This window comes from Symphalangus syndactylus, chromosome 6 (assembly GCF_028878055.3).
Source record: "Symphalangus syndactylus isolate Jambi chromosome 6, NHGRI_mSymSyn1-v2.1_pri, whole genome shotgun sequence".
Taxonomy (NCBI): Eukaryota; Metazoa; Chordata; class Mammalia; order Primates; family Hylobatidae; genus Symphalangus; species Symphalangus syndactylus.
Window position 1 is genome coordinate 148,292,358 of NC_072428.2, and position 224,967 is coordinate 148,517,324.

The 224,967-nt window shown below is 47.9% G+C and overlaps 1 protein-coding gene across 7 annotated transcripts; it reads left to right on the plus strand.

The window, feature by feature from the left end:
• Nucleotides 1–24,562: 24,562 nt before the first annotated feature.
• On the plus strand, nt 24,563–129,733 carry DYNC2I1 (dynein 2 intermediate chain 1). Of its 7 annotated transcripts, XM_063641760.1 has the most exons (27): nt 24,606–24,756; nt 38,340–38,459; nt 38,851–38,904; nt 40,117–40,537; nt 45,900–45,982; nt 47,900–48,208; nt 52,906–52,961; nt 55,370–55,424; nt 58,246–58,314; nt 69,575–69,652; nt 70,211–70,430; nt 79,873–79,975; nt 87,653–87,782; nt 89,790–89,901; nt 91,009–91,097; nt 96,388–96,517; nt 100,131–100,303; nt 101,319–101,481; nt 104,224–104,337; nt 104,440–104,501; nt 105,031–105,082; nt 108,576–108,636; nt 112,445–112,544; nt 112,735–112,866; nt 125,518–125,741; nt 126,883–127,043; nt 129,141–129,279. In XM_063641760.1, exons 1-26 carry the CDS (start codon nt 24,742–24,744, stop codon nt 127,031–127,033), a joined length of 3,276 nt encoding a protein of 1,091 aa, XP_063497830.1. In that variant the 5' UTR covers nt 24,606–24,741; the 3' UTR covers nt 127,034–127,043; nt 129,141–129,279. The 7 variants fall into 7 exon arrangements, 6 of the variants coding, with proteins under 6 accessions (XP_055125687.1, XP_063497830.1, XP_055125685.1 ...); XM_055269710.2 differs by lacking the exon at nt 126,883–127,043 and having other exon boundaries at nt 24,607–24,756; nt 129,141–129,733; XM_055269713.2 differs by lacking the exon at nt 129,141–129,279 and having other exon boundaries at nt 24,607–24,756; nt 126,821–126,949.
• The last annotated feature ends 95,234 nt before the right edge of the window (nt 129,734–224,967 follow it).

Below are 224,967 nucleotides of genomic sequence, written 5' to 3' on the forward strand. Positions count from 1 at the left end.
AAGTAGTTGCCTTGTTGACACAGAAAGGAGCCTGAGCCTTTCTTTTGCAGCTTTCCTGTACTGGAAAATTGTAGGATCACATCCTACAAAGACTTGCATAAACATAAGCCACGTAAAAAATTCTGTAATCCCAGCACTTCGGGAGGCCGAGGAGGGCGGATCACGAGGTCAGGAGATCAAGACCATCCTGGCCAATATGGTGAAACCCCATCTCTACTAAAAATAACAAAAAATTAGCCGGGCATGGCGGCGCGCACCTGTAGTCCCAGCTACTCGGGAGGCTGAGGCAGGAGGATTACTTGAACCCGGTAGGCAGAGGTTGCAGTGAGTCGAGATCGCGCCAATGCACTCCAGCCTGGGCGGCAGAGCGAAACTACGTCTCAAAAAAAAAAAAAAAACTGTGCCATGTGCCATCCAGTGGTTGACCCAAGATTGTAAACTAGATTGAAGAGAAGTTCCCATGTTGTATACCAGTCAGCCCAAGTGTCCTCAGCTTCCCTCTGTGTGAGCCCCGGGCTTCCAGCCCCTCCCTGTGGTTAGTTGCCTGCAGAAAGCAGATCCTAAGGCCCTGCCACAGCTCAGTCTTAAAGGTGTCCAGTCTGACTGCAGGTCCAGCTCGGCTCTTAGATTTTTGCTAATATTATACCCCTCAATCTCCTGTGACTTTTCATGACCCCTCCATCCTTTCCTTCTTGTAGACAAGAAAAAGTATTGTAGATTAGGAAAAGTGCTGCTTTCTCTGGAACGTCATTCTGAATGCTCCGGTGCACAGCTGCGAAGTTCCAGCCTTCCTGGTTTCAGAGGAAAGTGCTATCTTCTGCTTAGGTTCAACTCTTCCTGCTTTTAGGTCCTCCCCAACACCTTTAAATACGTCTCATTATGAAGGATGGGAGCACGTGCTCTGCGTCTCTTCCATTTGGAGGTTATACCAGCAAATTAAATATACTGGGGACAGTGAAAGCCAGGTTTCTTGCTGTTGGAGAAGGTAAAAACATGAAAGAGGGAAGGCTAAAAAGAACACTGAGGGATTGGATTGAAACTGGAAGTGGTAGTGTGAATTCATTTTAAAATACGTATATACAGATAGATATAAAGATAGTTGTATGTGTGCACACACGTGTAGGTGTATGTGCATATAAACAAATAGTTTCTAGTTCTGTCTGCTGAGTATCTAAATGCAGTGGTACCGCAGTAGCAGTGATCACAGCTAGCCCCCAGATCTTTATCTTCTAAATAAGGTTTTCCAACAAAAGGAATCAGGGCTCTTTGGAGAAATGGCTAATTTCAGGGCTGGAGTGGAAGTATAAGATGATCCTGAAATAATTTTGTTGTTCAAGGAAGTGAAGAAGTGCTCAGAGATTCACGGGAGATCAAAGGACATGGAAAGTAGTTGGAGGAAGTTCTTGCTGGCGAAGTCTAGGACAATTTGAGCAACAAAACAAAGAATGATATTGGCAGATTACCACTGAGTGAGCAAAATAGAAACACATGAGTCCACACTGATGTAGATAACAAACCAGTGATAAATGCAGGGAAAATAATAGTGGAGAAGGGGAGGTTCTTTACAGTAGAATGTGAACTCAAATGGAGAAGGAATTATGAGAATGGAAATCACCATTTACCAATCACTGTAGTGGGGTTGTTGCAGGAGTGCGCTATCAGTGGAGGCTCAGAGTGATAGGTGGAGATTTGATGAGGAATGAGAATGGACATCTTTCTTCAGCATACTTTTCCATTACAAAGAGGAAAATTGAGACTTTCTGGTGGGAAACGCCAGCAGACACCAGCGTGGCCAGGTAATGAGGCACCTGTCACCAGTGGAGAAAAGTTGAAACTGAGTCCCCATGCAGTGTGCTGAGAAGAGCACAACAGCACGCCTGACACTTTTCTGCCAGAAACCACGGCCTCAGTCTAGCCTAGGGAATATCAGATAGACCCAGAAGGAAGGCTGTTCTGTTTTCTTTATTACTATCATGAGCCAGGAACGGTGGCTCACGCTTTGGGAGGCTGAGGCAGAAGGATCACTTGAGGCTGGGAGTTCAAGACCAGCCTGGGCAACGTAGTAAGACTCCATCTTTACAAGAAAAAATCTTAAAATTGCCCTGGCATGGTGGCACAAGCCAGTAGTCCCAGCTACTAAGGAGGCTGAGGCAAGAGTATTGCTTGAGCCCAGGAATTCAAGGCTGCAGTGAGCTATGATTGCACCACTGCACTCTAGCCTGGGTGACAGAGCGAGACTCCATCTCAAAAAAAAAGAAAAAAAAAGATACCGAGAGGTTTGATGTCTGGTGAGGGCTCCTCTGCTTCCAAGACAGCACCTTGTTGGTGAGGGGGGGAGTGTTGAGTGCTCACCTGGCCAGAAGCCTCGTCTGCAAGGTCACTACCTCCATCCATAGGGAGGAGCCTCATGGCCTAGTCACCTCGTGGCCTCACCTCCTTATACCATCACACTGACCACTAAGCTTCTTTTTTTGTTTTCTGAGATAGGGTCTCGCTCTGTGGTTCAGGCTGGAGTGTAGTGACGTGACCAGAACTCACTGGGGCCTTGATCTCCTGGGCTTAAGTGATCCTCCCACCTCAGCCTCCTGAATAGCTGGGACTACAGGCACATGCCACTATGCCAAGATAATTTTTAAATTTTTTGTGTAGATGGGGTCCCATTGTCGCTCAGGCTGATCTTGAATTCCTGGGCTCAAGCGATCCTCCTGCCTCAGCCTCCCAAAGTGCTGGGATTGCCTGTGAGCTACCACACCTGGCCTTGGCCATTCAGTTTCAGCATCTGAATTTTGGAAGGGACACATTCAAACCACGGCACCCCCAAATACTCTAAAAACAAGGATCACCTCCACTACACAACCCTCCCGATGGAGAAATCAATATCAATACATTGTCCAACCCATAGACCCCACCCAAGCTTCACCAACTGTGCCCACACTTCTTTTCCCATGTCTGGGACCTCCCAGGAACATACATTGCATAGAGTTGTTATGTCTTTTCAGTCTCATATGATCTGGAACAATTCTTAGTCATCCTGTCTGTTATGACTTTATTTATTTGAGAAGGGGTTATCTCAGCTCACTGCAAGCTCCGCCTCCCGGGTTCATGCCATTCTTCTGCCTCAGTCTCCCCAGTAGCTGGGATTACAGGCCCAACTAATTTTTTGTATTTTTAGTAGAGACGGGGCTTCACTGTGTTAGCCAGGATGGTCTCGATCTCCTGACCTCGTGATCTGCCCGCCTCGGCCTCCCAAAGTGCTGGGATTACAGGCGTGAGACACCGTGCTCGGCACCTCTTGGTATCTTGATCTTGGATTTCCCAGCCTCCAGAATTGTAAGAAATAAATTTCTGTTCTTTATAAATTACCCTATCTCAGGTACTTCGTTATAGCAGCACGTGGGTGAAGGATTACCTAGGTGCCAAGGCAAGAGACTGAAGGCACAAACTATTTCAGTATAATAAAGAAAATAGAATAAGAATAGTTATAATACAAATTAGATATAGAGATGATCATGGACATTATGAATCATTAGTATAAACATTATTAATCATTAGCTTTTACTATTACTCTTTATTGTATTACTCGTATTAACAAGGAATAACTGGCGGGTATAGGGTCAGGTACTGAAGGGACATTGTGAGAAGTGACCTAGAAGGCAAGAGGTGAGCCCTCTTGTCACGCCTGCTTAAGGGCCGCTTGAGGGGTCCTTGGTCAAGTGGTAACACCAGTGCCTGGGAAGGCACCCATTACTTAGCAGACCATGAAAGGGAGTCTCCTTTCCTTGGAGGAGTCAGAGAACACTGCTCCACCAGCTTCTTGTGGGAGGCTGGATGTTATCCAGGCCTGCCCGCAGTCATCCAGAGGCCTAAACCCCTCCCTGTGGTGCTTCAATGTTCACGCTCCTTGTCCACTTTCATGTTCCTCCCGTACTCCTGGTTCCTCTTTGAAGTTCGTAGTAGATATTGGTAGAAATAGTGAAAGTCTTAAAGTCTTTGATCTTTCTTGTAAGTGCATAGAAGAAAACGCTGATGTATGCTGCCTTCCCTCTCTGCTTCAGCTACCTAAAAAGGAAGGGCCCCCTGTCCCATGATCACATGATTTGCTTGACTTTATCAATCACTTGGACGACTCACCCTCCTTACCCTGCCCCCTTGTCTTGTATTCAATAAATATCAGCGCATCCGGCCATTCAGGGCCACTACTGGTCTCCGTGTCTTGGTGGTAGTGGTCACCTGGGCCCAGCTGTTTTCTCTTTATCTCTTTGTCTTATGTCTTTATTTCTTACAATCTCTCATCTCTGCACACGGGGAGAACACCCGCTAAGCCCCATAGGGCTGGACCCTACAGCAGCACAAAATGGGCTAAGATAGGAAGTGATGAATTATCATATTTGAAGCTCTTTCTGAAATGATTCAAAAAAAGACTAATGATAATGAACGTCTGTGTGTAGATAGATGATAGGGAAAAGTGGAGCAATGTGTGAGGCTAACAGTGGGAATCTGGGTGGTGGAGATAAGAGAGTTTTGTTTTTGTTTATTGTTTTTTTTTTAAGATGGGGTCTTGCAGCCGGGCATGGTGGCTCATGCCTATAATCCCCACACTTTGTGAGGCCGAGGTGGGTGGATCACCTGAGGTCAGGAGTTCGAGACCTATTGAAACCTCATTTCTACCAAAAATACAAAATTAGCTGGGTGTGGTGGTGCACTCCTGTAATCCCAGCTACTTGGGAGGCTGAGGCAGGAGAACCACTTGAACCAAGGAGGTAGAGGTTGCAGTGAACAAAGATTGCGCCATTGCACTCAAGCCTGGGCAATAAGAGCAAAACACTGTCTCAAAAAAAAAAAAAAGAGATTTTGCTAGTTGCCCAGGCTGGTCTTGTACTTCTGGGTTCAGGCAGTCCTCCCACCTTGACCTCCCAAAGTTCTGGGATTACAGGGTGACCCACCATGCCCAACCAGAGACAAGAGAGCTTTTTATACTTGTATATGTTCTCTAAGTTTGAAATTATTTCAAAAAATTATTTTTAAAGCCTATATATTTCCATCAAATGGCCAGTTAAAAATGCATATTTGATTGAATGTCTTCCCTGCTTATAAAATATTTCCTTTTCTGAAGGTATGAAGTTAAAGCTCCTTAGTGTGACAGAGCTTTTCAAAATGTGACCAGACTTGTCTGGCCGCTATTCCAGCCACTTTCCTGTGTGGTGTCATGCTGCCAATTATTCTCAAATCATGGGATATGGTTTGGATGTTTGTCCAAATCTCATGTTGAACTGAGATTCCCAATGTTGGAGGTGGGGTCTGGTGGGAGGTAACTGGATCATGGGGGCGGATCCCTCATGAATGCTTTTACACCATCCCCTTGGTGATGAGTGAGTTCTCACTCAGTTAATTCACATGAGATCAAGTTGTTTGAAAGAGTCTAGGACCTCTCCCTTCTCTCTCTTGCTCCCTCCCTCACTATGTGACATGCCTGATCCCACTCTACCTTCTGCCATGAGTAAAAGCTACCTGAGGTCTTCCCAGAAGCTGAGCAGATGCTGGCACTATGCTTGTACAGCCGGCAAAACCCTGAGCCAATTAAACCTCTTTATAAATTACCCAGCCTCAGCTATGTCTTTACAGTGACGCAAAACAAACTAACATACATCTCTGTGCCTGGACCATTCTTCTTCTTGTCCTGTTGGTGAACTCGTGTTCACATTTCAAAGTCCAGTGTGTGTGTGTCCACCTCTGGGACGGCTTTTGTGGTGCCTTCCTCCCCCGAGCAGTCATCTCTGTGCCTTGTGCTCGTCACTGTGATCACCTTTTCTACTGAATACGGCTCTGCTTCTTTGGGCTTGTCCCTTTGTGGAGATGCTGGTCCTCAGGAACCCCAGAGGCTGCCCTGTGCATATGAGGGGGATCCCCGGTGCCCTGTGCATATGAGGGGGATCCCCGGTATTCTTGAGGGAAGTTTGAATTTGATGGTACATATTAGAGTCCCCAACTAAAGCCATATGTCAAGTCACAAGCTCCATTTTAGTTTTTATCAGTAATGGAGATGATATTTTGCATGGCTTAGCAAATGCCAAATGCATGGGTCCTCCACTTGGGTCTTCTAAGGTGAAGTCAAGGTGTTGGCTGAGCTTGTTCTCATGTGGAGCTCAGGATCCTCTCCTAAGCTCATTTAGTGCATTGGCAGAGTTCAGTTCCCTACAGGGCTGTAGGACTGAGGTCCCAATTCATGCTGGCTCTCGGCCTTCCATGTGGCCCCTCCACAGGCCTCTCGCAACATGGCGTTTGCTTTGTCTTCTTCCAGAACAGCCCATGTGTTCTCTCTGACATGTTGGCTTTGGTTTTTTAAGGTCAGGCCCACCAAGATCATCTCCCTTTTGACTAATTCAAAGCCAACTGATTAGTAGACTAATCGCAGGAGTGACAGCCCATCACATTCACAGGTTCTGCCCACCCTCAAGGACAGAGGACTATCAAGAGCATGGACCACAGGGGAGACTTCTGCCTGCACAACCTCGTAATTGGTAGAGAGAAGAGAGGAGCATTGACTGGCCCTCTGAAATTCCAAAAAGTACTTCAATTATGGTTTTTCTGTAATAGTGGATAATTTATAAATTTATAAAACAGGGTTATAATTTTGTCATTGCATACATTTTCATCTTTCCTAAATGTTTATAATTCAGGTAATAATGTATAATCACCATAATAATAATATTAATAACTGTATTAGTCCATTCTCACACGGCTATAAAGAAATACCTGAGATTGGGCAATGTATAAAGAAAAGAGGTTTAATTGGTTCACAGTTCCTCAGGCTATACAGGAAGCATGGCGGCTTCTGCTTCTGGGGAGGCCTCAGGGAGCTTCCAGTCATGGCGGAAGGGAGAGTGGGAGCAGGTATCTTAATGGCAGGAGGAGCAGGACCTAGAGAGAGGGGGAAGGAGCCACACACTTTTAAACAACCAGGTCTCATGAGAATGCACTATCATGACACAGTACCAAGGGAATGGTGCTAAATGATTCAGAAGAAACTGCCCCGTGAGCCAGTCACCACCCACGAGGCCCCACCTGCAGCCCTGGGGATTGCAATTCAACATGGATTTGGGCAGGGACACACATCCCAACCGTGTCAGTCACATTTACTGAGTGCTTGGTTTGCACTAGGCACCATGCTGGATCCCGTACGTAATTACTTATGTAATCTTCACGCTTGCTCTACAGGGTGGCTCCCATTTTTATAGAAGAGGAAATGGAAATACAATGTAGTAAAACAGATTGCCCTAATTCACACAGCTACTGAGAGGCCATCGGGGTTACTGACTCCACTGCCACCATTAGGCCAATTTGGGATCCTGCCACTTTGTGTAATTATCTTGCCTATGTTAACATTGTAGGTAGGTAAGTGTAATACTGGGCATACGGACATTATGCTAATATGACTCCATAACCCCTGACTGCAAAACCTAAAGAGGATGCTAATATGACTCCATAACACCTGACTGCAAAACCTAAAGAGGTTGCTAATATGACTCCATAACACCTGACTGCAAAACCTAAAGAGGATGGCAGAGGAAGGTGATTGCTTTTTTTTTTTTAAAGAGATGGGTTCTCTGGCCGTGCGCGGTGGCTCATGCCTGTAATCCCAGCACTTTGGGAGGCCGAGGCGGGTGGATCACGAGGTCAGGAGATCGAGACCATCCTGGCTGACACGGTGAAACCCCGTCTCTAATAAAAATACAAAAAAATTAGCAGGGCGTGGTGGCGGGCGCCTGTAGTCCCAGCTACTCGGGAGGCTGAGGCAGGAGAATGGCGTGAACCCAGGAGGTGGAGCTTGCAGTGAGCCAAGATAGCAATACTGCGCTCCAGCCTGGGGGACAGAACGAGACTCCGTCTCAAAAAAAAAAAAAAAGAGATGAGGTCTCGCTCTGTCACCCAGGCTGGAGTGCAGCCTCAACCTCCATCTTGGCTCGCAGCAGCCCCAGCCTCCATCTTGGCTCGCGGCAGCCCCAGCCTCTTGGGTTGATCCTCTTGCCTCATCCTGAACAGCTGAACTACAGGCACATCTCACCACACCCGGCTAATTAAAAAAAAAAAAAAAAAAGTTTTAGTGGAGACTGGTCTTACTGTGTCGCCCAGGCTGGTCTCGAACTCATGGGCTCAAGCAATCCTCCTGCCTCAGCTTCCCAAAGTGCTGGGGTTACAGGTGTGAGCCACCTCACCCAGAGGTGGTTGACTTTTGTGACAAAGTTGCTTGTTATTGTGAAAAAATGGTTTTTGGCCAGGCGTAATCCCAGCACTTTGGGAGGCTGAGGTGGGAGGATCAAGACCAGCCCAGGCAACAAAGTGAGACATCGTCTACAAAAAAAATCAGAAATTAAGAAAAAATGGTTTTGGCTGGGCTCGGTGCTCATGCCTATAATCCCAGCACTTTGGGAGGCCAAGGCAGGTGGATCCCTTGAGGTCGGGAGTTCAAGACCAGCCTGGCCAACATGGGAGAAACCGTGTCTCCAGGAAAAATACAAAACTTAGCCAGGAGTGGTGGTGGGCACCTGTAATCCCAGCTACTCAGGAGGCTGAGGCAGGAGAATCGCTTGAAACCAGGAGGCGGAGGTTGCAGTGAGCTGAGATCGCGCCACTGCACTCCACCCTGGGAGACAGAGCAAGACTCCGTCTAAAAAAATGGTTTTGATTGTTTCTATCATAAATTATATATCATGCAATTATAAACTAGTTTATAGTCTAGTTAGGGAGATGGAAATTAATGTTTAACATTATACAAAAGAGGATCTGGGAGAATGTTCACACACGAATCAGATATGGGCCCCAGTGCGGGAGGTTTTCAGTGGAGTGGTGCTGGGCTGACCCTCCAGAGACCAGTGGGCCTCGGCCTGTTGTGAACTGCAGGGACACCTGCTCCAGGCCAAGAGCCTGTGCTGGGGCCGTGTGGCCGGAGAGAGCTCCGTGCTTCATCGGGAACCACGGCCAGCCCACAGGCTGGAGCAGAGAGCGATGCCCATGGAGGCCACGAGCCTCCTGACTGTCCCTGGGCTCCACCCCCTTTCCACCAGCCCATCCTGCAACATGCAATTACAGCGTGTTTTTCCAATTTCCGTGACTTACACTTTAAATTTTAATCTTTGTATCACAACATTCAAGGCCCTTTACAAATTGGATCATGCCTACTTTTCAGCCTCATCTCCAAATGTCCCCCAACTCCCAGTCACAAAACACATGCCGGTACCATAGATTGTAGGTCTGCAAATATATATGTATGTGTATATATATATAATATATATATATATATTTTTTTAGACAGAGTCTTGCACTGTCACCCAGGCTGGAGTGCAGTGGTGCGATCTCAGCTCACTACAACCTCAACCTCCCGGGTTCAAGCAATTCTCCCCCCCTCACTCAGCCTCCTGAGTAGCTGGGATTACAGGCATGTGCTACCATGCCCAGCTAATTTTTGTGTTTTTGGTAGAGACGAGGTTTCACTGTGCTGGTCAGGCTAGTCTCAAACTCCTGACATCAGGTGATTCGCCTGCCTCAGCCTTCCAGAGTGCTGGGATTACAGGCGTGAGCCACCACGCCCGGCCCCAGACAGTATTTTATTTAGTTTTCTATTTCTAGCATTCTGTCACTTCCTAGGGCATCAAATGAACTCCGTATGTCACCTAGTGAATAAATAAAAATGATGGAAGAAATATTATAAGGTAGAATGTAACTGATTGGGAAATGAGCTATTCAGAAAATAATTGTTTTAGGCCCTTTTCTAGTCATAAATCCATTTATTCAGCAAATATCGTGGAGCACAGTGAAAAAGAAGATAGCGTTGCAAAGCTCTGTGGATGTGGTGCGTTTGGGAAACTCTAGGTTGCCCTATTTGGCAATGAGAGAGTGCCGTCGAAGTGAGGTTGACATGAGGTTCACATTTTAGATGGTTCTGTCTGCTGGAGTGGGGAAGAATGGGCAGATTTAAGGTATAATTCAGAAGTCCTCTGATGGGAGCTGGTGACTGCCGGTGGAAGCTCAGGAAGCGGATCTTAAGAGCTAGGCCTGGGGCATCCACGTCGTGTGTGACATTTCCAGATCCTGTGGCTGGCAGGGTATTTCGTTTGTTTGTTTGTTTTGACACGGAGTCTCGCTGTGTTGCCCAGGCTGGAGCACAGTGGTGCCATCCCAGCTCACTGCAAGCTCTACCTCCAGGGTTCAAGCGATTCTCCAGCCTCAGCCTCCTGAGTAGCTGGGACTACAGGCACCCACCACCATGCCTGGCTAATTTTTGTATTTTTAGTAGAGATGGGGTTTCACCATATTGGTCAGGCTGGTTTCGAACTCCTGACCTTGTGATCCACCCGCCTCGGCCTCCCAGAGTGCTGGCATTACAGGCATGAGCCACCGTGGCCGGCTGGGGCTGGCAGTTTTATTCCTCACATTCAACCTCACATTCAACAAAGAGTAGGCAGCTCTTCTAGTGTCACCGTTTCCTCAGCTGACATAGTGTGACCTCCTGGTTAGGAAGGTGGGCTTTAGCATCAGCCCGTCCACCTGCTTCTCTGAGTGACCTTGGGCAAGCTAATTAGCCTTTCTGGCCTGCACTCATACACTTATGGCATGAGAATTAAGCGACTTTACCAAATGGCCAGCACTGAGTTTGGTGCCTTGCTTGGAGCAGTCACTAAATAAGTGATAGCTGTCACAGACATCACCTTTCCTGCCTTCCTCTTCGCTCATGTCAAGTGCTGACGAGTGGAAGTGAAGAAGGTCATAGTGACGTGTCTGACACCAGAGTGCAGGAAATGAGAAAGGCTTATTGATTCTGCTCTTAATTTCTCTAAGGCAAAGAGCTGAGTTATTGGCCTTTGTGTCTGAAGCAAGTAGAAAGATATAAAACTGTAAGCCGATTCATAATAGTATGTGAGTTAAAATAGTGTCTGCAAAGGAGACATATTGTGTATCTGTATTTTCTGTCTACAGAAAGACCGTGAAATCAAAGCACAGAGTATTAGCAGATGTCCACTAAGATGCTCCTTAACACAGGATTTGAGATTCTACTCTCTGTGAGGACAGTAAGTGGAGTCTTCTCTAAGTAACATCCACATACTGTAGCAAATGCAGATTACATAAACAGCTAAGTATCAACAGGACCTCCGCTCCACCTTGCTGAAGATTGGCTTTTTTTGTTTGTTTGTTTTTGAGACGGAGTCTCGCTCTGTTGCCCAAGCTGGAGTGCAGTGGCACTATCTCAGCTCACTGCAGCATCCACCTCCCGGGTTCAAGTGATTCTCCTCCCTCAACCTCCTGGGTAGCTGGGTCTAGAGGTGTGCACCACCATGCCTGGCTAGTTTTTTTTTTTTTTTTTTTTTGAAATGGAATTTTGCTCTTGTTGCCCAGGCTGGAGTTCAGTGGCATGATATCAGCTCACTGCAACCTCCACCTCTCAGGTTCAAGCAATTCTCCTTCCTCAGTCTTCTGAGTAGCAGGGATTACAGACACCTGCCACAACGCCTAATTTTTTTTGTATTTTTAGTAGAGATGGGGTTTTGCCATGTTGGCCAGGCTGGTCACGAACTCCTGACCTCAAGTGATCTGCCCACCTCGGCCTCCTAAAGTGCTAGGATTACAGGTGTAAGCCACCGCACCCAGCCTCATTTTTGTATTTTTTGTAGAGATGAGGTTTTGCTATGTTGGTCAGGCTGGTCACAAACTCCTGACCTCAAGTGATTTGCCCACCTCGGCCTCCCAAAGTGCTGGGATTACAGGCTGAGCCACTGTGCCCGGCCAAGATTGGCTTTTATGTTTAAGATGTAAATTACAAACTAAAACGTGACAGAGGCATATCTCAGTCGATTTAGGGGTTTATTTTGCTGAGGTTGAAGACAAGCCAGTGAGGCAGTGGTTACATTCCTGTGAGGCACTGGTCAGCGTGAATCTACTTCACATGTGGAAAGAAAGGATTTGGGGGAAAGTCAATCATGCATTCTTCTCCAGCTCAGTGGATCTATATTTTGCATGAAATAAAGTAAGCCTGTGAATTACAGCCATTGGTTTGGGAACAAAAGGAAGGCAGTCTCTCTCTCTCTCTGTCTCTCGTTCTTCTTTCATCTTGCAGGAGGTTTTCGCCTGACTCAGTTCCCAAGCTTAACTTTCCCCTTGGCATAGTGAGTTTGAGGTCCTGAGATTTTCCTTTCACAAAGGGAAATGCATTTGAGATATGGAATACTTGTCTTAATGTTTCTTTCCTCTCCTCTCTTGTGTTCGTTAACCAAAATGAGTGACTGAGGCAAGAATCTCAATCAGTCTGGTTTACTAAGCCAGACCTGGAGGGCACCTTTGGGAAAAACGTGGGTCACAGATGCAGATGTCGCTACTGACCCTGAGGAGGTTTTCAGGAGGTCTCATGTTTACTCATTTCCTTAAAGGGGGAGAGCGCATGGGAATTGGGGTGGGTGGGTGATAAGGAAAATGGTCACGTTCTTGTGGAATTCATTTAGTGCTAGTAAATCTACATTTTACACAAGATAAGGTGAAAGTTTTAAGAAAAAATGGAGTAAAGGAAGAATCAATTATGCGATCCTCTCTGGGGAGGTGGAGGAACAATTGCTCTCATTTTTTTTCTTTTTTTTTGAGATGGAGTTTCGCTCTTGTTGCCCAGGCTGGAATGCAGTGGTGCAAGCTTGGCTCACCACAACCTCCACCTCCAGGTTGAAGTGATTCTCCTGCCACAGCCTCTCGAGTAGCTGGGATTACAGGCATGCACCACCACACCGGGCTAATTTTGTATTTTTAGTAGAGATGGGGTTTCTCCATGTTGGTGAGGCTGGTCTCGAACTCCTGACCTCAGGTGATCCACCTGCCTCAATCTCCCAAAGTGTTGGGATTGCAGGTGTGAGCCACTGTGTCCAGCCCAATTGCTCTCGTTCTATCTTTGTTCTGCACCTGGGAAGATCAGCTTGTGTAAACCAAAAATAAAATTCTAAGGCCTCCCAACCATCTAGATGGACCTCTCCTCTTGGCCAAGGGCATTCCAAAGTTAACCTGAATAATTCTCTCTTTTTCTATTTTCTTTTCTGCTTGCCTCAAATCTGCTGTTACTTTTCTTCTGAGATAAAAATCACTGTTTGGATCCAACTGGTTTATTGTTGTTGTTGTTGTTGTTTTACAAACCAGTAAGTTTGTATTAATATCTCATGGCTAGAGTTCTGAAGTAAAAGCTATAGGATTTTTTTTGTATGGTGAGTGTGTTGTGTATTTTTGGCCACAAGATACCAAATTGGTTTAAAGGTAAAGAGTACTCATAAATTAAATAGTAAGCCCAAATGCTTCTCAAGTTCACATGACTTAAGTAAAATCCGTAATCAATAAGTTGGCTTTAAAATTATTGGTAATGTTAGAAATGGAGGAACTGGCAGCATTTTTGTTTGCATTTATTGATCAAGTGGTTTCATACTTAACCCCACAGAATACTATAAGGTGTCAAAATTTGCTGTAAGGGTTATAAAACTCTAAATCAGGCCTAAAGTAGAATAATTGTTGCTTGCGCAATTTTTGATAAATAAGACATTTAATATTGTTGGTTTAATGAAAACAGCTAAATCTCAAGTTACTGGTAAAATGCCCATATACTTAACCTTAACTTTATTACTTAGGTAAATGCCTGCAATTCATAGACTATAAAGATGGTTAACAGGGAAATAACTTTAAATGATGACTATCACAGTTTTCATAAGTAATCTAGATAAACTATTAAATAAATTAATCAGGTAAATGTAATGGAACAAATGCTTGTAAACAAACTTGTCATATAATTTAGAATCTAAGGTTATATTAAATAATAAATACTAATTAAATGTCTAGGATTTCCAATTTAAAAATTATAGGAAAACATTAAAAAATGTGTTCTTATTAAATGGCGAATATTTTTTGTCTACTTCAAAGGTTATTTAAAGGTTACATATAAAACCACATAGGCGGGGCATGGTGGCTCATGCCTGTATTTCCAGCACTCTGGGAGGCCAAGGCAGGCAGATCACTTGAGACTAGGAGTTTGAGACTAGCCTGGGCAACATAGTAAAACCCCATCTGTACAAAAATACAAAAATTAGCTAGGCGTGGTGGTGCGCACGTGTAGTCCCAGCTACATGGGAGGCTGAGGCAGGAGAATCGCTTGAACCTGGGAAGCAGAAGTTGTAGTGAGCTGAGATTGCACCACTGCACTCCAGCCTGGGCAGCAGAGCAAAACTACATCTCAAAAATAAATAAGTAAATAAAATAAAACATGGTAAAAGGAACCAAGAAATAAGAGAGTTGTAAAGAAAGTTATAGATATAAAGATGATTTTTTTTGGTAAGAAGATAAAAGAAAAGTAATTTTTTATGAAAAGAAATCTCATATGGTGAATTTTTGTCCTAAAATAAAATGGTTGTTCAAGAAAGAGGGCCATTTAAGACAAACCAGAAAGTTCAAGCATGTTGTGAATAGTCTATGTAAGTAGTAATACTGTTGGTAAAAAAAGGAATTTTTTAAAGTTACATAATTAAATTGGCTATAATTAAAAATAAATTATAATAGTCTTTATAGAAATTGGACTCATTAAAATACACTAATACAAAACTAAAGAATTGGTTAGAACAAGATTTTTTGAAAATATTGAATTACTCTTAATGCAAAAAGTCCTTAATTTTTAAATTCTGTAATCTGTTTCTCTTTGAAATATTCTTCGGATTGATAGCTCAGAAGTACAACTTCTACTGTACCCTGCTGCTTCAGCTCTTTTGAGAAGGCCTGGGATGGTAACTCTCTCCTCCTCCTTTTGTTGGCTTTTTTAAAATTAATAATCTAAGGTAAGGGAGAGAATTTTTGAAAATGGGAAAATGAAAAAATCTTTTGGATCTTCCTTTGTCTGTATGTCTGTAATATCTGTATGTTTATATGTGTCATGTGGAAGTGATAGTTCACTACCAAACTATGTGAAAGAGTTCTTATTAATTGACTTAAAGAAAAGTAAGTGCTTATCAGACTCATAAAAGCTAGCTCTGATGCCTTTTGGTTCACATCACTTTAGTAATATTTGGTAAGATTAATTTGGTAAATTTAATCTCAAAATTCTGTCTTAAATCTTAAAGTCATGTAATGTTAAATTAAGTAACCTCAGTTTTTTTTTCACTGGGAATTTGGGTTACTAAGAATTAAAAGAGTAGGAGAGTAAATGGTGTTTCTGGTGGTTTATACAAACAAGGATGTGGTTTTTGCTAAAGAAAATGTATTTTTTTTCTAGTTTAGAGACTATTTAAAAGTCACTTTAAATAGTAACTCTTAAACTCTTTAGCATTTCCTTTAAAATAAAGAAAAAATTATGTGGATGAAACTAAATGGATACAGAAAAAAAAGGCATGGAGTGAGAAACCTTTGCCTCCTGGGTGGCCATGTGGTCACCCTTCTTAAGGAGCTGCAGCTGGGCTACATTCTGTTCCTGAAGGTAAAAGCTACCAGTGGGATTCAGAGACAGATCATACTCATACTCCCAGGGAGTTAGCTCACTGAATTCATGAGGGAAATTTAAAATAATAAAAAGCAAAATATTCATCCCTTGGTTATTGTTTTTTGTAATAGCTAAAATGAAAGTAAAAGAGTGCTGGATTGGGCCTTAACACTGGGCCATGCTCCGATGTGGATCTGTCTCAGCTCAGTCACTAGCCTCAAAGCTACCCACAAAAGGAAAAATTAAGCCAAGGCTACAAAAGTGACTTCTGAGACCTGTGGTTACTAAGAAGACAGTCAGTGTAGGGGAAGGGCAAAATCAAGTAACTATTAAAACTAGAGGGTGTGATGTAAAGGAATTGTTGCATTTTTAGATTGGTATCATCAGCTTCTTGAGAAACCTTTATTATAATATACTGTAAAAATAGCTACTTTATTGGACAGTATCCAATGGACAGTATCTTTAGTTTTCAAGACAGATATAGACAGTATCTTTAAATGCTACAGAATGAAAGAGCATGATTGGGTTGATGTAGGACCCACAGCTCACTATTAAACAATCCCTGAGGGATATATGTGATCTAATTGCACAAGAGGTTATTCCGGAGAGAATGAGCAGCCTAGTGGACTGGATAATTGCCCCTATAAGGTCTGTTTGCCCTGAGAAGGGAACTGCCCAACTCTCCCTATAAAACGCTGAGTGGAGCACCCCAGATGAAGCAACTGATATGCTTTATATGTAAACCATGTGGGACTGGATTTATGATGACTGGGATATTCTCCCCCTGAATATGTCTATTACGCAGGTCATGGTAAATGTTGAGGGTAAAAGGGCCCGTTTTACATGGGCACCTTGGGTGATATTACTGTTTGAGAAGCCTTATCAAATTTTCTGTCCCCCATGAGTCTTACTGATGCTTAACTAAACATTAGGGCAATTACCAAAAAACAAAATGGCAAAGGCAAAAGGGAGTTAAAGGACTCGCCCCAGAAGGGTGGTGGGAATCTTTAGATGGTTTTTAAGAAATGAAATAAATGAAATGAAAACTCATGGGGTTAAAACAAAGGTCTTTACAACACCATCAAAAATTGGGTGGACCAAGCTGGGTGCGGTGGCTCACGCCTGTAATCCCAGCACTTTGGGAGGCCAAGTTGGGCGGATCACGAGGTCAGGAGATCGAGACCATCCTGGCTAACACAGTGAAACCCCATCTCTACTAAAAATACAAAAAATTAGCCAGGCATGGTGGTGGGCGCCTGTAGTCCCAGCTACTCAGGAGGCTGAGGCAGGAGAATGGTGTGAACCCGGGAGGTGGAGCTTGCAGTGAGCCGAGATTGCACCACTGCACTCCAGCCTGGGTGACAGAGTGAGACTCCGTCTCAAAAAAAAAAAAAAACAAAAAAAAAACTGGATGGACCAAGGGGAACCCCTGCTGTTCCCCCAGCATTAAAGGGGCCCACACAAGTTTTCTGTATTTGCCCCAGATTGGAGAAATTTTAAGAGAAATCAAAAGGCAAAGGTTATAATGAGACAGCTTACATTGAGGTACGTTAAGATAAAGATTGACAAAAGGCCTGAGTCCCTTGGTTCAGCTCCCTGTTGGGAACCCAAATCCCTTTTTACTAGAAAAGGTAAAATGGTCTGCAGATAGAGAAGAAAAGTTCCTGGGATGGGAACATAAACATGTACAGATTGATAGGACTATGAAATTTGAGATGTTTAAATAAGTTTTATGAAATGTAGTTGTGATTCTTACCTAAATGTCATATGAAAATGGATACTGTATCTGACTGAGGAATGTTTTTCCTATCTAGAACTATCAGACTGAAGGCATGTCAATCTGCCCTTTGAGAAATGTTAATTGTGTTACAGGATTTTTGGGGGTTTCATTTTCTGGCTGGAAACCTCTGTGGCTGCTGTGCCTTTGCTCAAGATCTTTTCCTGCATCCGGGAAGAATGAGGTACGCAGACAAGTGAAGGGTGAACCACACTAATGTGAGCTTTATTGAGTGTTACAACAGCTCGGAGGAGACCCACAGTGGATAGCTCCTCTCTGTAGGCAGGTCATTTGTGGAGTCTTTAGTTCTCACAGAGAGGAGGCCCTGGAGAAGGCAGCTCCACTCTGCAGCTAGTTGTCCTGATGTCTGCATCTCTCAGCGGAGAGGAGGCTCTGGAGAGGGTGGCTCCTCTCTGCTGTCAGGTTGTATCTCTGCAGCTCTCAACAGAGAGGGTGCTCCTTTTCCTCCTCTGGCTGTCCTCTGCCCTGCTCTGGCTGAGCCCAGGGCTTTTATGGACCTCAGAGGGGAGGAAGTGCATCCTGATTGGTCCATGGGTGGCCAAGGGCAGCCCCAAAGAGGCACCATGAGCCCCCACTCTGGTTCGTAGGACTGGCAGCCTGGCCTCCAGCCTTCAGGCCCTCCCTGGCCTAGAGGTGGGGCCTTACTGGGAGCCTGGCCCCTTTTGCCCAGGAATCAATCTGCCTCCCACTGCCACTCATGGCCTCAACCCCTGCTCAGAGATTGGAGCAGGTGCTAGGAGCAGAGAGAGGCCAGGCAGTGGGAGTAGACACCCCTGAGCCTGCAGAGCTGGGATTGGGGAGGGGAGATCCTTTCTGGGGCTCCTGAGGGTGCAGGCTACAGAGACACCTGGGTCCTGCACCTGGGAGGGTGGCCACAGCTGCACCTGGGAGCTCCCGCCCCACCAATTCGGAAGGGCCCAGGGCTCTTGCTTGTTCCCAGCTCCTGCCTGCTCCAGGAAGTGGGAGGCCCAGGTCTGCAGTTGCAGGTCCAGCTGCTGCAGCTGCACCTAGGAGGGCAGATCCTGCCTGTTCCCGGCCACTCCCAGGCAAAAGCACAGGGAGGCACAGACCCACAGCCACAGTTTGGGAGGCTGTGGGAACACCCAGGGAGCTCCCGTCCCAACTCAGAAGGGATGTGGCTCCAACCAGCTCCATGCAGTGTGCAGCCGCAGCCAGGCCTCTCTGCTGCAGCTGGTGTGATGGCATCATCCAGTGCTATCAATTGTACATGTTAAATGGGAACTAGTAAGACTGCCTGAGCCCACAGAATGTAGGGTAGAAGCTGGAGTGTTGCTCGGGACAAATCCTCCACTTCATAGCCCTCTGTGGAGCATTTACTGGGGCTTATGGCAGAAACCTGTGGGCACTTCCCAATGACGACTACTGGGACTTTGGACCGGAGAATTTCCGCTTGCTGTGGAATGTTAACTGAAGCTATCCCTATGCTAATAGGAATATGGTGCCAAAAAAAGAGTTCCATAATAAAATAAAAATAGTTTACACAGGATTGTGTTGCCTGGGGCTACAAGGAGGAGATGCTGATAAGTAGGGAGCCTCTTTTTCCCCAGGACTCTAACTCTATGAGCAGCTGCTGCAGTCCATGGAGCCTGATAAACAGCTCTCATCTGACAAGAGCTGCTTGGTCGTGAATGACGGTTTCAAGAGGAAGAAATGACAACTTGTTTGGCAGTCTTCTGCTCTAGTTAAAGAAGAGTCAAGGAAATCTTTTTCTTTTGAGTTATTTAAAGTTTAGAGCAATTGGGTTTTGTGAGCAAATTTACCTTTCTGAGTTTGACTAAATTTGCAAGTTATTTGTGATTTTATGATAATATAGTTATTCACATACATTTAGTAAGAGTCTTTTCTTTTGAAACAGAGTAATTGGAGACACTGGTTATTTTACCAGGGCTTTGACTAGAATAACATATTTTTGGCTGGGCGCAGTGGCTCACGCCTGTAATCCCAGCACTTTGGGAGGCTGAGGCAGGTGAACTGCTTGAGCTCAGGAGTTCAAGACCAGCCTGGGCAACATGACGAAACCCCGTCTCTACAAAAAGTACAAAAATTAGCTGGGTGTGGTGGTGAGCACCTGTAATCCCAGCTACTCAGGAGGCTGAGGCAGGAGAATTGCTTGAACCTAGGAGGCGGAGGTTGCAGTGAGCCGAGATTGCACCATTGTACTCCAGCCTGGGTGACAAGAGCAAAACTCTGTCTCAAGAAAAAAAGAATAACATATTTTTAGGTAAAGTTCTAGCAAAGCCAACTTAAAAAGAGCATATATAGTCAATTGGTTCTTGCTGCACTTTATGCAAATAATCAGGCCAAGTATAATAAGACTAAAACATATTTTTCCACACAAATTGATCTTATTATAATGTCTCTTTATTAGAAAAGGAGGGCTAGAGAGAAATTGAGTCAAAGGAAAAGTGTAACACTTGTTACTGATGACAGTCCTGACTTCTGTTTTTGAGTGCAGATTGAATCATGAATCATCTCTGGGCTGCAAGAATCCTCTAAAGAGCACCAGGCTATAATTTTTATTCACATTTATAGTTGGTGCCCCGGCAGAATAGGTTCTTTCTTCTGTTTTGACACACAAAGACTCTTCTGATTATCAATTTATTAATGTTATTTATCTCTTCTTGTTTTACTTCCAAGGAAACCAGAATCACGGAATTCTAAAGAGATGTGGCGTTGGCACTCGGGCATTCCACTGTGCCTGATCTGTTTTTCACGGCCAATGCCCTGCTGCTAAGACTATACAGGCACCCTCCCTCTAGGGCCAGGGACTACAGCAGAATAGCTGGGCGCCTAAGATTGTAAGGGCTGTTTTGTTTGTTTGTTTGTTTGTTTGTTTTTTAGAGGGAGTTTTGCTCTTGTTGCTTAGGCTGGAGTGCAGTGGTGTGATTTTGGCTTACTGCAACCTCCGCCTCCTGGTTTCAAGCAATTCTCCTGCCTCAGCCTCCCGACTAGCTGGGATTGCAGGTGCCCACCACCACGCCTGGCTAATTTTTGTATTTTTGGTAGAGACAGGGTTTCACCATGTTGGCCAGGCTGGCCTCGAACTCCTGACCTTGTGATCTGCCCACCTCGGCCTCCCAAAGTGTTGGGATTACAGGCGTGAGCCACCATGCCCGGCCTGTAAGGGCTGGTTTTGAGGGAGAGAATTAATTCAGACCAGCCGGGTGTGGTGGCTCACGCCTGTAATCCCAGCACTTTGGGAGGCCGAGGTGGGTGGATCACAAGGTCAGGAGTTCGAGGCCAGCCTGGCCAACATGGTGAAACCCCGTCTCTACCAAAAATACAAAAATTAGCCAGGCGTGGTGGTGGGCACCTGCAATCCCAGCTAGTCGGGAAGCTGAGGCAGGAGAATCGCTTGAACCTTGGAGGCGGAGGTTGCAGTGAGCTGAGATCACGCCATTGCACTCCAGCCTGGGGGACAAGAGCAAGACTTCGTCTCAAAAAAATAAAATAAAATAAAAATAAAAAATTTTATTAGCCATTTTAGGACAAATTACTAAAGGACCATAAAAAGCATTGCAGCACAAGTCTCTAAAAATCCTTAGCTTAAAAGGTTTTGACAATGCTTATGCTCTGTATAGCTAATTGCTGTAAGTCTGTAACTAAAACCAAGATTACAGTAGCTCAGTCAGGTTTGTAACCTCGGCCTTGGCTTTTTGTTTGTTGGCTTTTTACTTAAATTTTTAAGGGTTAATGAATGCTTGTCTGTGTCCATTCCCATTTGGCCTAGAACATTTTAATTGGCTACAAGTCTTTTGACTCTAAGTCTCTTGGCCATAGGGTGTCCCACCAAGAGACAGGACAGATCCAGGGCAGGCAGCCATGTCACCCTGGCAATGCTATGGAACAAAACAAAAGCTTGGTGGCCACTGGTGTTGCCTCTGACAAATGTTGGCCACAAGGGGAGGATGTAAACCAAAAATAAAATTGTAAGACCCCCAACCATCTGAATGGACCACTCCTCCTTGGCCAAGGGCATTCCAAATTTAACCTGAAGAAATAGTTCAGGACATGATGGGAAGAGGGAGACGGACATGCCTCATGATACCATCCTCCCTTTTGGAATCACGGATGGAACAGGCTTCTTTAAGTCTGGTAAGAAGCATTTACAATCGATTCTCTCTGAAGCCTGCTACCTGGAGGCCTCATCTGCATGGGGTGACCAAGGTTTCCTTGGTCATTATCAGTGTGAAGTTGAACAGTCTTTCGTTTTAAAACTTAGTTTTTATGAGCTGGACTTGTAACCGCCCAACAGGTTCTCTTTGCCTGCTGCTCAGACAGAGCTGCTTTATCTAGATAGGGAATTGCAATAGAGAAAGAATTTAATTCATGCAGAGCCAGCTGTATGGGAGACCAGAGTTTTTTTTTTTTTTTTTTTTGAGATGGAGTTTTGCTCTTGTTGCCCAGGCTGGAGTGTAATGGCGCGATCTTGACTCACCGTAACCTCCCCCTCCTGGGTTCAAGAGTCTCCTGCCTCAGCCCCCAAGTAGCTGAGATTACAGGCATGTACCACCAGGCCCAGCTAATTTTGTATTTTTAGTAGAGGTGGGCTTTCTCCATGTTGGTCAGGCTGGTCTCGAACTCCCGACCTCAGGTGATCTGCCTGCCTCAGCCTCCGAAAGTGCTGGGATTACAGGCATGAGCCACCACGCCCAGTCCAGAGTTTTATTATTGCTCAAATTAGTGTCTCCCAAAATTTGAGGATTGGAGTTTTAAGGATAATTTAGTGGGTAGGGGGTGTTGAGAAGTGGGGAGTGCTGATTGGTAGGATTGGAGATGAAACCAGGGAATCCAAGCTGTCTTCTTGCGCTGAGTCAGTTCCTGAGTGGGGGCCACAAGACCAGATGAGCCAGTTTATCCATCTGGGTTGCACCAGCCAACCCATTGAGTGAAGGGACTGAAAAATGTCTCAAGCACCAATCTTAGGTTTTACAATAGTTATGTTATCCCTAGGAGTAACTGAGGTTTAGAATCTTGTGGCCTTTAGCTGCATGACTCCTAAACCATAATTTCTAATCTCATGGCTAATTTGTTAGTCCTCCAAAGGCCATCTAGTCCCCAGCAAGAAGAGGGTTTGCATCATTCTCAGCAAACTATCACAAGAACAGAAAACCAAACACTGCATGTTCTCACTCATAAGTGGGAGCTGAACAATGAGAACACATGGACACAGGGAGGGGAACATCACACACTGGGGCCTGTCAGGGGGTGGGGGGCTGGGGGGATAGCATTAGGAGAAATACCTAATGTAGATGACGGCTTGATGGGTGCAGCAAACCACCATGGCACGTGTATACGTATGTAACAAACCTGCACGTTCTGCACATGTACCCCAGAACTTTAATAATAATAAAAAAAGAGAAGGCGGTTTGTTTTGGGAAAGGGCTGTTATCTTTCTTTCAAAGTTAAACTATTCTACGACCAGGAATGGACAAGGACAGCTTGGAGGTTAGAAGCAAGATGGAGTCAGTTAGGTCAGGTCTCTTTCACTGTCATAATTTTCTCAGTTCTAATTCTTGCAGAGGTGGTTTCAGACTTAAGTTGCAGATCTAAAGTTACAATTGGCGTGTCTTTTTTTAAGTGAGGACACACATCTTGAAAAGTCTCCAGGCTGGCAAAACATTTACACCTGGGAGACTTGTGAGGGCCGAGGTGCCTGGCCCTGCCTTCACGGGGGCCTGGCTAGCAGGAGCCTTGCAGCCTGCAAAGCAACAGCTGTGCATTTGGAAGAGGGTGTTGGGCGACTCGGCTTGTAACCACCCAAGGGGTTCACCTTGCTCGCTGCCTAGACAGAGCTGATAAAGATAGGGGAATTGCAATAGAGAAAGAGTAATTTATGCAGAGCTGGCTGTGCAAGAGACTAGAGTTTTATTATTACTCAAATCGGTCTCCTTGAGCATTGAAGCATTCAGGAATCAGAGTTTTCAAGGATAACTTGGGTGGGGGGAAGCCAGTGAGCCAGGAGTGCTGATTGGTCAGAGATGAAATCATAGGGAGTCAAAGCTGTCTTCTTGCCCTCATCAGTTCCTGGGTGAGGGGCCACAAGATCAGATGAGCCAGTTTATTGATCTGGGTGGTGCCAGCTGATCCATCAAGTGCAGGTTCTGCAAAATATCTCAAGCACTGATCTTAGGAGCAGTTTAGGGAGGGTCAGAATATTGTAGCCTCTAGCTGCATGACTCCTAAACCATAATTTCTAATCTTGTGGCTACCATCAGTCCTACAAAGACAATCAAATCCCCAGGCAAGAAGAAGGCCTACTTTGGGAAAGGGCTGTTACCGTCTGTGTTTAAACTATAAAATACAAACAAAGTTTCTCCCAAAGTTAGTTCAGCCTTCTGCCAGGAAGGAACAAGGACAGCTTGGAGGTCAGAAGCAAGATGCTGTGGGTTAAGTTACACCTCTTTTACTGCCTCAGTCATAATTTTGAAAAGGCGGTTTCAGGCTTTCAGCTCTAACTTTCCCTTTGGCTGAAGGAGTTCGGAGGTCCTGAGAGTTTTTGATTTTCCCTTACCCGTTGTATAAAAACAGTCTCTCAACGTTGATTCCTGCCTACCTTAGTGCTTGTTTTTATCAAAAGACGACATATGGGAATATAATTTGTTAAGTACAAAGCCTTATTCAAATGTAAAGCTCTTTTCTTTCTTTTTTTTTTTTTGAGACAGAGTCTCCCTCTGTCGCCCAGGTTGGAGTGCAGTGGCGCGATCTCCCCTCACTGCAAGCTCCGCCTCCCAGGTTCATGCCATTCTTCTGCCTCAGCCTCCCGAGTAGCTGGGACTACAGGCGTGTGCCACCAAGCCCAGCTAATTTTTTTTGTATTTTTAGTAGAGACGGGGTTTCACCGTGTTAGCCAGGATGGTCTCGATCTCCTGACCTCGTGATCCACCCGCCTCGGCCTCCCAAAGTGCTGGGATTACAGGCGTGAGCCACCGCGCTCGGCCTCAAACGTAAAGCTCTTTTCAATATCTGCTCTCCCTTTCTATCTTCTCCGACTGTCGGTCGGGTCCCGCGGGAACCCGGGGCGGGTTGGAGCGAGTCAAGAGCCCCTGCACCCCAAGTCAGGGTACTGCACCTATCCCTTGGGGAGACCAACGACCGCTCGGTCCTCTGCTGCTCCTGCCTGGCGGTTGCTAGGAGCCGGGGAAGCGCAGGCGTATTGGGAGGGGCCGTGGGCACGCCGAGCAGCGACCACTCGGCCTTCTCCTGCTCCTGCCTGCCAGGTGCTAAAAAAAAAAAAAAAAAATATGCCGGGGGTGCGCAGGCGCACTGGGAGAGGCCGCAGGGCACGCTGGGCAGCGCCGCTCGGCCCTCTGCTGCTCCTGCCTGTCGGTTGCTAGGCGCTGGGACGCGCCTCCCGAAGGGTGTGGGGCCACAGGTGGCCTCCTCGGGGTGGGCCGCGCCTGGCCGGGGCCGAGGACACCGTGGCCGCTTCGGCCTGCGAGAAGCGATGGAGCCCGGGAAGGTCGGTGCGGCGCTGGGTCTGGGCGAGGGGTGGTCGAGCTTGGCGGACTCCTCCGGGCGCCGCTAGCAGCGCCGCCTCCGCCTTCCCTTTGCGCAGCGGTTCGCTCGGCCCGGTCGGGCCGGGGCTTCCCGGAGTCGCCGCAGTGTTTCCGAGGCAGGAAGGGAAACGGAGGCGCGGCTGGCCGTCGGGGCGAGGGCTGGCAGGACGCCGGCCTCCCGGCGGTCGGGAGAGGCGGTCTGTGCAGCCTCAGGCCTGGGGTCGCCGCCGCGGCCCGTCTCCTCGCGCCGGGCCTGGAGGCGGCCTCGGCCCCTGCTGCGGGGCCAGGGTGGCTGAGGAGCCATGTTTAAAATTTTATTAAATTTTAGCTGATTTAAGTTTAAATATGACTTGTCACAGTTTAAGAGGTTGAGAGAGTGCAGCCTGGGTGCTTGAATTTGAATTCTGGCTTTTGTATTTACTTGTATGACCTTGGCAAACTCACTCAACATGTCTTGTTTCTTAATTCATTCAATGGGCACAATAATAATAGCAACATTATAGGGTGTTTAAGAAGATTAAGTGAGATACTATGTGTAAAAGTGCATAGACCAGTGCCTGCTTTCGTTAACACTCAATAAGTGTTAGATATTACTGTATTATTCTTATTGTCTATTGATTCCCCACTAAAAGATGAGGAATTTAGTTTGCATACATTTTCTTCTACCTTCACTCCTCTTATTTTTTCCCCTGTCACTTACCTTTATGTGTTGAGTAATACTCCTTAATTTGTATTTTATGTTATATCAACTTTAGGGTTTTTTGTTTTTTTTTTGAGATGGAGTCTCACTCTGTCACCAGGCTGGAGTGCAATGGCACGAACTTGGCTTACTGCAACCTCCGACTCCAGGGTTCAAGAGATTCTCTTGCCTCAGTCTCCCGAGTAGCTGGGATTACAGACGGGCGCCACCATGCCCAGCTGATTTTTGTATTTTTAGTAGAGATGAGGTTTCACCATATTGGCCAGGATGGTCTTGATCTCCTGACTTCGTGAGCCACTGCACCCGGCCTTTCTTTCTTTCTTTGTTTTTGTTTGTTTGTTGTTTTTTTTTTTTTTTTTTTTTTTTTTTTTTTTTTTTTTTAAAGATAATTCCCCTTGTCGCCCAGGCTGGAGTACAGTGGCACGATCTCTGCTCACCGCAACCTCCAACTCCCGGGTTCCAGCGATTCTTCTGCCTCAGCCTCCAGAGTAGCTGGGATTACAGGCATGCGCCACTATGCCTGGCTAATTTTTGTATTTTTAGTAGGGATAGGGTTTCTCCATGTTGGTCAGGCTGGTCTGGAACTCCCGACCTCAGGTGATCCTCCTGCCTTGGCCTCCCAAAGTGCTGGGATTACAGGTGTGAGCCACCACGCCAGGCCAACCTTAGATAGTATTTTTTTTTTTGAGACGGAGTCTTGCTCTATCGCCCAGGCTGGAGTGCAGTGGCGCGATCTTGGCTCACTGCAAGCTCTGCCTCCCGGGTTCACGCTATTCTCCTGCCTCAGCCTCCCGGGTAGCTGGGACTACAGGCACGCACCACCATGCCCCGCTAATTTTTTGTAGTTTTAGTAGAGATGGGGTTTCACTGTGTTAGCCAGGATGGTCTCGATCTCCTGACCTCATGATCCACCTGCCTCGGCCTCCCAAAGTGCTGGGATTACAGGCGTGAGCCACTGTGCCTGGCCTAGATTGTATTTTTTAACTTTCCCCTAGTTAAGATTAGGAAGCTACTGCCCTACACTCCCTATTTCTCCCTAAACCCACTAATTTCCTGACCCTGTCATCTTCTATGCTATTCTCTTTACATTTCTTTGAGTTACTCTAACTTACATTGTCCGTGATTTGTTTATAGGTTGATTTTAAAAATGAAAACCAATAAACACTATAACGTCATAGTTATATAAGTTTTCACTGCAGAACCAAATAGTCAGATTGGACCAATAGATAAAATGGAGTCCTGTATTCTAAGCTCACTCTGCTCAGAGAACAGTGTTTCTGGTGTCAGGGTCAAAGGGGTCATCTTTTCTTACGTTCAGTTAATGTACCACAATGTAGTTTGCTTCATATTTGGACCATGTCTTTCATAAATGGCCCTATTTGCCATTTTTTTTTCGTTTTGGCAAAAAAGAACATATGCTGTTTTAAATTTTTAAACCTTATGATGTCTTCTAGCTTATTGTCATATTATCTGTTTAATGAAATCCTCTTAAAAGAAATTCTTCCCAGAGCTCACTGACTTTGTTCTCATCAGGACAAACTGTTTTCTAGACCTGCACAGAGCTATGATCTGGGAATTCTTTCTCATTGTACTTCTGGGTTAGGCCTACTGTTTCTTGGATCAAGTGTCTCCCTCTTTTTTGAAATCTCCCTGCTTTCTCCAGTGGAGTATCCCCTCCCCTCCCCTCCCCTCCCCTCCCCTCCCCTCCCCTCCCCTCCCCTCCCCTCCCCTCCCCTCCCCTCGCCTCCCCTCCCCTTTCCCGTCCCCTCCCCTTTCCTCTCCCCTCCTCTCCCCTCCCCTTTCCTGTCCCCTCCCCTTTCCCCTCCCCTCCCCTCCCCTTTCCCGTCCCCTCCCCTTTCCCGTCCCCTCCCCTTTCCCCTCCCCTCCCCTTTCCCCTCCCCTCCCCTTTCCTCTCCCCTCCCCTTTCCTCTCCCCTCCCCTTTCCTCTCCCCTCCCTTCCCCTTTCCCCCCCCTCCTTCCCCTCCACTCCCCTTTCCCCTGCCCTCCCGTCCCCTTTCCCCTCCCCTACCCTCCCCTTTCCCCTCCCCTCCCCTTTCCCCCCCTCCCCTCCCCTTTCCCCTCCCCTCCCCTCCCCTTTCTCCTCCCCTCCTCTCCTCTCCCCTTTCCTCTCCTTTCCTTTCTTCAGAGTCTTGTTCTTTCACCAGGCTGGAGTGCAGTGACGTGCTCATGGCTCACTGCAGCCTCAACCTCCCAGGCTCAAGCGACGCTCTTGCCTTGGCTTCCCAAAGTGCTGGGACTACAGGTGCGAGCTACCATGCCTGGCCTATCGCATACCTTTTTAGACGAGTGTATGTGGGAAGAAAACTGTATGCCCTAAGAATATCCTTATTACACTGATAGATTGTTTAAGAGTTTGGCTCAGCATAGAATTCTAGGAGCAAAATAATTTCCCAGAACTTTGAAGATGGCATACGTTTGTCTTCTAGCAGTGTCTTTGGCTGATGAGATATCTTTGTGAGTGACATTTTCTTTCTCTCCAGAAGATTTAAGATCTTTATCTGTGATGTTCTGAATATGGATGTAGTTTGTTATAGATCTTTTTTCATTCGTTATTTTTGACATTTGACCATCCCTTGGGGTTTTATTCTGATATATATTTAATAAATAAAACTCATTTTTTTTTGAGACAGAGTCTCGCTCTGTCGCCCAGGCTGAATGCAGTGGCATGATCTCAGCTCACTGCAACCTCCACTTCCCAGGTTAGAGTGGTCCTCCTGTGTCAGCCTCCTGAGTAGCTGGGATTACAGATGTGTGTCATCACGCCCAGCTAATTTTTGTATTTTTAGCAGAGACGGGATTTCATCGTGTTGTCCAGGCTGGTCTTGATCCGCCCACCTCGGCCTCCCAAAGTGCTGGGATTGTAGGCATAAGCCACTGTGCCAGGCCAGTGAATAAACATTTTTAAAGTAGCAAAAGCAACAGACCTCAGAGCTGGATATTTCCTGGCAACTAATGAATTCCTGTAATAGGTTCTCAATTTTAAGTCAGTCTTTAACTTTTTAGGAAGTTAACCCATGGGTCATTAGAATCTAATTATGTAACTATTATGCTGTGATGTAGAATTAATTAGTATAGTCTATTTCATAAGGTAAGGGGGAGGATAAAGTTTTCATGAGATTATTGGAATAAAATTGTACTGGATTATTTTGGTAGTAGAGTTTTTTTTTTTATTTTTATTTTTTGAGATGAAGTCTCACTCTTGTCCCCTAGGCTGGAGTGCAGTGGTGTGATCTCAGCTCACTGCATTCTCCGCCTTCCAGGTTCAAGCGATTCTCCTGCCTCAGCCTCGCAAGTAGCTGAGATGACAGGCATGTGCCACTATGCTGGGCTAATTTTTTTTTGTATTTTTAGTAGAGACAGGGTTTCACCATGTTGGCCAGGCTGGTCTGGAACTCCTGACCTCAGGTGATTCACCCGCCTCAGTCTCCCGAAGTGCTGGGATTACAGGCGTGAGCCATCGCACCCAGCTGGTATTATAGCTTTTAGTATACACCAAGTGTTTCCTTCAGTTTGTTTCACTGTACTTAGTTGATCACATAATTAATATCATGAATATAAGTAGTTTTACGTTCTTTATTTGTACTGCGATCATACCAAGTTTCAGTATGTCGTAGCTATTGGAAACAACTTAATGGTGTCTTTGCAGGCTTTACACCTGCCTGCATGGTGACAATTTTCTTTAATATTAGCTCTTTAAAAACTCTTTATCTTGTTTACAACGTGTATGACTTAATTTTTATGGTCAATGAAAATTTTAGAAATTTCTAAGTTTTTTTGTTACATACCAAACAATTGATAGGTAATGTGTGAGTTTATTGTTATGAAACTTATTAATCATAGGTTGAAAAATGTAAACATATATGTTTGTGTTTTAGGTTATTCTTAGTTTGAAATAAATTTCTTTTTTTTTTTTTTTTTTTTTTTTTTTTTTTTTTTTTTTTGAGACGGAGTCTTGCTGTGTCACCCAGGCTGGAGTGCAGTGGCGCGATCTCGGCTCACTGCAAGCTCCGCCTCCCGGGTTCAGGCCATTCTCCTGCCTCAGCCTCCCGAGGAGCTGGGACTACAGGCGCCCGCCAACACGCCCGGCTAATTTTTTTTTGTATTTTTAGTAGAGACAGGGTTTCACCGTGTTAGCCAGGATGGTCTCGATCTCCTGACCTCGTGATCCGCCCGCCTCGGCCTCCCAAAGTGCTGGGATTACAGGCTTGAGCCACCGCGCCCGGCCAGTTTGAAATAAATTTCTACCCTTTTTATTTTGATGTGAGATATGTACTAGGGATGTGAACTGTTTAGGTACAGTGCAATGCCATTTCATTCTGTTTTTAGAAAGGCTGAATGTTTTAGAGTAAATACAGTGGGGTCTCCAAGGTTGGTCCTCACTAATCTGCTTGTGGGGTTCCTCCTGAGAACTGCAGAAACTCTGGCATGAACGCTCCATTCAAAGCCCTGTGCCGATTCTTGATGAAAGTTTAACACTGCTCCTTGCAGCCTAAGGCCACCTCTGGGACAACCCAGCTCAGGGTTGTCTGAAAGAGCTCAGGGCTGCCAGAATAATTTACTGTTTGTTTTAGCCAACACCTGAGGATAGGTCCCTGACATCCTTTCTGAAGAGGGTTTAAAAGGGCTTAAATTATGAATCCTTCTCTGTCCTTTTGAGATGTCTCTAAGTCTGCAATTCAGGAGTGTCTTTGAAAGGATATCAGAAAGGACAGGAGGGCCTCTGTTCTGGTCTCTCTGGGAAGGTAGAATCCTAACTGCTGTAATTATCAGCTAGTAGACACAGCGAGCTTAATCTCAGTTACACTGACCAGCCTTTGTAATTTTTCACTTGAGCTCCCCTAGCCCGGATTCTCCCCTAAAACACTCCACCTCAGTGCAAACAGAAATGGAGCTCAGCTGTTTCCCGTCCTGCCTGCAGTTAACTCAATGAAATCTGTTTCACCACTCCAACATCTGGCATCCCCCTCCCCACACTTCTCATCTGTCAGCCAAGTCTAGAAAGGAATCAGCCTGAGGTCAGCTCTGTCTACAAAATAGACTCAGCGCAGTCAACATTTTAGGCATCTGCCGCTTTGACGTAGCAGCTCACAGATAGGACTCTCATCTGCAAATACATGCATACTGAAAACACGGGTGCTCCCTGCAGCCACGTTTGTCACACGGAGTACAGAGTGTTAGAAACAGCCTCTGTAGTCACCAGCCTGGGCCTAGGTGTGTGAATTACGGTGACTGTAGGGAATAATCTTGGATTCAGTGATGGAAACTGATCATCCTAGTTTTCTTAGTTTCCATTTTCTTCGGAGCACTTTTCCTACCAGGGAGCATCAGTTACACAGTCACGTAATAGAATGAAGACCTGGATAGGTTGCATTTCATAATTTGGCCCTAAGTAATTTGATAACTTAAAAATTATAGTGTAAGGAATTTTGAAAAAAAAAATGAGGGCAGCAAAAGGTAAATTATGTCCCAGTCCTAAAGGCGGGAGCCAGCCTTGCATTCTGGGTCTTTTAGTGTGCACCCTAGTTTGGTGTGTTGCCACACAGGGTTAGTGAAGCACACTGCTCTGGCCGTTAGTGGCCCTGTTCATTCCACTCTGTAATTCCGAGAATTCATGTTGGTGTCGTCAACCTAAAGAAAATCCAGGCAAAATTAATTATAGGGACTATCAGGGCCACAGCCTGGGAAACACTGGGAGGTGCTCCAGAGAACAGAGGAGAGGCTTGAGTGTTTAAAGAGAAAAGGACGAATCAGGAGAGGGGACGATTACAAAATACTTTGTCAAGTACTGGTTTACAGAAATAACATTGATTATTGATTGGTTATACATCACTGAACTGCAGGTTACGAATTCTGGTGTCCAGTGTATGACATTGGTAGGTTAATTTATGGCTATTGGCTAGGTGTGGTGGCTTATGCCTGTAATCCTGGCACTTTGGGAGGCTGAGGTGGGAGGATTGTTTGAGGATGGGAGTTCGAGGCCAGCCTGGGCAACATAGCAAGACCCTATCTCTTAAAAAAAAAAAAAAAAGCCTGGGCATGGTGGTGCATTTCTGTAGCCCCAGCTACTCAGGAGGCTGAGGTGGGAGGAGTGCTTGAGCACAGGAGGTCAAGGCTGTAGTGAGCTATGATAGCACTGTGTCCGGAGTTGGCTCCTTCTGGTGGGTTCTTGGTCTCGCTGACTTCAAGAATGAAGCCACAGACCCTCGCAGTGGGTGTTACAATTCTTAAAGATGGTGTGTCCGGAGTTTGTTCCTTCAGATGTTCAGATGTGTCCAGAGTTTCTTCCTTCTGGTGGGTTCGTGGTCTTGCTGACTTCAGGAGTGAAGCCGCAGACCTTCGCAGTGAGTGTTACAGCTCTTAAAGGTGGAGCATCCAGAGTTGTTTGTTCCTCCCGGTGGGTTCGTGGTCTCGCTGACTTCAGGAGTGAAGCCTCAGACCTTTGCAGTGAGTGTTACAGCTCATAAAGGTAGTGTGGACCCAAAGAGTGAGCAGCAGCAAGATTTATTGTGAAGAACAAAGCACAAAGCTTCCACAGTGTGGAAGGGGACCCAGGCAGGTTGCCACTGCTGGCTGGGGTGGGGGGCAGCTTTTATTCCCTTATTTGGCCCCGCCCACATCCTGATGCATTTACAAACCTTTAGCTAGACACAGAGTGCTGATTGGTGCGTTTTTACAAAGTACCAATTGGTGCATTTACAAACCTTTAGCTAGACACAGAGCGCTGATTGGTGCGTTTTTAGAGTGCTCGTTGGTGCGTTTACAAAGCTTTAGTGAGACACAAAGTCCTGATTGGTGTGTTTGCAGTCCTTTAGCTAGACAGAAAAGTTCTCCAAGTCCCCAACCACCCAGAAGCCCAGGAGCCTTCACCTTTCAGCACCACTGCACTCCAGCCTGGGTGACAGAATGAGACTCTTTAAATAATAATAATAATAATAATAATATGGCTGTTGGTGGTGATGCTGAGTCAAGAGGTCATAAAGCAGGTGGCTTACTTAGCTCTGGGTATTGGGGGAGTGAGACGTCCTTAGCTCCAGGTGTGTGGGGGGAGCGGGATGGCCTTAGCTGGGGGGATGGGGGGAGAATGGGACGTCCTTAGCTCCGGGTGTGTGGGGGAGCGGGATGTCCTTAGCTCCGGGTTGGGGGGGGTGTGGGATGTCCTTAGCTCTGGGTGTGGGTGGGGGAGCTGGACATCCTTGGCTCTGGGTTGAGCGGGGAGCGGGACGTCCTTGGCTCTGGGTTGAGCGGGGAGCAGGACGTCCTTGGCTCCAGGTTGAGGGGGGAGCGGGACATCCTTGGCTCCAGGTTGAGCGGGGAGCGGGACGTCCTTGGCTCTGGGTTGAGGGGAGAGCAGGACGTCCTTAGCTCCGGGTGTTGGAGGGGTGAGCAGGACGTCCTTAGCTTGGGGTGTGGGGGTGGGGAGAGGGACGTCCTTAGCTCCGGGTGTTGTGGGGAGCCGGACGTCCTTAGCTTCTGGTTAGGGGGGTAGTGGGATGTCCTTAACTCTGGGTGTGGCGCGGGGAGCAGGAAGTCCTTAGCTCTGGGTGTGTTGTGGGGGAACAGGAAGTCCTTAGCTCTGGGTGTGTTGTGGGGGAGCGGGACGTCCTTAGCTCCCGGTGTGCGGTAGCGGGGAGAGCAGGACATCCTTAGCTCTGGGTGTGGGAGGGGAGCAGACGTCCTTAGCTCCGGGTGTCGGTGGGGAGCAGACGTCCTTAGCTCTGGGTGTGGTGGGCGGAACAGACGTCCTTAGCTCTGGGTGTGGCGGGGAGTGAGACGTGACCACTGTCACTTTTCAGTGGCTCTGGGCCTAAACATTTAAAGGAGCTCACATTCCTCAGGTTAGTTTCTTTTCTTTCTCCGTGTCATACAGGGAACAGGATGACGATGTGGACGTCAGCGCTATACCACTGGGTCCATGTAGATGGATGTAACAGGGTTGGGCCGCGGTGTCTCTGTCGTGTGGGGACTCAGGCTGGAGGGTGCCTTTGCTGCTTTGCACAGAGCTAGTGGTCGTCCTGAAGGTCCAGAATGGATTTATGGCAATGTCCCTGGAAGGAAGAGTAGATTTAGAAACATGTTAGAAGCAGAAATAGTAGTATCTGGTGACGCTTTCATCTGTTTATTTTTTTATAGAGATGGGGTCTCGCTGTGTCACCTGGGCTGGTGTGCAGTGGCAGTTATCACAGCTCACTGCAGCCTTGACCTCCTGGGCTCAAGTGAGCCTCCCATCTTAGCCTCCTGAGTAGCTGGGACTGCGGTTGAACCGCCATGCTTGGTTGATTTTTTTTTTTTGATGGAGATGGGGTCTTGCTGTGTTGCCCTGGCTGGTCTTGAACTCCTGGGCTCAAGTAATCTTCCTACCTCAGCCTAGCAAAGTGTTAGGATTACAGGTGTGAGCCACCATGCCTGGCCCAAAATAACTTCTTTTAAACATTTCTTAATGTTCAATTAACTAGTTCAAATCAGTATTTAACTTTAACCTCTGATGAGTGTTTTCTAAAAGAGGAGGCTGGGTTGGAAAGCAAGGGGAGAAGCCCACTGCCCACAGGTGGCTGCAGATGCCAGTGGCACCATCTTGCTGGAGTCTACCCAGCTGTCGGAGGTTATGTGGCAGGAGCAATGAGCGTCAGGTCCAGGGGTTTCTGCTGTTTGGCTTACAGAGCGCGGAAGCCCTCACACGCACTTGGAGTGTGGGTTGGACAAGATGGCACAGGGGTGGGATCTGCTTTCCGTCTGGGCTGTGAGTGTCCTCCCTGAAGTGAGGTTTTGGCTTCACCACCTCTGATGGTGCATCTTGGAGGTGATACCACCTTGGAGGTGATTTCAGCCCAGGTTTACTTCTCCTTGGATTTCAGGATGAGATGAGAGTGGGGAAAAGAATTCCCTTGAAGCCCTGCATCGAGGGGAAGGGGAGTTAAATCAGTTTCATCTGTTTTATTCGGGAGGCAAATCAAAGGGATGTAAACATCGTTCAGGGTTCTTACTGTATAGTTCTCCAAAGAGTTTTGTTATGAAAAGGTTCTAGATGACTTAGTTGATGTAAATCGAGCGTAAATCGAGGGACAGAGGCCCTGGGGAGCTGGTGCTGGGCAGCCACTCATCTCCTGCTTGCTTGCTATAGGCATGAAGGATGCTGGCCCAGGACAAGTGCTTGCAGACGCTGAAGACCGCAGGCTCCAGTTCTCATCCGCTAGTGCCTGGGCTGAATCGTGCTGATGGTTTTGCTGCTTAACTCTCCTGAGTCTCCTCCCCGCCCCGTCCCCAGGTTGGAGTTTGTTCCGCTCATGGGAGTGCTGGGGAACTTTGCCCTTTGGTTCCATACTCGGAGAGTTGATTTTAAGCGTGGATTGCTGGGCTGCTCCATAGGGCAGAGTCTGAGGACAGGTCAAGTTGGTCTTTAAAAGGCCTTGGCAGAAGCATGTGGTTTACTTGTGGCAAGTGGGGACCGATGGTAGGGAAGCCGTAAATCACTGTTGAACAGTTTGAAACTCTAGAGAGGGAGACAGCATGGATAGAAAACTTGAGGGTAAACAGTCCATATTAGCTGAGTTTTAAGTGCTCCAAAGTAGTCAGTATTCTGTGCATTTAAGAAAATGGCTGTTTTTTTCTTACTGAAAACTAGAGAGGCCGAAGAAAAATCCTGTGATCTCTGTCAGAGACCTCTTGTCCTCAAGGTTTTTAACTTTGTCAGCATCAGTAATTTTAACGACCATTAAGAAACCCCACTGGATGGGTTTTGTGACATACTTTTCACATTGCGAGCTGGTGGCCTAGTGCCTTCCCAGTGTCCCCTGAATGTCCTCAGCATCCCCTGTGTGCAGCGCCCACGTCCCCTGGTTGAACTGTCCCCTAATGTTCTAGGTGTCCCCTCTCCGTGGTGCCCACGTTTCCCGGTTGGACTGCCCCTTGGTGTCCTGGGCGTCCCCTCTCTGTGGTACCCCGGTCTCCTGGGTCTTCTGGTTGGACTGTCCCCGAGTATCCCGGGCGTCCCCTCTCTGGTCACTCGTGTCCTGGGTTCCATTCAGCCCTTTAGTTTATAGCAGGTCCTATATTAAACTTCTCTGTAGAAGTTAACTTTAAACAAAGAGCCGGGCATGGTGGCTCACAACTGCAATCCCAGCACTTTGGGAGGGCAGGGGGAGTGCTCACCTGAGGTCGGGAGTTCGAGACCAGCCTGACCAACAAGGGGAAACCCCATCTCTACTAAAATTATGAAACTTAGCCGGGCGTGGTGGTGGGTGCCTGTAATCCCAGCTACTCAGGAGGCTGAGGCACGAGAATTGCTTGAACCTAGGGAGTGCAGGTTGCAGTGAGCTGGGGTTGCGCCCCTGCACTCCAGCCTGGGTGACAGAGCAAGACTCCGTCTCAAAAAAAATAATAATTATTTAATATATTTATGAGGTATTACAGCTTTTTTTGTTTGCCCTAATTTTCACATTCCAGGAAGAGTTTTAGTGGCTTGTCCATGAAAAGTTTCCATTTTTCATTTGGACTAAATCTGTTTTTTTTTTTTTTTTTTTTTGAAACAAATACCCAAATGCTCCCTTTATTTATACCTTTAAGGAAGTGTTTCTCAAAGGGAAAAATTGAATAGTTATGGTATATTCTCTGCAGGAAATCATCCTTGATTGATTTTGCTCAGCTGAAGCTAGGTTTAGCATGAAGCTCTGTTGTACCAGGGTTGTGGGGTTGTACCCTGTGTTGTTGGAGTGTGTTACTGTGGCGTGGTGATATGTGGTTAGGTTTAGCATGAAGCTCTGTTGTACCGGGGTTGTGGGGTTGTACCCTGTGTTGTTGGAGTGTGTTACTGTGGCGTGGTGATATGCGGTTAGGCTTAGCATGAAGCTCTGTTGTACTGGGGTTGTACCCTGTGTTGTTGGAGTGTGTTACTGTGGCACGGTGATAAGCACCTGCGTGTTCTGCACTGAGGTTCTGCTCAGGCCTCAGTGCAGCTGTGGAGCAGGAGCGGCACAGAAAAAGGAGCTGTGGCTGCACTGGCAAAGCTCATGCTCTCCTCGGGGAGACCAGCACGGATCTTGTAGGAATCGCCATCGTGAGGGTTGCCAGGAGGCAGTGGTGCAGTGTGACAGGAGGCGCCCCAGGTGGGGGTGAGGGTGCAGAAGGGGAGTCCCAACCTTGCCTTAGAGCACAGTCAACCTTTACTGTCCTCATGGTTCCTGTGGGTTGGGGTTTGGGGGTGGTGTGGGGGGATGTTAGAGTGCAGTCGTCACGCTCCCTGAAGGTTGCGTTGGGCTGAGGGGCCCTTCTGAGGTGTGGGCTGGTGCTGGTCTCTGCCTGGGCCTCCCTGGGAGTGCTTGGGCATCCTTGTGCTATGGCAGCTGCGTCTCCCAGGGTGCACGGTGAGAGCAAGCGGGTGCCACAGCCAGGTGGAAGCTCTGGAAGGGACCCTGAGCAGGAAGGCGCACACCTGGCCCTCCACCCCGTCCTCCTCATCAGAAGTGTGTCAGGGCGGGCGGCTTGAGCTCAGGAGTTTGGGCAACATGGCGGAACTCCGTCTCTACAAAATACAAATATTAGCCAGGTGTCATCCCAGCTACTCGGGAGGCTGAGGTGGGAGGATGACTTGGGCCGAGGTTGCGCCACTGCACTCCAGCCTGGGTGACAGAACCAGACCCTGTCAAAAAAACAAAAAGACGACGATGAAGAAGAGTGTGACATAGAATCTGGCCCACGTTGGTGGGAAGGGGAATTGGCTTGACTTGTAAAGGAAGGGTTGTTGAAGAGTCAGTGGAAATGTTTTAAGACCACAGCACCTTGTTATTTTAATATTCTCCCTCAGATTCTTAGAACAGTCAGATACCTGGTGAGCCGGCTGCCCGGATGCCTCCTTTCCCGGCACGCACAGTGTGGATTCTTTAACGGCTGGTGGTCGTGAGGCGCTGTGACATGCTAAGCAGTGCTGGGTGACACAGAGGACTAAGATAGGCCTTCCTTTCTGGAAGGTGAGGGCTTAGCTGGAGAGGTGTCATCACACTTGAAAGGTGGATTATCCAACGAGGAGCAAACACTTCCGCAGTAGAAACAACAAACATCAGAGGAGCTGGATGGTGTTTTTGGGCCTGGGGCCTTTCTTGGGTTTTATCTGCGCAGCCCCAGCTCTGCAGCAGTGCTCGGTGTGTGCGAGGAGCTTGGCGTGTATTTGCTGAATACTAGTACAGGGCCCTGGAGGGCCAGAGACATGAGTGAGCTTGTGGGCCCACGGGTTGCCCAGTGTGGCAGACGGGTGTGATAGGGTGTCCTCAGGGACAGGCAGGCTTTCTTTGGCGACCCTTGAACATTCACTCCACCACAGGTGTCGGTTCCACTCCTGATTTGTTCCTTGGCAGGACTCTAGAGCTGAAAGCTGCTGAGCCTCGTGATGCCTCACTGTCCTCATTAGAAAAATTGAGCCGATAGCCTTCTTAGTAGGGTTATGAGATTTAAATATTGTGCTTGACTCAGGATAGCATCTGGTATGCACCAGATGCTAAACTCATTTCTGTCTGTCATACATCCCAGCTGCTGTTTCTGTGTAAAAGGCCGTGGTGTGAGACAACAGCAGCCTTCTAATTTTCTCACATACTCTGTGGATCAGGAGAGCTCACAGCAGCAGGCTTAGTTCTGTCGCTGATACCTGGGGCCTCGTCTGGGGAGACTTGAGGTTCAGGAGGTGGTGACTCATGAGGGGCCACGCCTCTCACACACCTGCCCTGGTGCTGGCTGTGAGGGACCCCTCTGGGCCCATGGCTGTGGCATCTGCTGTGAGGGACCCTCTGGGCTGTGGCATCTGTAGGGGCCTCTCCCCAGGGCTGCTTCTCTTCCTCACAGGGAAGTATCTGGAGCTGCAGCCCAGGAGGACCAGGCGGAAACCCATCGTCCTGGGAGGCCCATGATGCCTTCTGTCCTGGGTTGAGCCCAGCGGCCACAGAAGGAGCACAGACTCCCTCTGTGTGCGCAGCGCTTGGGACGTGAGTCTGTTGTGACTGTTTTTGGAAAATACAGTCTGACACAAGATATTTTAAACCCACAGAATATTTGTCCTTCCTCTGTTGTTCAACTGCTGTTATAACGTGTTTTCACTTTTATTTTATAATATTTAAGTTTTGAAGTAGCCAAAGGGATACATTTTATAATAATGTGTCATTTTAGACGAGTGAGTAATTTTTAAAAATCTGTATTTCTGTTACCTTTTATTCCAGGAGGTAGAGAATTATTTTCTGGCATGTCAGGAATTAACTGCCATTGATTTAAATGGCCTAATGAAAAAGCAGCTCACTAGAGCACAGAAAATTAATTATTTTAAACTTTAAACATTCTAACTTTATACTTTTCTATTTAGAGAAGAACCAAAGATGATACCTGGAAAGCAGATGACCTCAGAAAACATCTCTGGGTAATTATTGTAAAGATTTGGATTGGGATCTGTGCAGGACTCGTGTGGTTTTCTTGGACCCGCTTTACCTGGTACACAACACGGTATGGTTACGTGTGCCTCATTTCAGAAGTACTTTCAACTCAGAGGTGAAGGTGTGCAGCTAACGATCCCTGTGGAACGTTGGTTAAGCCAGCTGGACATTCCCACCACTCGTGGGGCCTGCCATGGCTCAGGGGCCTCCGCACTGCTCCGGGGCAGGGAGTGCTCACTTCAGGGGCCGCAGCGGTGGGTGGGGAGAGGGGCTTTGGGAATGAGAGTCCTGAGAGTTTTAGAACGAGGGTCCTTATTTGTATGGGGCCCAGGCGGTTTGTGTTTTAGCAACTTTAAAAGACAGCTTCAGTATCTCTCTTTTAACACATGTAGCATTTTATTTATTTATTTATTTTTAGTTAATTAATTTTACTCTTTTTTTTAGAGACAGGGTCTCACCGTTTTGCCCAGGCCGGAGTGCATTGGTGAAATCATAGCTCACTGCAGCCTTGACCTTCTGGGCCTGAGCTGTCCTCCCACCTCAGTCTCTCGAGTAGCTAGGACTACAGGCATGAACCACCAGGCTTGCTAATTTTTTAATTTTTTGGGGTAGACATGGGGATCTTGCTATGTTGCTCGGGCTAGTCTTGAACTCCTGGCCTCAGGTGATCCTCCTGGCTTAGCCTCCCAAAGTGCTGGGATAATAGGTGTGAGGTACCATGCCTGGTCCTACTTATTTTTTTTGAATTTTACTTTATTTTTCATATTTAGGGGGTACAGGTGCAGGTTTCTTACATGCATATCTTGTGGAGTGGTGAAGTCTGGGCCGTTAGTGCTCCTGACACCCGAATTGTACCTGTCACCCGAATAGTGAACATTGTACCCAATGGGTAATTTTTCACCCTCTAATACACGTATTTTAGATTTGATTTGCCGATCAATGTGAATGTCCATGATATTAGGGGCGCTGGTGGGCAGTTGTAGAAATCTAAGCTTGACTCCATGTCCTTTAGTGTTCTAAGAATTCTCATCCATGCAGGCCTTGGCCCATCTGGGATTGGAAACTGGGATTGGAAAGTAGCTGAATGCAAATATGTTTTAAGGTCCTTCAGCTGTGTCTGCTTCTCACATTCAGGTATTAAAAGTCTAATGGAAATCTGCCTTCCTGGTCACAGAGGACCCTTTGTTCTCTTGTTTCAGGCCATACAGTCAGGTGGTTCCAAGGAAGAAAAGAAGCACAGAGAGAAGAAGCTGCGTAAGGAGTCTGAGATGGACCTTCCTGAACACAAGGAGCCGAGGTTCAGGGATCCTGACCAGGATGCCAGGAGCAGAGACAGGGTGGCCGAAGTCCACACAGCTAAGGAGAGTCCTCGTGGGGAGAGGGACAGAGACAGACAGAGGGAGAGGAGAAGAGACACAAAAGACCGGGAGAGAGAAAAGCTGAAGGAGAGACATCGAGAGGCAGAAAAGTCTCACAGCAGAGGAAAGGACAGGGAAAAAGAAAAAGACAGAAGGGCCCGGAAGGAAGAACTCCGGCAGACGGTGGCCCACCACAATCTGCTGGGCCAGGAGACGCACGACCGGTGGCTTCTGGAGCGGGCGGAGAGGAAAGGCCGCTCAGGTGGGTCCCTGCTCGCCTTCCTGTGGTTCCACCCGAGGTGCCGCATTGCTGCTGGTGACAGGTTGATAGCTTGCTGCCTCCCCTCCCTCTCTCCCCCCTTCCCTCCTTCCCCTTTCCTTTTTTTTCTGGACAGGGTCTTGCTCTGCCCCCAGGCTAGAGAGCAGTGGTGCCATCACAGCTCACAGCAGCCTCAACTTCCTGGGCTCAAGCGATCCTCCCACTGCAGCCTCCCAAAGCACTGGCATTACAGACATGCCACTGTGCCCAGCTGGCTCTGTTTCTTTTAAAAGTTCTTGCTGTTTGGGACATTTTCCTCTTTTGAAATGTTCATTTGTTATTTTTGTTTTCTCTCATAGTTTTCACAAATGTTTTATCTTTGAAGTTAGAGGTCCCTGTTCTCTCTCTTGTGGGGTGTGTGTGTACTTTTTATCATTGTTTTCCTTTTGGTATTTTAAAAACTTGTTCAGGCCAGGTGTGGTGGGTCATACCTGTAATCCCAGCACTTTGGGAGGCTGAGGTGGGAGGATCGCTCCAGCCCAGGATTTTGAGACCAGCTTGGGCAACATAGGGAGACTCCATCACTACAAAAAATAAAAAAATTAGCTGTGTGTGGTGGCGCTTGCCTGTAGTTCTAGCTATTTGGTAGGCCGATGTGGGAGGATCCCTTGAGCCCAGGAGGTCAAGGCTGCAATAAACTATGATTGTGCCACTGCACTGCAGCCTGGGCAACAGAGTGAGACCCTGTCTCAAAAGAAAAAACAAAAACTGTAAAAACCATTTAGCCAGCTGAGCGTGGTGGCTCATGCCTGTAATCCCAGCACTTTGGGAGGCCAAGGTGGGTGGATCACCTGAGGTCAGGAGTTTGAAACCAGTCTGGCCAACTTGGTGACACCCTGTCTCTACTAAAAATACAAAAAATTTAGCCAGGCGTGGTGGCGTGCGCCTGTAATCCCAGCTACTCAGAAGGCTGAGGCAGGGGAATTGCTTGAACCAGGGAGGTGGAGGTTACAGTGAGCCGAGATTGTGCCACTGTACTCCAGACAGAGCGAGACTCTGTCTCCAAAAGAAAAAAAAAAAAATTCAGCCAATGAAAGGAATAACAGTTTTCTCATTATTAGCTAGACTTTTACTATTAAAACATATTTCAGGGCCAGGCACGGTGCCTCATGCCTGTAATCCCAGCACTTTGGGAGGCCGAGGTGGGCAGATCACTCGAGGCCAGGAGTTCAAGACCAGTCTGGCCAACATGGCGAAACCCCATCTCTACTGAAAAAAAAAAAAAAAGAAAAGCAAAAATTAGCTGGATGTGGTGGCGCAGCTGCTTGGGAGGCTGAGGCATGAGAATCACTTGAACACGGGAGGAGGAGGTTGCAATGAGCTGAGATCATGCCACTGCACTCCAGCCTGGGTGACAGAGCGAGACTCTGTCTAAAAAAAAAAAAACCCAAAAAGCAAAACCATATTTTAGGCTTATTATCTCAGTAAATCTCAGTTGTCATCGTAAATAAACAAAAATAAACCTCTTTGATAAAAAATATTTTCTAAAAGTGTGTTTTATTTTATTTAGCTAAATTCCTAGGAATTGTAAGGTAAAGGTACATACTTTTTTTCCTCCCCAAATGGAAATTTCTTCAGTATTTTTTGGTTGTATAGGTAGTATATGCTTCTTGTTTTTTTTTTTTTTTTTTTTTTTTGAGACAGAGTCTTGCTGTGTTGCCCAGGCTGGAGTGCAGTGGCGCGATCTGGGCTCACTGTAAGCTCTGTCTCCCAGGTTCACTCCATTCTCCTGCCTCAGCCTCCTGAGTAGCTGGGACTACAGGCGCCTGCCACCACACCCGGCTAATTTTGTTTTTGTATTTTTAGTAGAGACGGGGTTTCACCCTGTTAGCCAGGATGGTCTTGATCTCCTGACCTCGTGATCCGCCCGCCTCGGCGTCCCAAAGTGCTGGGATTACAGGCGTGAGCCACTGCGCCCGGCCAATATATGCTTCTTATAAAAATGTAAACTAGCACATATAAATGCAGAAGGAGTCTATTAGAAGAATAGGTAGTTACTCTTAGAATCAGCAGAAGGGTTAGAAGGCCTGGCTGTGAAAAGGATGGAAACCGAGGGCCTTTACTCATTGCCACCGTTAGATACACCATATAGACACACCGTGATCTGTTTATCCATTTCACTGCTGGTGGCCATTTGAGTCATTTGCAGATTTACACTATTAGGAATAAGGCTGCTAAGAATGTTATCATGTATATTTTTTGGTGTTCATATATGTGCATTTCTGTTGGGGTGGCATATACATGAGGTGGAATGGATGGGTTAGTTGGGTTACCACTAATTTTGTTTTCTTTAAAAATATATTTTATTTGTTGATTTATTGCTTAAAAAAATAAAGTAGAGTCAGGGTCTTGCCCTGTCGCCAAGGTTGTAGTGCAGTGGTGTGATCACAGCCCACCACAGCCTTGAACTGAGTAGCAGAGTCTACAGGCTCGCACCACTGCACCTGGGTAATTTATTATTATTTTTGGAGATAGAGTCTCACTCTGTTGCCCAGGCTGGAGTGAAGAGGCATGTTCTCAGCCCACTGCAGCCTCCGCCTCCCTGGTTCAAGTGATTCTCGTGCCTCAGCCTCCTGAGTAGCTGGGACTACAAGCACATGCCACCACACCTGGCTAATTTTTTGTATTTTTAGTAGAGACGGGGGTTTCACCATGTTGGCCAGGCTAGTCTCGAACTCTTGAGCTCAGACAATCCACCCACCTCGACCTCCCAGAGTACTAGGATTATAGGCGTCAGCCACAGTGCCCGTCCAGCACCTGGATAATTAAAAAAAATTGTTTGTAGAGATGGGGCTCTCACATGTTGCCCAGGCTAGTCTTGAACTGGTCTCTAGCAGTCCATTTATCTTGACCTCCCAAAGTGCTAGGATTATAAGTAGGAGCTACTGCACTTGGCCTAATTATTTTTATTTTATTTATTTTTTTATTGAGATAGACTCTCACTCCGTTCTCCAGGCCGGAGTGCAGTGGTGTGATCTTGGCTCCCTGCAACCTCCACCTCCCAGGTTCAAGTGATCCTCGTGCCTCAGCCTCCTGAGTAGCTGGGGTTACAGGCACGTGTCACCACACCCTGCTGTTGGCCTAATTAATTTTAACAGTAGCTGTCCTACTATTTAATGCTCTTTTCAAAATTATTGTTTTTGATGTTTTTGGTATTTATTTGCAATAAAATCTTTTGTTCTCAGATCATCCTTTTTTGACTACCTGCTCATTTTTTCAATGTGGTGTTGAAAGGAATTGTACTGGAAAGACTTTTGAAAACTGATTGTAGACTTGACTCTCTCAAGTTGTTCCCTCTGTACATCTCTTCTCATCTCCTTTCTTTCCGCACCGCCCGTCTGTGCAGTGTGGCCTTTATCCAGGACTGCGTCCCCAGGCCTCCTCTGGAGCAACCCCTTGCCCTTGCTGGCTGGATCTAGTCTCATGGTTTTAAATACTGTTTGTCTGTGTCCTTTTTTCGAAGTTTTTACCTCCAGCTGGGCATCGTCCCTGAATTCCAGGCTTGTGTATCCCCTGTGCTTTGATGTCTAATGGGTAACACAAACGCAGTGTACCCCACATGGAGCTTCCGGTAGCCCCTCCACACCGGCTGTCCTGCAGGCTTGCCCATCTCAGTTGATAGCACCTGCATCCTTGCGTCCTGAGGTCAGAAGACCTGGGACGTATCCTGATGTCCTGCTTTCTCTTCCAGTCTCTCGGAGAGTCCTGGGGTTTCAGCCTTGAAAATCTACCTGTTCTGGGGCCCTCCCCTTGTAACCTAGACTCCTAGAAGAGTGCTCAGTGCTTGGTAAATGCCTTTTTTTTTTTTTTTTTTTCTGAGAAGGAGTCTTGCTCTGTTGCCCAGGCTGGAGTGCAGTGTTGCAGTCTTTGCTCACTGCATCCTCTGTCTCCTGGGTTCAAGCAATTCTCTTCCTTAGCCTCCCGAGTAGCTGGGATTACAGGCACACGCCACCATGCCTGGCTAATTTTTGTATTTTTAGTAAAGACGGGGTTTCACCATGTTGGCCAGGCTGATCTTGAACTCCTGACCTCGTGATCCACCTGCCTCGGCCTCCCGAAGTGCTGGGATTACAGGTGTGAGCCACCGTGCCCAGCCTGGTAAATGCTTTTTGAATGAATGCACTTTGCCTCAGTGATGTTTGAAAGTTTAACTTTGCCCTGATCTTTTAAAGTGTCCACTCTCTGAATTTTACATCTGATGCCTTTTTTGTGTGCAGATTCAGAAGTGAAAGTCCAGCTTTCCTTGTTGGATGATGCTTTGGTGTTATCGGTACCTGCCTGGCTCTGTTTGCGCCCAGTCTGTCTTGCAGGTCATACTGGGCCTTGGTGCTTCAGCCTCCCCAGCCCAGGATGGATGCTGTAGTCTGGTGCCCTGGGGAGTCTGCCGCACCTGGCTTCCTTGTTTATTCAGGGGCCTCTGGCTTCCTTGGTCCCCTCAGCAGTGGGGGTGCCAGGAGGTATGGGGGCTGCTCTGGGTCCTCAGTGCATCCAGTTGCTGGCATTTCCCTGGAGCTCACATTTGGCTAAAGTGTTTGGCTGATTGGGCTGGTTCTCCTGTTCAGACTAAGCTCTGCTTCTGCATGATGCACAGAAACCCTGAAGGCTGTATGAGTTTGGTCTGGTGCCCTCTTGAATTTCCAGGGGTTACTCAGACATTTGCCTGGTTGCTTCAGCAGCAAACTGAGTGAGGCAAGAAGTCTCTCTGTTCCTTAGTGTACGAGTCTGTCCTCATAATGCTGTACAGGAACACCCGAAGCTGGGGAATTTATAAAGAAAAGAGGTTTAATTGGCTCACAGTTGTGCAGGCTGTACAGGAACACGGCTGGGGAGGCCACAGGAGACTTACAGTCTTAGGGGAAGGTGAAGCGAAGCAGTGACGTCTTACAGGGCCAGGGCAGGAGGAAGGGAGAGAGTGGGGAGGTGCCATATGCTTTGAAACAACCAGATCTTGTTGAGAACTCACTCAGTATCACAAGAACAGCACCCAGGGGGAAATTCACCCCCATGATCCAGTCACCTCCCACCAGGTCCCACCTTCAGCATTGGGGACTACATTTCAGTGTGAGATTTGGGTGGGGACACAGATCCAAACCATATCACTTAGATTGCCATGTTCATCTCCTTCATTTTAAATTTGATACTAGAACTCTTCATTCTTGAGTTGGAGGCATGTGTTTTAGTTGAAGAATATTTTAAAATACATATTAATAAATATAAAATGTGCAATACCATCCATAGCAAGATGTTAAAAGAGCTTTTTGATGTGCTAACATTTGGGAGTATTAAAAATATGTTTTACTTTTAGTAAGTAAAGTAAGAAGTGAAGAGAAGGATGAAGACTCTGAAGGAGGAGACGAAGGCAGAGAGAGAAGATACCGAGAAAGAAAGGTACACGAAGCAAGGCCTGGGGAAAGGGTTGCAAAGGATGTTTTAAGCATTACTGTTGGAAGCATTTTTAGAAAATGTCCTAAGCCAGGATTTCAGGCCTGGAAAAGGCCTCCAGCAGTGTGTGTAGCCGGTTTCTTTCCCTCATAGTCCAGTGTGCTTTTCTGATTCCAAAGGTAGTATGTGATGATTTTAGAAACTTTAGAAGATACAAATCAGTAATAAGAAAACAGAGACTGTCTAATCCTCATTCACAGGTAATATTGATAGCATTTAGGTGTGTCTTTTTCCAGGTCTATATATTTGTGCATGTATAACATTGTTTTCTGTAGATTTTTACTGTTTTATAAATTGTTTAAACGGAACACATTTTGAGCCTTTTCCTGAGTCATCCTGTCTCTCCCTGTGTTTCAGCGCGCGCGGCTTGGTGTTTCACGGTGCAGATGTGTTGGTGCTCTCCAGGCACCTGCGGTTCTGCACACTTAGGTTGTTTCTGTGTGTTTGTGTTTTTTGTGTAAATTATAAAGACATCCAGATGGTATGCTTTTTGGTTCGTTCATAATTATTCCCTTATGATTAATTTCTGGAAATGAACTTGCTGGATCAAAGTAAATGTAAACTTAACCCATTAGCTTTACATAAAAGTTGTAATTATTTATATCATCAGAGCATAATTCCTCATGTCCTAAGCAGGAGCTGGGCATCATCTTCGTTTAAAAGTTTTGCTCATTTGATTCAGAAGAAAATGGCATTTCTGGGCATTTTTGAAAGCAGGTTTACTGTCTTTTGTTATTTACTACTTGTGTACTTTTGCTTATTTTTTTTCTCTCCTTTTTTTTAGTTTTTAGAGACAGGGTCTTGCTCTGTCACCCAGGTTGGAGTGTTTTAGTCACAGAGATGGTTAAACTCTGGTCCCATTTTCAAGACTCTCCATCTGCATGGGACTAATGAGGAGAGTGATGTGAGAGATGTGGCAGCCTTGTGCTGTCATACTTGCCAGAGAGGGCATCTCTCAGAGAAGTCAGAGCTTGCCCAGGAGGGACCCCAGGGCTGTCAGAGCTTAGGCTGAGGGCCACCAGCATGAGGGATGAGGCTGTGGAGGCCAGGAAGGCTGACTGTGAGTGCTGGGTGCCATGTGGAGAGGCCAGGAGGGCTGACTGTGAGTGCTGGGTGCCATGTGGAGAGGCCAGGAGGGCCGACTGTGAGTGCCAGGTGCCATGTGGAGAGGCGAGGAGGGCCGACTGTGAGTGCTGGGCGTCATGTGGAGAGGCGAGGAGGGCCGACTGTGAGTGCTGGGCGTCATGTGGGGAGGCATTGCTTTCTCTGTGGGAGCGAGGTGGCTGGGCTGCAGAGTTACTGTGTGGCGTTGGGGTGACAGCAGTGTCTGACCGTGGACCATGACATGAATAGGGTTTTTCCTTACAGAGGGGTAACAGATTAAGTTTTCAGGAATATATCTGACAGTGGAATTGAGGACTGAAGGGGGCAGTGGTAGTTCTGTTAAGTTTTCCTCCTATTATTGTAACATTCATAAAGACAGCACAGTCCTCCCTTGGTATCCATGGGAGAAGGGCTCCAGGACCCCCTCAGATACCAAAATCCACGAATACCCAAGTCCCCCATATAAAATGGTGTAGTGTCTACATATAACCTATGCACTTTCACCTGGATGTTTTAAATCATCTCTAGATTACTTAAAATCCCTAATGCAATACAAATGAGATGTAAATAGTTGTTATTGATTAGGGTGTGATGACAAGGAAAAAGTCTGTACATGTATTTAATGTGGATGCGATTTTCTTCGAATGTTTTTGATCTGTGGTTGGTTGGATCTGTTGTTGCAGAACCCACAGAGAGGGAGGGCCGGCTGCACTCCTGTTTGATGTGCTCCTTTGTTTCTCAGCTTGTTGTGTTTTACAGCTGCAGTACAGAGACAGCAAGGACAACCCTCTCAAGTACTGGCTTTATAAAGAAGAAGGCGAGAGGAGACACAGGAAGCCCAGAGAGCCAGATCGAGACAAGAAACACCGAGAAAAAAGCAGCACAAGGGAAAAAAGAGAGAAATATTCCAAAGAGAAAAGTAATTCATTCTCTGACAAAGAAGGGGAAGAAAGACATAAAGAAAAGCGACACAAAGAAGGCCTTCGTTTTGATGATGAGAGGCACCGAAGCAACGTGGATGGAAAAGAGAGATTGGCGAAAGATGAGCACAGGGAAAGGGAATCCAAGGTACCCCTTCTGATGCTTCGTTGCCTTAGCAGCCGCCCCGAGCCCAGCGCTCTCAGAGGAGGCTTACCAGGCCACGTCGCCAGACAAGGTTGAGATTTGTGGCCCAGTGGTAGTAATTTAGGAAAAACGTGACTCAAGTCTTGATCACGTGGTTAGTGTAGACAGATTACTGATCTAAGGAATGTGATGTCACATATGTTGATTATATTGTGAATGTACTTTTAACAGATATTTGGAAATCTATCATAACACTTTGAAATTTGGTCAGGCGCAGTGGCTCATGCCTGTCATCCCAGCACTTTGGGAGGCTGAGGTGGGCGGGTCACCTGACGTCAGGAGTTCGAGACCAGCCTGACCAACACGGTGAAACCCCGTCTCTACTAAAAATACAAAAATTAGTGGGGCGTGGTGGCAGGTGCCTATAGTCCCAGCTACCCGGGAGGCTGAGGTAGGAGAATCGCTGGAATCTGGGAAGGAGAATTGCTGGAACCCAGGAGGCATAGGTTGCAGTGAGCTGAGATCGCACCACTGCACTCCAACCTGGGTGACGGAGTGAGATTCTGTCTCTCAAAAAAAAAAAAATTTTGAAATTTAACATTGAAAAGGAAGCTGGTACGTTTTAAAGTGGAAATTAAGTGAATAATTAGCAAACGTTTCAACCAGGATTGGTATAAGTTTGCAAAAAAAGCAAAACAAGACAGAATAAAAATGTAAAAGCATTGATTGCAGAGGGTCTAATTTCCCTCCCAGGTGTGTGGTTTCATCCCTGTACTTAGGATTTTCCTAGAGGTGTTTTAGCACCTTTTGTTCTCATGAGTGTGCTTTTTGCTGCTCTGTTTTTACAGAATCTGAAGTGAATATGATTTTATTTACCTATTTCTCGGTGATGCTTCCTTTAAGATGGAAGCGAAATCTTTGCAAGGGTCAGGTGGTATTTGAGTCTAAGGGAGAGTCACGCCTTCAGGGATGAGACTGGAGGCCTCAGCAGAAGCGCAGGACCTGGATCTCCCGATCTGAATTGACACAGCTGAGGAAATGGACGTAGAGGTGGTGGCCACTGCAGTGTTTGCTGTAAAACGCAAAAGCCAGTGGGTTAGAACTGGGAGCACTTAGGCCGAGAAGCAGTCGTGTTAGGAGCAGAAGCCGCCTGGCTCCCGGCCATCTCAGCCGCTCTTGGCGTTGTCCTGCATGGGGTCTGAGTCCTTTAACCTCCCTCGCCTTTGCCCTGGGGCCTTTCCTCACTGAGACCCCACTGTCTTCCGCAGCCCACGCCCTCCGTTTGTATCAGGGCGTTGGCCGTGTTTCTTAGCAGGTTTGAGGCAGTGCCGGTTCTGCTACCCGCATCTACTTATTGAAAGCCGCACGGAAGGTTAGATGAGGCGGTCACTGAGAAGCAGCTCCTTGAGGACAGATACTCTTTTTTTTGTTTTTATTTATTTATTTTTTTGAGATGGAGTCTCGCTCTGTCGCCCAGGCTGGAGTGCAGTGGCACGATCTTGGCTCACTGCAAGCTCTGCCTCCCGGGTTCATGCCATTCTCCTGCCTCAGCCTCCTGAGTAGCTGGGACTACAGGCGCCCGCCACCACGCCTGGCTCATTTTTTGTAGTTTTAGTAGAGACGGGGTTTCACCGTGTTAGCCAGGATGGTCTCGATCTCCTGACCTCGTGATCCACCCACCTCGGCCTCCCAAAGTGCCGGGATTACAGGCATGAGCCACCGCACCTGGCCATTTTTTTTGTTTTTAAATCTCTTTCCCTAGATCAAAACTTCATCATTCTCTCCCAACATTGTGTTACGAGCATTTTCAAACATACAGCAAAGTCGACGTAATTTTCCAAAGAACACTCTTGTACCCATAACTTAGACTCCACCGCTTGCCTTTTATTGAACTTGGCTATTCTCCATTCCCTAGATTACGTTTAATTACTGGAAGTGACTTAGGTTACATGTGCTTAGTTCCACCCAGAAATGCCTTTCTGGACATAGATTTGGCTTTTATTAAAGGTGAATGTGAAAAATGGTCCATGAAGAACATTTTCCTGTATCTTTGTAAAACCACTGCCTTCAAATTAGTCCCAGAAGAAAGATTATTCAGACGACTGACATTTTCTTTTTAAGATAAGTTGTTCCTATCTGAGTGGCTTGTGTGCTGGGCACTGTTCTAGGTGCTGAGGACACAGCTGTGAACAAAACAAAAATTACTGTTCTTGTGGTGCTTATGTTGTGTTGGAGAAGCCATAGGATAAAGAACTACCAAAAAAAAAAAAAAAATTAAATCTCAGATAGGTGTGGTGGCTTACACCTGGAGTCCTAGCTACTCAGGAGGCTGAGGTGGGAGGATCTCTTGAGCCCAGGAGTTCAAGACCAGCCTGAGAAATATAGTGAGACCCCATCTCTACCAAAATAAAAAAAATTAGCCAGTCATGGTGGCACACGCCTGTAGTCCCAGCTACTTTAGAAGCTGAGGTGGGAGGATCACTTGAGCCGAGGAGGTCAAGGCTGCAGTGAGCTGTGATCATGTCACCACAGTCCAACGTAGGTGGTACAGTAAGACCTTGTCTTAAAAGAAAAAAGAGACCGGGCATGGTGGCTCACACCTATAATCCTAGCACTTTGGGAGGCCAAGACAGGTGGATCACTTGAGGTCAAGAGTTTGAGACCAGCCTGGCCAACATAGTGAAACCCTGTCTCTACTAAAAAAAAAAAAAAAATACAAAAATTAGCCAGGTGTGGTGGCACGTGCCTGTAATCCCAGCTACTTGGGAGGCTGAGGCAGGAGAATTGCTCGAACCTGGGAGGAAGAGGTTACAGTGAACTGAGATCGCGCCACTGCACTCCAGACTGGAGGACAGAGTGAGCCTTTGTCTCAAAAAAAAAAAGAAAAAAGAAAAAGGAAAAGAAATGAACAGATACATGATACAACGTCAGGAATGGTGATCAAGCACTGTATAAAGTTTTCTTTTGTGTTGACTTTTAGAAATTCAAAACTTTTGAGTACTTTGATACTCAAAATTAGTATCAACTTTTAGATATTCTTCAACTGAGTACTCTGTGAACCGACTGCTTGATGTAATTATCCTGTGGTTACCATAAAGTGCAAAGGGCCCTGTTAATAATTACTCCAGGACAACAGATAGAAACTGGGACTGTTCCCGGGGATGGATGTTCTCTGTGATTCTCTCTCACTTTCTCTATATGATATTTTTTCTTCTTCTTCTTTTTTTTTTTTTTTTTTTTTTTTGAGATTGAGTCTCACTGTATTGCCCAGGCCAGAGTGCAGTAGTGTGATCTTGGCTCACTGCAGCCTCTGCCTCCTGGGTTCAAGTGATTCTCCTAACTCAGCCTCCCGAGTAGCTGGGTTTACAGGCGTGCATCTGGCTAATTTTTGTTGTTGTTGTTGTATTTTTAGTAGAGTTTTGCCATGTTGGCCAGGCTGGCCTCGAGCTCCTGACCTCAGGTGATCCGCCTGCCTTGGCCTACCAAAGTGCTGGGATTACAGGTGTGAGCCACTGTGCCCAGCAAAAAAAAATTTTTTTTAGAGATGGGTCCTTGCTGTGTTGCCTAGGCTGGTCTTGAACTCCTGTCCTCAAGTGATCCTCCTACCTCAGCCTGCCAAACGGATGGGATTAGAATGTGAGCCACCATGCCTGCCATACTTTTATCCTTTTGAAGATTGGATCATCTCCTTTCTGCCCCTGGAAGTAGTGGCTTCAAATGATCGCTTGTAAATACCTGTTTCCAGCCCATGACTCTCCTGTCCAGAGTGTTAGTCCTGAGGGACTGTGTGATGATGAGGCCACAGGAGTTTGGCGACAACGTGCTGAGCTTTGTCTCAGCTCTGCCATTTGCAGGCCATCTGGGTGAGCAGCGTTACCTGCCTCCCTGTGTGGTAGGTGCTGAGATAATCACAGGATGCTTCTCCTGGCCCCACGTGCAGTCTGACTGGCCGCCGCCACCACAGCCAGGGCCCCCCAGTGCTGTGCACTGCTTGCGCACCACCCAGGTCTAATTCTTATCATTAACTTGATGACTTTTTTTTCTTTTCCCTCTTTATATCTAGTCAGTAAATCATAATTTTTCCCAGCACTAGTGATGTTATTTTTTTCCCATTCCAATTCATTTTATGGAGCACGACACATTGTTCTGTTAAACATTATACTTTCTTCTAAGTAATTCTGTAAAGATTTTTTCTTTTTTGAGTTGGAGTCTCGCTCTGTCACCCAGGCTGGAGTGCAGTGGCGTGATCTCAGCTCACTGCAACCGCTGCCTCCTGGGTTCAAGTAATTTTCCTGCCTCAGCTTCCTGAGTAGCTGGGACTACAGGTGTGTACCACCACGCCCAGCTAATTTTGTATTTTTAGTAGAGACAGGGTTTCTCCATGTTCGTCAGGCTGGTCTGTAACTCCCGACCTCAGGTGATCTGCCTGCCTCGGCCTCCCAAAGTGGTGGGATCACAGGCGTGAGCCACCGCACCCAGCATAATCACCCTTTTATATACACTTTTATCCATTTTCTTTACATTTAATTATCTAATTTACTAAAAATAGCTGGTAAAAATAGTTACTTTAAAAGATACTTGTGGTGTAGATGCTGTTGTTAAATTTTGAATCTGTGCTAGTTTTATGGGGTTTACTAATTATGCTTACTTCATTCCAGTATGCTAATAAATGGTTATGGGATTATTTTTTTGTTTGATAGAACGGTGAACACAGAAATCGAGGTGCAAGCTCAAAAAGAGATGGGACCAGCAGCCAGTAAGGATTGTGTGCCCTGTGGTTGACCTTCGCGTGTGCCGCTGTCATGGAGTGCTTCAGGGAATTTTCTTACTGGCTCCGGTGATGGCCAGTCTATGGCAATCCGTTATAGATATACTTCATTTTCTCTAGATTTTACCCCTTAGCCCCTCCAAGTGGGTTGGTATGTTTTTGGAATACTAGAGGAGCTTGGAAACGTAATACAAAATTATTAGCTTTCTTTGGCCTTTTAAATTAATTGTATTTTAATTGTTTCATTTTAATGTTATTGTTTATATTTGTTGCCTCAGGATCTATTTTTGTCCTTTTTAACATTTGCTCATGCAAAATTAGAAAATTGGTACTCACTTTGGGGAGAATAATTCACTTGGGAGTCTCTTAATGTGCAAAAGGGAGTCCTCCCTGCCTGAAGCTAAAGCAAATCCGCAGGTGGGCAGTTTTGCCCCTTTACCCGCCTGGGCAAAACATTCTGGTTCACAGCCACTAAAAACAGGATGTGCCGGCAAGTCCCCCTCTGCCCACTGTTTATTGCTTGTGAACACACAGGAGATAACATTCCGCCCTCAGGCCTTGGCAGAGACCCCCAGAGCTGGGGGTGGGGGTCAGCCTTGGTTGGAATTTCCTGTCTACCTCTTAGTTGCAGTGTTGGGTGGCTTTTTGCTAAAGCAATGATGATAATTCCTGTGTCGTGTGGGTTTTGCAAAGATTATAGATAAGTGGAGTTTATGTATAAACTCTTTTTTTTGAGACAGAGTCTCACTTTGTCGCCGAGCCTGAGTGTAGTGGCACGAACTCGGCTCACTGCAACCTACGCCTCTGAGGTTCAAGCTGTTCTTCTGCCTCAGCCTCCCGAGTAGCTGGAACTACAGGCACACACCACCACACCCAGCTAATTTTTGTATTTTTGGTAGAGACAGGGTTTCACCATGTTGGCCAGGCTGGTCTCGAACTCCTGGCCTCAAGTCATCTGCCCGCCTTGGCCTCCCAAAGTGCCGCGATTACAGGCGTGAACCACTGCGCCTGGCCTAAACTCTCATATATAAACCCTGGACTTCAATTTGTTCTTTCTGACAATCATATTTTGTAATAGTTTTTCAAAGATTGGAAAACCCAGGTTAAATGTCTTACTCAAATTTTTACAAGTTTGGGCAAAGCTAACACTTAAACCTAGGGTGTTGATTCCTGGATTTTATACTGCATGTCCACTAGAAGGCACAATAAGACTTTTTTGCTCAATTCTGTATTTTTGTTAAACCACGTGGTATATTGATATGAATGAAAGTTTAAAAATTGAGAATCAGTTTGATATTTTGCTAATCTTTATTTTAGGTCCTAACTAACATGAAATGTGATTAAAAAAACATTTCAAGATAAATCTTTCTTTTAGAAAGATTTTATATTTTTATTTTATATTATATAATTTATATATATTTATATTTTATATCCATCTTTTATATTTAATATAAAATAGTATTTCAGATAGACCAATAAAATTATAGAAAATTTCTAGAACTCTTTTTTTTTTTTTTTTTTGAGACGGAGTTTTGCTCTGTTGCCCGGCTGAAGTGCAGTGGCGTGATCTCGGCTCACTGCAACCTCCACCTCCCTGGTGCAGGTAATTCCCCTGCCTCAGCCTCCTGAGTAGCTGGGATTACAGGCAAATGCCACCACGCCTGGCTAATTTTTTTGTATTTTTAGTAGAAACGGGGTTTCTCCATGTTGGCCAGACTAGTCTCGAACTCCTGACCTCAGGCAGTCTGCCCACCTCGGCCTCCCAAAGTGCTGGGATTACAGGTGTGAGCCACTGCGCCCGGCTGAGAACTCGTAAAGGATGTAGATTTGCACTCACACACAAGTTTGTTAAAACACATAATTTCTTCTCTGGAAGATGTTTTCTGTCTTGAATTATTGCTAAAATAGTAAGAATGCTAGGAAGACTTTAACATTTATTGCTCTAATAAAACATGCTTTGCTAACCTGAAACGGTTTTTTAAAAAATATATTTTTTGAGAAAGGATCTTTCTCTGTCGCCCAGGCTGGAGTGCAGTGGCACAATCATGGCTCACTGCAGCTTCAAACTCCTGGGCTCAAGCAAACCTCCTGCCTCAGCCTCCGAAGTAGCTGAGACTACAGGCATGTGCCACCATGCCAGGCTAATTTTTTATTTTTGTAGAGATGGGGTCTACTCTGTTGCCCAGGCTGGTCCCGAACTCCTGGCCTCAAGTGATCCTCCTGCCTCAATCTCCCAAATAGCTGGGATTACAGGTGCAAGTCATCGCTCCTGGTTGTAGTAGTTCTTAATCATATGAAAATATTGTTAAGAGCTTTCACCGATATGGAAAATGTTTTATTTTTTAAAAGCTCTCATTTAAAAGTAAATTTTGATTTTGATTATGTTTGCTTTCCAGGCATGCTGAGAATTTAGTAAGGAATCACGGAAAAGATAAAGATTCAAGATGGAAGGTAAGGCAGTCTCCACTGAGGATACATTGATTTTATGGTACATTCAGATTAGCCATAATCTTAGTTTGGGCTTCCCCTTGAAAGCAGAGGCTGTGACAGGGCTCATTTGCAGATGGTTTATTTGAGTGGTGATCCCAGAAGGCACACTGGAGACTCACTTTAGGTTAGAAGACGCAAATAGATTGAAAGTAAAAAGGTGGACAAAGAGAATCTATCAGACAGCAGCTATGAGAGGGCTGGATTGGCTATACTAGTATCAGATAAAACAGATTTTGAGACAGAAAGTGTTACTAGAGAGAGAGAATTCAGAATGACCAAGTAATTCATTCAGCAAGGAGATACAACAGTTGTAAATGAATGTTTACCTAACAAGAGGGCCCCAAAACACAAGCAGCAACAACTGACAGAACTGAAGGGAGAAAGAGACAATTCACAATAATAGTAACTTTAGCACCCCACTTTCAGTAACAGATAGGACAATATTTTATGGTAACAAATTAGGTAATTTAGATGAAAGAAGAAATTCCTAGAGACTATCAGTTACTAAAACTGCTGGAAGCAATAGCCTGAGTAGACCTATAGTGAGTCAAGACATTGCGTTTGTGTTAAGAATCTCCCCACAAAGTAGCTCAGGCTCTGATGGCTTCTCTGGCAAATTCTACCAAGCACATGTTATTAATAGACACTTGTTACTAACACACAATCGTCATCCCTCTCCTTGCGTAATTGTTTCCATGTGTTAAGCTACCTTGTGACATGTATTTATGCACAGGGAGAATTGTACCCTGTGCTCAGCTCGTCAGGTAGTACCTCAGTGTTTCTCCAGTCTTCATTATCTCCACCGTCTCCATTAGTATCATAAGACTAGGCTTCATAATGATCACTTAGTAACTCTAAAATAGCACACTGTGGAGTTAGGGTTATTATCAAACCATTTTCCTCTTGTTTTTTCTGGAGACAGTGTCTCACTCTGTTGCCCAGGCTGGAGTGCAGTGGCATGATCTCGGCTCACTGCAACCTCTGCCTCCTCGGTTGAAGTAATTCTCCTGCCTCAGCCTCCTGAGTAGCTGAGACTACAGGCACGTGCCACCGCACCCAGCTAATTTTTGTATTTATAGTAGAGATGGGGTTTCACCATATTGGCCAGGCTGATCTCAAACTCCTGACCTCATGATCTGCCCACCTTGGCCTCCCAAAGTGCTGGGATTACAGGCGTGAGCCACCATGCCCGGCCTTTTTGTTTTGTTATTACAGATAATGTGGCAAGCATATTTTGGATTCTATGAATTATTTCTGGAGAATATTTTTTTCTTTGTTGATCGTTATCTGAAACCCATGACCTTGAGATAATCATATTTAACAATTTTGTGCCATATATATATATATATATATACATATATATATATATATATATATGTTGAGATGGAGTCTCACTCTGTCGCCCAGGCTAGAGTGCAGTGGCGCGATCTCAGCTCACCTCAACCTCTGCCTCCCGGGTTCAAGCAATTCGTGCCTCAGCCTCCTGAGTAGCTGGGATCACAGGCATGCGCCACCACACCCAGCTAATTTTTGTATTTTTAGTAGAGACAGGGTTTCACCATGTTGGCCAGGCTGATCTTGAACTCCTGATCTCAGGTGATCCACCTGCTTCGGCCTCCCAAAGTGCTGGGATTACAGGCGTGAGCCACCGCGCTCGGCCTTCGTGCCGTATTTTTATGAATTGCTTTATTCTATATCTGTACTCAAACATAATTTTACATAAATTAGGTCATACAGCACCTGTTGTTTTGACATGGATTTTTTTTTTTTTTAATTTTGGTGGTGGTGTTTGGATTGCTTATTATCTGGCTATAGCCACACATTTACCACAGAAAAAAAGACCTACAAATATTTCTTCTCATATAATCTTTTATAATCATATGTTGGTATGTATATTTAGGAAGCCAGTTTTAAACATATACACACACACACACACACCCCTCCTGTTTTTCCTTTTTTTTTTTTGAGATGGAGTCTCGCTTTGCCGCCCAGGCTGGAGTGCAGTGGCGCTATCTCGGCTTATTGCAAGCTCCGCCTCCCAGGTTCAGGCCATTCTCCTGCCTCAGCCTCCCAAGTAGCTGGGATTACAGGTGCCCGCCACCATGCCTGGCTAATTTTTTTATTTTTAGTAGAGATGGGATTTCACCATGTTGGCTAGGCTGGTCTTGAACACCTGACCTCAGGTGATCCACCCACCTCGGCCTCCCAGAGTGCTGGGACTACAGGCGTGAGCCACTGTGCCCAGCCTGGGTAGTGACTTCTAAGTGCATAGATCTTCCTAGTGTCATTGACAAAGGTGACATTTGCAAGGCTTTTTCTTCCTCAGATGCAGGGATCTGGGCTTCACGTGTGTCCTTTTATCCACTCCTCACTGCTACTGTGAAGCAGGTGCCATAATTCTGATTTTTCAGAAGGGAAAGCCAAGGCACAGAGGGTTGGAGATACTTGCTTTAGTCACGCAGTTTGTCAGCCACCAGGCTGGGACCCGCATCCCAGAGCGTTAGCTTCGCAGTCTGTGCACCTGTCTGCTGAGGGCTGGCAGGCTCCGTGGTGGTGGGGTGGGGTGAGCTGCCTGGCGTGTGTGTCCCCTGGAGTCCCACCTGTGTCCTGTTTGCTGAGGGCTGGCAGGCTCCACGGGGGAGCTACGTGGCATGTGTGTCCCCTGGAGTCCCACCTGTGTCCTGTCTACTGAGGGCTGGCGGGCTCTGCAGGGGAGCTGCGTGGCGTGTGTGTTCCCTGGAGTCCCGTGTCCTGGCTGATGGGGCTGTTCTCTCTCCATTAGCATGGCCACGAGGAAGGCTCTTTTGTGTGGTGGAAGCTGGACCAGAGGCCAGGAGGCGAGGAAACGGTGGTAAGGAGAGTGCGTCTTCCTATAGTTTTGCAATCCTGTCCCAGCACAGGCTTCCACTCAACGTTTGCTTGCTTTCCTGTCAGCATTTTACTAGTGTAATTATTGTTCCTTTCAGACAGCAGAACATGAGCATGAAGGGATAGATGAGATTTTCATATGAAATTCATACTTGCCCTTGTTTGAAGTCCTTGGTCATGTTGAAAGCCGTCTGGGTTGTGGGGGTCAAGGAATGTAACTGGGTTGTGTGTACACCGTCAGGTACTTGAGCCTCTTTCTTCCTGGAAGAGGAGAGGATTTTGCAAAGAGATCGGAGGGAAGGGGTTTAGGGTGAATGAACAGACAGCCTTCCCATTGTTGCTCTGTGTGCAAGTTGAAGAAAGTGAGGAGATTTGAAGACACCTAATAGAGAAATCACAAAAGACGTGATCCAGGCCATGGTTGCTGAGAATTATACAAGGTTATAAATAATTTTCGGAATATATATGCAAAACCGGAGAGATCAAGGAAATGCAGGTATCATATGAGGGAAGAATTGCGGACGGGGCCTGTGAAGAACGTAGCGCAGAGCTCGATGGAGAGCACGTCCTGGTGTGAGGGAAGAATTGCAGACGGGGCCTGTGAGGGACGTAGTGCAGAGCTCGATGGAGAGCACGTCCTCGTGTGACGGAAGAATTGCAGACGGGGCCTGTGAAGGACGTAACGCAGAGCTCGATGGAGAGCACGTCCTCGTGTGAGGGAAGAATTGCGGACGGGGCCTGTGAGGGACGTAACGCAGAGCTCGATGGAGAGCACGTCCTCGTGTGGGGGAAGAATTGCAGACGGGGCCTGTGAAGGACGTAGCGCAGAGCTCGATGGAGAGCACGTCCTCGTGTGGGGGAAGAATTGCAGACGGGGCCTGTGAGGGATGTAGCGCAGAGCTCGATGGAGAGCACGTCCTCGTGTGGGGGAAGAATTGCGGACGGGGCCTCTGAAGGACGTAACGCAGAGCTCGATGGAGAGCACGTCCTCGTGTGAGGGAAGAATTGCAGACGGGGCCTGTGAGGGATGTAGCGCAGAGCTCGATGGAGAGCACATGGGGCTCTCCTCGGGGCAGGTGAACTCCTGGTGATGGGGGTTTCTTGTTCCTTCTCAGGGGTGTGTCCCCCAGTGTGGTTCTAGCTCTGCACAGAAGTGATGATGTCTGCTCCGTACCCCACTGTCCCCTCACCTGGCTGAGTGCCTGGCCCACACTAGGTGTGTTTGCAGAGTGAATGAACTGTAGTTTCAAAATCCTGGCCAGACATAGTACATAACTAAGAGCCACTGGGTCTGCTGAGTTGTGCAAGAATAAGAAATGTGATGCTATTAGTTTTCATTTAAAATTCCTGTTTTTGTTCTTCTTGTCAGTCAGCAGGTGTTGTATTTACTGATACAATAAATGTAGTATATGTTATTTAATATAATGTACAATGACTTTATATGATAATGTGCAATGACTTTATATGATAATGTGCCAAGAGGACCTTATTTACTTTTTATAAGACTTTATTATTTTTTATTTTATATTTATTTTTAGACAGGGGCTCGTTCTGTTGCCCAGGCTGGAGTGCAGTGGCATGATCATAGTTCAATGCAGCCTCAAACTCTTGGGGTCAAACGATTCTCCTGCCTCAGCCTTTCGAGTAGTTGGGACCATAGTCATGAGACACTACTCCTGGCTAAGACTTTATTTTTTTTTTAGAGCAGTTTTAAGTTTCCATCAAAATTGAGAGGGAGGGGCCAGGTGTGGTGGCTCACCCCTGTAATCCCAGCACTTTGGGAGGCCGAGGTGGGCAGATCACCTCAGGAGTTTGAGACCAGCCTGGCCAACATGGCGAAACCCTATCTCTACTAAAAATACCAAAATTTGCTGGGTGTGGTGGCGCGTGCCTGTAATCCCAGCTACTCAGGAGGCTGAGGCAGGAGAATTGCTTGAACCCAGGAGATGGAGGTTGTAGTGAGCTGAGATCGAGCCATTGTACTGTGGCCTGGGCAACAAGAGCAAAACTTCATCTCAAAAAAAAAAAAAAAATTGAGAGGAAGATACAAAGATTTCCCATATACCCCCTCGCCCCCACACATGAATAGCCTCCCCCATTATCAACGTACCCTACCAGAGTGGTGCATTTGTTACAGTTGATGAGCCTACATTGATGTGTCTTTATCATTCGAAGTCCGAGATTTATGTTAGGGCTCACTCTTGGTCTTAAACATTCTGTGGGTTTGGACAAATGGGTCATGACGTGGATCCACCACAGGGCATCATGCAGTGGTTTCACTGCCCTAAAACCCCTGTGCTCTGGCTGTTCATCCCTCCCTTCCCCTTATTTGTGGTAATCACTGATCTTGTCTGTGTCTGTATAGCTTTGCCCTTTCCAGAGTGTCTTATACAGCAGCTCCTCAGCTTATGACAGGGTTACATCCCAGTAAACCCATAGTAAGTTGAAAGTATCGTGATTTGAAAATGCATTTAATATGCCTAAACTACTGAAGCTTAGCCCAGCCTACCTTAAATGTGCTCCAAACGCTTATGTTATCCTACAGTTGGCAAAATAATTTGACAGAAAACCTATTTTGTAATAAGGTGTTTAATATCTCATATAGTTTATTGACTGCAGCACACTGTAGAGTATTGGTTGTTCAGCCTCTTGGTCACGTGGCTGCCTGGGAGGTGTGGCTGCTGCCGTCACCAGCATCATAACAGTGTTGTACCACATATTGTACTGCATGTCACACTGCATATCATACCATATATCATAGTGCATATCCTACCGCATATCGTACTGCGTATCGTAATGCATGTCACACCGCATATCCTACTACATATCATACCATATATCATAGTGCATATCCTATCACATATTGTACCACATATCATAACACATCACACCTCATATCATACTACATATACCATATATCATAGTGCGTATCCTACCACATATCGTACTGCATATCATAATGCATGTCACACCACATATCATACTGCATATCGTATCGTATATCATAGTGCATATCCTACTGCATATTGTACCACATATCGTAGTGCATGTCACACTGCATATCCTACTGCATATCATACCGTATATCATAGTGCATATCCTACCACATGTTGTACCACATAACACATGTCACACCTCATATCGTACTACATATACCATATATCATAGTGCATATCCTACCACATATCGTACTGCATATCATAATGCATGTCACACCACATATCATACCGCATATCATATCGTATATCATAGTGCATATCCTACCGCATATCGTACCACATATCATAACGCATGTCACACCTCATATCATACTACATATCATACCATATATCATAGTGCATATCCTACCGCATATTGTACCACATATCGTAATGCGTGTCACACTGCATATCCTACTGCATATCATACCGTATATCATAGTGCATATCCTACCACATGTACCACATAATGCATGTCACACCTCATATCATACTACATATCATACCATATATCATAGTGCATATCCTACCACATATTGTACCACACATCATAATGCATGTCACACCACATATCATACCGCATACCATATATCATAGTGCATATCCTATTGCATATCCTACCCATATCGTACTGCATATCGTAACACATGTCACACCGCATATCATACTACATATCATACCGTATATTATAGTGCATATTCTACTGCATATCGTACTGCATGTCACACCATATATCATGGTGCATATTCTACCGCATGTCCTACAGCATATCATACTGCATGTTGCTAGTCCAGGAAAAAAACAAAATCCAAAGTAGTTTCCACTCAGTGAGTTTTGCTTTCGCACCATTGTAAAGTAAAAAAAAAAAAAAAAATACGTTGAATCATTGTAAGTTGCAGATTGTCTGTAGTTAGAATCATACTGTTTGTAGCCTTTCCCAGATTGGCTTCTTTCATTTAGCGATATGCATTTTAAGGTTCCCCTGTGTCTCTTCAAGGCTTAATAACTCATTTCTTCTAGTGCTGAATAATATCCATTGTAGGGATGCACTGCAGTCTATCCGCTCACTAACTGAAGGATATCTTGGTTGCTTCCAAGTTTTGGCAAGTATGAATAAATCTGCTATAAACATCCATGTGCAGGTTTTTGTGTGAACATGTTTCCAACTCTACCGGGTAACTACCAAGGAGTGTGATTGCAGGATCATATGATAAGAATATGTTTAGTTTTGTTAATAAATTGCCAAGCCATCTTTCACAGTGGCCATAGGATTTTGCTTTCCCCAGCAATGAATGTGAGTTCCTGTGGCTCCACATCCTCACTTGCATTTGGTGGTGTTGGTGTTCTGGATATAAAAGGATCACCGTCCTTTTAATTGGCATTTTCCTGGTGACATACGATGTGGAGCATCTTTTCATATGTTTGTTTGCCATCTGTATATCTTGTTTAGTGGGATGTCTGTTAAGATCTTCGGCCCCTTTTTTTTTCTTGTTGAGATTTAAGAGTTCTCTGTGTATTTTGGATAACACTCCTTTATCAGTTGGTCTTTTGCAAATATTTTCTCTCAGTCTGTGACTTGTCTTCTCTTCCTGTTGACATTGTCTCTTACAGAAGTTTTTAATTTTAATGAAGTCCAGCTTATCAATTTTTTCTTTCATGGGTTGTGCTTTTGGTGTTGTATCTAAAAAGTCATCTCCATACCTAAAGTCATCTAGATTTGTCCTATGCTATTTCCTAAGAGTTTATAGTTTCGCATTTTACACTTAGGTCTGTGATCCATTTTGAGTGTGTTTTCTTGAAGGGTGTAAGGTCTTTGTCTAGATCATCCTGTGAATGTTTATTTGTTCCAGCACCATTTTTTGTAGAGACTATCATTTATTCATTGTACTGTATTGCCATTGCTCCCTTTTCAAAGATCAGTTGATGTATTTATGTGGGTCTATTTCTGGGCTCTTTGTTCTGTTGCCTTCATCTATTTGTCCACTCTTCTCACCAGTACACACTGTCTTGATTGCTGTAGCTTTGTAGTGGGTCTTGACATCAGGTCATGTCAGTTCTCCAACTTTGTTCTCCTTCAGTGTTGTGTTGACTGTTCTGGATCTTCTGCCTGTAAATGTGACTTTAGAGTCGCTTTGCCAGTATTCATACAATTCTGAAATTTCGATTGCGATTGCATGGAATCTATAGGTCAAGGTGGGAAAAACTGACATCTTGACAGTTTGAGTCTTATTTGTGAACATGGAATATCTCTCTATTTAGTTCTTTGTTTTTGCTTAGCAGAGCTTTATAATTTTTCTTATAGAGATCTTGTACATCTTTTGTTAGATTTATACCTATTGGATTTTTGAGGGTGCTAATATAAGTAATAATGTGTTTTTAATTTAAGATTCTACTCGTTCCTTGCTGGTATATAGGAAAGCGATTGACTTTTGTATACTCACCGTGTGTTCTGTGACCTTGCTGTAATTGCTTATTATTTCCAGTCATTTTTTTGTTGTTGTTGTTCAATTCTTTCAGATTTTCTGCACAGACCATCATGTTATCTGCGAAGAAAGTTTAATTTCTTCCTTCCCAATCAGCATACTTTGTATTTCCTTTTCTTATTTCATTAGTTAGAACTTCCAGCATGATGCTGACACGGAGTGGTGAGGTGATATATTCTTTGTTTTCAATCTTAGTGGGAAAACTGAGTTTCTCACTTAGATATGATGTTAGTTGTATGTTTTTTTGTAGATGTTCTTTATCAAGTGGAGGAAATTTCTCTCTATTCCTAGTTTACTAAGAGTTTTATCATTAATGGTTGTTGGATTTTGTCCAATGTTTTTTCTCCATTTATTAATATGATCTTATGATTTTTCTCTTTTAGCCTGTTGATTTAGTGGATTACATTAATTGATCCTTGAATGTTGAACCAGGCTTGCATACCTGGGATAAATGCCAGTTGGTTGTGGCGTATGATTCTTTTTATTTTTTATCTTTTGTTTTTTTGAGGCAGGGTGTTACTCTGTCGCTCAGACTTGAGTGCAGTGTGGTGATCACAGCTCATTGTAGCTTCAACCTCTCATGCTCAAGCAATCTTACCACCTTAGCCTCCTGAGTAGCTGGGACTACAGGCGTGTGCCACCATGCCCATCTGGTTTTTAAATTTTTTGTAGAGACAGGGTCTTAAGATCTCACCTAGGCTGGTCTTGAACTCCTGGGCTCAAGTGATCTTACTGCCTTGGCCTCCCAAAGTGCTGGGATTACAGGTGTGAGCCACTGTGCCTGGCCCTATGTGATTCTTTGTGTACATTGTTGGCTTTGATTTGGTACAATCGTGTTGCAGATTTTTGCATCTGTATTCATGAATGACATTGGTCTCTAGTTTTTTTTTTTTTTCTTGTAATATCTTTGTCTGGATCATGCTGGCCTCATAGAATGATTTAGGAAGTATTCTTTCTGCCTCTATGCCCTGGAAGAGAGTGTAAAGAATTGTATAATTTTTTTTTCTTTTTTTTTTTGAGACAGAGTCTCTCTCTGTCTCCCAGGCTAAAGTGCAGTGGCGCGGTCTTGGCTCACTGTAGCCTCCACCTCCCGGGTTCAAGCGATTCTCCTGCCTCAGCCTCCCGAGTAGCTGGGATTACAGGTGCCCGCCACCATGCCCAGCTAATTTTTGTATTTTTAGTAGAGATGGAGTTTCAGCATATTGGCCAGGCTAGTCTCAAACTCCTGACCTCAGGTAATTCACCCATCTCAGATCTTACTGCCTTGGCCTCCCAAAGTGCTGGTATTACAGGTGTGAGCTACCGTGCCCAGGTGAGAATTATATAATTTCTTTATTAAATGTTTGGTAGAATTCACCAGTGCCAGTGCTTTCTAGCACTAGCTGGGCCTTGTGTTTTTTTTTTAGAAGGTTATTAATTATTGATGTCTTTAATAGGTATAGGCCTATTCAAATTGTCTGTTTCTTCTTGTGTGAGTTTTAGCAACTGTGTCTGTCGTGAAATTGGCCCATTTTACTAGGTTATCAAATTTATGGGCATAGAACTGTTCATGGTATTACTTGATTATCCTTTTAATGTCATGGGATCTGCAGTGATGTCCTCTTTTACCTTTCCGACGCTAGTAATTTGGGTCCGCTCTCTTTTTTCCTTAGTTAGCTTGGCCTAGAAGTGTACTGATTTATCGGTATTTTCAAAAAAGCCAGCTTTTGATTTCATTGATTTTTCTCTGTTGATTTCCTATTTTTAATTTTATTGATTTCTGCTCTAATTATTATTATTTCTTTTTTCTGCTTGCCTCAGATTTAATTTGCTCTTATTTTTCTAGTTAATCCAAGCTAGAAACTTAGATGATTGATTTTAGATCTTTGTTCTTTTCTAATATATGCATTCAACGTTATAAATTGCCCTCTAAGCACTGCTTTTGTTTGCATTCCACAAATTCCGATAAGTTTGTTTTCATTTTTATTTAGTTCAAAATGCTTTTACATTTCTCTTGAGATTTGTTTCTTAGCCTCTGTGTTATTTAGAAATATGTTGTTTAATCTTCATATATTGTGGGATTTTCCAGTTATTTTTCTGTTACTGATTTCTAGTGTGATTCCATTGTGACCTGAGAGCAGATGTATAATTTCCGTTCTTTTATATTTGTTAAGGTGTGTTTTATGGCCCAGAATATGGGCTATCATGGTGAATTATATGCAAGCTTGATAAGAATGTGTATTCTGCTGTTGTTGGGTGAAGCAGTCTAACGCTGCCCATTATACCCAGTTCACTGATGGTGCGGTGGAGTTCAGCTATATCCTTACTCATTTTCTGCCTGTTAGATTTGTCCATTTCTGATAGAGGGATGTTGAAGTCTCCAGCTATAATAGTGGATTCATCTATTTCTTCTTGCAGTTCTATTAGTTTTTGACTGAAATAATTTGACATTCACACATATTAAGGATTGTTATGTCTTTCATTAAAGACATAAAATTGGCATTTTTATCATGGTGTAATGCCTTTCTTTATTCATGTTGACTCTCCTTACTTTGAAGTCTGCTGTGTCAGAAATGAATAGAATGACTTTTGCTTTCTTTTGATTACTGTGAGCATGGTATTATTTTTCTTCATTTGGGTTTCCTGAAGACAATAAGTAGATGGATCTTGTTTTTTGATCCTCTCTGACAATCTCTGTCTTGTGATTGGTACATTTAGATCATTGATGTTCAGAGTGATTATTGATATATTGGATTAGTATCCACCATGTTTGTTACTATTTTTTATTTGTTGCTCTTGTTATTTGTTCCTGTTTTTGTCTTTCATTTTTTTTTGCCTTTTGGTTTTAATAGAACATCTTATGATTCTATTTTCTCTCCTTTCTTAGCATATCAGTTAAAGGTTCTTTTTTTTTTTTTAACTTTTTAAAGTGGTTTAAATACATTTACAACCAATCCAAGTCCACTTTTGAATAAGACTGTATCACTCCCATTCGTTGTATCCTTGCTGTCATTCATTTGACTTGTGTATAAGCAGACATAAGCATGTCATCCCTTGGTTCCTGTGACAGGATTGGTTCCTGGACCCCCTGTGGATACTAAAATCTGCAAACGCTCAAGTTCCTTAAATAAAATGGCATAGGATTTGCATATAACCTATGCATGTTCTCCCATGTACTTTAAGTCATCTCTAGATTGCTTATAAAATGTAATACAATGTAAATGCTATATAAATAGTTGTTATACTGTATTTTAAAATTTGTATTATTTTTTATTTTTATTTTTCCAAATATTTTTGGTCTGTGGTTGGTTGAATCCATGGATGTGGAACCCACAGATAAGGAGGGCTAACTATACATATGCATACACAAACACAGACACACACACACACACACACACACACACACGGATAAATACCTAAGCATATGTAATTGAATACATTTTTGCTACTATTATTCTGAACAAACTGTTATCTGTTAGATCAATTAAGAAAAAGAAAAGGAAGAGTTATTTCCCTTTACTTATTTCTTCTTCCATCTTTTCTTTTTTTTATGTATACTCAAGTTTCTGACCTATATTATTTTCCTTCTGATATGGTTTGGCTGTGTCCCCACCCAAATCTCAACTTGAATTTATCTCCCGGAATTCCCACATGTTGTGGGAGGGACCCAGGGGGAGGTAATTGAATCATGAGGCCCGGTCTTTCTCTTGCTATTCTTGTGATAGTGAATACGTCTCATGAGATCTGATGAGTTTATCAGGGGTTTCTGCTTTTGCCTCCTCATTTTCTCTTCCTGCTGCCACGTTTAAGAAGTGCCTTTTGCCTCCTGCCATGATTCTGAGGCCTCCCCAGCCATGTGGAACTGTAAGTCCAATTAAACCTCTTTTTCTTTCCAGTCTCGGTTATGTCTTTATCAGCAGTGTGAAAACGGACTAATACACCTTCTTTCTGAAGAACTTTTTATGTTGCTTGCAAGACAGGTCTACTGGCAACAAATTCCCTCAATTTTGTTTGAAAGTCTTTATTTCTCCTTCACTTTGGAAGGATAATTTTATAGAGTATATGTGTAATTTTGGGCTGGTGAATATTTTTCTCTCAGTACTTTGACATTTCTCTATGCTGTCTTCTTGCTTGCATGGTATTTGAGAAACTGAATGTAATTCTTTTCTTTTTTTTTTTTTTTTGAGACAGAGTTTCGCTCTCGTTGCCCAGGCTGGAGTGCAATGGTGCCATCTCAGCTCATTGCAACGTCTGCCTCCCAGGTTCAAGTGATTCTCCTGCTTCAGCCTCCCAAGTAGCTGGGATTACAGGCAAGTGCCACCATGCCCAGCTAATTTTTATGTTTTTAGTAGAGATGGGGTTTCACCATGTTGGTCAGGCTGGTCTCGAACTCCTGACCTCAGATGATCCACCTGCCTTGGCCTCCCAAAGTGCTGGGATTATAGGTGTGAGCCTATATAATAATAATATACGTGCCCAGCCTGTAACTCTTATCTATGTTCCTCAGTAGATAAAGTGTTTTTTCCCCCATCTGGCTTCTTTCAGGTTTTTGTCCTTATCTGTGATTTTCTGTAGTTTGAATATAAGATGCCTACGTATAGATTTTTTCATATTGATCTTGGTGTTCTGTGAGCTTCCTGGATGTGTGGTTTGCTGTCTGACATCAGTTTGGAGAAATGCTCAGTCATTATTGTATCAAGTGTTCTGTTCCTTTCTCTCTTCTTCTACCATCCCCATTACACATATGAATACCTTTTGCAGTTGTCCCACAGTTCTTGGATATTTTATTCTGTTTTTTTTTTTTTTTTTTTTTCCTTCCCACTTTTTGTTCTCTTTGCTTTTCAGTTTTGGGGGTTTCTATTGAGGTATCATCAAGCACAGAGACTTTTTTCTTCAGCTCTGTCCAGTTTACTAATGAGCCCATCAAAGTTGTTCTTCACTTCTGTTTCTGTTGTTTTGTTGTTTTTGACCTCGAACTTTCCTTTCTGGTTCTTTCTTAGACTTTCCATCTCTCTGCTTGCTTGCTATCAACTTTGTCTATTAGAGCTCTTAGGATGTCCTCATAGTTGTTTTAAGTTCCGGTTGTGATAATTCCAACATCCCTGCCATGTCTGGAACTGGTGCTTGCTCTGTCTCTTCAAACCGTATTTTCTGCTTTCTAGTATGCCTTGTAATTTCTTCTTGCTTGTGCAGTGGTGCAATCTTGGCTCACTGCAACCTCTGCCTCCCAGGCTCAAGCAGTCCTCTCACCTCAGCCTCTGGAGTACCTGGGACTACAGGTGCACACCACCATGCCTAGCTAATTTTTTGTATTTTTGGTAGAGATGAAGTTTCGCCATGTTGCCCACGCTGGTCTCCAACTCCTGGGTTCAAGTCATCTGCCTGCCTTGACCTCCCAAAGTGCTGGGATTAAAGGTGTGAGCCACAGTGCCTGGCCCGTTCATCTGTCTTTAGTGGTGTAGATAAGCTGAGCACCATTCAGCGGGGAATACATTCATGGATAAGAAATGGATTGGGGCACATTTGAAGTTTATTTGTAAAACACTTAAAACATTTTTAGCCACCAGAATTATAGATGTTTCCCAAAAAGGATGTTTACTGTTTTCTCTTTTTGGTCCTACCTGTAAGTTAGCAAGGGTATTTCTTAAAGGAATTTAACATTATATTAGTTTTATAAATGCCTAGAGTTTAAAATTAGCAACATCAAATGAATCTCAGAAAACATGTATGTTTTCCCAACCTATTTGCAATATTCAAGTTTATGATTGAATTTTTTGGTTTTATGTTTGATTTTTACCTCTAGGAAATTGAAAAGGAAGAAACTGATTTAGAAAATGCTAGAGCTGATGCATATACAGCCAGTTGTGAAGATGATTTTGAAGTATGTATAAAAGTTAAAACTTTCCTTAGCTTAAAAATCATTTATTCTTAAAAATCAGCTTATATATAATTGATGTCCTTTTTATTCTTTTTATTAATCCTAATACTCAATATCTGTCTAGGTTGATTTGGGTCAAGCTGTTGCCTGTAAAATGCTTGCTATACTTCTACCAATACTTACCAATATGATGTAATTAAATGATTTTATAATTTAACTCATATTTAAGGGCAGTGCATAAAAAGGTGTGTACATAGGTATCTATAAAAATACATACACTTTCACATTCTCAGCACAAGTGTTTGCACGTGATGGTAGTTGATAGGTCTTTTGTATATGGTTCTGTATTGTGTGATTTATTTTTAGAGAAATAAAGGTAGCAGTTTATATAAATTTACCTTCAAAAACATTAAAATCAGGGAACTATAAATATCTTTCTTAGCTGTAATAAGGACGTTGCCTGTTTTAAGTCATAAAGTGTCATGTTTTGTTCAGTATGAGGGATAATAATGGAAAGTCAGTTTGTCTTAAAGGGTTCCAAAATATTATTATTGTTTGCAGGACTACGAAGATGACTTTGAGGTTTGTGATGGCGATGATGATGAAAGCAGTAATGAACCCGAGTCAAGAGGAAAGATGGAAGAACTTCCTCTAGCTCAAAAAAAGGAAATACAAGAAATTCAAAGAGCCATTAATGCAGAAAATGAAAGGATTGGCGAGTTGTCTTTGAAACTGTTTCAGAAGCGAGGTAGAACAGAATTTGAAAAGGAGCCCAGGACAGGTAAATCAATGCTGCTAATGGTGTCCATGCTCTTAGGGCTCTGTGTACTGAGCCCTCACAGATGCCATCATACACAGGCCTACTCTAATAAGGTGGGCAGAGCAGTAACATCTGCCACATGCTGGTGGTGCCATGCCCTTGCAGCTACCACACAGGAGGCCCCTGAAGATTTGAGCACGAGCACATCAAGAATTCTCTTACACAGAGAAGTTGCACATCACTTTCTGCTCAGCACCCAGGCTTTAGGTTAGCTGAGGGCGCCGTGGCCCCACTCAGTGAGCACTGACACTCCTGTTCTCCAGAGGGAGCTGAGGATGCTGTGGCCCTCCTCAGTGGGCAGCCTGGCTTGTGTTTTCTTTGCAACCAGCGTTTTATCCGTCTGTGAGCACATGCTCTTATTTTTCCTGATGATGTGCTCGTTGAGTTTCCACAGAGGAATCATCATGGTTTTCGCTGGAGGCGTGGCAGTGTCCGCTGGTGAGTGCCTTCATGAGGCATGTGGGGACTGAGGGGTCGAGGTGCCTGTCAACTCTTGGGACACAGACTGAGCCGGACACAAAGCATGCTCTTGATTCATTCTTTTTTCCTACAAAGACCTTTTTAAATTAAATTTAGAAATGTATTTTTTCTCCAAATTCTTGGCATCAGGATATAATGTTACTTGTGAGAGTAGGAATTAATGTTTCAAATTGCTTTAAAGGAAAACTGTGACATTCTGATAAAACATGGGCACTGAGGGTAAAATAGGATAATAAAATATTATTTGATGACATACTACTTTAAATTATCTGGTAAAATATTCAGTAATTGATGCAGTTAATTATAGTTAGTAATTAATATGATGCACTAATACAAATGAAGGTTTTGCAGAATGATTCTTTGTCTCACATTTTGTGCCTGCTACCGAGGTGACAGAACTCAGCTGGGCAGTGCTGATAGAGCGTTCTTTAAACTTATAGCTAAAGGGCATCTGTCCTGGTAGAGGTAAGGATCTGCCCCTTCTTCAGCCCTATTGCCTGGCTGAGGCTCAGGGACTGTTTCCCTCAGTTCCCTGTGGAGTAGCGCTGCACACAGGGAGGGTCTTTGTGCCACCAGCACACAGGATTTCCCGACAGCATTGAAGCTCGTCTGCTCTGGAGTTGCTGAGAAGTGAGCAGGATTTTATTCTTTATTTTATTTTATTATACTTTCAGTTTTAGGGTACATGTGCACAATGTGCAGTTTTGTTACATATGTATACGTGTTGGTGTGCTGCACCCATTAACTCATCATTTAGCATTAGTTACATCTCCTAATGCTATCCCTCCCCCCTCCCCCCACCCCACAACAGTCCCCGGAGTGTGATGTTCCCCTTCCTGTGTCCGTGTGTTCTCATTGTTCACTTCCCACCTATGAGTTAGAACATGCAGTGTTTGTTTTTTTGTCCTTGCGATAGTTTGCTGAGAATGATGGTTTCCAGTTTCATCCATGTCCCTACGAAGGACATGAACTCATCATTTTTTATGGCTGCATAGTATTCCATGGTGTATATGTGCCACATTTTCTTAATCCAGTCTATCATTGTTGGACATTTAGGTTGGTACCAAGTCTTTGCTATTGTGAATAGTGCTGCAATAAACATACGTGTGCATGTGTCTTTATAGCAGCATGATTTATAATCCTTTGGGTATATACCCAGTAATGGGATGGTTGGGTCAAATGGTATTTCTAGTTCTAGATCCCTGAGGAATCGCCACACTGACTTCCACAATGGTTGAACTAGTTTACAGTCCCACCAACAGTGTAAAAGTGTTCCTGTTTCTCCACATCCTCTCCAGCACCTGTTGTTTCCTGACTTTTTAATGATGGCCATTCTAACTGGTGTGAGATGGTATCTCATTGTGGTTTTGATTTGCATTTCTCTGATGGCCAGTGATGATGAGCATTTTTTCATGTGTTTTTTGGCTGCATAAATGTCTTCTTTTGAGAAGTGTCTGTTCATATCCTTCACCCGCTTTTTGATGGGGTTGTTTTTTTCTTGTAAATTTGTTTGAGTTCATTGTAGATTCTGGATATTAGCCCTTTGTCAGATGAGTAGGTTGCAAAAATTTTCTCCCATTTTGTAAGTTGCCTGTTCACTCTGATGGTAGTTTCTTTTGCTGTGCAGAAGCTCTTTAGTTTAATTAGATCCCATTTGTCAATTTTGGCTTTTGTTGCCATTGCTTTTGGTGTTTTAGACATGAAGTCCTTGCCCATGCCTATGTCCTGAATGGTATTGCCTAGGTTTTCTTCTAGGGTTTTTATGGTTTTAGGTCTAACATGTAAGTCTTTAATCCATCTTGAATTAATTTTTGTGTAAGGTGTAAGGCAGGGATCCAGTTTCAGCTTTCTACATATGGCTAGCCAGTTTTCCCAGCACCATTTATTAAATAGGGAATCCTTTCCCCATTGCTTGTTTTTGTCAGGTTTGTCAAAGATCAGATGGTTGTAGATATGTGGCATTATTTCTGAGGGCTGTGTTCTGTTCCATTGATCTATATCTCTGTTTTGGTACCAGTACCATGCTGTTTTGGTTACTGTAGCCTTGTAATATAGTTTGAAGTCAGGTAGCGTGATGCCTCCGGCTTTGTTCTTTTGGCTTAGGATTGACTTGGTGATGCGGGCTCTTTTTTGGTTCCATATGAACTTTAAAGTACTTTTTTTCCAATTCTGTGAAGAAAGTCATTGGTAGCTTGATGGGGATGGCATTGAATCTATAACTTACCTTGGGCAGTATGGCCATTTTCACAGTATTGATTCTTCCCACCCATGAGCATGGAATGTTCTTCCATTTGTTTGTATCCTCTTTTATTTCATTGAGCAGTGGTTTGTAGTTCTCCTTGAAGAGGTCCTTCACATCCCTTGTAAGTTGGATTCCTAGGTATTTTATTCTCTTTGAAGCAATTGTGAATGGGAGTTCACTCATGATTTGGCTCTCTGTTTGTCTGTTATTGGTGTGTAAGAATGCTTGTGATTTTGTACATTGATTTTGTATCCTGAGACTTTGCTGAAGTTGCTTATCAGCTTAAGGAGATTTTGGGCTGAGATGATGGGGTTTTCTAGATATACAATCATGTCATCTGCAAACAGGGACAATTTGACCTCCTCTTTTCCTAATTGAATACCCTTTATTTCCTTCTCCTGCCTAATTGCCCTGGCCAGAACTTCCAACACTATGTTGAATAGGAGTGGTGAGAGAGGGCATCCCTGTCTTGTGCCAGTTTTCAAAAGGAATGCTTCCAGTTTTTGCCCATTCAGTATGATATTGGCTGTGGGTTTGTCATAGATAGCTCTTACTATTTTGAGATATGTCCCATCAATACCTAATTTATTGAGAGTTTTTAGCATGAAGGGTTGTTGAATTTTGTCAAAGGCCTTTTCTGCATCTATTGAGATAATCATGTGGTTTTTGTCTTTGGTTCTGTTTATATGCTGGATTACGTTTATTGATTTTCATATGTTGAAGCAGCCTTGCATCCCAGGGATGAAGCCCACTTGATCATGGTGGATAAGCTTTTTGATGTGCTGCTGGATTCAGTTTGCCAGTATTTTATTGAGGATTTTTGCATCACTGTTCATCAAGGATATTGGTCTAAAATTCTCTTTTTTGGTTGTGTCTCTGCCAGGCTTTGGTATCAGGATGATGCTGGCCTCATAAAGTGAGTTAGGGAGGATTCCCTCTTTTTCTGTTCATTGGAATAGTTTCAGAAGGAACGTTACCACCTCCTCCTTGTACCTCTGGTAGAATTCGGCTGTGAATCCATCAGGTCCTGGACTCTTTTTGGATGGGAAGCTATTGATTATTGCCACAATTTCAGCGCCTGTTATTGGTCTATTCAGAGATTCAACTTCTTCCTGGTTTAGTCTTGGGAGGGTGTATATGTCGAGGAATTTATCCATTTCTTCTAGATTTTCTAGTTTATTTGCGTAGAGGTGTTTGTGGTATTCTCTGATGGTAGTTTGTATTTCTGTGGGATCGGTGGTGATATCCCCTTTATCATTTTTTATTGCGTCTATTTGATTCTTCTCTCTTTTCTTCTTTATTAGTCTTGCTAGCGGTCTATTGATTTTGTTGATCTTTTCAAAAAACCAGCTCCTGGATTCATAAATTTTTTGAAGGGTTTTTTGTGTCTCTATTTCCTTCAGTTCTGCTCTGATTTTAGTTATTTCTTGCCTTCTGCTAGCTTTTGAATGTGTTTGCTCTTGCTTTTCTAGTTCTTTTAGTTGTGATGTTATGGTGTCAATTTTGGATCTTTCCTGCTTTCTCTTGTGGGCATTTAGTGCTATAAATTTCCCTCTACACACTGCTTTGAATGTGTCCCAGAGATTCTGGTATGTTGTGTCTTTGTTCTCATTGGTTTCCAAGAACATCTTTATTTCTGCCTTCATTTCATTATGTATCCAATAGTCATTCAGGAGCAGGTTGTTCAGTTTCCATGTAGTTGAGCAGTTTTGAGTGAGTTTCTTAATCCTGAGTTCTAGTTTGATTGCACTGTGGTCTGAGAGACAGTTTGTTATAATTTCTGTTCTTTTACATTTGCTGAGGAGTGCTTTACTTCCAACCATGTGGTCAATTTTGGAATAGGTGTGGTGTGGTGCTGAAAAAAATGTATATTCTGTTGATTTGGGGTGGAGAGTTCTGTAGATGTCTATTAGGTCTGCTTGGTGCAAAGCTGAGTTCAATTCCTGGGTATCCTTGTTAACTTTCTGTCTCGTTGATCTGTCTAATGTTGACAGTGGGGTGTTAAAGTCTCCCTTTATTATTGTGTGGGAGTCTAAGTCTCTTTGTAGGTCACTAAGGACTTGCTTTATGAACCTGGGTGCTCCTGTATTGGGTGCATATATATTTAGGATAGTTAGCTCTTCTTGTTGAATTGATCCCTTTACCATTATGTAATGGCCTTCTTTGTCTCTTTTGATCTTTGTTGGTTTAAATTCTGTTTTATCAGAGACTAGGATTGCAACCCCTGCCTTTGTTTGTTTTCCATTTGCTTGGTAGATCTTCCTCCATCCCTTTATTTTGAGCCTATGTGTGTCTCTGCACGTGAGATGGGTTTCTTGAATATAGCACACTGATGGGTCTTGACTCTTTATCCAATTTGCCAGTCTGTGTCTTTTAATTGGAGCATTTAGCCCATTTACATTTAAAGTTAATATTGTTACGTGTGAATTTGGTCCTGTCATTATGATGTTAGCTGGTTATTTTGCTCAGTAGTTGATGCAGTTTCTTCCAAGCCTTGATGGTCTTTACATTTTGGCATGTTTTTGCACCAGTTGTTCCTTTCCATGTTTAGTGCTTCCTTCAGGAGCTCTTGTAGGGCAGGCCTGGTGGTGACAAAATCTCTCAGCATTTGCTTGTCTGTATTTTATTTCTCCACTTATGAAGCTTAGTTTGGCTGGATATGAAATTCTGGGTTGAAAATTCTTTTCTTTAAGAATGTTGAATATCAGCCCCCACTCTCTTCTGGTTTGTAGAGTTTCTGCCGAGAGATCTGCTGTTAGTCTGATGGGCTTCCCTTTGTGGGTAACGCGACCTTTCTCTCTGGCTGCCCTTAACATTTTTTCCTTCATTTGGTGAATCTGACAATTATGTGTCTTGGGGTTGCTTTTCTCGAGGAGTATCTTTGTGGTGTTCTCTGTATTTCCTGAATCTGAATGTTGGCCTGCCTTGCTAGATTGGGGAAGTTCTCCTGGATAATGTCCTGCAGAGTGTTTTCCATCTTGGTTCCATTCTCCCCGTCACTTTCAGGTACACCAATCAGACGTAGATTTGGTATTTTCACATAGTCCCATATTTCTTGGAGGCTTTGTTCATTTCTTTTTATTCTTTTTTCTCCAAAGTTCCCTTCTCGCTTCATTTCATTCATTTCGTCTTCCATCACTGATACCCTTTCTTCCAGTTGATCGCATTGGCTCCTGAGGCTTCTGCATTCTTCACTTAGTTCTCGAGGCTTGGCTTTCAGCTCCATCAGCTCCTTTAAGGACTTCTCAGCATTGGTTATTCTAGTCATCCATTCGTCTAATTTTTTTTCACAATTTTTAACTTCTTTGCCATTGGTTTGAATTTCCTCCTGTAGCTCGGAGTAGTTTGATCGTCTGAAGCCTTCTTCTCTCAACTCGTCAAAGTCATTCTCCGTCCAGCTTTGTTCCGTTGCTGGTGAGGAGCTGCGTTCCTTTGGAGGAGGAGAGGCCCTCTGCTTTTTAGAGTTTCCAGTTTTTCTGCTCTGTTTTCTCCCCATCTTTGTGGTTTTATCTACTTTTGGTCTTTGATGATGGTGACGTACAGAAGGGTTTTTGGTGTAGATGTCCTTTCTGTTTGTTAGTTTTCCTTCTAACAGACAGGACCCTCAGCTGCAGGTCTGTTGGAGTTTGCTAGAGGTCCACTCCAGACCCTGTTTGCCTGGGTATCAGCAGCAGTGGCTGCAGAACTGCAGTGGCTGCAGAACAGCGGTGGCTGCAGAACAGCGGATCTTGGTGAACCGCACATGCTGCTGCGTGATCGTTCCTCTGGAAGTTTTGTCTCAGAGGAGTACCCGGCCATGTGAGGTGTCAGTCTGCCCCTACTTGGGGGGTGCCTCCCAGTTAGGCTGCTCGGGGGTCAGGGACCCACTTGAGGGGAGGCAGTCTGCCCATTCTCAGATTTCCAGCTGCATGCTGGGAGAACCACTGCTCTCTTCAAAGCTGTCAGACAGAGACATTTAAGTCTGCAGCGGTTACTGCTGTCTTTTTGTTTGTCTGTGCCCTGCCCCTAGAGGTGGAGCCTACAGAGGCAGGCAGGCCTCCTTGAGCTGTGGTGGGCTCCACCCAGTTTGAGCTTCCAGGCTGCTTTGTTTACCTAATCAAGCCTGGGCAATGGCAGGCGCCCCTCCCCCAGCCTTGCTGCTGCCTTGCAGTTTGATCTCAGACTGCTGTGCCAGCAATCAGTGAGACTCTGTGGGCGCAGGACCCTCCGAGCCAGGTGCAGGATATAATCTCCTGGTGTGCAGTATTAGGGTAGGAGTGACCCGATTTTCCAGGTGCTGCCTGTCACCCCTTTCTTTGACTAGGAAAGGGAATTCCCTGACCCTTTGTGCTTCCTGAGTGAGGCAATGTCTCGCCCTGCTTCAGCTCGCGCACGGTGCGCTGCACCCACTGTCTGGCACTCCCTAGTGAGATGAACCGGGTACCTCAGATGGAAATGCAGAAATCACCCATCTTCTGTGTCGCTCACTCTGGGAGCTGTAGACCAGAGCTGTTCCTATTCGGCCATCTTGGCTCCACCCAGGATTTTATTCTTAACGTTACTGGTTTTCTTAGCAGATCTTTGAATAACCTTTTTTTGTTACTCATTTTCTACATTTATGCTTAGTGTTATATCTTTATTAGCCTGATTTACAAGATTAGAATTTACAACTCAATATAAGAGATTATTTTTGGCATATTTCTTATTTGAAGGAGTTATTCACTGTCATATACATTGCTCCAGGTAAAGCTGGAGCTGCTTTCTTGGCCCCGTTTAATGTTGAGCTGGCACAGCGTTGACATCGCGGTCTGTGTTGAAGCAGGAATCATGGAGCCGTGCTGACTCCGAGGTTTCAGATAACTGACTAGCTGTGTGATCTTGTGCAGTTACTTAACCTCTCTGTGCCTCATTTTCCTTAACTGTGAAATGAGTGTTGGACTTTCTTTAGGGTTGTTGTGAAGATTAATTAAACAAGCTAAACATGGAAGGTGCTTAAAGGAGTGCCAGGCACGTTCTGAGTGCTAAGCACCATCAAGTAGCCGGTTTGTTTTCTGTGTCCTCCTTGGCTATACCCTGCCACACCCTGTGGTGCTTGAACTACCTGGTTATAAACTGCACACCTTATCCTTCTTTAGGGCAGTAGGAAACCATTTGGTAAATAACTTCTTCCTGTGCACTAAAGTTGCACCATGGTGTTTGAAAGCCTTTGTACACTTCCAAAAGGTAAGTGGTCCACTTGGTCAGTGAAGGAGTCTTTGCTGAGTGCCGGCGCCTCGCACAGAGGTGCGCGCTCTGCTCCAGGGATGTCTTTATTCAAGGCTTAATTCTGTAACTTTAAGTGTGTTCTCATTTTTAAAAACAGTTACATCTTAGAATGTCTGTGTGGTGCTTTGTAATTGTTCATAAACGTGGCCTGCTGTGGTCCTTAACACAGTCCTGTACGGCAGATGTCCGAAAATAAGGGAACTGAGATGCAGAGATGAAGTAACCTCCCATGGTCACGAAGCACGTAGCAGGCAGTGCTGGGACCTGAGCTCAGGCCCCTGACCCAGACAGGCATCCTCCAGAGCACACCCTCTGCATTGCGGGCCTTAAAGCTTTGTTGTGAAGATCAGATGAGATAATGTGTGGGAAAGGGCTATGAGTTTCATAAAACTGTAAGACGGGAGGGCGAGTGCAAACCGATATCCAAAAGGAATGAAAAGACAATCGGATGCAGTAGAAATAAATATACAAACAAATAAATATACAGGTAAGTATGTACAGGAAGCCATCGAAATCCTTAGGGGGAAAGAGGTGGATTGAGGAATGACTTGTGTCCATTACAAAGGACTGTGGATGGAGTTGTTTGTTCTTGTCTTTTTCTTTTTCTTTTTCTTTTTTTTTTTTTTGAGACAGAATCTCACTTGTCTCCCATGCTGGAGTAAAGTGGCATGATCTCAGCTCACTGCAACCTCTATTTCCTGGATTCAAGCGATTCTTCTGCTTCAGCCTCCCGAGTAGCTGGGACTAGGCTAATTTTTGTATTTTTAGTAGAGACGGGGTTTTGCCATGTTGGCCAGGCTGGTCTGGAACTCCAGCCCTCAAGTGATCCGCCTGCCTTGGCCTCCCAAAGGGCTGGGATTACAGGCATGAGCCATCGTACCTGGCCAAGTTGTTCATTCTTATATAATATGAACCTTTTCCATCAGCTTGACAATTTGATAATCTAATCGCGTCTTCAGAAATTTTAGAAATTCTTCTGAGGAAGCTCATGCCTGCATTCTCTTTTGTTTCGTGCCCTTTGACATATTAAGTAATTGATTCAATATTAATTTGCACTTGTTTCTGTTTTTTAGCAATTTTGTATGTCCTTGTTCCACTTCCCTTACTAAAGGATAATCTTTGGTTTTTTTGCAGAATGGGTGGGGTGGGGGCCTAGAACTGCATCTTGTGTGCATTCTTAAGTATTTCTCAAACTCTTTAATAGTGTGAGTGGCACATACAATAGATGATCAGTAAATTTTGCTTTGTTGCCTGAAAATTTTAGATGAAATAAGCAAGAGAGGTCTCTTAAATGCTTATGGAAGATGTTTGTCATTAGTTGAAGGGTTTATTGACTATAATTGTTATGTATGCCTATAATTGTTTTACTCCGGATATTTTTTTGCTTGGAAGACATATTTCAGTGTTGCAAAAATAGTGTTTTTCTCCCTCATACAGATGCAAACAGTTCCTCTTCCAGAGCCTCCGTTTGTGGAATTTTTGTGGATTTTGCCTCAGCTTCACACCGTCAAAAGAGTCGGACTCAGGCCCTTAAGCAAAAGTAGGTGTATTGGGAAAGCAGCCAAAGGTGTTCAGGGTTTTAGCTTACTTTTCTTTCACATACTTTTAAAAAATCGAGTTTTAGCCGGGTGTGGTGGCTCACGCTTGTAATCCCAGCACTTTGGGAGGCCGAGGTGGGCGGATCCCGAGGTCAGGAGATCGAGACCACAGTGAAACCCCATCTCTACTAAAAATACAAAAAATTAGCCGGGCGTGGTGGCGGGCGCCTGTAGTCCCAGCTACTCGGAGAGGCTGAGGCAGGAGAATGGCGTGAACCCGGGAGGCGGAGCTTGCAGTGAGCTGAGATCACGCCACTGCACTCCAGCCTGGGCGACAGAGCAAGACTCCATCTCAAAAAAAAAAATTGAGTTTTAAATTGCATTTTTACTACTGTTTTTTTGGGGTATATGACTTAATTTGTACTACACTTTTGTGTTGAGCTCTTGTGTTAGTAGAGCAGGTGTGTGAGCTGCTACGTACCATGTGCTGATGTTGGATGTTTGTCCTTACATGTCTGGCGCACAGTTGGAGCTACCCTGGGAGTAAATTGAGAAATCTGTAAAATTTAGAAATCTATAAAAGATTTTCGGGCCGGGCGCGGTGGCTCACACTTGTAATCCCAGCACTTTGGGAGGCCGAGGCTGGTGGATCAGGAGGTCAGGAGATCGAGACCAAGGTGAAACCCCGTCTCTACTAAAAATACAAAAAATTAGCCGGGCGTGGTGGCGGGCGCCTGTAGTCCCAGCTACTCAGAGAGGCTGAGGCAGGAGAATGGCGTGAACCCGGGAGGCGGAGCTTGCAGTGAGCCGAGATTGCGCCACTGCACTCCAGCCTGGGCGACAGAGCGAGACTCCATCTCAAAAAAAAAAAAAAAAAAAAAAGATAGATTTTCAAGTCAAGGGTCTATTGTACTAAGCCCAAATATGACTGAGGAGTCAATGAAAAAAAAATATATATATATATATATTTTTTGAGACAGAGTTTCACTCTTGTTGCCCAGGCTGGAGTGCAATGGCGCGATCTTGGCTCACTGCAACCTCCGCCTCCCGGGTTCAAGCGATTCTCCTGCCTCAGCCTCCTGAGTAGCTGGGATTACAGGTGCCCGTCACCATGCCTGGCTAATTTTATATTTTTAGTAGAGACAGGGTTTCTCCATGTTAGTCAGGCTGGTTTCGAACTCCCGACCTCAGGTGATCCGCCTGCCTTGGCCTCCCAAAGTGCTGGGATTACAGGCATGAGCCACCATGCCTGGCCAAAAAATAAAGATTTTTAAAAGTGGGTTTAAAATCTCTTATCACCTAGCTCAGTACATGGCCTTCTTTAGTCGGTACTCAATAAATATTTACTAAATGAAGAAATCAATCATTAATAATGAAAGTGGCTGGGCATGGTGGTATATGCCTATAATCCCAGCACTTTGAGCACAGGAGTTCAAGGGCCTGGGCAGCGTAGTGAGATGCACCTGTGGTCCCAGCTCCTGGGGGTTGCTTAGGTGGGAGATGGCTTGAGCCTCAGGGGTAGAGGCTGCGCTGAGCTGTGACTGCACCATTGCACTCCAGCCTTGAGACTGCACTGAGCCGTGGCTGCACTGTTGCACTCCAGCCTGGGTGGCGGAGCAAGACCCTGTCTCAAAAAAGAAAAAAAAAAAAATACTAATAAAGGTGACAGTTTTCACAGCAGTTTTGCTGCCCTTATATTTTGGTTCTCCTGTGGAGGTAGCAAAACTAGTTTCTGGCCCCATGGCTGTTTTGTTTTGTTTTTTTTTTTAACCTGATTCAAGTTCTCAGAAAACTACATATGGTTTAATGCAATTTTTATAAACTCAGAAATAAAGCTACACAGTATGTTGTTTAGACTCATATAAATATGAGATAAAATTATATTTTGAAAAACAAGAAAATGATAACCACAAAATTCAGTCTAGTGATTGTTGTGGGCAGTGGGGGATCTTGGAATGTGTCAGAGAGGAGCCACTAAGTAGATACAGGTCATTGGTTGCCTTCCCTCCCTTTCCCTTTCCCTTTCCCTTCCCTTTTCTTTCTTTTACGTCTTCTGCTTTTGAGACAGGATCTCACTCTGGCACCCAGGCTGGAATGCAGTGGCATGATCTTGGTTCACTGCAGCCTTAACCTTCTGGGCTCAGGTGACCCTCCACCTCAGCCTCCTGAGTAGCTGGAATTACAGGTGTGCACCACCACACCCAGCTAATTTTTATATTTTTTTATGTAGAGGCAGGGTCTTGCCATGTTGCCCAGGCTGGTCTTGAACTTCTGGACTCAAGCAGTCCACCCACCTCAGCCTCCCAAAGTATTGAGATTACAGGTGTGAGCCACCGCGCCCGGCTGGTAATCTAGTAATTGGTGGTTTTCTAGTTAGGTCCTAGGATGTTAACTAGATTGATATATAATGTACAAGTAGATTATATGGATTATTTTGGATCAAAAATTATATTAAATATTTTAAAAGAAAAATTTAAGAAATGAAAGGCTGAAACATAAAGGGATTGATGATAAATAAAAGGAAAAAAGTTTTTGAGGAAAATGTAGGAGTCCACACTTTATACGAGTGTGGGTGAGTTCTGGCATTTGTGTGTTGTAAGGAAATACAGAGAAGAAAAGTAGTATAGAGGCACTTTTACTAGTAGATATACATTTAGTAAATCAACTTGAAATTTGAGGGAAAATAGATACCTGCTTCACAGTATACCCAAGATAAATTCCAAATGGATTTAAAAAAAATGAAAAAAGAGCACAGGTAGTGTAAATGGTTATTTCAGTGATAAGAAAGGACTTTCTAAGAATAAAAAGAATAAAAATTAAAAGATAAAAATTACTGGAATGTACCTCAAAAATTAAATTTCTGTAAGGTAATATTGTCCATAAATTTGACAAAATTTAAAGGTAATTGACCAATTGGGAAAATATATTTGTAAAATATATGATAGAGACTTATTATCCCTAATGCATAAAATGTTTTTATAATTTAATAAGCAAAGTTAAATAACCCTAGTTAAAAGTGGGCATAGATCATATAAGACTCGAGATCCAGTCAGGAAAACAATAATTTGGGTATTAAACAGAAGGATGTGACACAGGGAGTGAATTCCGTAGGTGCTGGAAGAGCTGAGCTGAGCGGCAGCAGGGCCCAGGAGCAGCTCAGAGATTGGCCGCAGCAGGAGCCACCTCTTCCCCTGAGCCGGAGAGGCTGGGCAGTCAGGAGCCGGAGCCATGGCCGGCCTGCTGGGGCCACAGGAAAAACCTGTCAGTGGCTCAAGGTAGAGAGGTAGAAAAGTAATGTGTTTGCTTATTTTCTCTTACATTATTCCCCAGTCTCTCACCACATGGCCCCAGGGTGGTAAAGGAGACAGAGAGAATTCACAACAGAAAAAAATTAGGCTGTCAGTAAATGTATGAAAATATGTTCTGTCAGAGAAATGTATGTTGAAACAATGGGATGAATCTTTCTTCTATGGAATAGGCAAGGTATTAAAAAATGATAATACTTAGGCCAGGCGCAGTGGCTCATGCCTGTAATCCCAGCACTTTGGAAGGCTAAGGCAGGCGGATCACCTGAGGTCAGGAGTTTGAGACCAGCCTGGCCAACATGGTGAAACCCCATCTCTACCAAAAATACAAAAATTAGCCAGGCGTGGTGGCACATGCCTGTAATCCCAGCCACTCGGGAGGCTGAGGCAGGAGAATCGCTTGAACCTGGGAGGTGGAGGTTGCAGCTAGCTGAGATTACGCCACTGCACTACAGCCTGGGCAACAGAGCAAGACTCTGTCTCAAAAAAAAAAAAAAAGATAATACTTCAGTACTGATGAGAATGTAGAGAAAAAGCTTGCTTGAAACAAATTGGTACAACGTCTGCATAGGCAGCGTTCTATCAGGTATGAATATAGCTATCAAAATGATGGATACTCTGAGGATATAATGTCATGAAAAATGCTCCAGTGATAGGAGAAAAGCATCTTACAAAAGAATATGGACAGAGTCCTACTTTCTTGTTGGAATGGCTTGTGTCAGAGAAATCCTCCAGCTAAAACAACTGTAAAAGTTGGATTTAAAACAACAAAAACACTCCAGCTGATTGAATATACCGGGGCAACCAAGGCCGCCGGGCCCTGAAGAGTCGAGGTCCTGGAAAGAAGGGACACATGGAGGCGATCCCTGTTTCCACTCAGGTTTGTGTCTTGATTTCTCAACACAATAGAGTGAAACAGAAAGATCTGATGGCCTAGAGCATGTGACGTTCGCACAGGGTCGAGGGGACGAAAATGGAAGTTGAGAGCCTTCCGGTGGGAGAATACTGATAAAACATCCTAGGCTTCGGTCGAGCCTCCTGCAGGCCTGTGCTCTAGGAAGCAGGGCAGACCTGGAGGAGTGTGAGGAGAAGGATGGGGGGAGGAGGAGGAGCAGAGAGCAGACCCGGTGGCCGAGGCACCCGGATTTTGGCTGGGTCGTTCAGTCGGTCATTCACTGTGCATTCATTGAGCACCGGCTGTGTGGCGATAACAGTAAAGGAAAGAAACAAAAATCTCTGCCTTTGCGAGTTTATATCCCAGTGAGGAGTAACAAACAATAAATATCTTAAGGATTTGACCCCGGGCACACTAATGTTAGGGTGAAACTTAGGAAAGGAAAACCCAGCACAGGCGATGGAAAAGGAACCGTTTGTGAAGCAAGAGGAAGCCACGTGGGTGCGGCGTTTCGGTGCCTGTGGGCCGAGGGCGATCGGCTGTGTCCGGCCTGTGGGTGGAGAGTGATCGGCTGTGTCAGGCCTGTGGGCCGAGGGCGATTGGCTGTGTCAGGCCTGTGGGTGGAGAGTGATCGGCTGTGTCAGGCCTGTGGGCCGAGGGCGATCGGCTGTGTCAGGCCTGTGGGTGGAGGGTGATCAGCTGTGTCAGGCCTGTGGGTGGAGGGTGATCAGCTGTGTCAGGCCTGTGGGCCGAGGGCGATCGGCAGTGTCAGGCCTGTAGGTGGAGGGTGATCAGCTGTGTCAGGCCTGTGGGTGGAGGGTGATCAGCTATGTCAGGCCTGTGGGCCGAGGGCGATCGGTGGTGTCAGGCCTGTGGGCCGAGGGCGATCGGCAGTGTCAGGCCTGTGGGAGTGCGATTGGCTGTGTTAGGACTATAGGCCGAGGGCGATTGGCTGTGTCAGGCCTGTGGGCTGAGGGTGATTGGCTGTGTTGGGCCTGTGGGCCGAGCGTGATTGGCTGTGTTGGGCCTGTGGGCTGAGGGCGATGGGCTGTGTCAGGCCTGTGGGCGCAGGGCCTTTGGCTGTGTGGGGTCTGTGGGCCCAGGGTGATTGGCTGTGTCAGGCCTGTGGGCCAAGCGTGATTGGCTGTGTCGGGCCTGTGGGCACAGGGCCATTGGCTGTGTCGGGCCTGTGGGCAGAGGGCCATCGGCTGTGTCAGGCCTGTAGGCCAAGGGCGATTGGAGGGCGATTGGCTGTGTCAGGCCTGTGGGTTGAGGGTCATTGGCTGTGTCAAGCCTGTGGGCCAAGGGTGATTGGCTATGTCTTGCCTGTGGGCGGAGGGCGATTAGCTGTGTCAGGCCTGTGGGCAGAGGGCGATTGGCTGTGTCTTGCCTGAGGGTGGGGAACGATTAGCTGTGTCAGGCCTGTGGGCAGAGGGCGATTGGAGGACAATTGGCTGTGTCAGACCTGTGGGTGGAGGGTCATTGGCTGTGTGAGGCCTGTGGGCCAAGCGTGATTAGCTGTGTCGGGCCTGTGGGCACAGGGCCATTGGTTGTGTCGGGCCTGTGTGCCAAGTGTGATTGGCTGTGTCGGGCCTGTGGGCACAGGGCCATTGGCTGTGTCGGGCCTGTGTGCCAAGTGTGATTGGCTGTGTCGGGCTTATGGGCGCAGGGCCATTGGCTGTGTCGGGCCTGTGGGTTGAGGGTCATTGGCTGTGTCAGGCCTGTAGGCCAAGGGTGATTAGCTGTGTCTTGCCTGTGGGCGGAGGGCGATTAACTGTGTCAGGCCTGTGGGCGGAGGGCGATTGGAGGGCAATTGGCTGTGTCAGACCTGTGGGCGGAGGGTCATTGGCTGTGTCAGACCTGTGGGCGGAGGGTCATTGGCTGTGTCAGGCCTGTGTGCCAAGTGTGATTGGCTGTGTCAGGCCTGTGGGCACAGGGCCATTGGCTGTGTCGGGCCTGTGGGTTGAGGGTCATTGGCTGTGTCGGGCCTGTGTGCCAAATGTGATTGGCTGTGTCGGGCCTGTGGGTTGAGGGCCATTGGCTGTGTCGGGCCTGTGTGCCAAGTGTAATTGGCTGTGTCGGGCTTGTGGGCGCAGGGCCATTGGCTGTGTCAGGCCTGTGGGCGGAGGGCTATGGGCTGTGTTAGGCCTGTGGGCCGAGGGCAACTGGAGGGCAATTGGCTGTGTTAGGCCCATGGGCCGAGCACGATTTGCTGTGTCAGACCTGTGGGCGGAGGGCGATTAGAGGGCGGTTGGCTGTGTCAGACCTGTGGGCGGAGGGCGATTAGAGGGCGGTTGGCTGTGTCAGACCTGTGGGCGGAGGGTCATTGGCTGTGTCAGACCTGTGGGCGGAGGGTCATTGGCTGTGTCAGGCCTGTGTGCCAAGTGTGATTGGCTGTGTCAGGCCTGTGGGCACAGGGCCATTGGCTGTGTCGGGCCTGTGGGTTGAGGGTCATTGGCTGTGTCGGGCCTGTGTGCCAAATGTGATTGGCTGTGTCGGGCCTGTGGGTTGAGGGCCATTGGCTGTGTCGGGCCTGTGTGCCAAGTGTGATTGGCTGTGTCGGGCTTGTGGGCGCAGGGCCATTGGCTGTGTCAGGCCTGTGGGCGGAGGGCTATGGGCTGTGTTAGGCCTGTGGGCCGAGGGCAATTGGAGGGCAATTGGCTGTGTTAGGCCCATGGGCCGAGCACGATTTGCTGTGTCAGACCTGTGGGCGGAGGGCGATTAGAGGGCGGTTGGCTGTGTCAGACCTGTGGGTGGAGGGCCATTGGCTGTGTCAGGCCTATGTGTGCAGGGCGATTGGCTGTGTCAGGCCTGTGAGCGAGGGCCATTGGCTGTGTTAGGCCTGTGGGAGGAGCGCGATTGGCTGTGTCAGGCTTGTGAGCCAAGGGCGATTGGCTGTTTCAGGCCTGTGGGAGGAGCACGAATGGCTGTTTCAGGCCTGTGGGCGGAGGGCTATTGGCTGTGTCAGGCCTGTGGGCGGAAGGCGATTGGAGCGTGAAAGGCAGGTCAAGTCCTGGGGGAAGCACAGAGGTTGGCTGTGGCCTGGAGAGGAGCGTGGCCCAAAAATTTTACTGGCTGCGTGGTCTGACCATGGCACAGGTGATTAGACAGTCAGTATGTCAGCTCCTGAAGTCAAATGAATTGGTGCTTGCGAACATCCCAGGCATATATGTTGTGTGACTTGATTTTGTGTTAGCTCGGGCATACGCATTAGAACGGTCACACATCAGGTTAGTGACACACACACGAGGCAGTTGGGGAGCAGGATCACCAAATGCCAAGGTCACACACCAGGTTCCCACGACTGTGTACTACTCAGTTATTTTTAACAACTGTTAAATATCTCAGACTCACCCCAGCCTGAAGCTAGGTTTCTGACAATAACATGCATTTAACTCTAAGTTTACTTCTGTTCTCCCTATACTTCCCCACGTATATTATTCAAGTTAATTTTGTCTTGTTTCCAATTTATTTCAAAGGATGCGAAGTACAAAACTGCTTCGGCTCATTGACTTAGACTTTTCATTTACTTTCTCTCTCTTGGATCTACCACCAGTAAATGAATATGACATGTATATCAGAAACTTTGGGAAAAAAAATACCAAGCAGGTAAGTATGAGATGTGTTAACTCAGTGATAAAATGCAAGTAAAGTCTAGTAGGATAACTTTGTGTCTTCCTGAATAATGTTCTGCAATATTAGAACTTGGGGATGGTCTGTGAAGGATACAAGCTTAAGGAAAATGGGGACCCATCTTCACATGGGGCCCATTCACCCGAGAGGCCGGGCACAGGCAAAGCCGGAGAGACTCTAGAGCCTTCAGGAACTGCGGTGGGTGATCTGCTCGGAGTGGGGACAGCATGGCTGCTGTCCTGACCTTGGAGTGAAGCTTTATGCTGTGCAAATGTTTTATTTATTTATTTAGAGACACAGTCTCACTCTGTCGCCCAGGCTGGAGTGCAGTGGAGTGATCTTGGCTCGCTGCAAACTCCACCTCCCGGGTTCAAGTAATTCTCGTGCCTCAGCCTCCCAAGCAGTTGGGATTACAGGTGTGAACCATCACGCCCAGGTAATTTTTATATTTTTAGTTGAGACGGGGTTTCACCATGTTGGCCAGGCTGGTCTCGAACCCTGGCCTCAAGTGATCTGCCTGCCTCGGCCTCCCAAAGTTCTGGAATTACAGATGTGAGCCACTGCACCCAATCTATATATTTATTTTTATTTTTATTTGTATAAATTGAGGTGGTACAAGTGCAGTTTTGTTACATGGATCTGTTGCATAGTGGCGAAGGCAAACGTTTTATTTAAAGTCCAACAAAGTGTCAGGTTTGGATTTGTTTCTTGTGTTCCAGGTGAGTGTATAGCAGTCCTACTTGTCAGTTTAAAATTCTTATAATTGAAGAATTTCAATGTATGCAATATTTGTCAAGGTTTTTATAATCTGGACTCACTTAAATTTTTTTAAAATTTAATTTATTAGAGACAAGGTACTAATTTATTTATTAGAGACACTCCCAGGCTGGAGTGTAGTGGACGTTCACAGGCATGATCATAAGATACTGCAGCCTCAGCTTCCCCCATAGCTGGGACCGCAGGCCTGCGCCACCATGTCTGGCTTTGGACTCTCTCTAATTCAGATTATACCTGTTTGATTCTGGGACTCCCGTCTCTCATGGGTCCCTCAAGGTGCCCTGGTGTGTGGCGTTCCTGCTCCGTGTCTGCCTGTCGGTTCCTCAGCGTCCAAGGCCTGTTTTCTGGGTGAACTCTTCCTAGTGACTTACACTGAATTCTTTCTCCTATTCCAGAGTTCCTACAATTTACTGTTTCGTGCAATTTTGTACTTCCCTGTAGTATTTCCAATCATTAATTCATTATGTGATGGTCTCACTTCACAACAAGGTTCTAAAGCTTTTGAAGTCAGACGTCATGTCTAACATTTTTCTTACATTCCTGATACTGGTACCACCAATCTTAACATTGTCTAGTTGGTACACTCAGTAAAATTCTTTTAAAAGGAGGAAGGTCACGGGATGAAGCTGAAGAAGCCGACGGCTTTTAAAATTTTTTAATTTTTAAATTTTTTTTAAGAGACAGGGTCTTGCTCTGCCACCCAGGCTGGATGGAGTGCAGTAGCAAAATCATATCTCACTGCAGCCTTAAACTCCTGGGACACTCACAGTATTAATCCTGGTTTTGCAGCTGATTCCCTCTGACCTCAAGTAGATTATTTATCTTTGGTGGTTTTCCTCATCCTAAAGCTATTAGTAACAAAACTGACTTCATTGAAGCATGTACCTTTTGAATATATATGTGGTTTTGCAAAACCAGCATGTCCTAAGAAAATAGGATGTGGGCAGGCGAGGTGGCAGTATTTTCAGACTAAAGGGAAATGTTTGGTGAGACTTTTTGAACACACTTTTGAAAATTAGTCCTGTATATATCCATATCGAATGTTTAAGCACAGGTTGTCTTTGCATGATTGTTCTTTATGCTTTGATACTTACTTTTGACTTACATTGATAATTACAGTGACTCTCATTATTAACTTATTTCAGTAATGACAGATTGCTCCGAAATTGAAACCAATGTTAATTTTGGCATGTTTTTGTTTTTAAGGCATATGTTCAGTGTAACGAAGATAATGTTGAAAGAGACATTCAAACGGAGGAAATAGAGACCAGGGAAGTGTGGACCCAGCACCCGGGAGAAAGTACTGTTGTATCTGGAGGTAACATCTTGCTCTTGAGTGTTGACCGTTGACTCTCTTTACATTCTTTTTTGTTTTATTTTTACTTATTCCCTTTCTGGTTCACTCTCATTTTGTCTTTCTCTTCTGTATGGTTGTTAGCATGTGACAATAGCAGTACCCAATTTTCTTTTAAAGAAACACTAACCAGCAGCCACAGAGCTGCTGAACTACAAGGGGGAGGAAACCTGCTCTCAAGGCCCAGTCTGTGCCATTGCCAGGATTTATGACAGATTTTATTCCTATGTAGAGGGAGAGATTCCACATTCCAAACAACCACTGTGTCGCTAGACCTTTGGAGCACACTGTGTTTTTAACTTAGGGGAAGCCTATTCTCATGAATATGGAATTTTTATATTTTAAGTGCAGTTTGCAAAAATGTTCCATCAATTTATATCGAAGGTCCCTAGAATATATGGTTTCTGCTAAGTACTCTGGAGCGATTTACATGTTGAATACTGGTTTTTCTCAAGGAATTCCCTCTGTATGGCAGGGATGTATATTACCCCCTTTTCTCAGGTAAGCCTCACCTTAAGAAAGTAATATACCTAAACTTAAGACTTACATGATGATTAAATTGATTCCTTTGAAAAAAAATTTTTTTTTTTTTTTGAGATGGAGTCTTGCTCTGTCACCTAGGCTGGAGTGCAGTGGCATGATCTCAGCTCACTGTAACCTCCACCTCTCGGGTTCAAGTGATTCTCCTGCCTCAGCCTCCTGAGTAGCTGGGACTACAGGCACCTGCTATCATGCCATGGGGTTTCGCCATGTTGGCCAGGCTGGTCTTGAACTCCTGACCTCAGATGATCCACCTGCCTTGGCCACCCAAAGTGCTGGGATTACAGGCGTGAGCCACCATCCCTGGCCTGAATGTTTTTCTAAATGCATTTACAGACTTCTATAAAACAATATGCAATTATTTTTGGGAGTCAACAGTAGTAAATCTAGAGAGTATAGCGTGAAGTTTTCTGCCTTGTCCTTCTAGGACTCTTAATGTTGATTTGTTAGGCCTGTTTGAACTCTAAGATGTGTAATGCATGACTATTTTAGAGTCAACTTCGTTGATTTTATATAACCTGTTTTTTTTAGGCAGTGAACAAAGAGATACCTCTGATGCTGTAGTTATGCCAAAGATTGATACTCCAAGGTTATGTAGCTTTCTGCGGGCGGCTTGTCAGGTATACTCAACCTATATATGTTGTGTTCTCTGTGTAAGTGCTTAAAGTTTGATTCTACATAGAAACATAGAAGCTTTTAAGATCTTAAAGTCTTTGTAGCTTGGATAAATCAGAATCAGTTATTCATTTTCAAGTATTATTTTCTTACAGATTATCAGTGGTGCATTCATTAAGCCCTTGTGGGCAGAATGACACTGGGTAAATGTGTATCACTGAAGTACTATGTATGTATTTGGATTGTGAATTTTATTATTAATTTCTTACATTTTAAAACAACTATAGACTAAATAGCAGACACGAAGTTGGCAAGGCAAGCGTAAATCTAGGGTATTTGAAAATAATAAACTGATTTTACAAGCTGATTTATAAACTGAAAAATTTAAAAAATCCATACAAAGAGACATGGAACAGTCCTGTGAAGCTACAGGTACTTTAGTGGTTATCACCTCATGGCCGTGGGTCTCGTCTGACCCCCCTGCCCACTCCGCCACCCACCCCATCAGTTATTTTGAAACAAATCCTAATCATCTAACTTTGCCTCCAAATAGAGTTCAGTATGAATCTCAAAAAGCAGAGAATGTCTAAAAGAGTAATTAGTAATAACTTATAATGCAGTCAGATATGAAGTTGGCATTCACATTTCCCCAGCTGTCTCATCACTTTCTTGTATGTAAGCTCAGCACATGAGTCTACTGCGGCACTGAAGAGTGGAACGTTGTGAAATCTCAACACACTAGTTGAGATTAAGGATGATTGTGAAATGTCGACACGCTGGTTGAGATTAAGGATGATTGTGAAACCTCGACACACTGGTTGAGATTAAGGATGATTGTGAAACCTCAACACGCTGGTTGAGATTAAGGATGATTGTGAAACCTTGACATGCTGGTTGAGATTAAGGATGATTGTGAAACCTTGACATGCTGGTTGACATTAAGGATGATTGTGAAACGTCGACATGCTGGTTGAGATTAAGGATGATTGTGAAACCTCCACACGCTGGTTGAGATTAAGGATGATTGTGAAACCTCGACCCGCTGGTTGAGATTAAGGATGACTGTGAAACCTCGACACACTGGTTGACATTAAGGATGATTGTGAAACCTCAACACACTAGTTGAGATTAAGGATTGTGAAACCTCGACACACTGGTTGACATTAAGGATGATTGTGAAACCTCGACACGCTGGTTGAGATTAAGGATGATTGTGAAACCTCGACACACTGGTTGAGATTAAGGATGATTGTGAAACCTCAACACGCTGGTTGAGATTAAGGATGACTGTGAAACATCGACACGCTGGTTGAGATTAAGGATGACTGTGAAACCTCGACACGCTGGTTGAGATTAAGAATGATTGTGAAACGTCGACACGCTGGTTGAGATTAAGGATGATTGTGAAACCTCGACACGGTGGTTGAGATTAAGGATGATTGTGAAACCTCGACACGCTGGTTGAGATTAAGGATGATTGTGAAACCTCGACACGCTGGTTGATATTAGGGATGATTGTGAAACCTCGGCACGGTGGTTGAGATTAAGGATGATTGTGAAACCTTGACACGCTGGTTGACATTAAGGATGATTGCGAAACCTCAACACGCTGGTTGAGATTAAGGATGACTGTGAAACATCGACACGCTGGTTGAGATTAAGGATGATTGTGAAACCTCGACACGGTGGTTGAGATTAAGGATGATTGTGAAACCTCGACACGCTGGTTGAGATTAAGGATGATTGTGAAACCTCGACACGCTGGTTGAGATTAAGGATGATTGTGAAACCTCGACACACTGGTTGAGATTAAAGATGATTGTGAAACCTCGACACGCTGGTTGACATTAAGGATGATTGCGAAACCTCGACACGCTGGTTGAGATTAAGGATGATTGTGAAACCTCGACACGCTGGTTGAGATTAAGGATGATTGTGAAACCTCGACACGCTGGTTGAGATTAAGGATGATTGTGAAACCTCGACACACTGGTTGAGATTAAAGATGATTGTGAAACCTCGACACGCTGGTTGACATTAAGGATGATTGCGAAACCTCAACACGCTGGTTGAGATTAAGGATGACTGTGAAACATCGACACGCTGGTTGAGATTAAGGATGATTGTGAAACCTCAACACGCTGGTTGAGATTAAGGATGATTGTGAAAACTCGACACACTGGTTGACATTAAGGATGATTGTGAAACGTCGACACGCTGGTTGAGATTAAGGATGACTGTGAAACGTCGACACGCTGTTGAGATTAAGGATGATTGTGAAACCTCGACACGCTACTTGAGATTAAGGATGATTGTGAAACATCGACACGCTGGTTGAGATTATGGATGATTCTCAGACACTAATCTGAGCACGTGGTGGTCATGTAGTCTCTGTGTTGCAATTATGTAGGAATCTGTGGTTTAGGAAATATGATTTTACACAATTTATGATTTGTATCGTATTTTGTTTTAGTGTAAGTTCTAAGTGTTCTAGTTCTAGGTTCTAGTGTAAGTTGTCATCTCTAAGATAAGAGAGCGCTTGGGTGAGAGGTGAGGTGGAGAGGGAAGGAGGGAAGACAGAGGGTGACCAGCCTGGGGCCATCCCTGAACTCACAGCTCTCCTGTCTCATCTGTGGCCTGGACACACTCGTGCAGGTCCTCAGTAAACACTCCCTGCCTTCTTCATTCCCATCCGGTGTTTCTGACAAGACACTTCCTGTCTCCACACACAGATCCTATCAAGTCTCACTAAACACTCCCTGCCTTACACACTTCACTCTCTGCCTCTCACTGAACACCCCCTGCCCTCCACACTCCACCCTCCGCCTCTCACGAAACACCCCGTCCTCCACACTCCACCCTCCGCCTCTCAGTAAACACCCCCTGCCCTCCACACTCCACCCTCCGCCTCTCACTAAACACCCCCTGCCCTCCACACTCCACCCTCCGCCTCTCACTAAACACCCCCTGCCCTCCACACTCCACCCTCCGCCTCTCACGAAACACCCCCCGTCCTCCGCACTCCACCCTCCGCCTCTCACTAAACACCCCCTGCCCTCCACACTCCACCCTCCGCCTCTCACTAAACACCCCCTGCCCTCCATACTACACCCTCCGCCTCTCACTAAACACCCCCTGCCCTCCACACTCCACCCTCCGCCTCTCACGAAACACCCCCTGCCCTCCACACTCCACCCTCCACCTCTCACGAAACACCCCGTCCTCCACACTCCACCCTCCGCCTCTCACGAAACACCCCCTGCCCTCCACACTCCACCCTCCGCCTCTCACTAAACACCCCCTGCCCTCCATACTACACCCTCCGCCTCTCACTAAACACCCCCTGCCCTCCATACTCCACCCTCCGCCTCTCACTAAACACCCCCTGCCCTCCGCACTCCACCCTCTGCCTCTCACTAAACACCCCCTGCCCTCCATACTACACCCTCCGCCTCTCACTAAACACCCCCTGCCCTCCACACTCCACCCTCCGCCTCTCACGAAACACCCCCTGCCCTCCACACTCCACCCTCTGCCTCTCACGAAACACCCCGTCCTCCACACTCCACCCTCCGCCTCTCACGAAACACCCCCTGCCCTCCACACTCCACCCTCCGCCTCTCACGAAACACCCCCTGCCCTCCACACTCCACCCTCCACCTCTCACGAAACACCCCGTCCTCCACACTCCACCCTCCGCCTCTCACGAAACACCCCCTGCCCTCCACACTCCACCCTCCGCCTCTCACTAAACACCCCCTGCCCTCCATACTACACCCTCCGCCTCTCACTAAACACCCCCTGCCCTCCATACTCCACCCTCCGCCTCTCACTAAACACCCCCTGCCCTCCGCACTCCACCCTCTGCCTCTCACTAAACACCCCCTGCCCTCCACACTACACCCTCCGCCTCTCACTAAACACCCCCTGCCCTCCACACTCCACCCTCCGCCTCTCACGAAACACCCCCTGCCCTCCACACTCCACCCTCTGCCTCTCACGAAACACCCCGTCCTCCACACTCCACCCTCCGCCTCTCACGAAACACCCCCTGCCCTCCACACTCCACCCTCCGCCTCTCACGAAACACCCCCTGCCCTCCACACTCCACCCTCCGCCTCTCACGAAACACCCCCTGCCCTCCACACTCCACCCTCCGCCTCTCACGAAACACCCCCTGCCCTCCGCACTCCACCCTCCGCCTCTCACGAAACACCCCCTGCCCTCCGCACTCCACCCTCCGCCTCTCACTAAACACCCCCTGCCCTCCATACTACACCCTCCGCCTCTCACGAAACACCCCATCCTCCACACTCCACCCTCCGCCTCTCAGTAAACTCTGCTTTTCTTGCCTGTTCCCATCCTGTCATTTCTCACTTCAAATCTCCTGCCTTCCACACTCTCTTCCCGTCAGTTCTCATTAACATTTTCTTCTTCACACCCATCCTGTCTGTCAGTCCTCACTACACATTCCCTTTCTCACACGAATCTGATCAATTCTCACTCAACATTTCCTGCCTCTCACTCTCTTGTTCTGTCAGTTGACATGAAACATTCTCTGCCTTCCTCACTCTCACACAGTCAGCTCTCACTCAACATTTCCTGCCTCCCGCCCTCCCATATTCCATCACTTCTCACTCAGTATTCCCGGCAGTCCTGACCCTGAGTCTTCCCGGGTCATGTCAGTTCCCACTGAACATTTCCTGGCCTCAGTTCTCACTACGCAGCCCCCTCTTCCTCACACAAATCCTGTCACTTCTCACTCAACACTCTCTGCCTTCCTCACTTTCCTTATGTTAGTTCTCAGGAACATTTCCGGTTCTTTGTCCATCAATCCTGTTGTGTCTCCCAATCTTCTCTCTCTGCCCCGTCAAATCCTAAGGATGACCCTCCTGGAGTAATGACAGTGTTTTACCACTCACTCTGGCTTTTTACCAAAACCCAGTGAGAGAGACTCGGTGGGTTCATGACTGTTCTTTACACTGCTTTGTTCATTTATGAATGCTGGATATCCAGCCCCCTTTCTCCCACTGTGATTTTTAGCAGTGTATGTGGTGGGAAAAACAACATTCGGGGCAAATGATGGTTCTCCTGTGGAGTTTATTTTAGTGAATCTTACTGTATGAGTTTTCAGTATTGAGCAGAAGGACCATGTCGTTTTTCTTGTAGTTATGATAGTGTCGTGGATCTAAGCAGTTATTTGCAGATATGGATAAAATGAAAAGGTAATTTTTTTGGGGAAAAGATAATCCATTGTGAAGTTTTTATTAAAGACTACTCACTTATGTCTGACAGGTGATGGCCGTTTTGCTGGAAGAGGGTCGCCTGGCAGCTGAACCCAGCTGGAATCTTAGGGCTCAAGACAGGGCCCTGTATTTTAGTGACAGCTCATCTCAGCTGAACACCAGTCTGCCATTCCTTCAGAGTAAGAGGCTGTTCTCAAATATGGTTTTAAATCCAGTGACTAAACATTCATGTTGAAATAATGATCTGTAGTATTATATTTTATTTTAATGTGATGGGGTTTAATGTACATAAAACTGAGAAAGACTGAGTTTCTGCAGAATTCAAAAGTGAGTGGTTAGTTTTTCCCTCTTAAGTGTGTATGTTAAATTTGTGATTAAGGATTTTAATAAGATGAATGGAAGAGGGATCCACAGTAATTTAAGCAAGTGAGATTGTTTAAGTGAATGGGAACTGAGATTTTCTATGTGTTTGAAATCCTATTTTCTTTTCTCTTCCAGTTATTCAGTTTCTTTTCTTTTCTTGAGATACAGTAGAAGAAATAGTTGGATGAGCATGAGAGAGTGTTCAGGTCAAAGTTGTGTTAATAGTTTAGATATAGTTACAAGTAAGACACTTAACATTTAGTGTAGATAGACTTAGATTTTTAGGTTGATCCGTGGTTGTGGAACATAAAATGGGAAGCAAAGCCCAGGATCTCAAACAGAAAGTGCAGTTGCATGTAACTGTTTAATCAGTTCAGACAAACTGTATTTGCAAGACCAAATTGAAATTTCTTGAGCTAGTAACCTCTTTGTCTCTGAAAAAGTGGCTGTCAGGTACCGGAGGGCAGCCATGGTCCTCGTTTTTGTGGAGAACCAGCAGGGATGGTCTGTGTGGCCGTCTGCTTGGTAGCAGGTGTGAGTGTGCTGCAGGGTAAACGTGCTTCAGGGCATGTGTGAGGCCAGAGCAGTTGGTGCCGCTGTTCTAGGCATTTCTTCTGTCCTGCCTGCTATTTAGAGATTTCAGTTTATTTACATTTCTCAATCTTTTAACATTAACAAAAATGGCGTTGTTAATTTAACAAGTCTTCACATTCTTTGAGAGGGTTTTGTCTTTTCCTGTTAGAAAAATAATAAATCTCTGTACCTGTATCATTCAACACATTGGCATCCACACTCCCACACCCAGCACACACCAAGAAGGGAACCGAGTGTGTGCGGCCCCCAGGGAGCCGACACTGAGCAGTGACAGCAGATGCATGAGAGCGGCAGCGGTGCCACGGCCTCCGTCGGAGAACACGTGAAGTGTATGTGTGTACTGCAGCGCTGTGGCCTCCGTCAGAGAACACGTGATGTGCGTGTGCGTACCGCAGCATGCGGCCTACGTCAGAGAACACGTGATATGCGTATGCGTACCGCAGCACGTGGTCTCCGTCGGGGAACACGTGAAGTGTGTGTGCATACTGCAGTGCCGGGCCTCCTTCGGGGAACACATGAAGTGTGTGTGTGTACTGCAGCACATGGTCTCCATCAGGGAGCACGTGAAGTGTGTGTGCGTACTGCAGCTCCGGGCCTCTGTCAGGGAGCACGTGAAGTGTGTGTGTGTACTGCAGCACGTGGTCTCCGTCGGGGAACATGTGAAGTGTGTGTGTGTACTGCAGTGCACAGCCTCCGTCGGGGAACATGTGAAGTGTGTGTGCGTACTGCAGTGCACAGCCTCCGTTGGGGAACACGTGAAGTGTGTGTGCGTACTGCAGCACGTGGTGTCCATCAGGGAGCACATGAAGTGTGTGTGCGTACTGCAGCACGCGGCCTCCGTCGGGGAACACGTGAAGTGTATGTGTGTACTTCAGTGTGCAGCCTCCATCAGGGAACACGTGAAGTGCATGTGTGTACTGCAGTGTGTTGCCTCCGTTGGGGAACTCGTGAAGTGTACGTGTGTACTTCAGTGCGTGGACTCTGTCGGGGAACATGTGAAGTGCATGTGTGTACTGCAGTGTGTGGCCTCCGTTGGGGAACTCGTGAAGTGTGTGTGTGTATTGCACTTCCCACATGTTCAAGGAGTGGTGGGTCTTGTTTGCTTATTTTTGTGTTTTAGTAAAGTGAATATTGAGATAGCAGAGGGAACATGAGACTGCAAGAGAGGCATGAGACGGAGTGTGTGGGTTGTCTCACCCTGCGAATCCAGGATTTGACTCACATTAGATTCTGATCTGTGATCAGATGTAGAGATACTTCAGCCTTCCCAGGGTCCACCCAGTACCCTCATCACTATTAGAACACACAGCAGAATGACACAGCCAGTGGTTCGTCCTCATCACTATTAAAACACGTGGCAGAATGACGCAGCCAGCAGGTCGTCCTCATCACGATTAAAACATGTGGCAGAATGACACAGCCAGCAGGTCGTTCATCTGACAAATGTTCCATAGAGGGTGCCATGCCCTGGGCACTGTCGGGGAGCTGCAGTTCAGCAGTGAGTAGGACGACAGCAACTCTGCCCTCTGAACTTGTGTTTCGGTGGGTCAAGTAGACTCTGCACTGGCTAAACAGGTCAACATACAGTCTATCAGAGAGGGGTAAGTTCTAAGGAGAAAAATAAAGACAGTTCTGATAGAGGACGCCTCACTGTGAGTGAAAACTGGACAGAGATGAGAGACGGGCCATAAGGAGACGGGAGCTTCTGGAGGAGGCGCTGCACGCACACAGGCCTGAGGGGTGGGCACACCTGTGTCTTGGGGAGAAGTGAGGAGACCACAGTGGCCAGTGGGAGGTGAGGTCGGGGCTCCGATGGGTCAGGCCTTGGTTGCGATATCATAGTTCCACTGTAACAGGAGGTACACGTTCCTAAAAATCGCTACACTGTGGAAGACTGCCAATAAACCCACAGGGCTTAGGAGAAAACGGGGTCAGGTCACAGCACTCGAGAACCTCATCCCACTAAAAACAACTATTAAATACGGCACCTGGAAGAAGACCTGACACTTGCTGGTGGAAGTGGCCCCAGAAGGCTGCAGCTATCAGCGATTGTGACGAGGTGGAAGGAGGGTTCCCTGGAATCGGAGGGGACGTTGTGACCCAAGCGTGGATGGTGTGGGTAGCAGGATGTGAACGGAGGGGCTGATAGGTGTTTGTGGTGTGTGTGTGGCTGGGGTTGGCTGGGTACTGCTTTCCACATTGACTTGGCGCCTGCCAGCGGTGCGGTCCAGTTCTTTGACTGAAGTTGTCACCAGTCATGGACTTCCTATCCTTCTGTTTCATGAGCTCCATCTCCATCTTCTGCTGATGTGTGAGAGCTGCTGGCACAGCCAGCAGTGGCAACAGTAACGCCTTGGAGTGCAGTCCCTCGCCAGGTGGAGCAGCGTCTGGGACAGCGCTCAGCCGCTCGCAGCCTTTGAGGAGAGCAGTGTGCCACGTGGGGTTCCAGTGCTGAAGCCCCTGCAGCTGGTGTATTAGCAATGTTCTGAAGCAGAGGGGCAGCCAGGCTCACTCCCTTACCTCCCAGCTCTGAGATCCCGACTCCTGGCTTGTGGTGGGCAGCTGGTTTCTCTGGGAGTCGCTAGTGGAGCCACGGGTGTCTTGGGCTGCATGCTACCACATTTTAGCCAGACTGTGAGGTCAGCTTGGAAAGAGTGTTGGGGCATAGGCTGTGGCCGTTCATCAAAACCTACGTGTTCATGTATGTTGGTTTTGAAAGGACCATGTTTGTTTCTTCATGAAGCTGAATTTTTTTTTGAGTATTCAGAAGTGTGTTAAATTTAACTTGGATTCTGGCAGGTCACTAAAATGTGAACATATTTTTCTTCTCCCTAGATCGAAAAGTATTCTCTTTGCACGCCTCCCGAGTTCAGAGGCAGATGGTGGTCTCCGTTCATGACTTACCCGAGAAGACCTTTGTGCCTCTGCTGGACAGCAAATACGTCCTCTGTGTGTGGGATATTTGGCAGCCTTCAGGGCCACAGAAGGTTCTGATATGTGAGTCCCAGGTATAGCTCAGGAGGAGAGTTGTGCGTTTAATGGGAGGATGGGCAGTGGACAGAGCGTGAAGGTGCAGGTGGGGAGAGGCATGGAGAGAGGTGCAGGGACAGGAGGTGGGTAGGGACTTACGGGCCATTCTCTGTCTCTCACAGCTGGCCTCAGCTGTGCTGTGGATGCAGCGAGACACATGGGTGTGCTTGTTTTGACTCTGGAAATTTGTAGTTCAAAATGAGCAAACGAGAATTTTCACAGAGCACCCCTCTAGGTCAGCTGAGAATTAGGAAATGGAGGTTGTCGTAGGCTCAATGAAAATACTCACCATGCTGGGCGTAGCTCTGGGGCCCTAGATGCCTGTTTTTTTTGTCTTGCACTGTTTCGGTCCTGAGTGTTCTAGAGGTTTCTTAGACTGCCTTGAGGTTTCTTAGACTGCCTTGAGGTTTCTTAGACTGCGTTGAAGTGTGCTGTCGCTCAGAGCCCTTCTGGAGGCCTCCCATTCACTGCCCAGGAGGGTGGCACCGAGGCTTGAGGACTGTGCAGTGAGGGGTCGGGGCTGCCTCTCTATGTTTGGGAAAATGTGCATTTGTATTTTCCTAGTTGTGTATTCCCTGGCCTCAAACCCATTGATTTCCAGAAAAGCTGTAGAGAAGAATAACTTGAAATTGTAACTTTTGTAATACAAGATGTAAATAAAATGGCACAGGATGGAACTGCTACTTTTGAGGTTCAGCTGATTGAGCTGAGTGGACAGGCTCCCGGCAGGCTTTGTGTGACCAGACGAGTGTCAGCACCTTGCATCTGCGATCATAACAAGCCTATGGGGTGGGTTTCTCATCCCTATTTTCCATTTCAGGAACCTGACAAGCCACCTTTTATTTCTGTGCAGGAGTCCACATTCTGCTTACCGTGCCCTGCACTCCCGTGCAAAGTAAAACATGGTCAGACACCTCACTCAGTAAATGCAGCTTCTGTGAGCATGCTTGTCATATTCTTCAGTCGTCGGCTTTCTGTGCATTTGTCTTTTAGGTCACATGTTGCTGCTTGAGCCCTTTCAAAGCATTTTTACTGTTTGCTGGAACAGCGCACGGCTCAGTTGTCGTCTGGGATTTGAGAGAAGACTCAAGGCTGCATCACTCTGTGAAGCTGAGTGATGGTTTCTGGACGTTCCGGACCGCCACGTTTTCCACCGGTCAGTGTCATCTGCCTGCCAGTTGTGTGTCTTCTAGAAAAGCCACACAGATTTGAGGAACAAAGCTTTACATGGATTTGCATTTATATATTCACATTATCCCAGAGGACGGGGTCTGACCCATGGGCAAAATATAAAAAACAGAAATCAATTCCAATCATGATTATGCAGTGACCAAGAATGACTCAAATTCCCTTTTTTTTTTTTTTAATTATTATTATACTTTAGGTTTTAGGGTACATGTGCACAATGTGCAGATTTGTTACATATGTATCCATGTGCCATGTTGATTTCCTGCACCCATTAACTCGTCATTTAGCATTAGGTATATCTCCTAATGCTGTCCCTCCCCCCTCCCCCAACCCCACAACAGTCCCTCGAATTCCCTTTCTTATTAAATTTGTGGATTCTAAAAAATCCCCAGTGAAATTACCTTTAGTTTTAAAGTAGCTTGAGGCATCTTGGCATGTGCGTTCTTCAGGGCAAAGATAGCTCACACTCGCGCGAGCAAAGCCAGTCACCCTGAGGGCTGCGGGAACCAGCACAACTGGGCCTCCCTGAGCCTCAGCTTGACTCGGGTGGACATTCATACCACGCCATGCCCAGCCACCACAGTAGGCACCTGGCGTAAGTGTTTCCTGTGTTCTGGGACTCGCCCTAGTGCGTAGTGTACGTTGTCTCATTTAATTCCCCTGATAGCCCTGTATCCCAGCTCCACAGGAAGATGCAGCGTTTATCTAAGGTCACGCTGACGACATGGCGGGGCCTGCACTCGGACCCCACTCATGCCCCACGCCACGCCCTGCACCGCCCCTTCCCGTAGGGGCTGGGTGCTGTGGACTGAAGGTGCAGGCCGAGGTCATCACTCACCCCTCTGTGTGGCTTTATTATCATGGATATGTTGCGTGTCTGTCTGTGTTTGACATGTGTATCTGTACATTGTACGTAAGAGAGCCACTTTTTAAATTCCCCAACCATGAATTGTGCCCCTCTGTGTGGCTTTATTATCGTAGATATGTTGCATGTCTGTTTGACATGGATATCTGTACATTGTACATAAGAGAGCCACTTTTTAAATTCCCCAACCATGAATTGTGCCCCTCTGTGTGGGACAATATTACTACTGTTAAGACTGTTTGAATTTATCGCAACTTATGGGTTGCGATGCTGTTTTAAAAGATATCTTTTAAATAAATAATCTTTGCCTTTTCTAACTGCTGCTGCTATTACTAAAAAAATTTTTGAATTCAGCATCATTTTCAAAAACAGTAAACCTCTAGACTGTACATACAAATAAATTATTCCATTAAAATGCATCCTTCTTTTTTTTTGAGATGGGGCCTGGCTCTGTAGCCCAGGCTGGAGTACAGTGGCACGATCTTAGCTCACTGGAATTTCTGCCTCCTGGGTTCAAGCGATTCTCCTGCCTCAGACTCCTGAGTATCTGGGTTTATAGGTGCCCGTCACCAATGCTCAGCTAATTTCTGTATTTTTAGTAGAGACGGGGTTTCTCCAGTTGGTCAGGCTGATCTTGAACTCCTGACTTCAGGTGATCTGCCCGCCTTGGCCTCCCAAAGTGCTGGGATTACAGGCATAAGCCACCGCGCCTGGCCTTGTCTTTGAAATATTATCAATAAAACCTACAAAGTTTTAAATAAACTCTCAGTAACGAGGAGCTGTGGAACTTCTGATTCAGACCATGAGTCAGAGGAACCAAATTCTCACCCAGGAGACCAGCCCTTTCCTCAGTCGAGCCATTAGCGCTTCATCTGGGTCCTCTCACTTAGACACCCTGTAATTTATTCTTAATTTCTGAGATGGTTTGTCTTTTTCTTCAGTTTTTTTCCTGAGTTCAATCCCAATTCTCATTTCATTTCTTGCTTTTCTGGGTCTAATTCTGTTCTTGATTTCTGATTCCCGGTGTTTTTTCTTGCTTGTTGTTTTGGTATGTTTCCAGATGCCCTTTGAGGAGATGTGACTCCATTTGGAACACTGAGTTTTGTGTCTTCTGCCTTGTGCCTGTTTTTAGGAGGGAGAATTTTCATCAGCTGAAATGCTTTGATTTACATTTTTTCTGTTTTCTTCTTATAGTAGCTTTCTATGGAGTTTGGCTTCTTTCTACTCGTAGACATTCTGTAGGTGGATATTTTAGGTCGGTGAGCTTTGCTTTATTGATTGGCGACAGGTATCTTTTTAGTGGGCATTGTGCCTCGAGGTGGTAGGTGGAGTGGGTTTGCCTTTCCTTTGGTTTTGCAAACGCCTGGATTTCGCTCTTGCTGGCAGTTGTGAGGTGTGTGTGGAAGTCACCACCGTTTCCTGTTCATGTCCCCCTTCCCATCGGCCGTGCTGCTCCGACCCGCTCTGCCTCCCAGCTCCTTCCCCTCAGTTGCTTGAGTGGCCCCAGGATCTGGCCTCGCAGAGACTTTCTCTGTCTGAGTTTTCTTTTGGGCTGTGTGGCATGCTGTGTTTGGGTGGTGGGCTTTAGCTTTCTTCCTGCCTTCCAGACTGGAGAGCAGGGGCTGGGGCCCCTGGGTCCTAGGAATGTGAAAGTCGTGGTCCTGTGTCAGTCGTGTGTCAGTCGTGTGTGGTCCATGTTGGCCCTGGGGTGTTTTGGGAAGATGTGTGGAGGGAGTTGGATCTGTGAGACCCAGACCCAGACCTCGTTTTTGTCCCTGTGTGATGCTAACTGTATTTCTGCAACTTATTACTTACACGTGAGTGCTGTGGGCTTTTGAACTCCAGATGGAATCCTTACCTCAGTAAACCACCAAAGCCCTCTTCAAGCAGTAGAACCTATCTCAACGTCCGTCCACAAAAAGCAGAGCTTTGTGCTTTCACCCTTTTCTACTCAAGAAGGTACGTGATTCTTCACTTTCTTAAAATCCTTAATCAATTGTTGTGAAATATGGTTTCCTTATTTAAAGCCATTTCTTTTTTTTTTGTTTCTGTTTTCGTCAGAAATGTCAGGTTTGTCCTTCCACGTCGCTTCCTTGGATGAGAGTGGGGTTCTCAATGTGTGGGTGAGTAGTGGCCGAGGCCGGGCACATGCGGGGCCTGAGTGAGGTGCTCTGGGTGGGGGTGGCGCCTGAATGGTGCAGGGGGCGGGGCCCAGTTAGCTATGGTGGGAAACGGAGAGCAAGACTGGGCTTACTGGTCCTGAGCAGAAGGGATGCAGAAGGTCACACATGGCAGGTTTGGGGCCCTTTCGTGACAGCGGAATAGGAATCTCACACAGGGCTTTGGGAATGCGGCATGAAAGTGAGAAGGGAACAAAATGTTAGGGCTGAGGTGACGCTGGATTGGCTTGTCCTGGAGGATGCACCAAGACTGTTGATTAAGTCACCAAGTGAAGAGAACACGAGGAGATCAAAGCAAAGGAGTCAGCTTGTAGAGCGTTAGTTCGGAGGCTAAAGATCAGTCTTTTTTTTCTGGAGCAGTTATGTTTTAGTACCTAATGTAGCACTCCATCTTAATTAGAGCTATGCTTTGCTTAGGTTGTGTCATAATTATAAAATGTATCAATATTCATTTTCAATATTCTGTTTTTAGGTGGTTGTTGAATTACCAAAGGCAGACATCGCAGGTTCAATAAGTGATTTAGGTAACTATTACGTAAAAAAATTAATTTTAGTGTTTTCTAAAATGAATAGAGATTAAAAGTACTGATAACTGCGGCCAGGTGCAGTGGCTCACGCCTGCTGGGAGCCTCAGCACGTTGGGAGGCTGAGGCAGGAGGATTGCTTGGGCCCAGGAGTTTGAGACCAGCCTGGGCAACATAGCAAGACCCCGTCTCTACAAAAAAATTCAAAAATTGGCTGGGCGTGGTGACACACACCTGTAGTCCCAGCTGCTTGGGAGGCTAAGGTGGGAGGATTGCTTGAGCCTAGGAGTTTAAGGCTGCAGTGAGCTGTGATCATGCCACTACACTCCAGCCTGGGTGATGGAATGAGACCTTGTCTCTCTGTTTAAAAAAAAAAAAAAGATACCAATAGCTGCTTTGAAAAATATAAATTACTACCTGAAAAATGAAAATTAAAGTTGTATGTCATATAACCTTATCATCTGTTGAACAGGCATCTCAATTTACTAGAATAATCAAATGATATTCTGAATGAATTTTTTTTTTTTTTTGAGACAGAGTCCTGCTCTGTTGCCCAGGCTGGTGCAGTGGTGTGATCTTGGCTCACTGCAACCTCTGCCTCCTGGGTTCAAGCAATTCTCCTGCCTCAGCCTCCCAAGCAGCTGAGATTACAGGTGCTCGCCAACACGCCTGGCTAACTTTTATATTTTTAGTAGAGACAGGGTTTCACCATGTTGGTCAGGCTGGTCTTGAACTCCTGACTTCAGGTCATCCACCCACCTTGGCCTCCCAAAGTGCTGGGATTACAGACATGAGCCACTGCGTCCAGCCTCTGAGTGAATGTTTTGATCTTAGTAGGGTTTAATGAGTTCTGTTTACAGCTGAGTACCATTCAGTTCTGTCAGACAAGTCAAGGACAGCTGTGTTCTGTAGCTGTTTCCTATGTATTTCAGGTGTCTGAGTCTTTCAGCACACATTCATTTTGGGGCTTCTTCCTTTCAGTTTTGGATTTACAACCCCAGGGCGTATCAGGAGCACTGCATGCTGCCCCTGAGGGCCCTTAGACTGGATCCCAGGGTGGCAAAGGTCCCCGGGTCTGGGCAGAGCAGAAGCGACTTGAAGCAAAGCTAACAGCACCTCTCACAGTTGGCTCCTCTTGATGCTATGGAGTACGATTTTCAGTTCCAGAAAGGGCTCAGAAGTGACGGAGTAATTCAGTCCTGTTGTGTTCTGTGGCTGAGATTAGCCCATGTTTTGATCTCACCTTCTTTCTCACCTTATTGGCCTCCCACAACCCAGTTTGTAATGATGAACCCCCCCTTTCACCTTGCTTGTATCAGGGGTGTTTTCCCATGTAGATCTGGCAAAAAATAATATGAGCGAGACCGGCTTTGTTCCTAACCTCTTGAGATTAGGGAAGAGGGTGCTTTGGCCCTCAGAGCAAATGCTGTGTGCTCCGTAGTCACACGTCTGTGGTGGCCCTTACAAGTTTACTGTTGATTCTGACTTCAGTAAAAATAAGACAGTTGTGGTGCTCATTTCACTGGTAAATGCTTTTGAGGTGGAGTCACCGTGTTTCTCAATGTGTTCTTCCTGCGGCACCCTCTCTGCTCATGGAGCCGTTCTGCTCTGTGTTGTCCACTCCAGGCTGCCCCTAGAATCCTGGAGCATCAGAGCCAGGGAGCCTGGCAGGGTCACGGGGTGGGTTAGTGATGGGGTGAGACCACACAGTTGGTCTCAGCACCAACCCCCCTTCACACCCAGGGTTCCGCCCCAAATGCCCAGAACTCTTGTGACCCTGAGAGTTCGCCTTGAGGCTGGTTGTGCCGTTAACTTGTTACGTGATCAAGGTATTTGTCAAGCAGTTACGGATGGTACTGAGATCATTTCTGTCCATAGTCAGGTGATAATCTGGCTATGGAGACAAAATCATTTTGCATAAAAAGGATTTGCATACAAATGTTTTGTAGTACATGATGGTCATATAAAAAGATATCCTGGGATGGTGAGTATTTCATTTTAAAATATTGCTGTATAAAAACACCTTTTCTTCACTGAACCACTTACCAAAATTGCAACCATGTTCCAGCCTTGCCTTTAGGAAGGGAGGACGTTCAGGCCAGCCCATTGTTCAGGGTGGCTGCCGGCTCTTTGTGTAGGCACTGGATAAGTGGCTGTTGGAGAGCTGAAGTCTCAGAAGGACTCAGCCACCATCTTTTTATGAAATGTTCTCTGCATAAGCGAGGTCCAGTCCTAGGTGCCAGGAGACCTGGGTGAAGACCCCGGCCAGGGAGGGGGCGAATGTGGTGGACTTGCTGGAGCGGAGGCCCAGTGGGAAGGCCCGGCCAGAAAGGCTGCCCATGGGCGGTGGCGTGTAGGGGCCAGTGGGAGGGCCTAGCCAGAAAGGCTGCTTGTGGGCTGTGGCATGTAGGGGCCAGCCGGAAAGGACCTGGCCAGAAAAGCTGCCTGTGGGCGGTGGTGTGTAGGGGCCAGTGGGAGGGCCTATCCAGAAAGGCTGCTTGTGGGCTGTGGCATGTAGGGGCCAGTGGGGGGGCCTAGCCAGAAAGGCTGCCCGTGGGCGGTGGCGTGGGAGCCGAGACACCAGGTGGGGGGTGTGCTGGGAAGCTTCACATTTGTGAATGGCAGTGTTGACCCTTCTTCACTGTGGTTGTGACTGGCAGGAGATACGCAGCAGCTACAAGGACCCTGCCCAGCTGCAGGTTGGGCTTATTTCTATCTCCTTTTAATTCACCTGCCCCCAGAGTTTTAGGCAATGCCTTGCCCAGAATTTGGGTTTTAATATCCATAGATTTCTAGTTTTTCCCCTTGTAGTATAGTTTTAGAGGGAAAGTGATATTGGGAGCAGGCACAGGAGGCAAAACCAGTGGATGGCCGAGGAGCCAGCGCTGTAGCCATGAACACTTTCAGGAAAGGAAAGGAAGAGCAGTCAGGCCTCAGAGCCGTGGCTCTGTGTTGTTTGAGAAGGAAGCTGGAGAAGCTGCTGGAACAGAGAGTGAGGCCGGACGCACTCGGCTGAGGAGCCACTCTATCTCCTGTGCATTCTGCCCGGAGACTAGCAGATCTCTGAGTCTCTGGGATGGTGGAGAGAGAGGTCCTGCAAGTTTCCTGTAGGCGTTGGAGCCTTGGTGGACATTCACAGGACAGTGTTTGCTGCTGTGATCTAAGGCTTATTTAGTGCATGTACACTCATACACAGGTATGGATTGCTAACCCCCCTTATTTTATCAGATCTAGTGATATAAAGGCTCCCAGATCATGGTTCTATAATCTTTCTTCCCGTAAGACTTGGAACTGTGAATTCTCGATTCTTCTCCTAAGGCAGTATACATGAACCTCACCCAGAGGAAGGGAAGGATGCTATGTATTGATTTGCATTTGATGTTATTTCCTAACAAGATATTTAAGCAATGAAAAGTGATTCCAGGCAACTATAACTAGATTTTGATTTAGCTTCTATTGAAAGGTGCATTGATTTTGGTTCATCTGTTTTTAGGTCTGATGCCTGGAGGGAGGGTCAAGCTGGTCCATAGTGCTCTGATCCAGTTGGGTGACAGGTAAGATGTGAGGGAAGATGCTTCACTACCTCACAAAGGCCTAGAAGGAAAATAACACTGGAGAATTGCATATACGGTAAATGGTGAGCTTTTGCGATGAAGAAGTCCATTTTCTCACAATGTTTTTTTACTGTTTTGTTTAGTCTATTATTTTTATTTTTTTGAGATGGAGTTTTGCTCTTGTTGCCCCGGCTGGAGTGCAGTGGTGCAATCTTGGCTCACTGCAAACTCTGCCTCCCTGGTTCAAGTGATTCTCCTGTTCAGCCTCCTGAGTAGCTGGGATTACAGGCGCCTGCCACCATTCCCAGCTAATTTTTGTATTTGTATTTTTAGTAGAGATGGGGTTTCATCATATTGATCAGGCTGGTCTCGAACACCTGATCTCAGGTGATCCACCCGCCTCGGCCTCCCAAAGTGCTGGGATTACAGATGTGAGCCCCCACGCCCGGCCTTGTTAGTCTGTTATTAATGAGTGAATGTAATAAATGCAGCTTCCATTTTGTCTCTTTTTTTTTTTTTTTTGAGATGGAGTCTTGCTCTTTCACCCAGGCTGGAGTGCAGTGGTGCAATCTCGGCTCACTGCAGGCTCCGCCCCCCGGGGTTCACGCCATTCTCCTGCCTCAGCCTCCTGCGTAGCTGGGACCACAGGCGCCCACCACCTCGCCCGGCTAATTTTTTGTATTTTTAGTAGAGACGGGGTTTCACCGTGTTAGCCAGGATGGTCTCGATCTCCTGACCTCGTGATTCACCCGCCTCGGCCTCCCAAAGTGCTGGGATTACAGGCGTGAGCCACCGTGCCCGGCCTTGTCTCTTATTAAGTAGAGGTTATTTTCTTTTAAATTGGTCTTATTTAACTATTCTTCAGTTTTCATGCAACCCTGAGGTTAAACTTAAAGTTTCAGGAACCAGAAACATTGATAAAAAGTTTTATTCAGAGATTTAGATTTCTGCTTTTACTCATACAACTTAATATGACATAAAAATTCTTCACAAATGTACAAATATTGTTTGTGGTATTTATATGTTTTATGTTAATTTATTTCCTAAAGTATCTTTTCTTGTCGTTTACTGCACTCAGGGGTCAAAATTTTTGGGCCTGGTTCTTCCTAATCAGAAAACCTGTGGGTTGTGTTAATGAATTCATGCATGCTTGGAGACTTTAAATCAACTACAATTGTAATTAGTAATTACAACTAATTATGAAAGGGAATCAATTATATTTTAAAAAGTCATTTACTGTATTGCAGAGCCAAACATACATGGTTCCTGGGTGAGCCCCTGACCCCTCCAGCCTCTACAGTTCCCCTGTTGAGTTTCTTTATGACTTTTTATCTCTGCTAGGGCCCTTATTGCTTTATACTGTGCATTGTGCATTGTATTTATCTTTAACTGTGAGCTTCTCCTGTACTTAACTGCACACACACTCTTTGAAGGAAAGTGTCTAATGTATCCGCCGTTTGGGTTTTTTCATACCCAAAAACTCCTAGCAGTGTCTTCCTGAGATCTATGCATGATAAATGTTCCCTCAGACTTTGCTCAACCAACCGCGTTAAGCTTATTCTACGTGCCAGGCATTGTAGCGCTAGGGGGGAGCATCCTCTGTCAAGGTGCTCCGAGAAGGAGGTGGACGAGTAAACATTACGTGATTGCAGGGGGCGCTCCCTGCTTTCCCAGGAAGAAGGCTCTGCAGTGGAGTTCAAAGTGAGGATGTTTCTTAAGGAGTTCCTTGGGCTCACTGCCTGGGAAAGGGTGGGGAGGAGGCAGAATGGGGCCGAGAGGAAGAGCTGAGCTGTGAGGCAGGCCCCACGGCCGACTCTCCAGAGCCTGGGAGTTGTGAGCTGGAATGGCCTCCCAGAATCACGTGGCTGGGCCTTTGTACCCCCCCCGCCATCCCGTCAGTCACTGAGCATGAGTGTCCCCGGGAGGACATTGCCGGCGGGGAAGCAGGTCCAGCTCTGCTTGCACCAGCCCTGCAGCTAGGCCCCGTCCGTCAGGGTCTTCGTGCAGAGGACAAAGTGTGCTGTCAGGATGTGCACAGGGCTTGTGGGAGCTCAAAGGATGGGGGCAGCTTTGGGGATGGAGTGCAATGGGGACATCTTGAGGAGGCAAAGACTGAGCCAGGCCTTTGAGATGGAGTTAGATGGTCAGAGGGAGCAGCACCTGGGGGTGCCCAGAGGCACATTTGGAGCTGTCAGTGGGCCTGATGTTGAGGGAGACAGGTGAGTCAGGCCCTAACGAGTTTGTCTGCTGTGCTAAAGGGTGTGGACATTAGCGTAAAGGTGGTCACGAGCCATTGCAGGATGTTGAGCTGAGGAGCAACGCGTCTTGTCTGTGATGTAGATGGGTCAGTGTGGCAGCGGCATAAGGTGGGAACAGAGGAAGGGAGGCTGGAGTCAGGGAGAGCAGTTAGGAGGCCTCTGGAGTGACTGACATGAATGACCAGGATCTGAACAAAGGCAGCAATCACAGGTACAGAGGGCTGGACACAGGCTGAAGGGGTAGAACTTAAAAAACCCAGCAGCTCATCGATTATAGGAGCAGTGGGAGGGAGGAGCCTAGGTTGGCCTCTGCCTCCACCAGCATGTCTGGTTGGTGACTGGGCACCACTCACCAGGCGAGGATAGGAGCGGGGAGGGTTGGGAGCAGCCCAGTGTGTTCCAGTGAGGACAGGCTGAGCTTGTGGTACCCGTGGAGATGCCCAGGAGCCAGAGGCCTCCATAGCAGAAACCCCAGATGGAGGTAAGGATTTGAGAGTCATCAACCAAGAGGTGGCATTTGTATTCCTGAATGTGGACGGAAAGAGAAAATTGGAAAGGAGGCTGATGGCATGGCCACATGCCGACTTTGATGATGTGGGTGTGGCAGATGGAGCAACTGTTGGCATCTGTTACAAATACATAGGCCATATAAAGGAAAAAATAAAACTAAGTATAGTTTTTAAAAGGAAAGGAAAATCTCTAAATGCCATAAACAGGAGAGAGCTTAAAGTTAGTGTCATAAGCTTTTGAGCTGCTGTGTGATGGCTTGGAGGCTGGGTGTAAAGCCCAGGCTATCTCAGACCTTCTGAGCTGTCTCTGGGGTTTGAGCCCCATGCAGAACCAGGTGATGCATTGGGTTTGCCTGAGGCAAGGAGGTAGAACTGAGACCCCTGCACAGGACTCTGGAACTCACTGCTCCTGCAGTGATAGGGAAATTCAGAAAGCCTCACCACAGCCAAGGGAAGACAGAGGAGCTTGGAAGAGCTTGAAATTCTAAGCTGAGTGGGTGTGTGGGAACCTACAAGCTGAGACATTAACATCACAGTTCTAGACCAGTGGCCTCAGTGGGTTCATAGTTAAAGTAGACGCAAAACCACCTGGTGGGTAAAGGTATGTTTGTAAATTGGGGCTCACAGGATTCTTATGAGAAGTAGTCTGCTGCAGATGAGTTTGCAACTACAAGCATGAAGAAACAGTCTACCTTGGTGCAAAAAGTAGGAGTCACTCAAGTAGAACTTGAGACAGTTGTACAATCTAAAAGACATTTCTAGAAATGAAACTTCTCTGAAATTTATAACCAAGTGAATGGTTACATAGCAGATTAGATGTAGCTGAAGGAAGAATTAGTGAACAGAAGGAAAATTCTGAAAAAATTATCAAGAGTATAGTAGCAGAAGAAAATGGAAACAAAGAGTGGCTAAACCCACAGAGGAATGTGACATGGCCTGTTATACATCGATGTATTGTAGTACAAATCATTGTTAATACCATCATTATTCTTAAGGTTGGAAACAGTCCATCTGTTCATCTTTGTTACTTTATTTTTTCAGTCTTTCCCATAAAGGTAATGAATTTTGGGGCACTACACAAACACTGAATGTTAAATTTCTGCCTTCAGATCCTAATCACTTTATTGTTGGCACAGACATGGTGAGTAGTATTTTAAATTTAATCATATTACTCATTCTCCTTGTTTTCCTGACTTACCTGATAAATATCTTGTTTTAGGATTAACTTACTCTTTTCTTTTATAAAGTTTAATTTGTTTGAGAAACAGTAGCTGTATCGAACCTTGTGTCTAATGCACTTCTTCAGTCACTCTTGGGCTTGTTCTTCACAGGGTCTCATAAGCCATGGCACAAGACAAGATTTGAGAGTGGCTCCCAAACTATTCAAACCTCAGCAACGTGGTATAAGACCAGTAAAAGTTAATGTCATTGATTTTTCACCATTTGGAGAACCAATATTTTTGGTAAGAAAGTTTGTTTTTTAAAGCACCAATTTTTCTCTTTTTCTTTTTTGAGACAGGGTCTTGCCGTGTCACCCACGCTGGAGTGCAATGATGTCGTCGCAGCTCACTGCAGCCTTGAACTCCTGGGCTCAAATGACCCTCCCACCTCAGCCTCCCGAGTAGCTGGGACCACAGGTGCATGCCACTACACCTGGCTAATTTAAAAAAATGTATTTTTTTTGTAGAGACGAGGTCTCCCTGTGTTGCCTAGGCTTACCAGTTCTTGTTAGTGATACTCTTTGCCTATTTGGGCAGTATAACACTTGCAGTGATCCATTGGAAAATTTTAAAAGTTGATCATTTACTAGACTACAAATTGATCATTTATGGGGTGTCAGTGGTTTAAAAAGGAGAAACATGAAATTAATAACAAATTTTAAAAACAAAACCTATGTAGAAATTAAACTCTCAAGTAATACTTGGTTCAATTACAAACTAGTTAGAATTTAACAGAAGAATATGAAATACCAAACCTATGATACAGCCAAAAATGTGAAGAAATTCTTAGTGTGAGAATTTTTGCCTGTGTTCTTTTACTGTTTAACACAATAGAAATTAACGTTCAGAGTCTTTAACCTGAAAGTCCAGGGATAGCCGTCGGGCAGGCAGCAGTCCCCGCGCTGCACTCATGCTGCAGGAAACGTGTGTGTGGGTGCGAGCTGCTCGCTCTCTTCCCCTCCAGGGCCTGGTGTCAGCCCAGCTCACCCTAGTCACAATTGTCCTGTAGACTCCAAGGTCAGTTTATGGGTTGGTTGGGGTAAGATAGGACAGAAGGCAGAATATTAAACAACTTTATACATGATTAAATGTGATAGTTAAATATGACAGTCAAGGCATTAAATTATAACTCAGATATCCCCTTCTCTCACTAGTGTTTACAGATTTCCCTGTACTTGAGATTGAGGGGAAAGATTGTTATTTATTCACACTACTCTTATAGTACCTAAAACATTATAAATTATGTTTATGTCAGTCACATAAACTAAGGTTGCTGAGGGCAGAGATGATATTTCATGTATTTTTGTATTTCCAAAGACTACATTTGAGCTGCTGAGTAATGTCCCCCTGTGGCTGTTGAGATCCTGGAATGTGGCCAGGCAAGGCTGGGATGTGCTGGAGGTGTGAAATACACAACAAATTTTGAAGAATTAATGTGAATAAAAGAATGTAAAATGTCTCATTAGGCCGGGCGCGGTGGCTCACGCCTGTAATCCCAACACTTTGGGAGGCTGAGGCGGGCAGATCACCTGAGATCGGGTGTTCGAGACCAGCCTGACCAACATGGAGAAGCCCCATCTCTACTGAAAATACAAAGTTATCCAGGCACGGTGGCCCAAATCCCAGCACTTTGGGCATCCCAGGCAGGTGGATCACCTGAGGTAGGGGTTCAAAACCATCCTGGCCAACATGGCAAAACCCTGTCTCTACTAAAAACACAAAATTAGCCTGACATGGTGGTGCACGCCTGTAATCCTAGCTACTTGGGAGGCTGAGGCAGGAGAATCGCTTTAACCAAGGAGTCAGAGGTTGTGGTGAGCCGAGATAGTGCCATTGCACTCCCACCTGGGCAACAAAAGCAAAACTCCGTTTCAAAACAAAAACAAAAAAAAGTCTCATTAATAATGTTGTTGTTGGCAATTTCCAGTGTGGAACTCTTGAGCTTTTTATGGCTTCTCTCCCCACAAAAAACCAAAACCAAATACATAGCACCAAGATCTTCACCAGTAAGAACTTAGAACTCAAGTGTGAAGATAAGACAGTTTCTGGGGCCACAGAGAGTAGAAAAGCTCCAAGCAGATGGGAGAACTGGGCTTCCATATCCACAACGTCCCTTCCCCCTTATTTGGCCTGGCACCAAGTGCATGGAAAATCTCCCCTTAACTCATGGTTTGTGAAAGTAAAATTGAGGTGGACAACCAGTTTCTCTACTTTCTTGGGTGCCCTGTCCCTGCCTCAGCCCGTGGGGAGCATCCCGAGTGCCTGAAGGAAGAAATACACCTGAGGACACCCAGAAACAAAGCTGGGAGGGAGGACTACTGTCCGCAGCCCTGGAAACTCTGCACCTCAGCCAAAGGAGGCACTCCATCAGAGTGGCCACTCACAGCACCATGCTCCAGGAGGTTTGTTCCACAGGTCTTCTGAACACGAACCCTGACACTGTCAGGACAAACCCTTTGAGACTTCCCTCATTTGGGACAGGCCTCCCTCAATCACTAAATACAGCCAAAGTGAACCTCGTCTTAAGGTGACACCTATAGCTGAAAAGGAGACAGCAACCTAGCAGTGAAGATTTGCCAAGTAAATATATTCAATAAAAACCAAAACAAGCTGGACAGAGAAAACTGGAATAAATAACTAATCCTGCAATGCAAAGACACAGACATACACCAACAAGAAACAGCAGCAAACAGGGAACCATGACCTCCCCAAAAAGACAAAGCAAAAATCCAGTGACTGACCTAATGAGGCAGTGATTTGTGAGCTCTCTGACCAAGAATTCAGAAGAGCAATTTTAAGGAAACTCTGTAATCTCCAAGACAACACAGAAAAGCAGTTCAGAAATTTATCAGAGAAATTTAACAAAAAGATTGAAATAATTTAAAAAATCAAACAAATCTTAGAACTGAGAAACATACTTGCTGGACTGAAGAAATTCATTATAGGCTCTCAGCAGCAGAGTGGATCAAGTAGAGGAATGAATAGGTGAGCTCAAAACAGGCTATTAGAAAATACACAAGGCTGGGTGCGGTGGCTTATGCCTGTAATCCCAGCACTTTGGGAGGCCGACGTGGGTGGATCACAAGGTCAGGAGATCGAGACCATCCTGGCTAACACGGTGAAACCTTGTCTCTACTAAAAATCCAAAAAGTAGCCGGGCATGGTGGCGGGCACCTGTAGTCCCAGTTACTCGGGAGGCTGGGGCAGGAGAATGGCGTGAACCCAGGAGGCGGAGCTTGCAGTGAGCCGAGATGGTGGGCACTCCAGCCTGGGCAACAGGGCGAGACTGTCTCAAAAAAAAAAAAAAGAAAAAAGAAAATACACAATCAAGGCTGGGTGCTGTGGCCCATGCCTGTAATCCCAGCATTTGGGAGACCAAGGCAGGAGGATCTCTTGAGCCAGCTTGAGCAACATAAGGAGACCCTATCTCTACAAAAAAATTTAAAAATTTGCCAAGAATGGTGGCATGTGGAGACAAATGGAGGCTGAGGCAGTAGGATCACTTGAGCCTGGAAGGCCAAGGGTGCAGTGAGCCCTGATTGTGCCATTGCCCTCCAGCCTGGGTGACAGAGCGAATGCTGTTTCTAAAAAGAAAAAAGAAAGGAAATATATAATCAGAGGAGAAAAAAGAAAAAAAGAACAAAAAGGAATAAAGACTACCTACAAGACAGAAAACCACAAAAGACCAAATCTAAGAATTACTAGTATTCAAGAGGGAGCTAACAAGGGTTAGAAAATGTATTCAAAGAAACGATAACAGAAAACTTTCCAAACTTCATAAGGAGATCAATATCCAGGTATAGGAATGTCAGAGAACATCAAACAGATTCAACCCACATAAGATTACCCCAAGGTATTTAATAATCAGACTCTCAAAGGTGAAGAAGAAAGAGAAGATTCTAAAAGCAGTGAGAGATAAGAAGCAAATAACATATAAAGGAGTTCTAGTTCATCTGGCAACAGACATCTCAGTGGAAACCATACAGGCCAGGAGGGAGTAGAGTGACATTTTCAAAGTGCTAAAGGAAAAACACTGCTATCCAAGAATACTGTATCCAGCAAAACTGTCATTCAAATATGAGGGAGGGTTAAGGTCTTTCCCAGATATACAAAAGCTGAGAGAATTCACCATCCTCAGACCCATCTTGCAAGAAATGCTAAAGGGAGCCTGGGCATGGTGGCTCACGCCTGTAATCGCAGCATTTTGAAGGTCCAAGTGGGTGGATCACTTGAGGTCAGGAGTTCCGAGACCAGCCTGGCCAACATGATGAAATATGTCTCTACTAAAAATATAAAAATTAGCCAGATGTGGTGGCGGGCACCTGTAATCCCAGCTACTCAGGAAGCTAAGGCAGGAGAATCACTTGAACATGGGAGGCAGAGGTTGCAGTGAGCTGAGATTGCACCACTGCACTCCAGTCTGGGTGACAGAGTGAAACTCCATCTCAACAACAATAACGACAACAAAATGAATTGCTGAAGGGAGTTCTTCAACCTGAAAGAAAAAAAAAATACTAACATGCAAAAACAAACAAAAAACTTTTCAAGGTATAGAACCCGTTCATGTAATTAAATACATGGACAAACCCAGAATACTGTGTTACTGTATTTGTACAATATGCTCATAACTCTACTATGAAGCCCAAAAGACCTATTAAAAATGATAATAGCTATAGCAACTTCTTAAGATATAAATACTTTAAAAATATATAAATTGAGACAACTGAAAGTCAAAATGTGAGAGGGTTAAAGTGTAGAATTTTTTGTTTGGTGTTTTCTTTCCTTTGTTTTTATTTCTTTATTTGTATTCTAAGATAAGTTGTTATTTCTTCTTTTTTTTTTTTTTTTTTTTTTTAGACAGAGTCTCACTCTGTCACCCAGGCTGGAGTGCAGTGGCGCAATCTCGGCTCACTGCAAGCTCCGCCTCCCAGGTTCACTCTATTCTCCTGCCTCAGCCTCTCCGAGTAGCTGGGACTACAGGCGCCCGCCACCACGCCCGGCTAATTTTTTTGTATTTTTAGTAGAGACGGGGTTTCACCGTGGTCTCGATCTCCTGACCTCGTGATCCGCCCGCCTCGGCTTCCCAAAGTGCTGGGATTACAAGTGTGAGCCACTGCGCCTGGCCAAGTTGTTATTTCTTTAAAATAACTTGTTTTAGGGCTGGGTGCTGGGGCTTATGCCTATAATCCCAGCACTTTGGGAGGCTGAGGTGGGAAGATTGCTTGAGTCTGGGAGTTCGAGACCAGCTTGGGCAACATAGTGAGACCTCATCTCTACAAAAAAACCCAAACAAACAAAAAAACCAATCAGCTGGGTACAGTGGTGCCCATGCCCACCTGTAGTCCCAGCTAGCTACTTGGGAGGCTGACGAGGGAAGGTTGATTGAGCCTGGGAAGTCGAAGCTGCAGTGAGCTGTGATCTTGCCACTGCACTTCAGTCTGGTTCACAGAATGAGATCCCATCTCAATAAATAAGTAAATAATCACAATACAAAAACCTACAATAGCTTCATTCAAAACAAAAAGCAACAAATTAGAACATACTAGCAGAGAGAAGGAAGACAGGCAGAAAGGAACAAAGGAAGAGAGGAGTCTTAAGCAGAAATCAAGCAACAAAATGGCAGTAGAATGTTCTCACTTAGCCATAATATCACTGAATGTAAATGCTCTCAATTCTCCAATTAAAAGGCATAGAATGGCTGAATGGATAAAGAAACAAGACCCAACTATATGCTGCCTTCAAGAAACACTTCACCTATAAAGACACACTCATACTAAAAGTGAAAGGGCGGAAAAAGATATTCCATACAACTAGAAAGCAAAGAAGAGCAAGAGTGGCTATACTTATATCAGATAAATTAGACTACAAATCAAAGACTAAAAAATGACAAAGAGGGGTCTATATATAATGATAATGGGTCAATTTACTATATAATGATATAAGGGTCAATTCAGTAAGAGGATATAACAGTTACAAGTATCTACGTACCCAACACCAGAGCTCCCAAGTATAGAAAGCAAAGATTAATAGATCTAAAACAGAAATAGACTGTAATGCAATAATAGTAGGGTACTTCAGTACCCCACTCTCAGTAATGGACAGATTACCCAGACAGAAAGTCAACAAAGAAACATCAGAGTTAAACTACACACTAGACCAGTGATCACCAATCTTTTTGGCACCAGGGACTGGTTTTTGTGGAAGACATTTTTTCCCCGAACCAGGGGTTTGGGGGACAGTTTCAGGTTGAAATTGTTCCACCTCAGATCATCAGGCATTAGATTCTCATAAGGAGACTGCAGCCTAGATCGCTCGCATACACAGTTCACAATAGGGTTCATGCTCGTGTGAGAATCTAGTGCTGCCGCTGATCTGACAGGAGGTGGAGCTCAGGTGGTAATGCTCACTTGCCTGCTGCTCACCTCTTGCTGTGCAGCCCTGTTCGTAATAGGCCGTGGCCCAGAGGTTGGGGACCTCTGCACTAGACCAAATAGGCCTAACATTTACAGAATATTTCTCTCAACTGCTGCAGAATACCCATTCTTTACACTAGCACATGAGACATCATCCAGAATGCACCATATCTTAGGCCCCAAACAAGTCTGTACAAATTCAGAAGAATAGAAATCATGTTGAATATCTTGTGATTACCATGGAATAAAACTAGAGATCAATAACAGGAGGAACCTGGAAAATACACAAACACATGGAAATTAAACATCTTCCTGAATGTCCAGTGTGTCAATTAAGAAATTAAGAAGGAACTTTAAAAATTTATTGAAACAAATGAAAATGGAAATGCAGCATATCAGAATCTATGGGATATGGCAAAAGCAATACTAAGAAGTTTATAGTGATAAATGCCTACATCCAAAAAAGTAGAAAGACTTCAAATAAACAATGTAACAATGCACCTCAAGGAAGGAGAAAAGCAAGAATAAAACAAACTCAAAATTAGTGGAAGGAAAGAAATAGTAAAGTTCAGAGCAGAAATAAATAAATTGAGACAAAGAAATTGTAGAAGATCAGTGAAATGAAAAGTTGGGTTTTGAAAGATAAGCAAAATCGACAAACTTTTAGCTAGAATAACTAAGAAAAAAGAAGACCCAAGTAAAATCAGAAACCAAAGAGGAGATACAACAACTCAGCCCTCAGAAATACAAATAATCATTAGAGACTATTATGAACAGCTATAAGCCAACAAATTGGAATACCTGGAAGAAATGGACAAATTCTTGGACACATGCAACCTACCAACATTGAACCATGAAGAAACAGAAAACTTCAGTAAATCAATAATGAGTAATTAGATTGAGGCTGTAATAAAAAGTCTCCCATCAGGAAAAGCCCAGGACCTGATGGCCTCACTGCTGAATCCTACCAAACAGTTAAAGAACTAATACCAATGCTTCTCAAACTCTTCAAAAAAAGGGAAACGTTCTACAAGGCCAGCATTACCCTGATGCCAAAACCAGACAAGGACACAACAGAAAATGAAAACTACAGGCCAATATCCCTGATGAGCATAGATGCAAAAATCCTCAACAAAATACTAGCAAACCAAATGCAGCAAGACGTTAAAAAGATCCATTCACCATGATCAAATGGGATTCATCCCAGGGATGCAAAGATGGTTCCAAATATGCAAATCAATAAATATGAGACATCACACTAACAAAATCAAGAACAAAAAGCATATCATCATTTCAATAGATGCTGAAAAAGCATTTGGTAACAGTCAGCATCCCTTTATGATAAAAGCCCTCATCAAAATGGACGTAGAAGGAACATATCTCAAAATATTAATAATAAGGGCTGTTTATGACAGACTTGTGGCTAACATCATACTGAGTGGAAAAGAATTGTAAGCCTTTCCTCTAAAGGCTGCAACAAGACAACGGTGCCCACTTTTACCACTCTTATTCAATAAAGTACTGGAAGTCCTGGCCAGAGCAGTTAGGCAAGAGAAGGAAATAAAAAGCATCCAAACTGGAAAGGAAGAAGTCAGATTAGCCTTGTTTGCAGACAGCATGACCTTTTCTAGAAAAACCTACACTCCACCAAAAAAACTCTTAGAACTGACGCATGAATTCAGCAAAGTTGCAGGGTACAAAATCAGTATACAAAGATAAGTAGCATGTATATATGCCAACAGCAAACAATCTGAAAAAGAAATCAAGAAAGCAGTCTCCTTTACAGTAGCTACAAAAATGTAAAATACTTAGGAATCAATCTAACCAAAGATCTGAAAGATCTATACAAGGAAAACTAAAACTCTGATGAAAGAAATAGAAGAGGACACAAAAAATGGGAAGACATTGCATGCTCATGGATTGGAAGAATTAATATTGTTAAAATGACAGTGCTGACCAAAGCAATTTACAGAGTCAATGCAATCCTTATCAAAATATCAATGAAATTCTTCACAAAAATAGAAAAAAAAGCCCTAATATGTATATGGAATCAATAAAGATCCTGAATAGCCAAAGCAATCCTCAGCAAAAAGAACAAAGTTGGAGGCAAAAGTAGACAGTTGAGATTACATCATTCTAAAAGGCTTTTGAACAGCAAAGGAAACAAAAATATTTGCAAATTCTTTATCTGACAAGGGATTCATAACCAGAATATATAAGGAGCTCAAATAATAGCAAAAAAAATCTGATTTTAAGATGGGCAAAAGTTCTGAACAGACATTTCCCAAAAGAAGACACACACATGGTCAACAGGAATATGAGTAAATGCTTCACATCACTAATCACAGGAAGGCAAGTCAAAACCACAACATGACATCACCTCACTGCAGTTAACCTGGCTCATATCAAAAAGACAGGGAGCCCTCGTACGCTGCTGCTGGGAACGTAAATTAGTACAGCCATTACGGAAAACAGTACGGAGGTTCCTCAAAAAACTAAAAATAGAACCACCGTATGATCCGGGAATTCCACTACTGGGTATGTCCACAGAATGAAAATAAATATATCAAAGAGATATCTGCACTCTTACGTTTACTGTGGCACTATTCACAATAGCCAAGATATGGAGTCAACCAAGTGCCCATCAGTGGATGTGTGGATAAGGAAAACGTGGTATATACACAATGGAATATTACTCAGGCATAAAAAAGAACAAACCCCTGTCATTTGCAGCAATGCGGATGGAGCCAGAGGCCGTTATGTGAAATTAAATAAGGCACAGAAAGATAAATACCACGTTTTCGCTCATATACAGCAGCTGAAACAGTGGATCTCATGAAGACAGTGTGTGGCATGGTGGCTACCAGAAGCCGGGAAAGCAGGGAGCCAGTGTGGATGAAAAGGAAACTAAGTATATAAATGTATTTATTACCCCCAAACTGTGCACTTAAAACTGTAAAGATGGTAAATTACTGATTTATATTTTTATCTCAATAAAAAACAATAATTTTGTTGTTGATTGCATTTTGAAGTAACATTTTACCTTTTTATTTTTTTTTAATTTTTAGAGACAGGGTCTTGCTCTTTTGCCCAGGTTGGAAGTGCAGTGGCGTGATCATAGCTCACTACAGCCTCAGTCTCCCAGGCTTAAGCAATCCTCCCACCCTCCCGCCTTAGCCTTCTGAGCAGCTGGGACTACAAGTGCATGCCACCATGCCCAGCTTTTTTTTTTTTTGTAACTTTTGAGACAGGGTCTTCCTCTGTCACCCACTCAGTGGCATGATCTCAGCTCACTGCAACCTCCGCCTCCCGGGTTCAAGTGATTCTCCTGCCTCAGCCTCTTGAGTAGCTAGGATTACAGGTGCCTGCCACCACACCTGGCTAATGAGAATTTTAAATTACATATGTGGTTCCTATTTGTGGTTCCCATTATATTTCTATTGGATAGCAATCTATGTGGTCCAGACCCTGCCTCTGTGACAAAAGCGTACACATTATCAGTAAATCCTATGTTTTGTGAAGATGCATGAAAGAATGATGTTTCCAAAGGACTCGTGTATCCCGGTGTTCCTGAGTCCAGAGGTGCAGGAGGCCTCCGGAGGTGACTGGGCTGGCCTCTGGAAGGTTCTGCCCTGGACTGTTTCTACACCCTCCCAAGAGGACCTCCACCCACACACCAGAGGCACTGGGTCGCCCGCATGCACCTCAGCTTTCTGAAAAAATAGAACTTCTGCTTTCTGAAAGTCTTATCTGCCCACATGGTACAAATCATTTCATGTGATTATTGGATGGACCTTTTTTTTTTTTTTTTTGAGATAGAGTCTTGCTCTGTCGCCCAGGCTGGAGTGCAGTGGTGCGATCTCGACTCACTGCAACCTCCGACTCCCTGGTTCAAGCGATTCTTCTGCCTCAGCCTCCCAAGTAGCTGGGATTACAGGCGTGAGCCACCATGCCCAGCTAATTTTTGTATTTTCAGTAGAGATGGGGTTTCACCACAGTGGCCAGGCTGACATTGTGGTCCGCCTGCCTCAGCCTCCCAAAATGCTGGAATTACAGGCGTGAGCCACTGCGCCCAGTCTGAATGGATCTTTTTTAAAAAACTTTTATTTTGACATAATTTCAGGCTTATGCAGAAGTTACACGAGCAGTTCAAAGGCTTCCTGCGCACCCTCTGCTGTACCACGTGGACTTCCTCCTCTCTGGGCGTTTGCGTATTTCCAAGGGGAAGTTGCAGACACGATACTCCATCCCTAAACAGTTCAGCGTGCGTTTCCTAAAAGCAAGAACATCCCCACATAGCTATTGTAGTCACAGTCACCAGGGAGTGCACACTGGTACAAAGCTGCTATCGAATCTGTGGATGGAGGGAGATGGCATGGATTGTCTGATAATGTCCTTTGTAAGAAAAATCATGTCCCAGGACATGTGTCTCATTCAGTGGTTTGTCTCTTCAAACTCCCTTGATCTAGATGTCAAAGACTGAGTTCCTCCGTCTTTCATGACCTTGACATTTTTGAAGGGCACAGGCCAGTTACTTTGTACAATGTCCCTGAGCCTGAGCTTGTCTGAGGTTTTGGTCAGTCACAGTCAGATGCAGCTTTTTCATGCTCGGCTGGAGTAGCTCAGGGTGATGCGTGTCCTTAGGAGACGAGACCTGTGACGCCAATTTGTACCGTCCCACATAGCACTAATTCTGACCACGTGGAACTACCGTGGTCCCACTGACGAAGTGTCTCGTGGGGAGATGCGCTGATACTTCGTAAACGTCTCAAAACTCCTTAGGTTTTCACCACCAGTTTCAGCGTCCATGGATGAATCTCGCCTGAATTGATTGTTAGGATGATTGGCAAGTGGTGATTTTCCAGCCCACCGTTAATTCTACATGTATTAGTTGGCTTTCTCCTGTTAGGGGAGACTTTTCCTTTCTCTGTATATGGATGTATGTGTCTATTTATTACATGTTGTGGACACGTTGCTTTTTACTTTATTCAGTAAGTCATAATCATTTAGCTACCAGTATTTATTTTGCTGCTCAGATTTTCTGGGTTAGGCCGGTGGCTGTCCTTTGAGCTGACTCTTTATTCTTATGACGTCATCCTGTGAGCCCTGAACCAGCCACTTCTCCCCGGAGTTCTGGCTCTTACGAGTGGAGAAAAGTACTAGCAACCAAGATCTGGGCAGTAAGAAGTGTTTGACATGCTTGTGGGCCCACTCAGAGACACAGCACACGGAATACCCGCTTTTATCCGTAAACCACGTATGCAGGCATCACACACTGAGTTTGCACCCTCGTCTCCAACTCCAGGTTAACAAACGGTCCCTCCAGCCTCCCTCCTCCGCGGCTGTGCCTGCCTCTCAGACAGTGTGTTATTAGGATGATTGATCTGGATGGATGCTTCCTGCACTTTCCATTCTCATGCTCACTCCTGGAATACACAGAGCTCTTCATGCCTGGGGAAATGAAGGCCACTGGGCAGCCAGTGTTCCGGGCTGTGCTTGGGTTCCGGGTGTAAAGTGCACCATCGCCCGGGGTGTTAGAAATTTTGTGGCCTGGTTCCTGCCCCTCCTTCCTGTGTGCTTATGTTATTTATTTGGAATGCAGGTTTTTAAATTTGTTTCTGTTTATGTTTCATTTTAGAATTTTACTCCCATTCTTGATTTTTTCTTTTTTTGAATATGGGAAAGATAAAATATGTTGAGTAAAAAGGAATTAATCTTCTCTTTAAAAGCTAAAAATTTGGTCTTTTATTAAACCAGTTGTTTGATTTTATGAAAATTTCAATCCGAGAGAAGTATAGAGCCGTATTATTGACACAAATGTATGTAGTTTTGTAAAAGCTGCCATATTTTCATGGAGCCAGTCTTAATGGCCCGTACTTGAATCACTGATATTCAACTTTGTTAAAAGTAAGTATGTGTTTATATAGTCACTGAATCTGTTGATTATTGGCCATTTTGGAAGAGAAACACAAAGCGTATCAGAGTCAGGCGAGTGCTCACCTTTGTAATTTGTGAGGAGAGATTCAATATTATAATTTTATGTTTGGAAAACAACAAATTAATGTTTTTGCAGTACAAACTAAAGAAAGCTAATCCTCTGAAAAATTTCTCTGGCTGCTGAGATCAAGTTAAGAAAAAAGCAAAAAAGAGGCTGGGCATGATGGCTCACACCTGTACTCCTAGCACTCTGGGAGGCCAAGGTAGGAGGATCACTTGAAGCCAGGAATTTGAGACCAGCTTGGGCAACATAGTGAGACCTCATCTCTACGAACGATATAAAAGGCGGGTGTAGTGGTGCCTGCGTGTAGTCCCAGATACTCAGGAGGCCGAGGCAGGAGGGTTGATTGAGCCCAGGAGGTCAAGGCTGCCGTGAGCTGTGATTGCACCACTGCACTCCAGGCTGGGTGACAGAGCGAGACACTGTCTCAAAAAAAGAAAGGAAAAGGTCGTGCTCAGCAGTGTTCATCCTTCCTGGTCACAGGCTGGCTGTTCAGACGGAAGCATCAGGCTGCACCAGCTGAGCTGTGCGTTTCCACTCCTGCAGTGGGACAGCAGCACGGACAGCCACGCGGTCACCGGCCTACAGTGGTCCCCGACCAGGCCTGCCGTGTTCCTGGTGCAGGACGACACATCCAACATCTACATCTGGGACCTCCTCCAGAGCGATCTGGGTCCCGTCGCCAAACAGCAGCTCTCCCCCAACAGGCAAGTGGGGAAGCTCTGGACCAGCTGCTGGTCGGGGGGTGCTTTGGCCACAGGCGCCACTTCTGGTCTTTCTTCTTTAATTTTTGCATGAGGCTGCTACATTTTAAGATGTGGCCATATGTAAATTTAAATAATATGTTTAGTTAAAAATGTAAAAATACTGTTTTTGAGAGCGGTGTTAGGTTCACAGAACGTTGAGTGGAAGGCAGAGATTTCTAGCACCCTGTCCCACATCCCGGCCGGAGGCACGTGAGGTGCAACCATGGGCCTGTTTCCACACCACCACCACCACCACTGAGTCAACAGTTTACCTGTTGGGTTGTGCATTTAAATAATTTTTAAAGCCACTTTAAAGTGTGATTATATTTAGCCCAAGCTAGTCTATTGGATTAACAGATTCATCGTGCAGTATTTCCCCATCATTAGTATTCTGTGAGTAAGAAATGATAGTTTGTGAGAGCTTCTTAGTTATGTTCCTTTGCCAGTCTTATGAGCTATAAGTTTGTAATGTCTGAACGAGGTACTAGGTGTTCCCCTAGTGTCTAAAGGGGGAAAGGAGGATGGTGCGTGGAATTAATGGTCCACATGACGCCACACTAAAGCCATTCCGGCCCAGGCCCCTTGAGGGGCTCCCAGCTCACAGGCAGACCAGCGTGGCCAGGGCGTGCACGTCAGTTCACGTGATGTCACTGATGGAATTAAGATGGACGCACTCCCATCAACACCACTGTTAGGTAGTTCTTTGTTGCTTTGTTTGTTTCACAGCAGAAGTGTTCACGAAAGCTTTCATCATGAGGCGCTCTCCCTGAGCCCTGCTTGTCTGTTCAGCTGTGTTTTTTTCTTGAGATTTTACATTTCTTTTTAATAAATTCTCCTACTGTGAGGGTTCATGTTGACCTGGGGAGAGAAATCCCATAGCCTTTTTGTAAAGGAAAGATAAGAATTTAATAAAATGTTGGGGGTATCCCAATGAGATTTGAATGAAATTAAGAATTGCATTTATTTAGTTTGATTCCTAGGTTTACTTACATTATTCTGATTATTAAAAAATACATTAAAATCCAGACTGTGATTTGCAGATAACTACACAACACACCTGCAGTTTATTATTCCAGAAAGCATGTCCGTGCCTGCATTACAGGATAAACACATTTACCCAGCACCGACTGTGCCTGGCGGCTGGGGCTCTGCACCCTGAGATCTCTCCCTCCCTGGTGGGCAAGACAGACAATGAGCAGAGTGAACGAGGGGGTCCCGAAATGTGCTGGAAAACGTGCTGTGGAGGCAGATGATGAGGAAGAGGTCAGAGTGCGGGTCAGGGCCGAGGGGGCAGGAAGGATGGTCCTATCACAGGGACGTTTGGGCAGAGACCCAGGAGATGGGGTCTGGATGGGGGCAGCAGGGCCTGGGCAGGGGCAGGTGGCACACCCCAGGGTGGGCTGTGCTGCTGTGGTGGGGACCGGACGGTCTGAGCACAGGAGCCCCAGCTCTGTGTGTGATGGACTCCAAACGTGGCTCATAGTTGAGCATGTTTGTTGTCATTAGCAGGTTAGGGACCCTTCGGTTCTGGAGCCTTGTCTTAGGGGCATCATGGCTTTCCATGAAGGAGAATGTGCTAGGGACCCTGGCTTCAATCTCCAGCTGAGACCCTGATGACCAGCTGCCCTGGAGCTCCCCTAACCCCTCAGCAGTGCCGGATGCCCAGGTCAACCCTGTCCATCTCTCAGGAAGGAGGCGGCAGCCCTGGCCCATGTTCCTCTACTTCTACTTCCCACACGGGAGAAGGCTCTGGAAGGAGGTGGCGCTCTCTCCTGTTGAGCAGTCATAGGGACCTGACACAGAAAGTGCCCAGTTACTTTTCTCTGGTTAGACAGAGAAACAGAACAAGAAGAAATGGATGTTTGAAAGGATGGAGTTTAGATACAAGCAAGGATTTAACAGTTTTAGAGTCTCTGACAGTGACTTGCTGCTGCATGTGGCTGAGAAGCAGGTTGGCTGTGAGGAACAGGCAGGGGCCCTCGGGGCCAGCACAGGAGGTGGCAGCCTCGTGGCAGCTCAGCGTTGGGTCCAACTTCGCTTTTGTCCTCTGCCCTCTTTGGTTGGGTTCTGTCTCCCTTAACAAATCTGAAGGACGTGTAAAAGAACTGACGGGTGCTAGTACTGTGTTTACACATCTGTTGTAGGTGTGGTTTTAAAGCATCTAGACATAGCTTACCAAGGGACTGTTTTATTTGCCCAGTGTCAGGGAAGCCTTTGGTGTCCACCATCTGTTACTGATGTTTTCAAGTTTGCAGCTAAACATCGCCCGTGCTTTACACACACAATTGAATAGCAGTATTAAAGTATCCCCTGGTGAAAATCCGAGTGGCTTGTAGTTCCTCATGGTCTGCCCCTTTTGGGGTGTCACGAGGCTTCATTCCCACACTCTGCTGCCCCACATCCTGTGGAGTGAGCAGGGAGGGGGTGCACTCAGGTAGTTGTCAGGTTGGATGTGATTTTCACCCCTGTAGTGAGAAGGGCAGGGGACCCTACCCCCATCATCGGGCATAGCTGGGATCCTGGCAGGCGATGGCACCAAGCTGGATGTCAAAGGACAAGTGGGAGTGAAGCAAAGATGGGCAGGGAGTCTGTGAGAGGCACGGGGAGACGGGATCCCCAGCCAGGCCTGGAGTTGCAGGTGCCAGGAGTGTGAGCCGGAGGCCCAGGGCCACAAGGAGAGACTGGGCGTGTTCCTACCAGCCATAGGAGGGGGTTTGAATGGGGGCCAGGTGGACAGCAGAGGTGTCTTTAAGAGTCTCTGTCAGCCTCAGGAGGATATTAAAGCTGGGGCCTGATCAGGGAGCTTGTGGTCATCAGAGTGAGGGAAGGGGCCCCTGGGAGTGAGATCGGGGAGACAGGGTGGCCCCAGGTCTCGTGCTTGGGCACTGGGTGGATGATGGAGGTGCTGGTCCCACGGAGGCCAGGAGTGGAGGGGTCCGGGGCTCCAGGGTGAGTCCAGGCTGGAGATGCAGACTTGTGAGTCCTGACACTCAGCTGTGGGTGAGATCCAGGGAGGCTGGAGACCAAGGACGAGGCTCTGATAGATGGGCCCGCCTGTGCTGCTGATGGCCCTCACCTTCTCCAGGGACCTGCTGGGGGGCTACTGACTCCCGGCCTGAGGAGAGAGCAGCACGTCCTCATCACTTACCTCTGCGAAGGTCCGTCCGGCAGGCCTCTGACATGCAGAAATGTGTTTTCACACATTTATTTCTGGTCTAGCTTTCATTTTGGCTACTGGTATTTTTAGAATTTCTCATCCGTTTCACTCTTCCCATGGAAGATCGACATTTTGAAGACTCAGACAGAACCGAATGTCCCTGTGTGTGCACCGACCCTCTGCTTCTGCCCCTCTCCCTGCAGGCTGGTGGCCATGGCTGTGGTGGGTGAGCCCGAGAAGGCTGCTGGCAGCTTCCTGGCCCTGGTGCTGGCCAGGGCTTCTGGCTCCATCGACATCCAGCACCTGAAGAGGCAGTGGGCAGCCCCGGAGGTGGACGAGTGCAACAGGCTGCGTCTGCTTTTGCAGGAAGCCCTGTGGCAAGAGGGGAAACCACACAAGTAGCGGGTGTTGCTGAGAGAACGGCGTTTCTGTAATGACCCAAATTTAAAAGACATAAGGTGGATAATTCTACATTTGTGTGCAAGTGTATTTATGTATCTTCTGTATATAATTTATTTTACGTGAGTATTTCTTTGGTATTCCCAGTAAATGACTACCTTTGAATGGAAACAAAGAACATTCTAGCATTTACTAAACTTCCAGGGGAGCATAGAGCCACGTCCGGGATGCTCTTTTCTGAGAGTATTTCGAGTTATTTTTAGAACAGTTTAAAATACTGTCACATTACTACTAGATTTTAAACAGCCTACCGTGAAAATGTATCTTAATGAACTATTTTCTTATGCATAAAGTATGTGAACGCACATCTAAATTAAAAGGAATTACTCCACTGAAATGACCTCTGCCAATAGTGTTTTCTTAAAATTCTTGAGCACCTTCCTTTGGGATTATTGGAATGTCATCTTTGCAGAGCAAGTCAGACAGGTTTTCCATTCATAGTAAAAGTTGTCCTTGTGCAGAAATCATACAAGTAAATAAACTCCCTTGAATTTTGTAGCTCAGGTAGACTAGGAATCATGCTGCTATAACAAAATGTCCTAGGCTGGGTTATTTATCAGCAACAGAAATCTGCACGTCCTGTTTCCTGCAGGTGGAATTCAGCATCAAGGCGCCCCGGGTTTCCTGTCTGGTCAGCTGCCCTCTGCCTTCCGCAGCACCTCATGGCTGTGCCCTCGTACAGTAGCGGAGGACAGAAAGGCTCTGGGGCCTTCAGCCTCTCTGCTGACAGCACCGATCCGTTCCCCAGGGCTCTGCCTCTCAAAGGGCCCCACCCCTTAACAGCATCACCCTTGTGCTTAAATTCCAGGCTTTGAATGTTGGAGGGACACACACGTTCAAACCATAGCACAAAGACAGGAGAGTTCCAGGGTGAGGACAGGAAAATCCCAGAATGTGTCACAAACACCCGTCCCTTTGCCCCATCACCCTCCTGGAATATTCCCAGTACTGTTGGCTGTCGATGGGTCTGTGAGGTGAACGGATGGGCACAGTTAGGTCTTCTCACTGGGTCACAAGATCGTCTCCGCTTACTCGGCCAGAACTGGAGCGTCTTAGACCTGGAAGGCGTCTGGGAGGGACCCACCAGACCGGCTGTGACGCTGCAGACACAGCTCCCTCACCAGCGGCAGGGCTGCACGTCTCTCATGGGCCTCTCCAGCCACCCGAGCAACCGCCAGCCTTTCTTTGCTTTTTAATCGTTGATTTGAAACCGCTGGCTGGGCACAGTGGCTCATATCTGTAATCCCAGCACTTCGGGAGGCTGAGGTGGGCGGATCGCAAGGTCAGGAGTTTCAGATCAGCCTGGCCAACATGGTGAAATCCCTTCTCTACTAAAAATACAAAAATGAGCTCGGCGAGGTGGTGGGTGCCTGTAATCCCAGCTACTCAGGAGGCTGAGGCAAGAGAATTACTTGAACCTGGGAGGTGGAGGTTGCAGTGAGCTGAGATCGCAGCCCTGCACTCCAGCCTGGGCAACAGAGCGAGACTCCATCTCAAAAACAAAAACAAAAACAAAAAACCGTCAGAACCCTACATGCTTGTTAAGACAGCTGAGACAGAGTAACATGGATAGTGACTGTCCCTTCCCGTCCAGTCCCATCTCAGGACTCCGTCGTGTGTTGGAATGTGCACATGTAAGCACACGCATCCTGGGGTCCCAGGGTCCCCGTGGATGGATGGCAGTGAGATGCTGCCAGGGTTGGTCTGCCTTCGCTGGCCCATGCACCCCCGCCTCTGTCCCATGGGCACAGGAACTTTGTCTTGTTGGCTGCTGAATTCCAGGTGCCTGCTACAGCGCCTGCTGTGTCAGTAGAGGCTCAGCCAATCCTCATTAAACAAATGGCTGGAATTTGTTCATCTTCCATCTGCATCTTCGCGGAACTCAGGTTCACAGTTGCGTGGGGAAGTGGGGTGGACACACGGCCTCCCGAGTCCTTGCTGCTGTTTTGCAACCGGCTTGATGATTTGTCTAGAAGTTTTGAGATTGAGGTAAGTTCTTAGCCTCAGATTCCATCTTATTTAAAGTTAGAATGAATATTTGTCCCTCCTTTTCTTTGGGCCTCTTCTGGGTTTTGGTGTCGGCGAATTCTCAGCTGTCATCTGCAGTTCACAGTTCGTTCTCTGTCCTGACTCCTTTGTAACCTGGGAGGCAGTCTGCTTGGGTTCAGGTCTCTGAAACTGCGCAGTAAATCAGCTCAAGGGAATCCAGGGAGTTCTGTCTGGCTCCTGAGTTATGTGCCCGGTCACAGTGCTGTGGCTGTAGGGGGAGCTCCCAAGGGAGGACCATCTGCAGCTCAGTTACGTCCTCCCGACGTGAGCTCCCTGCCTGGCTGGGGGCTCACTCCCCCCTCTAAAGCCCTTGCTCATCCTCTGCCAGGGCCCAGAAGGTGCAGCCTCACAGAGGCCAGGGGCGAGAGGAGGCCCAGCTCTCCCCGGCTGCCGTGTCCGACGCGCTGCTTCGGAAGCACCTGTGGCCATTGGGCGGCTTCTGCCCCGTGGCTGGTTGGCCTGTGCAGCTTCTGCTCCGCGACGTCCTTGAATGCGTCCTTCCCAGGCTCCTAACCATTGGGTATTTTTTGAGCCATGTAGAAATGTGAAGTTCATGAAGAAAGAAAAATCCAAAAAGACCAGTGATCTGCGCCTCAGGCTCACCCCCAGGGAGGAGCTGGCCTGGTGTTTGTTGGCCCCTCCCACGTGCAGCCTGCCCTGGCGCTAGTGATGCCTCCAGGATCTTCCAGAGGAAGGTGAGACAGGCAACAGGATGGAGTAATCGCAGCCTCTAAAAAACACGTTTCTCAGCAGATTAGGAAAACAGACGTGGCAAGAGGTGGGCCGACAGTGCGGGAGGCGGTTCCTTCCCACCGTGGGCTCCCTTCTGACTTCACGGCAAGGCCTCTTCCACACGGGGGTCTCCAAGCCCACCCTGGTGCCTCGCTGCATGCAGGCTGAGCGCTTTCTTCCAAGGCAGACAGCGGTAATTTAATTTTCTCTTTTTCAGTCATGTTTTGTTCCTCACGGTCATCGCCTCGGACACGGGAGATGCTCAGTGAACGGTGGTGTAGGGGATGGCTGAGTGGCAGTTGCATCTGCAGGGCAGAGTCGTATCGGAATGTACAAGCATAACTGGATATGCAGACTTTTATTCCTGGAGGCTACAGTCTCGTCCCTCAATGACCCCACACCCCCCACAATTATTTACAAAATTCCATTTGACGTAAACTGGAGTCCAGAGGGGGTCTAGTCGCGGCTGTGGTTTACCCAGTGACATGTAGATGTTCAAGGTCCCAGGTATGGTAAAAACACGACAAGGAAATTTAAGTTTTGTGGCCTCACAATAAAATGGCAGATGTGGTTAACATCATCAGCTCTTCCAAATCTCACTAAAATGCTCAGGAAGACGCAAAGAGGAGACACGGCCCTCCTACTAAAGAAGGTTCTGCTAATCTCGGACTGACTCCTAATGAACAGATGGCTGGTCCTGGACTGGAGAACATGGCACAGAACTGGGCAGTCCCTGCGCCCTGAGGTCCACGCCTGCCTCTGAGAAAGCAGCTCCTCCAAGCAGTGGGTGCTGCCCTGGGCGACAGCACTGCCGTCCATCAGCACCTCTGGCCTCCCATCTTCTTGGAGACTCAACACCAGGAACACCCCACAGGTGGTGAAATGCCAAAATGTAATTTCGCCAGAAATAATCTCTGAAGATACAGAGATTAGCATAGTCACACACAGTCCTGACTGCCGAAGTAGGCTTTTTAAAATAGTTTATTTAGAATATCTGAGAGACAGTGAAGCCTGGGAGAGAAGATGCTGCTTTAGCTGAGTTGATCTGTCCTGGAAAAGCATCTGCCTGGGCAGGACTGTAGACAGTCCCCACTCGCTCCAGAGTGTAGACGAGAGGAAGGGTGCACCCGGCCCTGTCCCCACTCCAGTGTGTAGACCAGAGCGAGGGTCCACCCCACCCTGCTTGTTGGCAACCAGTCTGGAGATGACTCCATGACAGCAGAGGTGACGCCACAGAACGAATCATCGCACAGCAGCAAAGGTAGGAGGGAGGGGCCAGAGCCGCACAGACGGCGCAGTTCAGGGAGCAGGAAGCTCAGGCGGCGCGGCTTCAGGGAAAGGAGCGGAAAGCTAGAGGAGAGCACAGGAGGAGCATCAAAGGCCGGGAGAACGGGGCAAAGCAAGACAAGTAAGGACACCCAAGAATCAAGGAAATGCCTTTCCTTTTTCCTTTTTTTTTTTTTTTTGAGATGGAGTTTCGCTCTCCTTGCCCAGGCTGGAGTGCAATGGCGCAATCTCGGCTCACTGCAACCTCTGCCTCCCAGGTTCAAGCGATTCTCCTGCCTCAGCCCCCTGAGTAGCTGGGATTGCAGGCATGTGCCACCACGCCTGGCTAATTTTGTGTTTTTAGTAGAGACGGGGTTTCTCCATGTTGCTCAGGCTGGTCTTGAACTCCCAACCTCAGGTGATCCGCCTGCCTCGGCCTTCCAAAGTGCTGAGATTACAGGCATGAGCCACGATGCCTGGCCAAGTTGCACGCTTTAAAAAATTTATTTATTTTTGAGACAGAGTCTCACTCTGGTGTGATCTTGGCTCACCGCAGCCTCTGCCTCCCGGGTTCAAGTGATTCTCGTGCTCCAGCCTCCCAAGTAGATGGGATGACAGGTGTGCACCACCACACTCGGCTGATTTTTGTATTTTTAATAGAGATGGGGTTTTGCCATGTTGGCCGGGCTGGTTCTTGAACTCCTGACCTCAAGTGATCCGCCCACCTTGGCCTCCCGAAGTGCTGGGAATCCAGGTATGAGCCACTGTGCCTGGCCTCTCTATGATTCCAGGTGTGAGCACTGCACCCAGCCTCTATATGATTCCAGGTGTGAGCCACCATGCCTGGGCCTCTCTAGGATTCCAGGTGTGAGACCATGCCTGGCCTGTATATGATTCCAGTTGTGAGCTTTTGCATCTGGCACAGCCTATCTGATCTTGCATGTTGTCCACGTTTTCCATCACAGCCTTTAATGTGTCAGTCATAGTTATTTAAAATCCCCTGTCAAATAGTTCCAACATCTGAGTCATATCTGTGTCTTGTTCTGATGGTTGTTTTGTCTCTTGGGAATGTGGTTTTATTCTTACTTTTTTCTATGCTACCTGAGCATTTTGGTTGAATGCTGGACCTGTTTTATGGACAGAAGAGAGGGAGGTAAATCATTGTCTTTTATTTTTTGGCCTGGAAGTGGCTGTGCCTTTCCTTCTATTTGGCAGGGACTCTGCCCCCCATCACTGGGCACAGCCGGGATCCTGGCAGGTCCCTGGACGATGGCACCAAGCCAGGTCTCAAAGGACAAGCGGGAGTGAAGCAAAGACAGGCAGGGAGTTTGCGAGAGGCACAGGGAGAGGGGACGCCCAGCCAGGCCTGGAGCTACAGGTGCTGGGAGCGTGAGCCGGAGGCCCAGGGCCACAAGGAGAGACTGGGCATGTTCCTACCAGCCACAGGAGGGTGCTGGAGCCCCAGGGCGTGCTGGCCTCTGTCCTGGCACCTGCGTGGGAGGTGCACAGTTTGGGGAGTGCTTGGTGCTGAGAGGTGTCAGGTGAGAGGGCAGGGAGCAGAGAAGTGAACTGGTGGTTCTTCCCGGGCTCCTCTGAGTCCTCACCCCTCTAACTCCCCTGGGGCTCACCTGGAACTGGGGCTGCCTGAGGCTGAGCTGGCGCCAGTTCTGAGGAGCTGAAGGAGCGTGTTCTCCAGTGTGACTAGTGGGGAGCTCCTCCTGCCTTCCTGCATCCAAACCTGGCCTTCGCCTGGCTGCTGTGCCTCGGGGGACGCGAGGGCTTCCAGGGAGTTTTCGGGGGATGTGTTCCAGAGCCTCCGTGTTCACACCCCCTGGGAATAGAATCGCCCTGGGTCGAGGCATCCTCCAGTCCCACCTTTCCTGCTGCAAAGCTCTCACCACTACCAAACCTCACGGGCTTGCACTGCCCATGGTGGGTGTGAATCTCATGGGGCCCGAAGCCATGGTATGTGGCAAGGTCGTGGTGGAAATCCATGTGGGAAGAAGAGCAGAAGAATCCACCAGCAGAAGAAGAGCTGAGAGTGGCTTCCGAGGAGGGCGTGGTAAACATGCACATGGCACCTGTGGGATGCGCTAGATTTGCATGTTGTGGGGGATGGGAATCCTCCAGGTGGGCAGGTTCCTCCTACCTTCTGTCCAGAACAGTTTCTGAGGAGGTTCCCCAGTGAGCACGGGAGGAGCAGCTCCCATCTCGGTGTGTCCCATGCAAGCAAAGGGTTCCAGGGAAAAAGCGGACATCCCACCTGCCTGAGTTGGTATTTTTAGCTTTTCTTCTCCATGGCTAAGGGGGTGCGAGAAGCTTCCTAGGTCTGGGTTAGAGAAGGCCTCTTCTGTGGCTGAGATGGGGTCTCCAGTGCCAGTTGGATTTTTTGCTCTTTAAGGAGGTGGTTTTGGTGGGCTCTTTACAGCCTATGACAGTAAAAGCAGAAAAGTAAACTAGATACTTAAAAAAAAATCCCAAGGGAATAAAAAGGAGCCTTGAACTGTGGACAGGGAGAAAAGGAGGGTGAATCCCCAGCCACATCGTAAGACAGAATCCATACCTTCATATTGCATAGCGTGGGCTCAGCCTGAGGGGACTCTCCTCGGCACCCTGCAGGACCCACCACACTTTCCAGCTCCCAGGCTGCGCCCCCTTGAAACTCTGTGAGCCTCAGCGCCTCCTGCGCACGGTGGCGAGTCCAGGGGCCACCGCCTTGGGCTCCTGCCAGCCTCTGCCAGCATCACGCTCCCCCGTCCTTCCTTCCCACCTGTGCAGTGCCAGCCCAGGTAGCATCCGCACCCACAGGCTAACAGGACAGGGTCTTCTGTGGCCAGACAGACCCTGATGGGAATTCTCAGCACCTGCAGCTGCTCCTACCCTCCTCGCCCTCCTCTCCTGAATTGAGTGACACTGAGCTGACCCACATGTCTAAAGTCACCTGGCACCTGCAGCTGCTCCTGCCCTCCTCACCCTCCTCTCCTGAACTGAGTGACACTGAGCTGACCCACATGTGGCTGCTCCTACCCTCCTCTCCTGAACTGAGTGACACTGAATTCTAAAGTCTAAAGTCACTTGGCTTATTTTACTTATGCAGGTTAGAATAAAGTAATTCTCTTAAATATGATGGTATTATTTAAAAACTATAAAGTAAGATCATAGTACAAGGTTCCTGCTCACATTGTACTTGGATACAAATATAACCTATCATAATCCCAGCACTTTGGGAGGCCAAGGCAGGGGGTTGCTTGAGCCCAGAGTTTGAGACCAGTCTGGGCAACATGGTAAGACCCTATCTCTACAAAAAAATTTAGCTGGGGGCGGATGATGGCACACACCTCTAGTCCCAGGTACTCAGAGGGCTGAGGTAGGAGAATGGCTTGAGCTGGAGAGGTCAAGGCTGCAGAAAAGTAGCCTCACACACTTACATATGTGTGTGTGTATATATATGTTACATATGTGTGTGTGTTACATATATATGTGTAATAAGTACCTGATGCACGATAGGTTATATATATGTATATATATGCCTACAAATTAGCTTGGGGAAGGTGGTGAATGGCATATAGGTTATGTATATGCCTAAAAATTAGCTTGGGGAAGGTGGTGAATGGCATATACATACAAGCATGCATGTATATTTGTATAAAACCTATTGCTATGGGTGGCTGTGTCCCCACCCAAATCTCATCTTGCAGTGTATCTCCTATAATCCCCACGTGTTTTCAGAGGGATCTAGTGGGAAGTAACTGAATCATGGGGACAGGTTTCTCCTGTGCTGTTCTCGAGATAGTAAGTCTCACATGATCTGGTGGTTTTATTAAGGACAGTTCCCCTGCACACACGCTCCTGTCTGCACCTTGGAAGACGTGCCTTTGCTTCTCCTTTGCCTTTGGCCATGATTGTGAGGCCTCCCCAGCCATGTGGAACTGTCAGTCCATTAAACCTCTTTCCTTTATGAATTACCCCGTCTCTAGTATGTCTTTATTAGCAGTGTGAGAACAGACTAATACACCTATCATGCATCAGATACTTATTAAGACCAGGGCATGGTACATATATTCCTTTAAAAGTTACATGTAGTCTGGGTGTAGTGGCTCACGCTCACACCTGTAATCTCAGCACTTTGGGAGGCCAAGGTGGGCAGATCACTTGAGTCAAGGAGCTCAAGACCAGCCTTTTGGGAAACATAGAGAAACCCCATCTCTCCTAACAATATAAAAATTAGATGGGTGTGGTGGTGTGTGCCTGTGGTCTCAGCTACTTGGGAGGCTGAGGTGGGAGAATTGCTTGAGCAGCTGAGGAGGTGGAGTTTGCAGTGAGCTGAGCTTGTGCCAGTGTTCTCCAGCCTGGACGACAGAATGAGACTCTCTCTCTCAAAAAATTACACTTATTTCCTAAATTCTAAAAGTAATATTTATATATTGAAGATAACTGAAATTATATTAAAAATAAATAAGAAAAAAATTATAGTATCACCATCCAGAGAGAATGCTCTGAATATTATAGCATTTCTAGAGTCTTTTTAAAGGTTTATACATGTCAGGACATGCATAGTAAATCTGTTTATGACATGAAAATTCAGCTCATTTCGTCCCTTCTGATGGAAGGCGGTCCCTCCCCACACCTCCAACATGCCCCGTCCCCCACAGGCCTAGACAAGCCCCACCTACTGTTAGTGTCTTTAGACAACCTTCTCCTCCCTCCAGAGAAAGTGTCCATTCTAGTGGGACAGTAAGTTCTCTTTCACTGTTGGGTATTTTGGGGTGAGTCTGGAGAGTATGATTTCAAGATGTTTCCAAAGGCTCTGGTTTTTAATATAAATCACTGAGGATACCTGAAGAGGCACGTTGAAACATTGTTGCTTCCTTTGTTTTCTTAAGAAAGAGACCATCAAATAATGTCGGGGGAAGCGTCCCTGGACGTACCACTTTACTCTGTTCATGCCGTCTCTGCCCAGGTTCGTGCAGGAGAGATGCCGCTGGCTCTGGGCCACGCCTGCCCTTTGGCTGTTTCTCCGTGAGTGCTGAAGGAGCTGCACGGATCACATCTCTGACCCTGCCGCACCTCTGCCGTCTGCTGGCCCTGAACCGAGGCTTCAGTCTGCGTGGGGGCCAGATCCTCCAACAGCTGAATTAATCGGCCCCAGATTTGGAAAAAGGTCTCCTAGGTTCTCACAGAACATGTCTGCTATTTCACAGTCTTGGGGTAATAGCCTATAATTCACTTCTGTTCAGTTCAACAAACACTTCCTAAGCATCCAGTTATGAGCAGATTTTGTGCTAAGAGCTAGGCGGTGGTTCTGGCCCTGCCCTGTGGGTAGGCGGAGAAGCCCAGCGCTAACATAAATCAGAGGTCCTGCCTGCAGGCGTATTTTGTTTGACCCTCGTGATGTTCTACTAACATTTGAACTTGAATATTTTCCATGGGACAGGGCCCGTGAGTTCCCCACAGCTCTCCCCACACACTGCTTTTTAATGTCCTGCCCACTTCCTGTAAGCTCCAGAGCTTGTGACCTCCAAAATGTGCAGTGATCACAGAATAAACACAGCCCTGTGGGGAGCCACAAAGCTGGAGAAGCAGGAAGGATGGGAGGTCAAAGACACAGAGACGAGAAGTAGAAATGTGTGTCCTCACCCTGGTGTCGCCCGGGGGTTGGGCGCTCTGGCAGGTATGGCGGAGCCTCGCCTCTAAACTGTCTTGCAGATTTTCTGTAATACTGGAATAGGCCTGACTCATAGTTGTGCTTGCCCAATTTGGCCTGTCATTGGATTTGTGAAATAGCCTTGAGGCAATGGCTTAAATAATTTTTTAAATCTGTTTTTCTCTCATGTGAGAGTCTAGACCTGGAGGCGGCCACAAGTGGCCGGCAGCTGCAGAGAGTTCTCCTGGGACACAGCCACGTGCCCTTGTCTCCATCTTGTCTGTGGCTGCGGCTGTAGGATCCACAAGGCTAAAATCCTCATCATCCAGCCCCGTGCAGAACGCGTGTCCAGCACGACCCCGAATCAGGGACTGGCCGGGACCGTGTTGTGTGGGGACCCAGGCCTCCTCCCTTCATCTGGGAGCAGCTGTCCTCCCTGCACAGAGCCGATGCCACCGTTCCTGGAGGGGCGACCTCTGGAAGGCCGCTGGTCACCACGTCCACAGTTAAAGCGGCAGTGGAGACAGTGTGGTGTTGAGGCTGCCGGGGAGGCTGGGGAGTGGCTCCGTCAGCACCAGGGCCTGCACCGTAGGAGGAGGGGACCTGTGTCAGGAACCTTCAAACAAGCCAGGACGAGAGTACTCCCGTCCTGAGTGAACTGCTGTCTCCTTTTTGCTTAGGCTGTGATGCCACAAAGCAAATGAAGAGGCGAGAAGGCGACAGGGCTTGGAGCCGGAACCTCAGCTTGATGCCCAGATCCGTGGAGCAGCCCTGCCCCCAGGCAAGTCGCTGACGGCTTCAGATCCCAGTGCCGGGTGGGGACGATATGTGCCCTGCTTACCTCCCAGCCCGTGGCGGAAGTGAGACGGTGCGAGTGGAAAAGGCAACACAGATGTGAAGTTTTAGGAAAATGTTAGGCCTGATCCTCGGGGCTGTGGGCAGTTGCCCAGGCTCTTCCTCTGTGCAGCTGTGGGCTGCGCTGTCCCTCTCTGTGGTTCGAGCAAGCGTGGCTGGACTGGGACGGGCACGGCGGACTCCTGTGAGCTGCCGTCCACACTCTCCCGGCATCGGGCTCCTTGGTGATGGCCAAGTTCTTTGTCGATCTCTGTCCTCTCCAGCCCTGAACTGGGTCCTGAACACCCTGTTGTCTGTTGATCTGTTTCGCTGCTGCTGCTGCTGCTGCCGCTGGCCTGGGTCCCACCTTGCTCTCCACGACTTTAATCACACTCAGTGGAGGGTTTTGCCATCGTCTCTACATCTAAGAAATCAGTGCTATTGTAAATAGGCATCCAAAATGCACGTTCTTTTCTTCCTCATGTCATCCAGGCTCACTGCACGTCATTCTGGAGGGCGCCTTCCTTTCCAGATTCCATCCTCTGTGGCGCTGGCCTCAGGCTCCAGGTCCCAGCTGCTGGGGCTGCTCCTGTGGGGCCGATTCTGGCAGGACTGAGCCCACTGCTGCCCAGCCGCTGGGAAGTGTGTTGTGGATAGACTACTTCTTTGTTTTGTTCCTATACGTTAGAAATATAGACTTACATTCACTGAGAATTAACCAGAAAACCTACCGGGTAGCTCCTGAACAGAATATGAAAGTGGGGAGCAGCTGGAGGGGCGTGTTTGTGGTCCCCAGCGCGGGGTCCACGCCGGGGGCTCATCCCTCCCACGTGCCACGGACTACGTGGAAGCGGCCCCTCTTCCTCCCTAATCTCAGTGATTCCAGCTGGGCTGCAGCCGCACGGAGCTCACCGGAGGTCACCTGGTGAATCTGCTGCAGACGCTGAGGCCTGGAGTCCCTGAGCATCGAGCCTCCCAGAGGGCAAATGCACTCGGCACCCGTGAGGTCCACCGCTAACTCCAGAACAGCGCTTCCAGGGAAAGAGCAGCGCCGGGCGTGTCACTTTTTAAACAAGGGCTGTTTAGCCACATGCTGTATCAGACACAGCGGACCCCTCCCTGCCTGGGGGCTTTAAATGCCACCCGCTCAGGCCAGCTCTTCCTGGCCTGTCAGCCACCGACCCCCAGTTTCTGTGGGACCCTGAGGGCCCCTCGGCCTTCCGCTCCGGGGAGCACCTGAAGTGCCTCAATTTAGTCACTATCTGGTGAGCCATGAGACTCAGCCCTCAAATCGACAGTGTCCGGCATTTAGCGATTCCAATGATACTTTGGGGACAGGCCCATGGCCCTCACCAGCCTCCTGCCGTCTGCCCTCACTTCCCTCCCGCCTTCTCAGAAGCAAAGGCCTCCCTCTGCCCCCACTCCCCTCCCGCCTTCTTAGAAGCAAAGGCTTCCCTCTGCCCCCACTCCCCTCCCATCTGCTCAGAAGCAAAGGCTTCCCTCTGCCCCCACTTCCCTTCCATCTTCTCAGAAGCAAAGGCTTCCCTCTGCCCCCACTTCCCTCCCGCCTTCTCAGAAGCAAAGGCCTCCCTCTGCCCCCACTTCCCTTCCATCTTCTCAGAAGCAAAGGCCTCCCTCTGCCCCCAGTTCCCTCCCGCCTTCTCAGAAGCAAAGGCCTCCCTCTGTCCCCACTTCCCTCCCGCCTTCTCAGAAGCAAAGGCCGCCCTCCACCCGAAAGCCTTGCCCCAGCAGGCCTCCGCAGCACAGGCCTCGGTATCCTTCTATTAACAGACAGAGCTGGCCGCCTCCCTGAAGGGACCCTGAGTCCTTCTTCTCTGGGATCGTTTCTCTTCCAAGTCACAACCAAAGCTCCTGTCTAAGCCGCCTCCACATCCCGAGTCTCTCGGACCTTCCTTAGTCTCTCTCTTCTTCAAAAGTCATTCCTGAAAACCTTGTCCTTGGCACCCTCGGGACGGGGCGTAACGGGGAAGAACGCCGGCCACCACCGGGCGCCGTTGCATTTCTGTTTCTCGTGCAGTTGCGTGTATTTTGTAAGAACTCCCGGGAATTGCCCGGGAGTTAACAGCTCTTGTCAAAGTCAGCGGCAAGCTCTGGCAGCTGCTCGCGGCTGAAATGTGGCCTTTGCTTTCCGTGAACCTGACACACAGGCTCTTCCATTCTGAGAATTTTGTGACGTATTTTCAGAGATGTGGAAATTTTTACCCTCTTTATTTTTATTGTCTGGCACATGGCAGGCGGTCAATTGCACGCCCAAAAACGTACTTTAATGCATCAGACTGAAGACGTTCTGAAGCCACTTAGTCATAACTGGGGATGGAGGTGGTAGTTACGGTTAAACTGTGTGTGGAGCCAGAAGTGCCAAGAATTCCAGCAGCCAGACAAGGGGGTGGGCGGTCGCGGAGGGGGTGTGGTCTGCACCTGCCCGTCAGCCACAGCCACGCCCTAGGTCGCTGAGAGGGTGTGGTCTGCACCTGCCCGTCAGCCAGAGCCACGTCCCTAGGTGATTTTCGTTGGTGTTGCTTATGAGGTGCACCTTGATTCCAGAAATGTCAAAGCAGCAAAGCCGTGGTTGAAAAGCAGGCAGAAGCCTGTGCCGCGTGGGAGGCTCTGCAGCGCCTGCCCGACACCCGGCCTTCCAGCCACCTACGGACCGGAGATCTGAAACGTGAGCATTCTCTGTTCCTCACCATGGCCAGGGTCCTGTTCCGTGCGCGGATCAGCTGCTGGTGTCTGCGGGAACACGGGCCCCTGGGCCACTGCGGAGCAGAACTGATGCCCGTCCTGGCATCTCCCCGTTTTTGTCTCTTGCCGACTTGTTCGGTATCTTGGCTTCACACACTAGAAAGCTCACAGTAGTTCAGGGGTGGGGTTTACATACATCTAAATCCCACCTCCCCGCAAACTACACATTAGTTAAATAGAATGAGTTTCTAGTTTTCAGCCAGAAAGGCTACCTTTGCCTCTTGAATAAACGTTTACAGACAAAACTCCTCCTATAACACTTGCTCAGAATTTAATTTCGCCACAACAGGAAAATTCAATCCTGCCGTCTGGGCACGTCCTCCCACGTGCCTGCCGAATCGTGCGGGGAGGTGCAGCCGTGACACTGCAGCCTCCTTGCCCTCCAGGAGAGCAACCCCCTAGACGAAGTGAGGCGGGGACACGCCGGGGAGCACAGGCTGCTGAGCCAGAGCCCGAGCACAGTCGGAGCCGAGAGCATCAGGTGGGCTTAAGGTTTCTTCTGACTCAAAGCCTGTAATTTACAGCTGCCCACACCAGGCACAACAGAAACTTCTGGTCAACCCAGGAGAAGCCGGTGCAATGCTGGCGTGTATGGTACTCCCCAGCATGTGTGGAGACGTAGTGAGGATGAATTAAGCCCTTTCCTCTGTGGCCGACCCCACCAGGCCCCTCCGCAGGAGACAGTGCCTTGTGCTGCAGCACGACCCATTCCAGGGGGAGGGGCCCAACGTCAGCCCAAGCAGAAGTTTGCTGGGAGAGCCCCTCCTGCTCCTGCAATAGCCATGCGGCTGCCTTGTGCTTTTTTTGTTTTGAGGCAAGGTCTTGCTCTACTGCCCAGGTGGAGTGCAGTGGCATGATCAAGTTTCACTGCAGCATCAACCTCCTGGGCTCAAGCCATCCTCCTGCCCCAGCCTCCAGAGTAGCTGGGACTACAGATGCCAGCCACCATGTTTGCTAATTTTTATTTTTTATTTTTTTGTAGAGACAGGGTCTTGCTATGTTGCCCAGGCTGGTCTAGATCTTCTGGCCTCAAGCAATCCTCTGGCCTCAGCCTCCCAAGGCACAGCCACCTTGTTCTCTTAGGAGCCTTGAAGGCCTGGGTCTTGACATTGGCCCTCAGAGGTGGCTGTTACCTTCCCTGCTTTACAAAGAAAGGATGCAGCTGATCAGGAGCCACATACCTGAGCAAGATCAGCCAGCGTGGCTCTTTCAAAAAGCCCAGCCTGCCTCTCTGATGTAAATAAGTACAAAAATGACAGTGCAATTTATGCAAATGCTGTTTGCAGAAGGGTTCCGTTCGAGCGCTGTGTTTGCAGAAGGGTTCCATTCGAGCGCTGTGTTTGCAGAAGGGTTCCATTCGAGCGCTGTGTTTGCAGAAGGGTTCCGTTCGAGCCCTGTGTTTGCAGAAGGGTTCCGTTCGAGCGCTGTGTTTGCAGAAGGGTTCTGTTCAAGTGCTGGGAGCACAGTGCTTTCTTCCAGGGCCACCCTGCGCCAGGGCCCCTGGGCTCGTCACCTCCCTGGGATGCTCCTTCAGCAGCAAAAGCATTGGCTGGGCCCCTTTGAACGCTCCTGTGAGGACATTCCTTGGGGAATCACTTGGAAGTGCTTTCAGCTCAGCCTCCGTAGCCCTGCAGACCTCAGTGAAGCACAGGCTTAAGTGGTGAGATGCCAACTGCAGACCTGACGTTTGGGGGCAATTTACAAACACCTTGGAAAAGCGCCCTAGGGGAAAAGTAAAACTCAGATAAAGGAGCAGGAAAATAAAAATAAAGGGCCGAAATCTGACAAGTAGCTGTTTTTAAAAACCTCATTCACCATCACAGCAGGCAGAGTCATTTGTATTTACTTTGCTTTCAATTTATAGGCCAAGTAGCTAGCATTGAATTGATTGCGGTTTCATTTCAGTGGATTCTCTATTAAGGCCTCTTGATGCTGATGGTCCTTAAGGCTTAACACTATTGAAGTGTGGGAAATAGATGGTGAGGACTGAAAGACGCGTCATTTTCCACCATTTTTGTAGCCACAATGGAGTCAAATGGTTGGTTTCTCTATTTACTGCATAACTTTTTCTAGCTAACCAACGCCCCTTTTCAACTATTTTGCAATAAGTTATGCACAAAATGGATTTTCCCCCTGCAGAATTTACAGAACCCCTGGTCTATTATTTGTGAGTCCCCACAGGGCTGGAAGGGGAATTCCCAAAGCTCTGAGGAAAGATTCTTGCTCAAAAGGTGCTCAGGGAGGAGGAATCTCTAAGAGCACTTGGGTCTATTAATAATTATTTATAAAAACGATTTTCCTCATTATCCTTCTTAGGATTTTGAATCTGTCTGTGTCAATAACATACTCACTCTCAATGAGAAGCTGGCCTCATTTTTTGTGTGTGGTGTCTTAAAAAGTTCTTTTATTTTGTCAGCCCGATGCCAAATAATTGGATGACTGAAGTTTTCACTTTTTAGATTTTTTTTAATGTATCATGTTTTCTTAACCTTTTTATTCTGTAATCAGCTTTCTCAGATTGAAATGTTTTTCTGTAAGTTCTAAGTCAAGATTTCTAAGTCAAGATTAGGCAAAGCCTAAATTATATCCTTAACAGTATTCAACTCAGATGCTCTCCCTAGTCATGACCAATGATTGCGTTTCATGACATGGTATGGGTGATTCTCATCAGTTCATGTAAATCTCTTTTGCAGTTTCAGCTAAAAAACAAAACCAAGCAACATGCTTACCCCCCACGTAAGGTGCATGCATAGCTGATGGCCCTTGAGATAATGGCCAGTCAGCGTTGTCCATGCAAACCAAACAGCTCCTCCAGGAAAGGATCCCCTGTGACTGGGAGATACGGGCTGGAGTTCATGGGGATGAGAATGAGGCGAAGACAGGCTGAGCACCTGCTTAAACCAGGCCCTGGCAGTGAGCCCGGCCAAATCAGGCCTTTCAGGTCCTTACATGGCAAAATGTGGTGATGGTTAATTTTATCTGTCAGCTTGCATAGGCTAAGAGGTACCCAGATAGCTGGCAAACGTGACTCCGAGGTGTGTCTGAGGGCACACGGATGAGATGGGCATCTGAATTGGACTGAGTAGCCTCTCACACTCCAGAACGGGAATGGGTGCCATCCAACCCGCTGAGGGCTGGAATAGGGCACGGAGGTGGAGAAGGGGAGACCGCTGTCTCCTCTTGAGCTGGGACATCATCTTCTCTTGCCCTTGAACATCTGAGTTTCGGGTTCTTGGGCCTTTGTGTTTGGACTGGAACGACACCACTGGCTCTCCTGGGTCTCCAGCCCGCCGACAGCAGATCATGGGACTTCTTCATCATTGTGTGAGCCAATATCCAGTAAAAATCTCTCTCTAAATCTCTATATTCATCCTATCAGTTCAGTTTCTCTGAAGATCCCTGACAAACACAATTGCTGTCACATGTCATGAGCACTTTGGGTTCCAAAAAAGACCCAAGTAATGCCCAGAACAGCACCCTGTGAATGGAACAAGGGAAAAGCTGAGCAACTTGCTTTGCCATCACTAAATGCACAGAATGTCTGAAGAATTAGGCCCCTCACAGCACCAGTCACCTGTGTGTGGTGCTCTGGTGCTACCAGCTCACTCCTGGGGCCTCTGAGAAACTTTGCTCAGTCATGCATTTGAAGGTGTCACAGTGGCATGAGGGACTGTGGCCAGTCTAGAGCCTCATTCCCAGTGTTCTGCCAATAATTCTGTCCCCAGGTGCTAAGTGGCCAAGGTTATTTTGAGAAATATCTTGTGCATCAAGACAGAAGTTGGTGCATGTGTGTGTGTGTATGTGTATGTGTGCATGTATATTATGTGCATGTGTGTATGCATGCGTGTAGATGTACATGTGCACATATGTGTATTATGTACATGCATGTATGCATGTGTATATGTGTGCATGTATATTATGTGTGCATGCACGTGTGTATGTGTATATGTGCACACGTGTTATGTGTGTGCATTTATACACTTGTGTGCATTATGTGTATTATGTGCATGCATGTATGCACACGTGTGTATGTGTACATCTGCATGTATGTGTACATCTGACAAGTTTTCCTTCTTGCAGTGGAGGGGCATGTCATACAGCCCCAGGACTTTCACAAGCCACCCCAACCCCCACCATTTTTCTTTCTTTCTGATGTTTATGGACAGATAAACTTCTCTTCTTGTTACCCTTCCTGAAAACATAACATCCATTCATTTCTATTGGAATTCTACAGGGAATGTGGCACTTGAGGAATTTGTGAATACCTGTCTTGCTCCAAATCTCCATTGCTCTAAAAATGATGGCATTAAAGGGCATTTAGACAGAATGCTGGTTAAGATCGTAGGGTCTGGAGCTAGACAAGGGGGTTCAAGTCTCAGCTACCCTAGTCTGGCTGTGTAACCTGGGTGAGGTGTTAGTGTCTTTGTGCCCCTGTGCCTGGGGCTCCTTCAGGAACTGGGACAACACACCTCCTTCATAGAGTTGCTATGTAGGGTAAATGAAATAATCTACACAAAATGTTTCGCACAATTCCTGGCTCAGGATAGGAATGAAATAAACGCACGCCTTCATCTATGTCAGTTCTGAAGAACAGTTAAGTACATGGTTAAATTATGGATGAATATGGTTGTTTAACTTGAAAAAAATCAAAGACCAAATCCATTAGCATGTTTTGGCTGATGGTCATGGCCAAGAAGTCCTTTTATTAGTGAAAAAGAATCCAGGGTTTTGGTGTTTCCATAGCAACAGAACAACAAACACTGACCCAGAAATAGGAGAAAAGTCTAAAATAAAATTGTCCTTTTAAGGCACCTTTGATTGCCTTCTCCAGGCGTGGGCAGAGCCAACGCCTCCTCCCAGCGGCCTGCCCTGGCCACCTGGCCCCTCTTCCACCCGCCTGGTGCCTGCCCTCCATGGCACTGTCGCCTTCTGCATGCTGAAGACTCGCTTGCTGGTGGATTTTGGTTTGTTTATGGTTCACCTTCTGCTGCTCTTCCTGCCTAGAACAGGGTCTGGCCCATGGGGGATGCTTGGTAAATAAACCAATGAACAGAGGTCAGTGGCCTTGGCCATGGCCTTGACAGGCGCCAGCTGGTATGCACAGACCTTGTGGACACAGCATCATCAGATGTCAGAACAAGGAGCTATTCGAGAAAATCAGAAATGAAGGAAAGTTCTGTGTTTCCAGGGTGACCGCAGAGGGAAAGGTTTGTAATTAATCACCTCTTGACCTTGTGGAAACGTCTTAGTTATTTAGTGTAAGAATTAATAGTTTGTAAGGAATCCAGATGTTCTCCTAAATTAAAATAACATACCCTACTTTTGGGCTAAAAAGTAGCTATTTTTCCTCAGAGGAAAGATTGAATTTTAGATAGTTACTGTGTAGGATTTCTAAAGGAACTACTTTGTAAAAATTGGGATTTACCACTTACTTTTTGGTACATTTGTACAGTCTCTGGAACGCAGTACAAGAGCTCAAGAGAAGGCTGCATCTCACACTGGTGGCTGTCAATACAACTAAAAACGACTGTGTGTTTGGCATGTACTTGGTGTGTGCTTGGCATGTACTTGGCATGTGCTTGGTGTGTGCCTGGCACGTACTTGGTGTGTGCTTGGCATGTACCTGGCATTGCTTGATGTGTACTTGGCATGTACTTGGTGTTTACCTGACATGTACTTGGCATGTGCTTGGTATGTACTCAGCATGTCCTTGGCGTGTGCTTGGCATGTACTTGGCATGTTGCTGCTGTCCTAGGTGCCTCTGCATCTGGTGTGTGGGGCTTAGAGCTGGTCCTCTCATAATCATCTGTGTACAAGGACATCAAGGCTCAGGGAACATGGGGGACCTGCCCAAGCTACATGGGCAGAGGAACTGCGGCTGCTCCTCCAGCTCCTGGGTCACCCTGGGACACCTGAAGGGGGTCCTGCTGGGATCTCCCAGGGAGCCCATGTGAAACGCAGCCTGGTTCACTGAAGGGCCTGACTTTAACCAGGCTGATATGGTTGGGATTGTGTCCCTGCCTAAATCTCATGTCCAACTGTGATCCTCAGTGTTGAAAGTGAGGCCTGGTGGATGGTGATTGGATCATGGGGTGGATTTCCCCCTTGCTGTTCTTGTGATAGTGAGTGTATTAGTCCATTTTCACACTGCTATAAAGAGCTTCCCTGAAACTGGGTAGTTTATAAAGGAAAGAGGTTTAATTGAATCATAGTTCCACATGGCTGGGGAGGCCTCAGAAAACTTACAATCATGGTAGAAGGGGAAGTAGGCACATCTTACATGGTGGCAGGCGAGAGACAGCTTGTGAAGGAGGAACTGTCAAACACTTACAAAACCATCAGCTCTCATGAGAACTCCCTCACTATCATGGAAACAGCATGGGGGAAACCACCCCCATCATCCAGTCACCTCCCACCAGATCCTCGACATGTGGGGATTACAATTTGGAATGACAGTTGGGTGGGGACACAGAGCCAAACCATATCAGTGAGTGAGTTCTCAGGAGATCTGGTTGTTTGAAAGTGTGTGGCACCTCCTTTTCTCTCTTCTTATTCCTGCTCTGGCCATGGAAGACATGCCTCCTTCCTCTTTGCCCTCTGCCATGATCAAAAGTTTCCTGAGGCCTCCCCAGCCATGCTTCCCATACAGCCTGAGGAACTGTAAGCCAATTAAACCTCTTTTCTTTATACAATACCCACTCTCAGGTATTTCTTTATAGCAATGTGAGAACAGACTAATACACAGGCTGATGGCTTCAGCTGAGGAAGTGAGTGAGGGCAACAGTGTGATATCAGTGCCTCCAATAGTGGCTCATCTTACTCGAGAGTGGCAGCTGTGCCTGAGGGGACTGGTGTGGATGACCGGTCTTGGGGCTTGTGAACATATACAACTTCTAAGTTGTGAATAAAAATGGTCACAGCACCCGAGTTGTGGTGCTGTTCATTCCTCTGGGATTTTTCATACAAGACTCATAAGAGTGCTGTGTGAGAACAACCAGGAATGCTGCAAAAACACTGTGGATTTTCTTTCTCCCCACCCCCCACTATCTTATTTTTTGCTTTTATTTCCTTAGAACACTTTGTGAGCATTTGTTATTGAAAATAGAGTGTTCTCCAAGATGCAGATGGTCAGCTGTGGAAACTGGCGGGGGTGACGCACCCCATGTATTTTCGATATAATGTAAGAGTCTGAGCTTCAGACTGTCTCGTAAGATCTCCTGTGGACTGATATTTTTTTCAAAACTGAAGTATCATTACATTTGTTTGCAGTTTTAAGATAAAAAGGTCATTGCCAAAAGATGTTTTTCACTAATATTATCTGGAATGAACATTGTGACCTGGCAAGGTAGGTAGGGCAGCCATGTTGCGTTCCTGGCTGCCTTGGGCTCACCTGTGCTATGGGGGTGTGAAGGAGGTGGAGCTCCCATGAGCATTGGGGCTCACCCCACACCTTTCCTTCCTGTGGATGCCTTTCCCTTCTTCTGGGGATGTACTCTACTGGTTTGTATAATGGTTTGCATGTGTAAGTGACCTTACTACATTTAATATGGGGACAGGGTAGGGTGGAAACTGATATCTACAATTATCTTCATGTTGTCTTCATTTTGGGGATATATTTTCTTTAGACGTTAAATTCTAGATTGGCATTTTTCCTTTCAACTCTGTAGAGGTGTGTTCTGTGGTCTTCAGTGTCCATTGTTTCTGATAAGAGGTTTTGTAGAAAGTAGAAAGTTTCCTCTTCAAAGTTTCCCTTGTTGTTAAAGAATAAATCATAAGTGTTAGAAGTAATAGTTTCTTTTAAAGACTAACTTCCTTCAAGCCTCCTTGCTTTGTGCCAATAACTCTGTTAAGCCCTATCCTACGTAGCTGTTGGACATGCTCACAGGCATGTTCCAGCTCACAGTCTATGCCTCTTCCTTATTTGGAAATGTTACTGTTCTTTAAATCTTTCATAAGCAACTTCCTCTTTTCCTTTGTTCTCCCTTGCATTTACCTATTTAAGAAAGTTTTAGGTTGTTGGCAAATCAGGTATCAGTTTAGACTGTGAGGTCTGGCTCCAGCCAATGGATGCAGGACAAAACAGTAAGGATGACCCAAATGCGTAAGGGATACATATGTCTGCTTTTCCTTTGTTCAGTGTACTCTCGTGGCAAAACTGCTGGTGAGAGTACCCTTTCTGCAGAAAGTAAAAATTGCCTTGCTCAGAGAATTTATGTTCAAGTGCTATTTCTCTGTGGCACTGGGGAACAGGCATTGCTAACAGGTTTCCTGTTTGTCATTATTATTGTTTCCCTCCATGAAATGCATCTTTTTTTCTGGTTAATTGTAAGCTTTTGCTTTTTTTTTAAATTTTCAGTGGTTTGACCATGATGTAATTAGATATTTTATTTTTTGTTGATTTGTCCTTGCTTGGGATTTTCTGAGCTTCTTAAATCTTCTGTAAACCAAAGAGCATCTGAGACAGGTCTCAATCCAGTTAGAAGCTTATTTTGCCAAGGTTATAGGTCATGACCCATGACAAAGCCTCAGGAGGTCCTGAGAACATGTGTCCAAGGTGTTCAGGGTACAGGTTGGTTTTATACATTTTAGGGAGACATGAGACATCAATAAATACATGTGAGGCATATGTTGGTTTGGACTGCAAAGGCAGGACAACTCCAAGGGAAGGGACTTCCATGTCATAGATGAATTCAAAGGTTTGTGATTGACAGTTGGTCAAAAGAGTTATTATCTACGGACCTGGATTCAATATAAAGGAGTGTCTGGGTCAAGATAAGGGGTTGTGAGGACTCAGGTTCTTATTATGTAGATGTCTCCGAGGTGGCCACCCAAGAGGCAACAGATGGCAAATGGCTCCTATTCAGACCTTAAAAGGTGCTGGACTCTCAGTCAATCATTTCAGGTTTGGAAAAAGATCTTGAAAGGGATTCTGTACAGAATGTAAAATTTCCCCACCAGAGACAGCTTTGCAGGGTCATTTCAAAATATGTCAAAGGGGCTAGGCATGGTGACTCATGCCTGTAATCCCAGCACTTTAGGAGGCCGAGGTGGGTGGATCACCTCAGGTCAGGAGTTGGAGACCGGCCTGGTCAACATGGTGAAACCCCATCTCTCCAAAAATACAAAAATTAGCTGGATATAGTGACGTGCACCTGTAATCCCAGCTACTTGAGAAGCTGAGGCTTGAGAATCATTTGGACCCAGGAAGTAGAGGCTGCAGTGAGCTGAGATTGTGCCAGTGCGCTCCAGCCTGGGAGACAGAGCAAGACTCTGTCTCAAAAACAAACAAACAAAAACAAAAACGACAACAACAAAAGCAAAATATGTAAAAGAAATATATTTTGGGGTAAAATACTTCGATTTCCTTCAGTACCTGCCCTCTGTCATGTGATGCTATACTTGAGTTGGTTGGGAATTTGGTATCTAATTGCTACAAAGCATCTGTTCTGTCAGTCTTAGGATCTCTGTTTTAACGTGAATGCTGATCAGTTGTGCCTGAACTTCAAAGGTTCAGAAAGTACGTAAGAAGAGAGGGGCGCCAGCTGAGAACACTGTTCTGGCTGCAGTACCGGTTACTGCTGAGGTTATACTTGGATGACTGAGGGATAAAGGCAGATGAAAATTAGCCACACTGACAGAGGAGAAACAAACCCACTGGGGCCGGGCAAACTGTCCAAGGAGCAAACTGTCCAAGGCAAACTGTCCAGAAATAACAGCTCCTCGCTTGAGCCCAGGAGTTCAGGACCAGCCTGGACCACATGGTGAGACCCCCCCTCTACAAAAAAATCTAAAATTAGCCAGGTGTGTGGTGCACGTCTGTCGTCCCAGCTACTTGGGGCTGGGGTGGGAGGACTGCCTGAGCCCGGGAGATTGAGGCTGCAGTGAGCTGTAATTACACCACTGCACTCCAGCCAGGGTGCAGTGCTCCAGACAGAGCAAAACCCTGTCTCAACAAAATAAACACATAAAAAAAGAAATAACAGAAGTAACAGTCCCCCCTGGACATTAAGGATGTGACTTCCTTCCTGTTCATCCCTTCTGACTGGCTTGGTAACTGGATCTAACAAGGAAGTGATATTGCTTTTTTTTTTTTTTTTTTTTTTTTTAAAACCCTCTTGCTCTATCGCTCAGACTGATGTGCAGTGGTGTGATCTCAGTTCACTGCTACCTTTGCCTCCCAGGTTCAAGCAATTCTTGTGCCTCAGCCTCCCAAATAGCTGGGATTACAGGTGCGCACCACCACTCCAGGCTAATTTTTGTATTTTTAGTAGAGACGGAGTTTCGCTATGTTGGCCAGGCAGGTCTCAAACTCCTGGCTTCAAGTGATCTGCCTGCCTTGGCCTCCCAAAGTGTTGGGATTACAGGGGTGAGCCACTGCGCCCAGCTGATATTGCTGTTTTCAAGGTTGGCAGGCCAGAGGCCTGGGCTAAGGCACTCAGACAAGCCCCTCCCCTGCCCACCTGGTCACCACCATTCATAGTCATCATTCATCTGCGGTGAGAGGTGGGCAGCAGATGAATCTGAAATGGAAATACTCAATGCATAACTTTTTGGAGGTTTTTACAAAAGCAGACACTGTGGCCAGTTCATTCAATAATTTTTTTTTATTTCAGATACTGTATTTTTCATTTCTAGAATATCCTTTTTAAAGAAAGTTTCTAAATATCTTCTAAAATTTCTTAGCATTATATCTATCTTTTCCCTTAGAATCTTCAACATATTTATCATTGTTATTTCAAAGCTCTTTTCTACTAGTTAGAACATCATGGTCATTGGTGGGTCTCCTTCTATTGACTGATTTTTCTCTTATGTATAAGTCACATTTTTCTGTTTGTTCAGGAATTTACAAATTATATACTGTATATAGTGCTTAGGATATCATAGAGACTAGATTTAACTTCTTTTAACTTCATGTCTTATTTTTAGGTTTTAATATGTTTCTGGCATCAAAAATATTGTATCAGAATGTCAAGTTCCTACTAAAGACAGCTTTTTCTTGATTTTAAGCATCATCAGCCTAACTCAAACAGAAATGAATTTATACTGAGGACCTGGGTAGCCTGCAACATCATGGGAGAGCTGGAGAGCGAGAGTGGTGCAAACAGGCGGGAGCCAAGGGGGCTGGGAGGCACGAAAACTTGATCAGTGCATTGCAACTCACTTCATGTTTACAGACGTCTCTTACTACCTCTGGACACTGACCACTGCCAGTGCCCCTGGATTCTGGACACCAGTGGTATAAGTGGAAACTTGCCACCCCTCCCCTACCTTTGAGCAATTTCCTAACTGTCCCCACAGAAGCATTCAATTGACAGCCCAAGTCACATGACAACCCCCTGGGTGCCAGAGGGCAGGGAGCTGGATGGCCTGATTTCCACCTAACTAGCCCTGCAACATGGGGAGGGCTTTCATGCATAGTCCCCTTGCTCTGCCTTATCCTGAGTGCATGTTTTTGGTGGGTGTGTCAAGGATTCAAGGCTCTGATGATCTTTACTTGGGCCATTTTTTGGGGGTAGCATTTGCAGGGAACAACCCTGAGGAAAGGGATAATATCTCCCTCTGGACAAAGAACGGGCCCACTTACTGCTCCCTGTAAGGGCAGTAGATTCCCCAAGCCCACTGCCCCTCAGCTGCAATGCTGACCTGTGTGTGCACAGCATCCCTGGGGGCCCTCCATGCCATGCCTGTGGACTAGGGGGCCTAGGAAACTGGTCAACACAGTGCTCATGCTGCTGGCTGTGCCGTGGGTCATAATGAAGTCCTTTGTCTCTGATCCAGGAGTCTTGTGTCTTCTGCCAGTCTCTGTGGAACAGTGACAAGTGGACTGTGAGCTTGTGAGCAGGCAAAATGGAAGGCCCTGACATCTCTGTCCGATTGTCTCAGGTGTCAACAGCATCTCTAAATACATACCTGTCTCATCTATTTCTCAGTACTGAAGATTCAATTGTTATCCAGGAGATTTTTCTAAACTATAATGTATGAAATGTTAAGAGTTGTCTTAGGAAATTTTTTTTAAAAGTTTGTGTGTGGAAAGATGACAGCAATAATCCCCTCCCATCTGTCAGCTTGCCCCTGTGCAGTGTGACTCTGCCACTCTTCCCATCGAGTTTACTTCTTCACCTCTTGAATCTGATGTCTCCATGCAATTTGCCTTACCTAATGTGATGTTAGCAAATTTAACCCAAGCAAAGCAGAGGCTGGAAAAAGGCCAGCACATTGAGGCTGTCTTCCTTTTGCTGTGTGTGGGGCCTGAGACCATGATGCGAGCAGCTATGAGCTCCTCTGCTGCAGAGGCCTGGAGAGCTGTGGCTCCCCTGCCAGCACCTGCAAGTCTCACTCACCAGGCCATCCCTGACCAGCCACCCCCAGCTGGGGACATCTGCAGCTGTGAGAATGTCCCAGCTAGAAAGCATATGAACCACATGGCTGAGCCCAACCCAAATTGCCAACCCACAGACGTGTGAGCAAATAAAGTGGCTGTTTTATGCCCTTTCCTTTTGGTATCATGTGTTTTGCAGCAATGGGTAACATACTCAAGATAAATTAACAAATTTCAATGGATTATAAGATGCTCATTTGAACATCTTAATACTTTTAAAGTTGTGATGTGTCTTATAATTCCATGGCATGCCATAGTTTTATTAGCAGTGATTATTTCAAAAGTACACATCTTTCAATCAATAGCTTCTTAAACTCAATAAAATACAGTTTTGGAAATACTGTGCTAAAAATAAAGAATTTCATATATTGCAGAACTTTTCAGAGACTTTAGTAGGTTAACATGAAGTGTGACTCTCCAAAAGAGTAATACAGTAATAAATAATATATAACTTATATGAACATATGACATGTATACTGAAGTAAATAAGAATTCCCCAAACCACAGGGCCACGTCCCATCAATTTTTTGCTTGTAGTTCCTACTGATATTTCAGAGGAGCCCAATTCAGGAATTTGGGATCAAACATCCCTTCTCTGCAGTCAAAGTAATTCATACACTGGTTTCTTGACTTAGACGGCCTAAAATGTCAGAGAACATATTCTGAAAACATAGTGCAGGAAAAAAGAAAAGGAATAAAGGAAAAATTGCAACAGGAATGCCTTGCCTAGAACAAAGACAACAATGTGCAAATCTAAAAGAGAAAATCAAAGGTTAGTGATTTTGTTGTTAATGTTTTAAGATATGTTCCCTTTGACTAACAATAATTGAAGCCTCTACATTAAAAATGACACCAAAACTCTTATATTGGCTCTACTTTGTCAGAATTGTGAGGTGAAGCTTTTCCTGTTGGTAATAAATAAAAACTCTCTCCATAAGACAATATGCATTTTCACAGTGGGAGAAAATTAAAATTCACTCCTGGAAGAGCAATTCCAAATTGGAGGCATTTCTATCCCATTAGCAAAGAGTTAACATATCTGGAAAAATGATGTGTGAAATATTTTTTATGACCCAGAAATGGTATTTCTACTTTAAGCAGTAGGACTGAGTCTTGCTCTGTTGCCCAGGCTGGAGTGCAGTGGAGAGACCATGGTGCACTGCAGCCACAAACTCCTGGGCTCAAGTGATCCTCCCAGCGCAGCCTCCCAGACCACGAACACTGCCACCATGCCCAGCTAATGTTTTAATGAAATGGTGGGTTTTTGTAGAGATGGGATCTGTTATGTTGTCCAGGCTGGTCTCAAACTCTTGGCCTGGGGCCTCCCACCTCGGCCTTGCAAAGCCCTGGGATTGCAGGGGTGAGCCACTGTGCTCAGCTACCTAGTATTATTTCTAAAGCACTCGAGATCTTTAATGGTAATATAAAAATATCTTAAAATCTCAGAATATTAGTATTGGAAGGCGCCTGGTCGTCAGCTGGTTAATCTCTTCTGCTAAAGCCCTAGCGGACCTTCCCTGGCCCCCGCCATGATGAGAGCCCCCCATTTCATGACGTAACACGCCCTCTTTAGCGGATGCTTTCTTTATAAGTGCGACTTATGTTGGAAAAGGTTTACCGTTTTTCCATTTCAAAAGTAATCCATGGTCATCAGGGGTAGAAGGAGGAGGAAGAGAGAGGCCTCCGGAGCCGGCTCCCCGAGGGCGCGGCGCGTCCCTGGCCCAGGTGTCCTCGCGAGGCTGCACACCGGGTAACCGCGCACTCATCGCCTTCGCCATGGACGTCTAACGGGGCTTCCCGGTTACCGCCAGCTCGCGCCACCCCAGCTCTTCAGCGGCCTCCGAAGGAGCCTAGAAGCCGGTGAGCTCAGCGCCCAGGCAGGTCTCCCTTCCTCAGGCCGCGGGCCCTCGCTCTGCACAGTAGGGGGCGGGCTGTTCCTTTCAGGCCGGAGGAGGCCCCTGGCTTGACGTGTGGCAGGGACCCCGTTAGCGTTTCTTCATCTCAGATGGAGATGTGTGCTGTGCAGAGACCCTAGCTGGGGCGCCACGAGGTTGCCCGACTGCAGGCGCCGGGCAGAATCCTCGCTCAGGTCCGGCTCAGTCTCGCGGCAGGCGCGGTCCCTCGCCCAGGCCCCCCACCCGCCTCTCCGCGCCCCCCACCCGCCTCTCCGCGCCCCCCACCCGCCTCTCCGCTCCCCCCACCCGCCTCTCCGCGCCCCCCACCCGCCTCTCCGCTCCCCCCACCCGCCTCTCTGCTCCCCCCACTCTCGCCCAGGCCCCCCACCCGCCTCTCCGCGCCCCCCACCCGCCTCTCTGCCCCCCCACCCGCCTCTCCGCGCCCCCCACCCTCGCCCAGGCCCCCCACCCGCCTCTCCGCGCCCCCCACCCGCCTCTCCGCTCCCCCCACCCGCCTCTCCGCGCCCCCCACCCGCCTCTCCGCGCCCCCCACCCTCGCCCAAGCCCCCCACCTGCCTCTCTGCTCCCCCCACCCGCCTCTCTGCTCCCCCCACTCTCGCCCAGGCCCCCCACCCGCCTCTCCGCGTCCCCCACCCTCGCCCAGGCCCCCCACCCGCCTCTCCGCGCCCCCCACCCTCGCCCAGGCCCCCCACCCGCCTCTCCGCGCCCCCCACCCGCCTCTCCGCGCCCCCCATCTGCGCTCCCCGCGCTGTCCCCGGCGGCCTGGCCTGGCGTCTGGAGCTCCGGGAGCGCCTGTCCTCCCAGGGCCGATGCCAGCGCCCGCGCACCGCGTTCCCGGCGTTGACAGAATGTCCAGGCGCACAGGGCCCGTGGGTGCGGCCTGGGGACCCGGCCCTGCCCTTGAGCACCCTCCAGACCCGCCACTTCTTAGAGAGCGGCCGCCCCCCCGCCCTCCTTTCAGCCACTCGCTCCGCGCAGTCAGCTCTGCTGATTCTTCCGGAGGATTCTGGAAGGTTCCAGAGAGTGTGCGGCCGAGGCCCTGCAAGAGGGTGTTCCCTGGGGAGAACATTCCAGAGCAAGGTAACATCCATAAACGGAGGCTGAAGCGGCCTGAGACGTCCCGGGACTAACGAAGACCCCAAGGCGGCCCCGACTTGAGGGGGGCGAGGTAGCCAGGAATGGGGGGCGGGGTGGGAGAGACGGGCAGGCAAATGCGCTGTTCGCTGGGGAGCGACGCGCCTTGGGGCCGCCGGGGAGACCCCGAACGCAGAGATCGGGGAGGCCAGGCGGGTGGGGAGGAGCCCACGGGGCCATCAAGGGGGCCCAGGCAGGGAAGGCCATGCGGCCTTGGGGCTCTGCAGCACCCAGGTTTCTTTTTCTTTAATTTTTTTGATGGAATCTTGCTCTGTGGCCCAGGCTGGAGTGCAATGGCGCGATCTTGGCTCACTGCAACCTCCACCTCCCGGGTTCAAGCTATTCTCCTGCCTCAGTCTCCCAAGTAGCTGGGATTACAGGTGTGCGCCACCACGCCTGGCTAATTTTTGTATTTTTGGTAGACAAGGGGTTTCACCATGTTGGCCAGGCTGGCCTCCAACTCCTGACCTGAGGTGATCCACCCTCCCCACCCCCAGCCTCCCAAAGTGCTGGGATTCCAGGAGTGAGCCCCCGTGCCCGGCTGGCACCCCGATTCTGACATTGCCTGGCCCCAGACCCTGTGGGTGGCCCCTTTGGAGACTGGACTCCGCAGGTCTTCGGGGTGGAGGAGGCGACTCCAGATGCTCGGCTTGGCTGTAGGCACAGGTGGCGGGGGCGTCCCGTCCTCCCGGCCGCGTTCAGCTTCTCGCGTTTCCTGCGCCTGCACCGCGTCCCTCCGAACCCGGCGACTCCCAAGACGGCACGGCCCACGCGCGAACAGCTGCGGGGAAGGGCGGGGACGCGGTGGAGGCGGCCGTGGGTCCCGTCTCCCGGGCAGCTCGGGGTGCGGAGTGCAGGGGAGCGGGGCGCACTCCCTGCGCTGTCGGAGGGGGCCAGGGCAGGGGCGACCTCCCGGCCACGAACCTGCGGCCGCTGCCGTTCCCCAACGCCTCGATTTGGGGCCTGCTTAGCTGCAGACGAGCCGGGACCCCGTTGGTGGCCGTGCTGCGCCCCTGGGAGCTGCCGCGAGGAGCCCACACGCCATTGTCGAACCCCGACTCCAGCTCAGAAGGTCCGGCACAGGCGCGGGGGCGGACGGCACAGTCTCCCCAGGGGGCCAAGGAGCTCGCAGGAGAGGACGCGGTGCCCACCTCCCAGGGCGCACACGGGGTTGGGGCAGGGACAGCTCCGACCTCCACGGGGCCAAGGTGAGGAAGGTGGGAAGCCGCGCTGGTGGGGACGAGCTGGGACTCGCCTGTTTAATTTCAAACACGACCCCTGGCTCCCGGGAGGTCTCCCACTGCGCCTGCTTTTGGGGTGCAGACCCGGGACCCCTCTCCAAGAAGCCGCAGTTCTGCCCCGCGACCCGCTGTTGGGGCCTCCTTCTCGTCTTCCTCCGCACTTCTCTGCAAGCCTACGGGGTCGCTGGTAGTTGCGGCCACGGGTCATGCAGAACAGTCTCCTGTGCGGTCCGCGGATGATTTCTGGTTCGCTGTTGGCTACAGACGAGGCGAGAGAGGAGTCAGGTCATGGACAAGCTCGCCTCACCACAGCGCATCCTTTCTCAGCTGTCTGTTTCCACCCGGTGTTCAGTCCTGTCTCTTTCCTCTGCCTCAGGGAGAATTTGGAATCTTTGCTCAGACAGAGCCACGTGGCCACGGGACATTTACCACCGCAGCCTCCGGCTTCCTTATCAGCCGCTTCCATCCGTGGTGGTGAACTCGGGCAGGGCTGCAGGGAGAGGGGCGGCCCCTGCGACCCCCGCCGCCAGCCCGCCAGCCCTTGCCTGTCCTTCCAGGGCAAGCGTTTAACGTCTCCGTGCTTCGTCTCAGAAACTAACGGTGAGAGGATCCCTGATTCATCGGATTGTGGCAAGGATTAAAGGGGTTAATGTAGAAGGATTCCTGGCCCTTCCCGGCGAGTACCGAGGAAAGGGGCTCCAGGCAGCTCTTAACCTGGCTCCACACTCAGTAGGGACCATTTACAAACGTTTACCTTACTTGCTTCTGGTAACTATGCAGAAACCTGTCATCCCCCAAGTCACCATAGGCTGGTGTAGGCGCAGTTGCCACTCCATCCACCAATGAGGAAACTGAGTCTAGGACCTTCCGCCTAGCTCTGCCCGGCAGGCTGGTCCTCACACACCCGCCTCACAACCTGGGCCTGAGTGCCCAGCCACACACACGGTAAAAGTTAGTCCACTGAGAAGTGGGCTCTGTTGTTTTGATCAGGCAGTGAGCCAGCGTCAGCAAAGCGAGAGCAGGGGCTGGGCCGCGCTTACGGAGACAGGGAGACGCCTTTTCCCCAGTGGGGCTCCCTCCCTGCTCTGGGCTTTTCCAGCCCCTCCCAACCTCTGGCCCACCTGTGATTTTTCCGCTGCATGAGAGCCGGGGTCTCCCCGAGCTCACGGGGTCACCTGCCCAGGGAGCATCCCAGTTCTGAACGCTTCCCTCTCTATGTGAACCCAATTACTTTGGGCCCCCTCTGACCATGCTGATCTGAGAACTTGAATCATCACGAAGGGACAAGTAACTTAATGAATTGATGTTTTAAACTTCAAATTCGATTTTGTTCCTCCCTTGCCCAGACTAGCTTCCTGCTATCTTTAGAAAAAACCCATTGCTTACTCACACAGACCTTTTTCCCACTCCTTGGGCATTCACACAGGGCCTTCCCACATGTCCTATTCCCTCAGCTTCACAGCCCCTCAGCTTGTGCACACACGCACGCATGGACACACAGGCACCACCAGACACACATGGACACATGCACTCACATGCATGGACCAAGCTCCGAGAATCTGGATTTTTATTGTTGACCCAGTACCTAGAAGTGCCTGGCACACGGGACATTCTCAATAACTATCTCCTGGCATGCAGTCAGTGCACAGTTAAACCACTACATCGAAGACCACGGGCCAGGTAAGTAGGTACAAGCCCTGTTTTCACAGTGCGTCCTGGAAGCAGCGAAAACATGGTTCAGTTTCAGGGACCATCATTGCGGAATGAGACCACGGTCTTGATGCAGCCGCCAGGATGAGCTGAAGTCCTGCCCCCTGCTCTGTTGAGAGCGGATGGTACTGACTCTTCGCGGGCACTTGGGGCCAGCTGTCCCTTTTTCAGAGGCATCTGATCTTCGTATTATAAATGTCTTTTCACGTGTGCATCCTTTAAACTCTAGATTAGTTGTAAATGTAGAACTTGGCTGTGTGCACGTCTAAAGAGCCCTAGAGAATCCTAGAGGATGGAGATTTAGATTTAATGAGAGTCAGAGTTTCACGAGGTTTCCGTGATGTGATGCACGTTCTCTGGGGCAGGTGAGAGAGAAGCAGCTGGAGACTGCTGGGCTTGGCCAGTCCCCCCCCCACCCACAGACAGCACAGCCTCTGCTCATTTTGGTGATTAGGAGTCTCTTGCATGCTTTATTCTTTGAGAGGAAACAAAGAAGTTTATTTGGGGAATAAAACTTTTTTTTTTTCTGGCTTCTGGTGTCTTCTGCTACACACATTATTGCCGCAGCAATGAATCATTCGTGGTTTAAGTCGTGCTTATTTAACCCAAATGCCCCAGGCCTCCCCAGCCTTGAAATACAGCCCAACTTCCTTCTAGCCAGGCCTGGCCGCCCACCAGAGTGCAGCGGCTGCTGGCTCCCTTGCCTCTGTGAGAGGCCAGCTCTCTGCACCCGCCTGGGGCTGTCAGTGCCGTAATGGCTCCAGGATGGCCCTCCCCAAGTGTCCTGAGAACTCAGAGGCCTGAGGCCCAGCACAGGTGAGCTGGGGCTGGGCGAGGGATGGAGCTGCCTTCCCACTCCCCGCAGGCCGTGGGACCTCCCAGAGCAGTGCCTCTTGTGTCTGTAGCCTGTCTCTCTGGAATAGTTCCAGCGACTTCTGTCCACACGAGGCCACCCCACCTCCACTCTCCTACGAAATTGTCAGCAGCGTCTATGCTGCTCGCTGGTCATTTTACATAAACGGTCACTGTGTAGAAATTGGAAAAGAGCCGTGCCCCGTGGCAGGATAGAGACAGGAGGGAAGCTGGCATCCATGCGAGACACAGCAGTGCACTCATTTTGTTTCTCTCATCTCCTCCTCATTTTATTCCCTGACTGGCAACTTAGGGTGACCGACACCGGCGCCTCTGATGATCCAAGCTGAACCCATATGGAGGAGAGAGGACAGTCACCCACCGCTCCGAGACGCGCCTGTGGGTCACCAAGTGCACCTGTGCCCCTCGGCTTGGTCTTCATGACGGTTCAGGTGACTGTCCGGAAGTGTGTTGGTCATGTGTTTGGAGGGATTAATTGGAAATGGCGTTTTCTCTAAATTTTTCTCTCTCAAACCTTTTGTTAATGTGTGTGATTCCATTGGGAGGATCCCATGGGGGAGGAATGTCTGGTCTCCAGGATGGGAAAATGCCTGCTCCTCTAAAAGAAAAGTCCATGCTTGGCTCATCAGGCTGCAGAGTTAATTAAGCAGAGGCCTCTCCCTCCGCTAGAGAGGGGAGAATGGCCTGGCCTGCTTTGGGCCCTCTCCTGCGGCTGAGACAGGACTCTCCTCCTTGAAGGACGACTGCCTTTTCTCCATATTTCACAATAAAGCCCTGGAGGGAAGGGATTGGGTCTTATCCCGTGGTGCCCTCAGAGATATCTGGAGCTACAGATGGAGTTTCCCTAAGGACTAAAGAGTGGCTGGACTTGACATGTGAACCAGAAGGTGAAGTTGGGAGTGCAGGGCATGGAGAGATGGTGGCAGGCGCTTGGCCCTAGCTGGAGGGAGACAAGCTCCCGGGAACACTCAGCGTCAGGGAGGTCTCAGCCCCTGCAGGAGGGTCCATCTGTGGTCTGACCCAAGAGAGGTGGGAAGAACCCCACGCAGTGGTGTGTGGAGTCACAGCCACTCTGGGGTGAGGAGGGAGTTGGGGAACTCTGGCTGGAGGCACCTGCCGATTTTCATAGTGTAAACACTCCCACCACCAGCGTTCTGCTGCCGACTGCTTAGTTGGGAAGAGATGTGTGCAGTTGATTTTCAGTGATCAGAATCTGGAAATCAACAGTGATTCAGTGTCTTTATTTATCTACATGCCTTGCATTTAGTTTACTGTCTCTTTTGCCCTTTTCAACCTGGAACAGATTCTCAGTCATGTAATTTATTCTTTCAGATGAGCTTTGAGTTTATTTATTTATTATTATTATTATTTTTGAGACAGAGTCTCGCTCTGTCGCCCAGGCTGCAGTGCAGTGGTGCAATCTCGGCTCACTGCAAGCTCCGCCTCCCGGGTTCATGCTATTCTCCTGCCTCAGTCTCCCGTGAATTTATTTTTAAGTTTCCTGGGGGGTGGGATGAGGACTTCTTTGGCCTTTTGTTTGGAATCATGTTAACTTAGTAGACTTCTTAGCTCTGTTGGACATTTTTAAAATGGAAGAGGCGGCCCAGCTGTGAATATTTCATTTCTTATGATGCTCATCCGTAGTCAGAAGAACTAAGGCAGAAATTGAGGATGCTTGTTGTAAAGTTGGGCTAAGAATACACCCCAGAGCCTTGATAGACATCGACTCTGAAAGAAAGGCAGATCTGGAACTAATAAGCAATTATAGCAAGGTCGCAGGATACAAGGCTAATATGTAAAAGTCAGTTGCTTTCCTATGTACTAGAAATGAGCGAGTGGAATTTGAAAATAAAAACATAATGCCATTTACTGAAAATGAAATACTGAGGTATAAATCTAACAAAGTATGTACAAGAGCTATATGAGGAAAACTACAAAACTCTGATGAAATAAGTCAAAGAAGGACTAAATGAAAGGAGAGATATTCCATATTCATGGTCAGGAAGACTCACTATCATCAGAGGTCAATTTCTCACAAATTCATCCTTAGATTTAATGCAACACCAACAACAATTCCAACAAGTTGTTCCTGAACACCAGGGGTTCTGTCCAGGTCACGCTGCCACTGCACAAAAAGCCCCCAGTCTCTGAGACAGAGAGTTGCTGGGGAAGAAGGCTTTATTCTATTACAGGCAGTGTCAGCTGGAGAGACAGGAGCCAAAACTCAAATCCATCCTGCCTTCCTGGCTAAAGTCAGGGGTTTACATAGCTGGGAAGGAAGACAGGAGGGGCAAAGAGGGGAGGTGCATGGGTGGAGCACAGGGTATTTTTGGGACGGTGGAACGACTCTATGATACTGTAATGGAGGATCTGTGTCATTACACATGTAACCAAACCTACATTGACGGCAGTGGCTGCTGCCATCATTCGGCTGCATCAGGGAAGCATGGCTGGGGCCACACACTCCACGGAGCCAGTGGGTGCCCCGCCCCTTCTGTGCTGGGAAGGGAGCTGTCCGTGCTCCCCGTACTGCTGCAGCTGCCCAAACCACAGCTGCAGACCCAGGCTTCCTGCTTTACGGAGCTGCCCAAACTGCAGCTGTGGATGTGAGCCTCCCTTGCACTTGAGGGAGCAGGTAACAGGCAAGATCTGCCTTCCCGGGTACAGCCGCAGCTGCGGCACCCATGGCTGCAAACCTGGGCCTCCTGCTCCAAAAAGCAGGCAGGAGCCTGGGACAAGTGGGAGCCCTGCCGCTTCTGAGTTGGTGGGAGCTCCCAGGTGCAGCTGTGGCCGCCCTCCCAGGCACAGGACCCGGGTGTTTCTGTAGCCTACACCCTCAGGGGCCCCAGGAAGGACCCCCCTACCACATCCCTGTGGGCTCGGGGGTGTCTTCTGCTGCCTGGCCTCTCTCCACTCCTAGCACCTGCTCCCATCTCAGAGCTGGGGCTGGGGCCAAGCCCAGGGCCCGTGAATGGCAGTGGGAGGCAGATTGATTCCTGGGTGGAAGGGGCAGGTCCCCAGGAAGGCCCTGCCTTCAGGCCAGGGAGGGCCCGAAGGCTGGGGGCTGGGCTGCCAGTCCTGCAGACAGGAGTGGGGACTCTTGGTGCCTCTTCTGGGCCCACCCATGACCACTTATGGACCAATCGGCATGCACTTCCTCCCCTCAGAGGTCCATACAAGCCCTGGGCTCAGCCAGAGCAGGGCAGAGAAGGGTCAGAGGATGAAGAGGGCAGAGGGCAGAGAGACGACCGGATGGGATGACCAGCTGCAGAGAGGAGTACCTTCTCCACTGAGAACAGCAGAAGGCAAGACAGCCTGTCCATATAGAGGAGCTACCCTCTCTGCTGAGAGCTTCAGAGACCTGCAGAGATGTCTGAATGACCTGCCTGCGGAGAGCAGCCTTCCTCTCTGGGGCCTCCTCTCTGCTGAAAGCTGAACACTCGAGAGATGACCTGCCTACCAGAGGAGCCACCCACTCCTCTGAGCTGTTCTGACACTAAATACAACTTTTCTTCTTCACCCTTCACTTGTCTGTGTACCTCATTCTTCCTAGACGCAGGACAACAACTCGGGCAAAGGCGCTGCAGCCACAGAGGTTTCCAGCCAGAAGAATCGGCACCCCAGAGATCCCATGAGAACGTCACATACAGCGCTGAGACAGAACCCTAATGAAAACTGTGGCTCTGGGAGACAATGATGTGTTACTCTGGGTTCATCAACTGTAGCAAATTCACCCTCTGCTGGGGGTTGTTGGAAATGCAGAGGCTCTGAGGGGTCAGGTATGTGGGAGCTCTCTGTACCTTTCTTGTAATTCGATGTGAAAGCTGCTCCAAAAAGATAAAATCTTCAAGAAAAGCAAAAAAAAAAAAAAAAAGGAAGAGAAGAAAAAAATGACAGGCAGAAGGTCACACCTAGCCCCTCAGGGCACGTCCTTCAGGCCTCTGCCCCCAGCTGGGGCTGGCAGGTGGTCGGGGGGGCACCCAGCTCCTCCACTCCCCATGCCCACCACAGCTTTCAAAGTTAGGAACACAGGCAGGGTGGAGGTGAAGTCCAAACAGAAAGGGGAGACTTAAGGGAGGGCGAGCCCTGACTTTATTTCATTTTTCTGAAGTGACATTCGGTGCAGCTTTCTGGGTCCACAAGGCTGACCCTGCTGCACCATGAACCACACGTCCACACCCTCACTGTCTCCTACTCATGACACCAGCTCACCTGAGACTGTCACCGAAGGCTCTTTAACATAAAATGAGTCATTTTAACTATTTTTAAGTACACAGTTCTGTGGCAATAAGTGCATTCACTATGATGTGTGGCCATCACCATCGTCCACCCTAGAACTTCCTCATTTTCCCGAACAAATTCTGTCCCTTTAAGCAAGTGCTCCCCATCCCCCACCCACTTCTACCTTGTGTCTCTGTGAATCTGACAGCTGTCAGTCTCTGAGCACAATCATACCATCCTGGGCCTTTTGTGTCTGGCTTACTTCACTGAGCATCATGTCCTCAGGGTTTATCCACATTGTGGCATGTGCCAGAATTCTCTTCCTTTTTTAAAGGCTGGATAATGCTTTACTGTATGGATAGACCACATTTTGTTTATGTGTTCATCCGTTAATGGACACTTGGGTTGTGACCATGTTTAGTGGGTGTGAATAAGGCTGCCCTAAACACGGGCGCACAGGCATCTGCCCAAGTCCCTACTCTCAGTTCTTTTTGAGAAATACCCAGAAGTGAAATTGCTGGGTCATATGGCAGTTCTATTTTTAAGATTTTGAGGAGCCGCCAACCTGTCTTCCCCAGCGGCTGCCCTGTTTTACGTCTCCTCAAGCGATGTAAAGGGTCCCGGTGTCCCCACATCCTCCAGTTTCTCTGCATCCCGAGCACTTGCTGTCTTCTATTTTTGATACTTGTTACCCTAATGGCTGTGAGGTGGCACATCGTTGTGGTTTTGATTTGAATTTCCCTAATGACCTGTGATGTTGAGCATCTTTTCATGGGTTTATTGGCCATTTGTATGTCTTCTCTGAAGAAATTGTCTATTCAAGTCCTTTGACCATTTTTGAATCGAGCTGTTTGTTTTTTTGTTGTTGAGTTGTGGGGGTTCTTTATACATTACTGAAGGCTTATTTTTATGGTCCAATAATTCTTTACAGCAGTGGGTGCTCGCTAGCCAGATGCCGCGATTATTTATGGCCTGGGGCCGCGGGTGCACATGTCTCCATTTGGAGGCGCAGCCAACGTTTCTAGGTCTGTTAACTTGAATTCATCTTCTAAAATGACAAAAGATTTATTTTCCTCCTTATAGCAGTCAAATCTCTGCCTTTTGTGTTTCCAGGGCCAAGTACTATCTGGGGGTAAAATGTTAAAGCTCAGTGAGAAATCCCTGGATACACGGAGGTTACATTTCAAAGGCCAGACCCCTGGTGAGGGCAGGATAATAGTGTCATAAATGGCGATGTTGTATTGTGCAGTTGATAAATTGAGTAAATATTTGCTAAAAGCCAGGAAACCCCCACAGCAATAAGAACAAATGATGTTCATCAAAATGGCAGCTGTTTACTCAAGAATTAGGCAGCACCCACGGCGGGATGGACACTTGGACGTGCTCTCGGGACGGGCTGGCCAGGAAAGCTGGAGCTGCAGATGGAGCTGGGAACCTCGCCCTGCCCTGAAACCCAAGGGAAAATCAGACTCCGAGGCACCGGTCGCCCTAAACCACCACAGACGGGGTTTCCACCTTCTGATGAATAAGAGTGGAATATGCACCTGGGGGTGCAGCTTCGCCTTCCGCACAAGGGTCAGCGCCGACGTTTCCCTGAGATTCTCAGCGAGAGACCCAGGGCGCCGCCACCAGCGGCCTCCTGCCTCCCTGGAGCTCTTACCTCCCATTCCCTCTCTCTGTGCAGGTGCTTACATCTGGGAACTAATCACTCAATTTGTCTGATTTTTATTTTTAAATCCCTTTCAAACCGTTGGTGCCTTTACAGCTTCTTGTAGCCACCGTCAGAGCCAGGCAGCAGGGGAGGAGGAGGCTTGGACTGTGGTGCAGAAACCCCCGTCCAGCCTCACTTGCCTTGGGAAGGCTTTGAAAGGATCATTTATACACTGGAGGATTCTATGAAGACTTTTTTTGGCCACCCTGAATGGTTCAAGGTTCACCCTGTCTCTGAGGCTCGGCCTTGCCTTCTTTCATCAAAAGAAAAACAGAAGCCAAGGCTGAGGCCTTGCTGACCAGTCCCTCCCGAGTCCCTTCCTGACTGGAAACAGTGATTCAGTCCAGAACTCCGCCTGCTCAGTCCCTGCTGTAAACTTCGTGGCTCTCTAAGTGCTGCTAGATGCCAAGCCATGGAGACAGCCTGTATCATCAGTGCAATCGCCCTGGGGTGACACCAGGGAGGATTATGTAAATTCTCACAAAACCCACAGGCAAGTTTTGCCCAGGCCGGGCCTCCAGAGTCCTCCTGGTTGTAAGGGAAAGCACGAACTTGAGCGTGAAGACTCCAAAGCAGAAAAATAGCAGCGCTCAGGAGGAAGCCCGCAGGGAAGGCCAGACCCTCCTGTGTGTGGAGCGGAGGTCAGGCTGGGGCGAGCGGCCAAAGCTCCCGTTCAGCTTGAGCGGGACTGGGCCTGGGTCTGTGCGGCACGCCAGCCTGCAGATCTGACAGATGCAGGCCCCACTGCACCTGACCGCACCGTGCACAAATTGCTCGCTCAGCAAAGACGTATTGGTGACCTGCTGGCACCAGGCACCGTGGGCAATGCGTGGGGAGCACAGAGCAGGGCTACCTGCAGATGGCCTGGAAGCTCTCCTTGGGCCGACTGGCAACAGGTCACGTGGCCTCTCTTAATTAATGTAATTTCCCACAAGGCAGCCAGGGGTTATCCCAGGCAACACCTGAATTCCTGTGTGGAACCTCAGGTGCCAACACCTGCACATGTAAGCGGCGTCCAGTTTGCGCCCCTGGAGCCCAACCCTGGACCCCTTTGGGATGGCGAGACCTGGGCCTCACCCTTCTCACCTCTAAGTGAGGCTTCTCCCCTGAGCCTGTTCCTTGTACCCTACCCAGATGTTTTGGTATTTTTCTGCACCCACATCTCCACACACATAGTGGCGCTTCTCACCGAGGACTTGTAATCACAGAAAGCGATGGACAGAGGCAGACGCAGCAAGGATGATGGGAGCTGGTGGAGAAGATGGTCCAGGGTGCAGGAGCACCGCAGAGGTGGTGATATCACCTCAGGGTCCAAGACGTGCTTCCTAGGGGCCCCCTGGTGGTCTCCAGGATGAGGGGTGGGCAGTGTGGGAGACCCCCAGGCAAAGGGGCCACGAGAAAGGAGTGGCAGACATTGACAGTGGAAGGTCTGCAGGGATGTGGGGGAGGTGGGCCGGGTGGGGAGGGGCCGTGGGCAAGGCCACAGTGTCCGGATGGTCCTGTGGAGGAAGGGAGCCCCCAAACACACATAGGGCAGTGCTGTGGGCAGATGCAAATTTTCAGAGCGTTTGCTGGAGATGGAGGGGGCTGGACCACCCCCGAGTCTCAGGAGAAGTCACAGAGGAGGAGACTCTGGGACTCTGGGTTCAGGTAAGTACTTTGGGTTTGGCATTGATGCTCCTTTTGGGCAGTCTGTAGACGGAGTAACGCCTGTCTCCCTGTCCACTCCCCTCTCACCCTTGTGATTATGCATCAGTATTTATGGGCCTGGCTGGTCAGACCAGGCAGGCCACAGCACAGCATGGAGCTCTAGGCCTCTGCGCGTCTCTGGTGTTTGGATCCCAGGACCTGAGGGTCCAGGGGAGAAGTCGTCTGGCGGGTTGGGAGGCTCAGGGAAGAGGCTGCTTCCTGCTGTGGACTTGATTGGCAGCCCCATGGACAGTCACTGGACTGTTAGAGAGGCAGGAGTCCAGAGGAGCCAGGGTGACACCATTTTAAAATCAGCACTGTCTTAAACTAGCAAGGCACACTCCTTGCCACACACAAGCCATGGTCCTAAGATGTTTACAGCTAAGGAAGCAGCTTGGTGACGCCTGCAAAGCAAACTCCAAGAACAGAAAGTCCAGGCGTCCAATACCCATAATTAGGTCTATGCTTTCAAGATAATAAGAGTCATGCTATGATGACTGACATGCTAAAATGTCAAGGATGGTTTCCTTTAAACCAATAGAATGATAAACTTTGTCATGCTGTCTGCTCAGCCACATGTATGCACAGCTTCACTTCGCTTTGCAAACAAGACTCCTGTGTAAGAAAATGGAAAAAGAAGTTGGTGTGTCCTCTGCTTGCTTTCTCCTCCGTAACAGAGTTGTTTCTAGTAAACATGCCTCTTTCACTGTGCTGTGTGACTGGCCTTGAATTCCCTCTTGTGTGAGATCCAAGAAGCCTCTCTTGGGGTAGAGACCCCCTCTTCCAGGAACAGGACCACCTCTTGCTTCCCCTAGACCCGAAGGGTGACCAAGAGACCGGCTCCAGGGCTTGCGTGGGAAAGTCTTCTGTTCGAGTGAGCCTGGGAGTAAACACTCCTGCATGAGTGGGAAAGTCTTCTGTTCGAGTGAGCCTGGGAGTAAACACTCCTGCATGAGTGGGAAAGTCTTCTGTTCGAGTGAGCCTGGGAGTAAACACTCCTGCATGAGTGGGAAAGTCTTCTGTTCGAGTGAGCCTGGGAGTAAACACTCCTGCATGAGTGGGAAAGTCTTCTGTTCGAGTGAGCCTGGGAGTAAACACTCCTGCATGAGTGGGAAAGTCTTCTGTTCGAGTGAGCCTGGGAGTAAACACTCCTGCATGAGTGGGAAAGTCTTCTGTTCGAGTGAGCCTGGGAGTAAACACTCCTGCATGAGTGGGAAAGTCTTCTGTTCGAGTGAGCCTGGGAGTAAACACTCCTGCATGAGTGGGAAAGTCTTCTGTTCGAGTGAGCCTGGGAGTAAACACTCCTGCTTGAGTGGCTCGCTCATGGGCTTCTGCAAGGAACGTCTTCGAAATATTTGGCAGATCTAAGGCTGAATACAGACCATTCACCAAAACGCTTTCCAAAACCATCTACACCAGGTTTTGTGAATAAATTTAAAATGGTGTTGTAGAGTCCTGAGCACAGAATATTGTTTTAGAAGCAAGTTTTGAGCTTTGGTCTGATGTGCTGATTTTTCCAGTAACGGCATGGAAGCCACATTTGTGATGAACTCCAAGCCATGTCCACCCCTCTGGGGCCAGGCCAGCCTGAAGCCATCTCACTGGCTCTCCAGCTTCCAGAAATGGAGGCTAGCTTCTGATTCCAAAGTTCCACACCAGGATATCAACAGCAGCCCTGCTTACACTAGTGAAAAATTAGGATCTGAGTGTCCCACACTGAGGAAAGAGGTGAACTCCAGCATGAGTGTATTATTCTGTTTTCATGCTGCCAATAAAGACATACCTGAGACTGGGTATTTTGGTATTTTTTCTTGTTATAAAGAAAAAGAGGTTTAATGGACTCACAGTTCCACTTGGCTGGGGAGGCCTCACAGTCATGGTGGAAGGTGAAAGGCATATCTTATATGGCAGCAGACAAGAGAAAAAATGAGAGAACCAAGTGAAAGGGGTTTCCCTTTATAAAACTATCAGATCTTGTGAGACTTATTCACTACCACGAGAACAATATGGGGGAAACCACCCCTGTGATTCTGTTATCTCCCACTGGGTCCCTCCCACAACGCATGGGAATTATGGGAGCTACCATTCAAGCTGAGATTTTGGTGGAGACACAGCTGAACCATATAATTCCACCCCTGGCTCCTCCCAAGTCTCGTGTCTTCACATTTTAAAGCCAATCATGCCTTCCCAACAGTCCCTAATGTCTTAATTCAGCATTAACTCAAAAGTCCACAGTCCAAAGCCTCATTTGAGGCAAGGCAAGTCCCTTCTGCCTATGAGCTTATAAAATCAAAAGCAAGTTAGCTACTTTCTAGATACAATGGAGGTACAGGCATTGGGTAAATATATCCATTCCAAATGGGAGAAATTGGCCAAAACAAAGGAGCTACAGGCCCCACGTAAGTCTGAAATCCAGCAGGGCAGTCAAATCTTAAAGCTTCAAAGTGATCTTTGACTCCATGTCTCACATCCAGATCACACTGATGCAAGAGGTGGGTTCCCATGGTTTTGGGCAGCTCTACCCCTGTGGCTTTGCATGGTACAGTCTCCCTCCTGGGCTTTCACAGCCTGGTGTTGAGTGTCTGCAGCTTTTCCAGGTGCACAGAGCAAGTTGTTGGTGGACCTACCATCCTGGGGTCTGGAGGATGGTGACCACCTTCTCACAGCTCCACTAGGTAGCACCTCAGTGGTGACTCTGTGTGTGGGGGTGCCCACCCCACATTTCCCTTCTGCACTGCCCTAGCAGAGGTTCCCCATGAGGGCCCTGACCCTGCAGCAAACTTCTGCCTGGACATCCAGGCATTTCCATACATCCTCTGACATCTAGGTGGAGGTTCCCAAACCTCAATTTTTGACTTCTCTGCACCTGCAGGCTCAACAACACATGGAAGCTGCTAGGGCTTGGGGTTTGCATCCTTTGAAGCCATGACCTGAGCTGTACCTTGGCCCCTTTTAGTATGGCTGGAGTGGCTGGGACACAGAGCACCAAGTCCGTAGACTGCACACAGCACAGGAACCCTGGGCCTCGCCCATGAAACCATTTTTTCCTCCCAGACATGTCCTGGAGACATTTTTCCCATTGTCTTGGCAATTAACATTCAGCTCCTTGTTACTTATGCAAATTTCTGCAGCTGGCTTGAATTTCTCCTCAGAAAATGGGACTTTCCTTTCTATTGCATTGTCAGGCTACAAATTTTCTGAACTTTTCTGCTCTGCTTCCCTTATAAAACTGAATGCCTTTAACAGCATCTAAGTTACCTCTTGAATGCTTTGCCACTTAGAAATTTCTTCCACCAGATATCCTAAATAATCTCTCTCAAATTCAAAGTTCCACAAATTTCTAGGGCAGGGGCAAAATGCTGGCAGTCTCTTTGCTGAAACATTATAAGAGTGACCTTTGCTCCAGTTCCCAACAAATTCCTCATTTCCGTCTGAGACCACCTCAGTCTGGATTTTATTGTCCATATCATTATCAGCATGTTGGTCAAAGCCATTCAACAAGTCTCTAGGAAGTTCCAAACTGTCCCACATTTTCCTGTCTTCTTCTGAGCTCTCCAAACTGTTCCAACCTCTGCCAGTTACCCGGTTCCAAAGTCGCTTCCACATTTTTGGGTATCTTTACAGCAGCACCCCACTGTACTGGTACCAATTTACTGTATGAGTCCGTTTTCATGCTGCCAATAAAGCCATACCTGAGACTGGGTAACTTATAAAGAAAAAGAGGTTTAATGGCCTCACAATTCCATGTGTCTGAGGAGACCTCACAATCATGGTGGAAGGTGAAAGGCAGGTCTTACATGGCAGCAGAAAAGAGAGAAAATGAGGGAACCAAGTAAAAGGGGTTTCCCCTTATAAACCCATCAGATCTCATGAGACTTATTCACTACTACAAGAACAGTATAGGGCGAAATGCCCCCATGATTCTGTTATCTCCCACTGGGTCCCTCCCACAACACATGGGAATTATGGGAGCTACAGTTCAAGATGAGGTTGGGGTGGGGATACAGCCAGACCATATCGATGAGTCTCTGTGGGGCGGGCATGCTTGGAGGTCAACGTGGGCCCTTCAGGATGAAGGTCCTTTTTGTGTTTTGCTTGTTCACAGGCATACCCTAAGTGCCTGTTGCAGAGCCTGGCACATAAGAGCTGCTCAGTAAATTTTTATTTCGGATAACATGGGGAGAAAGACTCTGGCTGGTGAATCTTTCCGGAACCCAAAGTGTGAAGCAGCAAAAAACAAAGGAGTGGACATGTGTGGGTCCAAGGACCTTTTGTCTCCCTCTTTTCCTCTGTCTCATCCGCCTTGGCTGCATGGCCTCATTCCTGAACCTTGTCTGCAGCTCTCCCAGAATAGGTCGAGAGAGGACGGATGAGGCACAGGGAGTGAGCTCAGAGCTGACACATGGGAATGGGTTTTAGTCTCCAGGGAAAGCTGGGCTCCTCACTCAGTGCTTGTCCCTAAGCGCTTGTGCTGCTCCCAGGCCATATGAACGGTCCATGCCCTCTTCAGAGCAGATTGTGATTCCAACCCTTAGCTTGGGGGCCAGCCAGCTGCAGGGTCAGATCTTCCCAGGAAGAAGGTGCTAACTCCACTGGGTGGCACTGAAACGCACATGGCACCTTCGGCAACGGCGGACAATCTTTGCTCCTCCCACTGGGTTAGCCCGGGGCTCATTCGTCAAAGGTGGCCAACAGCAGTTCCCTGTCCACATGAGCTTCAGACTGCCACTGGTGATCTTTGCTGACATTTTCCTTTGCAAGGTAGTTTTTTTTTTTTTTTTTTTTTTTTGAGACGGAGTCTTGCTCTGTCGCCCAGGCTGGAGTGCAGTGGCGCAATCTCGGCTCACTGCAAGCTCCGCCTCCCGGGTTCACGCCATTCTCCTGCCTCAGCCTCTCCGAGTAGCTGGGACTACAGGCGCCCGCCACCACGCCCGGCTAATTTTTTTTTGTATTTTTAGTAGAGACGGGGTTTCACCGTGGTCTCGATCTCATGACCTCGTGATCCGCCCGCCTCGGCCTCCCAAAGTGCTGGGATTACAAGCGTGAGCCACTGCGCCCAGCCCTGCAAGGTAGCTCTTGAGGGCAATTTTAACTTGATGTAATAGAAAGGACGATATTGGCAAAAAAAAAAAAAGGTGTGATTTGCCTTGGGCCTCAAAAACTACTGTGGTCAGTACCAAGTAGAGGATGAGTTTGTTCAGGAGTCTGTGAGGGGTGGTGACCCCACTGGGAGCTGCTCCCAAGGTCTACAAGCCAGAACACATCTCCTGCAGACACAAAAATGTGTTGGTTTTCCTGTAAGCCAATGTCACTCTCAGGACTTTCCTTTCCCATTTTTTTTCATCAAGGCAGGTCACAGATTGCACTGTGTCCTCTGAAATGAAGGCTGTGTTTTAATTACTCAGGGATTATGTCCACATGAATGCCCAGACACCAAAACTTTAATGTGCTCCTCTAATTGAAAATTAATGTTACCAGTTTAATTATGTGTTCATAATGAATATGCAATTAGAAAAGCTCTGCAGGCTTTGGGGAGCCTCTGCTCGAATTGCATGCTGTGTGCACTCACATTTTCTCCAAGAGATACAAAACAGGTAGTTCAGAGTTCAGGGTCATACTCAACATCTTATCTTCCTGTATGCTGGTCAACTGCTCCAGTGTTTTCAGAAATGACATCTCGCTATTTATTTAACAAATATTTATTGAATTTAGTGGCATCATTTCAGAAGAAGAAATGTAATTATACTTGAGTAATAGTCTTTGCTAAGTGGATTAACTAGGCTTAAACTAAGTTGGTCACAGTTCAAAATTATTTGACTGCTAGTGATATTCTAATAGATTATGTGAATTGTAGTTGGGGAAACAGATTGCCTTTAGTACACATGGCAGATTAGAAGTGAACATCATCAATTTCCATAGAGGAGAGGAAAAGAGAACTATTCTGTCCTTCCATGCATCCATAGATCTATCCATCCATCCATCCATCCATCTATCCATCAATTTATGCATGCATCCATCTATGCATCCTTCCTTCCATCCATCCATCCATCCATCCTTCCATGTACCTATGTATAATCCATCTATCCATGCATGCATGTATGCATCCATCCATCCATCCACATGTTCATCCATTCATCGTTCCATGCATTCATCCATTATCCATGCATCTGTCCATCCATGGATCCATTAATCCATGCATGCATCCATCCATACATGCATTTATGAATCCACTCATGCATCCACTCATGAATCCATACATTATCCATGCATCTGTCCATCTATTCATCCATAAATCCATGTATTCATCCATCCATCCATGCATCCATCCATTCTCCAGGCATTCATCCATGCACCCATCCATCCATCCATCCATGCACCCATCTATCCATCCATTCATCCATTATCCGTGCATCCATCCATTATCAATGCATCCATTCATTCATGCACCTATCCATCTATGCATCCATCCATCCATCAATACATTCATCCATCCATGCATCTATGCATCCATACACTATCCATCCATCCATCCATGCATCCATCCATCCATCCATCTATGCATCCATTCATCTATTCGTGCATCCATCCATCTGTCCGTGCATCCATCCATCTCTCCGTGCATCCATCCATCTCTCCATGCATCCATCCATCCATGCATCCATTCATCCATCCGTCCATCCAAGTATCCATCATCCATCCATCCATCCATCCATCCATCCATCCATGCATCCATTCATCCATCCATCTATGCATCCATTCATCTATTCATGCATCCATCCATCCATGCATCCATTCATCCATCCGTCCATCCAAGTATCCATCATCTATCCATCCATCCATCCATCCATCCATCCATCCATCCATCCATCCATCCAGGCATTCATCCACTCATCCATATATCCATCCATGCATCCATCCATGCATGCATCTGTCCATCCATGCATCCATTCATCCATCCATCTATGCATCCATTCATCTATTCATGCATCCATCCATCTATCCATGCATCCATTCATCCATCCATCCATCCATGCATTCATGTATCCATCCATGCATCCATGCATCCATGCATCCATCCATCCATGCATCCATGCATCCATGCATCCATCCATCCATCCATCCATCCATCCATCCATCCATCCATGCATCCATTCATCCATCCATCTATGCATCCATTCATCTATTCATGCATCCATCTATCCATGCATCCATCCATCTGTGCATCCATCCATCCATCCATCCATCCATGTATCCATCCATGTATCCATCCATCCATCCATGCACCCATCCACTCATCCATGCATTCATGTATCCATCCATGCATCCATCCATCCATTCATTCATGCATACATGCATCCATCCACATCCAACTATCCATTCATTATGCATTCATTCATTCATCCATCCATGGAGGCACCCCCCATTCATCCATTCATGAATCCTTCCATTCATGTATCCATCCATCCATTCATCATCCATGCATTTACTCATCTATCATCCATGCATCCTTTCATCTATCAATCCTTTCATGCATCCATTCATTCATCTGTGCATCATTCATGCATGCATGCATCCATCGATCCCACATTTACTGAGGCAGCAGTAACCCAAAAGGATGGAATTCTGCTGTCGTGGACCTTGCCTCTAGTGGTTAGAGTTATGTAAGAGTCAAGATAAATAAGTGAAATATAGAAAGTACCAGCTGGTGAAGGTAATGGGGAATGTAAATAGGGTGGCTGGGGTCAGAGAAGACCACCCAGGAAGACACCTGAGTCATGAACCTCAGGCAGTGGGGATCTTCTTAGAGGAATAACTCTCTCTGGAGAAACAGGTTAGAATCAACAAAGGGAAAGCAGGCACTGGGCACTCAGGAAAACTTCCTCACCTCACAATTTGGTGTCAGGTCACACTGAGCAGGGAACAGTCACACTGTATCCAAATCCAAGGCACTGTCAGGTGGGCTCTGCCACTTCCCACCACCTCCTATCCATGACTCTGAGCAGCCACTCATTCTCCCTGCATCTCCAAGTATGATGCAGGAATTAGGCCGATGGACTCTGTGGAGCACAAAGTGTCCCCAGCACGGGTCAGGACTTGGTGGTGATGATGAGACTTTGGGTGTGAAGGATCATGGAACTCATGAAATGGGGAGTGGGGCCAGGACATTCCCACTGAGCAGTGTGCTCACAGAAACGTTAATATGTAGAAATTGATTGAGGAACAGAGTTGGCAGGTGGCTGGAACAGGGTTCACAAAGAAGAGTGGGAAATAGGCCGGGCGCAGCGGCTCACGCCTGTAATCCCAGCACCTTGGAGGCTGAGGCGGGCGGATCACCAGAGGTCAGGAGTTTGAGACCAGCCTGGCCAACAGGACGAAACCCCATCTCTACTAAAAATACAAAAATTTGCCAGGCGTGGTTGTGCATGCCTGTAGTTCCAGCTACTTAGGAGGCCAAGGCAGGAGAATCACTTGGATGCTGGAGGCAGAGGTTGCAGTGAGCCGAGATAGCACCATTTCACTCCAGCTTGGGCCACAGAGCGAGACTTCATAAAAAAAAAAAAAAAAGGAAAATAGAGTGGGAGGTAAGAGAGAGGTAAAGGTAGATGTCAAGTCAATTATAGGGCCTTGGAGGGCTTCATAAAGGGTTTAGAGTTCTTTTTATCAGCAAAGAGAGCCAGGCAGGGTGGCTAGAAAGAGCTGTTGGTCTTGGCAAGTAGGGAGAACCATGTGGTAAGATACACTGTTAGACTCTCTTTTGAAGTGATATGGCAACACCTACCAAGATAAAGAATACACACATTTTCAACATATCAGCTGCACTCCTGGGAATATGTGCTGTGGATACAGGAGGGCCAGTGTGCAAGCACAGGTGTCTGAGGTGTTTGTTTCAGCAGCATTTGTAGCAAATGTCCAGAAACAAAGCCAGTGCCTCACGCTCTAGAAGTGATTCAGTGAATGATGGTGCATTCACACTGTGGAGTTTCAAGCCACCATTAGGAAAATGAAGTAGGTCTATACCAGTTAATTTGCGGGGATTTCCATAGGCATTATTGAAGAAGAAAGATAAGATGCAAGGATGCATTTAAGTGTGATTCTATTTTTATAAAGCAAATGACAAAATATCCCCACATACATATATTTAAATTTATATATGTCTATGTATATGTACATAGATACACGTTTGTATATAATTCTGTGAACGTGCATACAATGTGGAAAGATACACATGGTTGTGAACAGGCTGCTGGGAGGCAGTGGTAGAAAAGAGTGAAGCAGAGTTGAGTAGCAAAGAAGAAAATGAGGAGCAAAGTTTTCATTATAAAAACCCAGAATGCATCAAGAGAATGAGATGACAGGGAGAAGGTATTTGCAGAACACACATCTGATACAGGACTGGTATCCAAAGTACATAAAGAGCTCTTAAAACCTAACTATAAGAAAACAAACAATCCTGTTAAAAATGATGTAAAGACCCTAACAGATGCTTGCCGAGGATCTACAGATGGCAAACAAGCACATGAAAAGATGCGCCTAATTGCATGTTCAAGGAAGCACAAATTAAAACAAAAATGAGATGCCCCTGTATACCTATTAGAACAGCTAAAGTCAGCCGGGTGCAGTGGCTCACACCTGTAATCCCAGCACTTTGGGAGGCTGAGGAGGATGGATCACCTGAAGTCAGGAGTTCAAGACCAGCCTGGCCAACATGGTGAAACTCCGTCTCTACTAAAAATACAAAATTAGCTGGGCACGGTCACAAGCACCTGTAGTCCCAACTACTTGGGAGGCTGAGGCGGGAGAATTGCTTGAACCAGGGAGGCGCAGGTTGCAGTGAGCCGAGATCATGCCACTGCACCCCAGCCTGGGCAACAGAATGAGACTTCATCTCAAAAAATAAGAAATAAAAAAATAAAAAGAATGGCCAAAGTCTGGAACACTGACAACACCAAATCATTCATTGCTTGTGGGAATGAAAAATGCTACAACCACTGTGGAGGACGGCTTGGCGGCTTTTCATGAAATTTAACCTACTATTACCATATCATCCAGCAGTCATGCTCCTTTGTATTTACCTAAAGAGTTGAAACCTTACATCCCACCAGTCTGCACATGCATGTTTATAGCAGCTCCATTCACAGATGCCAGAACTTGGAAGCAGCCGAGATGTCCCTCAGTTGGTGAATGGAGAAGTGAACTGGGACGCATCCAGACCAGGGCATATTATTTGTTGCTAAAGAAGAACTGAGCTATCAAGCCATGAAAAGACCTGGAGGAACCTTAAATGTCTATTACTAGGTGAAGGGGCCGATCTGAAAAGGGCACACGTTGTATGATTCCAATTCTATGACATTCTGGAAAAGGCAAAACTGTGGAGACAGTAACAAATGCAGCAGCTGCTGGGGCTGAGGGAGGGGAGGGAGGGAGGGTCAGCTGGAGCACAGAGAATTTCCAGGGCAGGGACCTACTCTGCACAAGGCTGTCATGCTGGATCCGTGTCGTTAGCCACAGAATGTACAACACCAGGTGTGGGTCCCCATGTCGACCGTGGACTCTGGGTGACAATGATGTGTCATTGTGGGTTCACTGATTGTAGCAAAGGCACCACTCTGGTGAGGGATGTTGGGAGTGAGTGACGCTGAGTGCGCAGACAGTGGGTACACAGGAAGTTTCTGTAGCTTCCTCACTTAAAACTGCTCCAAAAATAAAGTTGATTTTTAAAGCCCAGCATCATAACATCATATGATTTATATAAAGTTATGCATGTGTATATGTGTATTGGGGGTGTCTGGCTCTAGAAATTATGTAACTATTTAAATTCTTAGGAGAAATAGTTGCTTGCACAAGGTAGGCATCTTAAGCATCACCTGTGCAGATTCCAAAGTCCCTGCAGGGCCCCCAGCTGAGCCTGTCTTGCAGGCCCCACCCTGGCCCTTTGAGTCTCACATCCTGGAACAGAGTGGCCTGGAAAGAGGTGGATTGGGCTGCATCCTTCGGAGAAGCTGTTCTCTTAGCAGGAGCTGTGTTTCCCCTGTTGAATCTACGTAACTCCCGTGTCCGGAGCCCCCCGGGATGGTGCCCCTGCCATGTCGCTGGCTGTGCTGGGGCGGCTCCTCCATCTCAGGGACAGCACTGAGAGCTGAGACTGGGGCGGCTCCTCCGTCGGGGGGGACAGCGCTGAGAGTGAGACTGGGGTGGCTCCTCCGTCGGGGGGGGACAGCGCTGAGAGCTGAGAAGTGTGGCCGCAGTGCCATGGAGACAGACCGTCCCCTTCCTCCCTTCCTTTCCTGACGGTGAGTGCACGGGGTGGTCGTAAGGAAGTTGATGTATTTCAATTTCAAGGATATTCATGTTCCATTTTCTGGCCAAATTGGTGTATTAAGAATGTTTTTTAAAAAAAGTCAAAGGAAGCCTTGGTTCTACTGCTGTCCTCTTGCCAGAGACGCCACCCTCTCCTCCACAATCCTCACTACTCACCAAGGGGGAAGACTTCTTGTTTTCAGTAGGAGAAATGTCTTTATACTTTCACAAACAGGAAACATCCGCACAAAATCATGTTGACCTTCTTGGATCCTTTTCAGCTGTACATACAGCTCAAATGAACACCTCAAGGCTTTGCTTTTTTTTACACAAATGATGTGTCTTCATCATTTATTTGCTGTAAGAAGACTATGAACTAGAAAAATCAACTGATTTTCAAAGCTGTGCATTCGTTTTATTTAGTGGCTATTTTATCAAGCACTTTCTATCTGCCAGCTTTGTGCTCAGTGATGAAGGTGGCTCTGTTGACATTTTATGGGGGGAGGACAAAGGGGGCTCTCGGGTTCCTCTTGCCCTCTCCCTGGGGCTCCTGCCACATCTCCCTGAGTCCTGGCTGCTCCCAACCCTTCCACCTACCCAGACTTTCATCCCGTCTGCTCTGTGCACCTGCTGGGTCCACAGCAGGAGGTGAGTGGTGTGTGAGTGAGCGTTACCACCTGAGCTCCACCTCCTGTCAGATTAGTGGCGGCGGTGGCCTTAGATTCTCATAGGAGCTCAAGCCCTATTGTGAACTGCACATATGAGGGATCTAGGTTGTGCCCTCCTTATGAGAATCTAATGCCTGATGATCTGAGGTGGAACAGTTTCATCCCAAACCACCCTGCTCCTGCCCTCAGTCTGTGGAAAAATTTTCTTCCATAAAACTGGTCCTTGAGGTCAAAAAGTTTGGGGACCACTGCTACATATAGTAAAAGACTGGTTAGCCATATGCAGAAGATTGAAACTGGACCCCTTCCTTACACCATATAGAAAATGTAGATTAAAGACTTAAATGTAAAACCTAAAATAAAAATCCTAGAAAAAACCCGGGAAATGCCATTGTGAACATAGGCCCTGGCAAAGATTTCATGACAAAGATGCCAAAAGCAGGTGCAGCTATCAATGGAGTAACAGGCAACCTACAGAATGGGAGAAATATTTGCAAGCTGTGCATCCAACAGAGGTCTAATATTCAGCATCTGTAAGAAACTTAAATTAACATCAAAAAACCCAAACAACTCCATTAAAAAGAGGGCAAAGGACATGAACAGACACTTCTCAGAAGGAGACATACATGCAGCCAACAAGCACATGAAAAAATGCTCAATGTCACTAATCATTAGAGAAATGCAAATCAAAACCACAGTGAAATACCATCTCACACCAGTCAGAATGGCTATTATTAAAAAGTCAAAAAATAACAGATGCTGGAGAGGTTGTAGAGAAGAGTGAATGCTTATACACTGATGGTGTGAGTGTAAATTAGTTCAGCCATTGTGAAAAGCAGTTTAGTGGTTTCTCAAAGAACTTAAAACAGAACTACCATTCCACCCTGCAATCCCTGGATATATACTCAAAGGAATATAAATCATTCTACCATAAAGGTACATGCATGTGTATGTTCACTGCAGCTCTATTCACAATACCAAACAGATGGAATCAACCCAAATGCCTATCAGTGGCAGACCGGATAAATAAAACGTGGTCCATATACACCATGGAATACTATGCAGCCATAAAAAAGAACAAGATCATGTCCTTTGCAGCAACATGGATGGAGCCAGAGCCCATTATCCTCAGCAAACTAATTCAGGAACAGAAAACCAAATACTGCGTGTTCTCACTTATAGTGGGAGCTAAACATTGAGAACACATGGACACAAAGAAGGACCAACAGACACAGGCATCACTTCAGGTGGAGGCGGGAGGAGAGTGAGGACCGAGAAACCATTTACCTAGTGCTATGCCTATCACCTGGGGACAAAACGGTCTGTGCAGCAAACCCTGTGACAAGCAATTTACAGAACAAACCTGCACATGCACCACTGAACCAAAAAGTTAAAAATAAACACGCAAAATACGGAAAGTCAAAAAGGATGTTAGGATTAAAAGAAATCATTTTATTTATTATTGATGGGGGCGTTACTTGTTATGCCAATTACAGTTTGTGATGATGTGACATTTCCCTGGAGGTTTTCGGGAGGTGGAAAAACACGAACAACAGCAGGGCTGGAGCTGGAGCTGCAACGTGATGGTTCCTTCCTCCTGCACTCAGGGGCCAGCGCCAACACCGCGGCAGGCGCGGGAAGAGGCCTTGGCGGGGACACAGCGGGTTAGAGCTGGACACATGCTCTGGAGTAAGGCTTGATTAAAGCTCCCGCAACTGTTTTCCACACCACGCCAAGGTAGACAAAGGTAAGCTGCCGGCGACGCCACATTTCAGGGCTTGCTGGGGAGAGTTAGCAGAAAGAAGGACCAGGCGGCCCAGGGTCACTTACTACAAAAGGAGGTGATGAGGCATTTCTTCCTGCGAGGAGGCACGACGGGAGGCCGTGGTGGACCCCACCACACAGAAGGCTTCCCTGGTCCACGTTCCGATCCCACGTGCTCCTCGGCTATTCCCCTGCTGCTGACCACCTGTCCCAGCCTCACCTGAAAGCACATCCCCTCCTCAGTCCCAGGAGCATCACTTGCCGAGGGATTGTCATGGCCGTGAGGCTTCAGCCCGAGTGCTGGAGTTGGGAACCTGGCCTCGGGCTGACTCTTGGCAAAAATGTGATTTCTTCTGTGTCAGACAGACCCTGGCGTGTCCCGTAGGCCCTCTCCTCCCCCTCTTTCCTGACGTGTCCCCCGCGACCCTCGCCTCCCCGTATTTCCCGACGTGTCCCCCTAAAATGTTTTTAGGTGAAGATACTGAAATGTAATAAAGCTTATTTTGCTGCAGATGCCGAGGGTGTCTGCACTTTAAAGGATATTCCATTTGAAAAATACATTTCTAGTGGTGAGGTTTCATCCCAATGACAAGACTCACCCTGGTCAGTCTGTTTTCCTGGGGCTGGGATGAGGTGAGGGAATCTGGAGCCATCGCGGGCCTGGCCTGGCTTCCTTGGGGTACCTTCTGTCCTCCAGCCCGGTGGGGTCCAGCGGGCCAGTCACACCTGGCTTTGCTTCACGGGGACTTTGCCGCCTCTGGCATTGTCCACTTGAGCCCTGTGGGCGGCTGAGACAGCCAGGGCTGCGGGGGTGGCTCTGGGGGCCTCCTGGCCGGTCGGGCGTGGATTTGACCCCAGAGGGACTGGGTGTGAGAAATATGGGGCCAGGGGGCTCCTCTGCTTCTCCGCTTCCAGGGCGGGTTCCACGATGGCCTGTGCCCCAGCGGATGAGTGCAGCCGTTTTCAGAGCAGGGTGGGGGGAGGACAGGGCCTCACACTGCTTGTCAGAGGGGTTGCGCCGGTGGTCGTAGCTTGCACAGGCCCCTGGGGTCTCCCTCCTTTGTTGGATGCAGGCTGCTCCCACCGCCGTGGCTCTCCCAAGTTCCAGGTCTAGAGTCTCCACCACCTGCTGGAGAATTTCACCGAGGGCTGCCCAGGCTGTCCCAGCTCAGCCGGTCCAGGAAGAGCCTGGGTCCTCCCCGGTGTTGGGCTCTTGCTCCGAGGACGGTGGATGACGCTCCCAGCACCACCGTCCAAATCCAAGCGAAGGACCCATCCTCGGCCGCTTCCCGGCCCCCCTCACCCCGCCAGGACCTGCCGGCCCAGCCTCTTCACACCCGGCTGCCTCTCACCGCGTGGCTGAGCCTGGGAGCAGCCTCGATTCTGTGACTCTCCTCGCCTCGAACCTCCCACGGTTCTCAGGGTAAAGCCCAGACTCCGCGGCTGTGGAAGCAGCTGCTCCCTGGACCGGTCCTGGGCATATTTACAGCTTCGCTTTTTACCCTGGGATCCACTGTTCGACTCGCAACACCTTTCCCGAGCCCGGCGCTTCGCACGCAGCCTCGCAGCCTCGCAAACGGCCCGTCCCTGCCCCAGGGCGCGTCCCGGCCGCAGGCGGAGCCTCCCCCGGTTCCCACGCTCCGCGCCGGGAGCCCCTGCCGCGGGGACCTTCCGGGGCGGGCCTGGGACCCGTTTCCTCTTCCCGGGGCAGCTCCCGCGGGTCTTTCACACTCGCTTCCGCCCGCAATTCCGGGGGCTCCTGCCGCTTTGTGCCCCTTCGCCTCCCACAGCACGCGCCTCCCAAGTGTTGACTCTTGGGGATTTCCCGCCCTCTGAGATTTAACTGGAAACCCGTCTCAGTGGGAATCAGGGCGGAAATAGGCAAGGGTCCTTACAGACAAAACGGCCCTGGACACGAATGTAACTGCACCTTGATGAAGGGTGAACATGCGACCATCTGCCAGGAAGGCTCATCGGCCGAGGGGTTAGGGGCAGGCTCTGCAGCAGTTAAGCGGAGAGAAATGAGGGAGACCCGGCGCCTTGCACAGTCCACAGAAGAGAGGCCGCCCGTCGGCCTTCCTGGGTTAGCTCTGACCGGAAGACAGGGCTCTGCCCACCCTCGCTGCCAGCTGCGCTCCCACGGTCTAGCTTCTGCGTATCAGCCTCTCGTGACTTGGATTTGGGGACCTCCCGAGGAGTGCGAAGGCTGGTGGATGAAGCTTGGAATGCGGACTCCTGATGCAAATCCCAGTGTGGGGGCCCCCTCCACACCCCCGACCTGCGTCCTCGCCCCCCTCTCCTCAGGGGGACCCCCCTCCACACTCCCCACCTTCATCCTCGCTCCCTTCTCCTCAGGGGGACCCCTTCCACACTCCCCACCTTCATCCTCGCTCCCCTCTCCTCACGGGGACCCCCTCCACACCCCCGATGTGTGTCCACGCTCCCCTCTCCTCAGGGGGACCCCCTCCACACTCCCCACCTTCATCCACGCTCCCCTCTCCTCAGGGGGACCCCTTCCACACTCCCCACCTTCATCCTCGCTCCCCTCCCCTCACGGGGACCCCCTCCACACTCCCCACCTTCATCCTTGCTCCCCTCTCCTCACGGGGACCCCCTCCACACTCCCCACCTTCATCCTCGCTCCCCTCTCCTCAGTGTGGACCCCCCTCCACACCCCCCACGTGCATCCATGCTCCCCTCTCCTCAGGGGGACCCCCTCCACACTCCCCACCTTCATCCATGCTGCCTCCTCCTCAGGGGCTTGTTTTCTGCCCAGGGCCATTTCCTATGGAGAGGGAACGGGTCAGGAATCAGTGATTCCACTCACGCTCCAGGTTTTCCTGACTCACCCAGACGCTTCACATCTTTTCCTTGGCTCTCATTTGTAGCATCTAACAACGTCCAGATCACCTGTGAAACGTGCCGCCTCCCCTCTGCCTTCAAGAGGCGGCTGAGGTCCTGTCTCGGGTCACTGTGTGGTTCTCAGGAGGCCTCCAGGAGCCCCTCACGTTGAAGACACCCAGTGTTTCCTTGACCAGCAGAAGGCGTTTGTTTCCCCACATTTTCCTTACGTTCTTACGAAAAAAATTTCATCCTTAAAACTTGGCTTTCTGCTAATAAAGAAAGAACAAACTCTCTAGGTATTTTAAGAAACAGTTGAAAAGGCTTGCTTGCTAGTCTGAAATTCTTTCAACATATATACATAAAAAGAGAATTCTTCTTTGACCCAGGACCTTCTGAGGCCAGGCGGGTGTGGAACGGTGTCCTCTGTCGTGAGGCGGCTCCTGCCCAGGCTCCTGTGTCTGGAGTGCTGGTGGTTCATCTGCGTGGCCTCCGCAGCTCTGTGTGCCATGTGCATCTCCGGGTGGAGAGACTTGGCGTCTGCATTCGTGGGTTCGTGCTCTATTTCCACGCACAGGTGGAAGAAAAAGAAGGGCAGGCCGCACAGTGCTAAGACGCAGGCTCTAGGACCGCACTACCCGGACCCGAAGCGCGGGGCTGCCCCTGGGGCTCCGCCCCATCTTCCCTCCTCAAACCGCCCCGTGCTCGGTCCTCCCCTGGGTCTGTGAGGAGAACCCCGGCCTAGCGTTTCTGACCAACGCCAGAAACCAGCGGGTGGCCAGCTCCATTCCACCCAGCGCTCCTGTGTGACCCTCATCAGCCACCAAAACTTTTGTCCTGGCTCCCGCTACTGATCATTTCACGTTCCCAGATGATATTTCAGAGCCCCTCCGCTCCCCGCCCGGCGGCCTTGTGAGTCACATTTTCACAGAGAACACGCTGCTGGGAAACCTCCTGCTGATCTCAGTGTCTCACCTGGATTCTCGTTAGTTCTGATTTCCAGTCTTCAGAGGTGGCATTTTCCGATTTTTCCTTTGTACAATGTATTCCTTCATCTGACGAATACTTGTCAAGTACTTGCCCTGTGACTGGCCCCGTGGACAGACACAATAGGCAAGCAAGATGGGATTCCAGGTCCCGAGAGGGTGGAAGAACGGGGGACGGCCTGGCGATCATGACGCCATCCATGGTTGGGTCTTCTTAGCAGGGGTCCGGGAACAGCTGGCTCCCTGAGCAGGGAAGAGTGGCAGCGTAGCCAAGATGCTGAGAGTCCAAACCCCTCCGCAGACAGCCAGCGGGTGGAGGTGGGACCAACTGCTTTCTCTGAGACGAGGATGAAACGCCAACCTCCACGTGGATGCGCCAGAGGCAGCCAGAATCTGTACCTGCCACCTGTGGGTTTTCTTTTCTCTCTTTAAAAATTTTTATTTTAAAATTTCGTGGGTATATAGTAGGCATATATATTTATGGGGTACATGAGATGCTTTGATACAGGCATGCAATGTGTGCTGATCACATCATGGACAATGGGGCGTCCATCCCCTCAAACATTTATCCTTTGTGTCACAAGCAATATAATTACACTCTTTTAATTATTTTAAAAGAGCTAGGGTCTTGTTCTGTTGCTCAGGCTGGTCTCAGACCTCTAGGCTCAAGCAATCCTCCCACCTCGGCCTCCCAGAGTGCTGGGATTACAGGTGTGAGCCACCATGTCCAGCCTCTTTATTTTACCTTTTTCCCGTTATCACGGGTTGAGGCTGCAAAGTGTTGTCAGTATCATCTGCTGGTCAATGTGCAGGAAGTAACACCCCCAGGGAAACGCGGAGCCCTGCGACGGCCCTGCCGGCTTTTTAGATCATGACGGGCTGCATTTGGAATGAGTATAGCGGGGATTGCTAACCTGTGGTTTTCTCTCCTTTGACAGTGTCACCAGGTGACTTGGTACAAAAGGTAGGAGACAACTGTCAGCCGAGACCTCGTCAGGAGGAAAATGCAGGCCTCGCTTCTCAGCAACCCTCTAGAGCTCATCAGAGTAAAATCGTCCATTACAGTTTCTCAAATTCGCCACCTACATGAAGACACAAAACGAAAACCCTAGAGACCCTGCCAGGCCCTCATTTCCTTCTCATCCTCAAATTCGTCCCTCCAGGAAGTGCAGCCAGGAAAGCTGGTGCTTGGAGCCTGGCTCACCCGCGGAGCTGGGGACCTCGTGCACGTCACGGAGGCTCTCCGGGGCTGTTTCCTAATCTGTGAAATGTGGTTCTTTACTCACAGGTCTGTTCTGAGAAGTGAATGACAGGATGTCTTCTGTATGCCCTGACCCCTGACAGCTTTTACAGGACGTCTTCTGCATGCCCTGACCCCTGACAGCTTTTACAGGACGTCTTCTGTATGCCCCGACCCCTGACAGCTTTTACAGGACATCTTCTGTATGCCCCGACCCCTGACAGCTTTTACAGGACATCTTCTGTATGCCCCGATCCCTGACAGCTTTCGGCCACTCAGCAAATGCAACGTCCTTCCTGGCTCAGATTCTCTAGTTTGCTTCTGAAAGGGGCTGCACTTCTTGTCATATCCAATAAGGTCTGTTTTTGTTCTTTCCTAACACACCTGCCTCACCTCTGAACAATATCATTTTTCTATTTTGGAACTGTTGTATTTTTGGCATGAGGAAAATGAGAATGTTTACCACCCGTGCTGAGGGCCGGCCTGCCTGGCCATGGCTGAAGATGCTGGAGAGAGCTGCTCTGAACTCTGCCGACTGGAGAGACTTTGCATTTGGGCAGCGTTATGCAGCATGGCGTTCCACAGAGGCTGGTTCCTCCCCACCTCCACTCGATGCTTCCCTGCGGCTGTCCTGAACAACTGTCCTAACTTTGTTTGTGGAGTATTGTCAGAATTCACTTCTCCAAATGATGCTCTGTTCTTAGCACGAGACTTTGGGGTTTGCTCACGGAGGTGGCTGTCCAATGGCCGATGGCTGATGCTCTTGCAGGGTCTCAGTCCCTCGTGCCTGTGAGCTCCCCAGGGTTCCTCGATTCCTCAGTCCTGAATCAGGAGGAGAAGGTGGTAGGAGAGCCCATGTGTGTGGGTGGCCTCAGCCCCAACCGCTGACCTCCAGGGCTGCACGTCCCCCCGTGTGAGGAGGGGCTGCACAAGGGGGTCCCTTGGTCTCTCCTGCTCAAGGTGCCTGTGCTCCTGTAACTGCAGCCACTTGTCACCAAGTTCTGAGCTTCCACAGGCTCAGTCTCAATCACAGACCCGAGCGTCCCTTCTCTGCGGCACCACAATTCCGAACTTTCATTTCAGAAAGATGAGAGGCTATCTGACCTAGCACTGGGCGTCCGACCTAGCACTGGGCGTCCGGACACTTCAGGTTTATGAGCTGAGCACAAAAATTGTAAGTGACACTTCAGAGGCTGCCAAATTGAGACAGATAATTAGCTACACCAGTTACTTTTGAAAATTTAACGGTATGTGATGAGCACGTGTTGGATTATCACTGGATGGATACCTTCTTCACACATATAAATGGTAATTTATCTACATGCAGATGGTTAAGTCAAACCACAGCCCACACAACAATTCCAGACAGATTCTCATCGGAAGCTCCTGGGGGGCTCATCTGACAGAACTCCACGTCTGTAAGCAGACACGCCCGAAGGTCCAGACCTTGTGGCCGGAGAAGCGCGTGGCTCCCTTGCGCCGTCTGCTGAGTGCTGTGGAGTATTTCAGCTTTTCTTTATCCTCCAGAGAGGCTTGCTTTTGCCACCTTGTTGTAGTTGTTGAAGATTCATATGTACATGCAGACACACCGTTGCCAAGGTAACCTGATTCCCTCGTGGAGCCCGGAACCCCGAGACAGGGTTCCCGTTGCTTTGGTTTGGCCTAGTGACGCGTCTCTGCCAGATGCCCTCTAGGAGGAGCCTGCAGGGCCACGGGGTGCTGGTCACTGCTCTGGGAAAGAGGTGAGGCGGTGTCTGTGTGCAAGTTATGCTCAGGCCTTCAGACAGCGCAGCCACGAGGAGCAAACTTCTAGGGACAGGCCACATGCAGGCACAGCTCAGGGACGTCGCAGGCTCACTTCCAGACCCCTGCAACAAAGCCAGACACACGCATTTTTGGGTTTCCCGTTGCACATGGAGGTTACGTTTACACTGTACTGTCGTCTATTAAGTGTGCGACAGCATTATGTCTAAAAGACAGTGTGCCTGTCTTCATTGCTAAAAACGCTGATGATTATCTGAGCCCTCAGCGAGTCCTAATTTTCTTGCTGGTGGAGGGTGTTGCCTCGGTGTTGGTGGCTGCTGACTGACTGGGGTGCTGCTGAAGGTTGGGGTGCCTGTGGCAATTTATAAAACAAGACAACAATGAAGTTTGCCACATTGATGGACTCCTCCTTCCATATAAGATTTCTCTGTAGCATGCCATGCTGTTTGATAGCATTTTACCCACAGAACAGCTTTTAAAATCGGAGTCATCCGCTCAAACCCTGCTACTCCTTTATCAACTAAATTTATGGGATATTCTAAATCGCTTATTGTCATTTCAACAATATTTGCAGCATCTTCACCAGGAGTAGATTCCATCTCAGGAAACCACTTTCTTTGTTAGTCATAGGAAGCAATTTCTCGTCCTTAAACTTTGATCCTGAGACTGCAGCAATTCAGTCCCCTCTTCAGGCTCCACTTCTAACTACAGTTCTCTCGCTATTTCCCTTCCACCTGCACTTCTTTCTTCCACTGAAGTCTTAAACCCCTCAAAGTCATCCATGAGAGTTGGAATCAACTTTTCCCAAATTCCTGTTAATATTCATATTTTGTCTCCTCATGAATCACTAGTGTCTTCCATGGCATCTAGGATGGTGAATCCTTTCCAGGAGGTTTTCGACTTACTTTGCCCAGATCCATCAGAGGAATCACTGTCTGTGGCAGCTATCATCTTCCCACACCAAGCCCCTATTCCTCCGTCTGCCTGGGCCTCATGGGGGCAAGCACACAGCTCCTTTGCAGTTCAAACAAGGCGTCGGTGACGCATCCCATGCACGCATATTTGTGTGTTCTTGGAGGTGTGTTTTCCAGAATATTCTGAGAAGTGGGATTGCTGGGTCAAAAGCAAGTGTGTGTAGTTGTATCAGGTGTTGACAAAGCCCCGGCTGAAGGGTGGTCCCAGTTCTGATTCCCACCAGTGATGGTCTCCTCAAATCACCAAGAGAAGCTGTCATCATACTTAAAAAAAAATGACTGAGGACCATTTTAATGTCTTCTTGGTGAATTGTTTGCCTTCTCCCATGGTTCTGTTAAGGTTTTTCTGGCCCTTTGAGCCTCCATTTTTAAGAATTCTTGCTATGTTGAGTTTATTAGCTCTGTATCTGTGGGTGTGTTGTGACTGTTTTCTTCTGGTTTGTCAACTGCCTTTTAACTTTGTATATAGTGTTTTTTGGTGGTGTTAAACATTTTTTTGTAGGCAAATTTGTAAATATTTTCTTTCATTGCCCTTGGATTTTGACGGTAGTTAGTCATCATTTCTCCATGGTTAAAGAGGAATTCATCCAGATTTCTTCTGGGACTTGAACGATTTCTTTTTTCACATTTGGGTCTCTAATTCATTTGAAGTTTCTTCCCGCAAAGGGTGTGAATCTAGCTTCGTTTTCCACCCGGCTGACGCGTTGTTCCTGCCCCGGTTACGAAAGAGTTGTGCTTGAGGGTGGAGGTACCACTGTGTCATTTCAGAGTAGCACTTCCGCTTCAAATGTGTTTGTTAGTGCACGCTGCTAAAATGTATGGGGCTCTACAGCAAAAAAGTCAATCTTACCATGTGTTTAAAAAGTGTTAAAAATCCGTTTTCAGAACAATATGTTTTTAAAGGATGTCAAAGCTTCCATAGGAATTTCCAGATGGTGCGTGTTGGGGAATAAACCGAATTGTTGGTGCGTGTGGTTATCTCTGCAGAGTGGCACTGTGAGCACTTGTACGTTTTATTAAAACTTTTATGTTCTTTTAATTAAAAATGCATTGCAAGGCTGGGCGCGGTAACTCATACCTGTAATCCCAGCACTTTGGGAGGCCAAGGTGGGTGGATCACTTGAGGTCAGGAGTTCAAGACCAGCCTGACCAACATGGTGAAAACCCATCTCTGGTAAAAATACAAAAATTAGCCGGATGTCATGGTGGACGCCTGTAATCCTAGTTGCATGGGAGGCTGAGGCATGAGAATCACTTGGACCTGGGAGGCGGGGGTTGCAGTGAACCGAGATTGTGCCACTGCACTCCAGCCTGGACAACAGAGTGAGACCCTGTCTCAAAAAAAAAAAAAAAAGCATTGGAAGTAGACACGGATGAATAAGCTAAAACCTGACTAAGGGCAGGAACTGTGACATAATTGGATCCTTGGAGGTGATGTCTATCCCCGGCAGGGTTTGAGCTGAGCCATTTCATTCCCACTGCTCCTTGTGCGTTTGCATAAATCCCTCCAAGCCTCATTTCCACTACCCCGTGGCACAGAAGAAAGTCTGGCTGGAGCTAGGATTTGTAGCAAGACGTGGAATCGTTTTTCCCTCGTGTGGAGTCCGTAGGCCCTTGTGGCTGCAGGGCGGGGACCTGCGTTTTTCTAGGTGTGGTTATCTGGGCTTTTAAACATGCAGGTTCATGTAGGTGTTCGAAGTCTGTTTCTATCCACAAAGAGCCCACCTGTCCTTTGGAAATTGAAAAAGGACTTAAAAAACCTGAGTAACCAGTGAAGTGTCTGCTGATTTGAGGGCAGGATGAAGAACTGAAAGCCGCCCTGTGCTCCTTCCTGGGAGAGGCACGCATTCCTGCTGGGTGGAACCTAGTGTGGAGGACTTTTCTGTGTGTGTTCTCTTTCACAAATCAACCCCAGCAACTGCGGTCATATATTCACCCTTGAATGCCAATCAGTGAACAAAAATGGCCTTTGAAAATGTGCACTCCGACATCACCCACGAGGCAGCCGGGCTTTGAGGTAAGAGGACAGCCTCCCGTGCTCTGGTGCCTGCGGCCAAGGAAAAGGAAGGCCTCCCGCATGCTGCCTGCTTCCTCTGGGCTCCTGAGGCTCTCCTTTGAGTGTCAGCACACCGACCCTTGCGACTTCTTCCCGCCACGGAGGGAGATTGGTGGCGATCGGTTTTGTCTTCATTTTGCCCAGAAAGACATGGAAAAACCAAGTTAGATCAAACGGAGGAAAGGAGTCCCGCCACCTGTGTGGGCTGTGTGGGGGGGGCCAGGTGGTCAGGGCAGGTAGGGCTCCTGGCGTGTGTCTAGGGCTCAGGCGTGTGTCTGGGGCTCAGGCGTGTGTCTGGGGCTCAGGCGTGTGTCTGGGGCTCCTGGAGTGTGTCTGGGGCTCAGGCGTGTGTCTAGGGCTCAGGCGTGTGTCTAGGGCTCCTGGCGTGTGTCTAGGGCTCCTGGAGTGTGTCTAGGGCGCCTGATGAGTCAGCCTCACACGTGGCCTGCTCAGGGGCCCGGGGAAAGAGTCAGCGCTGCACAGTCAGGCACGGGGATCCTTGCGTGTGAGTCCACGGCCTTCAGAGGGGTCAGATGGGAGGACAGAGTTTGCTTCTGAACGACCTTGACCATGGAGGTGGATAGATTGTGTTCACTTAAATGTAAAACAGTGAAATTTAAATGTTTTAAGGAAAGAAAATGTTATTTGTATTTAAAATTGATTAACAGTGAAAGATAGATAAATGGTAAATGGAACAAACATACAACAGACGTGAGAAAGAGCGAAAGATGGGAATGACGAGATGAGACAATGAGAAGCCTGAGAAGAGAAAGGGCCAGGCAGGCGCAGAGACAGAGGACTCAGCCACGGCGCGGAGGGCGGGTGCAGAGACAGAGGACCCAGCTATGCCAGGGAGGGCGGGTGCAGAGGGGCAAGCGCTGACAGTGAGGGGGGGGTCTTTCCAGTGGCTTCCCTTCCGGAGCTCACACACACTCACCTTAATCCTTATAAGGACCTGTGAGGCAGGCACCGTAATAATTGCTGCATAATCAGCTGGCGAGAAAATCCAAGCTCGTAATTAGTAATCGTCATGAAACAGCTTCCTTGGCTGACAGCACAGAAACCAAACAGTAGATGTGCTGGTTCCGGCTGCTGGGGGCCGGGGTCTGCAGACCTGCCCTGCGAAGCTTACCTGGACTGCCAGACTTCACGTTTGCCTGGTCCCGTGGCCTCCTGGGGCTGTTTCTTTGAGGTAAAAAGAGGGTGGACCAGATGCAGCTATTTCAAATTGCTTTCTGAGGGTCTCCCTGCTAGGACGGGCTGGACTAGGTCAGGGGGCTTTCACCCTCCATCAATCAGGCCAACAAGTCTATTCTACAAACTGGGGTCCATATTCAATTTTATTTGAACAAAATGTTCTATCAGCCTGAAAACTGCTAGGAAGGTTTCTAAGGCCATCTGGCTCTGAGCCTGCGATTCCAACGCTTGTTAGCCGATTCGTTGGTCCGGCTGTTGGTGCCTCTTCTTCCTGGCTTTGCCGTCAGCCCTGGGCTTTCCAGAGCTTTCTAGGGGTCTCCTAAGAGGGCAAGCGGGTGGTACTTTCTGTATTTTAATATTGCGTTAGAATCTGGGACCTCCGATTGCTGAAATGGGATGTTAGTTGGTACAGGCGAGGGTTTCCAGGACCCGCACGCCCTTGCGGAGTGCCCGCTGGAGGGAGCCGGTGGGGCCAGGATGCCCTTGCAGAGTGCCTGCTGGAGGGAGCCGGTGTGTCAGTGAGTTGGCTGTGCCCCTGGGCTGCTGCATCCCAGGTTTCCTGTCTCTAACTCTTTGTTCTCACAGGGGATGGACTCTTGCTTCTTTTCCCGACTCCAACAAGAGGGACCGTTCCAGGATGTCCTTCCCCAGGCCTCCGGCCCTACGGCTGCCCAAGGTCTCCATCACCGTAGGCACCATCAGTCTGCTGCGCAGCCATTTCTTGGTTTGGAGAGCCTGAAGAACTGCAGTTCACGTCTCATCTAAAGGAGATGAAATGATATTGCAGCTTTTTTCTTTTGGTTGCGTGCGGTGAGAATCTGGGAGCTGAACCTGTTATGTGAACGGTCTTCAGAAATCAGGCAAACTCGGAAAAAGCCAACGCCAAAAATGCTCATGGGTGACAAAGTGTCACAGGTGTGATGCATTACAAATCTCAGGACTTTTGCTCACTGGGTTTGAAAGGTCAAGCTTCACAGGAAAATGATGAAGTCTCAAAAGACCAGAAATATATTTCAGAAGATGCCAGTTACTGCTTTAAAATGTGGAACCAACATTTCAAAATAACTTTCTGTGGAGGCAGGAATGATTATTACCTGCCAAGAAGGTGAACGCTGGAGACCTTCATGGTGGAAGATGGAGGGTGTCTTTCCTTTCATTAAGCTGACAACTTGGCTTCCGTCTTGTGAGGACCTCACCCTACCTGGCGGCGGAGGATGTCTGACGCCCTCAATCATTGCAATTACACTTCCCAGCCTGGTGGTCCGTCTCCTGGGGTCTGTGTGTTAATAAACCATCGACTGGACAATTGCAGTTTTCCTTACAAAGGCTTACGTTAAAAAGGCTCTGGATTTTCAGAAGAGAAATCTCTTTCATCCCCGATTCAGACCCATCCTAGTGGAGGGAAAATCCTACCGGGAGAAGGGCTGACCACAGGAACTTGCCATTTCCGTGACCCCATCATATCCAGGGAAAAAACAACAGAGAAGGTAATTATATTGTGCCTGTATCCGTTTTCTGAAGCTATAGGCTCACGATGTCAGGGGTTCTGTGTGAAGACTTGGGTGGTTACAGACGTGCCACCAACTGGATGGGTCACAATGAATTGGCAGTGGGGTTGAGATGGTCCTGTTTTACAAAATCACAGGCAGGATGAATTCTTGAGATGATCTGGGTCTCCTGTGTGATACGTGGATGCTTGGCCTTCTGGGCTACTGCAGCAATACACCTGCCTCTGCCACCTAGTTTTGGCACCTCCAATGATGGAGAGCTTACTTCTCCTTGAGCAGCCCATTTATTTTTGTTCAGCTCTAATTGCAAGAAACAGCTTCTGTTTTCCACACTGAAATCTCTCTCCCTGTGGTTTGTATCCACAGGTCCTAATTCTTCCTCTAGTTACAGGACAAGGACAGTAATAATCTCTTCCTAGTAACAACTTTTCAACGTACTTGAATAGTTAATATGGTCTGCTCCTCCTTCTGTCCCCTGAACACACAGGAAGGTCTTTTCTTTCCTGTTGAAACTTCCCCAATTCCGTGAATTATCCTTTGCGGGAGCGGGGTTCCTATCCCACACCGTTGCGGATGCCCCCCTTTGCGGGAGCGGGGTTCCTATCCCACACCGTTGTGGATGCCCCCTTTTGCGGGAGCAGGGTTCCTATCCCACACCATGGCAGATGCCCCCCCTTTGCGGGAGCAGGGTTCCTATCCCACACCATGGCGGATGCCCCCCTTTGCGGGAGCAGGGTTCCTATGCCACACTGTTGCGGATGCCCCCCTTTGCGGGAGCAGGGTTCCTATCCCACACCGTTGCGGATGCCCCCCCTTTGCGGGAGCAGGGTTCCTATCCCACACCGTTGTGGATGCCCCCCCTTTGCGGGAGCGGGGTTCCTATCCCACACCATGGCAGATGCCCGCTGATGTGGTTGTTCAAGCGTCCTCACAGCACGAAGCCGACACGTTCGGGACAGTGAGCCAGCTAGGTTCCCGGGAGGCCTCCTGCTTCCCTCGCCTGACTACACTTACGCCTTCTCGGAGACTGACTTCTCCTTTGCTTCTTACCACAAGGCTGTCTTATCCACCAGCTCAGTGATTCCTGTCCTCCAAATTTACAACTGTGTTACCTGCACTATACATGAAAACTTTAATTAACAAAGTCTTAGGTGACTTTTACATCCAAACTCTGACCAAATCTCGCTGTGCCCACTACCAATGCCACAGTTTCTCACTGGATTATTGGTGTTGCCTCCCACTGCCTGCTTCAGCTCCTCCCCGTCCTCAGGACAGCACTGGGATGATGAGCGCCAGGAGCCAGGTCACTTCACGCCCCTGCCCTGCACCGCACAGTGGGGCCTGGAGGCTGTGGCCCTAGATGCCTGTGCCTGCCTGCCACGGTTTTGGCCCCTTCCCCCTCCGCTGGCCCCCAACCCCCTCCCCTGACGCCATGCCTGGAGTTGCATCCCTGGGTCCTCTTGTTTTCCTTGGCGTGCGACGGTGTCTCACACTCAGTTCTGTCTCTTACTCACTGCCCGCTACAGAGAGTGGGACCGTTGTCTGGTTGGGTTCCTGTTGTTTCTCTCACACCCAGGAATGTGCCTAATGCACAGGAATAAAAAATATTAAACGAATAAGACAATCTGTGTGTCAGCAAAGATGACAAAAATACTGCTTATTTCTTGACTTGGTATTTAACTTTTCCCATATCTGCCCAAGACGGACCTCTGTGGCTGGAAAGCTTTCTCCCTGAACACTCAGCACTCCTGGCCCAGGTCCCACGTGAAGGTCTAATAACCTAATAACCTAATCCCACAAAAAGAGCAAGAGATGAGTGGAGGTTGTCAGTTCCACTGCAGTGAGAGGCAAATCAGGAAGAGGACGCATAAACAGACCTCTGCTGAGCCCAGATGACTGGAATGTTCACAGTTGGCTGAAATGCAGGGGAGGCTACGAGGGCCTTCTGGGTGCGGAGGGCACTGTGAGGAAGATGTGGAGAAGGGGTTCTGTATTTAGGAGATAGAATTGCACCCAGGCTGTGAAAGACGGATCACAAGGTGGCTGCAGGGATGTAAAAGGTCATTTAGAAGAGAGATGGGACCCAAGAGTGTCTGTTGTTACAAATGCGTGTTCAGGAAGTGGACGGAGAGGGGTTTGCTGTGAGGCTCGCTTGGCAGCTCTGCAGGAGGAGGAAGGAACGGCCCGGGCCTTTGGAATGTGCTTAGAGGCCCACGGCCAGGTCAGGGCGATCGATCCCAACAGGGCAGACGCAGAGGCTGCTGGTCGATGCTGCCGGCTGGGACAGAGGTGGGAAGAGCCAGGACCACAGAGCAGAGGGAGGAGGTGAGGATTAACCCTGCACGGCCTGGGAGGAAAGTGGTCGACCACTCCCAGGGCAAGAACGACGCAGGAGAGGAAGCGCTCAGCACTTCGCCCACACAGCTCCTGAGCCAGGAAGAGAGCCTTGTGGAGGAGAACACAACGTGAGTGACGCAAAAGGTGAGTTAGAGACCGGGCAGACACAGTGTCAGGAAGTCAGATGCAGTCTTCAAAGGAGGAAGCTGCCTGTGAAATGGTTTAGAACACGGCTCCTTTTAAAAATTGTCTTGTGTCCCCTGTGAGATCTGGTATTCCGTCAAAGATAAGAGGCAGCGGATCTGCAATGCAGAAGGTTGTCCTTGAAACTCTTTTTTGAAAGGAGAGTGGCCAGAATGTGCTGCCTCTGCCCAGCGTCCCCGGTTTGTCGCAATGAGCGAGATTTCTAAGCATCGTCAATCTCTTTCTCTGCCCCAAGAAACTCAAGGTTGGTTAAAATAAGAAACATCTTCAAAAACATTTCTAGCTATCTCTTTTGTAATTCACTTTCTTTAGTATCATAATTAAGTTAAGATTTATGTGTGTGTGTTGGGAGCGCCTCTGGCTCTGGAAATTATGCCCATGGTTCATTACTATCAGCAAGCTGTGGTGTGTTTGCTTGCATACAAAACATCACCATTGCTGCTACTCAGAAAAGAGTCTGGTGCAAAATAAAGGGAAGTCTGCATTTACCGTTTCTGAGGTGCTTCCGTTACGTTTGGTCTCATGCCGAAATTCAAACTGATCCATTAATACGATTCTCGGGGCATATCCTCAATATGATATTGAAAAGATTTCTGATTAGCAGGTCACATAATTTACGTCTGACAAGTCTTGCCAGAAACTCCATCAGCACCAGTGACACACACTAGACCATACCACAGGCCACATTTTGTCCCTGGGACACAGCTGTTACTCAGCAAAAGGGTCAGATCTGAAAGTAAATATTAGCCTTATCCTCCACAAGTGATATTGTTAAGAGGTTTACTCTTGCAATTTTATTGATGCTGCTTATTTTTTAAACAAACTTTTCTTTAATTCAAAGACAAACTTCAGCCGAGCCCGTCTGTGTGTTACCCATTTCCAAATTAGTAGAGAATCCAAATTCATGAGGTTTATGTTCCACACAGTGGAGTTTAATGAGGAAGGGCCAAGTTCATCTGCAGCACGTCTGGATGAGCGCCGGGCTCCACTGGGGTTCCAGGCACCGGCATTTCCTGTCGGCCCCAGCATCGGTCACAAGTGCAAGGTGGCAGCAGCCAGGGACTTCTTTAGAGAACAGAACCCCACGGAACTCACTTTCACCATTGTTCCCCGAATTCTCCCATGCGTAAAACCACAGAGGGCTCACGGCAGAAGGCGAGGAATGGGCTCTTTCCTGCAGTTTCTGTGAGGCTGCTTCTGAAAGGCACCAGCTGGGTTTTAGCAAATCCCCACCATGGCTGGACCTGCCTAATCCCTGGGAGCATTTGGAGGATGCTGCCTTTGAGGGCCCCAGGCTCTGCTGCGAGGAGGGCAATGGCCTCACCCTTCCCTGGGTCAGGGTCGAGGTCAGGGTCATGGCTGGGGTCAGGGTCAGATTGGGATTGAGGTCAAGGTCAGGATTGGGGTCAGGGTTGGGGTCAGGGTTGAGATCGGGTTGGGGATGGGTCTGGGTCGGGTTGGGGTCAGGGTTGAGGTTGAGGTTGGGTTGGGGTCAAGGTTGTGGTCGGGGTCAGGGTTGGGATTGGGTCGGGGTCAGGGTTGAGGTTGAAGTTGGGTTGGGTCAAGGTTGGGGTCAGGGTCAAGGTTGGGATTGGGTTGGGGTCAGGTCAGGGTCATGGTTGAGGTTGAGGTCAGGTTGGGGGTCAAGGTTGGGGTCAGGGTCAAGGTTGGGATGCGGTCTGGGTTGGGTTGGGGTCAGGGTTGAGGTTGAGGTCAGGTCAGGGTCAAGGTTGGGGTTGGGGTTGAGGTCGAGTTGGGGTCAAGGGGGCTTGTGCACGTCTATATCTCTGCATTTGCTTTTTTCGGTCCAATTTGAAATAAAACGTATTATTTTGACATTTGTAAAGCAACATTATGGTAAAATTTCTGGAGATGAGGTCTCCAGGCTCCCCTGGGCCGTTAAGTCCTCTCTGCCTTGTCCCTCCTTTGGGTCTGCACAAGTCGTGGTCATGGCAGGGCCCTTGGCTGGTGTTCAGGGCACTGGCCTCAGTGGGCAAACCTGGTATGGGAGGAGGCGGACACGCGGTGGCCACAGGAGATGCTCTGTCCAGGCCCTGCCCAGGCATTGCAGACCTTGGACCTGCCCTGGCCCCTGGCACCACACACCCTCCTGCTCAGCACGGCCGGCTCACTCCCCACGCCCTGCTCAGATGAATGCACGGGACTCCTTGGGAGACCGAGGTCAGAGCCACATCACATGTGGGAAGTGTCTTGGGAAGGAGGAGCTGTGGAGGGGAGCAACTGGGCTCCTCTGTGGCCCCGCAAGGCTGTAGAGGTCGGAGGGCATGGGCAGGTGCTGGATTTGCCCGTGTGGGAGGCAGCTTTGGGGGCGGGACTTCTCCCTGGCCTGTGTCCCCGGCGCCCCCTCCCATGCTGGCCATGACAGCCTCCATGCTTTCTCCCAGCCAAATCCTCCTAATGCTGGGCTCTGGAACGGCTAATCTGGTGGATTTCCAGGCGTTTATAATTTGTGAGTTATTGTGACCGTTCCTGGGGGTGAGGGCAGCTCCTTGCTGGTAAGCTGTCCTTTGGCCATGCCAACCTCAGGGAACCCTCCAAGGACGCTGTGTTCCTCAGGACACCCACAGTGAAGTGATGTCGTGTGTGGACACAAAGGCGGCTGTGGGCCTGGAGAGCCCCTGTCAGCACCTCCGCCGGGAGCTTTGGGCTCGGGGTTTGTGTTAACGGAGGCTCAGGGTCAGAACTGATCATTTATACATATCTATACATCCATGAATGCCCCCACACTCTAGAACATAATTGATTGGGGCCACGGTGGATCCAGAGGTGAGACAGGTCTGGCCACCCGAACTGGGCCAGATCTCTGTACATGGGCTGTGGGAGGGTGAGCTGATTGAGTGTGGCCCAGAGTTGATAGCCTTGTCCCTCTCGTGTGTTCAGAGGGCTTCAGGCACCCAGAAAAAAGTGCACACGCCGTGCCATGCCTGTGGTGGGTCCAGCAGACCCTTGGTGCACATGCCATGCCACGCCTGCGATGGGCAGACCCTTGGTGCACATACCATGCCACGCCTGCGGTGGGCAGACCCTTGGTGCACACACTGTGCCACGCCTGTGATGGGCAGACCCTTGGTGCACACGCCGTGCCACGCCTGCGATGGGCAGACCCTTGGTGCACACGCCGTGCCATGCCTGCGATGGGCAGACCGTTGGTGCACACGCGGTGCCACGCCTGCGGTGGGCAGACCCTTGGTGCACACACCATGCCATGCCTGCGATGGGCAGACCCTTGGTGCACACACCATGCCATGCCTGTGATGGGCAGACCCTTGGTGCACACGCCATGCCACGCCTGTGGTGGGCACGGCAGACCCTTGGTGCACACGCCATGCTACGCCTGTGGTGGGCACGGCAGACCCTTGGCGGGGTCTGGGGTTTCCGCCAGGGGCTGCTTCTTATTCTCAGGGGATGAGATAACTCTAGACAAGAGACTCTCCAGCTCTAAACAGAAATGTTTTCAACAGAGTCCTTTAAAAAAAATCCTTTTGAAATATTGTTGATAAAAGCTGGCCATTCCTATTTTGAGTCTTTACCGGCCAAAATAAAACAACAGGCAACCCTTTCAGACTTTTCAGGTCTGTGAGACTCAGAAATCTGACCACTAGTTGGCTGGCACTGCCCGGCGGGGGGCTGCTATGAAAGAGTCCCCAGCTCTGACCCCAGTGTGAGCTGGGCCTGAGCAGGGCCTTCTTAAACGCTTTGTGCCTCGGTGACCAGCCATGGTCACGTGTGCATACACAGAATAGGTAGTATACATGGTCTGCCATGTCACTTTGCTTATTTTAGAGGCGGGAGATGATCGTTAGACCTTGTTTTCTATGGGACCAGGCAAAGGGGAGTTGACTGCGATGTTTAAATAGCACAGATGGCCTCTGCGCCTCTGCACACCAGCCTTTCTGACTAGAAGCCCAGGGAGATGAGCTGACAGTGCCGTTCACAGGCATTCCTTGGGAGAGTGCCAGGCCCGAGGGCAGCAGCCGGTGGGGGCAGAGCGGGGGACCTGGGCTCTGACGCAGGCACGGGCAAGGGTGTGGTCTTTAAAGAGCCCACAGGCCGCAGAAGGGGCCTCCTTGGTGATGAAACTTGACCTCCTGTGGAGGGAGGGCGGCCCTGGAATTTCTCTGACCTTTCTTTAGGCACCAAAGACTGTAAATCGTCTCTGCCCCGGGGCCCGACATGACCAGTCTCTGACCTCAAGTTTTATTTTATTAAACATAATTCTTGAAAACTCTCCATTTCAAATCCTTCGCCCGAGCCATGTGTTGAGGATGACGGCATCGCGTTCTTTCTGCCCAGGGTGCGGAGAGGGGGCCGGTCCCTGGCGGTGGGGAAGGGGGGCCTGTCTCCAGACACCTCAAGGCCTGCGGAGCCAGCCCATGAGTGTGGACATTAAAGTTCACAGTCCCTCCAAGGACTGAGGGGTTCATTTTGAGACGGAGCAGGGACTCCCTTTTTAGAGGCCTGCTGTCCCCCAGCCCCCTCCAAAGAGTTCCTTCAAGGGGAACCCAGCTTGCCTGTAAATGAACAACTTTATAAGCAAGAAGGTACGGGCGGCCCAAGTCAGCAGCCAGGGGAATGAGTCCAGAGACGTTTGTTTCTCTGTAGACTCTAAAGATCCCATCTTCACAGATGTCCCCGAGCTGCCTTTCAGAAGCCCAGACCCCACTGCGGACCCCCACGAAGAGACCTTAGATGGGGGGAACGGGAGGTTGACCTCTGATCACTGGTCCTTGAGTCTAAAAGTCTTCTTGAGGGGCTTGGAGGGAGCCACACCCCTGAGCCAGTTAACATTTTCTGTGCTGACCCCAATTTTTAAACAAAGCTGCTCTTCCTTAACCAACCGCAAATCAGGAAATCCTTGAATCCTCTGATGACCCTTAAGTCCTCACTTCGAGATCTCCCACCTTTTTAGGTCAAAACCCACGTGTACCCCCAATGTCCTGACTGACAACTTTGCCTGCAGCTTCTGCTTTCCTGAAATTCGCCGCTGCCTTTAGAGCCCTTGTCTGCAGCCAGTGGGGAGTTCAGGACTTAGGCGGAGCTGCCCCACCCTCCTGCTTGGCACCCTGCAAATACACGCCCTCCCTTCCATTGCTGCAGACCTCAGAGTGGGCATCCGGTCTCCCGTGCGGGATGAGAATACACACCCTCCCTTCCATCGCTGCAGACCTCAGATTGGATGTCTGGTCTCCTCTGCAGGATGAGAATACACACCCTCCCTTCCATCGCTGCAGACCTCAGATTGGATGTCTGGTCTCCTCTGCAGGATGAGAATACACGCCCTCCCTTCCATCGCTGCAGACCTCAGAGTGGACGTCCAGTCTCCTGTGCGGGATGAGATACACGCCCTCCCTTCCATCGCTGCAGACCTCAGAGTGGACGTCCAGTCTCCTGTGCGGGATGAGATACACGCCCTCCCTTCCATCGCTGCAGACCTCAGAGTGGACGTCCAGTCTCCTGTGTGGGATGAGATACATGCCCTCCCTTCCATCGCTGCAGACCTCAGAGTGGACGTCCAGTCTCCTGTGCGGGATGAGATACACGCCCTCCCTTCCATCGCTGCAGACCTCAGAATGGACGTCCGGTCTCCTGTGCGGGATGAGATACACTCCTTCCCTTCTATCACTGTAGACCTCAGAGTGGACATCCAGTCTCCTGTGCGGGATGAGATACACTCCTTCCCTTCCATCACTGCAGACCTCAGAGTGGACGTCCAGTCTCCTGTGCGGGATGAGATACACTCCTTCCCTTCCATCACTGTAGACCTCAGAGTGGACATCCAGTCTCCTGTGCGGGCTAAGTGTACACAGTTTTGTTCCATCACAATTTCCATGTCAGGCCAGTGTGAGGTTTTTGAGCTGGTGCTGACTGAAAACTGTCAGCTGCCCAAGGACCCGGGAGCTCTACTCCCCACTCCTGGTGTGCGGCCTTGCCTCTGGCCTCCCTGCCTAGGTTACGTGCAGTGGTCATCCCGGTTGCTCCCACACCCCTGTGGGCTCTGGGATCCCCCCTTCCAGCCAGCCCAGGGGACGTCCGGCGGTGTCAGGACCCGGCCATCTGTAAAAATTAGGCAGGTCCCTTTAGTACGCATCTGGTCAACAAAGAAAAACTTCAATTTTGAGAATGGCATCTGTATTCCAAAGTGTTCTCTCAGATGTTTGAATTCCAGTAAGTGGGTAGGAAGTGGCAGTGTTGCCGTTTAATGGATTGGTAAACTGAGGCACATTTTGATCATTTGCTTAGGGTCTCCCTTGACACAAGCTCATGCCCAGGGCCAGGGTCTAGCTACAGTGACCTCATCTCCAAAACCAAACAGCACGGCCCTAAAGAGTTCTGAAATTCCTTGCTCACTGAACAGGTTTACTGTTTCCAAATTAAACTCCTTTGGTTGTGTATTTCACGATTCCCTGAAAGAAAGGAATCACACTGGTAACAGAATCCAAGCCTTCTGACTTTCAGCCCAGCATGTTTTCTGCTAAAGTGAGCCCCACTCAGGAATTTGCAAAGTGTGAGATGTCATCATTTGTTCCTGTGGATGAGGACAGTGAAAACCCCATGGGAGGGACTGGGGAGGGACAGGTGTCCTTGTGGGGTGCTGGTGGACCTCCTTCTAAAGAGCCGGGGTCAAGGTCGCTGGGGAGGGACTGGGGAGGGACAGGTGTCCTTGTGGAGTGCCGGTGGACCTCCTTCTAAAGAGCCGGGGTCAAGGTCGCTGGGGAGGGACTGGGGAGGGACAGGTGTCCTTGTGGAGTGCCGGTGGACCTCCTTCTAAAGAGCCGGGGTCAAGGTCGCTGGGGAGGGACTGGGGAGGGACAGGTGTCCTTGTGGGGTGCCGGTGGACCTCTTTCTAAAGAGCTGGGGTGCAAGGTCGCTGGACAGCTGGCTGCAGACCTTTCCCTCTTGTGGTCTGTTTGTGTGGAAGCTGCCCTTGGCAGTTTCTTCCTGGACCTCCTGGCCGCTCTGCTGAGTGTAGGTGCTGGTCACACAAATATCAAGTCATTGTCTCCACGGACCCGAAATCAGGGACGCTCCCTCCCTTCTGCGCTGTGGATGTCCTGGGCATCTCCCTTGAGACCAGTGCCTTGGTGCGGGAAGAAGCTGTCCCCAGGAGGTGGGGACAGACGTGGGAGAAGGCCTTGGGGCCGGACGTGGGAGAAGTGTGTCCAGTGGACCCTCCTGCCTTCCCAAGAGGCCACTCTTCAGGTGGAAAATGCCGTATGTCCTGTGAGACGAACAACAACAGCAAAAAAAATCAGCCACAACCACAGGTTTGTGAAGCTCTGGCACAAAGCTGCCTCTCATTCTAGACTCTTCCATCTTCTTCCTGCAGCTCCTGCTGCAGCTGGAATATCCTGGCGCATTTCCTTGATTTTGTTTGAAATTATTCTGCAGTCTGGAATGTCTGCTTCTCCCTTCTGCTAAGTGAAGAATCAACTTTTTGGGTTAATGATATATGGCTCTCATCTTTGAAGACCAAGGGGGCATTCATCTGCATGCCTGTCCTGCAGGAGCTGGTCGCAGCTGGCTTGCACCTGCAGTGGGCTGATACCGTCGCTGGGCTGGACACACGTGCTGGCTGAAGATGGGGCCTGGGAGGACCACCTGCCCCTGTTGGGTTCCAAACCTCACGGTGGCCTCAGAGGTGAGGATATGCCACCTGAAAGCAGAAACCCCGTGGAGGAAAATCTCTCTGTAAACCTCTTGGTCTTGATGAAGAGATACGGAACCAGGTTCCTGCCACTCGCCTTCAAGTTTGGATGTCTCCCCGTGAAGCCCTCAGGATGATGGGCGTGTGCGGGAGGTCTCAGCCCGGGGCACTTAGGGCCTCCTCCGAAGGGAATCTGTGGGTGCACGGTCTGGTGCACCATTTGGGCCCTGGACTAACCTGGGATGAGACACAGCATCATGTGGTTTCTCTAGGCCTGGTTTTTCTTATTGGGTGGAGATTCAGGAGTTTGCCACGGTGGCAGGTGCAGTGTGTTGAAAGCTGTCCATTGAATTTCTGGGATCCTGGGTCTCAGCATGTGAATCAACAGACCCCACTGTTCAGGGGTCTTCTCCTTCCGTTTGGAGCCTGAAGGAGGTGCCTCCCGCAGCCGACCTCCCCCTCAGCAGCACACACCTGTCAAGTCCCCACCGTGGGCAGGGCTCCTGTGATAGCCTCCTCCTTGTCTCAAGGAGCTTGGAGCCTGTTGGGGAGTCTGAAGAGGCATCAAAACCTGCAGCTGTGGGACGCACAAGGAGTGGGGCTGGGGCTTGTACTTGGGGCTAGACCTTCTGTGTGGAGGGGTGAGGGTGTGCCTGGGGGCTGGTGTGGCTGGAGCCTGGACCTGCCCTTGTGGGAGGCTGTGTTTGGCCCAGGGTGCAGGGTTCCAGGCAGCATGAGCTAAGGGCTCTCAGCCTCTCTGGCAGTGGCACAACTGTGGGTGGGCTGAGCGTCCAGCCCGCTGCTGGAGTGGGTTCCTGAAGGAGCAGATTGGGGGTTCTGCCCTGCAGCAGGAATGCAAAGGACGCTTCTGGCAGGCAGGGCTGGCTGTCTCCCTGAGAGCACTTTGGGGCAGATATGCATGGGAGCCATCAGCCAGAGGTGCAGCTGGGGAGGCCCAGACTGAAGGGTGATTATGCTTCTAAACAGTCCCTTGATCTGGAAAAGGTAACTGGAAAAGAACAAGAAATACAAGGAAACAGGAAAGTCGCATGAAGTTTTTCAGACTGTTGACCGATTTGTCAAAGGGAACTGAGTGAGTTTGTTTCTTCATTTATTCATCTAAAGTCTACATATTTTTGCAGCACACATGAGTGGGAACAGACACTGGAAGAATGGGATTTAAGGTGCACCCACTTGATGGCCGAGGGCTCCCCTTGCCCCTGCCTCTGATGGGGGAGGAGGAAGAGAGTTCACCGGGTTGTCCCAGGGGTGGGCGCACCTCCTGCCCTCAGCCGCCTCCTGGTTTGAGGTGGTGGAGGGAGGCAGCCGAGGTGACCCAAGCCTGTCCCGCCTGCTGACATGGATGAGAGGCTGGGAGAAAACGCAACACAGCTGGTGCCTGGGCTGGGTGTCGTCTGACTCCAGGGTTCCCGGCTCTGTCAATTCAAAGTAAATCCAATTACTCCGAGTGCTAAAACAGAGATCATGAGACAATACTTGTGTACCTGTAGCTCTCTCCCTCTTTCTAGCCTGTATCTAGTCCATGTCTACATCTGCACCTGTGTATCTGTAGCTCTCTCTCTCTAGCCTGTATCTAATCTGTGTCTACATCTGCACCTGTGTACCTGTAGCTCTCTCTCTCTAGCCTGTATCTAATCTGTGTCTATATCTGCACCTGTGTACCTGTAGCTCTCTCTCTCTAGCCTGTATCTAGTCCATGTCTACATCTGCACCTGTGTATCTGTAGCTCTCTCTCTCTAGCCTGTATCTAATCCATGTCTACATATATACCTGCGTACCCATAGCTCGTTCTCTTCCACTCTCTAGCCTGTATCTAATCCATGTCTACATCTATACCTGTGTATCTTCAGCTCTCCTCTCTCCCTCTTGCTAGCCTGTATCTAGTCCATGTCTTCTCTGCACCTGTGTATCTGTAGCTCTCTCTCTCTCTAGCCTGTATCTAATCCATGTCTATATCTGCACCTGTGTACCTATAGCTCTCTCTCTAGCCTGTATGTAATCCATGTCTACATCTGCACCTGTGTATCCGTAGCTCTCTTTCTCTCTAGACTGTATCTAATCCACGTCTACATCTGCACCTTCTTACCCATAGCTCTTTCTTTCTTTCTCTATTGCCTACTGCTTCTGTTTCTCAGGAGGACTGTGACGCATACACAGCAAATTGTAAAAACGAAGTAACTTTAAAAACATTCTGTAGATAATGAGCAAGTAAAATGGAAGGATACTTTTATGTAGATATGTATTCTGTGTGTAAAACTAAAGGATTTACATACTTTATTGTTTTGCTTTGATAAGCCAGACTTCCCCAGTACATCGGCAAAGAGGCCCTGTGGTCAGAGGAGTGACTGCTTGCTTGGGAGTGTGAAGCTGAGCTCGGGGTTGGGGCCTCTTCTCACACCTGTGTGACCTGGAGCCAGTCTTCTGACTTTTGGGGTTCACCTCATTTGTTAAGGTGGCAACTGATCATTAAACAGTGTATTCGGAACAGCAACATGGAAGTAAGTCAGGGTCACCCTTGCTATTGACTGTGCCTCTGGAGACCTGAGAAGTCAGCTCCGTGGGAGGAGCTGTGTCTCCCCTGCTCTGCGCTTCTATGAAACAGGCTGTTCCAGAAAGTGTTCTGCAGAGTCTGTGTTGAGTGATTGCACAGCCGTTAACACAGGCCAAACCCTGCGTGAGAAAAATGGTTGTGTGATTATTTCTGTAGGATCAGCAATGATTTATCGTTCCCAGAATGGGACATATTAATCTGAAAATCAACAGCCCCAAATTCTAGGAAAGTATTTAAATAACATTTGAACAAAATCGAGGTTACTTACTTTTAGGGCTAGGATTTCCTAAGATTAGAAGAAAGTGGGTTTGAATGAGGTTACCTAGGTCAGGATGGGCTGGGCACCTCCCTCGCTTCCCCGCAGCAAGGGCAGTAGAGGGACGCGGCTTCCTTGTTGAACTTGGGTTTTGCATGATTCCCTCAGGTGGACGTCTGTGTGTTCGCCATGAGAGGTCGACATGAAGGACGGAGGAAGCTCAGGTGGTCCTGAGAGTGGCAGCCCGTGGAGCCTGGTTCAGACCACACGTGACAGTCATCTGGAGAGCTTGGGAATTCTGATGCCAATGCTGAGCCCCCCAACCAAGCAGGACATCCAGGGGTGGGGAGCTGGGCTTCCTCTTGCAAACCTGCAGGTGGTTCCAGTGCACGGCCAGAGTGAGGGACCCATCTGTGGGACTGCAGGCTGCGCAGCTCCATGGTTGACCAAGTTGGGGTCAGGGGCCCACCCTGTGTCCTGGAGGGTCAGAGAGAACAGGACCAGGGCCAGGTGCTCCCCAGCTCTCTCCTTCCCCAGGCTGCGGGTCCTTCAGAACCTGGCAGGCCACAGAGGTGCCTGCTTGAGTATAAGGATTTCCGTGGCAGATACAGGAGAGATGCCTGAGGGCTTTCAGAGTGAGGGGTTCAGGCAGGGGCGTCTGCTTTTCCTCTCTGCGTTTCAAATCTTCAAATGTGCAATTAATTCGGCAGACATGACAGAGCCTCTCCTGTGTGTCAGTACTCACAACTGCGGGTAAGGAGCAAGTCCTGGCTCTCACAGAATCATGTTGTGGTGGGTTTACCGATAAAACACAATGATTTTATGAGTAAGCCGAGGTTTTTTTTTAAATGAAGACCTTCCCTTCTTTCTCTCCCCTCTCCCTCCTCTCTCTCTTTCTCCTCCCTCCTCCCCTCTCTTGTCTCTCCCTCCTCCCTTTCTTCCTTTTTCTATTCCCTTTTTTCCATTCTTCTTTTGTAAATTGTCTTTATGGGAGGAGGCTGCTGTCGCGGGTGGGGGATGAGGGCTGGCCGTGCTCAGAGCCTTGGAGCTTCCTGAGGGCTGTCGTCCTGAGATCTGCCCCTTGTTTAGTTGTGAGCAGTTTTTTAGGGAAACACAAAAAGGACGAAGCTGACTGCCAGCGGGAAGACGAGGCCTGCAGCACAGAAGCCGCTTGGAGACCCTCCCGGAGGCCGGAGCCTCCACCTCTGCTGGCCCTGCTGTGCCACGGAGGGCTCAGTCGCTCACCAGATACTCGGATTGAGGCGGAGCAGCCCTCTCCTTCCTCTCCCGCAGTTCTTCAAACCCCAGGAGTTGAACTTTGTCATCGCAGGGAAAGCAGAGCTGCAGCAGCTCACAGGAGAGCACGCGTTCTCATGCCGGAGCCTTCTCTTTTCGGATGTGGCTCTGCTATTTTGGTAAACGGGGCCCACAGACTGAAGATGTCATCTGCTCCAAAAGCAGATATCTGAGAAGTTACCGTTTATAATTTTTCAATAACAATTAATAATCATTAGATGCTTAAGTAGAAAAATAAAACAGCAATTAATTGAGTCTCCACTCAGAAACGTTTTCTGGCCTTTACCGTCGGTGAGCGATGGCTGCATTCTAACGCTGTCAGCTGGTGACGTGGGGCAGGCTCTGCAGAAACTGACCCCATCTTCCGTGCAGCTGGTGAGTCCTTTCTCCAGTGGCTGCACACAGCCCTTGGGTCTAACCATGCAGGTTTGATTAGTGCTCTGGGCTGGGATTAGTTTTACAAGGAATAAAGAACAAAGGATGTGGGAGGGGCCTGAGAGAGACCCATGGCTGGTGCTGGGCCAAGGAGGAGGCTCACATCCTTCAGCCCCTGAGGCCAGACCCTGAGAGGGTCTCACTCAAGTCGCTTTGCACCTGTGGGACATGAGGCTCAGAGGACGTGCCTGGAAAATGTCCCAGCAGACAGACGCTGTCCCCGACTCCCCAGCTGCCCAGGGCAAGTCCCGTGCGTTGGGGCCACAGCACAGCGTGGGAAAGTTGCGGTGGGTGACCATTCCCCACCCTCCCACAAGTACACTGTGGTGAAGGGGGGCTCAGGCCAGCTTCTGTGCATGCTTGGACATGTTGGAAGCGTTTGTTAGCAGGTGCAAGAACAGGCACACAGCTCCCTCATCGGCTGCCGGGATCCCCAGCTCCCCATCCTCCTATGCGTCCTGGCTGCACCCTGCATGGAAGGTTTGTCAAAATTCCTGTGACAATGTTTTGGGGGCCGTGCTCACTGATTCTCCCAACCCAGCACCAGGATTCCCTGAGTTCGCAGTTGGACATAGGGTTTAAGCCTGGTGTGACTTTCCTAACAGAGACAGATGCTGCCCTAGATTCTTATTTACTCATTCATTCTTTAGAGATAGGATCTCACTTTGTCACCCAGGGCACCTAGTGGCACAACCACGGCTCACTGCAGCCTCGACCTACTGGGTTCAAGGGATCCTTTCACCTCGGCCTCCTGAGTGGTTGGGACTACAGGTGCATGACACCATGTCCGGCTAATTTTTAAAAGTTTTTTGTAGAGACAGAGTATGGCCATGTTGCCCAGGCTGGTCTCAAATTCTTAGGCTAAGGCATTCCTCCTGTCTTGGCCTCCCAATGTGCTGGGATTACAGTTGTGAGCCACTGCACCCAGCCTCCTGGATTCTTATCTAAGAGGAAGAGCTGAACAACTATTAGCCTTGACACAGGTCTTGAATACCGTGATTTTCGGCAGCAGAGCTCATATCCAGCATTCTTCGTGCTGATCAGGAAGCCGTGAGCATCATCAGGCCCTTGTGGCATGGGTCAGGCTCATCTCTGGTGTGGACTCTGGGCTGACTACTGGCTGAACTGCTGTGCATCCCTGGTTAAGACTGGGGTGCTTCTGGTGTTAGGGAACCTGTTGCACCCCCCAGGGCCACACTGACGGTGTGACTTTTACAAGTAGCACATGGTTGGATTTTGTTTTTAGACGCAATCTGAGATGTGTCCTTTAACAGACAAATTAACCTATTGATAATTTAAAATATTATATTGAGAGAAGTAAGACCTTTCTTATCAGTAACTACTTTAAACGTAAATGGCTTAAACTCTCCAATCAAAAGATAGAGGTTGGCAGAACAGATCAGAAAAATCATGATCCAACTCTATGCTGTCTACAAGAGACCCACATTAGATCCAAAGACACATATAGTTTGAAAGTGCAAGTGTGGAAAAGATGTTCCACACAGTCACTAAAAGAGAGCAGAGGTGGCTATACTAATACCAGATGAAACAGACTCAAAATCAAAAAAGGTTACGAGAGACAAAGAAGGACATGATATATGAATAAAAGTTTCCATACAGCAAAAAAGATAGACAATTATAAACATTTATGCCCCTGATAAGACCATCAAAATAATTGAAGCAAAAGTGGACAGAACTGAAGGACGACAACCTAACCACAGCCTCTCCTCATGGTTGTGCCTATGCCAGGGGAGGACATGACAAGTGGGTTGCTGTCAGAGTGAAGCCTAAAATTGTCTGAAAGCCAAAGTCTGAAAGTGAACTCTTGTTTGGGAGTAAGTTCATAAGAGGCAAATTATTTTGATCACATTAAAATGATAAGATTTTATTTCCACTTAAAAGTGTGCTGGTGGCTAAAATGTATCAAACACACATGGATTGATAATTGTGACAAATGTTTCATAATCATTATTCCAATTGTTAGAGCACTTTGGGGTAGACAGTGGTGTCTTACAGGAGAGAGAAGATTCATAATGACATCGATCCCCCACAAAAACGGCAGGAGCTTCATTTATGGGCAGCTGTATTCCTTATAGGATAAGGGATTGTGTGTAGGCCAGGCTTTCACACATTTCTATTTCCACTTTCTTCATTGCATTTTTCCTTCAGGTCGTAATCAGTGTTGGGGGAACCTCCATTTTCCTGCTGGAAATGCCTTTGTGTGTCTCTAATTTCTAAATATGTTTGCAGCACTTTCCTTCCTGCATTACTGTGTGTGTTCATTGATGTTTTACTGTTTGTCTTCCCTGACTGGAGTGTGAGCTGCACCGAGCAAGGGTTTTCTCTGTTCACTTTTGTGTGCCCAGTGCCCCAGGGGCCTGCCTGGTAGGAGATGGTACTTAGCACTTGTTAGAGAAAGAAAGAAAGAATTCATGAAAATGATTGAATAGTTCTTGCCCCCATGAATAACCACTTTAATATTTTGTGTATTTTTAGTATTTTAATGCATTTTGTTTGAATAAAGGATTCTTATATGGAATTTATGTGCTGTTTTTCACACTTAATCCCATATGCATTATCTTTTATCATCACAGATTCATAAACATCTCTGTCATGGTCAAATTTTATCCCAGGAAATGGACATACAGTGATGTAGTCATTCTCTGTCCTACTGTATTCAGCTTTTGCTAAGATGTGCATTCTTGTACATAAATATTTGTGTAAAAGTGGGATTATTTGCTTATGGCAGGTTCTTAGGTGAAATTATCTAGTAAAAAGTACATGAACATTTTTAAAGTTATGCTGTATTTTGCCAAAGCTGCTTTCCTGAAATTCTGGGTCAATTTAACTTTGAATAGCAACATTCCACATATGGCTAGAATCCAATATTACTCAATTTTACAAATCACTTTAAGCATTGGAGAATAAAAATACAAATGCATTACCTTTTTGTGAAGTTGAACAATTTTTGAATATTTCTTAAGCATTTTTATTTGTGCTTTTTTTGGATTGAACTTTATGTAATTTGCCTATTATCTGTTAGACTCTTGGTGTTTCTCTTACTGATTGAACCATAGGAATACTAACTCCTTTTCATGTTTTTCATATTTCTTGTGTACATTTTTCCATATTACCATTTCCCTTTTGATTTAGCTTGTGGTTTCTGACATGGTTTCTCAGTCTCACCCTCCTCCACGTTGTGTCTAGTCTCAACCCCTCACCCATCATGTCTCAGCTTCAGCCCCCTTTATGCTTCAATCTCATCCCTCCACTGTGTCTGTGTCATCACTACAGTGCGTCTCAGCCTTAGCTCCCCCATGGTGTCTGTCTCACCCCTCATTGTGTCTCAGTCTCACCCCCCCATGGTGTCTGTCTCATCCCCCCATTATGTCTCAGTCTCACCCCCCCATTGTGTCTGTCTCACCCCCCCATTGTGTCTGTCTCACCCCCACATTGTGTCTCAGTCTCACCCCCCAATGTTGTCTCAGTCTCATCCCCCACATTGTGTCTGTCTCACCCCCGCATTGTATCTCAGTCTCACCCCCTGTGTTGTGTGTCTGTCTCATCTCCCCCACTGTGTCTCAGTCTCATTTCTCTGATTGTGTCTGTTTTGTCCCCCTTATTGTGGGGATCTTGTCCCCCTTTTATCTCTGTCATTCCTTTCCTAATATGTATTCGGGGGCCTGGGGTTGGTTTTTACTGACAAAAGCATCTGCAGAGCTGAGTAGCCCATGAAGAAAGCATGTTTCCCTGGGTCCCCGCAGAACTCTAATCACTGTGGCACAACTGTGAAGATCTTGGGGGTCTGGTGCTGTTCCTCACTGGGGGGAACAGTGAGTCCATGTCCTCACCAACTGGGAGAGGAAGCGTGGGCAGATAGTGTGGGTGGAAAATGTTTGCTTCATTTGACATTGGCGTCAAGCCAGATCTGTTTGCCATTTCAGAACAGAATGATCTGAATGAAAAGAGCTCCTAAAAACAAAACCTGAAAATTTTTCTCTGTGGAAGAGCCCTCAGTTATTATTTCACCTTCCCTAGTGGTTGCTACAGCAACAAGCATCTTGTGTGACGCCAGACAGGAAAAGCCCAGAGACCTGATTGAAGAGCAGATCATTGCTTCACTTTAAGGTTTTGCGGCCAGGTGTGGTGGCTCAGGCCTGTAATCCCAGCACTTTGGGAGAGTGAGGCGGGTGGATCACTTGAGGTCAGGAGTTCGTGACCAGCCTGGCCAACATTGTGAAACCCTGTCTCTACAAAGAATACAAAAATTAGCCAGGTGTGGTGACACGTGCCTGTAATCCCAGTTATTTGGGAGGCCAAGAGGCACGAGAAATCTCTTGAACCCGGGATGGGGAGGCCTCAGTGAGCTGAGATTGTGCTACTGCACTCCAGCCTGGGCAACAGAGTGAAACTTCATGTAAAAAAAAATTAGGCTTTGCTTTTTTCTCATGGAATTAAATATTTTCAAATGTATTTCAACAAAATGAACTAATTTTTCTAATCTTTTTTCCAATCTTTTTTCCCTTCTAATATCTATATTTTAAGCTACAAATTTTCTTGAAAGGATTCCTTCAGTTGCATCCTACAAATTTTGATGTGTTTTTCTTCATATTCAGCTCAACATATTTTGAAATTTCTCTTGTGATTTCTTCTTTGATGTATTTAGATATGCATTACTTAACTTCAAATATTTGGCATTTTTATGTTATTAATTTCTAGTGCAATTTAATTATGGTCAGAGAGCCTACTCTGTATAGTTTTATTCCTCTGGAATTTATCAAGACTTGATTTATGGTCTAGTATATGTTCCATTTTGGTGAATGTTGCGTGTGCACTTGAAAAAAATATGGATTCTGCAGTTGTTGGGTGAAATGTTCTGTGTGTGCTGATTAGGTCAAGTTGGTTAATATTGTTAGTTAATATTATTGTTTGGATGTTTTACATTCTTACAGATTTTCTTAGTCTGCTTTATCAATGACACAGAGAGACATGCATTAAAACCTCAATCATGTGGATCTATTTCTTTTCAGTTAATTTTGCTTCATGTATCTTGAAGCTCTGTTATCAGGTGCATGCTCATTTGGGATTGTTATGCTTTCCTGATGAACTGACCTTCTTTCATTATGCAAGGGGAAGAAGATGCGGCACACAGGATGGGATATCCAGGGGAAGACGTCTAAGGAGAGACGCCCAGCTGGGAGTCCTATGCAAGGGGAAGAAGATGCTGCACACGGGATGGGATATCCAGGGGAAGATGTCTAAGGAGAGACGCCCAGCTAGGAGTCAAGATGCGTCAGTTGTTTGCGTTATAATAAAACCACTCATGTTAGATGAGCTGAACTTTCCCTTTTCCCCAGTTCTTATGATCAAAAAGTGTCTGTCCTAAATTTCATCACTTAATATCCTTGCTAGGTGAGTAATTGGATCACATAATTTGTGCTGCATTATTAATGGTTTGCTTGGCAGAGTGAATTACTGCAAGCAATGCACAATGGATTCCAAGTTGCCTGCTCCAAGAGCACTATCCTGAGGCTGGTACATGCCTCTCAGATCACACCACATAGTTCATGGTTTCTTCTGCTTGTGGTTCACTCTTTCCCATAATTCAGACTTCGTTCAGTAACTTCTCTCTGCAGGCCGGTCGTCTGGTCCTCTCCCCGAGACTCCCCGAGTCTGGCTGGGTGTTTATGGGCCTCAGAGGGGAGGAAGTGTGTGCTGATTGGTCCATGGGTGGCCATGGGCGGGCCCAGGAAAAAGAACAAGCGCCCCCTGTGGTCCATGGGGCTGTTGTCCTGGCCCCCAGGCTTCAGGCCTTCCCCAGCGTGAAGGTGGGGCTTCACTGGGGACCTGCCCTTTTCCACCCCAGCCTGTCTGCCTCCTGCCTGCACTTGCTGAGTGGGTGCACCTTGTACACAGCAATGGCCAGGACATATCCTCCTTTAAGGGCCCCTCCAAGCCAGTCTGCCTCCGTATTCCCAACTACTGTTTATTTAATCAGTTAATAATCAGATATTTTGCTTTTCAATTATTTGATATTACAAATAACACCATGATGACCATTCTCATACACAAATCACTCTGCATAATTCTGAATATTTAACTGGAAAAATTCCTAGCAATGAAATTACTGGGTTGAGTGGAATGAACATTCTAAGTTTATAATATATTTAAAGCATATAGAGTAAATAAATATGGCATAATAATAAGCTATATTAGTTTTTTTTTTTGACAGAGTCTTCCTTTGTCAGCCAGGCTGGAGTGCAATGGTGCAAACTTGGCTCACTGCAACCTCTGTCTCCTGGGCTCAAGCCATTCTTCTGCCTCAGCCTCCTGAGTAGCTGGGATTACAGGTATGTGCCACCATGCCTGACTAATTTTTGTATTTCAGTAGAGACGAGGTTTCACCATATTGGCCAGGCTGGTCTCGATCTCCTGACCTCAGGTAATCTGCCCACCTTGGCCTCCCAAAGTGCTGGGATTACAGACATGAGCCATCATGCCCAGACATAAGTGAGTTTTATATTGTATTATAACACAATGATACAGTAAAACCATGAAATCCAAATTTATAATATCACATTACACAATACAACTGTAACCTCACTGCCCTATCCTGGGATGTGTGTCATTTTTATAGCCAATTATGGTCCCCAGCTTTAGTTTTCTTTTGCTTATTGGAGAGTGTAATTCTCCCTTATTCTTTTTGCTTTCTACAGTCTTGTGTACATTGGTTATCTGTTTGTGTCTGTTTGCCAGTGTTCTAAGTGTTATTTTTCATATTTACTTAAGCTCCTGTGGGGAGCTTAAGAATTTCTTAGCTTTCTTAGAATTTCTTCCCCTAAGAAGAAATAAGTAATAGTGGAGACCTGCGGGGTGCTCATGGTGCCTGGCCTGGCTCCAGGTCTGCCCATCCGTCCTCACAGAGCGGCGACTAGAGGGTCTTGCCCTGAGGTCCCGTGTGCGGAGCAGGGCTTGGCGTTCACACCTAGGCACTGCTGATTCAGTCTGTTCTAGTGGGGCTGGGAGGCCGAAACCCATCCCGCGTGTAAACTGCGGGGCCCTGTTTGGCATGGTGCACCTGCACTGGGAGTGCCTGTAGAGTAGGAAAAGTATTCCTGGACCTTTAAAAAACTTAGGCCAAAAAAGTGTTTTGGTTGAATCTTCAGCCAAATTGGAGCCGCAAACTGTATTATCTCCCCTTTTGTGAAATTCTTTGGAAAATTCGAGCAAATAAATGTGCATTTCCCAGTGCCCTAGAGTCAGGATGTGGCCACGCTGCAGACTGCATCATCAGGGAGGGTTCCCTGTGAAACAGACTTGGCCAACAACAGCCCAGGAGGCTTTGGGAAGGATCTAGGCAGCTGCAGGACCCGGCTCTTGATGACATCGGGTCTCACACTTTGGGTGGGAGCTCACAGTCCACTGTCCAGGGCCTGGCATCCAGCCGGCTTAGTGGGGTCCACAGGCCTGTGTGAGAGCTGGGGCGGGGGACATCGACAGACTCTGTCGCGGCCTGCACCCTCATCCTGTTAAAAGGTAAAGGAGAGTGGTGCAGGATGGGTGGCTTTTGGCCTATGGAGAACTTTGAGCAGATGAACTAACAGTCAGATGCCTCATGGTGTCCATTTCCAGGGCACACGGTGGTCCCTGGGCAGCTGGGGTCAGGACCCCATGGTGTCCATCTTTAGGGCACAAGGTGATCTGGGGGCCCCGACAGAGGCCCAACTGCAGGCACATTCACATCTTGGCCTGAGTGAAGGGCACTTTCTGGGCCGTGCCGAGGACAGAAGGCGTCCGTGCTGCTGCAAGGCTGGCATCAGATGTGATCTTGCTGGGGAGGCCACTGCGCCAAGATCCAGTATAGTTGGACCCAGTGTTGGCCCAGCGGGGTCTGGAGGAGTGGTCTTCATTGCTGTCCCTAATAATCTGTGCTAGCTCCAAAGAGAGAGCCCAGCTGGGGCAACGTACCATGCAGACGCTGCTTCCGGCCCACCTCACCACACCCGCCCCTGGCTGCACCCACAGTCCCACCCGGAGGATATCACCAGCTACAGGTTCTCACAGGCTGCACTGGGGACTGGCCTCTCTGTTTGTCTCCACACAGAGCACGCGGCAGGTTTGGTTTATGGGACCACACTGCTGACCCAGCACCCTCTCTCTGAGGTGCTGCTCTGCAGGCCCCGGGCCACCATGCTGTGCTGCTGTGTGGCTGCAGCCGCCCCACCCTGACCCTCACCCCGATGCTGCCCTGTCCTCCACTCTGCTCTGCTGCCCCTGACCTGGGCCTGGTCATGTGACCTTAACCTTCTCATCCACCCTTCAGGGTCATTCTCCAGGACAGACCCCCTCCCCTATGAGGCATCTCACAGCACTTCATATCCCTTAAGTGCCCCAAATAGAATTCTGGCAGGGATGTGGGGTTTGACTCACACAAGACCTGTTCAACTTGATCCAGGCCAGAGTGCCCAATGGGCACCCAGGAGCTCAGCCAGGCCCGAGGTTGAGCTGTGCTGTCCCTGAAGGTGGCTGTCCTCGCCGCCGCCAGACACCCTGAGCTGCACCACTGTGAGGAGGTCATGGCTGCCCAGTGCCCTAAAGCACTGCTGCGTCCTCCGATGCGAGATGGCTGTGTGCCACCGACTGTCCAAATGCCTGGCCAAAGCCATCGTGAATCGTCCGTGTGAAGGAAAAAGTCCACCTTACTGTGTGCTGTGGCATCGATCAGGCTTGTGGACAGTTGGTGGGCACACAATGATCTCGCAGTGGCAGGGCACACCGCAATCAGGCGTGTGGACAGTCGCAGGCATGCAATGGTCTCCAAGCAGCAGGGTGCACCACAATCAGGCGTGTGGACAGTCGCAGGCATGCAATGGTCTCCAAGCAGCAGGGTGCACCGCAATCAGGCGTGTGGACAGTCGCAGGCACGCAGCGGTCTCCCAGCATCAGGGCACACCATGATCAGGTGTGTGGACCGTCAGTGGGCACGCAGTGGTCTTGCAGCGGCAGGGCACACCATGATTAGGTGCTAGGCAACTCCTGCACCCTGGAGCCTCTTTATCGTCCAGAAATAATCTCTTCAGGAACTGTCTCTGCTCTGTGACCCTCTGTAGACCACACCCATTGGTGTCTCCTCTTCCCAACTGGTAAGATGTCACCAAGTTAATCCACTGCCTGGACCATGTCATTCCCCAGCTTTAAAGCCTTCAGAGCTCTCATTTTTCTTCCGACAGGGTGCTGGGTGCCCTTCCAGGGTGACCTCACGGGTGCCCACTGCAGTTCCTGCTTCACCCCACGGGAACTGAGTGTGCCCCTGGGAACACAACACTCACTGTGTACAGCTCTGCACGTGGACTTATGTGGACACCACCCGCTTGCATTCATTCCCTCCTCCTCATCTCTCCCTTGCTGAGAGGCAGCGCGCCTGCCGAACACTTCGTGCTGTTTCTGCAATGCTCACGTGCGGTCACACAGTTAGACGGCTGGATGATGGATGGATGAGGAGACACAGTGCAGACTGGGCGTGGCTGACCACCACACGTGCCCCTGAAGCCACTGGCCACCATGTGGTCACACAGTTAGACAGCTGGATGACGGATGGACGATGAGACGTAGTGCAGACTGGGCGTGGCTGACCACCACACGTGCCCCTGAAGCCACTGGCCACCATGTGGTCACACAGTTAGACAGCTGGATGACGGATGGACGATGAGACGTAGTGCAGACTGGGCGTGGCTGACCACCACACGTGCCCCTGGAGCCATAGGCCGCCGGCTTCATTTCCAGGGCGGTGTTACAATCAAAAGAATGAACACATCAAGAGTGATTTCAAGTTCAACCCTTTCCCTGAGTTTTCTGCACAGCTTGGAGGCCACGCCCAGGTCCTGGACGCTCCTGGTGACCTTTCCCCTTTGCCCTTTGCTCTCCTGCTTGGAGCTCCATGCTGCTCCCAACTGTTGTACTGAACCTGGCCCTCGTCGCCCCTGACGAGGGAAGTCCCTGTCCTCTCACAGCTTCCTTCTTATCCCCTTCCCTCAGACTCTTGGTAATAATTACACAATACTAATTCCAAACGGACACTGGAGGCACGGAGCCTATGCCGGCGTCTCCAGCTTCTCCAGAGGTAGGAATGGACACTCCGGTCTCCACTGCATGCTGACAGATTTGGGAGAACGTGATCCATCCAAGCCATGAGAAAATCTGCACGACTGAGTCATGGACAGTGGAGCTTCGTGATATCACGTGCTTTTAAATCCAAAAGGACAGACATGATTTAAGGATTTGAAAGTCACACATTTAACATCTGGATTCACAGTCTTAGGTCTTAAACCATGATAGCTCGTGCTTCTGAGGTGCACTGAATTCACGCATGAGGCTACGTAGAGCCCTGAATCTCAAAGGGAGAGCTTGGTCCCAGCAGGTCTCATTATTTTGTATTATATTTTAATAGTTTATTTTCCCTCTTGCTTCTTCAGTTCCAGGTACTGAATAGAAGCTTTACAAAAGATCCCAGTACTGGTAATAGCCCTGGGACGCCCGCTTCACGGGGCCTGCAGGGAGTCCTGGGAAGGGACTGTTTCCACAAGTGGAACAAGTGGGCCCCCCACTGCCCTCGCCGCCTGCCCCTCTCTCCTCATTAAACCTTCAGAGAACACAAAGGAGCTGAGAGCCCCTTTTCTCTGCATCTTCCAAAGAAGACTTTTCAGTATAAAAGGTGCCCTAAATCCTTTGTGATGCCCGCCCACAAGCAGCGTGCGCTGACACAAAGCAACGCCGCCGGCCGCTGCCGCCTGCAGACAAGAGGCCGACTCTTGTCCTCGTCCCGCGTCCCAAGAACGGGAGTGACTCTGTGGACTGGCACGCGGACATGTGTGCGGGGCGGCCCCTGGAGACATGGGCAGCTGCGATGTGAGTGTGTCAGGCAGAGGTTCAGCTTTACATCAGAGCTAAAGACAAAACCTGTGAAGAAACTATTCAAGACATGCAAATGGAAGTGTTTCCCACGCACGCACGGCAGGATGCTCGGTGAGGGGTGGCGGAGCCGTAGGGCAAACATCCTTCCAGAGCCAAATGTGCGTGCCCTTTGACCTTTCCCCTTCAGGAGTGTACAGTGAGGGAATACTCGGGTAAGCAAAGAAACACCTGCAAAAACAACTCACACATTCGCCAGCAGGGAGTCGATCGAACCAACCACGCCCAGGCTGTGGAATGTTAGGTGGCGGTTAAAACTCATGAGATAGGCACCTTCAGATGGGAAAGATGGCCACCACCTGTCTCAGCGGGAGAAAGACAGCTGCAGAAGCTTCACACAATTTAGCCGGATTCCCACCAATAAACAGAAGAAAGGGCAGGAGGCAGACAGGTTTGTACCGACGGAGGAAGGCACTGGGACCCCAGTTCAGCCAGGCACGAGTTTCCCCCAGAGAGGGGAGGAGGCAGGCAGAGGACTTCACTTTCTATGTAATCTTTGCCCACAGAGTTTGATGTTTTATAAGTTTCCTGTATAATTTCCGTCATCTGAAAGCCTGAAAAAATAGCCAATTAAAAAGCTGCCATTGGTGATGAGAAAGAACGAAGCTATTGCCATGGATGGAGGAGGGGCTTCTTCAGAGCAGCCCCCGGCCCTGCACCTTCTGCCTCCGGTCAGGGCTGTCTCCTCAGGCGGCTGAGTATTTCCCACCTCAGGCAAATGGACACTGAGCTCCTGAGTCAGACAAAACAGTGACTCCCTGGAGGGCTGTGTGCCCAGCCCCTTCTTCCCCTTCCCACCTGCTCTGCTCTTAGGAAAGTCACCAAAGGTGGTTGGTCTGGCTCATTCTAGGTTTGACTCCTTAGGAATGTGGCTTTTTCCAGCGTGCTGTATCCCTCCTGACGATGCAGCCATTTGGTGGAACGTGGCGTTCATTAGAAATATATTCTATTTGCTCGTAACATAAACGTGGCTAAGGCTCGGCGCAGAGATTCGCATATGTGTGCACATGCAGGCACACACGCACACATCCACACACGAGTGTGCACCATGTGAATGCACGTGTGCGTGCGCACACACACTCCTGCACTCAGTCCTGCTCTATTAACAGGTTCTTGGGCTCTGCAGAGCTGACAGAGGCCGTGTTGGGTGCAGCAGGACAAGGCTGGGTGTGCAGGCACCTCCTCCACAGGGCACTGCTCACGCGTCACAGCTGCCAGACTGAGGCTCCCCAATGGTGACGCCCTGACAGGGGTCTGTGACTGTCTTCAGGGAGGGGTGGCTGTTTCCAACGTCCTCCCTAGTGCCCTGTGGCTGGCAGGACCCTGCCCACCCTCTCCCTCCCCGTCCAAGCTCTGTTTTCATCTGAACGCAGCAGCCACGGCTAACACGCCAAGCGTGTCCTCCATGCTCCAGAGCCTCAGGTCTGGTCAGAGCAAATTCTTACTCAGCGTGCAGATGTGAAGTCAGGTTTTATTGAAGTATTTACACAGCTCATTGCCGCCATGTGGAGGAGTCTGCGACATTCCACACACAACGACAGTTAAAGACACCTGCTGACCACTGGGTCCTGCGTCCCCTGCTCACCAGGCATCTGTCAGGAAACAGCTGGCAGCTTGCCCCTCTACCAGGAGGAACCAGTCCTTGGCTCCACTGAACAGTGGCACACATGTGGCTGAGGGGAGAGCGTCCCCTGGGCACACCTGATCCAAGCAGGAGGAACGAGTTCTCGGCTCCACTGGACAGTGGCACACACGTGGCTGAGGGGAGAGGGTCCCCTGGGCACACCTGATCCAAGCAGGAGGAACCAGTTCTCGGTTCCGCTGAACAGTGGCACATGTGTGGCTGAGGGGAGAGCGTCCCCTGGGCACACCTGATGACTAATGACAGCCGACACCCAACCACCGACCATCAACAACCAGTGCCTGGTAACCGCCGGACACGACCGCTCATGCCCACTTCCTCAGCGTCCCCTCTGGGTCACAGCTCAGTGTCTGCACCTGGCCACTGACCCAACACCTTCAGTTACCACAAATCTTTGTTTCCTCAAAACCCTGAGAGTGGGTAGGGGATGCTCCCTTTTGTCCTTTTAAAGCTGGGCAAGGCTGGGGGTGGGTCTGTCCAAACCCTACAGGGGAGGAGCAGCCAAGGGGCGGCACTGAACCTGGGGTCTGCAGCGTCTACCTGCCTCCCTCTCGCTCCACACGCTCAGCTGTCCTTTCCTGGGCACCTGGCCTGGGCCGTTTGCTCCCCAACATCAGTCTGTGATGGAGCCTCTGCGGCCCCCGGAAATGGTGGGTGAGGTCTGTAGATCCTCTGACCGCCTCACCTGTCTCCCCAAACCAACCTCGGGTTCATTCTCCCAGAAGTCCAGGGATGAGCTTGTTGCAGCAGAGGGGTGTGGCCGGCGTGGCCCAGGGCGTGCAGGACAGGGTGCGGACCTTTGGGGATTGAGGGGTCTCTGGACACTGCTGCTTTGACGTCCTAACAGCCCCTCTGTCCAGCCTCATTTTACCGGGGACATGGGTTTTGCAAACCAAGGTGACGCTGATAGGATGTGTCAGCTTCCCTGTGGCTGCCTCCCGGCATGGCTGTCCTGACTTTCGGCATCGCGCTCCAGCTGGGGTCTGTGATGCCACCAATGCACATTTTTAAGGGAAAAGCGGAGTCAAATGCGCTCAGAACAACTGAGTCCTGCAGTCGGGGCACCTGGGCCAGGGCTGGGGAGCCTGCTGAGGTCCATCGAGCGCTGTGGGGACCAGGGCTTGGCACACGCATGGAGACTGCGCCCCGATATCCCCACTCTTGTGCAGCCGGCTCAGTAACGTCCCCAGACACCCTCTCCACGTCTGCAAATAACCCTTCACCTGAAGGAACAGCCACTAGGGCTGCTGAGTGCCAGCTCTGGGGAGGAGGGCTTGAAACAGTTTTAAATGTTAAAATAATTCTTATCCTAAGATTATTTTTGTTAAAAGGAGAATAGGTTTCCGGTTCCCACTCAGCTGTATCCCACACCCCACGTAACCCCATCACCAGGGGCCTGCAAGCCTGGCCGCAGCTAGCCTGGGGCTGAGCGTCGGGCTCTGCGGCTCTCACAGGGAGGCAGGTGACCTCCTGAGGCGGAGCCAGAGCTGCTGAGGGTCCCACAGAACACCTGTGTGGAGAGGCCCCCTCCTTCATGACCTTGCTCTCCTGATCTGGTGGTCGCCTCAGCCCGCCTTCCGTGGGGAGGCAGAACAGCCCTGTGCAGTTGGGTGGGCGCCCCAGGAGGGAGGATGCGCTGCCCTCTTGTTGATTTCTCCTGGTCCTAAGGTCAGGCGGGCCCTGACTGGCTTCCCTCTGTCCTGCAGATGAGGGGCTGTCCTTAAGGGACCTGGGAGG

Bases quoted from the DNA above. Each gene is read 5' to 3' on its own strand.
- DYNC2I1 (XM_055269710.2), top strand. The intron at 38,460-38,850 runs GTGTGCGCAGCG...TTTTCTATTTAG, and splicing joins AAGGAGCACAGACTCCCTCT to AGAAGAACCAAAGATGATAC. The intron at 45,983-47,899 runs GTACACGAAGCA...TGTGTTTTACAG, and splicing joins GAAGATACCGAGAAAGAAAG to CTGCAGTACAGAGACAGCAA.